Source organism: Python bivittatus, unplaced genomic scaffold (assembly GCF_059951505.1).
Source record: "Python bivittatus isolate LINGU-HERP-01145 unplaced genomic scaffold, Pbiv_v1 ctg000020_np1212, whole genome shotgun sequence".
NCBI lineage: Eukaryota > Metazoa > Chordata > Lepidosauria > Squamata > Pythonidae > Python > Python bivittatus.
Window position 1 is genome coordinate 57,164,268 of NW_028277030.1, and position 288,358 is coordinate 57,452,625.

General features: G+C 38.1%; 4 protein-coding genes, 1 long non-coding RNA gene and 1 pseudogene across 7 annotated transcripts in view; 3 read left to right on the forward strand and 3 right to left on the reverse strand.

The window, feature by feature from the left end:
* LIN28B (lin-28 RNA binding posttranscriptional regulator B) overlaps positions 1–6,957 on the forward strand; it is a 76,783-nt gene extending 69,826 nt beyond the window's left edge. Inside the window, exon 4 of the mRNA XM_088138860.1 lies at positions 46–6,957. Coding sequence (XP_087994986.1) covers positions 46–418 — 373 coding nt within the window. The 3' untranslated portion in view covers positions 419–6,957. The remainder of the gene's footprint in view (positions 1–45) is intronic.
* A 10,829-nt stretch (positions 6,958–17,786) lies between these two features.
* On the reverse strand, positions 17,787–48,437 carry POPDC1 (popeye domain cAMP effector 1). The gene is made up of 8 exons (XM_007425558.3): positions 48,299–48,437; positions 45,173–45,406; positions 44,617–44,741; positions 37,441–37,628; positions 35,561–35,669; positions 32,412–32,579; positions 27,553–27,694; positions 17,787–23,189 (listed from the first exon to the last, which is right to left on the reverse strand). The coding sequence occupies exons 2-8, from the start codon at positions 45,393–45,395 to the stop codon at positions 23,077–23,079; spliced, it is 1,068 nt and encodes a 355-aa protein (XP_007425620.1). The 5' UTR covers positions 45,396–45,406; positions 48,299–48,437; the 3' UTR covers positions 17,787–23,076.
* LOC148217062 (uncharacterized) lies at positions 45,424–55,634 on the forward strand. Its single transcript, XR_015795823.1, has 2 exons — positions 45,424–47,968; positions 51,318–55,634. It is a non-coding gene; the product is annotated as an uncharacterized LOC148217062 (long non-coding RNA).
* POPDC3 (popeye domain cAMP effector 3) lies at positions 48,299–76,037 on the reverse strand. Its single transcript, XM_007425559.4, has 5 exons — positions 75,899–76,037; positions 65,337–65,990; positions 63,097–63,205; positions 48,797–60,076; positions 48,299–48,522 (listed from the first exon to the last, which is right to left on the reverse strand). Exons 2-4 carry the CDS (start codon positions 65,825–65,827, stop codon positions 59,768–59,770), a joined length of 909 nt encoding a protein of 302 aa, XP_007425621.1. The 5' UTR covers positions 65,828–65,990; positions 75,899–76,037; the 3' UTR covers positions 48,299–48,522; positions 48,797–59,767.
* Positions 69,974–178,730, reverse strand: PREP (prolyl endopeptidase). Of its 3 annotated transcripts, none has more exons than XM_088138879.1 (16): positions 178,558–178,730; positions 172,433–172,507; positions 167,375–167,508; positions 167,014–167,144; positions 166,465–166,674; positions 165,780–165,901; positions 153,892–153,997; positions 137,929–138,120; positions 133,786–133,983; positions 124,862–124,965; positions 109,373–109,509; positions 102,536–102,630; positions 99,602–99,733; positions 98,376–98,532; positions 75,899–97,439; positions 69,974–70,065 (listed from the first exon to the last, which is right to left on the reverse strand). In XM_088138879.1, exons 1-15 carry the CDS (start codon positions 178,600–178,602, stop codon positions 97,145–97,147), a joined length of 2,133 nt encoding a protein of 710 aa, XP_087995005.1. In that variant the 5' UTR covers positions 178,603–178,730; the 3' UTR covers positions 69,974–70,065; positions 75,899–97,144. The 3 variants fall into 3 exon arrangements, with proteins under 3 accessions (XP_087995005.1, XP_007425623.1, XP_087995013.1); XM_007425561.4 differs by having other exon boundaries at positions 69,974–75,209; XM_088138887.1 differs by lacking the exon at positions 69,974–70,065 and having other exon boundaries at positions 85,249–97,439; positions 172,433–172,503; positions 178,558–178,691.
* Positions 178,731–238,333: 59,603 nt separating this feature from the next.
* On the forward strand, positions 238,334–243,093 carry LOC148217063 (uncharacterized; annotated as a pseudogene).
* The last annotated feature ends 45,265 nt before the right edge of the window (positions 243,094–288,358 follow it).

The following is a 288,358-nucleotide window of genomic DNA, read 5'->3' on the forward strand; positions in this document are numbered from 1 at the left end:
AAGCCTCTTTAATTAAGGGTATATCAACCTATTTGTGTTTTGCAGATGCTACAATTGCGGTGGCTTCGATCATCATGCTAAGGAATGTATTCTACCTCCACAGCCAAAAAAGTGCCATTACTGCCAGAGCATCATGCACATGGTGGCAAACTGCCCACTTAAAACTGTTCCACAGCAGCCCATGAGTTACCAGGGAAGATACGAAGCCGAGTGCCAGCCCTCCACATCAGCCTTCCTGAGGGAAGGAGGAGGAGGGGCCTATGGCTACACTTCTCCATCCTATTCTCAGGAAGTAAGGCCAGATGTCTTACAGCATTCAGGCAAGTCACCTCAAGAAGCTGCTTCAAGTAAGTTCTCTCCATCACCTGAAGAACAAAGCCGGAAGGGGCCATCGGTTCAGAAAAGGAAAAAGACTTAAAGAGCTTTGTCACCACCTTTCATTACCTCTTGGGATGTCTACCTCATTCAAGCACAAGGAGAATAATCTCATGTATTATCCTGCAGCAAACCTCAAATTTTAACTACTGTTGAGGACCAGGGGTCTTTTGAAAACAAAAAACCAAAGCAGACCAGTCACTCCAAGCAAATTTCAGATGAGTTTAACAGCTAGTGGGTTTCTAAGCTGTTTGGGCATCAGGATCTTGTGTCATTTTTAGAATTAGCCTAAATTATCCTTGGGCATATGTTCTTCTTCCCTTCTTTTCCAGAGCAGCCCTATGGAGTTACAGAAGACTGCACTTCCATATCTGCTTGAATTCTCTGCGGTTAATGTTGACAATGGTTTGTTTGAAACAAGCCAGTTTTAAACCATGAGTTATGACAGCTTTTTGAACAAACCATAGTTAAGACTAAGCACAGGGTAGCGTTTTTTAATTCTAAGTAACAAAAGAAAAGGAAGTGGCTATTTCTGATTTCTTTGCAGCCATTCAAGGGAATGCAATGACTGGGAAGCAGCACATATGCCCACGGTGCGCTGAAACTCATTCCTGCCACAATAAACCATCTTGTATTTTGATGTCCAGACTAGTCCATTCCCTGAATGTATACATTAAATACTATGTTTCTTAGAACACATGATTCATGGGAAAATAATAGTTTGAGTTTTGAACGAAGTTTTTCTTTAATATGTTGCCTTTCTTAATTATAGAAGAGAAAGAAAGGGAGGGAATGAATTGTAACCATAATTTAAATAATGTTTTACTACTTAGAGTCACCATGATCACGGTACTGAATAGATCAAGACATCCCTGTAAGGTTCAGGGTAGTTGTAATTGCTGTCATTGAGAAGGCAAAGGGGGGAAGGTATTTGTTTTAACTCCTTACCTTGAAAGGGGAATGCCTTGATTTAAAGATGCCTCAGAATTGCCACAAAGTTTTAAAGAATTAAAGGCACTTCCCCCTCTTCTCCCTCTCTTAGACAATGAATGTGTTATTTCCTGTGCCGGTATCCGAAATACTGTATCAACTCAATATGGCTTATATACAGGTTAGGTGATTGTAAGGGACAATGTAGGTGTTAAAATAATTGTTTAAAGTGATATTGAGATGCCATTTGGACTCACTCTATCCTGTGCAAATCTTGAGGATTATGAAGGCGGTGGCCATGGCAGCAGTAGCATCTTCCAACTCAGGGGCCGTATCAGTGGATAGATTTCTACAGGCATTTCCGAGAAATGGGTCTTGGCCTTTTAATTTCCCAAAGATCAATATTTGATATTTACAGTACAATCCTGTGCATGGGTATAAGATCTCAGTGGCCTTAAGTTCAAGAAGAATTAGTGTATTGCAGTCTTAAACTTATTTAATTGCTATAAGATAACATAATAGTAACTCCAGTCAGTATACGTGCTGAATTATTTAAAAGCCTGTGGAGTTGCCCAAGTGCTTGGAATTTGAGGGACTGATTTTATAAATGAAGATTAGAAAGCCAATCTACTGACCATATATTATTTGATCAGGATCAAACTGTCACAACTGTTATACTCTCCCACGAACAAGCTAGGGCCAATTTCTTACCCATTTCACAAATTTTGGGGAGATAAGCATTGTGCATATTTATTATGGGCGGCCCTTCCTAGTATGAACTTTTGAGTAGAGTAAAACCACTTGATTTATTCTGATGCTTGTAAACCCAGATCATCATTTAGGCATGGCTAAAACCACTACATGCAGTCCTAGAACTGTTTGCTGCTAAAGAGCAGCAGCTGCTGTTGAAACCTTCAAAGGAAATCTGAGCTGGGTGTTAGTTAAGTCCTGTGGACCATGGCTTCTTTCTTTTAAAATTCGTTTTGAAGAAACACTTTTCCCTATTTCTTTGGCAAACGAAAGAGGAAGAGAAGATATGATTTCATAACATAGTTTGAACCAAATCTTCAGAGCATGGTTTCTTCCATGATGTCATTGAGAACATCAGGGCTTGTTTTGGTAGGCTTCTGGTCAATCTGAGAGGACTTTATTCCCTGTCCAGGAATTATGCAGAGAAAGCCCTTTCTGGGTGGTATTGCTCGTACTGCTGCCATCGCTGCCCTACCTTCTTCCAGGAAATGTGCATGGCTCAGTGGCCTGAAAGGGAGGCCCAACTCTGATGATGGAACGTTGCTTGAACTCCATGACAGTGTTTGAGGGAAAAAGAATCTCAGCAGTTTAGACTGAAGTTTTCAGTGTGCTACAATGCAAAGTGGGGTGTTTTGGTTTTTGGTTTTTGGTTTTTTTTTTGGTTTTTTTTTTTGACGATACTGAATGTGATGTATGTATAGAGAACTACTTCCTTGCCTTATGTAAGGATTGTAAACTTATTTAAGTTATGTAGACAAATCGAAGTGGCATTGCCTAATCTTCTAGCAGGTATAATAACTGGGTTATAAAACAGCAACAATGTCAAGGGTAAGGTCACTTTGAAAGTATAAGCCAAAGTTCATTGACCTTTATGTAAAGAGTAAGGTGGAAATGGTGGATTTGAAAACTGGCCATTCCCTGTCTAGCTACTTTAAAATTCCAAACCTAAATTCTTTGGTGAAATAAGTAATTCCAGCAGCCACAGACTGAATTGCTAAGAGAGCCTAGCAGACCTATCTTATTATTAAAAGTTTACATTTTATTTTTATATATTGGAGGATGGTCACTATTGCAAAATATCCTTCTCAGGACAAAGAACCTTACTCAGGGAAAATGCCATGTAATTATTATTTTTCTTTTCTTTTACAGATTGCTTGCTTGTTCAGAACAAACCAAAAATGCTTTTATACTGCTATGTACTGTGCTATTATATACATATTATGTGCTAATGATAGTAACTACCTCTGTTTACTAATGAGTTTCTTATGACTCAGATATCAACTTTTTGCATAATATTTTCCCATGTACTGAAGTGAACATGTATGACTTGACATCACAAGCATGGCTGACCTTCAGGGTTGTGGGCAAGCCAGTTTCTTCCCACTCCTGAATTTCTAAGCCACATTGTTTATATAGGGAAGAATATAATTATTTCTGTTTACAGCAAACAACTACCTCATACTTACCACATAAGCAACATCTGTGTGTTGCTCTGGCCTTAAACGTGGCTTTTGATTCTATGGTACATACCTCTACTTTAAAAAAAAAATTGCTCGTGGAACATAGAAACATTACAATTATATTTAGTTTTGAAAATGATGCATCTGTTTGAAACAATGCGAGAGTCTCTCTAGAAATTTAACTTTGTTTTTCCACCGGTCTGACAGAGAAAGAGGTGCTGTTGACACAGCGGTTCCACCTGCAAAGGAACTTTTTTTTTTCCCTCTAAGAAAAAACTAATGTGGGAATTAACTAATTAACTCATTATTCCTGGATGGCAAGAGAACTGCATACTTTTTTTTCCCTTGCTTCCTGTTAATAAGATGTAATTATCTGCTGAAAGTAAATAACAAGCAACCATGTAAGAACCTAGCAGGCTCCTGTTGAGAGCGATGCTATGTTTACCCCATTTCAGCTAGAGCACTATGTTTGCCAGTTTATAAGGGACATAAGAAAACCATATTGTTCCAAAATAATGCACTCCTGGGCTTCATTGCTTTGATAATGGGCAGGTCCAGCAAGAATTAGCTCCCCAGCTCTGGGTTTTTGACTGGCCTAAATAACTCCATAACCCAAATCAGGCAAACCATCTCAGTGCAGAAATGGCTCATCAGTTTCCCCAAAAGCTTTGGGTTTCGGCAGGCGTCCTTCACTCCCCTTCTTTCCTCCGTTTGCAGACCCAGATACAAGGAAAATACTGTGATTTGTGAAGTTATAGTTCCCAATGTCATCTGAACCAGGTTTAAACATAGCTTACAAAACAGGATCCAATTCCAACTGGTAAGCAGCACTTAGACTACAGCCTCCTGTGGTGTCTGAACAAGGACACTGATTTAATACATTCCAGTAGCAATCCCACTGAGTGCAGGAGTGGGCTGATGCCATTCCTGGCCCTCCCAACCTATCCATCATGTGAGAAGGGAAGCATGATCTGTGCACAGAGACTCCCATCAAGATAGAGGAAGGCGAGCAATGAGGGTCCACAGGAGGAGCGCCTGGAGCAGGCTCTCCTCCCATCTCTTTGCTCTTGAGTGATGGCAAAGGTTGCAGCCAAAGGCAAAACATGCTGAGCTACTGGGAGCAGCCCTACTTTCTCCCCCTCCTGTGTAACTGCACAAGCCACAACTTCTGTCAGCTTTACCAGTTTTGGTTTAAGGATCTGGAAGCTTTAAGGCATTTGTTTTGCTCTTTAACCTGCTCCCCCCCAAAACACACACATAAAGCCCTAAGTATTTGGCCCCACCCACTGTGGGCACTGCTAAAGAAATGCTAACTGTTTGCATGCAAATACCAGCTTGCACTTTTTAACCCCCAGAGTAAAGACATAATAGCCCAGTAGGCCAACATTTACCTCTGTGAAGGTTACGTGGCTAAATAAAAAAGCAAAAAAAAAAAAAAAATTCATGAGCACAATTCACAGTTGGATGAAAGATGCCAATATCTTTAAATCTAAGATTTACAACTTGCTGCAAAATTTAAATATTTTAAATCACCTTGTTCAGGAATCTATATACTGTCACCTTCAACAGCATCCTGAGCTCTTGTTGGCATCCTGCTTTATGAAACCTTTTAAACTTTCTAGTGTCACTAAGCCAAAACTTGAAACAGCAAGTCTGTCATATGAATTGCAATGGGATTCTCACTTGCACAAATGTTTTCCTTGTCTCTCTGCCCTAGAATTGAGCCCCTCGTGCTCCAGACCTGATCTCATGTTGGATCATATAGCAAAATCAGTAGGGGCTGGGCACACTTGAATAGCATCTTTTTTAAAAAAAATTCTGAGAGGGAAAAGATAACAGGACAATTACTAAGGTGCTGTTTGAGCACTAAAATTAGCTCTAAAGATGTGATGCTTTTGCTAAATACAGGCTACTCAATTTAAAAAAATCTTAATTTGTCTTAGTACTACCGCAAAGTTACTTCCTCTATGTAATTTTGTGGATAGAGACCCATAAAAGTGTTATAGGCCTGGTGACCTTTGTATGAAAAAATATAAAGAATGTGGAAAGATCTCATTAAGTCTTAAAGCTAATTTAAATTAATTTATCTGTAAGAAATGTTTATCAAAAAGAATATATGTGTGTGTTTTTCTTCCCCTTTTGTTATGATGGATATGAACGTCATTGGGAAAATGTGTGCGGATGCACAGGATTTAATTTTGCTAGATATCTTTAATGAGATTTGATTAGTTTGTCTTTGCTCACTTTTAAAGACTTGTTAAATGTACCTTGTTCTGTTTTATATCAGCAGCCTTTTGAAGATAGGCTAGTAGTGTTACTCTGCCATTATGGCCGGTTAGCAACAAGATGCTGGCAGAGGGAGCTTCAGCAATTTTACACAATGCCCTGCGCCAGGCCAAAGAAGTTGAAAATGCCATAGGTGATGGGTCAATCCAAATCCAGTCCTTCGATGCAGATGGATCACACCCCTAGCACTGCCGCACCCAGACTGTGGATGAGGAACTTCGGGGGTAAGAGGGCCTGACAGGCAGGTGTTTTAAGGGTGTATTAATATAAGGACCCTTTCCAAAATCAATAGTTCCTGACTAAATATTTATATCTAAGGAAGTAAGCTTAAAGCTACTTTCCCAAGCATGCAGCTTGCTCACTTGAAGGTGCAGTGTTCCATCCAGCACAAGAAACCGAGAATGAAGCTGAATATTAGAAGTGTTAGGACATTTGCTCTTAACTATGGCTAACCTACAGTGGCAAATTAAGGGGAAAAAAACACATTCTAATAATGACTACCTCTTTCAGTTTCCTACTTTTTAACAAAATGGCTGACAAGTATTACCAGATTGACTTGAATTTGTATATTACTCTAGTAAATGAATTAAATAACCAGAGACCAAAGTGAACACCGATATCTATGTGTCTTGAATATTGTCTTTTTATCTAGTGTTTTTAAAGCTGTCCTCTATAGAATATAGATTACCTCATGGTCCATTTTTAATTCATTAAGTTGTTTACATATAATAAAAACAAGTCACTTGAATTTTGGGGTCGTTTAAAAGAGGGGGTTGGGAAAGGTCATGTTTCCACATGTTTACTGTCTCTGTCTTGTTGGGATGAAGCACTGATCGTCTTTCTACATATCCTGTATTTTATATTTTCATTTAATGCCTATTGCCGAATGTTTATTTCTATCAATCATACAATTGTGGCCAAGGTTTAAAAGGATTATGTGATGAAAAATAAAACATATAACATTGGCATTTACCAACAGTTTCTGAGAGTTTGTTAAGCGTATGCTGGGTGGGAAAGATGGTGCTGCATGTAACATCAAAATATTATTTGGGCACAGCCCTGAATAATTTCTGTCTCATTTCCAAATTGTTCATTGGCTTGAATTCTTCATGTTTGAAATTGAGTACCATGCTCACCCTTTTAATATTTTCAATAAATTTGCAGTATCCACAATCCTGTTTCATCATTTATTATAATCATTTTTCTCATCCTTGTATGTTGTGCTCATAACACTGTAAGCAAAGAGAAATTCAAAGGGATTACGGTCCTCATTTCCACCAGGGATGGATACAAGAAAAATAAGCTAGAGAGCCTTACTGCTTTATACGTGAATATGCTGCTTACATAAAACTTTTGTTGTTAGGAATTAAATAAATTACAAGATGCCAAGAGGGGGGGAAATTGTTTATATGGCCATCCATCTTAATCCAGTAAATCTGGGCAGCTAAGAAGTATAAAAAGAGAAAGATTCATATAGAAACAATAGAAAAAGCAGTAAATGATGCCAGGTAAAGCATCTCATTCACCAAGGGGTAAAACACAAACTGGGCTCCATTAACATTCTGGTCCTAAGGCTGAGGGAAGAACCGGATTTTAAGACTTTCAAAAGGCCAACAGGTTCGAGGCCATCCAAACTTCAGGGAGGAGGCTCTTCCATGGGACAGGCACCAGGAGGGAGAAAGGATACCTCCTAGGTCCCCAGAAGGGGCCTGGAACATGCTCACCCTGCCAAATGTTGTGGGATGGGTGGAAATCATTGGAAAGAGGCAGTCCCTCAAGTATCCAGGCTCTGTGCATGGAGAGCTAATAATCTGAGGTGATAATCTGAAAACGTCCAGGAAGCCAGTGTAGCTCATGAAGCAGAGGTGTTTCGTGAAGGTATTATGGTGGGCCCCAAACCACCAGCTGCCCCAAGATAAAGTCCACATCTAAAGGATGGTGTGCTGCCCTTTTCCCTAGAAAACAATTCAATTTCCATGGGTGCTCTTAGTAAAATCTGAGACCCAGTTTCCTACAAAAATTAGTCTTAGCCTTCATGCAAGAGAGTGCTATCAAAATATTTTTCTTAATGTTCACTTGAAATCTTCTCTATTTAAACATAAGGTGTAACTTAGATGTCCTAGGGTAGCAGAGAAACAGATGTCTTATGTATCTAATGGTTCGTTCATTTTGTTAGTAAAGCAAGGAGTTGTGAGCCTATTCAACTTTTCTTTAAGCATGTTGGTCTCTTAGATGCAGTTACAGTATTTATTGGTATACCCATTTACTGCTTTTCTGTCCAGGAAGGCCAGTTCTTTTAAAAGATTAGAACTGCTGTGAAATCACAAGAGAATAAAAGCAGCAAACATATTAAAATCCACTAAAAGCTCAGCCAAACAGCCCAGGTTTTACTGGACTTCTAACCCTCATGGATAGAGCTACCTTTATTTCCCTTAAGATTAAGCAGCTGCAACGGAAATCATCTTCTCTTGATGGGACATGCGATATGCTGTTGATTAAGGAAACTAACTTACTGTTGAGTTCACACAGAAGAAGATGGTCTTTCATCTATCCTGCCTATGTCCTAGCTGGCAAATCTGTGCACCTTCCAGAGGTGAAATGCAGCTGTCAGCCCCTCAGCCAACCAGTCCAGAGTGGAGGCGTGATGTTCTGCACTACCAGTTAAACACACATACAGCTTCTGCTACAAACTCAAGGCGTTTATTGCAGTTATAACTCTTGAACAGAAGTAACACAAATGCATGTTGCAGTCTTTAACCTTCCCATCAAAAGCACAGAAAATGTAGGCACAAGAGCTTCTTTTTGCAGAATCCAAAGAGACAAATCACGAGTTCAGGGAGAATCCAAAAAGAGTCAGTTTCCAATCCAAGGTTTCAGCCATATTGACAAAATTTCAAGAAGGCAGTGGAACATTGTCAGGTGCTAGTTCTTTTTTAAGGCCCTGACTACCAGCTTAACTAATTTGCTGACTCATGCTCCTTTTCTCAGATGGCTTAAATATCTTTGTTCTTTCCTTCTTAATTTGGGGTTATGTTGCTGGGTTCAGGTCCTTGCCTAACTTAGCCTCTGGTTCAGCCAACTCAGCCTGCTCCTCAAGGACCTCTTCCACTGATGCACCTTCTTCTATTATTTCTTAACCCAGACTGAAAATCTGTCTGGTCAAGCTCTTCAGTTTCTGAGTCTGAAGACTCAGACTGGTCCCTATCAGGTGCAGTTCAGCAATATCTGGACAGCCACAAATTCAGCAAGCCTGCATTATAGATTATACTGCTCAAATAATCACCTTGAATTAGGAGCAAACCAAACCAGTACCAAATAATTGGCTTATTATATATTAGCTGCAGTTCTGGAGTAATTTTTATGGGTAGCCCAATACAGTATATTTGACTAAACGAAACAAGGAACATATCTCCTGCCCAGGAATAACCTATTTGTTGAGTTCATCAAGAATGTGCTTTGTTACAATTTGTAAATTAACAAGCATTCCATCTTTCTTAAAATGTCATGAAGTGGCTATATGCAAACAATTCTGCTATGCTGTCATCTCAATTCATCCATTTGATTGGGATCTTGTTGGCGTTCTAGCCTAACCTGCTTAATGTATGAAATCTAAACCAGAAGCATCTCTATTAGTTGGCAATAGAGTCTTTTATATATGATATGTATTATTAGAATTTCTCAGTATAGTAACATACAAAACAAACAAGAACAAAGATAGAAAATAAGAAATAGAGAAAAAAGAAATTAAAAAGGGGGGTGGAAACATACAGTTATCCCTTCCGCCATTCTTTCTACTGAGTAATTATCACTGTAAACTTTTCCATAATCTCTTTGTCCCTTTGTAATCCCCAAATCCTGAAATTATCCATTCATTTTTTTCTTCTGTCTATATAAGGTTTCCAGTCTTCATTTTTTCTCTGACCAAACTGGTCAGCTTCACCATTTCTGCATGTTCAGTTAATTTTATAATCCAGTCTTCCACTGTAGGCATTTCATTGCTTTTCTAAGTTTTTGCGTACAATAATGCAAATTAATATTGCATTATTAATTTCTCATATTTCTTTTCTAAATCCTTGGCAAGAAAATCTTTACTTGAAAACATCTAGCCTGAAAGACCCATCCAAGTATTTCTCTTAATGTTCGGCTGAAATCTTCCATCCTTTAAATTATGGTATAACTTGGATTCTTGGGGGCAGAAAAGAAAAAGATTTTAGCCTTCTGTGCAATAAAGCTTTAGATCCCTTCTGCCAGTTAGTTCCCACTCCTTCAATCTCTTCCTAATAATACTTTTTTTCCATAGTATGATCATCAAGATTGTCAACATCTAAATATTTTTCATTTTACCTGCATCAGCATTTCCTACCTTGTACCCTCCAGACATTTTTGAATTGCAATTCCAAAAATTCCTAGCCAGAATGTCATCCGAAAACGGAACGTAGTGCTCCAGATGACATCTTGCATACTGAGAATAAAGTAGAACGATTTTATCCATTCTTTCAAATGCTTACACCCTAGCAAAACAGCACTTTAAAATCACAAACTCATAAAATAGAAGAAAAATACAGGAAATTGCATAGGTCAGAGATAAAGCATAACTTTTACATAAAAGAGCGGAGACTGTGAAGGACTAGGACTTCTTGAGACTTGGAAGCTGTTGGATCTTATAACACAGCTTAAAATCTCTTTGGCCTTTTCTGCAACTGTGTGTGATCGTGTTTTTAAAGAACCACTAAATGCTGATTTTGAGGGGAAACAGGCTATAGCTGGAAAAAGCAGCTCCATTTCAGTTTTGGGGGGAAAAGCACAGGGAAGTCCTTCTGCTGTTAAAAAAAAAAATCAGTGAAAACAAATCACCAGCCAAATAAAGTATATCCCTTAACTGATCTTACTAAGAAGACTAAACCCATGAAAGTCATATGGTCAGTCCAAGGAGTGTGAGAGGGCTTTTCAGAGTTTGAAGCAAGCTCTATGCCTAGCACCGGTCCTCAAGAGTCCAGATTTTCACAAGATTTCCCAGTGAAGATAGACACCTCAGAAGTAGGCACAGGGGCTGTCCTCAAACAAGGCATGGGAATATTCAAGGTAGTGCATATCTTCCCTCCTTTAAATTATGGTATAACTAAGATGCCTCTGCGGGCTCATCCCCTGTGAGAACAATTTCAAGTGATAGCCTTCCCATAATGTAACTTCTTGGCCTCAGAGCTGGACTTGACCAACGTCTGAGTCCAAACTCCTGGACTCTGATTGATGGGCTGCTGTGTTTGCCTAGCCCCTTGCAGTATTGATGAAGAGCTGCAGATTGATTTATGGTTTTATGAGCTGACTCAGAGTCAATGACTTCATTTATGGCTGCTCAGTTCCACTCCCTGACAGAATCTCACTAGGCTGTGAAAAATGCCAATGAAGTAACTTTAGGTTGAAACATTGGGTGACAACCTGATCTGTGGATAGCACCTGTCTTGTGACTCACTTGGATGCCAGCCTTTTCCAATAGCAATGAGATAGAAATGATTAAATACCTAAAAAATTAAACCAAAAGCCCACTTTGCAAAATGCATGCAAAGACAGTCCCTGCTTCACCCATTCACTTGTGATTGCTTTTAGCCATGGTTTCATTAACAAGCCAAAGTGGCCAGGATCTTTCATAACACTGAACAATACACACTGTAATTGTTGGGATCATGCAGCTTGCTAAATCCAATCCAATCCAATCCAATCTCATTTGGCTTAGTTCAGTATGGGAACCCAGGGCTAATAGGTACCTAGCATTTTCCCTTCCATGCAGAAAAACTGAAGTAGTCAATATAGCCTAGGATGATGGGATGGCTTTGAAGCTAGTGAAATGAGGTAACTTTGAGATGGACGCTTCTCTGCTCCCCTAATGTAAAGCATTACATCTTAAACTGCAATGAAGCCTGAGTGTTTCAAGTGTTTCATTGGCTTCCATTTAATGCCATGCCATCCTTGCTGCTTTCACTCTCCTTGATGCAGATCGTAATTTCACTTTCCCTTACTTCATATAAGGTGTCCCTGAACTCTAAGCTTACTTTTTAAGAGACAGTAGCACATTCCACTTTCAATATCTTTGCTGTTGCTCTCCAACTCTTCCAATCCTCAAATCCACCATCCTCAGGTCTACATGTATTAGAAGTTAAAAATGTATTATTTATTTGCAATCTGACTTTTCAGATAACAATCCTCCCAAAGTGGCTTACAAGCAATTTTAAATAAAAACACAATTAATACTATTGAATACTAGCCAAGTAGACTTCTAGGATTCTTCCCACAGGACAGGACAAGACAGGTAGTCCTCATTTAGTGACTGCCTCATTTAATGACCATTTGCAGTTGGTCATGAAAAGTAATTTTGTAGAGGATTCATGGTGAACTAGACATCTCCGAAGGAGCAGGAATGGCATTGTGGTAGAGATTGGCAGCCAAATAATGAATTCCGGCCAGTGTAGTCTCTCCAGAAAAAGGAGAGATTGTAAGAACATCCATTTGCACTCTGGACAGCTGCTCATCATGAGGACATTGCAGGAACTGAGGTTTTTGTGGTCTGCTCGTGAGTTGAGTGGCTGGGAGTCTAGGAATTTCAATCAAGCCTATATGGACATAAGGTTCACATGAGCCTAATTTCTTAAACACTTTTGGATGTAACTAATTTACAGCTAAAGAGAGATTTTCTGAGTGACAGGATAAAAATTCTATTTGGTGAATTATTATTCTTTTTGAATTACAAAGGAATAAAGGGAAAAAAAAGGTTTTAAAGATTTAAAAACTTTTGCCAAAAAACTTAACAAGGAGTTGATGTAACAAAGTTTAAAACAGATAAAAGGGATAGTTATTTTGAAAGATTTTTTTTGATGAAAGTTATGTGTTTGGTGGACATGTAAAAAAAGTTAGAAAATTTTGGATTCAAATACACACACTGATTCAGAGGATTTTAAAGATTAACATATAATTGAGACCAGATGTTTTTCTTTTGGGATTGATGGACAAACAGTTGGAAAAATTCATGGAATTTTGTTTTTGTACCTGATAACTGAAGCAAAATTATTGTATGCACAAAGATGGAAAGATTTGGCATTACCCACAATGGAGGGTAGCTGGTGAAGATGATGGAACTTGCTGAGATGGCTAAATTGACTAATCTACATTTATTGCTGACTGGAAACCCCTTATGGAATTTTTGTGTAAAACAGAAAAAAAAATGAACTTATGATTAATGGTTTTGATTATTAGACAGAATAGATTATGGAAAGAAGAGAGTTATGTTGTAACCATAGAGTAAGAGGTAAATTTATAATTGCACATATAACTTCTGCTAAAGAAGATTGGAAGCTACTTCTTTGTATCTTTTTTCTTTCTTTCCTGTTTTTCTTTTACTTTTCCCCCCCTTTCTTGCACTTTTAACTTTCTCTTTGATTTCTTTCTTTTTTATTTCCTTTTTCTTACTTTATATTAGTTTGTATTAGTTTTTATCTACCTTTTTAAAAATCTTTAATAAAAATGTATATATATATATATTATATATATATAAAGTAACTTTGCGTTCTGCCTGAAAACACCTTTGTGGCTTTCAGCACAAGAAGCATTTTATGGATGAGAAATGAGAAGTAAACATAAATGGTTAACTTGTTGTGATGTACTAGAATTCTTTCAAGGGGACTGTAAGATGAAATCAAGAGAAGATTTGACAACAGAAGGATATTCTTGTCAATGGTTTTCTTATGTACAATTATCAGAAAGGTTTAAAGTGGATAAAAGATTTTATGGTTTTGAACAAAGTAAGACTGAGTTTGAAATAGTATTATATACTAATGATGAACATGTTATTACTAAAATGTATAAACGTTTGCTGAAATATGAAACAGAGGAACTGCAAGTGAAAGAATGTATGATAAAATGAGCTGAAAATTTTGGCTATAATATACAAATGGATCAATGGGAAAATAGGTGGTTGAAAGGACTGAAATTTACATTATGCTTTAGCTTTAAAGAGAATTTTACAAAATGATGTACTTTTGGTATTTGTCACCAGAGAAATTGTTGAGAATGTATAAAGGTATTTTGAATCTTTGCATGAACAACATGAAGGGACATTTTATCATGTTTGGTGGACATGTAAAAAAGCAAAAAAAAAAAAAAATTGGATACAAATACATGCATTAATTCAGAAGATTTTAAAGGTTAAAGTACAACTGAAATCAGAGACTTTTCTTTTGGGACCAATGGACAGGCAACTAGAAAAAAGTAATGGATTTTTGTTTTTATATATGACAACGGCAGCAAGAATATTATATGCTCAAAAGTGGAAGGGCTCAGCACTACCGACAATGAAGGAATGGTTGATGAAGATGATGGAACTTGCAGAGATGGCTAAATTAACATCCTTGATTACAGAAAAGACAATAGCTACATTTATGGCTGACTGGAAACCCCTTATAGACCTTTTGCATGAAATGGAAAAAATGCACTTATGACTTGCGGTTTTGATGCTTAGGAAAAAAAATGGATAATAGAAAAAAGTGAGCTTTTTTTCTAATCATAGAGTTAGAGACAATTTTGTAATTATACTTAAATTTGCTGCAGAGAAAATTGGAAGCTTCCTCTTTCTATTTCTTTTTATTCTTTCTCACTGTACTTTTGCTTTTGCTTTTTTCTTCCTGTCTTTTTTTCTTTGTTCTATCTTGTATTAGTTGGTGTTAGTCTTTATGTTCGTTTTAAAACTTTTAATAAAATTTAATTTAAAAAAAGTAACTTTGCAACCAATTCTCACATTTACGACCTTCGCAAGTTTGTAACACAAAGGAAAGTTGAAGATGAGCAATGAAGATGTTCCCTAGCCGGGTAATGAAATGTTTGCAAGAAAACAGCCAAGCTCAGAGAACCCCAAGGACTCCAAAGTTGAAGATCGTAAGCATAGTCACAGTTCCACTTAGCGACCACTTAACTAAATGACCAAGTTACTGGTCCCAATGGTGGTCGCTAAACAAGGACTACCTGTAGGTGATTTTGCTTTCTTCAGATTTAGGATTAACTGTACAGCTGTACAAATCTACTCCTATACTATAGGCAAAGGGCCTTAGAAGGGCTTTAGAAAAAAAAGGATACTTTTTAAAGATAGGTGGGGCTAGAACCCATTTTGGATGGCGTTCAGAAGTGTTAAGGAGAAATTATTTTCCAAGCTAGGGCTATCCTATCTGCAAACCTCTGAGTGCCCACTTGATGGCAACAAAGAGACACAGAAATCTCCAGCCTTTCCCGCTACCACATGGTATGCCTATTTGCAGTGCAAGTACAATAGGCTTTTTTTCCCCCTAAGCATAAGGATTTTTTATCTATTTGTAGCTCAGGTTTAATATGCTTACCTTAGGGGCAGGTATGACCCAGACAGTAAGCACTGCAATAGCTCATTAAACATACAAGAATACCACCAATAAAGGATTTCTTCTTTTCCCACCTCTGTCTAGGAAATGATCCAGACAAGCACTTAAGATGCCTTTACATAGGGTTCCATTGCTGTAATCTTTTATATACTTAACCACAATTGTTTAGAGCTTAATACGATTAATTTTGGAAGATTTACATATTGGTTTTGGTTATGGTAATCCAGAACTACCTTAACTGTGAGCAAGCACTATGGAATTCCAGGTAAGATAAATGTTAGTAATTATCTTGGTTTCTTCTGTTCGGTCACTTCAGAATTAACTTCAGTTCTTCTCTATTTTCAGATTTAGAATATCCAGAAGTGTTGGACTGGAACAACTTCATCTGACCTATTTGGGACCAGAGATCCTACCACGTTAAACTCCCCAACAGTTGTGAAGCTCATTAAACAAAGTTGAGCTGTCAGTAGTCTGATTAACAAATAATTCTAAACTGTAATGGGTTTTGGCTTAGTATGTTGTGTGAATATGGCCATTATGACTCAGATTTTTGCTTGATCAACAAACTATGGTTAGAAAATCCTGATTTAGTGATAAATGTGAACGTACTCAATATTTCTTAAGACTATATACCTACTGTATATGGTTGTGTTGAGGATAAAGTAAGAAGGGGAATACTTAATTCTGAATCATGATTGAAGCATGTACAGCCCTATAAAACTGAATCCACCTGGATAGCAGTTTGATTTAGAAGATATTTGTCTGAGTATATGTACATTATAAATATGCACACACTGTTGATGATCCTGCAGACATAATAAAGATGCTCTGGCTCAGCTGAAAGGTTTTGTCTGTGTCGAAGGGTCATTCAGTGGGCATTTCTGCAGCAAATGTGTGTATTTCTTGTACATTTTTTGTTGAAAGGGCAGAGAAGGAAAGCTGGATGGACAGCCAACCTTGGCAAAGCTCTTTTGTACCATAGGTGGATAGCTTAATCATAGTTTCTCTTAAGTCAATACATAACTGAAATGTCTATTCTGCATCCTCTTTTACTACAGAGGATGAAGGGGAATTCATATCACAAGAGTGCTTTGAACAGGAAACCAAGATGTGGTTTAAGTATATGATTAATCTCTAAGGGGGAAATGAAGGAGGAGCATTAGAAACTGAAGTGCAGTCAATTACTACAACCGGATGACATTCAACTCAACATGATCACAAGCTGTGAGCTAAGAGGGCCTCTTATACATCTGTGAATTCATGCTGTCATCTTGTCTGCTGGACCTTATGGCAGAGAGAGACACAACCTAGGGCCATATGTGCCACCTTCAATTCTTGGGGGCATCTTCCAGAGCCCCAGTTATAAATGTTAATGTCACAAAAACGGGGGGGGGGGACTCATAGGACATTTAAAAAAATGCTTATTAATTTTAATTCAATTTTAATTAAAATTCTTTTCAACAAATGTTTTCAGCAGAAATCAAGGAAGCAAAACATCACACAAAATGTAAAAATAGAGAAATAATAATTACACACTGTGTAAAAATAGAGAAATATCCCCATCCCCAAGAGGGGAGGGCAGAAGTCATGTAAAACCCCATGCACAGGAGCATGAAATAATATAACATCTGTAATTCTCTGCCGTCTCCGCTTAAGGGAAGGGGGACGGTATACACACCATTCTGTTAGATTCTATATATCCTTCCTGCAACTGGCAAACACCTGGATAGCTCTTAAAGTTAATGCACTCTTCATGGTCACCTAAAGTGCAAAGGTCCACAAGTTCAATTCCTGGTAGAGAATCTGAACCCCATAGAATAACATTGGGCTACCTATGTCTGACACATCCCAAATAAGACAAAACTGGTCATGTAGTGCCTGCTTCATGGTGATCGGTGTAACTGAGTTCCCCAATTGTCCTGACAGAAAAATAGTAACCTGAAGATTTTCGTTTTGGCTATATAGAGACACAGAACCTCGGTGGGGCTCAGGTGCTGATCTTACTTTAGAGAGACTTCAGTACAGTAAAGCAAAAAAAGAAAAAAGAAATAAAAGGCTGGTCTTAGATGATCTGAGAACTTGATGAGAACATCCAATCAAAAAGACACAAAATAGTTAAGAATGATTTAATAAAGATGTATCTGCAGATACCCAGAGAGAGAGATATATAAATGCACCAACTCTGTATGTGCTCCAAAAGTTCTTCTAAATTATATTAATAAACTACATATTTCAGGATTTTGCAATAATCCAGAAAAGAGAGCTGTGGGGATTCAATTACCTAACATAGAAAAACAGCTACAGCTGGATTTTCTATGTTTTAAAACAGGGTGGGCCCTGATTTTGATGGAACAGGCTAGCGCTGGTAATATTCCCAGCATCTCCCATCTCATATCTGCTGGGTAATGCTCCTGTTCACAAGAAATAGAAAGGTCAGGACGAACTGGAAAGAGTTATGACGAACATTGCGAGAAATAAAAAGATTTGATTTGATTCAACAGATGCTTCTTATAATCATCAGATTTGAGGCTTATTTAGGTGGTCGTTATTCAGTTACCCTTTTTTCTTAAAAGAAACCAAAAACATACACAGCTCAAATGAAGATACACTTTATTAATGAAACTGCTGTCACCAAGAAATGCAGATATTCCAATCCCTTTTGGAATCTGTAACTGAGCTACCTTATTAAACCCGAAGACTGGTTTTACTATTTACTATGCTAAATGAAATGGGACTGACTGATTTGTGATTCAGTGGTTGTATGATTCCAGCCCATGTGATTGGGCATCCTGTGTGGATTAAGAAAATTGAGAAAAACCATGGTAAGTTACCAGGTGTTATGCAAACAAGGCCAGTGAAGTTTAGGGACATTATTATTATTATTTTTTTTGGCAGTTGCTTATGGGAGAGGTACTTCAAACTCTGTGGAAATGCAGAATAAAACTGGGAGAAGTTGCCTTGGTTTATATAGGTATGGGGCAGATAACAAAATGCACTTTGGAAAAATCAACCTAATTGCTTGACCATTGAAAGGGCATTGCAAAGGGTTGGCACAAGTTCTACCGGGAGAGAAAACAACATTCAGTTGCCAGCAGTCATTTAAGTATGGTGGAAAGAAGATCCAAAGAAGATCATAGGAATTCAGTCTGCATCATGTTAAAAGCCATTACCAGGAAGGAAACTTGAGGCATAGGAAAGCTGCTGTAAAGCAACGTTCTGCTGTGAGTGCTTGATTAGGATGAAGATTCAGAAAATTTGGTCTGATAAAAATACTATTGAGTCATTTCAGAAGCCCCTTAGGGACTGTAACTAAGTAGCCTAATTAAACCAGTATGATTAAGAGTTCCATGCGACACAGAGGTTGCATTTGTACTGTGTGATAAGTCAAAGTGTAATTTGTAAACCAGGTTTTATGGCTTAGTGTCTTGTATGAGCCCAAACCTTGGTTAAGCAAACAATGATTTAGTGTGCTATAGAAATACAACCGTATTAACCACAGACTATACTAAAAGGTAATGCTAGTCATCTACTTGATTGGCTTTAAAAAGAGATGAAATGAATTCAGGAAGGATAGCGCCAGCAGTCCTAGAATTGTTGCAAACTTATTTTTACGGACTTCTGCTGACTGGCCCTGGCTGGAACAGGGATAGATGGGCTTTCGATCTGCACTAAAAGGGCTTTTCTTAAATTCTAAACTTAACCTTTACACTATTTTGTCCCATCTTTTGAAAAATACCACCTTACGTCACAGAAATATTTCCCTGAAGGAGAACCATAATTTTCATCATCTTATACATTTGTCTCTAATGGCAGTATAATTTCCATGACTATGATACAAGAACCCAGCTGCAATAAGACTGATTCTAAGATTCATTTTGATGGTAACAGGTGAAAGTTTTACAATTAATGAAGTAATCAGTATGAAGCTTATTGAAAAACTTTATTACACACTGTTGCAGGAAAATCCATAGATTTGGCCACCAGAATTTGAAAAGGAAATAGGCAAAATAGTTTCTAACTAGCAAAATAGCTACAGTTGCGTGAAAAAGAAAATACACCCTCTTTGAGTTCTATGGTTTTACATATCAGGACATAATAAAAATCATGTGGTCCTTAGCAGTTCTCAAAAGTAGGTAAATACCACCTCAGATGAACAATAACACATGACATATTACACCATGTCATCTTTTATTTTACAAAAAGAAAGCCAAAATGGAGAAGCCGTGTGTGAAAAACTAAGTATACCCTTACTGCTTCTGTAGATAAGAGGCTAAGTAGCAGCCACGTGCTGCTAATCAAATGCCCTTGATTAATTGATCATCAGCAAATGTGACTACCTCTATAACAGCTGACGTTTTAGGAATTTGCAGGTCTCGAGCATTGAGGCGTGTGTTAACACAATGCCAAAGAGTAAAGACATCAGCAATGACCTTAGAGAAGCAATTGTTGCTGCCCATCAATCTGGGAAGGGTTATAAGGCCATTTCCAAACAATTTAAAGTCCATCATTCTACAGTAAGGAAGATTATTCACAAGTGGAAAACATTCAAGATAGTTGCCGATCTTCCCAGGAGTGGATGTCCCAGCAAATTCACCCCAAGGTCAGACCGTGAAAAAGAAAATACACCCTCAGAGAAATTGCAAAAAATCCAAGAGTTACATCAGACTCTACAGGCCTCAGTCAGCATGTGAAATGTTCAAGTTCATGACAGTACAATTAGAAAAATATTGAACAAGTATGGTTTGTTTGGAAGGGTTGCCAGGAGAAAGCCTCTTCTCTCTAAAAAGAACATGGCAGCATGGCCTAGGTTTGCAAAGTTGCATCTGAACAAATCACAAGACTTCTGGAACACTGTCCTTTGGACAGACAAGACCAAAGTGGAGAGGTTTGGCCATAATGCACAGTGCCATGTTTGGCAAAAACCAAACACAGCATATCAGCACAAATATCTCATACCAACCATCAAGCACGGTGGCGGCGGGGTGATGATTTGGGCTTGTTTTGCAGCCACAGGACCTGGGCACCTTGCAGCCATTGAGTCGACCATGAACTCCTCTGTATACCAAAGTATTCTAGAGTCAAATGTGAGGCCATCTATCCAACAGCTAAAGTTTGGCCAACATTGGGTCATGCAACAGGACAATGATCCCAAGCACATCTATAACAGAATGGCTGAAAAAGAAAAGAATCAAGGTGTTGCAATGGCCCAGTCAAAGTCCAGACCAAAACCCGATTGAAATGCTGTGGCGGGACCTCAAGAGAGCTGTGCATAAACAAATGCCCACAAACCTCAATGAACTGAAGCAATGTGGTAAAGAAGAGTGGGCCAAAATTCCTCCACAACAATGTGAGAGACTGATAAGTCATACAGAAGATGATTACTTCAAATTATTGCTGCTAAAGGTGGTTTTACAAGCTGTTGAATCATAAGGTGTACTTAGTTTTTCACACATGGCTTCTCCATTTTGGCTTTCTTTTTGTAAAATAAAATATGACATGGTGTCATGTGTTGTTGTTCATCTGAGGTTGTATTTACCTACTTTTGAGAACTGCTAAGGACCAGATGATTTTTATTATGTCCTGATACATAAAACCATAGAACTCAAAGAGGGTGTACTTTCTTTTTCATATGACTGTATGTTGTTACTTTATAACTGATCAATTGTGTGCAGGACTTAACATTAAGATATAATCTGGTAATGTTAAAGGGAAACCTGTCAACAACAGAATGTAACTACTAGTGCTGTACTGAATTCATTGGGAAAAAAATCAATGATTGCCACACAGCTTCTTCCACTGGATGGTTAAAAATATGGTTGAGGCACCATGAGAATCACATGTGCTGGCCATGATAAGTGTTGCCTGGCTTTAAAAGAGAAGCTTATATAGAGAAATGCTTTCTTCTGAAATCACATGCTTATGTCTTAACAGTTGTATTGTATTGAAAAGCTAAATGCATCTTTCTCCTATGTCCAGGTTTAAAAAATTCATTCCAGTTCAAGCTGATTAGAAATGATGCAACATAAAAGTGAATTATAATGGCACCATAGTAAATTCACAGTTGTTTTTAAAAATTGCTTTGGTTTATCCAGTCTAGCACAATGACATATTAAGTCTGAATTGTATATCTGCAAAATTTTTCCATAAATAATAATTCTATCAGAGATGCAATTCTGGCAGCATCTTATAAAAAGAATTAAATACCTAGAAAAATAAACTTGCTTCTGAAGTCCATGTCACAAACTGACCATTGAACTTTTCATACTAAACTTCATAGTTTTCAAAAGCTGTGCAGTATACAAAGATCTTCAAAGATACCTACCACATAAATTACTAACTGCTGATTTTAGAGCCATCTGTAATGACAAATGTATTTGCTTTCATCTTATAGCTTTTTAGATGCTTATCAGTACAAGCCCCATAGACGACTATTTTCAGTTATTTTCTGAATCAGCTACAATTACAATAAAATTAAACACTGTTGTCTGTCAATTTCAGTGAGAAAATTAAGCAGAAGCATAAAATTGTCCAGTTTTAAAAAAATGGGAATATAAGTGTTTATCAGTGCTCACAGTATTCCTTTAATTATCTTCCCAATATGTTGCAGATGAACTAGGATGAAAAGGGACCATCTCAATCTTTCTATTATGCCATGTAATTCAATTTATCTTTGTTGCCAATAATCCTACATTAATATAAACTTTAAAGGAACAGCTGGATGGCTTCTGTTTTTAGGAAGTATGTTAACTTATTTATATATAAGCTAGGTTTAGTCCATGTCTCAGTGATGTCAGTGTCAAATTTCCACTGATTTAATAAATATAATAGAAATAATCCCCAATAAATTCAATAAATAGATAACATTGAACATTGTCTACTGGAGTTTTAAAGTTACTAATAATTTAGGCTTCAAATGTAATTACAGTAGACACCTATTATTTGAATATCCACACAACTGTGCCACTACAGTAGGCACAGTATATATATACATGAATTGACCAAAAAGAACTATAGTCAATGCTGATTGTAACATTATTGATTCCAGTTCACCAAGAGAGAAGTATGGATAAAAGTATGCTTGGAATCAATCCTATTGACACCATAATAAGGATGCGGGGAGATGAGAATGGCTCGCTTGCACACATGCCAGAATGTGAGTGACAAACTACACAATACCTAATCAGAACTTTTGTCTTTGACAGTAGTAATCATTTCCAATTCAAGACAAGGAGAAATGCCAGAAACTACCGTCTCCTTTGCCAATTTAACAAGTGATTTAATGCTGCCAGAATTTTGATACTTAGGACATACCTGTCAATACTGAAGTGAACCTACATTTTCCATATTGTGCAGATGGAATACTGTATCACTGCTAAGTCTATTTATGAATCACATCCTACTTATTGCCTAAAAAGCTAAAATAAACATAACTTTTAATGGGACGACTTTCCATATAATTCATGTGGTTCAATACAATGTAATTGAATACCAAGGTCATTATGTGTATATACTAATATATACTAATGAAGATGTAGAACTCCAGATGCTATGAAAGTTGCCATTTACTATAGAACAGGGGCCAGATATCTGCACAAATGCCTTGTGCATATAAAGTTCCTCCATTCCTCATATAGACATAGATGAAATATTCCATTCACCCAAGCATAAAAAGGCCCTAAATGGGTCTTTTAGTTCTACAGAAACAAACAAGATCTTTGGGGGTGGGGGTTAATACAGTTTGAGTGATCAATAAAAGTTTGCTCATAGATATTTTAAGGTCCAAAAGACAGACAAAATTAAAACACAAATAACAATGCCATCATTTTGAAAATCTCATTTACAGTTGCATTTCTTCTGTCCAATTCAGTGAATGTCCTGTGAAATCACTCATGGCCTTTAAATGGTTTGGCAGATGGAGCTTCAAAGACATCGTCTTCCACGCTTTCTTCAATAGGTTTCATTTTGGGTGATGTTCTTAAATAAGGAGATGGTTGGCCTGCCAACATTTTCAAAAGGTAACCATTTAAAAACAACATGATATTTTAAATAGTGTACAACAGTAATGAGATATTCCAAATATTTTTTAAAAATCCTGAAGTAATTGAATGATTTGGGTTAGACAGTATATTGAATGCCAGAAATAGAAAAAGAAAATTAAAAAAGAAAATTAATTTCACCTATAATCCATTCTGAATAGCTCTTCTTGCGTTCCAGAGTATTATATAGACCGTCCTTCCACAATCTAGTGCCATTCACATGTACTGGAACTACAGTTCCCAGAACTCCAACCCAACATGACATCAAGATGAGGAAGGTTGAAAAATGATGTTCTAAATTATGTTTGAACTTGTTTAAAATGTATGAAACAGAAGATTTAATTTAGACAATGGTATTCTGCTACATGACCTAGTGCTAGTTTGGGAGCATTAAGTGTTTACATTTATTTATTTATTTATTTATTTATTTATTTATTTATTTATTTAATAAAATAAAAAGCATCATAAAAAGGCAAATCTGTAGCAAATATCCCAACTCCCATTCCCCTTGGCATTTAAAAGAAAAATACTGTTTTCAACATTTCCTGCCCAGAGCAGCATTTGGTAATTATTACAAATTCATATCAAGAAGCAGTAAAACAGAATAAGAACTTACTCTGGATTAGTAAACAAAACAGTGTACTGTACTTTCTGATAATCTTTTCAGAAGCAAAGATTCATGCAAAACAGATAGGAAATGCAGTAGATTAAGTTTTATTTACATTTAAATTACTTGTACAATACATGCTCAGAATCTGCTAATTGTTATTAGCTCTTTTTTATTTTTTGAAACTTTGAACTTTTAGTTACTGGACACATTCAATATTAATAGAAACACAGGATATAAAATTGAATGAATGAATAACTATTTGATGAAATACTGTCCCATCATAGTCCTATGCCTGTTTACTCAAAAGTAAATTCAACTGAGCTCAGCTGAACTTACTCTCAGGTAAAGGCACATAGGATTGCAGCATTAGACAATAATATTTTTAGAACTTTATGTGTTATTGGTTAGCCATTGTTTCTGATTTCTATCAGAAATTGAAACAATTCACCCTGTTATTTAAATTGCACTTCTAAAGCCATTTACTTTAAAACAACCTTGAATTAGGTTACTGGAATGCGTTTTAAAATGTTAGAAAGAGTTTGGTCAGTTCCTCCAGATTTGAGTACTGTATACATCAACTGATGTCAGAAAAACCCATTTTAAAATGTCTCCTCAATTTGTAGTGGAACAAAGTCTTGCTCCCTCTCCTTGTGGAACCGTAGTTCCTCTAGGCTTTCCGTGCACAAACACCTTCCACAGTGCTTGCAAAGAGCACGCAGTGTCTGGGCATTGTGACCCTGGAGCTGCACAGGGTTGAGAAGGAACACATGTTCACGGTAATTACATAAAGTGCATCTGTTTGATGGAAGGAAAGTTTCAACCATTCCCCTGTGGGGATAACTTCACATGCAGATAACTGCATAGCTGTGCATGAAGAAGGTCTGTACATGATGCATTTCCTTGCTTCCTGCAAAAACTGGAGTCAGCCACATTAAGATGTTTCCTGTCTTGCTAGCCAGATATGATCCTTCGTTAATATTGTCTGAAGCACCACTGTCTGGAAAAGACTTTTCACCCCTTCCCTCCCATGAAATGCTCATGGAGCACACAATGAATAAAGTACAATGAATAGATACTCCTGTCTACAGAGAGTATACCATATGGAATGGATGTACTAAGTAATAAAAGTGGTTTGGTGGTTATGTATAAAAGGTACAAGCGCAGGACTCTGCATACTTTCATAGCATTCAAAATAAAATACTGTATCCTCTCTCTTTCTAGCACCAGCTAGAGCAGGCTGCCCAGCTTCTTGAGGGCTGACCCAGGTTTTGCAAGCTATGCCAAAGGCCTCACTCAAAAAGTCAACTGGCCACTTTTTCTGGTAATATTTTTTAAATGTTTGCTTTTTTTAAGATTTTAAGCTTCATTTTTTTCCATCCTCATAAGAGTTTGCAATAACCTGACAACCTTCAGTGTGGCAGGTCTTTCTATTAACGTGTGTATGCATACTACTTGTGTATATAAGTAGATATGTGATAGTTTTGTTTTTTTTTAACAGAAGATGGAAAACGCCAGAGTAGATTAAGCCCAGTAGCAAAAAAGTGAAGAAAACTGCCCCAATTTTTGGAGAAGCTAGAGATTTTTTTCAAGGAGTATAATGTTGGGATGTGCTACAGTTCAGATTTATGCTCAAAGGGTGCTTTGGAGTGGGCGTGAACATCGCGCCTATCAGTGCTTCCTTAAAGAAGCTGTATATTTTCTTGGCCTGGCACAGAGTCACCATATGATCCCAGAAAAATATACATGTTTTGAGTTCAGGAAGCACCAGCAAGATGTGACAAGCTGCAGGAGGCACCAACAGTTGCATCGTGTGTGCCTATACCCCCTCCGAAGCAACGTTTCAGCTTTGAATCAAAACCTCAGCATGTTTGTAGTGCAATGGGTGGGCCCCTCAAGCTTCATTTCATCCCTTAAAATCCTTCAGAATTCCAAAAATGAAAAAAGTTTCAAAAGCTTAAGAATCAGCCACCCTGTGGAACACCAGCTGCCACCGAAGGGCTGTTAGTGGACTACGTGCCACCCATGGGCCACAGTTTTGCGGCCTCCAAAGTAAGCATAAGCACCAGCAGCAGAAAAAAAAAATCTATTTTAGGTGGTCTAGTGAGGCATAGACAACATGTCCTAAGATACTTCCCCAATAATTACCTGTCTGGAAATGTTGGGAATTGCAGCTCCCCAGATGGGAAAAGCTGCTATAAGTAGTTACATCATTCCTACTGATCTCAAATTGACATTGCAAATGAACATGATATTGTGACCACGAAACCATGCATGGAAACAGCATAAATTATTCTATGAATCTCTAGATTATACATACAGCTTTTGTATGTTGATACAGTCTTTAAGTCTGCAAAACCAAAACCATCATTTCTCTCAAGTATGTGACATTAAGTCCATTTCATGCCATTTTTGAAAATGTTGGTGAATACAGTATGTCATGCTATTGACAGAAAACATACTGTACATTTGGACCATAAGGATTCACTCCATAAGCATGACAGAATCCTTGTTGGTTTATTTTTTTAAAACCAGAGTCAGATTTGCATCAATTAATATCACATACACACATGCTTTTATTAATGGTAGTTTTAGTCCTATACACTCTTAGTGTAGAATTAACTCTTAGTGTAGAATTAATTAGTGCAGAAAATAGTGAAACCAACTTCTGAAAAAAAACTTGCATAAAATGACATTGTATATAATAACTATATTTTGCTTCTTTTGTAATTTAAGACTTCACAAAACACTGACTGATTTGAGGGAAAGGGGTCTAATTTCTATAAGAGAGGGCCAAACTTTTTTCTGGTCACAGACCACCCTAGCTTTTCAGAGATTTGCTGGGGACTGCACTCCAAAAAACCCCAGTGGGATCTCATTTTATCTCACTGGCTTTTACATTTAATTAAAACTAAATAGAATTATGATTGTTCTCCAATTATATATTTAGTCTCCTCTCTTCTCTCACATTAAAAATTAAAATTTGGTAATGAATTTGGAGCTTTCTAGGAGCCATCTCCAAGACTTTGCGGGGGGGGGGGGGCGTTTCAGGCTCATACTATACCAAGGCCTAAGATTATGCACTTCTGATTTACAACAAGAATACTGGATGAGGTTTAATTTCCATAAAAATCTATGATGTACTGAAACTCACACTCTCATAGATGAATGCCGAGAGCAATTTCTTGCTTCATAAACAGATCCCAGTGTTCAGCAGATATCCAAACTTTCAGATCTGTACTAGCGCAAAACACTCACCCCTGCTATAGTTTATTTTTTAACAGAAAATCTCCAAATAATCTTATAGTATATTCATTCTCTCTTACCATGAAAAGGCTGGTTTCTCTGAACTAGCATTTTCAGTAGAAAGGGGACACAAAGGCTTGCGCACCAGACTTGAAAACTAACAGCTAAGTGCAGAAACTACCCCACATTAAGAAATAAATATGAAGAGAGATATAAATGAAAAATTGGTCTGTAATGTTGGGTTTATGATAATTAGTCACACATGGAAAAGGAGTTGCTTGGCTGTAACCACTGAGTGATAGGAATATAAATATTGGCCCTAATATAAGCAGTAGTGCGTTCAGATGTACATTGTTACATGATTCCCTTTCCGCCTCCCCAGCTCTTCTCCCAAAGGCAACATGATCTTGGCCACTGACTACAATGTTCAGTGATGCCTGGAAATGTTGACTGGCTAGTTAATGACTCACGAAGGGAGGATGCAGTAGAAGTCCCACGGAGAAAATGTTGTAAACCATCTTCACCATCACTTGAACTAGCCATGCTATTTCTCATTTGCATCACAGACAGCTGAGAACACAGGCTGGGCTGGCGATCTATTTTTTGGGATGTCTGTGCAGAAAAAAAATTACACTGAATTCTCCATCAGTCATAGACACTAATAGATATTCATCTCTTTATATTTATATCCTGCCAACATTTCTTCCAAGTTGTTCAGAGCATGTCTCCTCAGCTACCATTTTATCGCAACCACCCCAGGAGAGGTAGAATAGGATGGAAGAATATCTGCTAATTATAAGAAGAAGAAGAAAAAAAGAGCTGTGTAGCAATTTACATATAACAGGGTGGAAACTTGTGGGTCTCCAACTGAACTACAGCTGACAGCTTCCCTCACTACTGGTTATGCTCAGCAAAAACTAGAAAGATAGATATCGATGCTCTGCATCAGAGGTGAAAAAACTAGCTTTATTCATAAAGGCTCCTTTGCCTGATTAGGAGGCTTACAACCGCGAGAAAGAGCTTAGAGGAATAAGGTGTTTCTCCCAATGGACCTTATGCTCCTCTCCTGATATGGAAGAGATCAGTAAAAATCAGGACACATTAATTTGTATAGATGTATGTGTTTATTAATAGTAATTCGTAATTCAAGAGTCCTGGGCATCAATCAATCAATCTATGCTTGGAAGGGTTTTTTTTTTTTTTAAATGAAGATGTAGCTTTCAGCAAACCCAACAGTTCCCATTCCCTACTGTGATCTTAGGTTGTGTGCAGAATTATTTTCAGATCAAACCAATTTAATGGATGAATAACAAGCTATTGACTTGTTTATCTAGCAAGCAGTAAATGAAGCATAGAGTAGATCATCGCCATCTTTCATTCCACCAGGAGGTACCCCAGAATTTGATGAATGAAAGAAAATTCAAGCACTATCAAGACAGCCTGATTAGCTGATGGCATTTCTATTACTAATTCATGCCTTTACTTCAAGCAGAGCTATTATAACTGGCTGCAAAAATCAGGATGATCAGGTGAGAGCAGAGAGTTGGAACTTTAGTTTTCTTTTTGCAGACATTAAGTGACTGTCTGGATTTCTGCAACCTAGATTTGGTACCCCTAATCAAGTCCACATGCAGGCACAATAAGCAGCAAACCTGGAAATTGTTTCCCACAATGCTGCTAGTAGTTCTGTTACCAATCAGCCAGGACAGGTTCCTGGAAACTAGGACATATTGCTCATTTTGGGGCTTGTGCCCAGTAGCTAAGATGCTTCACAAACCAGGACTGTCTGAACAAACCCTATGCCTGGACACACCTGGTCCCACTATCATTTAATTGAATGGATCCTTTCACATGGACTAATGCCTGTGGAGGTTGAAATATTTACAAAAGCCTGCAATGGAGCCTGTATAATTGATGGCCTTGTTCCCAAGTTTTTATGCCTGGAATGTACTAAAGATGAAATGGTAGATTACTTGCATTCTAATAAAGTAAGCAGTTGATAATTGGACAGAATAAAAAAGGAAAAGGAAAAGACAGAAAAGAATAAGTATATATACAAGAAAAGCAAGATAGACCGCTAGCCCTTATGGCAATCATTCTGAAATTACTGTAAGTACCTGGAGGAATTTTATTGAAGTATCTCTAAATACAAAAAATGTATTTCCCATACTAGCTGATCATACAAAGTTATTGTTAAAGCTTTAATTGTTCATAATAACTGATCTTTTGAGTAAATTATTGATTATCTGGACCCCTATCAGTCAGGATTCAGGCCTGGTTATGGGACAGAAACAGCATTGGTCGCACTTTTAGATGATCTCTGGCGAGAGCGGGATGGGGGTAGTGCATCCATCCTTGCTCTTCTTGACCTCTCGGCGGCTTTTGATACCATCGACCATGGTATCCTTTTGGGTCAGCTGCAGGAGTTGGGGTTGGGTGGCACAATGCTGTGCTGGTTCAGCTCCTTTCTCCAAGGCCGAACCCAATCGGTGTTGATAGGGAGCGAGAAGTCCAGCCCCCAGCCCCTACTGTGTGGGGTGCCACAGGGGTCAGTGCTTTCATCGCTCCTATTTAATATCTACATGAAGCCGCTGGGTGAGATCATCCGGCGCCATGGAGTGAGGTATCATCAGTATGCTGATGATACCCAACTATACATCTCCATCCCAGGTGCCTTAAGTGATGCTGTGACTACCCTTTCGCGGTGCCTGGAGCCTGTGGGGGCCTGGATGGGGGACAACAGGCTTCAGCTGAACCCTGGTAAGACGGAGTGGCTGTGGATACGGGGAGCCTCAAGATCTAGGATTTTGTCATCTTTGGTTCTTGACGTAGTTGCACTACCCCAGACAGACCCGGTGCGTAATTTGGGAGTTCTCCTGGACTCACGACTCCTGCTCGAAGAGGAGGTGGCAGTCGTGGCCAGGAGGGCCTTTGCACGACTTTGTGTCGTGCGGCAGTTACTCCCCTTCCTGGATCGGGGGGACCTCCGCACGGTCACTCATGCCCTGGTCACCTCTGGGTTGGACTACTGTAATGCGCTCTACATGGGGCTACCCTTGAAGAGAATCTGGAAGCTACAGCTGGTGCAGAATGCGGCAGCGCGGACAGTTCTTAATGCCCCTAGGAAGGGACATATAACACCGCTGTTGCGTGAGCTGCATTGGTTACCAGTTTGTTTCCGGGTCCAATTCAAGGTGTTGGTCATCACCTTTAAAGCCCTTCATGGCACGGGACCAGGTTATCTGAGGAACCGCCTCGCCCTGGTCACTTCAGCCTGTCCCACTCGGTCCAGCAGAAGGGGCAGGTTGCAGACCCCACCGGTCAGGGAACTTCGATTGGTGGGGTCTATGCAGAGAGCCTTTTCTGCTGTAGCACCCGCCCTATGGAACATCCTGCCTCCTGAGGTCCGGTGTGCCCCCTCCCTCATGGCCTTCAGGAAAGGTATTAAATCCTGACTTTGCCAGAAGGCCTGGGGGCCAGAGGGGGGCCCGCACCTGTGGAGATGGCTGGTGGGATGATGGGTTGCCCCCCCCCCCAGCATCTTACAGATTTTTATAGGGCCAAAATTAGAGGAGGTTTTTTAGGGTATTTTTAATATGTTTTTAAATTATTTATAGTTTTTAGCCATCTTGGAGAGAATTGTATTTCTTCTTTTTTATTGTGAGCCGCCCAGAGTCACCCGTGGGGGAGATGGGTGGCATACAAGCCGAATAAATACATACATACATACATACATACATACATACATACATACATACATACATAAATAAATGGGAGACTATATAACCCCTCATGGCTACGATACTACATCACTGGAAGAAGAATCAAAAAGACAGGAGATCTTCAGAAGAAGAACTCTACTTTTACCATTTTGGAGTGCTGGCAGTGGGGGTTTAATCACACTAATTATTGTACCCTAATGACATCTGTGAAAATACTAGGATTTTTAAAAAGTCTTAAAAAGAAAATATGCCAGTTCTAGCAAAATAACTCCAGTTTTGCCACAAATTTATAAGCCAGAGCAGGGACATTTAGAGTGGGGAAGACCTATAAGCTGGGTTGACTGGATAAGGACTTATCCTCATGTCTCTTGACGCGCAGCACAGAAATGGCACACTAACCTTTGTCTCATCCCCAGGGCCCTACCTGGTAGGGAATTTACATGCCCAAGCAAGTGTTTGGACAGGTCACTACTGGGGAAAAAAGAGAGAGAGAAAAAGTAACTAATGAAATGGTGCTCAAGGAAAAATCTATGGGCAGGATCATTCTGATGGATAGCATTTTAAAATAAATCAAATAGGAGGGAGAAGTCTTAAAATATGCATTTTAAATTCAGCCAGCCCATTAGCCTGTTTTATGCCATAGGTAGCCTGCTGCCCTCTATTTAATTTTTTCCCTTCATGCATAAATCAGGGGTAGAAAACAAAAACAGCCAGTAGAACTTATGTTAATACAGTAGTTTAGAATGAGAAAAATTGCATACGAAGAGCCATGGAGTTTGATTAATTGTGGCACTGTGTATCCTTGTATGGTCAAGTCTGTCCCAGTGGAATGTTAATGGAGCTATAAAAGTAAAGAACTTGGGTTCCCTGTGACTTCATGGATGTGCCCATATAACTTTCTTCACAACCATACAGGAGTGGTTTCTTTATACCTTTCCTCTGAGACACTGCATAAAACTCCAGTTCCTGAATTCTCTGATGGAGAAGAAAGTCTTTATTTTCAAAATAGCATTGCTGCATTATGCCTAAACTGAAATCCACGTGGAAGCACGGTGAAGCTTATTATTCAGTTCGGTTTATGGCAAGGGAGTTCCAGTGCCATCCAGAACAGGAAATATATTCCGTGTCTCTAAAGATCCTATGATGGAAAGGGCCATATCGATATTAATGAGCGCAAGACAAAGATGAAATGTCAAAACAGTTTGAAATCCTCCAGAGTTTTCATGAGTTCTTGATCTAAACTCCAAAGCCAAATGATACATGATAATTAGAAAGTGTTTCAATAATATGATAACTGTTAAGTGCTGTTCTGCTCGACAGCAGAAATTTCAGCATCCCAACTATTAGCAGTTGCTTATTCAGCTCCCTCAAAAGACTTAAGCCCCTTTTAATTGCCATCATTCAGCGGTCATATTTATCTTCTCTTGGATTTAAAGGTAACTGACAGAAACCACACTCAATAGAAAGTTATAAATAGACATCCTGAATGAATTGCGTTTTAAGAAGCTGTGTGGGAAAGGATATTATGTGTTCCAGAAGGGAGCACAACACAGCTCGTCTATAAAACAGTTACATAATGCATGGAAGTCAAAAGGGGTAATGCTTACCTTATCACTTAGGGTTGGATCATTCAATGAGTATAGCTTGTTTGTAATATCCTTTCCAATAAGATACTTGAATATTTCAAAAAGAAATGGCTCAGATTCTAGAAAATAGACAAGTCTCTCTCTGGACCAGCATAAGAACTTGCAATTATCATCAGCAGTAATTGAAACCTATAAAGAAAGTGTAGTCGAATAATTAATACAGTATTTTGATGGTCCCAGTGACTATAGCATATTTAATTCAGATTTCAGCAAATGATTAAAAACATGCTTTATTCTATGAGCTTTCTCAGTTTCAGCAACAATGAAAACGGTATTCTGACTATACTGTAGAACCTTGCTTTCTATTCCATTTCATCTGGGTTTTAAAAATCCTGTAAACAAAGATCCTGCAAAGGAGGAATTAAAGGAAGAAACATCAGAGTCAGTATCAAGAATTCAAACAGCCACAGCTTAATAACAGAACATAGTATAGCACAGCTGGCCCGACACTTCAGTGCTGCAAATCGTATTTGCAGGCAGAGTTTAACTGGTGGTAATCACACTCAAAGAAAATGGAAAAGTTGAATCAAAAGCAGAATAATAAGCATAGAGTGGGAAATTATTCTAAGTATGTTATAAGGCAAGGATGCTAAACAATTCCCTCTATTGGCCATGTTGTTGAAGGACAACAGGAGCTTAAGCCTCACAACAGCTGGAGAATAGTCCATCTCTATTACAAGGCCTTCACATGCATCTCTGCATCATAATTGGGAGCACCATAAGTTTTAAACAAAAAGATTTGGGGACAGCAAATACACATTACAGAAACATCCCTTATCATTTCATGGTCCTGAAATAGGGCTACCATATCTGGACTGCCAAAATCCAGATGACTACCAGTTGTCAGCAGTGTTGTGATTTGTGTGTCTCTTTGCTGCCCTCTAGTGGCTGTCTTGATTTGCACAGCCCAACTTTGGTAGCCCCATTCTGAAATGACCATATGCTCAGATAATAGGCAACTCTGATCTTTTCTTCAAGAGGAATGTTGCTCTTCTGAGCATGCCTCCATCTCATCCAGCATTTATAAACTCTAATGATTAACTAGAAGTAACAACGTAATGGGATCAACAAACTACCTTCAGGTGCATGCTTCAAGGATTACAGCCTTGAAATAAAGTTCAGTCTAAGAGCTGTTTACACATGCTAGCTGGCTACTACTGTTTGTGTTCAGGGCATCTCTATAAATCTGAATCCAGCAGATGGCACCAGTGTACTAACAAGAACTAAAGGGAGCCAAATGGTCTCATGCAGTCATCCATAAACAAAACAAATTATAAGTGTCCCCTTTCCAAAGAACAAAATGAAGGCAAGAGATTAATATCTAAGCATGTGGGGAGGTCCATCAACTATCTGTAAATGTTGTATACATATAATAAAAAATATATTTTTAGAAACATTTTAGAAATGTGAATTAAAAAATAACATTTTCCATTCATTTTTTAAAAAATGCAAATGGTTTCAGTAAATATTAAATAACCAGAATGCTAGAAATGTGTGGCCAAAAACGTACATGTTTAACTCACAACAATGTGTGAATTTCAGTCCCCTTGGCAAATAAATTCAGTACTCCCATTCTTGCCTTGTTCTTGTTTTGATTAAATTTAAACTAAGCTGCGGAACAGGAAGGCTGAGAGTTATTCCTTCAGCAGTTGGTAGAGATGGTGTTTTCTCCAGGTCTGAATAAATCAGTGCCCGAACCCAAAGAGAATGTGTTAAGAATAGCACAAGTCTCTACTACTTGCCTTCCAGCATGGAGATTACCATATCTTGACAGCTACTTTTCTGTGGCATTAAGCCCAGTTCTTGAGAGGAACATATTATGCCAAGTCAGTGATTTTAGATTCCGTACCAGGCTCTGTTTCGCTTTTACTATCAAGGAATTAACAACTGCATAGTCATTCATGGTCACAAGTAGGAACAAGGGCTTCCAGACACAGGTCTCCCTTTACTATAGAAATAAACTGTGCAAGGATTTCATCTTTTTCTCCCTCATACATTTTGAAAGAAACATGAAAGCAGCTGTGGGCAATGGCACAAGAAAAATTTGGTTAATTGGCCCAAACTGATATCTGAAACGCAACTCACTTGCTGGCATCACTTTGGGAATCTGGGATCTCTCACCATTTTTCTGGCTCACCACCTCTTTATTTCCAAAGATCCCTTGTTGGGGTACTTGCTGGAGTAGAAGACCTTATTTTTCCAAGTCTCTTTAAGTCATACTAGAGACAAGCAATCATTTTCAACCATTTTCAGTTCTTTTTAAAAAGGACCTTAGAAATTTGATGGCTAATTACAGATATAAAGACCTGGAAGTCATCATTTCCCTTGGAACATACACATATCCATATTTCCTTTAAAGCTGTTATCAATTGCCAAAAAGATCTGGCAGATTTTTTGAAAGGACTCTAAAACTGCCATCTGTCACCATCTTAGATTCTTGTATTTTCTGAACTCTTTCCCACAGATCTTTCCATTCCTTAGTCTGTCTGCAGTATAGGAAGGCTCTGTTATAACTGATTTATTCCTCTCATGATGGTTTTTAACCCGTAGTGGAAAAAAAGGCTTCTTTCTTCTAGATTCCATTGCACTGAACAAAAACAACTTTGAACAAAGGGTCTATCAGCCTTTTCTGTACTGTACTCCACACTGCCCTGTTTTCAATTTGTTACAGGATAACTTGAACTGCTAATGAATCTTCTACCAACAGTAAGCACGACTCTAACTGATCAGGTGAAAGTGACAGATTATCTTCAAAATATAATTCCAATAGTAAAATAGCATTAAATTCAAGCATAATTTTGTTTTCTCAATAGACTAAAGTATTTTAAACTTTGGGAGGTAGGCGTAGTAACAACAAAGTGATTACTAATCTTCAACCATTTATCTGATGGTTGAAAAAATTATCACTTTAAATCTCCCCAACAACACAACCTTGATATTTTGTATCTAGAATGATTTTATGTTCCAACAATAACATTTTTAAAAGCTATATAATGCATTAAATAAGACTGTCAGTTCATTGCTCTTCAATTTTTTGTAACAACTCATGCTTTATTGAGGAATCTTCTTTATAATTATACTCATTCCTAAGGAAACTGTTTATTCCATACCTGGAATTTCTCACCCCGATTCATCTGAGTTGATCGATATTCAGGAGAATCTATAAAGGCACATGGGTAAATATTATGCAGAAAATGTCCTCGATAGGAGACCTTCATTCTGATGATGAAAATAAGTATTACAACAATTGATAATATAGGCAGTACAACAGTTCTAATTTCTAATAGAGTACCATTATTTACAAACAGGTCAATTCACAGAATTTCTGTGATCTTGGACAAAACAATTGACTTTTGCCAATTCAAATTCTGGAACCCCTGTAGTGAAGCTGTCATCCAAGAGGCATGATGCAAATGCAGTCTGCTGCTGAATCATATCTTAGACTTAGATATTCCCCCCCCCCCGCCCCCTTCTCCCTTACTTGCATTAATTCCCTCCTGGTGCATGGTACATTTATATATATATTGACTGCAACTCTCATTCGTCACTAACCATTACTAACCAATATTAAGCTAAGCATGGTTAAAATATAATTTGCAACTCCCTGTTAAAATTAATTATACATTAGCGTTAACATCAATGCAGACGTAATGCAGCATTATGATTAGCTGCATAGGGAGAAAGAGCAAGTGAGAGAGAAAGTAATAAATTTGTAGATCAAGAGTAGAAGAAAGAACAAGGAATCAGTACTGTCCTGCTTTCTTAACTCCAGTTAGGACTTTAAGATCCTTGCCAAGCTGCTGTTCAATTTTTAATTTGAGGTAGGGCTTATTCCTTATTCCTGCCAGAGGAAAAGACCTTGGGGTTGGGGTTGGGAGAAGTAGCGATGTTCACAAGATTAATTTCCCAGTCTTGATGTTACCAACATTGATGGGATTTATTGAAGCTGTTCTGTTACCTAATTACTAAGGCAATTTCCCTACATGAAGGAAGTAAATAAATAAGCTACCAAGAATTTAGGAAAGCATGAGACAACACTGGCTCACTGTAACCTGAGGAAATGAGACATGAACCAAGTAACTTGAGCATTGTTACATTAAACAAACATTTTTGAGGTTTAAAGAAATAAACTTCTTGAACACACAATTCCCAAAAGTTTGGACATTTATCTGAGCATATATCTACACCTACTTCTTCCTAGAACCAAATTGTTTGAAATAAGTAATAAATGTATAACTGAAAGATAAAACTAAAACTTCAAATAGAAGTCACAGTAGGTAGCAGCTGACCAGGGCTGATCTTCCAAAACACTGAGGGGTCAGATCTGTTAGTATTGCAAATCACGAGGAAATCCCAAGGCTATAGGCCAGACTAGGAAATTGGGGGGGGGGGGGGGAGAATCCCAGAAGGTGACAACAGCAAATCATTTCTGCCTTTTCAGTAAAACTACATAGATGTGTGTATAGCTTGAGGGAGTAAAAGAAGGTACAGGACCAGACCTAACTTCTTTTTTCCCAGCAGAGACATGCCCTGTTCCACATACGTATGCCAGAGAAAGGGGGAAAGGGAAGAAATTTCACTAATTCTCTTTATCTCCTTTATCATCCAATGCCACTTTCATCATTCAGGGGATTCCCCAATTTTTTGGATTAGATTTTGGATGAGTCTAAAGGAAAGAAAAATTAATGAAACAACTTCTGCAGCAGAATTCTTCCACTGGCTAGAAAGAGCCCACCAGTCCATGGGAGGCAGATTTTTGATCTAACCACTTTATCTTTAAGGCTATCATATCTAAGCTGCAAAAATCCAGATGAGCACAAGTTGGTAGCAAAACAATACTGAAAATCCTTTGCTGCCATCTAGTGGTTGTCTGGATTTGTACAGGCCAGATCCGGTAGCCCTACCAATCAATTTCAGATTGAGTGTTCATTTTTCATACAGTCCAACTATACAAAGGGGAGATCCAGATCCAACTATTTCAGGCACATACTTTCCTTTTAGCAGAATACTTAATCGATCATCCACTGATGTTTTATCTTCTGCAGCATATGCTTGACCTGTTTTTAGAGTCTGAATATTGCAGAACTGTCCTGTCAATCTTTGGAATAGCTCTGGAGGAACATGGAGTGGTTCAAACATTCTCTTGTACAGGCTATTGAGCTCTTTATTTATTTTTATCTGGAAGACAATAGTGAAGAAATATTATAGGCATTAGAAATGCAGAGGAAGTGGTTTCAAGACATGTCCATTTCAGTTAAAAAGGCTCTCCAAAAATACACTTGCTGGGAAAAAAATCAGTAAATGTTTACAGTTAATTTGTTGTTTTATTTAATACTGCTTTCCATGTAGTCAAAAGTTAAAGCTATTTATGAGTAAAAATTAAAAATTGCTAAAATTCAGTGGTAAAATAAAAAATGAAATCAATATAAAAGCTTATTCAGTGAAGAGGGGGTTGGGGAAGGAATGGAAAAACATAACAAAACTAGCCAGCCATGACATTTCCATTCAGAGAAAACCCAGGGGAAGAATTAAGTCTTCAACATGCATCTAAAAAACACATTAACAGGTGTCACCGTTTTTTTGGGGGGGGGGAGAAGAGGGGGAGAGGAAGAAAAAGAGCTTTCTAGAGTGCAGCTGCCAGTTGCATCTGTAACTACAAGTTGACACTGTCAGTCACAATACGTAGACCTTCTGATGATCATAGCGATTGTTCAGATTTGTAACAGGGAAGAGGATCTGTTAAATATCCTGGTGCTCATCTGTTTAGTGTCAGAAGCATGAACTTGGCTTGATAAATTGACAGTCAATGTAGCTGCTTCATACAAATGTGTGTATGACCAGACATCCCACTCAGAATGCTGGGTGCATTATACAACACATTCTGCATTTTCTAGGCCAAGCATAAGGGAGCCCCACATAGAATGTTACCTAATCTAAAAATGAGGCTATCAGTGTGTGTTCAATAATAGAACAGCTATTATTATATCTAAGAGATTATGTAATAAGTGTTCCAACTAATTCTGACAATGGCTGCTTCTGTGCACAAGATTACTTGGGCCTCCAAAATCTGTAATAACTCTAGAAGCATCCCAAAGGTATTTTCTGTTCTTTCTGAAGCACTGCCATTCCATTCAGAACACAAAGATCCCCATGGAGTCCTTGGTGCTCTCTGAGCTTGGTTGTTTGCTTGCAGACATTTCATAACTCAACTAGGGGCTGATGAAGTTACCTAGTTGGGTAATGAAATGTCTGCAAGCAAGCAACCAAGCTCAGAGAGCACCAAGGACTCCACAGTTCAACCCTGAGCTACATATATTCTCTTCTATTGGAACAAAGATCCCCAAATTCCTGTACTTAGGAACCACACACTTATAAGATTACTGTCTTCTCAGGATTCAGCCTTGGATTGATTACTGGCTTTCATCTAACCTTAACAGTATCAAGGCATTGGTTCAGAACATGAATATCCTCTCCTGAGTTAAATATTATGGAGAAAAAATGTTGAATCATCCCCAAACTCCTGATGATCATCCTTAGGGACTTCATATAGAGGTTAAAGAGCATTGGGACAAAAGAGCACATTTTTGTAGCCCACAGCCAACTTCCAAGGTACACAATCCTGTTCCAGTTTGATTGGAACTATTTTAATACAATGCCTCCAATCTCCAACTCACAGGGGCAGTTTAGGGGAAACATCATGGTCAATACTATCAAAGGTAGCTGAGAGATAAAGCAGTACAAACAGTTGTCCTCTTTATTTTTCCCTCACAAAATTGTCATACCATCACTGCCATATGTCACTGGCACCCACAGAATAATCAAGTTGCCATAAATCTTTCCCTCTTCCATGGTAATGTGAACCCCACGTCTATAGAACGTAGCAGTTATACTCTTTAATCTGACAAGTTTAAGTTCAGGATTCATTCAAAGTTTATTCTGATCGGTTAGTTATCCATAGTTACCAATTTATGGCCATTTAGTTTTTACAAATCATTTACAAAATAGCTTTGTAATGATAATCCTTTTTTTTTTCAGGCTGGAGGATTATGTCACTCCTCACCCACCCAATATTATCCTTCCTTAATCTGCCCTTTGTAAATAAAGTTAAGCTTATTTATTTCCATGATAGAATAACAAAATCTGTAGAAAAAGAAGGAAAGAAAAAAAAAAGACTATATTAGAGAGTCCAAACTTGTTAACAATAATTTCTTCATCCCATATGTGTAGATTCTAAACTAAATGGACTTTAATGACAAACAGGAGAAATCTCTTCTTCTTTTTCAACCAATGTTGTTGCTGAAAGTTGCAGTTTTTGGTTATGGGTCAAAAATTACTCAAAACAATTATATTTTCAAAGATAAATGTTCCAGCTATGGCTGTAAGCAGAAAATTTCAATATAGTTAAGCAGATACAAATACACATAGAATTCCTCTCTAATAATACAGATTATCAGAAGTTTTCCAGAAGTATGGATGACAAAGCACAATGTTAAAAAAATCTGAGCTACAAATCAGGAAATATTCAGCTTAAATCTTGCCTTGGCTGTGAATTCAAACCTGATCTTAAGCAATCTATATTATCTCATTAGCATCAGTACCTTCCCATCTGTAATATGGGAATAATAAAACTCTACCTTTCAAATTGTCGTAAGACAATAGTATACATGAAACACATGTTAGTTCTTCATACGTATTATGCATTATTATCCCATTCTTTTTGTCCTTTAGTTAAAAGTAACCTAAAATCCCTGAAAACTGTTGAAGACACCAAGCTGTTGTCTAGTCCAACACTTGGCTTCTACAATGATCAACCAAATGCTTTTGGGAAGTCCACAAGTAGGACATGAGTATATTAGCACCTTCCCACTCATGTTCTCTAGTAACTGGTGCTAAAACACACATCACCCTTGAAACTAAATGCAACGTACCACCACCATTAAGAGCTACTGATAGCTCCATCCTCCTTGACTTTGTAGCAACCTTTTTGTTTTTAATTTCGAAGATATTGTTGATCTCTGCATCTTGTAATAGCACACTCCATAGATTCATTATTCACTTCCTGAAGTAGTGTTTCATGAATCATCTGCCCACAAACTTTGTGTTTATAACCCCAAGTTCTATTTATCTTGTTTCTCCACTCAGGCATGATTTTTACACTTCCTCGTCATATATTCTCCTCTTACTTATCCTTTTTTCTTTTTTCTTTTTTTGCAAACCAATGAAAACTTGGCCCAGGCAGACTGGGTTCAGATAATATGCTTAAGCTGGTAACTGGATGAGTTCCTTTCATGATTTCACACAATGCACTGAACTGTATAGTAATGAAATGGCTGGGTTTATACTACTGGAAGCAGAAACAAAGGCAAGATTAACACAAATGAAGCTTCAGAGATTGTCCAAATGCAGCTCCTGAGCAGAAGTGGGGTGGATGGAAAACAACTTTTCCAGCTCCACAGCATCCTTTGGGAAGTTCACTGTCAAAATTACACAATATACCAGCATAAAGAAATGATTACAGCGATGGACTAGAACCGAGGAGACCCATGTGCAAATCCATTCTCAACCATAGAAGCTCTACAGTGTGGTTTTGAGGCAGTTACTTTCTCTCAGCCCAATCTACCTCACAGCTTGTTGCTGTGGGGAAAAACTGGAGATGCAAGCGCCACGTATGTCACCCTAAGCTCCTAAAGGAAAGGTGGGATAAAAACCTAAGAAACAATAAATACATTCCAAGTGGGATGGATAGATTGGGGCTGATGTTTTTATTGAGCTTTCCCTCAAATTTACACCTCAGCGAAAAACTTTGGAAGTTTTGTCTCAAATGTGCATAATTTTATAGCCCTCTGCACTGAACTACATTCGCTTCTTTAATGCCTATAAGTTTGCAGAAATCCTTTTCAGGCTCTGGTGCTCTGTTTTGGCCCATGCCAGCTTAAATCTACATAATTAAAATAATGTTCTTAAAAAGTCAGGTGGCACAGCGAAGCTTCCGAGACTGCCTGCCCCACTTGGAGGCCCTGTTTGCCTCAGTCATACAACGGCCTGTATCACAACATGTTGTAGTGACAGAATGTGAAAGGAGTGATTCACGTAGTACAGCAGGGAAGTGAGTGAGAGGAAGGCCAAATGGACAACACAGACTCCTAATTCCACAGAGTCAGTAGCCAGAACTCTATGCAGTGTCTTATCTGAAAACATAGGCCGACGGAGCAGAGATCGATTGAGTTTTCAGAAAACGGGTGTAAAGGAGAGCAAAACCAATACAGCACTGAGCCAGATAAATAACAACAGAGGCTTTAATGGGGGCACAGCTGTTCTTAACTAGCTTACTTCTATATCAACAAGAAATAATCTGAATTTAAGTAACAAAACTGGCAGGAAACTGAGTGAAATGGAGATGTGTGCTCTGCAGGGCAAAAGAGAGCTTTGTCCTTGGAAGAAATGTGAGGCTACTCAGTTTTTCACCAATGTAAGATCTTTCAGGCAGCCCCCTGACAACAGGATTTGTCTGGGAGATTGAAATAAACCCTGTGGCAGATAACTGTGGTTTTTATTGTGCACTTGCTCCCCCAGGAACAGGTGCCTCAGAGCAGCTGTGCCTAGAAAGAAGCGATGGAAAAGGACCGCTCTGCCGACCACAGAGGAAATCTTTTCAGTGACAAATGGAGCAAATATCGTGCATCTCTGCATACGATAAACCAGGCATATGCCTTAATCAACCACGAAAGCATCTGCACCTTTTCTGATAGCCACGTTCCCTCTGCAGGACCTGATAAGCAAAGCTCTGGGGGTGACAAGAACAGGATTACTTCTTTAAACCCAACAAGCTGTCAGGGTCACACATCACCAGCCGGTAAAACATGATATCTTCCCCCTCCATTTCTAAGATTCTGATTATGCGGCTTCCAATATATTACTAGGCAAATTGACAGCTTCCTTTTCAACCCTCTTTATTACACTGATGCTCTTTCGATAGCAGATTCACCTAGGAGGAGGAGAAAAACTGGAGGATGTTGTATGACAGCCCATTTGTGTAGCTTGCCCTTCTGTTCTTTAATTCTAATTCAATCAAGCTGTATTGAATTAAAAGATAACATTGTAACATTTCTGGTTGGATGTTTTGTATTGATAACAAAAAGCCCTACTACAAAGGATGCTGGAATGCAGATGAACCACTGAGCCGTACAAACACGTACTGTACACGCATGAGTTGTTATAGGTAGAAGAAAGGCTGATAGCCAGAGAAGTTTGCAATCAGTTCAAATGTCCCATGTCTACATCAGGAGACAGAGAATCCCACTCGTTTCTACCTTCAGGATTTACCCAGCTACTTCAAGAAAAAGGGTAATTGGATTGCATAGTGCAAAATAGCCTTGGCGAGCTGTGAATGATCAGTGTCTTTCTGCTGATAGGAGAATTTTTAATGCAGTAAAAACTTCTGTCAGACAACAGGGATAGAAGGAATGTTGGCATATAAGTCCTCCTCACTTAACAATCTAATAGAGAGTGGTCAAAGAACCTAAATGTCAATTTTAGAAACATCATGTTCCTTTCTGTTTCACTGATGGAAGCTTCAACTGAGTCTATGAGCCTCCTTTTACTCACTGGATACAACCCAGCATCTTGTGAAATTGATTATATATCACTATATATGCATGTATGTCCTCATTCTTTCCATTAAAAAAACAAGAACACCTTCTCCAGTGAATAAGGGAAAAGGAAGGAAAATTTTGCCCCTCCATTTTCCCCCCCAGCCTTCAAAATATGTTGCTCTTGCAGGTAAGTTTATGATTGAATGGAGCAACATGTTCCTGGAAAAAACAATTTGGAAATTACAGATCAATAGTAGGGAAAAGGTTAAGCATATATTTGTTTGTCCAATAAAAGGCAATTATATATTTTAAAAATGTATTACTTTAACACTAGATATGATGAAAGATTCAAAATGTAAAACAAAATAAAGAATATTTTCCACATATAAATCAATATATACAAAACAGTCTGGTAAAGTAGACAGTGATTAACTTTTGCTGGACAGATGAGAAATATACTAGAGAAACTTCTAAAGATACTTCTCCTAAAACTAATCTATTTCCCATTTTTATGAAAATGTAATAGAATGACCTTCAATGTGTCATGCAAACCCCCCGGTGGGAGGAAGAGATACAAATATTATAAATAATGAAAAGAAAACCTTCACTGTGGTGAGACGCTGTGAGGAAGAAGAAGAGGAAGAAAAGCAGGAGGAAGAGCAAATTCTACCCTACCGAGAATTAGGAATAGTACTGAAAATAAAACCAATGTATTATAGACTAATTACTTTTCATTTACCACCTATTCCTTGGAATACATTATTTAATTAAGAACACTGTTTTATTATATTTTAATTAGTATTTATTGTTGTTTTTATTGTAAACCGCCCAGAGTCACTCTTTGAGTGAGAAGGGAAGTGACTAAATATGAAATATAAATAAATAATAATAACGCTCTTATAAAAATTATTATTGGAGATATTACAATACTATTATTACTGCTAGCAGCAGTAATATTTACTAGGAACATTTATTGAGGCACAGTACAGACCAAACAACACCATAATTACAAAATGTTGTCCAACAGAATAAGTTCAAAACTTAACAACCAACCCTAAAAACTAATATTTAGAGCAAATAATACATAATAGCCATAAAATAACATTATACAACACGTACTCCCCTGAAAGCCTGAATATTTATACTTACTTACTTACTTAGTTATTAGGATTTATATGCTGCTCCAATCCCAAAGAACTCTAAGTGGCTTAGGAGCCCTCAAGAAGGTTAAAAGCAAACAAAACAACATGATATAATTAAATTACAAATGCAAAAATCTTGGCACTCGATATTTACACATTTTATATTCATCTTACACCATAACTGCAGGCTATGTAAATGAAAATTTGGTGGCATAAGAACACAGTACACTAAACAGAGTTATTAATAAAGATTAGTAACCTCTTACACTTGATTTTTCGAAGTGACAAAAAACTGACAGCAAAAATACCTTATGGCATGGTAAGTATATACATCAACAGTTTAGCTGAACAAACCCATTTAGAAGCAAGACCCAATTCTTTTAAAGAACTTCCTTAGGCAATCTATCATTGATTTAGTGGTGGTGAACATACCGGCCTCCTCTTGTACAGCAAGTATATAAAATGCAGAAGATTGACAACAAGGAATACCGTATTCCAGATCATCATATCCACAGCACAACGGAAAAGGGTTGCCCAGATGATAAAAAGTACACACCCTGCCAAAAATAAAAATGCACCAAATTATTAGGCACACAACTCTGCCATCCCTAATCCAGAAAACTAAGTACAGCAGAGCGTTGTGAATGAATTTGCTTATCTTCCATAGGACGGGCGACCAAGGGAAGGCTAATGATGATGGTAGTAAGAACATTGAAGACTATGCCTGGGAAACAAGGCAGGTTATAGCTATACGGAAGAACACCACCCACATTTGACTAGAAGCGTAGTCCGAAAATGAAATGGTTCATTTATATTTTTAAAGTATTTATAGATTGTTTTTCCACGCATAGCCAAAGCACCTTACAAAAAAAATCAAACAAAAGCAGCAGAAATAGAGAAATAATTTTTAGACATATATTATAGTAGATTCTCAATTACAGTAGATTCTCAAGGGTGTAATGTTTGAGTCTTATATTGCTTTGCTTACCTATTGATAGCATAGCTCGTAAGACAATCATATGGAGATTGAAAGTAGTTGGAATAACCAACCCAACTGCAAAACAAATATTGGCCATATGAAAAACAAGGTGATGGATCTCTTTCCAGTTTTCACATACAGTTTCATTCAAAGGCACAGAGGTGGCATTTCTGAAGTCCAGGCTGAAGTTCAAAGGGGTTGTGGTAATTGGACTGGCTTCTATGGAGTTCATCTTGAAGCAGCCTGTTAAGAAGAAACATTGCCAGATTGCACTTGCAGCATGACTCAATAGCCCTCTTTTTGCAAGAGGGCTGAAAGGGGACAATATCCTGAGAGCTTGAAATGTTACACATGGAACAAGTTGAAAAATGTCTGTGTCTTCACTTAATTTTTTTTTTAAAAATAAAACCAACTCTTGTATTTATCAGAGCTAGCTCAATCGTGACAAACTGTGTGCTCTTATCTATGTCATTCTGCATACGTGAAGTGTGTTCAGCAAAGTAATGGGTATAGCTTTGGCACTCAAGTAACTGTTAGCAGAGAATACTTAAAATAAAGTTAGAGTTCTCTTATCTCTCCCACACCTATCCAACTGCCATGTAGCTGTGACATTAAGCAGCACTACTAAATATAGTACCTATTGCAATGCTGAATAGCAGATAAGAAGCAAAAGACTACACAATTTTTTGACAGCCAAGTTTTAAGGGCAACAAAAAAAATTACTTAATTTTCAAACATAACATAATTATGGGTAATCTATCTGACTCCTCAGAAAACTGTCCACTTATGAATATCAGCAAGGGGATTCAATATACATCTAGTCTATGATATATGTCCTAGTCAAAAATTAGATATTTTTTCTATACTGTATGCAATAAATTTGATAGTGATTTTCTCAAAAATTCTTTAGTTTGTGCATCCACAAACATGCATATGTGACTTGCATTCAACTTATGCTGAATATTTAGGTAACATTCTATTAGAATGCAGAATTCACTACTGTCTGTATTTTGTCTTGCATTACTTTTCTCATACACAATGCAGATTTGTTTTTGATGGACAACAGCTTCAGTTGGAAAAAAAGTATTACTGAACTTCACAGCAATTCCTTGAATGTTTGGAAAAATTCTGAAGTTGAGTGGGAAATAACCATAGGCTGGGGGTAGGAGATACAGTGGATCTTTCTCTACATGTGTAGAATGCTATTTTCAAACAGAAACTAAAAAAGGATGATTTTAGTCGGGAAAATGTCTTACAGAAGAAAGTTGAACCTACCCAATGAAGCTGCTAGACAACTGCAAAACTCCCTGAGTCTGTTCTAAAGGAAGAACCCACAACCTCAGAAGTCAATCCACCCAGATACTGTGCATTTCTACTTTGGCCCTTACGTCCAGAAAAAAATAAATACAACATGACCTACTTCACACTATGCCTGGGTTCATGATATTAAGCTGTAATGGGGCGCCATGCAACGGTTTAACCAGATCTATGTAGCCAGACAGTAATAATGTTTAAGTTAAGTGCCTTAGATACATTTCTACTATGCAAATAGATGGTTTATTTTAAGGTGTTATTCTGGAAGTGAAACAAAAAGAAGAGATAACAAGTGAACTTTCAGCATCATGAAATATTGATCCCCAACCTGACAGATATACTGGCAGTTTTATTTATTTATTTTATTAACTTTATTACAGTCAATTAGACCAGTACAATTATACTGGCAGTTAGAAAAATTCCCACTGGATACCATACAGGTAGTCCGCAGGTTAAGAATGGCCTGGTTACAGACGACCCATAGTTCGGGTCGACGGAGTCTTATTGTAGCAGAATTTGAGTTTAAATACACAGTGATTGGAGTTAAATACACAATGGTTCAAGTTCATTACACAATACTACTTATACAGTATTATACAATAATACTATTCCAGCTTACCAACAAATTCGATTTAAGGACAAAATCGAATGGGAACAGAACGCGTTCTTAAACTGGGGACTACCTGTAGTTTGTTTTATATCAGTGGGGTCTTGGTTACTCAGAGCATATGTCCTTGTGAATAACTGGCTAATTCTATACAAAAAACGTAATCTGCATTTTTTTTCTTTTTCTTTTTCTTGATATGATACAACAACATTATCCAAGATTTTGTTAAAATTGTATGATATATGTGTGTGCATTTGTCTTTGGGCATATATACTTCAATGTGCATTTTAATGTATGTTTGGCAAAATTATGTTATGTTTGTATGTGTGCACGTGTGCATTTTCAAGTCAGACTTGAAGTTTTCTTGGAAACATTTTCAGAAGAGGATTGCCACTGCCTTGTGGCCCAAAGTCACCCACCTACTTACATGCCTAAAGCAGGGCTAGAGTTCACAGTCTCAGCCTGGTGCCTTAACCACCACACCAAACCAGACCTCTCAAAAAATATTATTTCACAATATTCATTCTAAATGTATGGGGGAGGGATATTACTTGAGATATATACATTGATAAATATAGTATATTTATAAGTTAATAAATCTTGTATTTAGAACATATTGCCCACATAAGCAGTGAAACAGGATAACAGGGAAGGACATCATATTCCTCTAAGCAACTGCAGGAATCTTGGGGGGGGGGGTAATAATTGGAAGGGAGCGAATAAGGCCATATCTGGGCTGCCAATTCATTGCAGGCTTTCATCAGACACACACACACACACGCACACACACACACACACAAAATATTCAAGCCTCTCCCAACATGGATACAGATTGCAAAAGGCTGCACTTTTTCCTTCTCTCAGAAAATTACTCCAGCTTCAAGGTAATAATAAGCCTAGATGATGGGGTTGTATGGCTTGTGCATACGGCTGAACAATGACAGCAAGTTATCTGCACATACTGAGCCAGGCCTGGGCAAGGCTTTGGTTAGCCTTGCCTTCTCTTTCAGGCATCAAGGCTCATGCAAAGGGTCCTGTGCGATGGCACAGGGATGATTGAGTACCTGAGCATGCTAAGATAAGGCTCAGTTCTTAGAGGAGCAAGAAGAGGACAGTATTTGTATTGCTTTTTGAATTTTGACTTCAGCACTCTGGACGACAAGAGGTTAGGACATCTCTAGTATAAAAGCAGGTGGGCCTGGAAAGGGACTCACCTAAGGATCCTCTGTAATTTGCTTTGGGGTCTTTGGAATGAAGGAGCTGTCTCCGAGCTCCTGCGAACTGAACTTCTCCACTCCACTCGCCCACGGGTCCTTAGCGTGAGTCGCTGCAGCTCTTCCTCGAGTCTCGACGTGAGAATCCAGTGAGGACGGCACAGAGGGCATGCACCAAGGGTAGGCGAAGGCACGCAGCGGGCGAGGCGAACGAAGTATCAGCTCTGGGAAGCAGGGCGCCCGCGTTAAAGGCTGTACCTAGCCCGAACTCCGCGAGCTCCAAACGCGCACCCCGCCCAGATTTGCCCGGGAGTCTTCCCTCCCCCACCGCCTAAAGGCGGCTCGGGGGTAGCGCGGGTTGCGGAAAACGTCGCCGAGCCCTGCGCGCCCGCCCAGCTGCCCCAATTCTGCGTACTCAAGCTGACCGGCCCCGCAGCCCGATCTGGCTGCCCCGGGATCCTCTCCTCCTGCTTCGCTCCTCTTGGCTCCCAGCCTTACCTGTCCGCGCCCCCGCTGTCCAGGCGCCTTCTCCAGAGTTTCTGTGCCCTAAGGTGGCTGCCAGCCCCGGCGCGCTCCTCAGGGAGCGCCCTGTCGCTCCGCTGCGCCTGCTAGAGGGGCCTGCGGGAAGTGCTCGCCATCCGCGGAGCGGAGGTTTTGACTAAAATAGGCATCGAGCAGCCGCCACCAGCAACTCGCGGGCGGCGCCAGCTCCCTCCCAACGCCTGCAGCCCTCCGAAACAAACGGCGTGCGAGAGCGCGCAGGCGCTTCTTTGGTGCACACAGCTCTTCCCGTCGCACCCGCGTAAAAGTTCGGCTGCTGGACGGTGGGGCTCGGCTGTCCGTAGGGGTGGGTGGGGGACGCGGTCGAAAACAGCGCTTGGTGCTCGCCAGCCTCCGCTGAAGCTACTCTGAAAATCGCGACAGCAGGATTAAGCGCCTGAGGAGCAGCGTTAGGGCTCTGCGAACTTTCTTCCGAATTATTGGAAGAAACGCTTCTGGGAATGTTGAGAGCACCACGGCACCCCTCCGCTGCTCATTGAAGCAGCCGGCCCAAAACTAAGGGCCTACAGCTTAGGGCTTCACCGTCTGAAGGAGCTTCTCCAATTTTCAGGGTTTTTTTATTTGTTACAGGTTTATTGCGATTTGATACATGAGAGTCTCTTAAATTGAGCCCTCACATGACCCTCATTAATTGAGGTTTGATTTGCTTCTACAAGCATTCTCGAATTTTGTTCAAAGAGGGCTCTTCCTCACTCCATCATGGGTTTGTAATGCGTCTTGGTGGTATTCTTGCCAAGTTCAGTTGTAGCAGTCTGATATTCTATTAACACTTCCCAAATAGAGCCTCTACAGCTTCCCCTGCCTTAGGGCCTCGCCAAGTCTAAATCCAGCCCTGCTTGCACGGGCTTCTGCAAGAAAAAAATGCAACTGCTGTAAAGTGTCATTCATTTAATGAACCAGTCTTGGAAATCAGCTGCATCTTTTGGGCAGGTTGGCTGGGAAGTCTGAGAAAAGATTGGCTGCTGCTTTCATGAACAATAGAGTCTCGCTGTGCTCCCGCAGGTCTGAAGCACTTCTTCCCAATTAGAGCAAATGCACAGTCCTAGTAACAGGATCTTTCTTCTTCCCATGTGTAGGCAAATGCACACGCACACATACATCTGGGATTGAACACCAGAGGGAATCCATACCAGGTAGGCCTGGGCACTCCACTTCAGATAAATGAATGAATTAAATTAACATGTTTACCCAGAACCAGGATATTCTGATCTAAAGACTAAAAATGCAAGAGGAGGATTTGGTTAAGAAAAGGGATGATGTAGCAGTAAAAGATGAAAAAGCAAGTCTGACCCAAGGCCTTTAGGTGTCTAAGGTGAACAGATAAAAATACTCTCCTTCACTCCATACCTAGGGGTGCAAAGATCAGATGATTGCTAGTTTTCGGTATCTCTTTACTCTAGCCATCATCCAAATAGTTGCAGCCCAGGTCTGGTAGCCCTCTCATACACAAAGCCAAAAGGTAAGCTATTTTGGCATGAGAGATAAAATAAATCATTAAAAATGATTGCCCTTTCATGACTTCACAGATCTGCTGGCTGAGAAAGCTGCCTCACTTTACCCAATGTTAGGCCTCACTAGTGCAGTAGGATTGAATTCTCCTTAAAGGCCCAATTAATGCTCTCCAAAAGGTCCTTGCCACTTACTTACTAGGTTCTTATATCTCACTTAGCCATGCTTTGCTTAATGATGTTCAGCATTAAATGTTATGATGTGAATATGTGCAAGATGCTAAACCATACATTTTGGTTTATAGAACAATGGCTTGGTACAGACCAATACTGAGCCATAAATCAAACCAACCGCAGTTGACTTAACACTACTGATGACCAAATTTCACATCTCTTACAAACAGAAGATACATCTTCTAACCCCTTTTTCTGAACCCTTTTCTAACACAGACTCCAGAGTTACCTCATATACAAGAAAATACAGGTAGTGTAATGCAAGGGGGAATATGAAGAGGTACTGTAACTGCATCACTCATTGCATACAGTTCATTTATCTTTTGAAAACATGGTATTTCATATAATTTCCTGCAGCCTCAGCCTCCAGAAGATTGGGGGGCAGCCTTTTTCTCAATTTAGCCTACTTCAAGGAATTGTTGTTAACTGAAAATGGTGGAACCCATAACCATACATTTATTGAAAGAATGTGGAATGTTTAGAATCCATATAATCAAGTTCCAAAGCTCTCTTATTTACAGTATATGTATGTAGGTTACCCAAACAAATTTAAACTATTTTTGTTCTTGTTCGTGCTTCACAATTGAGCCATATGGAGAGGATTGTCATGAAGATTTATGTGACAGAGCCTGAAGTCTCCATGCTTTTAATGCACAAAATTATTATTTTCTGAAAGCATAAGTTAAGAGGTTTTAGTGCATCCTACAAACAATAAATATTAATTTGGGTCTGTTAATTTACCTCCAACTTAAAATTCCTGTTTATCTACTTCACAGTTTAAACAAGAATAGTTATCACTTGTCACAGTCCTGGGAACAATGGACACAATCCATTGGCTGTCATCTCCGATGATGTGAGAAATAAGTTGTTCTACTGTATTTCCTGCTCCTGACAGGCCACTGGTAAGGTTGTATATTAAATTCATTTATCATTTTCAATTTCCCTTCTTCAGTGTGAAAGCTAGCAAAGCTGTTTCATAATTATTCTAGAGAAATTACAAATCTTTTTCAGATTCCCATCTTAAATTCATTTGCAGAACACATCTGCCACCTTTCCAAATTCTCTTCAGCTTAAGAAAATTCTCTTCCTGCTGGAAAAAACTACTACATGGAGTGGAAGTATGTGTACCATAGAGCTCAAATCACACATAAATAGATCAGATTTCCCCAAAAGAAGGAAAACTACCAACAGAAAAGAATAAAAGTAGTTCAGGGTTGAACTGTGGAGTCCTTGGTGCTCTCTGAGCTTGGTTGTTTGCTTGCAGACATTGCATTACCCGACTAGGTAACATCATCAGTACTAGTGAGTGTGGGGTTTGCTCCTTGTTTATATACAGTAGCTTGCCCTGCCACTGTTGGTGGAGGTGTGGTTTTCTCCTTGATTAGAGTATTGTTTTCTGCCTGATTGTTTGTCTGATGTTAATCCCTGCTTATCTGGGTGTTGGCTGTTGGAGAGGATGTGTTCTGGTCTTTTTGTTTCCACCTTAGCTTTTTTATTGTCTCTTTTGAATGGTGTGTAAATGTGGCTTATCTCTATGTGTCTATGGATGGCTGATTTGTCCCAGTGCCAAGCTTCCAGGAATTCCCTAGTGTTTTTGGATTTAGCTTGGTCTGGGATGCTCAGTTTCCCAGCTGAAACTATGGTTGAGTCTGTCCATGTGTTGTGAGATTAAGGAGTTTTCATCATGTCTTCTGACTGCTAGTTGGTGTTCATGGATGCGTCCTGCTAGTCTCCTGCCTGTCTGTCCTACATAGTGGCTGTTATATTCCTTATACTGTATGTTGTAGATGACTCCTGTTTTGTCTTCTTGGGCTACTGGGTCTTTTGGTTTACTTAAGATGTTTCAGAGGGCTTTGGTTGGTTTGTGTGCTACGGTGATGCCGTGTGGTTGTAATAGTCTGTTGGTTGTTTCTGAGATATTTCTGATGTATGGCAGTGTTATCTTTTTCATAACTTGTGTTGGTTGTTCTGTAGTGGGTTGAGTGGTCAGGCATTTTTTGATAAAGCTGCGTGGGTATCCATTTTGTTGGAAGATGTTGTATAGGCGGTCTGTTTCCTTTTTCTGGTGTTCTGGGTTGCTGCAGCGCGTTTGTGCTCATCTGAATATTCTTACACAGCTCCTCTTATGGGATGTTGGGTTGTTACTTTGGTAATGGAGCACTTGGTTGGTGTGTGTTGTTTTTTTTGATAAACTTGTGTTTCTAACTGCCATCATTTCCTCTGCTGATGAAAATATCCAGGAAGGGTCGCATGTTGTTGTTTTCTTCCTTCCTTGTGAATTTTATTCCTTTGAAGATGTTGTTGATAGTTTCATGTGACTTCTGTAGTTCTTCCTTTTTTTATTATGACGAAGGTGTTATCTACCCACTGGATCCATACTTTTGGTTGTATGTGTTGGGAGTGCTATAGTTTCTAGATACTGCATTACAGTCTCTGCTATGAGTCCTTAGAGTGGTGATCCCATGGGTGTTCCTCTGATTTTGTCAGGTTCAGCCCAAAAAACTCCAAGAGACAATGCAAATACAGTTCTGTTGTGTTTATTAACTTCCACCTCAAGACAGATCCTCACCAGACTGAACCCAAGTTCCCAAGCCAGCCAGCCACAACACTGTGAATTCCTTACGGAGGTGCCAGCCTCATCTTCTTGAACTTCCCATGCTCCTGTTAGGGGCTAACAACACACTTATCTCCCTGAGCATGGCCTTCATAAGTCCATTCCATCACAGATTTGTTGGTATATTTGTCCATCAAACAGAAACCCACTACAGCACAACCAACGCAAGCTATGAAAAGGATCACACTGCCATACATCAGAAACATCTCAAAAACTACCAACAGACTATTACAACCACATGGCATCACTATAGCACACAAACCAACTAAAGCCCTCCAAAAACATCTTAAGTAAACCAAAAGACCCAGTAGCCCAAGAAGACAAAACAGGCTTCATCTACAAGAGCTACTATGTAGGACAGACAGGCAGAAGACTAGCAGAACGTATCCATGAACACCAACTAGCAGTCAGAAGACACGATGAAAACTTAATCTCACAACACATGGACAGACTCAACCATAGTTTCAGCTGGGAAACTGAGCATCCCAGACCAAGCTAAATCCCAAAACACTAGGGAATTCCTGGAAGCTTGGCACTGGGACAAATCAGCCATCCATAGACACATAGAGATAAGCCACATTTACACACCATTCAAAAGAGACAATAAAAAAGCTAAGGTGGAAACAAAAAGACCAGAACACATCCTCTCCAACAGCCAACACCCAGATAAGCAGGGATTAACATCAGACAAACAATCAGGCAGAAAACAATACCCTAATCAAGGAGCTACCAAGGAGAAAACAACATCCCCACCCACACTGGCAGGGCAAGCTACTGTATATAATCAGGGAGCAAACCCCACACTCACTAGCACTGATGATGTTACCTAGTCGGGTAATGCAATGTCTGCAAGCCAACAACCAAGCTCAGAGAGCACCAAGGACTCCACAGAAGGAAAGCTGTACACCAAATTGGCCAAGGTGCTTTTCTCTCCTGTGTTTTAAACAGTATGAGGAGAGATGAATTCTCACCAAAGTAAACGCGCAAACATAAAACCCACCAAAACCAGCTATGTGGGCCATGAGAAAAAGAAAATAATCAAAAACTTCCTTCAAAAATAGAGGGAATATCTTTGTTGCACCGACTGAAGCTTTGTAATAATTGCAAGCTTTTGAGTTTCTTAGAACTCCAAATCAGGCAAGACTGTTACAGGCTAGAAGAAAGGGATGGAAAGTGTGGTTGATCTCTGAACTACTGAATGTCCACACCCTATTACACTATTGCAGCCTGCACAGCCTCCAGAAATGCAAGTTGGGTTTTATTGGTATAGGGCAACAATGGCTTGCACACGGGGCTTTCTCAAAACTTGTTGGGAAGAAACAAGAGATGCAGAGTTCTCCATTTTGGAAAACACAAGTTCAGGTTAATGAAATAATTTCCATCCTTTGTGAGATACATAGATTCCATGACCAGTGGAAACAAAAGTCAGTTGGAGGTGATTTAAGTCACCAGTAAGGAACTTTCTGGGCCAAGGCAAATTGGGATTCTTATGTCATGGGCACACTGTTTAAATTATAAACCATCTTTTGCCACTGCTCTAAAGTCTTTGGTGTCATACAAATATCAGAGTCTACAGATGTCTTTTATATGGCTGTACAAAAGCTTTGACGAGAAGACAGAACTGCAAGGCGATTCAATCAATTTATTTCTTTGCATAGATTTGATGTCTGGATCTAATCAAGTGCATTTGAATCGGTTCAGTTATTTGAAGGTGACTTAGAGATTTGATAGACTTTCTGTCCTTGCGGAGTCCTAAACACTGCTGCAGCTTTCTTTCTATATATGGACTTAGTCGAATGGAGGTGTTGAATGGTGTGATCGGTCTTATTAGCAGCTGGCCAATGATTTTTATCACTTCTGCAAACCCCATCACAGCACTGAGGGAAGAAGGTTCTCTGCTTTTGTATCTCTCCCTTTTGTTAGGGATTAATTGCTTGTTCATTGCCTGAACAAGTTTGAAATAGTGTGCTTGCTGTTGGATGATTATGTATATCATACAGATGTTCCTTTATACCATAATAAATTAGGTACACAACAGTATTGAGGCACTTCTTAGATTTTTGAAAAAGCATTATACAGCAGCATCTTATTCCCAGAAGAGGCTAACATTACCAATCAGCCATGCCAACAAACCTACCAGCCCAGAAAAACATGTGGTCAATTGACAGTGGCTCTTCAGTCTTTAATAAGAGCGTGCTACTTAAACAGTTTTTGCAAGTTTTATTTTTAAGTTGGAGTAGAACATTTGCTACATTGGTTCAGCACTTCTCTAAAGGTGCTTTGCTTCAGAGGATGATGCCCTTCCTCATTCCTTCTATCTCTGCCTTAAAAGAGTACAGAATATTTCAAAAAAATTAGCACATTGAAATCCTGGAATCTATCCAGTTGAAGCATTAATTTTCTTTAAGCTGGCCACTACCATCTTGCTACGTTCATCCTGGTCTGCCTCAGAACGAACCACTGAAGACTTTCATAGTTACCCCTTATAGCCTGTCTTTACTGAATTGAAACCCTGGTTTTCTCCTTGGTAGTATCCCCACCAAAACTTAGGGCAAGCTACTTGATGAACAGGGAGCAAATCCCAAACTCACTCTCACTGATGTTACCTAATTGGGTAATGAAATATCTGCAAGCAATCAACCCAGCTCAGAGAGCACCAAGGATTCCACAGTTCAACCTTGAGCTACATGTATTATTTTCTATTAGATTCAAATCAAACTGAATCATGCTTTTCAAATCTTGAATTCAGACCAGATCTTGGCTGACTGATACACCCCTGGTTATTATCCATTTTTTCCATATCTCTCCTATTTGGCTATGTAACAAAATCTAGATTTTTTATACTCTTTCTTTAGATGTCTTCTAATATCTTAAAATGTATTATTACCATAGCTGCTTGTTTATATTTTCTATCAGTCCTTTTGTATTAAAATAATAATAAACTTTGAAGGTTTTATAAAAAAAGTAGAATATATGTATTTTAGAATAAGCATTAATGAATAGTAATCTGTTATTCACACACATTTAGTAATTATTCCTGTTTTCCCATTAATTATCAAAGCTTATAAAGATAACAGCAGGGGATGAAACTATTAAAATGTTAATCTACATCAGAGAGAATACAATAAATATTCATTGCATACCACGAATAACAATTTGTCTGCAGAAATGATCACTGTATCTCATTAACGCAAAGCCAACAAGTAACCATTTAAAAGTTCATCGTTACTGAAATGTTTATAGTTTTTTTGAGCGTGCTGCTTATCTTTTTTGTGCTGTCCTTTAATAAAAGATGAAAATATTAATTTACTTTATACAAAACACCAAATATGTAATTACACAGAACACAGTCTTTTTACTTAACTACTTTTCCTCACTAATGTGTCTGAATGTCTCTCTCTCCACAACCTCCTGGACCTGGGCAATTGCCACATTTTGCTGGGAACTATACAAACAGCCCTTGCTTGTCCATATGGCTCCATATCTATGCATGATAGATCCTTCTGCAGACCGATGCCTCCTATATGTGTATGCTAGATGGCAGTGACAGTACATTAGACATTCTTTGCAAACCATGAGAGTTTTATCTCAAAATTAAACAATTACATTTTAGAATCTTATATATGTATATATTTATGCATGGACAACAGAGTGGTTGCAGAACAGATATTTATAGGGTTGCTGAACATATACAGGCTTTTGTGTGTAAATTTACTACTAAACATGCCTGCAGGCACCAATATGTTTAATATATTTTTTCAAATTCCTAAAAACTATTTCTAAAACTGTCTGCCATTCCATATTATTTTATATACTTAATGTCAAACTATTCTGAAATGTTAAGAAAATATGTGTTTCTACTAAAATTTAAGTATTTGTAAGTATATATCTGTACAACACTGGACAAATACATTTAGCATAGAAAATATAAATTGTTTCCATTCTTTTAAAGCTTTTATATATAAATCACCATTGTCATTCTCTGAGCTCCCCTGAGTATAAGCAACAAAAATATAAGCTCGCTACTAATAGCTCACTCCAAATTCCTTGTGTTTCTTTGTTATCAGTTATTGCAATTACTCCTAATATAGTGTGATATATTAGTTTGATTTGACTTAATTCTCCTAGAATTTCAGTTTCTAGAAAGAAACTGTGTAGTGACAGTCCAGATGTAAATCCAAACTGGAATGGTAAAGCATCATTAGTAATCTACTAAATAAAATAAATGGGAAAACAAAACTGTGGTTAGCCAAGAATCAGACAGATCGAGAAAAGTGCTATTTCATTTCCAGATAACTAGATTCTGGGCTCAGTATGCTTTCATAGCATAAAATCTATTCCTCACATCTTTCTGGCTTTTGAACATGATTTTAAAAATAATGGAACTTGTCTTAGTTATTTCCTCCACAGGCGCAATAACATGATTCTAGAACCAATAGCCTACAGACCATTTCATCACATTTCAATAGTGGTTGCACACTGAGGAGTGGGGAAGTGAACATTCTGCTTCACTATTCCTAAGCATACAGAATCTTTGTATCAGTTAGACAGGAAAGAATATGCACCTTTCTTTCTTTAAAGAGAAGTTAACCTCAAGATGATACAGTACAGCTGATAAATAGTATTCAGTCCTGAAACATGGATAAGATTAAGCCATCTCCTATATAACGGTTATGTGTTTGCAATTGATTGCACTTTATTTTAAAGTTACAGTATTATTCTTCTAGTTGATTTTGCATGTAACATGGCATAATAAACTAGCATTGCTATCTAAAAAAATAAACATTGGCCAAGTTATGAAGAATGAGGGACTTTTCAATATTCCCAGAGCCTTGAATGAATCTAAAATCTCAGCTGGTGTTCTTGGTCGCAGCTGAGGCAACATGATTGAGATGTATACAGTTATGCATGGTGGGGATAAAGTGGACAAGGAGAAACTATTTTCCACTTCCCAAAATAGTAGAACCAGAGGTTGCTCAATGAAACTGACTCCTGGAAGAATCCAGATAGACAGAAGTAAAAAAAAAAAAAAAAAAAAAGGCATAATTAAACTTTGGAAGTGGTGCTGGCTACCAGCTTGGCTAGCTTTAAAAGAGTTGGACCAATTTATGGAAGTCATAGGATCAATGGCTATTAACCTTGATGGCAGTACAGCTGCCTCTGAGGCCATCTGCAGGAAGACTAGTGGGCTTTCTTGTACAGTTGGTTGACCACTGTGAAAACAGACTGCTGGACTAGATGGGCCAGCAGTCTGATCCAGCAGGGTAACTGCTTACGTTCTTACGTACCCTTCAAGTTCTTATCTCCTATGCTTCCTCTCTCTTTCTTGATGTACCAATAGGTTTCTAAAAAGTACAGAACCTAACTTATGAGGAGCAATACGTTAAAGCAGCTACCATACCCTTTCAACTCAAGTGCTGATCTCTCAACACCTGGAGTTAGGAACACTAAACCTTTCTAAAGTAACATCCAGCATTTCATTATTATGCGATAACCTCCTGAAGAATATAGATGCTTTGCCTAGATTCAAAACCTGAGATGAAAAACATGCTTATGACTCCTGTTATATGTAGATCTCAAACTCTTCCTCAAAGTAGTTGCAGATATAAGTAATATTGTGATTTATGGGGATTCCTAGATAGTTTCACATGTTCCTGGGCTGGCTCTGTTACATTGGAGCAAAGGAAAGGAGACTGATTGATTGGTTTATTTGTATACATGTGGGTTTTAGAGTTTTTATAATATGGTTGGTGCATTATTGCCTTTGTTTAAGTTCATTGGATTGGCAGTAGTTTAAGAATGCTTGGAAACTCCCCCCCCCTTTTTTTGACTAGGGGAAAACTCCCCCCAAAATATTTGCCCTATGGAAAACAATTTCTTTCCCATAACATTTCCACCTTTCTTAAAATATATGATGTTGCCATCAAGGTACTGCAGCTGCCCTGTGTGCTATTAGAATAATGGAACTTTTTTCTGCTACATAAATTGCAATATTTAAAGTGACTGATGCACTTTTTGAATTCAAAATAATATTTGTCTTTTGTTGTTGTACATCCAAAGCATTATTTTATGATAGAAAGGAAAAAAAGCTAAGTCTTCTTTCACACTTTATAGGTTGTTCAGTTCTTTTTGTCACAAGTGTCATCTTCTGTAAATCTGAAGGCCAAGTTTACGCATTGTAATTATGAACAAGTGAATCAAGATTCTTTTGAAAAGACGGCTTGCTTGTTGCTCTTCTCTATGATAAAATGGCTTGCATAATTCATGATGACAAGGAGGTCTTAATAAGCAGGAAGCAAAGCTCTATGCAAATGATGTTTTTGAAAACACAATAAAGGAAGTACAGTTACAAGTTGTATCAAATAATGATTCATATCAGTCCCTACTCTACTCCCAAAGTAATAAGACGAGCAGAACAAGTCAACAGAAATGAATCATAATGCACAATATATGTACAGTCTGCTGGTTCTAAACAGTGTGAGGAGTCACACTAGATTGTCTGCTTGAAAAGAAAAATGATTATTTTAAAAGTTGCCTTTATGAGAATCTTCACATGACACCACCACAGTATGTTTCATAATTTAATCCTGGCAGCAACAAGGCAAACTTCTGTCATTTTGTAGTAAGAGGTACATTGTTTTTAATATTATTGCTGTCTTGAATTGTTCTGACAGTGGTCTGCGGGTTGTTTTTTGGTGTATTAGGTACTGACACATGATAGAAATTTGGTAGGCGAATATCATATCGAAATCCTTTCCCTAGGCTCACTCTGTCATTCAATGCATAGAGTTTATCAGCAATATCATTTCCAATCAAGACTGAAAACAGACGTGAGATGAATCGGTGTTTTGCAAAGAGTAAATACAACTTTTTTCTCCTCCAGGCCACATAATGACAGTCTGTTTCTGCAGTAAGGGTTACCTGAAAGACATATTCCCAAGGGTGGGGAAAGGGAAAAAGAGAAAACAAGTTGATATTTTTATCATTATGATTGCTAAAAAAAACAAAAACAAAACCCTTCCTTTTCTCTTACACTACTCTCATAAATTGAAATTGTAAAATGGTTTCTTCCTGACTTTCATTCTAACTCTTGTCTACTTACTAGCATTTTCTTACTCTGGTCCAACTATATGTCTCTTACTGGATAAGTCATCCAAGTGTGCAAGCTGTCTATCTGTATTGTATTTCTTTTAAAGGCAAGATTATCCAGAAGAAGCATATCCTTAATTTGGGCATTCTGGTAAAAGGATGATAGTTCTGGTAAATGCAGAATTCATGGTGGATTTTACAGACATTTAGATTTAATAGATACCCCTTCCCCTCAAATGATCCATTAAAATGATATTTTATTGTGTTTGATCTACTTATATGCTACCAGAGAATAAGCCTCTGACATAAGGAACTAAAAATCCAAAATGTGAAAACAAGAGAAAGAGGAAGGAAATGCAAGCAGGGAAGAGTAAGGAAGAAAGATGCAATTTTTCCAGTTTCATCTACATGGATTAGTTACTTGATCAATCACTATAGAAATTCTCTCTGATCATATACCAAACACTGGCAGCAAAACACTGTTTAGGTACCTCATCTTTAGATTTTTATTCTATGCTTTGGGTTTTTTTCATTGGTAAATGTTTTAATTTTTCCTTGGCTCCCTTTACCTTTGCCTCTGTCCAATAACAAGTGCTACCTGTAGTCAGTGGACATTTCCCACCCTCTGCAGAATGGCATGGAGCTAAGTCCATGGGCCAAAGTCTTCCCAGACCAGGTAGTTTTTGAGTCTGAATCTAAAGGAATGTTCTCAGGAAGATTTTCTGGAAGACAGATTGAAGCATATGGTGCAACAAAGGGCAGATGGCCCTTTTCTCCCTTTCTTAAGCAGCAAAAATGAGTATCTGGTTCACCCATGTGAAAGGCTAACTTTTACATAGATCTTTCTAGTTATACAGGTAGTCCTCATTTAACGACCACAATTGGGACTGGAACCTAGGATGCTAAGTGATTTGGTTGTTAAGTGAATTATCATGTGACCAGACCTGATTGTACAACCTTTTTTGTGGCGGCTGTTAAGTGAATCACCATGGTCATTAAGTAAATCAATGGTTGTTAAGCGAATCACACAGTTGTTAAGTAAATCACGTGGTTCCCCATTCATTTTGCTTGCCAGATGCAGGCTGGGGAGGTTGCAAGTGTTGATCACATGACTCCGGGATGCTGTAACCGCCATGGTGCGAGCTGGTTGCCAAGCGCTTGGAATAGCGATCATGTGACCGCAGGGGCGCTGCAACAGTTGTAACTTCAGGCACCAGCTGTAAGTCATTTTTTTTAGTGCTGTCATAAGTTCGAACAGTCACTAAATGAACAGCTGTTAAGCAAAGACTACCTGTATACTGCTTCCTTCTCCATAACAAGATACACACAAATGAAAATTAAACATAATTAATATTAAAAAATCAGCAATTAAGCTTAAAAAAACTATAACCATTTTAATCCGCCTGAAGGATGACTGTATAAGTACACAAATGTTTATGAGAAAATATATTCAAACTCACCCAGAGAAAACCTAGGTGAACAGACTGAAGTTTAAAACTTTATGATAGTTAGCATCTGGAAAAGAGGATTCTAAAGAGTAGGTGCCACCCAAGAGAAGGGCCCCTTCCATGTAATTCCTGTATGACCATCTACAGGTCATGGTACAATTGATAAGCCTCCCCTTATAATCTTAGCCTGCTCCCAAATCAGTATAAGGAATAGTGGTCTACCAGCTAGCTCAATGACAATGAAGCCTCAGATGGTTTCATACACCTGTTAAATGGCACTGGGACAAAATACTGTTGTACCACACAACATACTGTAGCTGTGAGGGAAGAGAGGTATGGTCACTCATTTTGAATTTCTGGAAACATTCCTACAAATAAGAAGGGAACTACTATAAAACAATGACCCCATACCCTCAACTCCTGGAGTCGATTCACCATTTTATAAACTTTTGAATTAGACACTCCTGTTCAAACCAGAGAGCATAGTGGTTAAGGCACCCAGCTAGAAACTGTCAGTTCTAGTCCTGCCTTAGGCATGAAGCCAGCTGAGTGACTTTAAGCTAGTCATTCTTTCTCAGCCTAGGAAGAAGGCAATGGCAACTTCTGAAAATCTTGCCACAAAAACTTCAGAGACTAGCCAGGCAGTTGCCAGGAGTCAGCACTGACTCAAAGATGCACATACACATACAAAGAAATTCAAACCAGGAACTATCTGACATACAGTATGTACATTTCCCATCTCCCCCTGCAGTCTTATAAACTGAAATGTGATGTTCATCCCCACAATCTAAAGGATGCTACATGGTGGGGAGAATAATATGTTCTACAGAGACTGCAAATCAATAGAGCTGTTTCCATTTATAATAAATTAGGAAATAGCATTTGAAGAATAAATAAGAAGGAAAGCTTTCAAAACATTTCTTTTGGAATCAGAGATGTTTATAGCTTTCTCATCAAAATATTTAAATGGTCTTCCTCTAATCAGAAAGCCCTAGTGCTGGACAACCTGATTTGCTGGTAACCCGATTTGAAAACCACTGTAGACTCTGGATGTTCCATCAACCCCAAAGCCATGAATTCTGTTTGCTAGCAGCAGCTGCTCGATTCAAGTGGCAAGTAGAGAAGAAAATGTTGGGTGATGCATGAAAAAGACTACACAAAAGTGTTTTTTTCAAAATTTCTGAACCTGTATTATACTTAAACTTTCACAAACTTTACTTCAGTGTCATTTTCTTTAATTATCTGGACTAAATACAGCATTTGGTTCCTTCTTCAAAAAAGTGACATCAACACAGGTTTTTAGAGAGACAGGTCTTAATCCTAAATTGGGCATTTCCTGGAATCTCTGTGCTTCAGTTCTGGAAAATGAGAATTTTGTCTAATAGATTCACAAAATTTCCCTACCTGAAAAATGCCATCTTCTGTGGGTCTTAGTGAATCCCATTCAGGTGAATCCAGAAACTGAAGAGGGAAAATATAATGCAGAAATTCCCCATCCACCGTCACGCTAACTCTAACAAAACAGATCAGTTTGTGTTAATAACTGCCAGCACAGGAAAAGAAAAATAAAGCCTAGGTTTATCGCCAAGTGTGAAAAATGTTTAAATTGTACATAACTTATGCCCTATGACTGGCATTAAAGAATGTCTTACATTGGAGGGTCATCATGTTTATGTCTACTATCCATATGCATTTAGTAATAAACTACATACCTTTATTTATAGATTTTAAGTCCATACTAGCAAAAACAATTATATGGAGAATGGCCATTGCTGACACAAAAGCAGAAAATAATTCCAGGTCACATCTTCCTTAACATTTTTGAATCTCCTTGGCAATTCTCCAGCAAGTATTCAAGAAAGGCACAAACCCAGAGAGAAACAACAACAACAAAGGTACAAAACAGAAATCTTGGCAAAAAAGGAAAAAATAAGTAGGCTGTTTTCAAAGACATTCATTCTGCAAGATAAACCTGGCTTGTAACTGCAGTGCCAGAAGGATAAGATACGGTAGAGGGACAATGGAAATGGCTGAAAGCTATCAAGGATTTTCTATCTGAATGTGCTACATGGATTATAACATATCCATTATGTGGGATTCACAGAATTTCTTAGAATAAGAAATGGGAGATTGCAGTAATTCAAATTCACATGGAATAATCTTATTAAGGTTTTAGATATCATTCTAAATAAAATTATCAGTGTTCAGAGACCAGATACTTGTATGTTGGGCATAAATCAAGTTGCTACTGTTATACTTGTAGAGCTGCTAAACATTTCTGTCTGACTGACCACTATTGGAAACAAGTGGCTGGACTATATAGATCTTCTTTTAGAACTGAACCCAGACTCTGATTGTTCATACACTATCTATAAAATGAAACTGATAAACTTTACATAGGATTGAGTTGTGCCTACTGAGCTATCAAAGTCAAATCTATTTTAAAAATTAAGAATTTTATTGTCTTCATACTGTAGCATCTATAATAAATCACTTTCATTATAGGTTTCAATATTCCCTTACCTTAGGCATGAGCAGATTATAAGCCTGCATGACCTACGTCACAGCTTAATATCCCCAGGTCCACTACTTTGATACAAAAAAAAAAAATAATGAAGTTGGGGGCTATCAGTTCGCACTGAATATCAGAACTAAATTACGCATACTGTTCACCTCCCCAAACTTTTTTTTCATTTTTAATGATGTAATTTGGAAAGGTGAGGGTTTTTTTATCATTGCCATGTTAAGCAATTCAGAATCAGAAAACCTTGCAGATGCATTTCAGATCAGCAGTCTACTGATCTATCTTCTATACTACTTTGTCTCTTTTATGAACAAATTAAAAATGAAAAAATTGTTTTAAAAGTCTTCATACTCAGTGATGACAAAGATTTTACACATTTCTGACTTTGGTACAAGGCAAGGTGGCAAGAAACTCAGCTTTTATGTTCAACCAGCAGTTTCTCCAATGTTACAGAACAGGGATGGAAGAAAGAAGTAAAACTGGAATAAATGAAATGTTGTAATAACCGATTTGAGAATATGGCACTCTTTAATGAAAACTGGGACATTAAAATGAATACAGCCTTCACATGAAACATACTGAATATGTTCCAAGGGTAAGTGCAGGCCTCAAGGTGCCAGTATTAAGAAATTGTCAAGAAATCCATTGTGTGTGCGTGTGTGTTCAGAATTATGTAAATGAAACAAATGCTGTTACACAACACAAAACATAACAAATAGGGATTGGGGAGCAGATACAACAATTTTAAAAAGGATTAGCCATGGAAAAATGAAAAATACTGAATGTACAATATTCTAAGTTCTAGGACACTTATCCAAACTTTCATCTTTCAATTTTTTATGTTTGCAGTATCCTTAAACTTTTCCAATGCTAAAGGAAAAAGCAGTTTTTCTCAAGAAGATAAATCCTGCCACAGTTAACACTTTCTCATACATCCATGGCCTGTTATTGTTTTAGGCTACTATGTCTTTGACCTAGGAAAGTTTTTTACACTTAGGATTAAAGTGTCACATACTTGAATCTACCATGTTCATTTTAAACAGGTTCAGACAATGCAAAGGAGGCCAAAGATTTGGTGTTCTTGGACCTTTGGTTTTAAAAGTATAAGCATGATACAAACCTTCCTGACAAAAGTAAGGAGAGCTTGTCAATTGGAGTTTTGCCTTGCATTGCATAACAATGTTCCTTCTCTAATGTAATAACTTCTCCATCACAGCAGAGGACAATTTTTCTAAAAACGGTCAAGGAGATCCCCAGGGGCTGGAACAAAGCATTGTAAAGCTCCTGAAATTCTTTGTCAAAAGCAACACTCCGCACTTGGTAGGTTACATAAATAAACTGTATGAAGCAGATCACAAACAGGATAAAATTCCATGAGAAAATATCAGCTGCACAGACATCCAGCCATGACCACACAGATGAGCAGAGAAAACCCAGCCCCAGCAGAAAGAAAATATAGAGCAGGCCAAAAAAGCCACTTCCGCCCATAAAGCCGACCACAAACAAAATGCTAGCTAAATGATAGATTGATCCTTCTGTTTCTGACTTCCAGTTCGTGCAGATCGGGTGTGCAAATATCAAGCTGTCCCAAAAGCTTGAGTTGTCTCCCATGGCTGCAGTGTTAGATTAATCACTGACTCTGAAGTTAGGGTATCACATTTTCTGTCCCGAAGAGCTGCTATGGCAAACATTCAGCCACTAGGATAGCTGTCTCTTTAGAAATCCATACTCTTCCACATTGATTCTTGTAACTTCCATATCTTGTTTTATCTGCCTAGAAGAAAGAGGAAGATAAGAGAAGTACAAGACCATAAAGATGCAGGGGGAGACAATATCAGCAATGTATATGCTTGCTTAAAGTGAAAGGTTTAAATCCAGGTTCTTTAGTATTCACAGGATTGCCTCTGTGCAGCATTCCACTCAGAGTTATGATAATGGGAAAAGGGGTGGAGACTTTTTTTCCCTGATGTTCACCTCCTTCTAGAGCTACGGCACCGTGTCACCCACTGTTCCAAAAGGTGACCAGCTATCTAGAACCGATTTTGAAGAGCACAGAAGATTGCAAGGAAAGGAGGAACTGACAAATACATTTTTCATTTGCTGGCTTCTGCCATACCAAATTTGGCTTGATCTGCAGGGTTTTTGGGATGTTATCCTGTTGATAGACAGATTCTTTTGCGTTCTTTACATAATTTCTTTCCAATGTTACATTGGAAAGAATAAAAAGAAGCCAGCTTTCCACTTTGATAGCTCAGGCACCTTTCTGGATAGATTCTTTACCTAGTTAAGGGCAGAATTATGCATCTGTGAAGCTCTGATAATCAGGTTCTGAATCAGACTGACAACAGAAGTAGACTAGAAGAACTCAGCTTGATTTTCATTGAGTGCTAATAATTCTTGCATTCTTACATATAATAGTGTATTGTTATGTGATAATAAAATGTAAAATAATATAATACATATATACTGAGAAAGTTAGCACAGTAATAAGATAAATTAAACTAGCATTTAAAACTTCTCTCTCACATAAACACAATAAAATCAGCTAGGACAAATTTCTCCAAGGCAACTTTCAGGTCAAAATGTTAATGGAGCAGAGCAGCAGTAGTACACAGCACTGCAAATGAACAATCCCCCCCCCCCCCAGCATGACATGTTCATCTGATTCTTTTAAAATGTACAGTATTTCCTAGGTGTAATTGTTGAATTGTCAGGTTTTACACTTATGCCGTGAAAAATGCAACAGCCCACTAGCTTATCATTGTATCTCAATTCTGACAGTAAAATAGCTGTATGCAAAATGACACGAGACACAGTAGGGAAGAAAATTTCCAATTTGCTTGTGGAATAATTACCATTTTAAACCCTCCAGAAACAAAGCAGATTTGTATGTCAGTTGTTTTTTGCATTTAAAAAAAAAATCTAGTTAGTGCATTTCATGAGTACCCCGTGAGGCTTATTTTCTGACAGCCACTCATGCCAATACTTGCTATCCAAACGCTGAGAGGTTTCAGCACTTCAGAGGTGTTATCACTAGAGTGCACAGAAACAGGACTTCAAAGAACATGGAAAATGTCAATTTCACATTTCTCAGGTGATGTGTTCAAAATCTATTATTGGTTTCTCAAAGCAATAGTTGAGTGTAGGAACTGAGAAAGTGTTAGTGTCCCCATGCAGTGTAAATCCCTGTACAATGAAGAACTTTAGTCCCATCTGGACAGAGGGCACGGGACTACGTGCATGTGTGTGCGCGCTCGCAGGGAGATTGTGGAAAGAGGGCACAGGGTGTATGTGATCACAGGGAGGCCATAGAAAGAGGGCGTGGGGTATGGGCATGTATACGTGTGATCGTAGGGAGGCCGTAGAAAGAGGGGTGGGAGGTGTGCGTACATGTGTGCAAGAGCAGAGAGGCTGGGGAAAGAGGGTGTGAGTTGTCTGTGAGTGAAAGGGGAAGGAGGGTACAGTGTGTGCAAGTGAAAGGCTGGGGGTGGGGGGAGACTTAACCCAGCAACTTGGGACCTTCCTTGCTGGCTTCCCATTGACTTTGCCTGGGGGAAGCCGGCAGGGAAGGGCACAAATGGCGATCACATGACCATGGGATGCTGCAACTGGTCACAAGTGCGAGCTGGTTGTCAGGCACCTGAATTTTGTTCAAGTAACTGTGGCAGCATTGTAACAGCCAGAACTTCAAGAACCAGTTGTAAGCCCCTTCGTTCAGCACCGTTGTAACTTTGAACCACCATGAATGAATGGTTGTAACTCTAGATCTGTCTGTCTGTCTATCTATCATCTATCTAACTGGTAAGGAAACCCAACTTGTTTACGACCCTGGATGGTGTACAAAATTAAAAACGAAGATAATATCAAACACAACAGAAGAGGGAGATCATCTTGGTGGAACAATCTCCACCAAAAATGTGTAAAATCCTTTACACCCTAACCTGCAGAAAGGCATGATTAAAAGAGAGACCATTAGAATTTCTGGGGGACTGCTGTTTCAGAGGGCAGACACCACAACAGAGAAGGCACATCCTGGGTCCCATCTGATGTCATTATGTAATGGACTCAGACTCTGTCTCTTCTTACAGGATAGGGATAAACAGCAGGAGAAAGATGGTTCCTCAAATAGCTAGGCCCCAAGGGTACACCCACAACTGCTTCTGCTACTGCATTCTGGACCAGCTGAAGCTTCCAAGATGTCTTCAAAGGCAGTTCTATGTAAAGCACATTGCTGTAGTCCACATATGAGGTGACCAAGCCATAAGTGAGAGCTGTCTTGCTTGTGTCATTCCAAGACATCTGGTCAGCCATTGTAGGAAAAATATGATGGACCTGACTGGACTCTGGTCTGATCCAGAATAGCTTTTCTTTTGTACTTAAATTCTCATTCACAGCTTCTTAATCTTCCTTTGCCTCACATCATTTTTTGTGTGTGTGTGGTGCAATGGTTAAGATGGTGGACTAAGAACAGAGAGGCCCAGGTTTAGCCTACGGTCAGTCTTGGGAAGATACTGCAAACATTAAGTAAAAAAAATATTACACCCAATGTTATAAAAAGAAGTTGAGGTGTATTAAGCTAGTGGAAATAGAATAATTTATATGGTAATCAATACTGAAAATGTAGGTGAAATTAACGTCAATGGTTATTTAACGATAAACAGAGCATCTGACCCAGACTGTATTGTTGCTTCTCAATTTAGGGAGATCTCCAAATAGCTCTTATTTTTGTTAAAAAGATGTCCCATGGGTTATGTAAGACTTGTAGATAAACTTGACTTTGCACAAATTTTTCCATAAGCCACATTAAAAAATTTCAAGGTTGTAAACATTTGCATTAAGCACACAATGCAAAGAAATACAGTGAGCGGATAAATACTTTGAAGTGAGTATAGAAGAGGGGCAGCATTTCCCACAGGTCAGATGCTTTCCCCTCTTACTCATGTTTTGCCATAGCTACTGTACAGATATCTACTGCATTATCTCATAATTTTCAGTGTTATTTTACTCTTAATTTTATTTCAATTAAGTGGGTAGTTGTTCCGACTTCTGCAAAAATCAGATTATTGAAAGTTTTCTAGAATAGAACAGTTGTTTAAGTTGCAAAGTTCCTATCTTGTAAACAAGTGAAACAAAAATATCTACTTAGGGAATTACAAGTATTTTATGTCTCCTGATGGGTCTGTAATAACTACTATCTACACTTTGCTTAACAGTTTTCTTTTTAGTGTCTTTGCTGTGTCTAGAAAGATCCCATCGTGAAGCACCGATCTAGAAAAATTAAACTGGTATCTCAATCTATTAGCAGAACTTAATGTGAAAAAGGACAATACTAGATTGTAAAACTAACATAATCTGGTTCTAAAATATATTACTTAGTATGTTACTTATTAGCATTTTGGAAGTCAAGCTAGGCCCTTTCAGGAGAAATGCAATATAGTGTTCTGTAATACTAAAAGGAAGTATTTAAAAGGCAGATTAGTCAGTGAAATGGGGTTGTTTAACCCTACCGGCAGATGGCAAAGGATGAAAATCCACATTATGAAGTGTCTTCTCACCCAATCTGGATTCTAATGCTAGACTGAGCTCTGAATAAAGGAAAGAACAGCATATGGGACAGCATATTTGAAAGAGAGAATCAGTAATGTTCATTCCAACAGGCCTATTCAAACCCCTGAACTTACCTTATCAACTCTCGGATTTGGCCCTCACATTTACCAAGTTAATGTACAGTTTTAATATTTATTATTTATTGAATCCCTACCTTGCCTCTCTTCTTGCAGGGCATACAAGGCAGCTAACAATCAGTTAACTCTCTCTTCCTCCATACATACACATGCATAAATACAAACCTGTAAAAAGAACTAAAATGATTAGTGAAAGTCACAGGAGATGATAGCACCTAGGTGTCCTCAGCTAATCTCAGAAAAACCAAGCAGGATCATAACTGGTTATTACTTGGCTAGGGAGCTCCAGAACATCCCAGGGAAGTTGAAAACGATATTCAAGCAGCAGGCAATGGCAAACTACTTGGCTTTATTGTTAACTAAAGCCACCAGGAGCATAATTTGACTTGAGAGAGTCTTTCCTTTTTCCTGTACAACTCAAAGTGTCTGGCAGAAGAGGAAAGGGGTGTGTGTGTCAAGAGAAATACCATGAAGTATATTCCATAATTTTGGAGAAGGACCTGACAATCTGAGAAGCTGCTTGAAGTGTTTTCAGCTTCAAAAGTTAAAACCAGCACTTTGAATTGTCTTCATAAAACAACTTGAAAACCAGTGTAAAACTCTCAACTTAATGTGATTTTGGTACCATGTGTCAGGACTTAGCAACTAATTTGCCCATTTTGCACCCCCTTAAGCTCTTGGGCACCTCCACCAAACCATGCCATTCGGGGAGTGGGAGGGGGGAGGATTTCAAAAACAAATCCTCCAAATCAGATGTGACTAAGGATGATAGAGGCCTATTTGGAGCTGGAACCATTCAGGCAGCTGAACCCTGCCTTCTCAAAATGGCATGTTACAGACAGAAATGAACTGTGTGTGTCTGTGTGTGCCTTCGAGTCAATGTTGACTCCTGGTGAATGACTGGACAAGCCATTGCGGTTTTCTTGGCAAGATTTGCGAAGTGTCTTGCTGTTGCCTTCTTCCTAGGGCTGAGAGAGAGTGACTGGCCCAAGGTCACTCAGCTGACTTCATGCCTAAGGCGGGACTAGAACTCACGGTCTCCCCATTTGTAGCCTGGTGCCTTAACGACTACACCAAACTGGGTCTCCCAGGGCTTATACGTTCTCTCATATGATCCATTCCTGGATTGGCAAATTTTGCACAGCTTTATCAGCTATGGTTAAGTCTTTGGATAGAGATCACCTGGGAATTCCAGGGCTATTGGCCAGATTAGGAAATGAAAAAAACTGCATGGATGCAGACACCAGGCATTAAGCTCAACCTGAAGGCATGTTTAATTTGTAACTATTTCCCCCAATATGGAGCTCTTCAAAAAAGTTAGGATCCCAAGTCTCAGCATTTCTGGCCAACATGCCACTGCAATGTGCTTGGAATGAAATTACTGTTCTTAATAATCTTTGTTATGCTAGTGTTGCTAAGATTACTATTTCGGAGACATTTTACTTTGAAACTAACTCTTGAAAATGACAAAAATCAAGGAGCTCTTACAACAAATTTTTAATATGATTCTATATCAAATTACCAAAAACCTGCATCAATTGTTGTGTCCCTCATCAGTCCATAGTGAAGATTTATCAAAAGAAAGTCATCAGGAGCATTCAGAAATCCTTCAGATTATGTAAATCCCTAGGGGTGAACTGTTTTAATATACCAAATTACTCAAAACATTGACTTATCTGCCTTGTTTTTGTTGGGAAAAAAATATACTGATCATAACATTTTCAGACATGTCTGAACTGCATAATCACCATAAAGTACCTAAAGGAAAGCATAGTAATTGAAGCAGGACTAGTAAACTAAAAATCTTGTGATGCTTCAATCCAAACCAAAATCTAAATACAGTTCTGTTCAGTACAAACTAATACATCAGCACAGGGAATACATATCCAATCACACAGCAATATTTTCCATTACTTTCTTCTTATCCTCTTGCATTTGCCTCACACATACTCAGGAAAGAAAATGCAGCATCAAATGGTTTGAACTACCTTTTTTTTTCAAATATGTTTTTTTTTTAAAATGGCACAATATTTTTATACACCTTTACACTGCTTTGGTTATAGTTTTAGAATTTTAAGAATATTACATGAGTATGTAATTGGTTTGGATGGCATTGTTACAAAAAAGTGCTATTTTGCTCATTTGTTTTGAAAAATGATTTATCTTAAACCCAGAATGAAAAATTTCAGTCCTTGAATTTCAATGAAATGTTTACAGTATAGCTTAAGTAGTACAAGAATGTACCTAATACTTACTCTTTTAAGTTGGTGCTAAGGTATATTAATTACGTGTGCTTGAAATCTGCAAGTTCAACATAGTTTGCAAAACAACATGACAATCCCTAGTGATTTCCAAAGCAAGGTTCTAGAGCTGTTTTGTGTTGTAGTCTGTATATTTTAACATAAATATTAACTAAAGTATAAGAATACATGTCGATTATCAGACTCAATAGGCTTAAATGTTCAAGTTAAATGCTGAAAAAACTGATGGTTTTCAAATAAACTAATAGTTTTCAGATTTCAGTCACTGAGTTCAATGAGATTCTTCCAAGGAAGTGTACATAGGGTTCTCCCCTAGCAAAATGTTGAAAATCTTTAGTATAATAGCTAAAATGCATAAGATGTTGTCACAAACCTTATTTATATATGTTAAATAAGACATTCATTAGCTAAGCATGCTTGCTTAATGCATTTGGTGCCAGGTGGTTAGTAGCAAGTAGGCCGGGCAAAGGGGCTGAAAGAAGTGCTTTGCAAAGAACATTAGCACAAGTAACACACTTCTGCTGTACACGAGTGAAGCAGCTGAGCCCTTTGGAAGAATTACACAGCCACTCTGCAACTATTTAAGTGTGCATATGCATGTATAGCCACCGTTGCTTGTGTATGCATCCTCAAATAATCAGGATCAGCCTTCAAAGCAGCTATGCTGAGCCTTCCAGAGATCACAGCTGCTTCAAGGAGAGATGCTCTGCTTGTCCAAGCACACTTGAAAGTATTTCTTTCTAATGCTTTGCAATGTCCTACTAGCACTAAAGGGATGAAGAAAACATCTTTTTAGAAGTATGCAATAAAGGTGCTGCTTTGTCACTGAATGTTATTAGAGGTTCATACTGATATATAAAACTTGTCTGAGTGAGCAAATAACATCATAATTAAAGGCATGTTTATTTCATAAACAAAATGAACCAGCATGTGTGTGTGCACACTATATTTAGTCACTGGTTACCCCATCTTTAACTGTAATAAATGTAATCAATACCTATGTAGGAATTTTGGCCCATTCATCCATGGCAAACTTCTTCAGGTCAGCAACACTGAGAATTTTCTAAGATGAATTACCATTTTCAAATCCTGTCATAACACTTCTATAGGTTTAAATTTAGATTTTGACTTGGCTGTTTCAAAAGATTGCACAGGTAGTTTTGTTTAGCGACAACAATTGGGACTGGCAACTCAGTTAAGTGAAGCGGTTGCTAAGTACTTATGACCTTACTTCAACTTTCCTTTGTTTTACAGACCTGTGAAGGTTGTAAATGTGAGGATTGGTTGCAAAGTAACTTTTTCATCACTGTCATAACTTCAAACTGTCACTAAACAAGGTGGTCGCTAAATGAAGACTATCTGTACTTCTTCACCTTTCTCTGGTGAAGAACTCATACATTTGGGATCACCATCTTGCTATATGACCTGCTGGCACTTGGAGTTTGCTAGCTGCTTATATATGGTAGCTTGCCTTACCAGCTTTGACTGGATATTGTTTTTTTTAACTGGATTGCCTTTTGGGTAAGGCATTGGCTGGTAAGACAAGCTACCATATATAAACAGCCAGCAAACTTTACTCCCCCTTGCACTGATGATGTCACCCAGCCTGGTAATGAAACGTCCGCAAGGAGAGAAGCAAGCTGAGAGAATACCATGAACCTAACCCTTCAACCCTTCATGGCAACCACTGGCACTTCAGCTGACAGATAGCCTGATACTCTCCTGTAGCATTCTGACACAAAGCCAAATTTATGCTTCCTTCAATAATGGGAAGTTATTCATATCCTGAGGCAGGAAACCATTCCCAAATCATGAAATTACCAGCTCCAGGCTTGCAATTTGGTATGAGGTGGGGCAATTATCTTTTCACACTGGCAAATTGCCTGCCAGCTGACATGGTTAATGAAACAAATGAAAGAAACATCAGACTTCCTTTATATCCTGATAAGTGGGACCTACATGAAGCTCTGGTAAACATTCAGTGGCAAAAATATGCAAACATTCAGAAAAACGAAAGGGAGGAAATACATTCTCAGAGGACTGTACATATCCTCAAAACCTGGTGCCAGAGCAGAAAGGTTTCCTTGCAAGAACAATTAAATCTCTAAGGATGATAACATTATCCTCCCACTGTCTCTCCAGTCTAGATTGGTGCCAGACCAAGGAGCCAGATGGAGTCTACAGGGTGAAATCAATTTCACTAAGCCCATCCCATCAAAATATCAACAATACATACCTCGTAGGCCCTCTCATTTTTAATTAAATCATGGATGGAAACAATCTTATTAAAGATTGACATGGTATTTAAAAGCAGAACCATGAGACCAGAAGATTGGAACCGCCCCTCCAGGTTTTATGCAAGTTACCTCACACCCAGTGAGCACATTGGTAAGAATTATGGGATTCCAGATTTTAAATTGGTTCTGAAATTCAATACTTACAAGAGTTATTTCACAGAATGAGCGGTGCAATGCTCAAAACAGTTCATTTTAGAAAATACTGTCTCTAAGGGCAAATTAACTATTTTCTCACTTTGCCAACTTTGTTTTCCTTCTTCTTTAAAGTGGGGGTCTTCACAGGGATACCTTTGGAACTTGTTAGAGAAAAGTGAATAAAGTACTGAAGTGTGGATTTTAGACCAAAGAGTACTAAACAGAAACTTTAAAGCAAAGCACATAGAAACAGACATACAATTTGATATAATTCAAAGACCAAGCTGTGATGCAATATCTCAAGCTTGAACATTTCTTACAAAAAAAAAAAAGGAAATAATGTGGTGCTAAGTTAACTTAAATATTAATAGACATATTTATGAATTTGAATTATTTTTCTCATGCAAGGTAAAGATCCCTTCAGGTGAAGGTCACCCACTGGTGACTGATTTTCTTGGCAACAATACCTAAGAAGCTTGGCATTGTCTTTTTCTGCGATGGTGTTACAGTTTCTTACTTAGCTGACAGCTGTGTAATTTCCTTGTGGTCTCCCATCCAAGAACTAAACAGGTTCAATGTTGTTTAGCTTTTCCAAGATTAGTCAAGGCCAGCTAACCTAAGTATATGTAAACACATCTTTTGGTAAACTAATAGATTAAAATTAAGTTTATTAGCTATCCTGTCCATTAGAATAAATAACCACCAACATTCACTTGAAACACATGAAACATTCTGTTTCATGCCACAGTTCTCTTTCTCTCCTTGTACCACCAACCTCTTTTTATCTCCCTCAACAGACGGAAGGAACCGAGCAGAGCAATTTTATACCACCCCACTTTTATTCCTGTGCTGTGGCAGAGGACAGGGGAATGTGGCACGCGGACTACTCCGAGCAGTTTTCCAACTGGCGCGAAGGAAGAACGAAACGGCGGGGCAAAGAAGATGCGGGGCACGTCGTAACCGAGAGGCTGCAGAGCCCGTCGCCCCCTGCCTCCCGTCCCGGATCAAGTCCGTCACCCCGGACTCCCTCGCCATGAAATACGCAGCCCCGAGCATCGGGCCGTCGGGGCCAGCGTTGCAAAGTTTAGAAGGAGGGGGATTCGAAAGAGTCCCGCGCCTCGCGAGCCTTTTAAAAGCAGGAGGCTGAGCAGGGTCCCCAGAGAGAGGAACGGGGGGCGCGTCAATGACAGTGCGCGCGCCCTGCGGCTCCGTCGTCCTCCCGCGCCCCCGCCGAAGTTAATTTTGCAGGACAGCCCCGAAAGGAAAGAAGAGCCACCCTTTCTTTTCTTTTTCCGCTCCCCTTACCTTCGCCAGCCTTCCTTGCGCGAAGTTTGCCAGCCGAATACTGGGGAGGCGCTCTAGTTTCCTCGCTGCCGCTGAGGCGAAGGCGCCGAAGCTTTTCCTAAAATAGGGAGCAGGCGAGCTGCGGGCGGCGTCAGCTGCGGGGTCAACGGCGCGGCAGAGGCGGGGTGGAGAAGGGCGACCCCCAGCGCGCAGGCGCCCCCTAGCAGCTCCGGCCGCCGCTGCCCTCGAGGCCGCGGGGTTGAAACTTGGGCGGATCTGAGCCGGGTCTGAGCGCTCGCAAAGCTGAGGATGAGGAGTGGTTCCGAGGGAGAGCGAGCCCGCCGCTTCCCTGCCCCAACTTTTAGGCGCAGAGTATTTGCATTTGTGGCAAGTATGCATTGCGGCCGTACGGCCCCTTTGGTGCCTGTGCTGTCGCTCTTGCGCCCCCGAACTAAATTTTCTGGCGCAGCTGCTCCTGCCCATTACCGTGGAAATGAAATGGCTGCAATCAGAGGAGGAGGTCGCGGCCACTGGTGTTACTTGAGCTGGGAAGGATCAGGGCTTCCCTTCGAGTCTTTCACTCGTGGCCTCGAAGGCTACTTTCAGCTCTGGGTTCTGCTTTGGGATGTATGTGAAAGATGAGGGGCGAGAATAACTTTGGGCATGTGCAGAATGCTGTGGTAATTTATTGCTATGTTTTAGTTCCTAACCTTTTTACTGCTCAGAGTCAGGCATGCTTGGAGAAGCATATGAACCTAGTTGAATTAAATAAATAAATATGCTTATTTGAGTAGGCATAATCTTGACAAACGTTTGGAATCAACACTCCTTTTTCCCAACTTAAAGAAACGGTTAGTAATTTGGATTTCCTATCATTATTGTTCCGTTGGACTTGAATTCTTGTCTTTTCCTTCCTTTTCTTCTCAAGTTCCCACTCATTTTGGATATTGTACATCATTCAAGTAGACATTTTTGTATTTTACTTTTGAAAAGCATTTATAAACAAACAAAAGCCCTTTGCTGATTGAACCCCCTAATGCTTTACTTTCTTTGGAAATTCAATTTTGGAGACAGACAGCTGAATGATTGTCAGTTTTCATTTAGAATTGAAATATTTCTGAAGACAACTATGTGGAGGGCAGGCAGTTGCTTATCGGCGTCCACATCATCCTTTGTGGTGATACTTTTAATCCTTAAAAAATAGACAGAACAGGCACCAGTGCTTGGTCTCTTCAGATCTTTAACAAAGACATTTTGAAAAAGCTTTCAGTTTGTACTATCAGCACTAAGAAAAGAATTCATTTTTAAACCATTTTGAAGTGGCCACAGAAGAGGACTTCAGAGATTGTAGCATATGAGCATGTTTTAAACAGAAGAAAAGGCTCTGCTGGATAAGATCAAAAAGAATATCTAGCCCAGCATCTTGTTTCCCGTAAGCTGGGTTTTGTCGATCCAAAGCTGGGCAACCACACTTTAGCTTATTGTGTTGTAAGAGCCCAACCTGTATGTTAATTCACTCTAGCATGCAAACCCAGACAACTGAACTGAATAAAGCATTGTTAACTGTGGGTAAGCCTGTTGTGTGAATGAAGCACACTGGCCAACCAGAAGCCTTTGGAAAACCTGCAGGCAGCACATGAAGGCAATAGCCCTTTCTTTCTGTTATTCTGAAGCATCTGGCACTCAGAGGGAAACTCATGTTGTAGTAAAAAGAACTTTCTTTGTCTACCTGGATTTCCTTCAATTAGTTTCACTGTACAATACAGAGTTCTAGAATTATTAGGGAGAAAGAGAAAAGATTCTCCCTATCCATTGTTCCCAAAGTTAGTACAGTTTTCTAAACTTCTTCCATGGATCATTTAAAAATGTTCCATAAACTAGAAACCTCCAAATATTTTAGCCTGTCTTCTTAAAGGGAGATTCCAGTCCTTGATTACCCTGGTTTTTGTTTGTTTTCTATCCATTTGAGATGTAGTGGCCAGACAGTACTGCAAGTATGGTTGGACTCTAGTTTTGCAACCCCCTCAAGCTATCAATAATCATAGAAATGAAACAGAATCAGTAGCATCTTTTTCACTGAAATAATACATTTAATTTTTTAAAAAGGTTTCAACTCTAGTCTACTTGATACAGTACTTCAGAAGTTGTCTTTCACTATGAATGTAAAATGCAGTTAATACGCAGGTTCCCCCCTTGGTTCCTTCTAGATGCCTTAGAGAGGCTGTGCTAACTAATGATGCTGCAAAGCTGCTGTATTCTGTGTTTCTTTATTCATGTGGAAGTTTTCTTTTGCATATCCTCAACTTCATGCCATGGAATTATTAAAAGCCTTTCATCTGCATCCAGATGCACAAAAAGCGGTAAGCAGGTAAGTCAGAGATTCATTGTTGAGAACTGGAACTGTAGCATCTATTTATGTGCTTTCTTTTCAGTTGTCTACAATTGGTTGGAGTGTATGAATATGGAACTATTGCTACAAATGTTGATTACATCTACCATTGTTCCAGCACATACCCATTTCAACTGATGCCCCAAATTTGCTTGGAAACAAAACCATAGGTGGTAGTGGCATTGTTACATTTAATTTAATGATGTGAAAATAGGAACACAACCCATTTATGAGCCAACTAGGTTTGTTATATTGCTAATGAAAGATACAATTGATTAACATCAAACAATGAATGGCTTTGAAGTCGCTTTCTAATGAATTGCTTTTAGACAATGAGTCATTATGTTTCTAATTAATTTTGCTTTGCTTTCTTTTCTGAGAGACAGGATAAAAATGTTTTTGTTGGAAGAACCCAACATTCTTATCAAGTTGTGTTATAATGAAATAGCCCATGCTGTAGTGTTGGAAAATGTTGACAAATAGCTATGATTCAAACCTTCTGACCCTCTGAGACAAATACAAAGGTTGGGATGATATAAAGCTGCCTTATAATACAGTGGCCTAATAACATTTGACATAACATAATAATAATTTGGTGCTTAGCTCAAAAGTGGGCAGAGAGGTGTATTCCAAGAGCTGGGCTATGTACAAATTGCTTTTGTTGGTAACTTATATGCAACACACTCCATGGTGCTAATCCAAGGGTTAATGTGCCAGAGACCAGCCCTATTGTCCAATTTCATGATGGCTAGAAGATATGAAGAAAGTTGAAAATGCCTAGAAACCATCCATTTTATCTCAGCAGAGCCTAACTCCACATACCAGGAATGATAAGAAAAAGACCCTATGTTAGTGGTGGAGCGCACCTTCTGAATGCAGAAATTCTTTACTATTCTGAGTTTAAATGATGGTATTCAGTGCTTATGAAATTCTGCGGAATCATGAAAGTGGATTCTCTTGTTCCATCCTATGCTCAGAACAGAGATGATATATTTGGGGAAAATAAGCCTTTGTATTTCTTCTTAACTGTACAGTTTAGATTAGGAAAGCTTCCTAGGAATACTGAGGATGTGAATCTCATTAGTAGATTTTTCTGTATGGAGAAGATTCATTGCAAGGGCATGAGCTAGATAGCCAGATGTATGCCTTCGCTTCATTCATTACATGGAAACAATTGACATATATCCGCGTTTAGAACACTTAAAACAAGGTTGTGAGTTTTCTGATAATTTCAGTTTACTGCAAGATCTCTATTCCCATGCTTATTTAAACTCTCATGCACACACAGATAGATGCATGAACTCTTGTTAAAAAATAAAGTGTGTATGCACTCAGCCAATGTATATCCTATTCACAACAAAATGGAAATTAGCCATTTTTAACCCAGGGAATAATGACTTAAAATATATTATTCCTTAAGTTTGAAAAACACTGATGTAGACCATTATTCTGTTTCTGTCTTTATATAAATTTTGGGAAATAGCATAGATGAGGGCCAAATATTGCCAAATAAGAGTAAGAAAAAAGTATTAGGAAGATGACGAGGTAGGGATTACTATATGCTAAAAATGTCTGGGTGTTGGTGGAGATGGTGGTTATGATTACCTTGTTTCAGAAGAAGATGAACATGGTGGCTCTCACATTCTGACTGGTTGTAGATACCTGAAATAGTGGGTAGTGACTCCCAGACTTTGACTATGAATTTGGCTATGAATTGATATTCATATATCAATTTTAAATTTTAAATTATATTTAAAAGAATAAAAGAGCCTCATGTGAGTCACATAAACTGTCCAGAATGAAACAGTAACTGATTTCAAACTTCTTGTACTTAAGATGAGATCTAATAAAATCTTAGCTCTAGCTAGTGACCAAACCCTACTTAGTTTTGTTCCAAAACAACTTCTATTAGGCTATTGTATTAAATACATGGTTTAATACCAATCATGTCAATGGTGCATTTTGGCAACTTCCATACTTCCTTTAATATGTTTCTTTAATTAAATCTCTGAGAATGAAATAGTTGCCAGAATTGCCAATCATAAGCAAAGCCAGACAGAAAAACATTTTGATTGACAAACACTTATCTACTTTTTTCTCTGGAATATTTTTTTCTCTGGAACATTTCCTGACATAACTTCTTAAAATACACTTTTAGATTTATTAGAATATGCTCAAATAAAGGGAAAAAACTCAAGTTATAGGCCAACATAATAGGATTTCTAATAGGGCAATATAATACAACTTAGATGGGAGTGTTGTATTCTATGGGAAGTTTTATTCCACAGATGGGAGCTTACTGGAACAGAATATTTTCCATGATGGAAAGAAATAAATTATCACCTACTGCCCTTACCTCTTCATCCACCATTATTAATGATCCAAACTAGATTTTCAAGGGGCATAGAGAACTGAAGAGGAAAAAGTTTAAGATCAGGAATGCAATTACAGCACCATAATCATAATACTGAAAAAATAGAACAGATAATGTTCATACTCCAAATACTGCAGCATATTTATAAATACAATTTGATACAGAAATTACCCAGAGATAGTGAATATACAGTATCCCCAGAAATTATCAGGGATATGGTATATCCATCCAAGCAATGTGAAATTCATGTAATACAGTCCAGATTTTAGATTCCTTCTAAGTAGAGAACAGTACAGGTTTATGGTCTCTTTGTAATCATTGTTGGTTTGGTTTTTTTCAAATATGTAAGTGGGAAATGTAGCACCGTAAGCTGACAGCAGAGTCTGAATCTGATTTCCAGAAAACAATTTGTGTGGTGCCTCCCCCTTCTTCTGCCCAGTCAGGCTACACGAGTTCACTGCCTAGCTACCTAGGACCCTAATACCTCATGGTCAAATTACATTTGATGCTGGAGATTCTGATGAGTTGCTGTTTGACTGAAAGTAATCAGGAGTGAGAGGGAAATCCCCCCTCCCACAATGGCCCATGGCCAATACCTGCAGTGTGGGTTCAGTTAGCTGTGGAAGGGTAAGGGATTTGTTTCCTGTGACTCTGTGTGTGTGTGTGTGTGTGTGTGAGAGAGAGAGAGAGAGAGAGAGGGGAGGGGATTAAAGGATATTTCCCCACATGATGATCCCATTCCAACTTGTCCTCTGGAATTGCTTAAAGGGAAGAAGCATTATGGTGAGATATGTTAGTATCACATCCATTGTTGCAGTTAGTGAGAACCTTCGTTTGTCCAAACTGCACAATTTTTCTACAACTGCTCCCAAGTCTGCAGAATATTGCTTTGAGATCTCCAGCGCTATAGTGAATTGCAGATTTGGGAACCATGTCTTAACCTTTTTTTTTTTTTTTTGGCCAAATCTCCAACTATAAATTGGAGCATCATTTTAAGCAAAACCAATAATAGTTCCATTTATAATAATCAGAAGCAAGCTACATTGTTATTTTTCAAAGAGATTTCCTATTTATTCTCTATAAACTGTTAAATTCAAAATGTATGTCTGTATACCTATCTATATCTATATTTACCATCTGTTCATTATCACACTGTTTTGATAGACTTTTGCCAAGTATTTGTTTATTCAAAAAAAGTATCTACCAATGTAATTATATTTTGCCATAAACTGTGTCAAGCTGCATGATCGTTATCTATGTGTGAGCATCTGGAGGCATAAGGAGGAAGGTGAACAACAAGCATGAAAACCTTTTAATTTATATTCATGATAACTTGGTGCTGTAAAACGTATGGAGCATAAATATCTTGGCATGTTGATACTTCTGGGACATATGGTTGTAGAAAAAAAATGGATATAGGGAAATATCCCTCAGTGCCAACTATATATAGCTGATAAGGCATTTTGCTTGGAAATAACAAATCATCTTTATTTAATCTTTTAAGCACATCAATGAAAGCAACATGGAAAAACCTTAAAACAAGAACAATTTTTCATAGCTACCAATTCACCCATCAAGAAGCTCTCCCTTTGACTTTGAATTACTTAAAAAAACAAATATAAAAGTATATGAATGTGCTAACAGATTTCAAACAAAATGCCTTGTATGAGCTATATATATAAGATAATTTGTTCAGTTAATTTCTTCCATCTTCAGCTTTTTCTGACATTGTGGTGATTGAAAAAAGACTATTATAAATCACAATTCCAAAAAACAGATTCACCGGAAAAAAGCTAAAGGGTAGGAACATGATGGTAAACACACATCAGACAGGAATTGAAACACAGGAATGGCTTCTATCTGCACCATTTGCGAGAAACCCTGTAGTTAAGAATAGCTTCCTTCCCATGCATTTTTCTCTTAATATTAGGTGGACAAATCTTTGTGTGTGAAAGAGAGAGAAACACACAGTTTTATGGGGAAATCAGTATGACATCTTTAAGTCAGATCAGCATGTAATACTGTAGAACCCAATATGTGTAATTTTAAAGAACACATGAAACATACTGCAAGTAATAGAGGACTACTGCAGAATACACACACACAGAGCTATAGGAGAGATTGCACAATACTCTCTTACAAAAGACTTCAAAGCAGCACATTTCAGACCTTACAAGTATATTTTACAGACTCATCAGCCTATTCTTATCCTGTAGTAATATGTGAAAATTCCATGAGACAAGGAATTACAGATAGAAAAATGGTTAGGTGACTTCTTCAACTGAACACAAGAGGGTATTTAAACTTCCTTTTCCATGGACTTCTGCCTTTTCTAGGCTGACTTTTCAGTTCCAAGAGACATGCCACCTGTCCACCCCCACTTTTAAGCAAGAAGGTTATTTTTACCTAGTAAGGATGAGTCTTCCCGTGTCCATGATGATCTATCTTAATTCCTGGAGCATCAGGAAAGCCTAAGGCTCTTGAAAGGCTTTCCTTCTTGGTTCTTACTATCCAGGCAATGTTAAGCAGGGGATTACTGCTGGATCATGATGACCAGGCAGAAATGAGAATTTATTCAAAGTAGAAGGAAATGTGTTGAATTTTGCTGGTTCTTGCTCCTTGCAGCCTCTATTTCCTTTTCTCATACAATTCCAGTGGGTCCTTTCAAAGTTCCATAATGTGGAACTCATTTTTGAATAATGAGAGGGGGGTGTAGAAAAAGGAGAAATTCACAAAAATGACCTTCCTCTGATTGCAGGATCATCTAGATCCCGTTAAATTGCATCCATCCTGGGATAATAAATTCAAAACAGTCTCAGTTGCAACTTGGCAGAAAGTCTAAAGAAGCTGAGATTGTAAACTGTCACCATGTTACTATCACCATGGCAGTATAACTGCAAAAATAAATAAATAATTCAGGACACTAATTTTCCTAGGAATAAAAATCCCACATGGGAAACTGTTGATATATACATAATGTCATGATTATCATCAATTATTTGAAATCAAATAGCTGATGACATTTTAAAATTAACTTTCAAATATAGCACCACAGGAAATTCTTAGAGAAACTCACAGAATCTTATAGCCAAAATTTGTTGATCCCTGCTTGCCATAGAAAGTCAAGGATATATGTTTGGCCTAGCAGGATCAAACTCTAATTTATACATGCATATAATTCACTTCCTTGCTCAGTACATGATAGCAAGTACCCACAATAAGGAACTGTCGCCACTGAAAAATGTTTCTGAGGTGATGTGGCGTTTATTTGTGGTGGCTCACTCAAACATGCAAGTTATCACTTGATGCATTATTAAGAAACAGTAAGAGAAAATAAATAACAAAAAGCTAAGTGAGATTTATGCATGTGAATTAGAAAAATGACCTGGACCTGACAAATGCAGAATTCTTAATTTAGGAAACAGAAGTCAAATGCACAGATATAGGTGGTGGATATGTGGTTTAGTAACAGTGTGAAATAGCTGCAAAAAAGGAGAATGCGATTTTAGACCATGTCAAAAAAAGTATAATTTCAAAGTCATGGAAAGTAGCACTTCTACTTCATTCTGCACTGGTCAGACTTCCCATTCTTGAATAATGGGTCCAGTTTTAGGCTTCATGTTTTAAGACTGAGAGAAATTGGCCAGAGAAGAGCAGGGAGGATACTCAGGACTAGAAACTAAGACCTACTAAGGGAGATTGAAGGAATTAGAAATGTTTAGCCTTGAGAAGCCTGAGGGTGGATATGACACCACTCTTAAAAACAATAAAAGGATATCAGAGAGAGGCAGCCTAAGACCAAATTCCATTATTCAGAAGCGCAGGACACAAATTAATGCAACTATGTTGCAGGAAGGCATATTCTGACTGAATGTTAAAAAAAAAATCTAAATTAAGAAACTTTTAACAGCAGAACTAATTACCCCAAAGGTGAGCTCCCTTTTGCTACATGGGTTTAGGTGGAGACAAGACAGCCATCAGTCAGAGAGGCTTTAATTTAGATTCCTGCACTTAACCATGACCTGTACGTGATAGCCAAAACTCTATGATTCTACCTTAGAAGACCTATGTCTATTGAAGAAATTCTGGAAAAGCCTTTTTGCTATTTTGGCAATTGAAGATGCTGTAAGCAACGTTTGTGACTTGTTTACATACTCTCTGGTATGGGAGAATCATAAATTACAGTGCTGGCTGGGAAAGAACAAGAAGAGAATGCTAGCTTTAAAATTTGGAATATGCAATATCTTTAGATTGGGAATGCTAGGAACCATTTGTCTGGAAACATCTGTATATCCATATGAGTCTATTGGAAATAAGCAACACAGAATTATTTATGATTTGCAGGAAGGCAGTTGGAGGTATTGAAATCTTCCAAGGTAAAATATTAATTTTAAACATAACAAAATACTTCTAGCAAGATATTGAAAACTTGAGTAGAATTAGGTAGAATTGATTTTTCTTTCAGCTATGGCATATACAATAATTGCAAGACCAGAGTTAGAAGATGAGAAAAACAATTAGAAAGTTTCATCTATAAATGACAAACTGAAATATAGTGTCTCTATTCTGTTAAAGACATATTGTTAACAAACAGGGCAAGATTTATTGTTCAGTTCTGCAGTAATCATCCATGAAAGGGAACAGATAGTCATTTTAGATATTAATTAAATATTTTAAATATGTTCATAATAGAAAGCAAAAATTGAAAGTAATTCCCTTTCAACCTGATAAATTTTTATTAAAGTTCACCAAACCACATATTTCTTCAAAAATACATTGAACTGATATTGTACATGATAACAGCTACAAGGATTTTTAATATTTTTTTTTATTCTGCCTTTATTATTTTTACAAATAACTCAAGGTGGTGAACATACCTAATACTTCTTCCTCCTCCTATTTTCCCCACAACAACCACCCTGTGAGGTGAGTTGGGCTGAGAGAGAGTGACTGGCCCAAAGTCACCCAGCCAGCTTTCATGCCTAAGGCAGGACTAGAACTCACAGTCTCCTGCTTTCTAGCCTGGTGCCTTAACCACCAGACCAAATTTGCTCTATTTTATAAGCTTTTTATTCGTATGTATGTATGCATACATGCATTCATTCAATTTTATACGCTTTTTATTGGAAAAGATCTTCAATCCCCTCTGTGGAAGAATGGTAAACAGTGGGAATATGCTTCGATGTATAGAATAACCTCTTATGTAAAAAAATAAATCTGATGTATAATTCAATTTTATTTGAAAACCATTTCTGGAACATAATTCTATACATGGAATTGTGCCACATCCCAAATTTGGGTTCTAGTTTGTATTTGAATCTAACATATGTAGATTATATGTCAGATTATATTATATTATAATTGTATTATATATTACACTATTCTTTCAATGTATTGTTTATTGTTTATATATAACTTTTCCTTCCTCTTATTGATTCCAGTTTCGATAACCAAATATTTTCACAATAGAGACATGTTTTGAATAAAAATTGAGTATGAAATGTGTTATTCTAAATTGTTAATGGTGTGTTAGAATATATTAGCCAAATATTATAGATCTGCTAGTTATTTGAGATTACTTGGTTATCCACCACCTGTACCTTATTATATTGTTTTTAATCTTAAATGTATTTTCAATATATTTTAAATGTGAATTTATATCAGCATTATTTTTTCCCTTTTTTGTTGAAATCATAATAATAAATAAAAAATTTGGAAGAAAAAAATAAAGCAAACAAGTAATTTGAGGATTCTTGAATACAATAAAACCTATTATGGAGAAGAGGTGTCTGTTAAATCCAACTATCTTGTAAGCATGAATTTAAATCTTAATTTACTGTTGTAAATTAAAGCAAGACATAAATTATGTTAGTTGTTCAGACTGTTTTAGCAACAATAGACTTCGTTGTTTTTGGGGAAGTCCAAAATAAAATTTTGTCTCTGGTGTTCAAAAGCCATTGAATGGAGGTCTAGAGAATCAAGATTTTGCAATATAAAGAAAGTGAAGTTGAGAACTATCTAAGAAATAGAACATTGTAATATTAAAAAAAAAAAGATAAAATTTAAGATTAGGGCTGACTTCGTCTATCTTCTGATAGATATCCCAGGTTTATATTTTATGAGAATGAGCATCATTACTTAAAATTCCATATAAACAATGGAGAACAAAAACAAGAATTGGATAGTATTTCCTGGCTAGATCTTGACTGTACTAAGTTAGAAGACTGATTGAAATGAATAATAATAATGAGATAATCCCACCCCAGTTATTCTGGGGTCCCTATGGAAACTTACCAGTCTTTTTAATGCACTGTACATCCTACTTTCGAAAGCTTTACACTGAACAAGTTGTTTGTGATGGGTGCTCTGAGCATCAGAAGGAACCTTTTTATAATTGTTGATGTTAGCATTGTTCTTCCAGCATAAGTAGAAATATATTTTTGCCATAGTGACATAGTTTAACTATCTTCCATATCATGATTCTGCTCTGAACCCCATGCTTTGAATTTCTGTGCTTCTCCTATGTCAATAGAAGCCTAAATCCAAATGAAACAGATATACATCTCTATCCGTAGAGAGCCATGTATGCAGGGAGCAACAGCTAGAAGTCTCTGAGTAATAGTACTTGGAGTATGGATAACACAAGAAGGGAATTTGAGCATCAGCCATTTTGAACTGAAGCAAGCAGAATCAGGGGAGGTGATATATATGATTCATTCAAAGTTTATGATTTCATAAACTTGAAAGCCCAGAATACTCCTATTTTGCCATGTTTCAGACATTCATAAGAATTTGAGATAGCTGAATGGAAAAATCTCTTATCTCCAAATCTGTCATCTTACTTTTCCTTGTTAATGCACTTTCATTTATTATGGATGAAGTTTAGGAGAATGTCTTCCATCTTCAGGGCAAAAGTTCTGGTAAGAATCTTCTAAGTGGCATTGATTAAGTATGTGGAACAATCATTCAGATGATAGGAATAAATCACTTGTCCTTATAAAACATTCTGTATTAATGATGTACTGAGATCACACACTCCAGTGTCCAAGACGCTCAAAATCTAAAGCTCATTGCAGAAGATCTAGGCTTATCTCTTGTGCATCTTCAGTTAAAATAATTTTACCACAGTAGGAAAACACCTCTTCAGAGATCATGAGGACAATGGCATCCAGAACAATCAAAACTGGGCTAGTTGGATCAGAAGTATGAGTCATTAGCGAATCTCTTTATGCATCTATTGCATTATTGTGCAATTCACATTTTTTAAGGTATGGACAATCTGCTACCCAGGGCCTGTCTGCAATCCCCATAGCAGTGTATTTGCAACTCCCAAGCCCTCCAGGTTGTATCATCAACATTCAGTGGCAAAGTGGCCAAATTTCAGACATGGGGTGGGGGGGAGGAGGAGTTTGAGATATGACCATGATATGGATAACCACTGCCAAGCTTGATTGACTTAGAAATGTGACCTGGCTTAGGATCAAGAAGCAGTTCTGAAGTTCCCAAGCTATATACCACTCTTCCTCCTAAAGGAGTTTTAACTGCAACTAAGCTCTTTTGTACCCAAACTCCATGTCTACTACAGTATCCTTAGGTCAGTATAGAACTTGTATGAAATCTTTCTGATCCGTTGCATCTTCCATAAATCCAGTGAGAGACCAAAAACAAACAAACAAACAAACCTTCCAGAAGAAATGCAACCAATGATTCCAAGGTACTTTGCAGCAACCAATGACCCTTGTTCACTCAATCAGCATGCAATGTAGCTACAGGTAGCCAAAGAAGAGCTCTTCAGTATCTCTCCCCACCCCACGGAATAAGAACAACACAAAGTAAAGTATATAATTTGCTGCCTCTTTCTGATAGCCAAGATCAGCTGCTTTCAGTGGCTACGTCTCTCTGCCTACTGATAGGGCCACCCCCTGAACTAGTGTTTTGCAGCTGCTCTATTCCATCCTCTATCTTCCCACCTGCTCCCATCAGTTTCTAGATCTAGCAGTGATCAAGTCTGCTTTCAGAAGTACTGCCAGTTTTAGGGCCACTGATTCAGTAAGTCTGTCATGCTGAAATGTTCATTTTGATCTAGTAAGTAGCCTTTACCAGCAGCTGTTGCTAGTATTTGTTTCCTTTACTGTAAGCATAATGTGCAACCATTTTTTTTAGTAGTTAGCTGGCAATACAGTATGACTTTCAGTTTCACTGACTGAATTTTCTTTGATGATCAAGTCACCCACTTTGGGGGGTTGGGTGAGAAGAACATGGACAAATCGGACCAATTTATTCTATTGTGCAGCTGCAAAGAAAGTGATAATGAGAGAAGATGAGAGAGAGAAGTGTGCATAATGGAGGAATCCACAATAGGACCTGTAGAAGCTTCACACTTCTGGAGCAAAATCAAGGTAAATTGGTAGTTGTGGAGAATAAATCACAACTCAAGTTATACCTTATTATGCATAAAAAAAAAACAAAGGGAAAGCAACAGAAAGCTAAGGTATCTGTCCATCCAGATAGTACAATAATGTTAACAAAGTAGGCAGGATTCATCTAGGGCCAAAATAATTACAGTTGCAAGAGAGAGTTGAGAAGGTTTAATCAGCATCTATTCCAACTAAGTGAACAAGAGAATGAAACAAGCCAGGGTGAAGTTTTATTATGAGCAGTGAACTCACTGCTCATAAACATTAGATGACTGTATAGTCCAGCAAGTTTTAATTAAGCATATGCAGAAAACATTTCTGAATCTTATGAAAAATATTAGCCAATAGTCATTTTCTTTAAACAATAGTTAATAAAATAGCTGTATATTTACTCCATATTCTGGTCAGGCTTTGGTCAAGTTCAAAGTAAGATGAGGCTTTTCAAATTAACCATTTTTACTGTAATGATGCCAACTTTCTTTTTTCCACATTGGGCTGGATGCAGATAGATGCTATTAGAAGAAAATTCTGGCAGTGGCATCCTTGTGGAGACCTTGATGCCATTATTGGTAGTTCCTTGATCAGCCATCAATAGACACATAGAAATAAACTACATTTACACACCATTCAAAAGAGACAACAAAAAAACTAAGAAGGAAGCCAAAAGACCAGAACACATCTTCTCCACAACCAACACCTAGATAAGCAGGGATTAACACCAGACAAACAATCAAGCAGAAAACAATACCCTAATCAAGGAGCTTCCAAGGAGAAAAACCGCACCCCTACCAACACTGGCAGGGCAAGCTACTGTATATAAACAGGGAGCAAACCCCATACTCACTAGCACTGATGATGTTACCTAATTGGGTAATGAAATGCCTGCAAGCAAACAACCAAGCTCAGAGAGCACCAAGGACTCCGCAGTTCAACCCTGAGCTACATACAGTATATTCTCCTCTATTGGAGTGGCATCGTTCTATGTGACCCCATGCAAGAAGTCATTTTGAGAACATATGTAAAACTCAGCAAGCTTAATTTGTATAAGAGACTCTCCAACATGTAAGACACATGGAAGACCATATTTATGTTTCATATTTTTTTTTTGTCATACAAAAAACTTGCACTGTTAACAAAATGGCCTTCCACCTATAGCTGAGGATCTTCTGCTAGCATAAGGGCACCTTTGAACCCAGTCAAGTAAGCATCATCTGTAAAACAAGGATAAGAACTTAAATAGTAGAGACAAATAAAAAGAACAAGGTGGTTACCTGATAAATTCTATTACATCAAGTATATAGCCTAAATCATATGAACCCACCAAAAGAATATTAGAGGTAGATACTGTATATGGTCTTTCTCTTATAAAACTGTCATAAAAATGTATGGCTTATGACTAGATGGAAGAAGAAGGGCTGATAAATGGATTATAAATTTGTGAAGAGAGCTAGCTTATCTCTGAAGGTATTATGTATTCTAAAATTCTGAGTGCTAATGATCCAAATAATTCATGGTATAGACAAGTTGAAAATAGCAAAAGGACTAATGGACAGAAAATTGGAACAGGTAACATTGTTAAAATGGATGAGAAAAAGAGTGAAGGAGGGCAATTTGTCAAGCTCAAAATAGCATACAACAATGCACTTGTCAGTTGTTTTCCTACAGGTCAATGTGAGCAATCAGGCAAGGTTAATGAGAGAATGTGAGACACAATGTTAAATAAAAATTGAGGGACTTGAACAGTTAGAAAATATGCAAGACTATAATGTGGTTTTGAGTACTCTCAGGAACATCATCCTACAATCTGATCTCCTGGGTCATTCATCAGGAAACAGATAAATTGTATGACAGTCTTAACAATCCTTTGCCATTTGCATTCTATACAGTAATTAGGTCTCCTTTGAACAATACCCTCAGGCAGCAATGTTGAAAAATATGGTAGCTCAGAATGCATTCAATAATGAATCAGTAAAACAATCTTAAGTGCAGTGGGGAGAAAATGGTGGTGGATCATCCACATTTCTAAAGCCATAGAGACACTCCTCAGTGCCAGAGCATCTTTCTGTTCAGAGAAAAAATAGCTCTATCCTATCCTAGTCTCTTTAACTCACAGATTTAGGGGTAAGAACTGTGTTACCATTTCTTAAAACAGACTTTTTAATTATATATACAAATCAGGGTAACCCAAAGACATTTCTCCACCATTTGGTTCACAGAATTAGCCATTCAGATGTTTAGAAACAAAAGCATCAATCTTCTCGTTTTCTATTTTTGACAAAGTATATTTTCAAAATTTCAAAATTGAAAATATAGATTAAAAATAAACTTGGATAATACAGATAGTCCTCATGTAACGACTGCCCTGTTAGTGACCGTTTGAAGTTATGGCAGTGCTGAAAAAGTAACTTTACTACTGGTCCTTGAACTTATGACCATCACAGCATCCCCGTGGTCACATGATAGAGATTTGGGTGCTTTGTAACTGGCGGGCATTTATGACCATTGCAGTGTCTTGCAGTCATGTGATCGCCATTTGCATGCTTCTCAGCCAGCTTCTCACAAGCAGAATCAATCAAGAAGCCAGCAGTAAAATTGCAAGTCGCGGTCACATGATATCTTGCTTAACAACCATGAGAGAAGTGAGGTTGTAAGCCTGTCATTGTCATGTGATGTCTCGCTTAATGACCGCATAGCTTAGAGATGGAGTTGCCGGTCCCACTTGTGGTTGTTAAACAAGGACTACCTGTATACAAGATATGTAAAATAGAGAATTGGAATATTTTATATTGCAAAACCAATGGCTTCATTGGAGCTATTGGTTTTGCAATATAAAATATTTAACATTGTAATGGTTCGCTGTGATTTAGGTTTAACTCATTGAAAAACTGATTTGTAACCATTGGTATACGTGTAATATAATGTTATTTGAAACCGAAACATACTGATTTTTCATTTTTTTTCTTTTCTGTTTTCTTTTGTTTTTAGTTTGTATGGTTTAATTTTTTAGATATATAACAATAATTCAAATGAAATGGAATTTTCTGGCATTGCTTTTAAGATGTACTACTTGTATAATTAATCATATCTCAGAATTCAAAAGCAGCAAGTCTTCCAGTCTCAGAACCTGTCTGCAAGAAGATTTCAAGACTGGACTTGGTAGCTGAAACTGCTTTGATGTTGTGATGAGATTCCAAGAAGGCAGCAGAGCTCTGTGACAAGCCAGCTGAAAAACACACCTCCTTGTTGCATGGTTCATTGATAGCTTTACTATGTGAACTCATGCAAGTGCAGTGCAAAACAAGCAGTCACTGCAACCAAGCAGGACAAACACTAGAAATATCTTCATAAGGAGACCAACCTCATTACGTTACTTTTATATTTCTCTTTGGGTACCAACTCTCACTTCCATATTACAAAGTAAGCAGAAGTGATACACAGACACTTCTGCTTTTCTTGACATTTCCATGTCCTTTTTTCCTATCTTTAGGAAACATTCTACCAAAGGTATTCAACATTTATAGACTCCTTCAGTTTTGTTTTTTTTTTGTGCCATTTATCTATAATTTATTTCATTTCCCCTGTCCGAAACAGCTACCAAGATTAATACAGTAATTTTCAAATTTATATATTTCATTGCATCATACAAACCATTTAATTTCTGGATTCTCAGCCAGTAACATGGCATCATCTGCATACAAAAGTACATGCGAATTCATATACCCCAACAAACAAGCCTCTAATGTTGAACCATTCATTAAGCTTTCCATTTTTTCTCATGTATGCTTTACTTATATACTGCTCTTACTACATTCAGCAACCTTCAACAAATGTTCAACAAGCATTCTTTCAAAACATACCATAATTCAAATTATTCACTTTATGATACGCCTTCTCTAAATCAACAAACATACAATACTTTCCTTCTCTCATTCATACATTTCTCAGTGACCTGCTGAAGACCAAAATTCTCGTCTACCCACCCTCAGCCTGGCATAGTCACACTGCAGTTCCCAAATTTTGCTCAGAATTTTGTCAAATGTCTTCCCTGACAGATTTAATGAACTAATTCCCTTGCAGCATTTACATTCATCCTTGCTACTTTTCTTTTTGTATAGTTATGTGTTTGAATCCTAGCAGAGGAAAAGGAACAGAAAGAAAAGAAATCAGCTCTTTGGATTTATGAGAACAAAACAGGATTCCTTGAATCTGAGATATGAATTGTAGGATTCAATTTGATTTTGTGATTTAAATTTTGAAAACAACAAAATTAGAGTCAATCTGATTTGAAATTTAGTAAAAAAAAAACTGACTACAGTTTTTAAGGGGAAAGTATCAAAATACCTGAAGCTGCTTTTTTGGCAGAATGGGCTGAAATTGCCCATTCTGCCAAAGGTCAATAAATCAGGAATATTTTGGCCGATTGCTTCATTACTTTCTAAAAAAGTCTTCCTGCCTTCTTTTACAGCAGAAGTTACAGGGATGATGAAAAGATATCACATCAACTTCCAAACTATATAAATGTGATGTATGTATGTATGTATGTATAAATAAATAAATAGTCCACTTAAGAACTTATATAAAACTTGTACTGAAGCAGCAAATATCTTGCTACAATTTAAAAATTTAAAAACTTTAAAAAAATAAGCTCTTAAAAAGGAACAAAGAATCCACCACCCTCTATCAATTTGCTCTTCTAGGGTAGCAGACTTGTGGCATGGTTAGTCTTTTCTGGGAATGATACATTATGTGCTGTCTGTGCAACAACTGCTTTAAAAAAAAAATCTGGGAAATACTGCATACAAACAGTCTGTACAACATATGCAGTAGTGTAATAGCAAATGCATCGTATCAGTTCCATTCTGCTGTGAATAAATCTGAGTCCTCTTTCCTTCTCTTACCTTCCAGTTGAACCTGCCTAAAAAATTCTGGCAGAAGAGTAAGATACACAGATAATAAATAACATTCTGCCAAGGATTCTGATGAGCTGGATTTGCCCATATGATAATGTTTTGCAGTCAGGTACTTCTATCAATATCATACAGCCCATCACAGAATTCAACCTTTCACTTCAGCTTTTTCATATATGGAAGAAAAGTTGCAATAAAGTTTGAGACTCTGAAAAGCCATAAAATACATGATAAATGTATTTTATGTTCACTTTGAAATGTTCAAACACTTTCAACAGATTCATATCTAACTGGTACCTGTTTAATTTGATCAAATATCTGTTAAATTAAGTCATTCATTTAAAGTTTTACAGAGTTTTAGTTCTATGCCCTAGGCAGTTTTGCTAGCAATACAGAACCAAGTATTGTGCCCTTTATTAGTATGACTTTCCATATTAGGAACCATATTGTCTGCTACATAGCTCTTTGTCACTGAGCTGTAAGGTGCAGAAATCAGCAAGTATTCCAGAGAAGAGTGGGTAAAACCACACTAGCCACAGCTATGGGTCAGAAGGTAGTCTCTGTGTTTTCTGCACAGAATTCCAGATCCTGTCCTATGCAGTGACCAAAGTGATAAAGATATGTGTGTGGAAGAAATAATATTAAGTACCATCACTGTTCCACAACTGGAAAATACAATCTTTGGACAAGATAGACAAGGAAGGGGCATAGTAAATATAAGCAGATTGCTTACAGGTAATCCTTGACTTAGGACCACAATTGGGACAGGAATTTCCATCGCCAAGCAATGCGGTCATAAAGTGAGATGTCACATGACCGCATCGCTTAGTGACAGCAATTCTGGCAGTCCCGGTTGCCATTGTTAACCAAGAATCGCTGGTCATTAAGCGAGTACCTACCTCAATCCGAGCCATTCCAGGCTTGGTCCTGCCCAGCCCTGAGCCTTGGTAAGGTAAGGGACTGGCTCCAATCCCCACCCACCTATCTCTCCCCATCTCTGCCCTTTTGGCTGCCCTGCACCCTGCCTTGCGGGGCCACAAGCAGTCCCAGAACCGTGTGGCTTGGGCTGCTTGCCCGCAGCTGTCCCAGCCCAGTCCCAGTCGCCCTCACCACCCTGCACCCCGAGACCCTTGTCGCCCTGCACTCCACCTCCCCAGCTGAGCTTCGCTGTCTTCTTGCTCCCGCTGCTGATAAGGTGTGCCTGGCCTGGTTGTTGGGCCAAGCTGGGGCTGTGCTTTGCACTGGGGGGGGGGAGCAGAAAGCAGCCCCAGAGCCGTGGTGCATCAAAAGCCTCTTCATGCAAGTGCTGGCAGGCTGCCAAGTGCCTGAATGACCGTGGAGTGCTGCAATGGCTGTAATTTTGGCCACAGGTTGTTAAGTCCCTTTGTTCAACACTGCCATAACTTCAAATGGTCACTGAATGAATGGTTGTAAGCTGAGGACTACCTGTATGCTCTGTCAATGCTTTATCAATGTCCATCCTATTTTTTTGAGAAACATAGTCCAAAACATCAGGTGATTACCAGGTTAGGAAAAGGTTCAGCTAGCCCTTGAAATAGATTAACAAAAGTACAGAATTGCTCTCTTAATACCATTATTGTATACATAGTCCCTAAAGCATAAGAAAAGGGAAATAAAAAAGACAAGAGCTAATCCCTCTCCTTTGTTTATTTTAAAGAACATTAAAAGTAGAGGTATCTTCAACTTAATTATGTTCTAACAGATTGACATGGATCAGACACTTTGGCTGCCTCAAAGGCACCTGAGTTGCTCACTTACTTGATGGAATCCATGGCAGAATTAAAACATATAACATATCTCTATCAAAAGCTCAAGAATATTTTTAGCATGGACATTTCTGGGATATTTCAAACTTGGACTAAAAATTGGAATCTCTGATAAACCTCCATCAATGGGTACATGTCCTTAAAATGTTAAAATGGCATCAACAGATCTGAGATTAGAGTTGATTCATCAGAAAGTGGTATTTAGAGTATACTGGACTCCCCAGAGAATGTATCTGAAAGAATGGATATCAGATTTTCTATGCTAGAAGTATAAAGAATTTGAGGGTTCACTGCCCCATACAATATAGTCATGTGAACATTTGATAACTTTTTGGGATAGTGTATGAATGTATATAAGAAGATTTATGGGAGAATCTTTAAATGTTAAAGAGGTTAATATAATGTTAAACAATACACCAAAGCTTTGGAATTTGACTGTCTACCAGGAATTATGGTTGTAGTGAGCGTGAGGGGTAGCTAAAATAATTATATTGAGAAATTGGAAATGTGATATTATTCCAGGTGTCAAGGAGTAGTTGTCAGAAAAGTGTGATTTCTCTGTTTTGGACAAGGCAATATCTTCTACTAATCAAATATGATTAGTAATATGTATTACTACGGCAAAGATTTTGTGATATTTTACAATAATATTTTGTACTGATCATATTATACTAGTGTATTCATAAGTAAACCAGTGACTATTGGTAAGTATAAAATATAAGATAGATTTTTTTTTCATTTCTTTCTTAGTTTGTACTAAAAAGTTTGGAGTTGTCTCTCTTCTATTTTTTTTAAAAGTTAAGATTAAATATTGTTTTGTTAGTTGTGTATGCATAATGTCAACAAATAAATAATGAACATTAAGAGTCAAGAAGTGTATGTGCATATATGCATGAGATAATATCTACAAAGTACTAATCAAGAGAGAACCCACACAAAACCTAAAATTATTCAGTGTTTGTAGTACAGCTGTTTTAATGGAGGAGCACTGGCAATAATCTCAATGTTTGGGATTACTGGGGCTGCAAAGAAAATACAACTTGACAGCTTATACTGGAACAGTACTTACATTTAATTACAAGTGAGCCAGATATGTTGACAAGGAGAAAAATTACATTAAAACCGTTGTGTATGAATAATCATCACCAACACTTTGACTCTTAAGAATTCACGTAACAGCATCATTTGCAACCTGCCTATTTATCAGAACATGCTATTTAAAATGTATGACTGAAACTAAAATGAGGAGCAAAGTAAACACTGAACGGAAGCAGAATGGATATCAAGTTAATGGGAAGCTGGGAGTGGCAGTCCTTAAATGTAAGTACTACACCAAGTGTAGTATTTTAAAATGTTGTTAAAGCCCTTGATTTCTAACTGAAACAGTAATGATTTATTCTATCCATTCAAGGTTTAGGCATCTTGCTATAAAGGCATACATGTCAGATGCTTCCTCTATAACTTTGGCTGTTGGCTTGCCTGCACCATGACCAGCCTTGGTGTCAACATGAATTAGTAATGGATTGATCTGTTTGGGGCTTCGGCCTACAATATACTGCAGAGAAGCAATGAACTTCAGGGAATGAAGAGGCACCACTCGGTCATCATGATCAGCTGTAAGAAGTAAAATCGCAGGATACTGGACTCCATCGCCTTCTGGTACTTTGATATTGTGAAGAGGAGAATATCTGCAGAACAGATACATACATTTGTACTTTGTGAACACCTATTGGTCATCAATAGCCAGATCAATGGATAAACAATGCTGCATTCTATTTCAAGAGATCTAGGGAATGGATGAGGAGCAGGATAGCGGCATCTAGAAAAAGAGCAACTGGACATGGCCATCTATAATATGCAATACGCTACAATCCATACCATGCAAACAGACACCTGCTCCTGAAAAATTGTTCCTACTGAATCCCATCCTCTCTATGCCTGGTATTCTTTCAATCTTCCAGCATGGATCTGAAGCATGAACAAAGCTGGAAAACCTACTTCATTAGCAGACTGCTGGGTGCAATCAACACAGGTTAAAAAAGAGCAAATTCCGTGCTAAAGGTTATCAGGATATGGATAAAAAAATAAGCACACTGCTGGAATCACTCTGTCTAATGATTCATGATTCTGTTTAAGGTTTTCTCTCTGCTGTGGAATACTGTATAGTTTTGGTCACCAAATCTTAAAAAGAATATTATGCAGCTGAAGGAAATGCAGTCAAGCCAAGATATCAAGATACTACTGGAACATCCAGGAAAATCTAGGGCTTCTGAGTTCATAAGAAAAGTATCTAAAATGTGAATATAGAAAACGTTTATATATTTATGTAGTAGATGAGCGTTGGCCAAACTAGCAACCTCCAGATATGTTGGGGGTGTTATCCCAAAGCTGGCTTGGAGTTTTGGGAGATAAGGACATATGGTGGGGGAAGGCTGGTCTAGTATATTGTTAATTTACAGAATACATCCTCTTTTAATTTATACTACCAAATCACATTAAAAAACCCCTTACAATATTCAGCTTTTGTGCAACAAAATAAAAAAAATAAGCAGCATCTTTATTATTGTTATTCAGCAGTCTAGTAGAGTATATTGTATGCAAACAGAGAGCTACTCTTTACTTACTTGGCCAGCCAACCAAACTGTTCTTTATCATCTGAGCAGCCAAAATCTGTAGTCCATGCATGACCAATGGTGAATTTGTGGAACTTTAGCATGTCCATCACTCCAACCTGAGCAATAACACAGGCAAATAGATCTGGCTGCTGGTTGGCACAGGCAGCTGAAAAAGTTGGAAATATGTTGTATTAATAGCTAAAGGGTCTATTAGCACTGGTGAATATCTACTATAGAACAGTTTCAAATACAGCAAATAAGAGATAGTGTTTGAAAAATGTAAGGAGGTACTAAAAGTTACTTTAACATCAAAGCAGCAATTTTCTTTAAAAACTAACAGGATATGATACTGGAACACTTGCATTGAGGCATGAGATTAAAACTTATTATGTCTAATGTTTAATAAAACAACAAAAACAAACCTCCATGTTTTGAACAGAGGTAGGCAACTTGTAGCCCATAAGCCTCTTCTGACACTTCTAAATATCGTTTTCTTGCTCTTTAGAGGTCCAGGCAGGACCAACTAGCTTCCCAATTTTTAAAAAAGTACCCCATCCACTTCAAGCAAAAATGTGGACCCCTCTGAAAATCCCATTTTATGCATTATGCATCTACAACCCACTCTATGTCATCACCCCACCTATTACAGCTGCTTGTTTTTTTAAAACACAGTAAGTGCAATTTCCACCCACAAAAATGTTGTCCACCTCTGGATCATCAATTGGCAGGTACAGGAGAAGGGCAACATGGAGCAAAAATATTAACTGGCAACTAAAAATGTACAAAAGTCAATGCTTACTAATTACTTAAGTTTGATACAAATTTGAATTGTGTTTTCCCAGTAGAATCTTTTTCAGCTCAGTGTCCTCCAGACATGCTGGGCTATAGATCTCATTATCCTCAGGCAGTCCCTGGAAAGATTAGGGTTCTATAGTTTAACACAGCTGGAAAACACCAGGTTGGAAAACCAGTCTTTTTATGTACTGAATTCTTTGTGTAGCTAGTTCTAGCCATACATTATGTGTATAGGTTATATACAGACAGATGTATAAATGGGCACTTTGCACCTCTATATGATGTCTAGACGTGGAGCAAATTCTGTGATTCTGTTAACTAGTGTGTTTGTGAATTTTAAAAAATGGCCTTTTAGGAACTTAACTCCCCTTTGCATACTCACGTTGCTTTTGCATTAAACCCATCCAAGGTAATCAAATAATAGAGGAGCCAGATCTTACCCACTAAGAGGCCTCCATTTGAACCTCCATTAATAGTCAGCTTTTTTGGAGATGTATATCCCTCTTGGGCAAGATACTTAGCTGCACACTGGAAGTCATCAAAACAGTTTTGCTTGTTGGCCAAGATTCCACCTAAACGCAGAGGAAAACAAACCGGTTAACTCCTTCAGAACACATGCAGACTGGATCCCACAGATTCAGAATAATGCGCTCATGGCAGGGAGGTGCAAAAAGCACAGCTTGGGATGACTTTTCAGTTCCATGAGAACTTTAAATAATTTATGCAGTTGGGAATACAAAAGACAATAGAGATCTCTTTCAACAAAAGAATCAGAAGATGGTTCTGCCAATAACTTTAATGCTTTCAGAAGCTTTGAATAATGCATACATATGCTGAAGACTGGAAAGAACAAAATAAAACTCCACTACTATTCTAAGTAATGTTCCTAATAACGGATCCCATCTAAAAGCCTTACATGGAGCAATATGACTATGAGCAACCCTGACAAAAGTTTACTTAGATTTTTAATGGAAGCTTATAGTCTTCATTTTTTTAATAGCATTTTAAAGACATGAAAATTTAGACATCTATGGGAAACAGATAAATGAGCAGATAAAAAAAAAAAAAAGAACCATGAAACTCGGTATCAAACACATGGATCTTCATTTTGAGACCTGGCACTGCCAATCAGCTCAAAACAACTAAAGTGAACAAAATATAAACAGCCAACCAAGCACTAATTAATTAAGCTGTGCAGCAAGGAGGCCAGTGCAGCTTGTCTCTTAAACTAACCTCCCAAATAGCACCTCCCATTCCTTTATCTGTGATACAGTGCTTCTGGTCACTTGCAGAGACTCCTGGATGATAATCATCATTCCACCTCTCTTACTTTGGAGTTGTGACTGATGTGACACTTCAAACCCAGATAGGTACATCTCCAAGAGGGAAATGCCCTGCTCTTTGCTTATCCAGATCAAAATGATATACACCAGGTTTGCCCTCTCAACCAAGATCAAATCATGGGTGAGGATAGATTTATTGCTGGCAGACTGATTGAATATAAAGGAATGTGGGAAGGGAGAAGGATCCTTTTGTGAATCCATTCTATTTGCACCAGACTATTTGGATTCAAGCCTTTGTGCATAACATTTAGTGTTAAACTGCATCAAGTTTCTTTCTAAGGTGCTATCGCTTTTGGCTTGCACGGAACTTAATGATCATACAAAATTTGAGTGGCCATAGAAAAGGTGACCTCTTCAAATTCTTCAACCATTTCAATGCATCCTTTATAGCAGTGTTACTCAACCTCAGAAACTTTAAGATATGTGGACTTCAACTCCCAGAAATCCCCAGAAAGCATGCTGGCTGGGGAATTCTGGGAGTCGAAGTCCACACATCTTAAAGTTTTTGAGGTTCAGAAACACTGCTATAAAGGATTGAAACACTGCTTTATAGCATTTCAAAATCCCGGCGAATGAAATGATAGCTCCTTGCACTCTAGAACTGCCAAGTGACTCTTGCCATCATATAGTAATATATGAAACATTCAAAAGAAAATGCAACCAAGGTTGAAAGGAACATATAATACATATGGCTCTGAAAAAGCCATAGCAGAAAGAAGCACCTAGATGACCTTGAACGGTCTTAAACAAGCTAAAAGCAGAGTTGAACCTGGGTAGTATTTGAAAGGAAGATCATCTAGAAACCCCAAAGCTATACCAAGATTGGAAGGTTTAAGAAAATATCTTGGGAATGGACAATGGCCAACCATGTCTATACTAATGCCAAAAAACTGAACATGGACACATCCATAGCCTGCCACAGGTTCAACTTGAGGGAAACTTTAGCTCTGTATATACCATGGAAAACAGAAAGTGGGAAGGAGAGACATCCTGTCCTTCTTCAGAAGTGCAACATCACAAATCTTTCCATGCAATCTAAGACCACCGAGCTAACCTCACACCATCAGAAATTGCTGCCACTGAAATTAACAAACTGATGTCCAGTTACTACCAACATGCAATCTGCAATGCCAGTTATGCCAGGAAATGGGGAAATAGACCACTCAGATCAAAGTAACCATTATTAAAACACACATTAAAGCTCTTCAGCTGATTTCCAGTTATTGCAAAATACTTTGTCTTGGGTATTAAAATGCTGGCATGAATGCTTTATATTTCTGAAAATCACTGGGTTCCTTTTCCCAATTATTGGTAAACTCTTTAAATTAGAGAAACAATGAATACTAAAAGTCATGAAACAGTAACATGAAAAGCAAGAGGGAAACATGTCTATTCTTCAAGCATTCTTTGAAAGAGCTTTTGAAAAAGATGCAATTGAGAATAAGATTTTTTGAAAGAATTATTTTATTTATTTATTTATTTATTCATTCATTCATTCATTCATTCATTCATTCATTCATTCATTCATTCATTCATTCATTCATTCATCCAATTTATATAGCCACCCATCTCACCACAGGCAACTCTAGGCGGCATACAACAAAGCTAAAAACAATAAATACATTAAAAATATAAAATTCAAAATAGAACAAAGAATAACAGGATGTTAAAAATAAGGGAGCCACCTCATTTTCCCCCATTCCCTGGGGTCCCCAGGCCTGTTGGCATAAGTCTTGAGGGACTTCTGGAAGCTCAGCAATGACGAGGCCAACCATCTCAATTAAGAAGTGCAAGAGATTTAAATAAGTTTATGACAGTGATGTGTACTTATCCATACCCATTCCATAATACTCAGGGTATGGAACATTATCCAGAGCATAAAAAAGGAGTAACAAATAGTAAGCCAAACAAATTAAAGCTGAAATCAAAGAGATAGCTGTAATCATTTAGCAGGAAGATCCACCATCATTTCATATTTACAGCAAATCAGCTTGCCACTGAACAACATATTTTTGCAATATGAAATCTTACCTTTGTGCCAGGTCTCGCCATATTCACCACCGCCCCTGATATTAGCCACAGCTAGAATACCACCTAGGTGCCTTATAAAAATAAGTCTTGATACACTGAAAAACAAAACAACCTCAGTTAATAGTTAAATATGTCTAAGTTATGACCTTTTGAATCATCTGGAGCTAAAATACAGCAGTAGGAAGAATATGGATTTTCCTGATGCTCTAACACAAAGGAGAAAGAATTTGACTGATACCATAGATATTGTAGCAAATTAGTTCTTCTTAACGAAAAATCTTTTTATGGTTCATTCAGCAAACCTAACTCACTGACCAAAAATGAACATGGAAGTTGAATTTTAAAAAAGAATCACTGTCAAGATAATAAAAATAAATTAGACAAACCAAGCATAAAAGAAATGCAGGTTTTAGAAAAAAACATCCTTGAAGTAAGGATCAATCCCCTCTTCCACAGCACTGAACTAAAGTCAATGAAAAATAAAGTCAATGAAAAATCCACAGCAGCTTATTCAAAGTTTCCTAATTTTTTACTACATTTATGGAAATAATTCATTTATGCAACTATACTTAGTTAAGATGTTAGAAAGGAAAAGTACCTCAATATGTTCAATTTAGAAGAAAGCATCTACCTACCTACCTACCTACCTGCTTATCCAGAGTCAATTCAATTCTATTAAAGGTCGCTAATAAATGATTTATATCTTCTGAACAGTGCCAAACAGAGAGAACCCATAATACTACTGTAGCTCATGTTATATTGACTATAATTTAGTAATCCCAAGGAATATTTAGATATTCCAACTTGCTTCTAGCAATCTGAATTCCATTTTTATATCTATATAACCATTTTGGAGGCACATTTCCTGAATACATGTGAACAAAAGCTGCCTAGGACAGCTCATCAGCTTGGAATGCCCTGCTAGATACATGGAAGTTGAATTTTAAAAAAGAATCACTGTCAAGATAATAAAAATAAATTAGACAAACCAAGCATAAAAGAAATGCAGGTTTTAGAAAAAAACATCCTTGAAGTAAGTACCTTCCTGTGTGAGAATTAGTCAGATTTTAAAATTCCTTCTCTTCTCCTCACTTCTTTGTCAGCCTGGGTGTTTACATTAGCTGTTTTTGTCACTAGCATTTTTGTTGATTTTATCTATAAATGATTATTAACGATTTTGAGAGCAATCCTAAATGCTGGGGGGGGGGGACTTGAAATGTGGATGATCTGCCACTTCCAAAGCCTCACTGACTTGCCATAAGAGGTTATTTATTTTTAGATTGTTCTCCAATTCATTTCAAAGAAAGGACTGTGTTTGCATAGATTGACTCTGAAGATTTCTAACGGGGTCTTGGGGTGTCTGCATCGGTACCCCTCCAGCAAAGCTGTTACCTCTGAAGGTGGAGGGAAAGCTCAACACTCTTTTAATATTAGCACATTAAAGCAAGAGCACTGCACTAATTACAAAGATGTCAGAGTCATTAATCATCCCTAAATACTATTAACCATGTTACAATTAGTGATCACAAAAGGAAAAATGATAGGAAGAAAGCTTGCTGTCAAATGCTTTTGAAAATTAATGGAGTCTAACGTTGAGAGAGTAAAAATAATATACTAGAAAAATACAAATCATCCTGGAAAAGATTCCATATTTTCCCTAAACAATATTATCTATATACCACTTTATATAGAGAGCCAACTGCCATTCAGAGATGGTTTATGTTAAATTATGACATAGCACCTATCCTCTCCTTCTACCATGATTATCTCAGAAGTTTTATATATAGGATTTATTTTGTTTGACTCTTCTTTTACTGTAATTAGTTCTCTGTTCAATGGATCTCCTACAGAACCAATACTCTTTCTACGCATGCCTGAAGTAAAACAGGGTGCCTGGAGAAAGAGCCTCCAGATATCATGAGAGATACATACATTGATGTCTCATATTCTATATGCTTTATATAATAAATAGTAAAGCTGACCCAAAAAGATGCATTCTGATCCTCCAGCTGAACTCTGAGTTTGAAAGTTTGAAAGATCTGGAGCTGGAAGATTATGAAAGTGTTTTGAAGTCCACCTAGAACAAAAAGCTTGTTCTTTGGTTCTAGTTGTATGGCTCATTTATTTAGAGTTTACTGTCAAGTTGTATCTATATATCTATGGTTGAGTGATTGGTGCTGTATAAGAGACACAGAACAACAACGAAAAATGAGGACAGACATCATGTGGAAAGAAAACATGCAGAAAGTTGGTGGAGTACAAGTATTTTCTAGGTCATCTGGTCATCTGGTCATCTGTTCCTGGAATTCTGCCTGCCTGATTGCCTTTCTGCTCCCAAAAGCCCAGGTGGTTTATATCAAAGAAGCACTGCTTTATAAAAGGAACTAAAACATAAGCATACCATATTGTTTTATAGTGGAATCAAGAACCTAAGCAGACTCTACAATTAGCGTGTGTGGCGGGGAACACTGCACCGAGGTGAAGTCTGGGCATACTGTGGAGAAAAGCTGCAATAATACGTTCTGCAGAAGATAATAGAATGGATGTGATGCAGCTCTGCTCAACAGAATACCTCAACCCTCCCTCCCCCCAAACAGATTTTTACTGGGTAACAGGAAGATTTAAAAAGGAACAGTACAAAGGCAGATGGTTGTATCTATGAGGCGGGAAGGCAACCAATCAGTCAGCAGGAAGGAGACAATCAGGGTCATGAAGCAGTGGTCAGTGAATTTGCAGCAAAACAAACGTCTAAAAAGTATAAGTGAAAGGTAGAATGGAAAGAGAAAGGTCATGTGTCTACTGCCTGTCTTTTCACCATTGCAGGCTTGTCCAGGAACTTGTTCAATCAGATTTGGGTGTGTAGTTTGGGAATTGCCAAAATGGCCATGTAAGTAATAATCTTTGGGATTCAACCCAGTTAAACCAATTAGGAATAGTTATGTATTTAAGCGAAAGACTTTTGGGATACTTTTCACTATTATTAACAACACCAAACATTTCTCCTTAATTTCAAACATTCACCACAATATATACTAAAGGAATGGCTTTAATCTTGAAGAAAAAAATCCTTTTAAATTAAAAAAAATGAACAAAGATAAAACGAAGTGTGTGCATGCATGTATGTACCTGCGTGTGTGTGTGCGCACACACACACACACACACATATAAATGCACACACAGGGATAGACGCACAGACACAAGGTTTAATATAAGAATTACCCATTAGTGGCAACAGGTGAACTTATTTCTTCTTCCCCCACAGGCCCCCAAAACTTAAAACAGTGTTTTCAGTAGGACCTCTGATAGTGGGAGAAGATATGAACTAGAATTCTGAATAGCAGGTTCTAAACAGAGTATAAATCTACAAAAGTTAATCAAACATCTGTACAGTTTAGGTGATACTTGAAAAATTCAAAATAAGAGTGACAATATTTTTTGTTCAGAAATGCATATTTGCTTCATTCAAATTAGTTTGATATCAGACTTGCTCAAAATTTTATTTAACTCTCAACTGGTCTCATTAAAGTTACACATCATAGCTCAGTTTCCATTTCCAAAACTGTTTTTCAGAAGTGGAAATTAAAAACTACATTATATTCAACCGAGACAGATTGCAAATATTTAATGAATAACCGTTTACAGTCATGATCATCATGTATACCATGAGAGGCTTTAAAAACTGTGATAGAGGTGCATATATTAAACAACTCAAGATGTCTTAGGAAAGACAAAAAAGTACAGATCAACCTGAAAGGGAAATCATGAATTATTATTATTTTTAGTAAGTACAAAATAACTGAAAGTAAAAGAAAGGAATTAGAACTGTGGGATTTAGATACTACAAAGGTAAAATTACTATTTTTAAAACACAAGTATTATGAATTTAATGATGAAGCACAATACTCTTGGCCAACAGGCTGAAAAGAAGTCACTGTAATAGGAGAGTACAAGCTTTGAAACTATATAACAGAAAGAATGTTAGCAAGTCAAAGGAAATGTAAAAGAATTTGCAAGATTCTATTACATGTATCCAAACAAATGGATAAAGCTAAAATTGAACTTAAAACTATCCAAATAACCTCTGTATTAGCAAACAAGAGGAAATCAATAAGCCATGGATATGAGAAGACCAACTATTATAAATCTTAAATAAATGACTAAAACCAAATGGATTGACATCAAATTTTTATAAGTTATTTTTAGAGCAAATAGTTCAATCTCTGCATTCTTCCATTTCAAAAATTATGACAGAAGCAAAATGTGGAAATCATCTATAATGGTTCCATGGCTTAAACCCCATAAAGATCACAGGTATCTGAAATCTTTCAGAGCTATTGCATTATTAAATGAAGACTATGTGATGTTTACTTCTATTTTAGTCAGTACATTGAAACACACACACACACAGATCAAGCTATCATTATGCCTGGTAGAGCTATATCAGTTCTAGTTCACCAATCACTAAAAGGGTGAGAGTTTGTAAAACCTTTAGAATCAACTATACTCCCATATTTGTTGAAACGTATATGAAGCTTTTGATTTAATAACTGATGGTATTTCTGATAGCAGCAATGTCTTCAACCAAATGTTTCCTGTACCCGTTCAGCAGTCCCATATATCAGTTTGGAGGCATTTTGACCCAGTCCTTCACAGAACTGCTTCAGCTCATTAATATTTAGGGGCTGTCTTGTTTTAAATTCTTGCTACTGGCCATGCCACAATATTTCAGTTGGGTTAAGATCAATGCTCTGACTTGATCATCCCAAAATGGGAAAATTCTTCTGCTTTGGCCAGTATGTTAGGTGTCCATTGTGTGTATAATACCTTTACTGCAAGCCCTATGTTTATTTATACTTTAGTTCATGGATATCCTTATATTCTACTGTAGATTTGCTGGTACAATCCAGACTCCATTTTTCTCTCAATGTTTGTAAGCCATCCAGGTCCTGAGGCTGAATAGCAGCCCCAAACTCTGAAGCTCCCATCACCGTCCTTCAAAGTTGGGATGAGATTCTTTTACTGGAATGCAGTATTTTATTTTCTCCAAGCGTAATGTTTCACATTAGTGTCCAAACGTTCCATGTCTGTCTTATCTCTTTACACAATATTGTTCTAATAGCCTGCTAGATCATCCAGGTGGCTTTTGGCAAACTTGAGGTGGGGAGCAATGTTCTTTCAGGAAAGCTGGAGGGTGGGATGCTCTATCTTCCCATATGTAGGCCATATCTAAAAACTTTTTTAAAATAAGCAGCATAATATGAGAAAATAGGCATACCCAACCCCCAGTTCTCCTGAAGCCTGTCACTGGGAACATTTGGCGTTATTAATAGCCTGCAGTGAAGATACTCAATGGATAGAATTAAAAAATAAAGAAATAATATAATGGTAGCTACTCTGCTTTTAATAACTAATTTTCAGAAACTGCTTCCCCAAATTAGTAATATTTTAATGTTTAATATATTTAGAATTTGGAAATATAGACAAAAACCTAATTCCTTTAACCTGACAACACCAATTTTTAATCATCCACAGTGGGGTTCAAAAAAAGATTAAAGTTTGGTTTATTTTGCTATAGAAATGAAATGTCCTATTCCATATAAAAAACTTCTATAAAAATAAGTGTCATATTCCAATTCTAGTGTGTTGGTTAAAGACCACAGTATGCTGTGATCAGTTTGCCTGACATTTTGCCAGCAATGTTGCTCAAATTCCCTCTAGTCTGGACTCCACTTGTGTGGTGACTGAGGCATCATTTCACCAGATTACCTGGGTTTCGTTTCAGCCTGTTACCTCTGATGAAGTGGACAGGATGCTAAGATGTCCTTAACCACCTGTAGGCTGAATTTTTGCCCCTTCTGAATTTTTCAGGTAGCTTGGGGAGGGTCATTCCCTGGATCCAGGAGATTGTGAATGCCTCTTTGCAGGAGTGGTCAATGCCAGCAGCTGTTGAGGAGGCATTAATTCATCCCCTCCTTAAGAGACTCTCTCTGGACCTGGAGATATTATCTAATAAGATAACTACTGCCCAATCTCCAACTTCCCTTTATAGTGAAAATTGTTGAAATGGTGGTGTGAGACCAACTATCTAGCATCCTTGACAGTGGGTTATCTGGATCCATTATCAGTCAGAGTTCAGGCACAGACATCGGACAGAGATAGTATTGGTTGCTCTGGTTGATGACTTATACTGAGACCAGGATGAGAGTAGTGCTCCTGTCTTGGTCCTTTTGGAGGCCTTCAATACCATTAACCGTGCCATTCTTCTGGACAGGCTGTGGGGATTGGAGGCACTGTCCTGCAGTGGTTCTGCTCCTTCCTCAGCAGTTAGTTCCTGTAGGTGGTAGTTGCGGGAGAGTTGGGAGACAGACATTGGCAGCAAGGTATCCCAAAGGTCAGTGTTCTCCCCCTTGCTATTTAACATCTACATGAAGTCTCTGGGGGAGGTCACCTGATGGTTTGAAGTTCAGTACCATCAATATAATGATGATACCTCAAATTATATTGTGATTGTAGGCTGACCGTCAAAGTCCTGTCCTGGAGCATGGAAGCCTTTTGGATGGAAGACTACAGGCCTAAACTAAACTGCAGCAAGATGGAGTAACTGTTTGTATAACAGTGGTGCTCTACATCCCCATGTTTTGTCTCTGGAGAAGGCTGCACTGAACCTGAAGGAGTAGGTCCATGATTTGGGGGTCATCCTGAAATCATGGCTCCTACTGGATTAGCAGATGGAAGCCATGGCTCAGGGACCTTTGCCCAGCTTCAGCTGATGTACCAGTTGTGCTCCTATTTTCAGGTTTCAGTATTTTTTTCATAAACTTCCAACTTTCCACTTACCTGTAGCTTGGTGTGATAGATATGTTGAAACCACCATAACCATAAAGGAAGGCAGGATGAGACCCATCCAATTTGATTCCTTTTTTGTGGATAATAAACATTGGTATCTTGGTACCATCTTTGCTTGTGTAAAAGACCTGAGACAGAAAGGAAAGGGGAAAAAAACTATGAATGATGTGAATACTCAAAGTATTCTTGCAGGCATATTAGTCCCAGGTATACCTCTACCTGAACAAAAGGAAAAAGGAGGGGAAATGAATGCAATTTTGATTGCTGCAATGCTTGAAAAATAAGAATTTCCTTCCTAGATCAGACTGTAGAACAGAAATGTAAACTTGCCATGCTCAAATGCATATGGAAGTTCCAAATCAGCACAGAAGAAAAGTTGCCATCTATCCTCATTTGCCATAAGCATCATGGAAATGTCTGCTTTTCACATGCTGCTGATACAGTTTGGCAATACCACAATCCTAGAAGAGGAGTGGAGAACCTGTGGCTCTCTAGATGTTACAAATAAAAAAAATACCAGCATATTTCAGTATTGGTCATGCTACCCAAGACTGCTGGGAACTGTAGTTCAACAACTTCTGAAAGGCCACAGCTATCCAGGCATGGTCTAGAATGTTTTATGTACAGTACCGAGACAAGGATTTGTTTCTTATAATCACAGATGGTGATTAATATATGTTGCCATAAAATGTGGCAATGGACAATGAATTGAGATCATTTTAAAATGGAAATGAACAGATTCATTAAAGATCAGTTTGTAAAGAGCTTGCTGACTTTATACTATGTCCTGAATCACTTTAAAGACTATCTGCTGGGAAATGCAATACAAAAGGTGCTTGGGGTCTTCTTGAAAGTATCTGATTGGCATTTTACTAGTATTGAGTGCTGAACTAGACGTCTCTTAGCCTGATGCAGCAAGGCTTTTATAACTTTTATAGATAATTTGGAAACAAAACAATGTTTACATCAAATGCACTCATGAAGGCAAAAAGGAAGAAACCCTAAGAAGATAGAAATCAATCACTGTAGAGAGGTTGTCACTGTTAAGATGCCTAGAACGTCTATGATGCAATTTCTGACTCACATAATATATGTTAAAAAAATACAAGATTTTCATACTGATCTTCATAAAGCTAAGGCAGTATATAATTAAACAATAGATTTATAGAAAAAGAATAAAACAGAACGTAAAGGAAATTTACAACAGTGGTCATGTAAGGCAGTCAAAATGGTATATGAGTTCGTGTTAGATAAAGTCGCAATCAAACACTGGGTCTTCTTAAACTTTTTTTGTTATCTTGCCAGATGTTAAAACTCTTGCAGCTGAGAGAACTAGTTTATTTGCCATTTCTGATTTTGCTGCCATTTTGAGTATCTGAATAGTCTACTTTCAGCTGGGTTTTGTCTTTTCAAAACCACCTCACAGCCCTCTTTAAAAATAATTTTACATTGTAAGGTTTTTAGTAGAACTGCTGAATTTCTGCTGACATAAACTGTACTAAACATATAGTCAAAAAGATTCTATAAAATTCCAGGGAAGGAAGGAAGGAAGGAAGGAAGGAAGGAAGGAAGGAAGGAAGGAAGGAAGGAAGGAAGGAAGGAAGGAAGGAAGGAAGGAAGGAAGGAAGGAAGGAAGGAAGGAAGGAAGATGAATGACTAACATTTATTTCCAGTGCTAAGATCAGATTTCTTCCCTAAACTGGATACTTTCCAGATGTGTTAGCTTCCAATCCCAATTCTAATTGTCAGCGATGTCTGTGCCACATGTGAAATTCTGGTAACTGAAATCCACATACATCAAGAGTTTCAGATTAAGGAAGACTGTACTATGTAATCTTGGGAAATAATTCTTGGCTTCATTCTGAAATTAATCACTGGCTTTCATAAGTAGCTCTCTCTAAGTATGATGTTCGACTTTACATAGTAAAGAACATGCTCCTAGTTTCTGAGGCATTACTTTATGTGGGTTTAGTATCTAGGACATAACCAGGAGATATCTGGTGACATACAGATCACACATATGGAGAATTCCTAGTTTGACATCCCCCAGAAGTTTTGGGATTACCTCTTCTAGAATTTCCAGCCAGCATACTCAATTCCCTGGGGAATTCAAGGAGTTGTACTCCTAATAATATGGAGGGCACCAGTTCAGTGAAAGATGATTTAAAGCTTTAAAAATCAGCACCATAGAATATTTACCATGATTTTTTAATAAGTAAGAAAAAAAAAAGTCCTATAAAGACTCTGAAGGCACCTTCCCTGCAATAAAGCAGTGAAATGAGGCAAGAGCTATTTTTGCAACTAGAAGATAATTCCAGGAGGAGTATGATAAACATATTTATCCAGTATAATTATCATGCCCATGGTTGGTAAAATTAAACACCAAGTACCACTATGGTATTTCAGAGTAGAAGATGTTTCAGAACTGGGGGACAGAGAAAGGACTACAACCTTGAAATATGTTTTTGTCCACATTCCAAATAATCTGTTATTTATGATAGCACTGCATATAACAGGTGACCCAGACATCATCCAGGCCAATCCTCAAAGTAGTTCATTTTCATTAGACTTTCAAAGAAAAACTTGCATAGATTAAAAAAAAAAACCCCTCCATGTAAATGTGACATAGGAACTTTTGAACCAAGGAAAAACGTGATAGAAGGAATGTAACATTTTGAAATGGAGGGACAGAGGAATGCCAATAAAACCTGTCACAAGTATGCTGTCTTCTAGAAGACCAGTGAGCAGCCTGTCAGCTGCTACTAGCAATAAAGTAGAAAGACCATGTGCAGGAGCATCTTATGCTAGCCTTTCCCAAAGTTTAGATACATGGACTTCAATTCCCAGGGTTCTCAGCAATGGTTGTACTGAATGGGGAATTCTACAAGTGGAAGCCCACACATCTGGGGGCATTCAGCAGACCACTGATTCATTGAGCTCCATCTTATTTACACTGGCAATGGCTTGCCAGGAGCTGCCTGGTATTGAAGATGAACCTCCTGCATACTAAGCATTTACCTTTCCACTGAGCAATTTCCTCACATATGAATGGGAACTTTACAAACCTGATGAATATTAATACCCAGGTGGATCCTAACACACACACAAACTGTATCACATCTGAGTTGCCCTATACAGTTTTTAGTAGAGTTATTTAAATGTCTCCCATTCAAAGGAACATACTTTGGTTCCTTTTCTCTGGGTAGAAGCTTGATTGTCCATTCAGTGCTAGAAAAGAGTGTCAAGAAAGAATATGCAAGCATCTACAAAGCATATCCCTCAAAAAATTCTAAATTACTTATGTAATACCTTTAATTTGGTTAACAATGGCTGAAGTTTCATCCTTTTAAAAAATGGGCCACAACTCTGTCTTGTAATTCAAGCTGCACTTCTTTCCTAATTTTGAAAATTTTATGAACTTTTCATTGTATTCTTGTTTACTTAAATAGCCTGATATTTACTCTTATTAATGTTTTGGGGATTTTTAAAAAATCTATGTCCCCAGGCATAGTAATTAATTCACTTCTTTACATGAACATTATACTAAAGTCTACTGGACTGGGCAGCTATAATAAGTTGGAATAAACGAAAGAGAAGTCAATCAATTGAGACTGCACATGCTTTAATCTCCCCTTAAGGAGTTTCTCATATGCTCAAAAACAAGAAGTATTTTGGGGACATTAAGAGAAATCTAAAACAAATAGGTCCAAAGAGGGAGAAAATCTGGTAGCCTAATTTTTATCTTCAACAACTGTCTTCAGAAAATAGCTTTTAAAAAAAAAAAGGAACTTAGAAAAATACATCTCATACCAATTATTCAGTGCTACCATATTTCATAAAGGAGTGCACATTTCTGATGAGCTACAGTTACTGATTCATCTGTTCACTGACTTACATCCTGCCTTTCCTCCAGGAACTTAATGTGGCTTAAATAGCACCAGTCTCTCCCCCAAACAAAAGTAGGCTAGGCTAAGAGAGAGAGACTGGTCAAGAGTCATCCAGAGAACTTCTGGGCTGGGTGTAAATTTGGACATGAGTCTTCCTAACCCTAACCTACCTTTACCACTACACCAGAGTTGCACAAACTGAGGCAAACATGTGCCTTGACTGTAGCTCTCAGAACCTCCAACAATTTTAAAATTATAACTTTTAGTGTTACAAAACGGGAGAATAAATTGTTTAAAGCTTAAATAATGTGTTATATTATTATATACACTTAATTTTAATTATCTTTAAACATATATGACACCCTCCTTAGTTTTGGCCTTGGCTCTAAATACTACTTTCTGGAGGGTGGCTCCAGCACAGCAGGCAAAAGTTGTCAGCTGGGAAAAAGTTACACCTGGATAATGGGATCCTATTTTAGCAACTTAATAACCATACTCCAATATGGTGGCAATGAATTTTTTAAAAAGTTACAAATATCTAGGAGCAGCTGAACATGCCAACTTGTAAGAAGAGAATGTTAACAAATCAAAAGAATGAATTCTTCAAAGGACAGTTACTGATTAATTTGACTTGATGAAGGGAATTTTTTGGGAAACAATGGAGATTCAGCATAAACCAATGCCTTTACATCTGCTCTGTGGGACTCAGACGTAGACTGGGTGCCAACTAACTTTTCCCTGAATCCCCATGGTGGTCCTAGGTCTGATTTGTTTGAGTAAAAGAGACACAGGCTATGCTAATGATGTCAGCCTTGTTAAACTTTCAGTGTAATATCACAGTTGTGCCAAACAAGGCTGTTATGAAAAATAGAAGACTCAGGATAAATAATCAAGGACGTCTTCAGGAAAGTTAATTTCCCCATTTCCCATTCATGGGGCAAGAAGCAGTGTCATGCTGATCGAGGCCAAGTGCCAGAAGCCAGTCATTTAGAAAAATCCCTTGTTAGTGAATTTGGCAGTCTGGCAACAAATAAACCCACCAGGTGGCAGGAGGGAAAAAATGAGAAATGGAAGAGCAAGACAATTTTCAAAAAAGTTCAGACAGGAATCCAGCAGTGAAGGCAAAGGATTAGGGAGCTTTTATTATTCTTATTATTATCCTTGCTTGACAAAGTTGAAGAAATAGTTTTATTCACCCTGAAAAAATATTAAATAGGAAAAAAAATGGATTACTCAAGCACTTTTGAAGTCATTTAATTCTACTTATATTTGATAGGAAGTTGAAGGAGTATTTAATATCTTTTAAAATAAAAAGGTATTCTCTCTCATTTTAGGTATTACTAAAGCAAACTTCTTTCATTAAGGTAGCCCTTAATGCCTGACCATTCCATCCAGCAATTACTGAAATGACAGTCAATGGTTAGAGGGACTAGAGTTCAAGGGAAGACATAAAGGCAACATAGGAGTCTTTGCAATATTAAAAAATGGACATAAATTAGAACTGGAGCATGCAGCCCCAATCCTTTTTTTTTCTTCACTACCTCAATGCTTTCTCATCTCTGACGCTTGCTACTTGGGAGGAAAGCTATGGCAAACCTAGATAGCATATTAAAAAGCAGAGATGTCACCTTGCCGACAAAGATCCGCATAGTCAAAGCTATGGTTTTTCCAGTAGTAATGTATGGCTGTGAGAGCTGGACCATAAAGAAGGCTGAGTGCCGAAGAATTGATGCCTTTGAACTGTGGTGCTGGAGAAGACTCCTGAGAGTCCCCTGGACTGCTAGGAGGTCAAACCAGTCAATCTTAAAGGAAATCAACCCTGATTGCTCATTGGAAGGACTGATAATGAAGCTCAAGCTCAGATACTTTGGTCACCTAATGCGAAGAGAGGAGTCTTTGGAAAAGACCCTGATGCTGGGAAAGATTGAAGGCAAAAGGAGAAGAGGACGGCAGAGGATGAGATGGTTAGATAGCATCACTGAAGCAATGAGCATGAAACTGAGCAAACTCAGGGAGGCAGTGAAGGACAGGAAGGCCTGGCGCAATATGGTTCATGGGGTCACGAAGAGTCGGACACGACTTAACGACTGAACAACAACAACAACACTCTTTTGCCATTGAATATCAGCAGCTCCTTTACACTACAACCAAAGAAGGCTCATTTGTCCCAGGACCATCACACTGGACTGGCAGAAGCGTTTTGTAACTGGGAACCATGCTTGGAATTTCTTTTAGTTATTTATGTGCCACTCATGGATCTCTACCTTCTACTCTAAGTACAGACCATTCTTATCCTTATTAGTAATTCTTATTTAGCTTCAAATCCTAGTTCGGAGTCAGAAGAAGTGGCAATAATGGACTGCCTTATTATTAAAAATTTTGCCTGGGGACTTCTGGGGGAAGTATGGTGAACTGAAGACGTCTCTGCAAAAAAGGAGCCAGCAACCATGGCAAAGACCAAAGAACTGGTGAGCATACTAGTTCTTCAGAACCTCCCTGGATAAGGAGAGGATGGGGGATCGCCCACATGTGCTCTGGACAGCTGCTCCTCAAAAGAAGACCACAAGACTTCCATGGGTTTGAATGCCGGGAGATGAAGTGATTAGCCAACTTGCTCACAACTGTGGTGGAGCCTTTTAAAGGACACTAAGTTTGCAAGCGTCACTTTCTAATCACTTTCAGAAATTGCTTATTAACTATCTTAAAACTATTAGAGACCTTCGGAACAAGTTTGAAAAGTCGCTGGGTGAGTTTAACTTCAGCTCTGAACAAAAGAAAAATGAATTACAAGCTTAAGAACTTAAAGAATTTGAAATAAACAGCAAAAACCTAAATAAGATTTTCATCTAAGAAAGTTACAGATTAAGGGCACAGTTAAATTTGGAATATTAACTTTTACTATAAGATTTTGGAATTAACTATAACAAATAAATAGCTTCTCATGGGAAACAGATTTATTGTGGCTATCTTGGTTCATAACAAAGGCAACTTTATGGTTTTAGAAACTGGACACTAGAGGGGACTAAAGATTCTAAGAAAATGGGAAAAAAAATGCAAGCCAGCTTTTGGTGTCTGTTAACTGGAACTTACAAAATGACACAAAATGTCATAACATTGGCAATATTAAAGGAGATCTTTGAAGAATGGAGCCAGAAATTAATAACTACAATATCAACAGTGTCAGTAATGATGTCTGATTCTATGAATAGATTATGTCCAAAAGATGTCAATGAGGAAACGACAGATGCGGAGCAAATTTTGTCTGACAAGACAGAGAAAGTATTGAAAGTATAACTGCAAATGACAGGCCAAGAGAATGATTTGTAAAAGGATGCTTTGCTGGATATATAAAAGAAATTGGCTGAGTTTTAAAAATTAAAGGGGAAATACAAATTACAACCAAGCGAATGACCTGGAAAATGTTTTCTTATTGGATCTACAAAAGAGGCTTGTTAAAACCTTGAGGGTGTCTGTGGGATGGGATAAAGAAGAATTGAAGAGAAATCAAATCCTACAACAATATTTGAATGAATTAAAGATTAAGATTGTTAGAAGTAAAAGGAAGGAATATAAAATTGATTTATTTGATCAAGGTTAAAATAAGACCATTTTTTTTGCAAAGTTCTGGCAACTCTTTACGGACTTTTTGCTGACACCAGAATTGAAAAGTTGATGTTTTATGGATTTCCTTATAGATAAGGGATGAGATATGGAACAAAGAGATATGGAACGAAGAGATATCTGTAACCTTATAGGGGGCGAAGAGTTACTAAACTTGTCCATACTTGTTGTAATGAAGGTTGGAAGTAACTTCTTTATACTGTATATTTCTTTTTCTTAATCATGTTCTTTCTTTTCTTCCTTTTTCTTCCTTTTTCTTTTTTCGCACTTTTTATTCTTTCTATTTTTTTATTTATTTAAGTTTAGTTTGTATTCGTTTTTATTATTGTAATAAAAATCCTGAATACAAATTATATGCAAAAAAAAAAAAGGGAACCTTGTATGGGATTGTTACATAAGACTGACAAAATAAGTTGAAGGGAATGACCAAAAGCATGCAAGAGAAATGTGCTTGGCTAGTTGGGCTTATTTGGGTACAACTTAATCTGCTTTTCCCTCTGGCATGTTAATACTCTATTATTATTCAAGATCAATGGTGCCCTGTGTGAATTACACAAATGGAAAGAAAACACAAGAAAGAATTGTTCATGGTTTCTGCTTGTATTTTGAACCTAATTGTTCCAATGAAAAATTAAAACTCCAGCTAGGATTTGATCAATTTCTCTTTCTCTCTCATCCTACAGATAGCAAAAAAGTGAAAGGGAGGAGTTATGAACCGATATCAAATTAGAAGAAAGGTAAACAGGTCTCTGATAAATTCAGTTGGTTGATTTGTAATGAATGCCTGCTTAAGCTTTGCAAGTTGTACTAGAAACAACCATTATCATTTGTGCACTGAGCTAGTTTTAAACACCTTGAAACACGGGTCAGAAATATTAAAAAAAAAATACTGATTTTTTTTTAAACCCTAAATTTAAATATCTTGTTTTGTTGAACCTGTGATTATTTTAGCATAAGTAATTGGAAAAAAAAAGATTAGTGATATTTCCCAAAACTTTCATATAAATAGAGCCAATACACAAGCAATAAGTATCTCAGGAATTTACCTAAAGTGCAATCTGAAGATGAACATACAGTACTTAAAGGCATCCGTACACTTATATACTTCCAATCAATAAGGGGATTTGCCTTTTCTTTCTTCCCCTCCATCCTTCCCTCCCTCCCTCATGAACTAAACCTTCTCTGGAAGGTCTTTCAATCATGTATTGCAACTTTGGTAGGTGCACAGAAAGTGGGTGCAAGAGGAAGAACGTATTTCATTCATAGATGCTCTTTCACCTTTAAGATGACCCTAGTGAGTCAAACCCTATATTTAGAAGTCTCAATATACCAAAACAGAGTAAAATTCAATTGAAATGCATGTGTAGTTTCCTAAAATGAACTTCAGACATTATATATGGAGACCTTGGGTTACATCTGGTCCTTGCTTTAATTCAAAACTTCTATGTGTGAAATCAGGTCAGACCTTTAGTAAGATCTATTCGTCCCCTCCCTGCAGCTTGAGAAAGAGTAAAGTACGTCAAAAAAAGGAAAAAAGGGGGCCATTCACGCCCACTTTAGGCCCTGGTCCTACCCAAACTTTTCTTCACTGTACCATTCCAACAGTACTATTCCAACAGCAATGCCCACTATGTGACTGTAATTTCCTTAACAGTTTCAGATCAGTGATTAGATTTGTCATGCAATTTTAGAAACGCTGTGATACGCACATTGAAGCAATTAAGCTTTCCATAAATTTCTTCAAACCTGTCTTACCTACTTTCAAAAACTAATGCATGTTTGGTTGCTTTTCCCTGAAAAGTGGTTTCTTGTCAGTCTACTTAGCAGGTTTTAAAGTACCTGCTGCCTGCAAGAACAATGGAACACTGTCTTATATAATGGAGACCATCCATGACTGGTGATCGTTCATTTTAGCAATGGGAAAATGTTATGTTGAGAATATTAAAGATGTATTACTTTTTCATGGAATTAAGTAACAACTAGTTTGAGAAATGTGATTTATTCTCAATAACTATGTCAAAAAAACAAAAAAACAAAACACTCTGCTTTCACCTAGATGGATCCACATCTGCAGTAGTTAGCAACCTGCTGCCCTAGGAATGCATAGAGTTACACAACTCCATTTTTTGTGGCCCCTGAATCACTCTCTTACTGTGCCAAATTCAGTGATGGGGCTGCTGAAAATCTGCATTACAATTTCCTGCTTAAGATTTCTTGGAGGCATCTCTGCATGACATTCCTCTCAACCCCAGTCCATAGCTGAGACCAACTGATTTTGGGTTTTTATGTTCCAATGTGGAAATAGTATTTTCCATATTCTCCCAACACAAGCCTTGCTACAGGCACCATTTGTGTCACTTCAGTAGTGACTGTAGCAGGAACAGAATAATCTCATCTCTAGGTGGTTGGTTTCAAGCTGCAGCAAGCACACCCTCTCTTCTCTGGTCACTGCTGTCTTCCCTCTATGGCCACTTTAGTCTGTGTTGCTAGACTGACATGATAGCAGCAGCAGCAGCAACATCACTAGAAAAAGCAACAGAATAGGACCTCACTAAACACAGTGTTCCTCATATACCATCCTCTCTAACAATACCAGGATTACTAGAGAAACATTTTTAGAGAGGTCCTGATCTACTGTGCTGTCTAATATTACCAAGACAGCTAGGAAAAAAAACGTAGACCAGGACCTCTCTGTACTACTAGAGAAAATGGTAGTACAGGACCTCTTGGAAGTGTTTATAGAGTTCCTGGTCTAGGCTGCCTGTCAAAATCTGTCTCCTCCCATAGGTTACATTAAGGGGAGCAATTTGGTTAATGTTTTTCTCACCTGCTGGGAAATCCAACAATTGTTGCATCCTAATTTTCCCTGCAGTAAAGTGTTAGGATAGTACTATTTGCTGACCACATTACTGAGGCAGAATAGTTTCATAAAATAGAACAGAATAAAATTGAAATTGGGAGCTAGATTTGAAATGGCCTGAATGTTATTGTGCCTGAATGTTACATGAAGTAATAACATGTGAATTGTTAACCTACAGGAGTGAGAACTATCTGAATTTATATAATTATAGTCCAACAAACTCTTTTCCAATGCTCTGTTTCAGTGAGCTAAAAATGGACTTCATTGTTTCCTTGAGTAAAGATGAACTCAGTGACTTACGGTAAATTTTAAAATACATCATTATTCAATGTAATGCAGTCCTTTAAAGATTAGCAAGCTTTCTTTTAAATTGCCGCTGCATATCTTTCAGTGCCTCGTACCTTTTCCATTTTCTATATTGTAAACAATTTGGGTGCAGTCAGATCAATGGATGATGGATTAGAACATCTGCCACCATTCAGTCTCTCTGTTAATAAAAGCATCTGAATTCACATTTGGAACGAAGCCTTGAACTTCAGTGTTAATATCTGTCAGACAGCCTTGAAACTTGCCACTGGAAATATTTTTTCTAGGTGAGTGTTTGTTAGAAAACACTACTCAAACTATCTTTGGCATATTGCACATATGTGCGATATCTAAAATTAAAATAGTATTTATCTCATTCTGCAAGTCAGGCTAATCAGATTGTCAGGCATAACTGTAAACAAGTAAAGTTTGGTAGATAAAGCTTGTCTTGTTGCAGTGAGAAAAACTGGATAAGCACAAGGTATTTACCCTGTATTTCACAGAAACGTTCCACTTTTATTTGCTTTAAGATACCGGTAGCAGCCACCTTTGAATCATACAATAGATTAAGAAGAATCTTTTTCGATTCTGAAGACCATATTCCCTAACTGGGAAGGGAGAAGACCTAACAATGCAGATGGGGAAAAAGTTCACCCATATCCACATATTCACGCTTTCCTCTCCTGTCACTCATTCCCACATAGCAACCCATACAAACCATTACTAGCACATTTCTATGAAAAAAAGTCCTCAGAAGATGGGACCACTTGGCGAACTTGTACAGGCTTGGAAGCCAAGCACAGTCTGGACAGCATCTGGATAAGAGACTACCAGAGAATATATAACATAGGTTAGTTTATATAACCTAGTTGGGTACTAGCTTAAACTGGGATCTTAACTCACTTCTGCATCCCTGCTACGAAAGCTACATGGACATGCCCATGATCACCAGCAGATGACCTTGACTGGAAGGAGATTTATTTCCTTTTACAAAGAAAGCAGAAAGAGAAAAAAAGACCAACTGCACAAAAAACTAAGACTTGATGAGAAAAGGAATGGATGTTGAGAAGTATGTCCAAATATATGAGTGTATGAAAACTGGGTTCTTACTGATTTAACTAGAGTTTACTAAATAAACCACCACTGGCTGAGCTTGCACAACACAGGAAGGCAGAATGGTTGAGTTCATACAACATGCTAAGCCATAATCATAAAAAACAAAACAAAACAAAACAAAACAAAACCTTCTTATGGTTTTTTTTAACATAATATATCAATCCAATCAGAAAGCTGGGGAGAATGGCAGAAAAAACACAGAAACCAATGACTATGGGCAGAGAAGCAGTATGTAAATCAATAATCACCTCAAAAGATAGAACAACAAAACAAAGGAAGTGGCGAAGGTAAGCAAACATTTTAGATGCAGATTGATAGAGTAGGCAGGCTGATGATGAGTTGCTGTAGGTCAGACTGATTGTGTTCCTTTCAACAATGAGTTAAAGGGGATGCCAATGGTCACAGAAAAATGATCTGGGGACAAGATGTAGCCCATGGGCTGCTTGTGCCTGGGTTTAAATATAGTTTCAAACTGAAGGCTTTGACTACCTTTACCTATCAAAGCTTTTAAATTCTTGCCTGCTTAGCAGGAGGGGAAAGGGAACCAAGATTTGCTGTTCCTCATTTACACCGTGCTGAGACACGGTGATATTTAATTTCATAGTCAACTGAAGAAGTTCATTTTGGGATGGTCTAAAAATGTAATAATTAAATGGAATAAAATTGTGTTTGAAGATATATGAATCCTTACTATGAGAACTTAAAATCACAGGAAAACTCAGCAGAAGAGCTATGATCACAAGCCTTAGAACAAAAGGAAGGAAGGGATAAGAAAGTAATTTAAGAAACACTGGGATGCCTCAATTGTTAGCATCTTCCCAAGAATGCTTATTTGTTGTTCCCAGGCCAACAGTACAGGGGAAATAAGACATAAAAGTTCTTATAAAGGCCAACTGTATTTTTCAAGGCTAACAAGAAGATGAAAATGAGATTGAATTCCAGCCATAGACAAATGAGTAAGAGAAGAACTGAGCTGAAACAAATTCAATTCTTTACAGAAAAAGTTGTCTTCTCCTTAACATCTGTTTGGCAGTCTTTCAGAAAATGTTCATTGCTTCAGAGGGATAGCCTTGACTCTCAGAGAATACCTGAATCAGATTTGCTACATGAGACTCGGGTAACATTCTCCTCACTGCATAATCATGGATGAATGGGATTATTTATAAGACTCACCAAAGGAGAAAGCAGCAATAATTGGGATTAAAGAAAATGTTTTAAAGAAGCAGCTGCCAGGACAAACAGTGGCATGCTCAACAGGAAGCGATATCAGTGCAATTATAATGTTCTTTAGGATAAAGATTCAAAATGTCTTGGTCTTATTCAAACCAGAACTGGAGAAGATATTCAGCACACATGGACATGGCAACACTGTGTCTGTCTGTCCATGCTTGCAAATGTCACAAGGTCTGTAATCTCAGCAACTATTACTGAAGCTTGAAGCTCTAAAATAAACCAGAGTATCTGACTGAAAGACAATGCAGGATGTGTTTTTAAGAAGTAAACTAAACAATGTTTGCTTATTTTTTAAAGTTTGAGGCTTAGCTATTTCACACTACAGGGAAAGTTACAGTCAACTGGAAGCTATTTATTTTCTCAAAAAACTGAGCAAGAAGATAGAACCCTTTGAATGACATTAAGGATGATAACCCTTAGCAGGATGACAGAGCCATTGAATATTAAGTCTCATCACTAGAAGCCCACTGATCTACACTTGAGAAAATATGAGGAACAAAAATCTCTATTAGTCTCTCAGCATCATCTGAATCATCTGCTTGTTTCATAAGAACAATGATGAACTTTACTAGAACATTAAAAAAAAACACTTTTGGTATATTTATTGCTCACAATGAATAACAATAGCAAGATCAGTAATAGAGTGGGAAGGCATTTTGAAATGATTTATCCTATAAGTCTGCCAATTACATTCATTTCTGACTCATCCTATACTTAGTTGAGTTTACCAGTACTTGTGCTAACATTTAAACAGCTTCGAGCTTTCTTCCACTTCCGAAATGTGCATTCTGCTCTATTATAAATATGATGAGAAACCACATTCCAGAGACAAATAGGTAAGATTGTAAAACAGAGTATGTGGCAATCTAAAACAAAATGTGAAAGTCAACAAGAAAATACTGGAAGCAAATGTGTTGATTTCTGCTTGTGTGTACTAGGCAACCTTATTTTTTCTGCCCACAAGCTTTTTATAGATTCTTCATAACATGGCATCTAGATGTTGTTTTGTTCCAGCAAAAATATCAAGAATGTATCTTAATATGTTGCATATGTGGAAGGGGACCAATACTTTTGCATATATTTTGCAAGAATGCTTTCAAGCATTAAAACTGCTGTTCAAAAGATGCACAAGGTATTTAATTCAGGATTCAGTTAAATCCCAGTGTTTATAATAGGAAAATGGGGGTGGGGGGTAAGTTAGTTCAAATATGCTGACTGTGTCATGCATGTTGTTATAAAAGCATAGAAATCCATTTACCTTGTGATTTCAGGTGAACTAAAGAGGCAGTTGTGGAATAAGATATTAATGAGCAAGAACACACTTATTTGTGAGAAGGAAGAAGTAACTCGGTACTGATTTTTCAAGGAAGAGATTCTATTTACTCAGGACTGGAATTTATATTCCTCTTCATTAGAGTCCCAGTAAGCATTATAACAATGTGATACAGCAAAATACCCATCTTATTTATAAAATTACAGTTATCATAGTTTTATTACATTTCCCGAAGAAAGTTCTTTATAGAGTATGTTACAGTGGAAGGGAAAGCCAAAGTATGTATAATTGTGACAATTATTTTATTTTATTTTATTTTATTAATATTCTATTATGACCATTGATAGCATCTCCACTTCAAAAGTCCTTGCTTTTTGCCATAATCAGGATGTGAAAGACCTACTCCTTAACATTCTGGAGAGCTACTTCTTGTTGGTTCTTACTATTCATGGTACTTGGGCTACTGAATTAATGTAGCAAAAACAGATGACTTAAAGAAATTATGCTGCATTTTAAACTATATTATCACCCTGACATTAAAAATGCTGAAATATTTTGACCAGGAACTACTTTATTGCTGAATTCATAAAGATAAAAGCTACGGGATCCTTTGAACAAATGGAACTAGCAGGCTACAGCTCACCTTTGGCTGCAAGATTTTTAGTTGATGAATACTATTGGAGAGATTTTTTAAAAGAAAAGGTTGTAAGGTTTTTTCCTGTTACAACTTTGAACTTTAGAAAAGCACAAGAACAAATCTGTTGTCCTTGATACCAAAAATAAATGAAGTACTATATGCCAAATATTGTGACAACACGAGCAATTGCTTGGTCTGTAATGATATGATCAGAATCTCCTTGATGTCAGTACAATTGGCCAGAGACACCTGAGAGCAGAATCTGATAATTATAGGACATATCTGATAGCAAATGGCAGCTACTAACTATAAATGCAGATTTGCATCTTTTCCAAAGAAGGCACTACAATGTATAGAAATTGTTACTAAAGGTTAGAGCTAAGCTCTTATTTTTTTTTAATAGATTTCATTTTAAAATTGTAGTTGCTGTGTTGTAGAATTGAATAAGATACCAATGTGGAATGATTTCAACCAGCACCATTTTTTGTTAACCTTTATACCAGAACATAAGAATATATTAAGGACAATTTCTTTTTCCTTTACTTACCTGCACAGTTTGATAAGCTGAAGGATCAAATCCTTTCACTGTAATTTCTCGGAAAACTCTTGGCTCTAGTTCTTCTTTGGTCAGATCGCAATGGTAAATAATACCTAAATATATAATTCAAGTATGTTAATTAATTTATTTAATATGTTTTCATTGACAAAAAATATGCAAGTAAATATCTTTTGTCCTAAAGAAATAGACTAAAAAACTAACGAACTGCATAAACCCCCAACCATCATTTAACAGTATTTCTTATTAGGTTAAATATATAGAAAGCTTAGAAAATACAAATTAACAAAATAGTAATGTATCATTAGTCAATGTAAAACTTCTTCACCATGGTACACTTGATGAATTTTCAAGCCTGCTTTAATCAATATTTTTAAAATAGTAGGCAATTTTATTTTTTCCTTTAAGATGAAACACAAAGACAATTTTTGTAGCCACTCTTCCTTTAATAACAACTATAATCACAGCTGGACTTCACATGTCAATGGTCTTTTTTTATATGTGATACAGAATGCCTTACAGAAAAACTAGAACACAAATCTCCCAAGTGAAATTACATGCCTTTAAATGCTCAACATTAATGTATACTCCTTCCACTTACTGATGACCTCTTTTTGCACTGTAGCAATATCTTTTCTTACTTCACCTAAAAACTTAATTAAAAAACAATCTCCATATCCAGGTAATTCTCTTTCAGTCTAGAACAAAGATATATAGACAGCTTCTCTCTCATTAGTTATATCTGAGTGTCTCCTCAGTCCCTCCAAATGATGGAATTAACCTCCAAAGTTCCTTTTGGATAGAACGAATTAAAAAAAAATCTAAATTAAATTATCATTGCACTACTACAGTATTACTGCACTTAAATTGAATAGCTGAAGCTGATAACTCAAGGAAGTATGAATTTCAGGATGGGCATGCATTCATCATAAACTTACATTCTCTGAAATAAATCCTATTGATTCAAAAAAGTTAGATGGCACAATATTTTTCTCTTTATACTGTAAGGAAGGATTTGCTAATGATATTCCACATTACAAGGGAAACAGCTCCAACAATATGTTTCCAAACAAAAATGTTACATAAATAATTTATGTACAAATTAGGCAGTACAAAACACACCAGTAGTGGATTTCTTTAAAAAAAATGTACTTGCTTACTTTTGAATTAGTAGTAGTACAGGTATATCTGGGAATATACTAGCTATCAGTAAGAGAACGCAGAGCAACCTCAGATAAGATGACCATTTACCAGATAAGAAAGCCAAGATACAGTGTTGTTTATCCAAGGTCTTAGTGATCAATTTGATAAAGTGGAAAGTCAGTGAAAAGGAGGAGAATGGAGGCAAAACACAGAAGTAAATATTTACAGAAGCTGAATCTGCTAATTCTTATGGAATTCTTAAGTAGTTAACTACTGCTTCAAGGTTAAGTGCTTTGGAGAGCTTATTTTCTGTTATTAGTATGGCATACCCATACCCATCCTCAAATAGGTGCTTAATTTGATGCCAATGTGAAAATATCAGCTCACAGTCTGAACTCAATGGAGGTATGATGATGGTAATAACATACAATCAATACAGTTCATTAACAGACATTTTTAGTTCTTCTAGTAGATTAAGCAGTTGGCTCACTGTAACAATTTTATTTCTCTCATGTTCATATCTCTCTAGAACTTTAAAAAATAGTCTCATTGCTTTTCAAATCCATCCATGTAATTATTGTAGCATCTTACAAATGATCTTTGTAAGATCTTTGATCTTTCTCTGAATCAAGAAAGTAATGGCACTTTGGATTGAATGCACTGACCCCATTTAAACATGAGAGTTATCTATAAGACGTCATTTAAATTCACTGATGGTACAATTACAAAGAGGAAGAAACATCTTATTTTAAAATTATAATAGATTTTTGGAAGCATATTTCCTGCAGTGTTGAGTTCAATAACAATATAGCTCTGACATTTGGAGGGCATGTAGCAGATTATCTTTACTTTGCATTTGATGGAATTTTGTCCTGCAATAATCTTTACATCAGTTATAATTGTGTCCAAAATTTCTTCATGATCCCTTGCAGTTTATCAATCAAGGAATTAATACAACAACACGGCACAATATGACTCCTGCAGATAATCCAATACTACTTTAAATTCAAGAAACGGTTCACTATAAAGTTTCAGACAAACACAATGTAAAAGTCTATCTGGATGAGACTACTACGTAACTTTACACTTATTGCAGAACTTGATTTATTGCTGATTACATTCAAAAACAATACTGAAAGTATTGGTTTAACAGCTAACCATGATGTAATATGACAAACCTAGCAAATGTCTGACATCTTCAATTCAATATTCTGCTTTCAATTCCTTTTTGCAATTCAGTGAAATGTGATTTCACAGATTAACATAATACAAACACATATAGCTGTCAAATAAGAGTAAAGAAATATACAGTAAATCTATATTTTTACAGATACCAAGGATGGTCAAATCAACTTGTTATAAGAGTAAACACCAATAGCTTGTGGTATTTCTTTCAGAAACTGTGCTTGCACAATACTTAGTGCTTCACTCATTACACTGGGACCATCGTGGGTTTATGCTATGCAGGTTTTTATATCTAGGCCATCATAGGTCAAGTTGTTACTCACATTACTCATGAGACAATTAGAACCCAATGATTGATATGGATGAAAACTGGCAAATAGTTCAAATATATTTCCTTTGTAGCAGTCACAGGAAGACCACAGAAATGTTCATGCTTACTGTATGTATGTTCTTTGTTTCATCAGCAATTAATACAAACAATCCTGCTTCCTTGATTTCTTGGGAAATTGACTCTAACAGCATTCTGCTCATAATACATGCCATGTTGAACTGAATGATCTATATACTTTGCCGCACAAGGTAAACTATTTTAGACTGTATTCTGAGATTAAGAAATTTCCTCTGTTGTCACTCATTTTATCCCTTTTCAGTGTCCCTATTGAGCATTTTTTTGTTTATAGGTGAACAAAAGAATTTCTGCCAGAATAGTGAAGTTATATCTATTTTCTTTTATATGTTTTTAGTGAGCATCACTTAATTGAGTTAAAACCAAGCATCCTTTGCTTCTCTGTAATTCTATACTATTTCTCCCAAGCCACTAGGCAGTCTTTATTGACCACACTTCTGAAAGCAGCCTCAGACCTGTATCATTTTCAGGAGTCTTTTTCCAATTGCTTTACCTCTAACACATGTTCACTGGTACTTTCATCCCTTCCAGTGAAATGGCAACAAGCAAAGGAAAGGGCATTTCCAATGCACTGTATTTCAAGCAACATATAGTCTGTACAGGCTAAATTTAAATGTCACCATGAATTGCCAAATTTTATTGATGAGAAACATTATAATACTGGCTTTATAGGACCTCTCTCTCAGAGTGTGCAATGCTGTTTAGCCCAGGTAACTTGTTTATGTAAGTAGGCACACACATCTTCAACAACAGATTAGCACATGGGGTATATTTTTTCTTTATCCCATTCATCCTTGCACATGTCAGATTCACTAGAACCGATTCATCCTCCCAACAAATATTTGCTTTATCAGACCTTTCTGAGGAACCTCCCTGGACTTTTGTGGCATCAAGACTTCTTTGAGGTATTTTTTTGGTTGGATTCAAGGAATACTGGCTTAAAGTTCCTGAGAAGCGGCATTTTTACTTAAGCAGCAGAAATGGGTAGAAGGTTTGGGTCGTTGCTTTGTGTACCCTGATCCTCATCTATGATTATCCACAGTAGGGCTGTAAAAGAAGACTGAATGATGGGCAATCAAACCCTTAGCACAAGGCCTCAGTCAAGCTATCAGCACCAAAAAGCCACAGTGCGGCTGCCTCCTCCTACCATTCCTCCAACAGCCTTTGCAAGACAATCACTTTTAGCAGGATCTTAAAGGAAAGATGCCATCCACCTTAAAGGAGATCTAGATTACATTCACAAAGAAGAACTTGTGAAAAAGGCCTGTGTGAGTGCCTTTCCCTCAACCAAACAATCCAGCCAGGCTAAGGGGGCAAACTACTTGCCTGTGGAGCAGACAGGACATTCATCCCTCTTAGGACACATTTGGGAGCAGTAGAATCATCTTATGGAGAATTCTGTCAACACTGTGTGAACAAATCCAACTGACTTTCCTCTGAGTATGAATTTTTAGATGTAAAATAATTTCTTGCTAACTGCCCTTCTGCTTTATGCTGTATTTAGCTACATGTGTAGTGATATTTTACATTAATGAAAATAAACTAAATCTTTTTGTTACTGTTATTCTTAATGCAGAAGTGAACAAAATGTAACTTGTTATGTGCATTATAGAATCGTTCATCTAAATATGATAGGAATGACTGGAGAACAAAAATCTGGAAAGCATTCAATTCCTAAAACAGTCATGTAATTCAGTAGTTTAAAAAAAAAGTAAAATGCAAAAATATTTCAAAATATATAAAAAGCAAATTCAAAAGATTTAATAAATACTGCATACAGTACGTAAAAATTAATCAGACATGTTTCATCTAATTGCTATATTATTTTTTAGGATTGTGCATGACAAACATAATTCTAGATTTGTAAGTGTCATTTTATATGCAGTTCAATCTTATTGCATAGGCAACCATTTATACTAGAAATTAATGTAATGTCAAAGATATAAATAATCAAGTTTTTTTAATAATTAATATTGCTACAATTTATAGATGATGGAACTGATAATTTTAGCTTAGCAATTACTTATTGGTTTTCTTATTATCAGTTATTATACTGCAAAATCCAATAGGAGAAAAGACTAACCATTTCAATATATCTCATAGTCAAATGACCCATATCTCCCCACCCCCTCAATACACACACAAAAAAATAGAAATAATATTTTTGTGTCATCCATTCAATTCAAGAAAAAGGATGACTTACTTATTTTCATCTCTTTAATCTCTAGCTTTAAAAACTACCTCAGGAATATGACTGAAGATTGGTAGGAAAAAAACTCTCTACAATGTAAACTAAAAATGTAGACTATTTTGCCCTCTTATACTCAGTTTCCCCTCTGCTGTTCTGAGCTTGAATAAGCAAAATATGTAAAATTTATAAAAATGTTTTATTCGTCCTTTTTAAAAATTTTATTTCAGGCTTGCAGTTAGTCACCTGCCTAGCTGAGAGTGAAATATAAAAAGAGTCATGTGCTACATTTCCATGGTACAATAAAAACGTCTGCCTTGGTTTCCTTCTATGCCAGGAGGAAGAAACAGAATTATTCTAACATCACTTCCTTTCAGTTATTACTGAAATGCTAACATAAATTATCTACAATTTATACAGTCCAAACATAAGCAATTTTAATTCCAAGTGAGAAATGTAAATATATGTTAATTTCCCCTCTGATAATAACTGACACTTAAAAAGGCTTCAGATTGGTTAGCTTAATTGCTACAATTAACAAATATTGATATGTTGTTTTTCAGGATATAATAAAGTCAGCCTAAAGAACTGCATAAAACTTTCCAGGACTGAGGGAAGCTTCTCTATTTTCTTTCTGCCTAAAGATACTTCAGTATAAAATAACTGGACCAAGACAAAGCACATTCACGAAGTATACATGTAGCACTTTAGATTTTTTCTCCAGAAGAAGAAATACATTACTCTTTTTTTCTCATGATTTCTAAAATAGTAGCTTCTGCATACTCTGTTCTTTTAGACCCTATTATAGAAAACAAAAAGATCCCCTCCAATCAAAAATGTTACATGATGGAGACCACAGAATACAGAATTTTTTTTAAAAAAGGCCTATGACATTTTAGAACCACAGCCTACAGTTAAGGAAAGTAGGTTTGGTTGATTATCGCCTCACATTAATTTTTCACCATGATGGCAAACAGCAGTGTAATGGAGTGGGCAACAAGGAATGAGCAAGGAAGAAGGGTGGCTGTGATTTATAAAATCATACCAGGGGTTCTAAAAGGAGAGCCATGTTAGTTTATGATAGCAAAAAATCAAGAGGAGTCTGGTAACACCTTTTCCAACAGGTGCATAGAGTGGCTAGAGTAATGTAGGATTTAAACTGGCAGGGAAGACAGATTGTTATGAAGGTTTTGATGAAGATGATGATCTCTATGCACCTGATGAAGTGAGTTGCAGCTGCCTTTTAATAAAATTGTTAGTCAGAAAAGGTGCTATGTTAACATAGCTTACACTGTGCTGGTATGTACAATAAAAAACCTTTTTTTTTTCCTGCACATACTGCATTTGGAAGCTCTCAGTTTCTTGAGCTGCTGCAGGCTGTAAGGAGGATGACTCTGGCTCCCAACATCTTCTCCCAGAGTTAAATTACAGAGGACTGTTGTGATGTTTTAATAATTTTTCTGTTGGTAAAATGTCTTGCATTCAGGCAGTCTGGATGCAGTCAAGTAAAGTATCTCAGTAACTCTGCTTGAGTTGTTAGACTGGATTAATTTTCACTGGTAAATCCTTAGGATATGCACAAGATATTTGGACCAGTGCACTGCACCACTTGTCTTCTGGATCTTTGCCCAGCCAGGAACATACATTCTTCTCTCTAGGATGGCAGTGTGCCTCTTTGTTTAACTAAAAAACCTAATATATGGGCAATTAAGGACCAGTCTCTAATTTTCCACAGTTGGGTTAAATGAAAGGGAGGATGCTTCCTTTCTGAGCTTCAGGCTGTTCTTGAGGAAGACAATTATTTTGATCTGTTTCAAACTGGTTTCAGAGCAAACTACTGGGTTGAGACTCCCTTGGTTAGCCTAATGGATTTTTTTTAATGGGAACTAATAGAAGGAGTATGATTTGGTTAATTTTTCTTGGTCTCCCAGCAGTTTTTAATACCACTGAGAAAAGAAAAGGTTAGAGACCACTTTATACTTACTATTACTTAATAACTTGTAGCATTTGTATATTCATCCAGCTCAAATAATGTAACTCTGGTTGGCATATAAAAATGATCAACAACAAGCACAGGACACAAAGGTAAAGACTATATAACATTAAGACCCAACTAAAACAATAACATACCTATGCCCTGGCTGTTTTAAATAAAATCCAAAGTGCTTGCTGTTGCCTTTAAAGTCCTAGGTAGCTTTGGGTTCAGCCTACATGATACAGTGTCTCTTTTCTTTCCATTTGAAATATTCTGAAATGTGCCTACAGTTGCCACAAGCTCACTTGGTGGTAGTGATTTGGGGAATGTGTCTTCTCTGCAAATGCCTCATTTCTTTGGAAAGCACTACCAGCAGAGTAGTCCCTAGATACTAATGTAGGTTGGCCAGCAAGATAGTCCCTAGATTAGAGATCCTGAGTTGTACAGAACAACGTAAGCAAGCTCAGGATAAAACTAAGCTTTGGATCTACTTGTCTCACACTGGCCAAAATATGTCAAAACTAATTGCTATTTTCCTCCTCGTCTGTAGGGGATGCTGCACACGCTGTCAGTACAAGACTGGTAATCTAGTCTACAACTTTTTGTGTTACTAAAAGCATTATGTGAAAGCACCAGTTAACCAAAGTGACGATCACTGACAGGAGTCAATTATCTGCTGGCTCATCTTGTGATAAAAAGATCAGAATCATGCAAGCCATGGTATTCCCTATGACATTCTATGAAGCAAAAGTTAGACTTTAAAGAAGCAGGATGGGAATACTGTGGACAGCCAAGAAAACAAACCAATGGATTATTGAACAAATCAATTCTGAGTTCTCACTCAAGTCAAATGACCAGGCTCAAATTATCCTACTTTGGACACAGCTGTGAAGACCCAGCTCTCTAGAAAAGGTTCTAACAGTGGGAAAAATAGAAGGAAAGAGAAGAAGAGGACAACCAGCAACAAGGTAGATGGACTCAGTTACAGAGACAATGAGTACACCGTTGGGAGACATGAAAGAACCGATTAAGGACAGATTGTCTTGGAGAAAATCTATCTATGTGGTCGCTAGGAGTCAGAAATGACTTGATGGCACATAATCAACCAATCAATAAAGTTAATAATCCTCACTTTCCATCAAGAAAAACAGACTGTAAAAAGAAGGATCTCTCCAGTAACAATTTTTATAAATATAATTCCATTTTTAAAAACACAGGAGTAGAAGCATAAGCCTTAATTCTCTAAAATAGAAGATTCTGTAATAGCTTTCTTATTCAAGTGTTGAAATGAACAAGTGCAGCAATTAGCAATGGGGAAGGAGGAAAATTCTACATTTCAAATATTGCCAGTCCAACTATATTCATCTAAACACAGTTTTCTGACTTTCTTTTCTATCATTTATGGAGAAAAAGGAGGGATGTAGAGCTTAAGGCTATCAACAGGAAACAAATTTATTGTCCAACTGCTAGACAAAAACAGGCAAGGATGTAATTTTCATGCTTTGAGATTCATCACAACTCCCTCAACATAATAACTAATCTGTAAATTACAGTGTAAAGGAATAAAGTAAACTCACTAATCTAGCTGTAGTTGTAGTTATTGGAAACTACTGGGCTTTGAATAGCCAAGACATAGTTTTGGTAATGACAAAAAAGCTATGTTAGAAAAGTTAAGTCCATAAAATAATCTCTTTCTGCTTATTACGTAGCTAAGAACATGGCAATTGTCAACAGCCTATGCAAATTTAGACTAGGTCCTCATGAAGAAATCACTGGGGAAATACTAATTCATTTATTTCTATAGCATATTTTGTGTAGCAGATCAGGGGAAGTGCTTCTCCATGACATACTACTTTTATATATGCATAAAGGTTTTTTTTTTTAATTCTTTCCAAGCCAATGTAATGTCGCAAAATATAAAAACACTAATTGCATGAGTTTATAGGTGTGTTATTATTTTATATTCATTCATACCTGTGCAAAGAAAACAAGCAATATGCAAAAGAAGCCACACTTACCTGGTGATAAGAAGGAAGTGAACTGATAAAATATTTCAGTGTCCTTCTTTTGGCCACTATATCCAACAATGCTGCCAACATCTAATGGAAGTGTCTTGAGATGGGCACCAGTTGCCAGGTCATGAAGTTGTAGAACATTCTTCACATCATGTAGGTAACACAAGACTAGGAAGTTGGATCTAACACAAGCCACCCATTCTATCAATATGAAGGAAAAACAGCTACAGTATTTTCAAAATGTGATTTTAAGAGAACGTAATATTTTTTAGAAAAATCTATGACTTTAATATGCTCCACAGAAAGACCTTAACTTTTCTGTGTTAGTAGGATCCTAAAAGATTCTCAGATTCATAAATATATTTCAGCTTTGTGTTAGCAAGCACATGTATGAATATGTATTTGCTTTTAAGCCAATGTATGGAAAATAGGTCCTCTACATCGTTCTTAACAAAAGGCCCACAGGATCCAAAGCCTTCTGGGTCTCCAATCTGCTTCCCAATGCCTACATGAATTCTAATGCTAACATAGATGAATTCTTCCTAGTTGTTTCAATGGACAGAATTAAACAAAATAGCTGGAGGAAAATAAAGGAAGGAAATGTAGTTTCTCCTGCATTTTTGCACTTCTTGCAACGTGGGCAGGCTGCTAAATGTACCCTTCTTTCCCCATATAACAAGGTGATCTCAGAATGACAGTTTGAGGAACTGCTGAGGAGGGAGGCCCTCTTCTTTGATAAAATCAGAGACGGCATGGGAGGGAGGATACTCTTGTGACAACTGGAATTGGTGGTTGAGAACTCAAGTGAGAGAAGAAACGTCTTATGCCAATTTTTCATACATATCTAATGGAATGGTCCTTTGTGATTTAATTGTTTCACTATGTTGTTCTATTTTCTGTTCTGTTTGCCACCCTTCTGCTTTTACCAACAAAAAAAATACCCTCCGCTTTAAGTATTGCAAATTTCCACAGCCTGATTCTTATCTTACATACTTTTACACACCTGGGCTTTAATCCAGTTAACTCTATTGAGGGAATGAAGAAAAAAAAAAAAGGGCACGCTTTAAAGGGCCCAAAATGTCTGTTAAACAGGGAATTTAGGTAACAGTAGTTACAGTGGTACCTCGGGATACGAACTTAATCCGTTCCGTGACTCTGGTTGCAACTCAAGTTGGTCTCAAGTCGAGGTAAAGTTTCCCATAAGGTTCAATGTAAATCCGGTTAATCCGTTCCGCCCTCCGAATTTGGTCGCAACCCGAGGCAAATTTCCCCATAGGGTTCAATGTAAATCCGGTTAATCCGTTCCACCCTCCGCCCGAATTTGGTCGCAACCCGAGGCAATTTTCTCTTCAGAGCCTTACTCCTGCCAAGCCTGCTCTGCATTTTCTTTGGAGCCAGGCTAACACGCACACCAAAAACCTTCGCAAAACACCACAAAACACACCACAAGCCTCACCGAATGTCTCCTTGCTACCATGACCTCGCCCACAGGAAGCTGCGACCACGTGGCAGCAGGGAAAATGGCCGCGGATCCGGTTCGTAAGTCGAGGCGAGTTTGTAACCCGAGGTAAATTTTTCCTGCCGAAGCTGGTCGTAACCCGAAATGTTCGTTAGTAGAGGCGTTCATAACCCGAGGTACCACTGTATTTCTTTTATTTCTGTGATTAAATACTGTCTTTCTGCTTGTGAGGCACTTAATACTGTATGCCTCCCAAGCAATAGAGACAGCTTATAGCTATCAAAGGGACAAATACGACTGTTATACCCTGACTTTTTTTTTTAAGTAAAACCAACAACTTACAAGTAATTTTTAAAAGGAATGATATTTGACCCTTGCTAACTGTTCTTGTCTTGGGATTTCTGCCCTATAGATCTTTGGTTTACTGTTATTGTAACTCACAGAACTGAGTTATAAACATAACTCAACACGAAGCCTTTCTTTATACTCAACTCTTCTTTAATACTTTGGGGTAGAAAAAAATAGTTACATGTATTTTTCCCATTTACTCTAAGCCTATGTGAAAAAGACCTGCTAAGTTTTCTTATCTAGCTGCTATGAATACATCTAGTACAATAATACACTGTATTATAGCATTTATAATACTCTGGTACTGATAATTTCTACTTGAGAGGAGTAGTTCTGTGTTCCCTCACTTTAGGAGGTGAAAAGGGGGGAAGGCCCAGAACAAAATGTTTCCCTATTGTTCTGAGCCACTGGAATGTGCTCCCTTCACCCAAGATCTGGCTAGCCCCAATTTTGTTCACAAAGTGGTTAAAACATGGAATTTCTGGCAGTTCTTTGGTGACTAACATCTATGCTCTGCTTCCTATTCAATCAGCTGTGAGCTAGTTTAATGTTTGCTTAAGCTTTATGAGTGCTATTATGATTTTTTAAAATTGTTTTATGATTTGATAGTGAACTACCTAGATGCATGTAATTGTGGTGGTACAGAAACACCGAAAAGAGAAAATAAATATTAAAAAGGGGAACTGGAATGATTTTAAGCCAAAAGGAGCATGTCATTTGTAACAGCTTAATATGGATGGTGCTGACAGATAAATGTACTGAGATACAAATGATAACCGCATCAGTGGTTGCGAAATAGTAGCTACTTAAAAGAATTAGGATCACCCTTGATTCCTGACATGGTACTTGTCTAACAGCCAAATGATAGTGTACAAAGAAGGTAGGTGCACTTAACAGTAAACCAAATTTTCATACAGGGTTGGTTCACAGAAGTCATTTGGAAGACACTTCCAAATCACCCCTGCATACCCAGGCACAGGGACTATCTCATGGAATCCAGGACATCCACAGATGCCAATAGTAGAGAATATATGTAACTCAGGGTTGAACTGTTGGGTTCTTGGTGTTTTCTGAACATCATTAGTGCACTTGTGTACATTTTGTTATCTAGCCTGGTAACAAAATATCTGCAGGAAAACAACCAAGCCCAGAAAACACCAAGAACCCAATCACACATAAAACAATTCCTGTAATGGAAAAGTAGCCACATGACCATGGCAAAAGACAACATCTCTCAGTGGCAGAGCACTTTGCTTTCAGGAAGAAGGTTCCATATTTAATACCTGTATCTTTTGGCTCAAGGTGAGGGAGGGGAGAAGACACTTTCCTTCCTACCTGATTCTGTTTTGGAAACTTTTGGAGCAACTTAGGATGTAACATAGGGGATTTAGTACAAGATAGATATCCTTTATGGGCAAATTGCCTCTTAAGTTTTATGTTTGAATAAAGAATAGAAATTGTGAATTATTATATTATCAGGAATTTGTGTGTAAGCCCATTCTTGTTACCAGAGCAATGAGTCACTTATGCTAAGTGATCATTTAACCTTTCTGTCACATATCTTGATTTTGTATAAAGCATTTCATTACTATGTCATTGTTATATCAGGCAGAATCAAAAATTCACTTGACTGCAAAGATTTTACAGCAATACATTATTACCTGCTTTCAGCTATAATTATATCTTCCCAAACCAAATCTTGGAACTGACTAAATGGGTTAAAGTAACGTGACACAAGAGCAGGTTGGCTTTTTAGTATCAAGACAATTTCCTTGTTAGGTATGAAGATTTCTCAAACATGATCAAATGTTTATTATTATAATGATTATTAATTTTGAAGTTATATTGTTAATAGTGCTAGTACATGTCTACATGTTTAACATATAATATTAAAAAAAATCTGAATGGACAAAGTCCCACTGAATTCAGAAGAGTTAACTTCTGAGTTAAAAATGATCAACATGTACCATCTTTAGAATATTCTTATTCAAATAGATCTTCCTGAACGATTATGTTGCAAGGATATATGCTAGAACCGTCACATCCCTCAAATATGTGCCTCAACTACAGTATTCTTAAAAAAAGGTGGGGAGGGATACTATCATTGTGTATTACTCACTTGTGATTCATACGGCAATCACAGCTTCATAAAAATTGTGAGTGTACAACTATATTATTTGCCTCTCAAAATTTTCTGAAGTTCAGAGACTTTTGCTTTACGACAAATAATGTAAAGTTCTCTACAGTTATCATAACGGTGCTCTCATCTCTCATTGCAGATTATATTCTATTATTATTGTTGTTATTGTTGTTGAAATATATAATTTCAATAATCTTACCTAGAACATCTTTTCCATGTTCAGGAATCAGCACTTTCCATTTGGATTCCTCAGGTTCAGTAAAATCAATGTTAATTAATCGATAGTTTGGAGCATGTCGGTTTGTCTTGAAGGTGAATATTGTTCCCTCGTTGGTGACATACTCATATTCTGCATCAAAGTTGTCAATCAGTTTCACCCACTGCAAAATACCTATATTAAGATAATAAAGAAATTTAAGAGAAATATGCAAGGTTGGTAAATTTATAGCAATGTTCTTTAGACCCCATATGGAACAAGTGCCATCACCACAAGTGACTCCTGGGAAAAGGCAGAATTGAATTATGAAGATCTTATTGATTATAAAATCAGAATTCCATATGACCATAATTTTTAGCAGAGTAGTTTAACATACTAATAATATCATAGTATTTCAGAAAGTTTTATTTCCATTATGGTCATGAGAAAAAGCAGATCTCATTGCTTCAAACGACATGTCACTTTGGATAAGGCAGTTTCTCTTTTCAATTTGGTTTTTTAAGGTTACAACAAGTTTAAAGAGTACCTGTATACAGATTTACATAAGGTAAGCCTTACTATGACCAATAATTCTTACTCCCAGAAATGAATATCAAATCACAGCTTAAAGAACTGTTCTGGGGTCCTTCTGAGGCTTCAAACATCCTTGACAAATTTTATTTCTTTAGTCCCACTTAAAACTTCTTCAGTTCCTTAAACTATAAAGTTGGGCAGCTAATTAGCAGATTAGCTAATATTTTGGCTATCTGTTGACATCATTCCCATGTTGTCCATACTGCTAGTAAGATGAGTAATAATTACTGTGAACAGAAACTTCACAAGCACAAGTTAGCTTGCATTTCTGGAGGGTAATTATACTGTGCCAGAAAACCTTCTCATCTTCTAACTTATGTTGCTTAAGAAACCCCCTGATCCATAATGGATATGCCTATTTCATTGTTCTTGAACCACACCTATGTTTCACTTTTCTCCACTAGTTAAAAACCAATGGTACACAATGCAATTATCCCTCATAGTCCTGCAGCAAAATATACCATAATAAAAATTCATGTGGTGAACCATAATATTATCTTTGTTACCAAGTGCAATTATCTGTTTCTTATAAATAGGCTTAGGAGCTCAACCTAAGCCACAACTTAACATTTAATAATCAAAATTATACCAGCAAGATTTTAAATGTTTTATCACTACTGTGCAGATTTTGCTCATTTGGACAGTAAAGATGAAAAAGAGATATAGCTCGAGTTAAGATAAAAGATACATTTCTTTCTGAATTAAAAACTGCCAGTTTTGTAAGAGATATTAATGTTTCTAAGGATGGGTTTTCTTTCAGACTTTCCTTCTTCTATAATTAACTACCAATTGAACTGAAAAGTTCATGTGCTTTAGAAGAAAATGCTAACAAAAATATTATCAATCAGCATTTTAACAGTAAGAAACTGTTGTCAAGACATATACATATTCTTTTCTATACAAGATGTAAGAATATATCTGTGCAAGTATATGCAAGATGTAAAAACATAATTTTATCAATGACACTAAGAGATTTCCTAATAAAATGGGAAATAAACAGCTCTTAAGCTAGTTGTTTTTTTAAAGGGGTAAGCTCTGCATTTCGATTTAAAATTCCTCACATCTGCCTACAAAACTAACTTCATATAACACAGAATAATATAAAGTAGCTAAATCAAGTAGCTAAAATAAAGGTAAAATTAATCTTGGAAACCACAAGAGAACAACAGGCTCCTTTTTGAGAGAGACATCAGAGAGCTGATTAAAAAAAAATAAAAATCTAAAATGTGCCCAGCTGCCTTCAGTACTAATAGTAAAAACACCATATTGATGGAAAAACATAATAAATCAATTAAAATCTCTGTTAAATGAATCAGAAAAAATAGCAGGACAGTAATAGAAAATGAGAAACCATGAGAAAAATATAGATAAATTTTCTTGGTATTAACACGACAGCAGAGGTGGTGCCACATGAATTTCCCCAAGGAAAGAATGCCCTCAGCTGTCTTTTGTATTTACAGTTATCTGAAAATATACACATTTCAACTTCAACCTCAAATTCCATTTTGCCCACTAAGATTTATTTTTAATCCTCAAAATTCAAGAAGTACTACTGCAGAACATTCAGAGAGTAAGTATAAGAGAATATAATAACATATTGCCTTGATAAATTTCCAACACTCACTAAGGATTTTGAACCACTGTGGCCAAGTCTGTGATAAATCTGGGCTGTATCATTCTGTGTAGAGAATTAGATGACTGAATGCTCCTCACTAATATTTGCCTTCTCAGTTCCCAAATCTACACAAGCTGCAGAAAGAAACTTCAGATAGGAAAGCTGGGGGAGAGAAATTAATTTTGGCTGCTTCACGTGAAGCTAGGTTAATGCATCACAGTAAGCCATAATGTGATTTGTTTGGTTTTGCTTGATTTGATGTATAAACAGACTCATTGAAGAGACTATGGTTTAAGACAATAAGCCTGTTGAAAACACAGCTTGTTATTAGCTTAATGTGATATATGAACAGAGACACGTTGCTTGTGACTTTTTACTTATTCCAAGATGGTTTTGACCTGTTGAGTCTCTAGCCAGTTTACAAGGGTGCAAAGCATGCTTTTTTTTTTTTTAAATGAGGACATTATCAACAAAGCCATAGTTATTTTGCTCCTCTGTAAGAAGTCATAATTATTTTGCTCTTCTGCAAGACTGACTCTGGATTGTACAATACACCATGACTAAATCACTATGGTGCAGCTTGATGTACGAATGTAATTTCACCTACAATTTCCAAACCTGAACCCAATAATTTACCGGCCAGCCCAGGATGATACATGATGTCTACTTGAACATCCAAACCTCTCTGAGCATATTTAGTAACCATTTTGGGCTGGGGATTGAGAGATGGAAAAATCAGAGTTCGGAATTGAATGGAGTGAGTTTCCAGAAAGATGGCATGGCTGGCAGCCTAAGAGGAACACTTCTGTGGGAACACTACAATCATTTGTTGCCAGTTCCATATGTCCAATTAAATTTCAATTGTACAGCATCCTGAAAACTTCAACCAAGCATGGCTAGCAGTGAGCGAACTTGGAAGCTATTGGTCAATAATATATGGATGGCCATAGAGTGGCACTCTCTGCTTAAAAAAAAAAAAATCAAATTAAAGCTCCAAGTTACTTTCTATTTTAGATACTTTCATATGGAGAAAAAGAATGACTGTCACATGATGTTTTAAAAGAAACAAATATGTGAAATATATGCATGAAAGAGAGTAATCATCTTTTTACTAATTTACTACAGACTGATGAACTGATGCTATTATGTTTATAATGATTCATGCATGTGTGGGAGTTGACAATTGTCCAAGTCTCATATTACACAACAGGAACTCTTATTGATTTTTTTGTTGAGTTCTTTCACAACAAAGTAGAATCCTATTCATATAAGAATAACCTAAAGTTATTTCTCTGTCTTCCCCCTCCCACATCTATTTGAAAGTATGTTTGAGGGGAGATATTAAGAATAAAAATAAACAGAAATGAGAAGTAGTTTTAAAAAGCTACACTGATAACACAAGTTATCAGTGTAGCTTTAATATTGATAGTATTGTTATTCAATGATAACATTGAAGTTATCAGCACTGAAGATGCTGATAAGTTTTGTTACCTAGCAGGTAACAAAACATCTGCAAGAAAACGACCATGCTCAGAGAACCCCAAGGACTCCATAATACATTTTGTCAATTGTACTGAAATGTACAATCAAATGGGAATAAAGTTAAGTTCTTCATTGTACAGGGATTTACACTTGCATGGGGATACTAACACTTTCTCAATTCCTGCTCTTAACTATTGCTTTGAGAAACCAATAATAGAACTGGGCTAGGAAAGATCTTTGAAGGGGAATCTTGCATAAACCAAAGCAGTCTGATGCACACTAAACCACAGTTGGTGTTGAGAGCCTCCACTACTACTTCCTATGCAAACTTCATGTTAAGAAAGGCACTTTTGAAGAATCTCATTTCTGCAATTGCAAGCCAAAGGCTATATAAGTAATGATTTATGTCCTGGGCACAGCAACTCATATGTAACTTTCCCAGACTCCAGGTTAAGAGGCTGACTCCTGTCATGCCCTTAACTGAACTCATTTCAGCAAAATGCCTTACATATTAGCTGATCAATACTTTGCCAAGGAATGACACTTTATTGCCTTCCAAAATGAATGGAAAAGATGGAGTTGCATCCAGTTGCCCCTATCTAGTAACCTCCAGATTTCTTGGGACTTCAAGCTCTTGAATTATCAGATAAATATGCCGTTGACTGAGAATGAAAAGTTGGAGAAGATTCACAATCCATACCACAAGATTAATGGTTTATATATTCCAAGACATTGTGTCAACCTTGTTACTTGCCTATTTCAGCTGCTAACTTGTGTATCATCAACATATTATTATTTGATTTCTATCCTGCATTTCTAGTCCAGAAACACTGCTCACTAGCTAAACTAGTGACTAAGTGACTAAGTAACTGGACTAAGAGTAAACTTTAATTCTTTTAGCATCTAAGTACAACAAAAATCTGCCCTAAATATATTTCTGTTAACAGAATGCTTGTCTTTGCTCAATTTCTTAATCTCCACACTCATAGCAGTTACTTAATTGGCTGACATATAATACTTTAGGTCTTGTAATGATACAGTGAAGTTCTTAACATTTGTCAAATAGCTTTCAAGAGGTTCAAGTATTAAGATTCATACAGCAATCTATACAGTAAAACTTGAAAAGAGTTCATTTTCAATACAGCTATTTCTACTAACATGTACATCTGGCTTTGATGCTAAGTTTGTCATCACTCTCAGTACTGTGAGGGCAAATCATCAACCTCTGACAGCCAAGCCATGGCTCTTCCTACCCATTTTTTCTTTGGTCCATAATAACATCAACCATTGACAAAGATGAGGAAAGGAGGTATATAAATCTAACAAACAATTAAATTAAAGTGCATCACTACAAAATGGATATCCAATTTGCAATGATGTCACCTGTTTCCTTGGATATACAATATCAATATAGCTCTATTGATTTCAACACAGTCTCATTAATGTAGACCAGTGTTTCTTAGTGTGGTCCGAGAACCCTTGGGGGTCCCCCAAGACCCTCTCAGGGGTCTGCAAAATCAAAATTATTTGCCAGATCTTGAAGATATTTGCAAAAATTTAAAACAATGTCACTCTTCTCATGATTTTTTATTTGTTAAAAAATATAGGGTTTTTTCATGAAAAATATTTTATTTATGTTAATATCTAATGGGTTTAATATTGGTATTTTTACATGATTCAATAAATATTCCACAAATACATCAATTTTAATTTTTAATATGGTAAATATTGATAAATATAACCAATACAAACAAAAGTTCTTTTGGGGTCCTCCATAAGTATTAAAAGTGGGAAGGGGTCCTGAGAGCAAAAGGTTTAAAAAACACTGACATAGACAATCTTTTTTTTTCTCTGTATCCTCACTCTTGAAATCTCTGAATATTCTAATTAACACTAGCTCTCATATTGTAGAATATATTTACATTTCCTCAGGTATCTATAAAATTACACTGCATCGTTCACTTACATGGCAAATGTTACATTCAGCCATACATATGCAAGCCTAAACAAGCATGGAAGAGAGATGCTGAGCCCAGCAAAACTCTACCATTCACCACCTTCTAATATCCCACTGCAGCTTAATAAATATGGAACATGTAAATTAGTGCTAATGCATGCAAATACGCCAAAGCAATAATTAGCTTAAAACTGTCAATCAGCATTTTAAAAAATTCATCAAGACATGCATGACAGCAAATCCCTTAATTGCTTCAAATTGCGTGGACAAGTAAGCCAATGTTTAAACTGGAGATTTATGGCTGCACTCAGATAATTATCCAAACAATGATGTGGTGAAGGAGAAATGAGTCTGTGCTTGTTTATTATCTCCTTCATCCTTCTACACTCAAACTATCATTATTTTCACATTTGTGCACATTTACAAACTCTTCCAATGCAGCCCACAATACAATTCCAACTTACATCAAGACAATATGTAGTCATGCGGGTATGGGTGGATTGTCTAATATCAGTACATTTTATTTGGTTCTTTAGAATCTTATTATACTTTGGTAATTGAAATAAATCATTCTCTCAACAATGACCTGAGATATCACCATTTTTTATTCTCTCCCAGTGTCAGATCCAATGTAATTCAATGTAACTGAATGATGGGATATTCAGAACAGCTGAAAGTATTTCTTCACATAGCACATTGCTAAACTAGGGAAATCACTAGCACAAGATGCCATGATTATCACAATCTTAGACTGACTTTACAGAAGATTGGACAAATTCATGAAGAATATAGCTATATCACAGCATGTCTCTTTATCCCAATGGTTCAGTAACATGATTTGTAGGATGTCATCATTCTCCTGTCCGTATTTGTGACATTCCTGAAAACATTAATCTCTATGTAACTTAGAATACCGGACAAGATGGGTCAATCATCTGACCTAGTGGGGCTCTTCTTATATTGGATTTTGGCTGGCTGGCCTCAACGGAAACAAAATCCTAGCCTAGATATACCACTGGACTGATGAAGTAGAATGTCCTTATGTTGATAACTTGCAATATTTGAAGTGAACTACATTGTAATGTTGCAGGCTACTCATTTACAGCAACAGTAATACGGAGATAATGGATTTCGCTATAATGGCAGAGCTATTTAAAAAGCATTCATACACTGAAAATTGTTTTAAAAACTAGCCCAATCACAGCCATGTTAAAATCATGTGTTTTAGTTTTAAAGTTATCGTAGTATGTTCTACAGATTTAAATATCTTTAAAATAGTTTGTACTTGGGAAGATTAAGGAGGTCTTCATATTCCTCCCCCTATTTATCATATATCTGAACTCAGAGGAGGTTCCAACCTTGAACTGGTATGCCAAAGGATGCCAATGGATGGGTAGTGACTGATTCAAATGAGATCAAAGAAGGAAGAAGTATATTGAAATACTGTATAGTAGAGATGTGATATTCCCTACTTACAAGAACCTAGTACTTAGTACTAGAAGATGAAGTTAAATCAGCACTCCAGTTGTTACCAAGTCAGAAGCCTACAGGAACTGATGGAATATCCACAGAAAATATGGCAAGCCACAGAAGAATCAGTAAAAGCTAACTAAGCTATGCCAGCAAATCTGGAGAATAACACAGTGGTGAACAGATTGGAAGAGGTCCATCTACATTCCAATATATATAAAAAAGAGACTTAAGAGAGTGTGCAAATTATCGTACAATAACCATAATTTCACACACTAGCAAAATAATGCTTAAAATCATCCAACACAGATTAGAGCCCTACATGGAAAAAAAGATGCCAGATTGTCAAGCTGGCTTTAGAAGAGGCTGAGGAGCATGAGACATTATTTCTGATGCACACTGGATAATTAAGAAAATCAAAGAATGCCAAAAAGAAGTCAGTATGTGCTTCACTGATTACAGAAAGGTCTTTGATCGTGTTGATCACGTCAAGCTGTGGAATGTGCTTAGAAAAATGGGGATCCCAGAACATCTCATTGTGCTCATGAGAAACCTATATGCAGGGCAGGAAGCCATAATATGGACAGAAAATGGTGAAGCAGACTGGCTCCAGCTGGCAAAGGAGTGAGACAAAGCTGTATACCCTTCCCTTATTTATTCAACCTATATGCTGAATATATATTAAGGGAAGCTGGATTGGAAGATCAGCCTGGTTTTAAAACTAGAGAAAGAAACATCAACCTGCACTACGCTGATGACACTACTCTAACAACTGAAAATACAAAGGATCTGCAAGGTCTACTAATAAAAGTCAAAAAGCATAGTGAAAAAATGGAATCAAAATTAAATATAAAGAAGATCAAACTAATGACAACAGATAGAACAACCAGCCTTAGAATTTATAATGAAGATACTGAAGTGGTAGATGCAGTGGAAAAGATAAATCTAACAAAATGAAGACTGCACGCTTCCCCCACCTCCACCCTGTCTTTTGGACATGACAAGGGTCAAACCCAGCTCCTCTCTTAACCTAATCCTATCAGACCCAAATTGATCCTCCCTGCTCCCAGACAAAGTCTTGTGCAATCCCATCTAAACCAAAGAATAGAAGCCTCCTTACTAGCTCACAATACAACCCAATGGCAGCCCTAATAAGGAAGTTGCAACATAATAACAAGGTAAAAAGGGCCTTTTGGCTGTAAGTAAGTAAGTAAGTAAGTGGTAAAAAAAACCCCTAACCGTTCATCTTTAATCAGCTGGATGACCTCAACATTCCATCTCCTTTAACAATGGACTTCCTCAGCTGTGTAGCCTTCCTCAAAGGCCTGTTTTGCCTAACAACAGAAATAACCCCAGGTACACTGACAAAGACCTGCTTAGCCAGCAAATGAGATCCCTAGGATTTCCCACCTTACAGCCCTAAACTTCTACAAAAAATGTTTTGCTTCCCCATAGTTTGGGGTCCCTCTTTCTTGTAAAGCAGGCACCCAACGATCAATCATTGCAATCAAACTTGGTTCTTCTCCTCAGTGTGATGCTCCTTCTTCAGAGTGAATCCACTACAGTTGATAGCTTCTGCCTTTTAGGATCAACCATCCACAGTAAAGGAATTAGTAGTCAAGGAATGCACTGCAGATTAGCATTCGGTAGAGCAGCCATGGAAAAGATGGCTTGAAAAAGGACCTTTGGAAAAGATATTCAGATGCCATGATGGGTCTATGCCTACAAAGATCAGAACTGTGCAAGCCATGGAAGTCCCTGTGACATTCTAAGGAAGTGAAAGCTGGACTTTGAAGAAGCAGGATGGAAAGAGTATTGATGCTTTTGAACTTTGGTGTTGGAGAAGACTCCTGAGAATACCATGGACAGCCAATAAAACAAACAAATGGATGATCAAACAAATCAACCCAGAATTCTCATTGAGGCTCAAACTATCAAATTATCAACACTGACTTGATGGCACTTAATCAACCAATCAATTTATCATTTATTCCCACAAACTCCATTCCCCTCTTCATGGATTTTTTAAACATTTGCTTTTTTTCTTTTAAAAAGGGCTGGGTTAAAGTTTAATAGCCAGGAATGGGCAGAGAATATAAAGAGGAAGGGAAGAAAGATGTTTAGAATATTTGTTTTAAAAATGCATCTATACCTTCAGGCTCCAAGGGGGAGGTTCAAAACGTATGGGCAAATAAATCTCATTTATGTTACAAGTGTCTTAGATGCACACAAATATCTACTGGTCTCCTGTACCAGATTTTTTGAGGGCCATTTGGCAGCCCATGAGAGAATGGGCTTCCTCACTGGAAATAGGAATGAGAAGTAGCTAATCAGAAGACCGATCTCATTTATGCGAGGAACATATGTATTTATGTATTTTTGTATGTAAAACAGTTTGTATGATGTAGCATGGCTGACAGGGAGCAACTTATTCTATAAACAGGTTGCCTTATTTTACAGAAAATTATTTAATATACTCTTGGGTTTTTTTCCTGTCCGTTTTTGGAGTGTGGTTACTAGATATGTATGCATGTGTGTGTGTGTATGTACGAGTATTTGTGTACACGCACAGAGACACAGATACATACATGAACATACACACCAGATGTCTGTTGGGAAAAGGAAATCTCCAGGACTGGTTTCAGCTGACAAGATGGGGAAGCTGGGCATTGCATAGGAGTTTCCGCAGTATTTGGATCTGAAGAGGGTGAACGGGCTTTGGATCTGGCATACTTCTCAACTGTTCCTTAATGAAGTTGTGCCTTTCTTATGGCTACCACGCTAATCACAGAGGCTCAGGGTATTTGAGTTAAGTAGGCAGTCATAGGTGCTACAACTTAGATTATGTACTAGAATGTACAAGCATTACACAGTTCTGCTTCTGCTAAGCAAAATGGAACAATGGGGAATCTTGGAGAGAGGGAAGGACAATCTTTCATAGAATTAAGCAGAGAGAGTACATTGTTAAACAGCAGAAATTGTTCCCCAGGTAACTCTGAAATTTGCCCAAATTGTTCTGTTTCAATATGCTGATAAGGAAACCAAAGAGACTGTCAGCTTGCCTTAAAAAAATCCTACAGAGTAAGCATTGATTAGAAGGATAATAAGAGGGGGGAAAAAACAGCTTGTATTGTATTATCAAACATACACATATGAGCACAAAGGTACAGAAACTGCCCACCTAGAAATAGCAGATATTGCTAAAAATATATCATAAAAGATGATCTCTTTTAATTGAATTTAAAAATATATCATAAAAAATGATAGAGCAATCAGATTTGTTCAGAGAAAATTGGAAAGGATGTTCACAGAATGGTTAAAACAAATTCAGCTGTTTATACAGCTATATTATTCCAAGTCAACCACTAATACTATCCTTTCTCCTTGACATCCACTTTTTAAAAATGTGGGCAGATGGTGTTTGATATACTTTAGAGACAGCAATATTGGTATCAATATACCCATAAACACCTCTTGTAGCACCTGCCAGGCTTTCTGCTTCAACTGACTTAATTTTTTAAACATTCTTTTAATGAAAAATAAATAAATAATGGGGAGCAACTAAAAGCATCAGGCCTTTAGCTTTACAAGAATGTCCTTGAGTTCAAACAGTCCTTACAGGCATTCTTAGAAAAATAAAACGTTGTATGTGACTATAGCCCAATGCTTTGTCTGGAAATGTGCCCACATGCATAGAAAAAGTAAGCTCGGGTGGGATGGAATCCAGAGTGGGCGAATCTAGATGGCTAAAGTTTCCCTTTTGGCAGCCATTTTATGAATAGACAATCCCCCATGGGACCCATTTTGTGAAAAGCTTCCACACATACCCCTAGCCTAAATGCAGCAGCCATTGCTGCTTTAAGCTATGATCTCAGAATGGCTTTTCTGTACTTTCTGCATGACGAGGAGTTAAATTGGGACACCAGGATACAAAGAGGTTTCCTTTACACTAAGCTTCGGTTCCTTGCAAGGCAGACAGGCAGAAAAGAAGCTGTTATGGAATGCTATGTTGCAGAGTGGTTTAGATACTGTCTCATGAAAATTGTTGGCAAAGTCCAGAATCACACTCCATATTTCAGGGTGAGAAACCTGACCTCTGTTACTTCTCTGGATGTGCACACTCAAATATCTAACATATGGTGAGAGTGGTTGTATACAATATAAACACTACAGTTTTATGAAGTTGTGACAAAAAGCTACAAGCACATATTTTCATCCCTGAAGTTAAATCCATTTTCTGCCAGGAACAGAATGGGTGAACTTCAGAATAATTTGAAGATACCAAGAACATAGGAATGAGTGAACAGGCAAGACCCAGGTGCTGCCTCTACGGTAGAACTAATAAGGTGTCACGCTTGTTCACAATCTTTAGTGATGGGCAGCCTTTGCTTTAATTATGCCTTTCAAAAGTAAAAGGATATGAGACGCAATTCAAAGAAAGCCTGACCCTTAATGCAGAACTGGGATGGTTTACAGGTAGGAGAGAACAAAAAAAAACTCCTAGCAAATTCAATGTACAAGAGATAGTGGAATTAGATATAGCCTTCCCAAATTTGGTGCCTACCATCCAGATGTGTTGAACTTGTTAGGCAGAGTGGTTCTAGGACTACATTCCACACCAAAAATACACATCAGCGTTAGAGAGATTTAAAGAATGCAATGTCTTTATCTTGTTCTTCAAATAAATCCAGCCAGAAGTTATAAAACATATCTGGTTGTTTATTGAGAAAAATAAAACTACATAAAATACAAGTTTTATGCAAAACATAGAAGAATCACTTCTTCTCATTTATGTGGCATCCAAGACTTAAAACAAAACTTATCCAATATACAAGTTCAACAAAGTCTCTAGCCAAAAACTTCTCAGAGAAGAGGTGCACTGCTTAGTTATTAGTTACAACTACATAACCTATAAAACTGATTACATGATGACCAAAACCCTACTAGCGCTGAAGCATACAATCACCCACAATTTATTGGAACTATGCACCTCCCCTTAGGTAACTAGCATGAAGACACCAATAGGTGGCAGTAAATAGCAGTATACGTGCGAACTAGAAGGCCAGTACAGGTGGCGTGATTCTTGTAGCCATAACAATTTTGTTTGAAGATAAGCAAACTTCTTCCCATGAGAATATCCTAACAGAACTCTCGACATTCCCCTGGCAGCATTTCCAAGTCTATATTAGAATGAATAGATAGACAGACAGAGAGGGAAGGTGGGGTTTTTTTTTGTTTGCTTGTTTTAGTATATACTAAATACAATGGTGACAAAACTAAGCTTTTCTACTTAGGAATATATCCCACTGAGGACTTTTTGGGTGAGGAACAGTGAGCTAGCATGTCTCCAAATGAGCGGAGAAAACGCCGTGGTCACGACTGGAGAACTGGTGAGCAGACCAGTCCCACGCAACCTCGCTGGACAAGGAGAGGATGGGGAATCACCAACTTGTGCTCTAGACAGCTGCTTCTCATGAAGAGACTGCAGGATAGTGGTTTCCTGCAGGTCTGAGCACCAGGGAGAGAAGGGAAGTCATCATGCTCTCAACTGAGGCATAGCCTTTTAAAGGACACTAGGTATGCTAACCTCATTTTCTAATCACTTTTGGAAATTACCTATTTAACTATCTTGACACTTATTAGAGATCTTCAAAACAAGTTTGCAAAGCCACCTGATGAGTTTATCTTCATTCCAGAATAAAATAAAAACTATAAGCTTAAGAATTTAAAGAATATGAAATAAATGGCAATAAGACTTTAAGAAAGTTACAAACGAATTAAGGGACCAGACAAATTTGGAATATTAGAACTTTTGCTATAAGATTTTGGAAATATTTATTTATTTATATTTGTTTATCAAATTTGTCACTTCCTTATTATAACTATTATAAATAATAATTGAATACACAAAGAAATATTAATTATATTTTAGCTATCATTTTCAAAATGATATACAAAAAGAAAAACCTGACACAAGATGCAGTTTGAAGGAAGAGGACCATTAAAGCATTTCAAGAGTGCTAGTAATAAAAAATTAAAAACAGTAATATACAAGATAATATGCATTAATGTTTACAAAATATTCACAGAAGCAGCATATAAAATGCCTAAAGATCTGGATAAACTCTGAAGTTACATGTGCAAGTTGAAAACCACAAGACATTCTATAACCATCATGGCATCTAACCAGAATACCCTAGCACTACCTTCTAGAAATGTGTCAGCTATAGAATTGCTGAAAAATGTGCTTATCCAGAAGGATACCTTAACCAATGATGCTGGATACTATTTTGGGGAAAAGGTTGTTTGCTCCTCTTTTAACAGGATCACCCAAGTTTTGGTGTCCAAAACTGATTTCAATTCAGATCAAAACTAGTCTAAATCCAGGTTGAAGTAAGTTCTGAAAAATATCCAAGATTCCCTGAGAATGAACAATCACCTTGTTCAAGAAAAGACAGCTACTAGTAGAACTGGAAATATCCATGAATGATGTCAACAGTCTTTTAACAGATTCTCATCACATAACAACATGACTGTAATGATTGAAAGATACTCCTGGAAAGAAATACAATTTTAGTTTTCAGAATTTTTTCATAGAGATATTCATATAATTAAATATTCAACTTTTGCTGAATTCTATGGCCTTTGTTACAACCTTCTAAATTGTGGACTGGCTTTCTTTTGGTCTAGCCCTATCTGCTGCTTATCCTATTTTTAGACAATATGGACCTCTACAAACTCCATATTCAAAGTGACAAAGTCCTTTATCATTAAAGGCTTCATTAACAGCCAAGAGCTTAGTGAACCAAGTCTATGTCCATAAATTCTTCTTAACATTCTGTGTTCCTGCCCTTCTGTTTCCACAGTAGCACTTTCTTTGGTGTGACTTTTATGCTCCCTCCTTGTATTCGAAGTGGGAGTGTGGAGATGCTGATCAGGCAGCCTTATTCTTACTTAAAGCACAAATGCATAATTTCCACTATTCCTGGAGATGAAATGGATAACGCTGGAGACAATTACTAGAGAAATAGAGAAAGTAAAAGCAAAGGAATTCCTGTTTAGCTATTGTGATGACAGGGTCTTAGAACTGTAACTCACAGAATGGTAACACAGGGCACCACCATTTTCTGGAGAGATGGGGAAATGAAGAAAAAGGGACTTAGGAGACATGGGTAGGACAGGACTGAGAGAAACTTGAAGTCCCACCCTAAGGAAATCCTCCTTCTGGTTTTCAAAGATATTTATTGCCATGAAAGGCAAAGATTAGTAACATACAAATACTTTGTAAAATATAGGTTATTAAGAATCATCTTGCTATAAGAACTAATAGAAGTTCACCCAAACTGTAATCTTAAGGGGATCTGTTTCCAACTCTTTTTTAATTTGATATAATAAAAAGTTAATTTGAGTCTCTATTCAAATGTTATGAAAAGGTGACTGGGCTGTTCTACTCCTTCCCCACGTTCCACCAAGTCACATGCACTCCTACTGGGATTATGTTTTGATTTTGAAGAACCCACAAGAAGAAAAGATAGAAAAAAGACACCCATAATAGTTTCCAAGCACAACAGGCATGAGTAAGATTTTCAGAATCTTGAGAATGCAGTTTATCATACTAGAAAGGGAAACTGTAAAGAGGACAAATAAATTAAACTTGGGCAAGACAGATTTCCTAGCAAGCAATCAAGTGCATGAAACATAGAAATGAACCTTATTTTAGTCTGAGTTTTAAAGCCATATTTCAAAAACAGACAGCTTGAAAAATGACAAGGATATTATGCCACATCCTCTTCCCACATGTTTTCCTTATGAAGTTCATTTGTTAAGGTTGGAACTGTACTCGGAATGAAATCAAATTAATCTATGAAAAACGCAAGTATGTAATTAAGGCTCGGTGGTTGTATATCATACATCATACACCAAACAGACTGTCACTATCTTTTCAATATTAGTCTGCAAATGCACTTTTCTCCATACAGTTTTGGCAGAAAGGAAGTCTATCGGTTCAATAAAGAATGTAACTAAATTCACAAGATTAAATAGCAGAGTAAAATATAATTATAATTATTATGCAATTCTCTCATGATCTCCAGCCAGCATACTGTCTGAAAAAGGAAGTTGTACTCCAACAGACATTTGGAGGTCATCAGGCTGGGTAAAGACTGATCTATATGTAACCACCATGAATAGACCACAGATAATTTCTATGAAGAGAAAGTAAACATATTTATATTTAAAGTCCAGATTCAAATTCAACTTTGGAATAACAACTCATTCATAATAATTGCAGTGCTAGATTTTTATGAAAACTATATGACTATAGATGTGTGAAATTTCTTACACAGTTGTATCCAATTAAGCATATTTGTTCTTTCACACTCCCAGGCGTCACATTAGTCTTGATTCTGTGGGACATGGATAACAAAGGAAAATATCCACTCCTACCCCATTTTCAAGAAATGCTGATTAAAAAAAGGAATCCGGGATATCCTGTTTCTTAGATTTTGAACATAAAGACTATTCAGTAATCTCCAATTTAATAGACTAATGGGAGGAAGAGGTTAGATCTGAATGTCCATTCAGTGTGAATGGGATCTTCTGCATAAATAAAATGGCATTATTTGTGAGTAAAACAACAAATGGACTTTGTCTATTGCTTCCAACTTCTGCTACACCATGCACTATGGACTAAGACATAATTATGTTATTAAGACATTTTTCTAGTTACGTACAAATGCTGATTTGTAATATAATAAATGATTGCTATAAGCCAGTTAGATTTGTATTGATTCAGGTGTTGAAATCAAGCAAGCAAAGGTCTGGCAAACATAAAAAGAAGAGATCTTACCTGTTATATTATTTGATTCCTTCTGTAGACTACAGTACCACAATCTGTTCACTGGATCACACCCCTCCCGTATAGAAAGCAAAGCATACTGCCCGTCATCAGATACCTAAACATTACCAAAATTAAAGCAATGTCAATAATATACTTCCCAATTTGAGAAATGTATTTTACCAAATAAAGTCTAGGAAAAGAAGTTTCAAAGTATGTCAAACTACCAAACAGTAATTTTTTATAATGTCTACCTCTATCTACTTTCCTAAGCACACTTCAAATGGCAAAATTGAATAGGTTTTCCTAGTCCCATGTCATGCTTCCATGTACAGAGAAGTTTCATATTCTGTATTATTTAAGAGTATGTTCTGGAAAAACAGTTACCTCAAACACACCCAAGCCTAATTTATTTCATCTACACAGGTTAAATGTAATGAGCAGTCATGCATAGCTGTAGTCGTTGTGCTAATTGCAAACTGACACTAGAGAGTATCAAACATTATATTGATAGATCTTTATTGAAACCCAAACCTTCCATAGAAAGCACCCTAAATTAATTATATATCTAAAGACACATTTTTCAAAAGTAAACAAAATGGAATTATTTTAACCTTTGTCTCTTTTGTGTTTGGACATTCATTCATTAAAAAGAAAACTTGCATAACAATTACTGATGTTCATGTGTATGTATGCACACACATGCACTTAACAATGTGAGGATAGCTGAAAAGGGTGAATGGGAACGTAACATTTTCTTTCTATACCTCAGTTCTGGCAAGAGTCCTTTGAAACTGCCATTTGCACTCCACTCTCACCATAGCACAAGGCAGAAATGTTTAAACTCTCCATCCTGTTCTATTGCAAGCCAATAATGGTCAATCTCAATTCAATTCAAGGTGCTGTTTATCTTTAAAGCTCTGAATGGCACAGGACCAGGTCATTTGCAGGACCACCTCTCCCTGAGAGTTCTACCAGGTGAGCACACTCCAGGTTCCTTCCCTTAAACATTACCATCTAGGGGGGCCCACTCTTCCCCAAGATCCAGGAGGCCTCTAACTTCCTAACCTTCCAGAAAGCCTTGAAGACCTGGCTTTTTTCATGAGTGCTGGGGTAGTGTGGGCTCCACCTGGGATGTGTGGGGGTATATTGCTTTTGGGGGCACTTTTATGCTAGTTTTTATGCTTTTTATTATTTTTATAGTTGCTTATAAGCTGCCCAGGTTTATGGTTTATAAGACAGGTGGCTACATAAATCAAATAAATAAATAAATAAATAAATAAATAAATAAATAAATAAATAAATAAATAAATCTTTACCCACTTACACAAAGGTCCCTTTGATTTTATTTCTAGTTTAGTTTAGATTTACTGTATTGTGAGCATTTATGAAAATAAAGAAAAAGAAAAATTCTTAATGATCTCCTTCTTACTTTTCCAGTATAGATCCAAGCAAATGAATACTGTATGTGATTTAATGATACCAATGACATTTCCCACGTGTTTTCAGTGATTCTATAGACTGACTGTAGCACATAACATATTTAAAGATATTTGCATTTCAAATTCATTTTAATACAGTTTACATACCAGACAGTCTGTCTAGATAAAGCTTTTTATACATGAAGTTTCACATTCACATTTTAGTTCTCATATATACAGTATATTAAAAAAAACTGTAATAAATACCATTATAGCACAAGAAGGATATTTATCAAAAGATAATTGTTTTGCAAATAATTGATCTTCAGTCTTTGCTATTCTGAGGATAAGTTAAAGATCCAAAAAGAGATGTAAGACATAATGTTTGTAAATTCAACATTATATATACTGTAATTATGAAAAGTACATAGAAATATTTTATTCTTAGCAATATTGCAACAGAAGATTCCAGTGCTATGATGGGCTGTATAATGTAATAGTAAATAGTTTCTTAATCAGAACATAGTGACCTTAGTCCTGATTATTCACGTTTCATCCAAAAGGAGCATAATATAGAATATGGTACAAATGGAAAGAAAGAACGTGAGCAGCATTAAGAATGAGATACCAAGGACAGAAAGAATACCAGCCGCAAATTAAAAAAGTTCTGTAAGCACTAGCAAGTTTCAGATATCAGAAAAAGCCAAAACACCATACCTGTTTTTGGCAACACTCTGTATCAGAAGGTTGAAACATTTACTGACGCCCTGGGACAAATATCTGACAACAAATGTCACTTGCAGTGGGAATGGACATTAGAATTGGCAACATCCAATTTAATTTGCAGAAGCCAGTGCACACAAGACTCTCTCTCCCTTGATAAAACATGATTCAGAGTAGCAAATAAACTCTAGCATTTCAGAACACAGAAATATACTAAGACAAGACCATTATTTCAGCTAATCTAGCATTGTCAACTGGCTGGGTCCACATGTGACATTAAGCCATCATGTGGTTTATTTGAATGTGGATTGATGTACTGTGTGAACTCAATTACTATTTCTTCAACAAACTAACCATGGGAAAATACAATGTGCCATCCCAGTCACTGTGGCTTGGGCTCTCCAGAATTTTTTATCTGAACCTGGAACTTTCTGCAAGCAGTTTTAAAAGTGCTGAATGCATCTAATATCCCAATGGTAACGTTCATAATGAACATTAATTCTAAACTCAAAAGGCCTTCAGTTCATCAAATAAAAATAGGCCTTTGAAACATTTTGCTTTTGTATAAGAATCCCTGGCAACATTTTCTTCACTGTTCCCTGCTAGACTGGGGAAGAGTTGGTAACAATTTACTTAATGTGATTCCCAAAACACCCTCTTAATGTAATTCTACAACATGCATTATAGGTGGGGTGCCAATTAAGTCTGTCTTCATCACTACAACCAACTTTTCATCAATACGTTTGGGAACACAAAGGAATTCAAGAGTATCAAGACAAAACAGTGTTGACTACTGTGTGGAAAAACTCCTGCAGATATTTTTATGGGAGATAAACAAAGAACGAGCATTATTGGCCCATATGGATGCATGCATCAACAGACAACCCCCTCCCTTTGAATAGTGAGGAGGAATGGCTTCTTTGTCCCATATTTTGCATTCCCCAAAACTTTCACTTGTGGGATGCATTTTTTGTAGCCCCTCCAAAAATGCATTGCAAAATTTGTCTGCACGTTATTAATTTCCAGCTGAATTTTCTTTTTTTTTTCTATTAAAGGAAAAAAGATGAGTTAAAACAAAAATGGGCTGAAATTTTCAGCCTGCCTCCACCAGTAATATTACCAGAATATTACTTGACACCCTTCAGCTTTCAGAGCCAAATTTTAAATGGAAAATAAAAGGTTCCCTATTTCTAACGTGCTACATACGTGCTGCCAAAGTTATATAATTCATAATTCAGGTAAGTTTCCTTTTCTCTTCCTATTGAAATCAACGCACCTCTAGTGTTGCTTAAAAGTTTGTGAATCCTTTTGAATTTGAATCATTTTCCTCAATAAATAAGTGAACAAATATACTATTTCTGACTCATTTGTTTAATGGGTTCTCTTTATCTAAAGACTTGTGTGGACAAGAGATAGCGTTTTAGGTCATATTTATACAGAAATATTGAAATTTAAAAGGGTTCACAAACTTTTAAGCACCACCGTACGCCAATTGGAAACAAAGAAGCAAGGAATTAGCAAATAGGTTCTTTTGCGAAATCTATGGTGATGTAGTCCAAAAATGAACCTCCGTACATTCCATCAGCCTGAAACAAGAGGGAGAGGAAGCAAGATTTAGGGGACAGAGGAAAGGTTTATAAACTCATCATAATGGCAATGCTTTCCAAGTACAGCTCCAGATACTGTGTATTCTGAAGTACAGGGAGAAAGAAGGACAGCAGCTGAGTGTTTTGTACATAAAAAGCTCTGGGTTTAAATGAACAGGAACAATCACAAGGCAAAATTATTCTAGTGATATGCAGGGTACTTTTAATTAACATTTTTTTTTTCTTCCAGGACAGATTCAAGTGTCCTAAGTGGTCTTCCGTTCAAAACTAGGCCTATTCTAGAAAATAAGATTTTCAATTAAAAACACTGAGGGAAAATAGGACCCTAGATTTCCTGGGAGTCCTCCATCCAAATAGTAACTAGGACTAATCCTGATTAGCATTGTTTTGAGATCAACCAAAGTCAGCTAAGTGGTGCTGGTTTAGTACTCTCCTATTCCCTTTGTTTGATCCTATTCCACCATATGGTCAATAACAATTTTTTATAAGTCTCTAGCTCTATGTGTGGCATCTTGATAAATGTGACTCTGTTCATCCAGTCATCTGGAGAGGACTTGCTAAAGATTCTACCCCCAAGGTGCGGCTCAGAAGTCAGATCTTTTTTGTCACAGCCATTGTTCCGTGAAACATCCTCCCCTCAGAAGTATACATGGCCCCTGATCTGACATTTTGGAAGGGACTTAAGACCATTCTTCTTCAGTAGACCTTTAGCCCAGGATGAAGATTTTGATCTGCCATTTAGGTTTTTTTTAAAATGTAATATTATGTTGGTTTTAACTGTTCCCCATCCAGAGGATGAACGATGGGGTTAGTCTATAAATATTATAAATAAATAGATATTCCATATCTTCCTTTCCTCAAGCCTTAATTTTCCTAGTACTTGGTTTTCTTTCAAGGATTTTAGTCCACTGATTCTGACTACTTCCTTTATCTGCTGCTATCCTGTCTAGCTTCCATGTCTTCTTTAGGGTGATTTCTCACCCATCCTGTTATCTTGACAGTGCTACAATTAAACTGGCCCCAGAACCCATGTGTGAGGTTTTAAGTTCCAGCACAACTGTTCTTTTTCCTCTTCTGGAAGACTGCCTGTACAGATAACCAGTCTGTCTGTTTTTGCTCTCCAGAATTCAAAACATTCATGAAGATTCTAATGCATCACTTCTCCTGATAAAATCAATCCTCAAGATTTCAACCACGACTGTTTTTAAGTGCAATTCAATCTTATAACATTAGCTCTATCTTGTACTACTTACTGTTACTTTATTTAAAATAAAGATCCTTCAGGTTGGCACACCAAAACTATTCTTTTGTGCTTCACAATAAGTGCTTCTTATTGAATGAAGATGAAGTAATAATGCTTTTACAATAAAAACCTCCAAGGAAAACACATTCTTTGAAAGTTGGATGCTTTTCTTGTGTCACTTGAAAAGGGGACAGGACAGAGGAAGAAATATTTATAGATTAATCTAATGATTTTGATTGTATACCTTATATTTATCCAATGTTGAACTTCTCTATAGCAACAGTATATATAATACAAATCCATTTAAAATCACCATGCTTATTGCCTCACTCAGCATCATCATTTTCTAGCGCCATCTTCTGGGAAACATCTCAAACTCATTCCTATTTCCAACCAAATATACTCGCTTATAGCTAGAACTGATATATATGTAGAAAAGGCATCGAGGAACAGGGGCCATTTAAAATGGTAAAGTCAAGATCAGTTGGGCTTCTGGTGTCTTCATGGACACATCCCTGTAGTTTTGTTGACTGCATTATAAGTAGTTTGACAAAATCTTCTTCCAGGGTGATTTTTCAATCTTCCAGTCTAGCCAGTCTTCTGGAATTCCAGTACTGCAGTCTTCCATTCAAGTACTGACCTGGCCCAACCCTGCTTAACTTCTGAACCCAAACATGATTGCCAGCTACCAAGCTGATAGTTGTTTAGGACTCTTTTTCCTTATTTGTAAATTTTAAAAAAAGAGAAAAGCATTGTAAAAGGTAATTGTTGGACTAGTTTATTCTTTCCTAGAAGGAGATCAAGATAATGTATGTGGCTTTCCCTAACTATAATCCCTTTTTATCCTCATAACAGCCCTGTGGGTTAGGCTAAGCTAAGAGATGATGTCTGGCATCATGGAGCATGCTAAGCCAGAATGTGGTCTTGGCTTATTCCAGTGTGTGAACATAGCCAGTGACACTCTCAGGGTCATTCAGGGATGTTCACAAATGACTATGGCTTTAAAGCTTTCATTTTACATATAGAAATATTACATTTCATGGGAATCTAGAAAGGCACAGATTGGGAGGAAGGAGAGATTATTTGAATGTAATGCAATTTTAGAAGATTCTTTTACGTAACTCCTTCCAAAGTTTACTAAATCCATAATTTTTTAAACATAGTTCTATTTCTTTTCCCTTTTTCATCTAGTTTGATATTCAACTTATCCTTATCCAATAAAATAGGAGTTCTTGGGGCGAATTTATTTATTTCAATTTATATGGGCACCCATCTCAATGTTTATCCTCATTTTGTATATAGTAGGCAAAGGTTTTCAAAAGTCCTAAAAGTATACTTAAAATCACATATCTTATGTGCAGTTAGCAACCATTCTTCCAATATTAGTTGTCAAAATGTGTCAGGAAGAAAACAGATAAGATATTCCTAACAGAAGGACAAAACAAGTGCCTTTAATTAACAGCTAAAGCTGCAACCGTAGGAAACAGCCTGCAGCTATATAACCAAAAGTTATTAATTCCTTCACATAAATACATATCTTGCAGTTTTCAAACTTCTATTCTACAGTCAAATTTAATATACTTAGCAAAATTAAGCATCATTCTTCTAGATTTTTTTTGCTGATAACATTTTGGAACTGAAGACCTAACCAGAAGACACTGAAGGTTCCATCATTCTCCAAGACAGAAAATCCCACTGAATTTACTAATTTACTTTTGAGTAAACACACTTAAACTTATATTTCATATTTACTTGCAAATACACATCACTCAGCCAACAAAGATTGCTCTGAAAGCAATAAACTTCCGCATAGATCACACACACATTCTATGAATATGAAAGCTGAGGACAACAGTTCCTTAACCTACAATAGCCAAAATTCCATCCATGATTTTGGTTCTGATTTAGAGATTCTCAAGGACAACAGACAACTTTTAGCCTGTTGCAATGCTTTTGGAGACCTCTCACACCCAAGGTTTGTGCTTGGATGGAATATTAAACCATACTTTAGTGCTATGTGAGCATGTCCCACACAGATGGGAGTCCTGATTAACCACAGTCTATTAATTATTTATTTGAAATGTTTTCCACTAAAACCTTTTATCTTGTTACAATGGCCAATTCATGGTGATAAAGGGATAATTTAGAATTCTGTATGTGCTTCTCTTTGAGTTGGGAAGGCAACTCAAAGGTTCCAAATAGAACGTCCAACATGGATGGTGGAAATTGAGTCCAACAATATCAGGGGTCTATGAGGTTGTCTTCCCCTGGAAAGAGTCATAGCTTTCCATTACAGTCAAGCTGCAGCAACAAGATGCTTTTGTAGAGTTTCATTAGAAGCCACAATTACAGTTTTAAAGTATAATTCTAGATTCTATAATTATACTAAAAACAATTATGCTAAGTATATAAAATAAAGTTTACAATTATTCTCAATACTGAATGTGGATTTTTTTTTTGAAGGAATACATGCAGCATTCTTAACCAAGTCAAAACTTACTTGCTATAGGTATTATGCTTCAAGCACTCATTCCTACAATTTTAAGGTAGTTAAGACTAACCATATTCCACTTGTTCCATTAATACAGCTTTAACAGAGTGTTTGAAAGAAATCCATGTAAATTACTAGCACATAAAGTATTATATTGCCTATCCAAATGTATCCTGTGGATTAGTTTGTGACTTAGTAAAATGGAGGCAAGATTACTAGTAAAAGCATTATCAACTTTTCCCTTATAACTTGGACCTAATGCTTACATTTAACAGGGTATCTTTCTATATAATTTGTAAAGCAGTATCAGTGTTATTCTATAGTACCCGCAACATTTACAAGATTGTTTTAATCCTTTACAAATAAAATATATTCAATATATATTTAGATTGCTAATTCAGACACTTTGGAGAGGCATTTTCAAAAGCTTGCAATCAGAAATGAGAAGTAGTACAGGCTAGTAACATTTAGGTATTCAATGTAGCTTTTACCTACTTGCATGAAAGATTTAGTTTTACTGACCCAACACCTTCCATGCCAGGCAGACTGTAATGTTCATTTTTCTCTATTGTGCTGATACTCCCATGGTAGGTCAGATAGGTTTCTTCTCAACACTGGTACAGGTTTATTAAAGCAGGCATTTAAAGTACAAGGCAGTTTACTATCAGAGGAGCTGCTTGCTTTAGTTGTATATTTTAATGATTTGCCTTTTATATACAAACAATTAAAACTTCATAAAATGGCTATTAAAGTCGATTGGGTTTTTTATTATTCTTAGCAGCTCTGAATATCATTCACTGGCAGAAAAGTAGGGCATCAATTAGGAAATAAAATCAACAGAGCAAGACATTTCTCAAGTACTGCTTTGTTTTATAGACTGGCCTCAACTGTTAAATAAGTAGCATCTTGGTAATGTCAATCTTCATGGCGTAAAATTGGTTGTTGTGCATCAAAGGTACCATATAGGTCACTTTGAGGCAGCTCAGTGGGTAGCTCTTTGATACTGAACAATAGTAATGAAGGAATCAACAGAAACTTACAATCTCTAAACCAGACCAAACCATGAAAAATAGTTACTACACTGCACCACTCCAACCTACTGCCTAGATATCAACATCTGATCTCCACAAATGGAAAAACTATTTTAAAGCATTCTGCCATCAGTGATTTGATTTCTCTGAATCCGTTAGTTATTTTTGAGAATGTAACAACACAATCCTATACGGTATATGTGTACTTAGACTTAAATTGCACTTTACTCAATGGGATTTGCTCTCTAGTGTTTTCAAAGTCAAAGTTATTCCAAAGAAAATGGCTACTGAGTAGAAACCCTGGATGTGTGATTATAACTTTTATTAGAGGCAGAGTTAAAGCCTCTTTTACAATAAATTGTATATTATTATTATGGTTGGTTGCATAGTCAACTAGATGTTTAGACTGGATTTGGCATTTTTAATCCACCTGTTGGGTCCTTCCCAAGGACCTGGGATAGGCAGATGTTGCTGTTTGATGGTGATAAAGATATCATCGCAGGATATAAGCTGTTCCAGGTAAAGCTGCCTCTTGAAATAATAATAATAATCCCAAATCAATTATTGCAGGGTGAAGGCCTCTTTACTGAAGGTTATGGATCATAATCTACCATGCTGGTGCAATGTGGATCGGTAGATAAATGTTTTTCAACTTCCTAGTCTATGGCTAGGAGAGAGTGACTGGCCCAAGGTCACTCAGCTGGCTTCTATGCCTAAGGAAGGACTAGAACCTGGGTCTCCCCATTCCTAGTCCAGCAGCTACACCACACTGGCTCTCCTAATAATTGCATTTAGCTTTTGTAAGCTGCTTAGCTTCCTTTTTTGACTGACGCAGCATAAAAGCACTTGTAATAAATAAATAACACCTAAAGAGACTGTGTATAAGTATACCCCCTCAGCTATACATCACCTTTAAATGTTAAAAAAAAGGCTAACTCAAGCAGGTCACCAACATGGTTAAAAGAAGCAGCCTCCTCAAAGCCCTAAGCAGCTACTGTATGTCCTCCAGAACGCCTGGCTTCTGCAGAGGCTTCCCCAGGTTGCTGTCATGTGCATGTGCGGGTCCATCTGCTGAACTGATCCCTGTGCATGCTGGTGCTGGCAATCTGGGAAAATATTTATTCCCCTCCATAGAGAGGAATCTGTCTCAAAGAGAAGTTTTATATACTCCTTATACAGCAAAAGTCCGTAAGTTGCTCTAGTGTAATATAATTCTTCCTCTTAAAAATGTTCAAGAAACTTCAGGTGAGAGTCAGTAGGATAACACTATCCTACTTTCAATTACTCAATTCATCAATCAATCCAATTTATTTTGACCAAAATGAGAAACAAACTGAAAGTAACATTTCAATACCAATAATGTAAAAATTGCCTAAATAAACCTATATCAGGACTTTTACTCAATGGAACTCGAGGGCAGTTATTTGTGGAGATTCACAGCATCCATGCAAAACCCTGTAATATTACATATACCAAAGGTTTTCTTATCTGATAAAGTAAAATTCATCAGATTGACCTGGGGCATGTAATAATGAAGGAGAGATGGGGCTTCTTCAGCTGTCATTATAAAAGGAACAATGCCACCATATGTGACGTATGGATTCAACAGCACCAGAGTCAGCAAGGGGCAAAATCAGAGTCAGCAAGAAATAGGGGCTTTATTAAATTTCTCATATAGAACTACTTAGGGTAAGAAGTTAAGTCAGACTCTAAAAAAGAGTCCTTGTTGGAATGGCAAAGTAAGTGGTATAATTACAACTATCTCACATCTGTGGAGATGGCTGGTGGGGTGATGGGTTTTGGCTCCCCCCCAGCATCTTGAAGGTTTTAGTGCTAATATATACAGGGGGGGGTTAGGACATTTTTAATGTATCTTTGTATTTTAATTATTTATGGATTTTAGTCACTGTTGGAGGGATTGGTGTGTTTGTTCTTTTTTGTTATTGTGAGCCACCCAGAGTCACCCATTGGAGGAGATGGGCGGCATACAAGTTTAATAATTAATTAATAAATAAATAAATAAATAAATAAAGAAAGAAAGAAAGAAAGAAAGAAAGAAAGAAAGAAAGAAAGGATGTTCCATTCATTCTCTAATGAACTTTGATATCAGACTTATTTCATTTTGCTATTTATTTATTTATTAATCAAATTTATATGGCCACCCATCTCACAAAAAGTGACTCTGGATGGTATACAACACTATTTGATATCTAAAAGTCTTTTTCTGATTATTTTATTAGCTTGAATTGTATAAGATACAGAAATTCATGTGCAGAGGCCACATGAGAGTTTTCTTAAAACTGCTTCACACCATGAAGACAAGACAAAGGAATAAACTCTGTGGAGAAATAATGATATTTAAGCCCACAGTTAAATATGAACTGCTATGTTCTTATTATACTTTCCAACTGATGAGTTTCTAATTGAAAGGATGCATTGGATATGTATTTAGGTGCTTGAAACACCACTCTTACAAACTTAGTTAGCAGTGTCTCCAGTTACATGTAATTGGGATGGCCCATTTGTGAATCTTAGATCAACTGAGCTAGAGATCTGGCACAAAGTTTCAGCATGGCAGAGCTACATACTTTTAATACAGAAGAATTTTTAAACTCCTTAAGAACTTCTTTGACCATGTAGAACCACAAAGACTGTGTTCTACATATGACCCTTTATCCTGGAATACTACACCAAGATACTTAAAACTCCTCACATGCTCAGTCTCCTGCCCCTCTATCATTCAACTCAGCTTCTTCTTAAATGAGGACTCACTTAAGGCCACTGGGAATTCTTGAGTAAACAGGTGCATCAACTGTGTACAGCAAGAATAAAATGTTAACATGCACAATTTTGGGAGGGTGGAAGTTTGGGTCTGAAAGTTTCTCTGTAAATGAGTTCATGTACAGATTGAACAGGGAGGAAGCCAAAAGGTAATCCTGTCTAACTCCCTCGTATACAGAGAACTGATCTGATGAGCTTTCTGGGCTACATATTACTCTTATTCTGAAATCTTCATTGATATTATTTTATGGGATTCAAACCCGCTACTGGGAACTGAACTCATAGACTTTGCACTTTAGATGACTATATATAGTGTATGACTTTTAAGAGCTATCCAGGTCCTGGTGCTTGGCAGTTGCATGAAAAATATATAGAATCTATCAAAATGGTATATATACCGTCCACTTTCCCTTAAGCTTTTAGAGCAAACGGGTATGGATATCATTTATGCTCATTCTTCATATCATATTTGACTAATACAAAAGAAACAAGAAACAGAGAGCCAATTTATTTGACAAGCAATAGCTGGGCCTCTAAACGCAGTTTATTTTACTTTATCATCTACCAATATTCTAGTAAATCATGCCTTCAAACGAGTCATACCTCAACTCCACCCATCCATTTTGGCTCATGAGGAAATTCAGCACATAAAACATCTTTTGACTGGTCAGTTCCCAGGACATGATAGTATAGCTTCTGGTGCAAATTGGTTGATGTCTCAGTGCCTGGGGAAAGCAACATATTTGATTACATGTTTGCAAGTTGTAGTTCAGAAACATTAATTATAGGAATTTGCAACCCCCACAGAGTAAAGCTGTTTAACATGAAAGGTAGCAAATGCATGTAATTTATAACACTTATCGGATTGCTGGGAATACCAGCTTTCCTTGCCAAAAAAATTTCTGCTGTCTACAAGGATAATTATATTACTACTTAATTATAATACTTCTACATTATTTGTCTTATTTAAAAGAATAAGCTGACATATTTCTTTTATTCATTTATTTACTTAGGGAAGTGAAACATCATTTTGGCTGTAATTTAAAACCTCACTGGTTTCAGCAAAAGGAGATGTGTTGGCAAAGGTGGTCAGGCAGAATGAAAAACCACAGGAGCCAAGAAAGCCAAGGCACTGGAAGAGAGGAGGGAGGGAGGGAGGGAGGGAGGGAGGGAGCAGGCTGTCTGAGTTACCCCTGAAGTTTAGAAACCTGTCATGAATTAGATATAAGACACAGAGACTGAAGGTTAAGCTAGGTTCTTATAGGAACCTTTATTGTCTACCACTCACCATCACTTTTGCCATCCTTTTTGGGATAGGAATTGTAGAACATGCCTCTGCCATCATGCGTCCAAGCCATACAACTGAATTTTACCATTTCCAGAGTGTCTGGAAGTTCTTCAGCACCATCCACCTTCATAAATTTAATTGTTACCCAGTCTGATCCACTGGAACTCAAGCCATATGCAAAATATTCACCATCTTCACTGAATGCAAATCCTGTGGGTTATATACATATCATATTAGCAATAATATTTTCTTTTATTGTGCTGGTTCAATTTTTCTAAGCTGGTGTCTCTCCAGATGTGTTGGGAATACAAGTCTCAGAATTCTTAACAATCATAGTTAAAAGCTACACTATTCCTTGCCTTTAATACATAAGCAACAGTTAAACCTTCTCAAACCTGGATGTTCTTCAGATGCACAGAAGTTAAATTTCTTTAGAATTTCCACATATGCATGTGTTCATGATTTGTGACATCTTTATTCGTAACTCAAAGTAGGCAATCTTTCACAAATATCCCAACTCAAGCATTTCAAAAAATCTGTTATACTGACCTCGTAAAGCCACAGTGCCATCATCTGAAAGTTTATTAGGGTCAAGAAATACTCTGCCATCGGTGTCCAAAGTATCTTGCACATATAATACTCGTTGGTTCTGAAGTCCAGAATTATAAAAGTGAAAATACCTAGAAGACACGTGTGATAGTGTTCTCAATTTTAAGTATAGCCAAGTCTAGATAGAAAAATTATCCCAGTAAATAATCTCAAAAGCAAACCCACAATAGACATATGTATATTACTGTGTTGAGACTCAATGAACATATGGCACATAATCCACAATCCTCAGCATTACAGCAATGATTTTGACTATGAGCCAATTGGTTGCTGACATATGCGCACAAAAGTCTTGACATACCTTTTCCCTTTCTTGAAATGGCAACTATACTTGGGATAGTCATATAGTTCAGTCATTCGCTCTTTAAATAGCCCTCGGACACTGCATTGTTCAAGGAAGGGCACCGTTATTTTATTTTGGGCTTCTACAAATGCCTAAGGGAAAAGTAAGACAGCATATCCAGTTAGACAAGCATGTGTGTTGATCGGAATAGTGAAAGAAAAGTTATGTGCTGATTGTGTGTAATTTCATAATTTTACCTCAAAACTAGAACAAAGGTTCTCTACTAGGCATAAAGCATAATAGTCTCCAAACTAAATTGTACTGTATTGTAAAATTGTAATAAAATATTTTTTAAAATATCCAAACTAAATTGGCTATCTAGTTTTCAGGTCACAGTAACAACCTACCCAGTTTTCTCATTATCGAGCTGTTTTCAGCATAAAAATAAGTTGGCATGGAGTTTTGGTGTGAGATGAATAGGTCCTTGCAAAAAATAGCCTATCATTTTTCACTGACAACTCTACATTTTCTGTCTCCTTTTCAAGTGCTACATCAAACAATTTTCTGAAATACCAAGGGACTCAATGAAAGGACTCCAAGCAGACGTATTGAAACAGACAATATTTTTACCACTTGTTCAACTTATCCAGAATGAGCAAACTAGCATTAAGTGATATTATTAACTTAATATGTGGCAGCCAGCCCTGACTCAGAGAAGCCTGCCTGAGGAAGTTGTGGGCACTCAAGCACCTGAGTCTGATATGGCTGGCAGTCACCAGGAACAGCTGCACCTGCGATCAGAGGATGAGGAACAGGAGCTGAGTGTCCACCTGGGTGCAAGTGTGCCATGTGCTTCAGTAAGCAGAACAACAATGCACCATGCATCTCCTCACTTGGCAAGGGCATTCCTAGTCTTCACTGGCTTTACTGGTGAGGACTCTACAGATGGTCCTTGCTTAACAACCACTCGTTCAGCAACCGTTTGAACTTACAATGATGCTGAACAAGTGGTGGCTATGACAGATCCTCGTACTTACATCGGTCACAGTGTCCCCACGGTCATGTGACCGCAATCAGAGCGCTTGGCACCTGGCTCGCAATTACAACATCGCAGTGTCCTGCGGTCACATGATTGTCATTTGCGACCTTCTTTGCTGGCTTACTACAAGCAAAGTTCGATGGGGAAGCCAGCAGGAGGTCACAAATGGTGACCATGCAACGTCCTCGCTTAATGACCCATAGTGATTTGCTTAATGATGGCAACCAGAAGTGCTGGAATTTCCATTGTTAAGCAGTGCAGTCATGTGACATTGCACTTTATGACCACGTTGCTTAGCAATAGAAATTCTGGTCCCAATTACCATTATTGAGAACTAACTGTACCTAAAAACCACCAGAAGCCTCACCTACCTGGACTCCATACACTTGAAACCATGATCTTCTGGTATCCTGAAACTCTGCATTTCTGATCATGGTCCAGCTGCCAACCCACCCATTACACTTAGATCTCGGGACATGACCTGACTACACTTCCACCCACTGTGTTGGATTCTGGCCACTTGAAAGGTGTTGCAGGCAAACTCTCCAGGGATTTGGGGCTTTTCCTGAATCAAGTATGCACTTGTATACACTCCCTGCCTGCCGCTGCCTGAATTTACTCAATTTTAAGTAAAGCTTCTTGCAAACTACTTCCCTCCCTCCCTCCCTCCCTCCCTCTCTCTCTCTATATATATGTCTAGCCTGGAACAGGACATAATACAGATATGAATCCAAGTAGCTTTATTTAGCCTTTTTTTTAATTGAACTTCAACAGCAACAACTTACTTGACCTATGTTAAGCATATTTGTGTAAGGAGACAGGAACAAATTTAATCAAGTTTAATTGCAAAGTAGAGTACTTTTAATGCCAAAATTAATTACTGCTTTTTTGAAAAAGTGCAGAAATATAGAGCTTCGTGCATTATCTCACCCAGCAGTTCCTTACAGAAAAAAGGAGGTGAAGATGATGACAGCAAAAGTGTGTATTAATTTTTGGACAGCCTGATTCATTTCAAAGAAAGTTTTGCTGCATCCAATGGAGTTTCCAGCAGAGTCCTATGAATATTTACTGAGAAGACTCACTGAGTTTAAAAGGACCTAGTAACAAATGATTGTGTGCTGGATGCAGCCTTAAAAGCTAAACTAGACAAAGCATTAAACATGTATATAGGAAAAGAAGCACTGCTTGCTGCTGCTTTTATGGAAAGCAGCTAGCTGGGGAAGAAGAGGCAGGAGTAAAATTGAAATCTTTCTTCCTTTCTTTTGTATTTCAACAAACACACACACACACACACACACACACTCACACACAGATAGACAAAACCAGTTTGGTCTAGTGGTTAAGGCACCAGGCTAGAAACCAGGAGACTATAAGTTGTAGTCCTGCCTTAGGCATGAAAACTAGCTGGGTGACTTTTGTTAGGTGTGCTCGCAGCCTTGAGTTATTTATAAAAATAATAAAGGCGGGATAAAAAATAAATCTCAAAAAAAAAAAAACTGGAAAGGACAGGAAAAGGAACCAAAACCAGAAAGTCTGTCTTCCAACAGCAGACCATCTTGGCTGTTCAGCAACAGCTCCTACTTCCTCTCTCTTACTCAGCAGAGAGGAATGGGGTTCACAATCATGCCAAATGAGAAAATACAAGCAGAGAATTCTGACACTTAGTATGAAGAAAAGCAACCCAATGTTTACCACCCATTTGCAAGTACATGTTTCATGTTATGTGTTTAATTCATATACAGGTAGTCCTTGTTTAACAACTATAATTGGGACCAGCAATTTAGTTATTAAGCAAAGTGGTTGCTACGTGAAATGGTGACTTTGATTATGAACTTACTTCAGCTTTCCTTTGCTTTACAGACCTGCGAAGATCATAAATGTGAGTACTGGTTGCAAAGTTACTTTTTCATCACCGCCATAACTATAAATGGTCGCCAAACAAGGCAGTCACTAAACAAGGACTACCTGTATTACAGCTGACACAACCTGTCAGGGAAGTTACAAATTTAGCCAGTGGAGGAGAAATAGAATAAAGGAATCAGGAGGAAGCATTATATTAGCTCCAATGAAAGACACTGATGGTTTCTGCAAGGTAACGTCAAATTCCTTGGACAACAGCAAGACGTTCCACATATTAGTCAGTCAGTGGAACCTGGTGAAAAATACAATGTCTCCTCCCTTTAGGGGAAGCACTTATCTGTGTCAGGATTCATTTTAAGCAAGTTAAACACCATGAGCACTTTCTCTGTAATCAGTTTATAACCAAGCCAATTATAATTCTTCTGCCCTCACTTCACATTCCATATATCTTTCAAACTCATCAAGTTACTTGAGTCTAGTGCAGATACAATGGTGCCAATCTCTTAAGAACTTTGATGTGACTTAAAGACTCCTCCCTTCCTGTTCTAGTGTGAATTTCTACCATAACTATTGCCCAGTATCGTCAGCATGATTAATGCTAATTGGCTTTTCTTATAAAGGTTTGCAAACTCTCTTCAACTCTAAACAGTTTATGTTGGTGTAAACAAAATATTAGTAACTAGTTAACACTGTAAGGAAAGGGAAAGGGAACCCATTCCAGAAGATAGGAAGAAATTAGGAAGAAGGGATTCAAGTTGAAAGCTCAATTTCTTCACCAGGTATAGACTAACTGAAAATGTAATTCGTTCTATTTACAGATCAGTTATTTGACAAATAGTATCTACACACTCATCTTGTAAAATAAAGGCAAATTGATGTACATGCTTAGTTAAAAGTTACTGTTGCTTGCCAAGATGAATTGATTATGCATACATATTCTACAGCATAAAGTGTAATTCTTCACTAGACAAAACAGAAATTTCCAGAAAGTAAGTTTCTTTCTTGCTTAAGTTCTTGCTGACCCATGGAGCTGTTTGAGGTCCATATAATTTCATTAGTTTGCTTTGACCACCTGGGTGTGTTTTTATTAACTATTTGTTTGTCTTACAAATAATTTTGCAATAATACATTTTAATCTTTTATAAGGAAAGTCTTTTCCCACCTCTGTTACATGGAATAAAAGAGGAGGAGAATTTGAGCAATAAGGATGCAAACAATGCAGGGATTCACACGGTAATCTTGATAATGATAACGGCCAAGCTGAAGAAGCAGCAGTACAGAAGTACACAACTATAAGCTATTTTCAGTGCCAAAAAGACAGACCACTCCAAATGCAGAGTTAAGTGGGAAGAAAGGCAGCAGACTATCTTAATGCTGACTAACTCAACAAAGGAGAAGTAACACAAACTTGGCACTTCTGGAAGTAACTCAACCCTCTTCCTCTTGCTTCCCAGGCTCTCTCTTAAACATGAGTTTTCTCTATGCTTCCTCTGTTCCACAAACAATGTATAAGGAATCCATGTCTCATTTCTTACCTTCATATATTCATAGATCTAAAATATTGCAATATGTTAGAAATAGGCAATTTAGTGATCTCAAGATATACTGGATTCTATTTCTACCATCCCTTCCACTGATCATATTGGTTAGGTTTTGTAAGAAGCTCTCAAGCAATATGTTATTAGTTTGTTCTTGCCATTTCCTTATTCAGTGGTGTGTACCTTCAATTCCTGACAAGGCAAGTCCTTCAAACAATAAGTGGGAGATTTTGGGCCCAATGCATTTGACTACAGTATGCTACTGCTTCTCTTACTCCATAAGCCCAAGACCATATAGTAATTGCTGTGCAACTCCACTGGAAGTATAGAATTGCTTAGTCCAAAAGCTATGCTAGCCAAACAGTATCTTATCATTTGACTAACAGCAGTCCTTCAATTATTCTTTCTAGTCTTTCTACCTGAAATCAAAAGGATTAAACTATTGGTCCATTTACATTTATAACTGTGTATGCTGTTCTACAATGGCTTTCCAGAATTGTTTTCTCAGCCCTGCCTGGAAATGCTGGGGATTGAACCTCAAATCTTTCTTTTAAATGGCTTTCTATATACAAAATGCACATTGGCCTGGTTTACATAGATACAACTGCTCCAAATGCCAAAGTTATTGTATGTGCTTACCTTTGTTTGTTCGCTGTCGGGATCTTCAAGCCAGCTATAAGGGTCACATATCTTGCAGCCATGATAGTCATCTACCTTTAAAAAAAAATCCAGAGATGTGTAAACAAATGCTCTACAGTTCTCTAATATTAGAATTAGTTATATGGAGTTAAAATAAGTTATTTTTCTGGAAAGCAGATAATGCAGGTGGAGAAGGTAAATAATTTTATCCACCTGTCTGATCGCAGAGCAATAGCTTCTTCCAAAGAATTGATTAATCAATTAATTATAAGTTGAGCTCCAATGCTGAGGATCTAACGTAGCCATCTGTGATCCTATCACAGAAGTCTGTGGATATAATGCCATTTGACTCAACTGCACACTGACAGGAAGAAGAGACAAAAAGGATGGATAGTGGACTAAAATCTTCCAAAAATATAGATCACTTTGATTGTTATTATTTTTATTTATCATATTTATATAGCTGCCCATTCTGTTACCAAAGATATGATTTCTGCAATTGCTATGCCCAGTATGGCTGTATGCAAGGGCTTCTTTCTCCACTTGCCTAACAGCCATTATGCTCTCCATATGACATGTTGACTTTGGGACTTGCTAAGATGCATATTTTCAAAAGCAAGAATCATTTATTACTCTAATTGCTTGATCCTACATTTTAAAGTACTTAAGCCTACTGATTTCTGTGGCCAGGAATTTATCTTATTTTTCATAGAATCAATGTAAGTTTATACACATAGAAACCAAAAAGCTAATAATGTTCTAATAACAGGTTGCCTAAATTGCAACAGAATTCCTTTATATAACTTGTCCTATGTAAAATTTCAAGAAAGACCTTTTAATACAAGCCACAACTTCATTACAAGAAGGTATCTGCAGAGTTTGTTATTAGTGCATAGCAGATATAATTTATTTTAGCAGAAATAATCTATCGTCCCAATTTTCATAATAAAACATTTCTACTGTAATAATATGTTTTGTAATGGATCAGCCTGGAGTGTCACAAAATTGTAGATTTCTAAAGAAATCGAGAGGAAATGCATGTGTTTCCCATGCACACTCCTTTTTTTATCAAGGTATGTAAGAGGGCTGAAGCCGCCAAGTTACTGAGACCCGATAGAACCACCCTCATGCTTTCTACAACCAAGGCCAAGAATTAAAGAAATCCATTATCAAGTAAGGAAGGAGAAAGAAGGGTAGGATTTAAACCCTGACTCTGATATAAATACAGCTTAATTCCTAGATCCTGCAGTAGTTGATCTCCTCTGGTGTCTGCAATAAAAGCAACTTATCTAAACCTTATTTTCACTCTTAACTGCTAGCTTCTGAGTGCAAGTTTTGTATCTCTAGAGAAAGATTTATCTCCATGCCTTGGGTGCAGTATTCTGACATGTCCACGTGTCTTTCCCATTCAGATAATGTCAGACTTACCAGGTAGACCAGACAGGAAACACGACCAGATAAACTAATTTGACTTTATTGTAAAGCTACATTAAAAGAATCTTTCAAGTCTGAAAGTATAATTCTTTCGCCGTCACCTTTACAGCCTGAGAACTTAGGGAGGGTCCCTTCTGAGCCTCTTGCTCCACCCACTATGCAGCTGCAGCCTATGCCGTCTCTTATCTGACTGTTCCCCAGGCAGCATCTCTTTGCCTGTCTCCCAAGGTCTTTCCCACATGCCATTACAGATAAAGCACTGGTGCCCTGACTAACTGTACATACACGACATTTAGACTTTAGAAAGACACTGTGGATGAGAATTTTTGTTGCAAAAATGATTAAAGGTATCATGTAATATGTATATAGATAGAAATAACAAAAATGTAATCAAAGAGGGCATGGAATGGTTAACATTAAAAAAGAAAAGAAAATGAAATACAATTTTTATGGAAATTAGAAGCCGTGTTGGAGTGGATAAAGAGGGCTACACAAGGAGATGTAGCAGAGTGAATGGAATTAAAAATAAAAGTGATGAAATGATTTTGGAAGAAACTGAAATCAGGGAAAGCTGGAAGGAATATTTTAGAGATCTGTGTGGGATCTCATATCATATCATAGTAGTAGTATGTTGTGGAATTGAAATGACTGCTCTCAGTGTTAGCATCCCAGAAAAAAAAATGATGAAAAGTAAGTCATAAATGCTGTGCAAATGTTGAAATATGGTAAGGCTGCAGTTTTGTTCAACTACAGATATGTTAAAATATAGATGTGGTTCAGCTATGAAGTGATGGTGTAACTTGTTTAAAATGTGTCTGAAGAATTCACCTGTGCCTTACTGTACAGGGGAACAATGACAGCATTCTTTCAAATGGAAAATTAACAAGAGAGAATGCAAAAACTACAAGGGTGTTAAGTATGTCTGGAAAATCATTGACAGAACTGCAATCAGAAGGGAATCAAAAGTTACAAGGAACAAAATTTGTGAAGTGCTGGTGCAGCTTTATGCCAGTCAGATAGTGTATGGACCAGATTTTTGCTCTTCAGCAGGTCACTGAAAAACATACGAATGTAAGAAAGAAGTTTATTACATATTTGTTGATTTAGAGAAAGTATATGATGAACTCAATAGGTATGAACCATATGTTCTTGCAGCCATTTTATATACTGTATAATGTAATGTAATGTAATGTAATGTAATGTAATGTAATGTAATATAATATAATATAATATAATATAATATAATATAATATAAATTAAGGCTGCCCGAGAGAGAGAGAGAGAGAGAGAATGAGAATGAGAATGAGAATGAGAATGGCTTCCCTCTCTAAGAGAGATTTTACTTACTTTTATGTTTCCCCAGCCATACACATCTCACTTCCATATATTGGTTGAATGAAGTTGAATGTAGTGAAATAATAAATGTGCAATGGAAATCAAGAAGAGATAGGTTTAACAATGAATCAGTGCTGAATGAACGTGGACTGAATACAAAATAGGTGACCAGTATGAAGGAAGTACATTGAGGTGGCTTGGTCATATATAGCAACTGAATACCAAATTGCAAAACAAATATATGAAGAAATGGACCAAGAAAAAGAAGAAATCTGAGAAAGTGATGGTTGAATGCTGTCGATGAGATTCTGAAAAAGAGAGTGGTCAGAAGTTTAAAAAACAAAAGGCAATGTATGAAGCAGTGTCTGACCACAGTGGAAGCAAGGCTTGCTTACAACCACCAAAAGACATGGAGTGGTACAATGAAAGGAGTTGATGTACTTTTAGCTATGCTTCTTTTGTTTTCTTTTCCTTTTCCTTATCTCATCTCTTTAATTGGGGGGGGGGGCTTACTATTTCTAACTCCTTTTCTGTGTTCCCCACAACACTACTTCCTTCGAAAGAGAGCAGCATGATGAGTATATATGCACTCAGCAAGTAGATACTCTAAAATCCGGCTTAATATGGTAGACGGATGGATGTCAGGCTAGCTGGGTTGCATTTACTGCTAGACTAGGTAAGTCACCTGTATTCTGGAGATATGGGCAGCATAACTCATCAAAGTTATCCTCCTGAAAGGCTGAATTTGCCACCCTTCATAGTAATCCCAAAAGAAGAAAAACAGGGTTAGCCGATATTCAGCCATGAAATTCAGGCCTCTTTATCAATGATCTTTCAGCAAAAGTAGGTGTTGGACCAGAAAATAAACCTAAATACAAAGACTTGGAATTCAGTTCCATGACAGCAGTAGAGCTTATTCTCCGCTATATCATTTCAGATTGCTATCCTTTTTCTGCCTATTATTTCTTTATTGAAGATAACCTGCTCATCTCCTGGCAAGGGGTACACAAGACTGCAGTCTTCCTACTCAATTCGGAACAATTTTATTCAGAAGGAAAGCCTATATATTTCAATGGAAAATACATTTATATTAGTCAGTACTGGATTGCAGACCTACGGTATATCTACACACAGACACACACACCTACTTAGGAAGAAAGGCACTGGCCAGGGATCCGATATTGTTTATTAATTGATTTGTGAGGTTAATCACTAAGCAGCAAAGAAAGGCGATCAAGGTTTCTTCTCTCACCTTGAGAACCTATGATCACTACTAAATCCTAAGGAGAAGAAGAAGAAAATCTTTACTGCGGTCTATGACCTACATTTATTTATAAATGTATTATTTATTTATATTTATTATTATACATAATAAAACTCAGTAATGTACATCAGGTTACATACAGTAACTGCTCACGAATTCTATTACAGAGTTGTAATAGAATTGTACAGAGTTCTGTATTCATTACAGCTGGCCTGCACAACATACAGTCCATGGGCCTCATGTGGCCCACCAAACAGCCGTGTAGAGCCCGCTGGCGTTTAGTAATCAATTCACCATCAGTGACTCCCCAAAAAACACTCTGCTGAGCATCTCCAGGCCTGATACTGCCAGCTCCATCACTGCCACCACCCTGTTGGCTGCTGAACAGCTGATCGGCATGGCAGGTATTCCTTTGCGCCCCATGATGATTTTTAATTTGTTAACATGGCCCTTTTCCCTCTACAAGTTGTGCAGGCCTGAGTTACAGAAATTGACTGCTGAGGGAAAAGCATCCTGAATTCATTCAGCTACTCTTTTCTTACTACTGTTACTTCATTTATAGGAGAAAAAGACTGTGACTCCAGGAGCTTCCAGGCCAAGTCTTGGTTCCAACAGACCTGCTTCTTCAAACTGTACCTACCATACATGGGGCTTAATTTTCCATCCCATCCCACATTTAGCACAATCATCCCCCCCTTCAAAAATGCCACTGGCACCAAAGAAGCTATTTAGCGTGTAAACAAGTCAGAACTTTCTCCCAGAAGACCAGCAAAGCAAATTAGATAAATTGGGGAAGGAGCGGTCCTGATGAGGATACATTCAAGAAACCAGTGACTTTCCTTATGGTGTCAGACCCACATACCTCTGAAACCACTGAGGTATCAACAGCTATTTCAAATCATTTGTAAATGCTAATGGAAGGCCTGGTTGTGATATTGTATGGATCTGAAGTCTGTGCTGTCACATAGGATGAATGAATGAAAGGTTAATTAAAATCAACAGCTGAAGTTTTGCCAATCATTACTTAATAAGACTGATTTAAAAAAAAATGAATAATATACTTTAGTGTCAGATCATATAAAAAGCAGGAAAAAATTACAGTTTCACAATACACCAGAAAAAGGAGGCTTCAAAGACATTTCAATCACTTTATCAGAATGGAGTTTATTTCATGCCTGGGGTACTCATGCAGAATTTCTTTTGAAACGTTACAGATGTTAGGGATCTGCTCAGGTATACAGACAACACAGCAGCTGCTAAGGTGCAAAAGGCTGTCCATTTTTCCTCACTGTCAAGTTTAATTTTTCAGCTTCCAGTTAAGAATTTACACATGAAACTTACACAGAGGGACCCATAGGGATCAACCTCAAATACATTTGTTGTGGGGAAGAAACAAAACATAGTATAGATCCAATACCAGAAGCATATCATTCTTCTTCACAATCACTTCAATCATATGTCATGATGTAGAGAACTAATGTGCTGCAGGAAAAATGCCTGAAGGACAGCCTCAAGCAAATCAACCCACTTGCTATTAATAAGCCCATGGTTATAGTGGCCACCTGATTTGGCAAAAATGTTTCTCTATTTGAACAACAGGTTTTGCTTTAACTTTAGGGTTGGGTGTGGCAAAAATGTGCCAATACTAAACTTCCAAGGTAAGGCACACAATCCCCCCCGCCCCCAACAGCCCCCAAGTTTCTAGAAATATAAACGAGCAACTAGATCAAAGTGAGAACACGCAGGAATTCTGCTTTCAGTAATCAACGTTGCCAGAGAATATAAGGACCCAAATAGCTGGATCTCCCTCTCGCCCAAAACCCAGGGTATCAGAAACACTCAGAGGACCGTACAACTGGTCTAGGTGCTTGTTCACATGCTATACACGCGTAATAGTTCTCTTAAGATCTCAAGTATCTAGATGCGGGGGGGCCGTTTTGAACCACAGAAGTCTCCCCCGGGAATGTGTACACAGAGGGAGCCGCGCTAAGAGCAGGAAGTCTGGAGCAGGAGAGAGCCTCCGACGGGCGAGAGCGGGGCAAAAGAAGGGGAGCGGCAGGGCAGGGTTCCGGGGAGAGACGCCTGTACTCACGGAGGTCTCATCGCGAAACACCTCGGGGTACTGGAAAACCTGCATGCTGGTGAGGGAAGGCAGGAAGAGACGGCAGGCGCCTCGGCGGTGCGGACGGCAAAGGGGCGGGAAGAAGGAAGAGGTGGACCCAGGCAGCGCAGGGCAGAGGAAAGCGCCGTGCCTCTTCAGCCGGCAACGGGCGTGCGAGCGCTCCGCCGCCGCTAGACCCTCCCATCCCCAACGAGGAGTTTCCACCTCCGGCGAAAGAGAAGAGAAGAGAAGCGAGGCGAGGAGGCTCCAGCCGCCGCATGGCTCCCCCTACAGCAAGCCACCAGCGAGGCTCGGCGAGGCTCTCTCTCCGCCTCGGCCGGAGGAAGGATTTGCCCAGCCGAGGGCGAATGACAGCTCCGCAAGTGGCCCAAAGGCGAAGGAAGCTGACTGGGCCGGTTGCACCTGCTTCACCGTCCACGTGGTTCGCATCAAGGCTGGGTTCGCACCGCACCTGACCCACCCAGTAGCTTACCACAGGTTAGCTGAGTGTGTTGCACAAACCCAGCCCCTGTGGTGGAAGCTTTGTTGTGACTAGTGAAGCCAGGAAATTGGGTTAGCGACGTAAACTGTCATTAACTTTGAAGTCTAGCTTGGTTCGGCCCCTTTCCGCACTTGCAGTAGACCTCTGCCTACACAGGAATGCTGTGTCAGCCCCAATATTCCTTCTTAAACAGGACGATGACTGGTTCAGGATTTTATAATTGGATAAGTGTCATTTTTGCTATGTCTGTATTGATTTACAGTACAGCACAGTATACAGTACAATACACAATGGTGTATATTGATTTGATGGCCTTTTATGGGGTAATGTTAATGGCTGTTTTGTTTTTAATCGTTTAATTTTTATTGTGCTTAGACTGTACCCTTTTGGAGGGTGCATCCTAAATAATTTTGGGGGTTGTTTAAACAGCATGACCCTACTTTCCATAAGGGAAAATAACCAGATGTTCCTGCTCAATCCGACATTCAGCTATGGTGTGTAAAGTCTACTGTGTTGGGAGGTTGTGTGACCAGCAGAGATCAGTTTTTGGTAGATTCTGACTTCAGTGGTTTTCCTGCTTCCTGAATGGGTGATTCTGGACAGAGAGAGGAGAAAAGACTAGAAACCGTCCACTGTGGGGGGTCACAAGGTTCACTGCTTTTCCCCCTCCCATTTAAAGTCAACATAAAGATATTCTATGTTTAATTCTGGACAGAGTCTGCTTCCTCAAGCAGAATCAGTTCATAAGCTAGGAGTCCTTCTAGAGTTTCAGGTCCTGCTTGTTGAGCAGGTGCAAGGATGGCTAAGGAGGTCCTCTGCCCAGCTCCATCTTGTGTCAATGATGACCTTTCCCGGAGTTGGGAGGCCCTGCCCAACGTCACTCACACCTTGGTCATCTATTGTTTGGATTACTACGATGCCCTTTGCCCATGAAGACCACTCAGAAACATCAGCTAGCCCAGATTGCTGTAGTTTGGGCAGATAGGGTGCCAGTCAGTTCACCCATGTAATACTACTGCTATAAGAGCTGACTTGTTGCCAGCCAGTTTCCAGGTGCAATTCAAGAGGCTGGTTGTCATCCTTTCATGGCTTAGAAGGTGGGCATCTTTAGGACTGCCTACTCCCAGTGAATTTTGTCTATCAGTTAAGATCAGGAAGGGAAGACTTGCTGTGTCCTTTCTCTTAAGGATTTGCAGGGTCCATGGAGTGGGGCCTTTTCAGTTGCTGCCCTTCCCCTCCAAGAATAGATTGGCCCTCACACTCATGAATTCTCTGTAGCTTTATAGAAGACCTGACTGATGCCTGGAGTTTTATATGCAAAAACATACATACATACATATATGATATGTGTATGGTTTTAATATGATTGCTGTTATCAGGAATGTATGGTGTGCAGTATCCACAAGGATTGGAACAGCCTCTAAGCCCTATTAATAAATTAATTAAACCTCCAAAGCTTTACTACAGGGGAAAACCATGTGGTTCCATCAAAAAATTTTTCAACTTCAACTCACATGAGGCATAGCATGTCAGTAGTTAAATCCAAAACATCTGGAGGTCATCATTACCTACCTCTGCTCTGTTTGGGCAAAGTGATGGGAACTTTTTTTTTGTAGAATTCTGAATGTAACTTAGTCAAAGAAAAACTGCTTTTTGTAATTTATTTTTCTTACACCAATCCAGTCATCTGATAATGCCCGAGAGAGCTCATGCCATAAATAAACTTATATTTATTATGCTACAAAAGCCTTTTTAGTTTTTCATAACAGCCACTGGATAGGGCTAACCTTGTGTGCCTGCATGTGAGAATCCATTTTCATTTAGGCCTGCAACTTATTTTTCCTTTTTAAATAAGGCTGATAATAAATACAACAATACTGAGATGGCATTGTTTGATAGGGAAATGGGGTGGGCGGGTGGGAAATGGTAAATGGAAAACCTTTTGTATGTGGACAAGGAAAAGGTGTTTTTTGTTATTGCTGTAACATATAGAAGAAGAGGTTTTGTTTCCTTCAGTTATTATTTTTTTTACCCTTTCCTAGGTGTATAATAGACTGAAATTCATCAGAGTTAAATGGAGATGTAAACAGCATGTGGAATAATACCCATACTGGATTTCTTCATGGCAGAAAAACAATAGTATTGTATTGCTGGTGTTGATAATAAAAGTAATTATAATGACAACAGTTTCCTGGGAGGCATTGTTGAACCTGGGTCAAATTAAGCAAATTGTTATTTACTTCCTTTTCAGTATCCAGCAAAAGATTATAGCAATTCTACATTTGGAAGGAGGGGAAAGGAAACAGCCACTTTTATCTTTTAACCACAGTTTAGTTATTTCAACTGGACCAGGGCCAGCCTAAAATATTTGTTGTCTCAGATGAAGGATAAGATTATCCCTTCCTGAAATCCCACCCACAAAAGCCAACTGGGGTTGGCACTTGAATCTAATTTCAACATTGGTCATGGGCCACTATCTTCTACCTCAGTGGAGAGTTCCAGGCTAGGGGACTCAGTTAATTGCCTCACCGTGCCTAATGGTAGGACCGGCTCTGGATTAGATAGCATATGGTTAGTATATGGTCCACTTCAGCCTTAGCCTGATCCATTATTATTGCTTTTCTCAACCTATCAGGCTTTTCCCTAGCAAACTGGACTAGAACTTCTAAACAGGCACACTAGGATACAAAAACTTCCTGTACTGTACAAAAGCTAGGAAGCCATTACAAAAGAATTCCAGCTGTTGCTCTTGTGTATGAAATACAACTTCTGTTTATACTACACTCAGTGTTCAAGTTCTTGTGCCCCTTTTTCTTGCCCACTCTATTTAAAAGTTTAGAAGTAACTCTCACTTTTCCTCTGTTCTTTGTTTTAATAATAGCCAGATATAGTATAAGGCTGCTTCGTTTTAAGTAACTGGTATGTGAATACTAGTTCCCATATCACACTCTGTTTTAAAAAAAAAACCCTACACAGATTTTTGCATCAATAGGGTTGTGCAGCAATCCAGCTTTGAAGGGAAAGGGTGATTTGGGGCATACAGATATGCTCACGTAAGGCTTATCAGCAACTTCTTTAAAAAGTTGTGTCTTTTCTTGGGCTTACACAGTTGCTACTACAAGATTCCAGGAAGGAAAAGTTGAGTTGGGTCTAAGGAGATGCCAAAAGCATGATGTGCACACACAATTCAAATCACCTTTTCCCCTTTAAATTGGGGATACAATGCACAGCCCTAATCAATAATTCTACCATCATGCTTCTTGTAACTTGTTAAATTAAATGTATATGGGAAACACAGGGACATGGGAAAGGAGGAAAAATGTTTGTATCCTGTAAAAATGTACTCATGGAATTAATGTTACATGTTTCATTACAGTAGCTCTTAAAAAAGCTGTCATTTTAGCATGGTCACCCAAAGTGGCAATCCATAATATTGTTTGGTTGGTAGCTTAACATCTTCTGTAAACCCCAGAATTGTGGATGGTAAACATTAGCTTATGACTTACACATGATCTCAGCCAACACAGTTAATTCAGCCAGATAAAAGAAACCATGGCTTAGCATGATGTGTGAAGGCAATATTTATCTCTTTCTTTCATCTGTTTTTTTTTATATGCATCAAGTGGAAATGTTCTTTTAACCATTTTCTCATTTCTTCAGTTTATGCTGATTTATTATTTTAAATTATTGAACTTGTGCTTCTGAAATGTATCAATAGGTGGCAGCAAAATCACATTCTTATTTCATTTCACCAAAGGCAATCAAAGCATTTTCATTGCATGGGGCTTCCCATCTGCTTTTTCACTTTGTATTCTGAATTTAGGATAATACAGAATTGTCTGAGTTATCTAATATAACTTTATTAATTTAGTTTTTAATTTTAATTTAATTTGTATTAGTATTTTAAACCATCAGAATCCTTTAAATAAGGCACAATATGAATATTTTTTGTAGCTATTGTGCAGATAGCTGTCTTTTTGCTTTTCACAATCACTGGGTTATGAGCTGCACACTCAAAAGGGAAAGGGCAGTACAACATCTACTTCCTGGACTGAAGGTTTAAGACCTGTTCAGGGAGGCCCAAGGACAGCCACAGACACCTTTGATAGCAACATGTTCCAGTGGATAAGTTTATCGGTATACCTGTCAAAATCATGTAATACTTTATCTTCCACCAGCATAGCAGTGCTTCCACTGAATCCTATTATTCCTCAACTGATGAATGCATTTATTTTTATATTGCATTTATATCTTTGCTTTTCCTTTGGGAGCTCAAAATAGCATATATGGCTCCCTTCCCTTATTTTATTGCCACACAATCTTGTAAAGATAGACTGACCTGAGATTGGCCCAAAGATACCCAGTGTGTTCTGTGGTTGAATAGGGGCTTGATCTGGGTCTTCCTCAACCAATAGTAACATTTGGCTAGTACATTACACTGGCTCTCTGATGTAACAGGTCTTTGGCCTAACATTGCACTGTACCAGCAAGCAGTCCAATATATCTTACTAACATCAGACTGACAATGGATGGGTTAAGCTTTAAACAACTCCTTTTTCCCCATTACTCCTTTGCTCAAATTTTTTTTTTTTAAAAAAACCTCAGCTGCAAGCCAAAAAAGTTGATTGTGTGATGTGTCCTGTTTCTCCATTCTTCCTTCCATTTCCTTATTTTGGCAATAAATATTAATTGTTCATATGAAGTTTACTCTTCTGATTGTGATTCAGTCTCTCAGTAGTCAAGGGGACTTCAGTGTTTGTATAAATGCTGGATTGTAGGGTTTTGATCAAGATCAGAACATTTTGATGATTGCCTTTGTTTATTAATCTTATTTTTACCTGTGTGTCCCTTGCAAAGTTTACAAAATTTGATTTAAGCAGACTAATGGTTGTTCTATCATATCAGGTGAACTTGTCAAAAAGTGTAGTTTAACTAAAGATAAATTATATTCTGGATCTTGTCAGACATGAGCTACATAAAGAAAAGAACGTTCATTATGTAGGAAATTTTGTATAAGTGTGCAGCTTTGGGCTGGTATTGTAGCAGACGCAAGTACTGTAGGACAAACAAGAGTGAACATGTTTTCAACTACAGCCTAAGTTTCTGGTTATTACTCATTCTTAACATCACTGATAACAGTGAATTACACTGAGAAGTGCTATATAAATGGAAGCTATTCAAAAGTGGTAATCTTTGTCCCCAAATCTGGTTGCAATATGTGTCATTAGCCAGTTTTAATTTTAATCGTTCTACATTTTTGTGGACTATGTGACACGACCGTTGTAGGGGCTGTTTTGTTCATTTTAACTGATAAAGCTTTGCCCCCTCCAAAAAAAATGTGCTTAAATTAGATGTGGGCTGCAAAATCTGGACAACCACTAGACTGCAGCAAAGACTTACAGTTGGTTTCTCTTTCTTGCCATCTAGAAGTCGTCTATATTTGTGCATCCCACATCTGGTAGTCCTAGTCAGAATATGTAGTCAGAGTATGTATCATGAACTCATTTTAATGTAAAGTGGTTCTGGCCATTGCCATGAGATTTGCTTCAGAGTAAACAAGAGTATTTTTATCTTTTACACTTGATAAACATCTCCCTGGTGTTTTTCCATTTCAGAAAAAAAAATCCCATATGGACAATCTTCCTCTCCCTTAATTTTAGCAATCTCTCTGACATCCTGTGCAATTCATTATACAGGATTTTTTTTTTTTACCACATACAGGCTCTTTTTCTGCTTTCATAAAGCTATCTGGTTTGTTCTGCTGTGGGGAACATGGCTGGATTTGCACATAATGCCAAGAGGCATTTTGTTTTAACCTTAGATTGTTTAATAAGCCCTAGTAGCCTGGTTCACATATTATGCTAAGCCATAACTCACACTCGATAAAACATATCAAGCTAAGTCAAGTGAAGTGCATGGCCAGGTTGGTTGAATAGGCTCTAACAAAGCAATCAGCAGAGGAACTTGGCATGGTGACTGAATTTGGATTGGGTATTGAACGTGACAGTTAACTCAAACACCTTGTGGGAAGAGCCACTAAATGGAAGCCACAGAAACTTCCTCCATTTTGATTGGTGGTTTATGTTTTCTTTTGGTTCTTGTCCCAGCATTCATTGCTTCCTAATGAGGTGTCACGCATATCTGTCTCTGCCACCAGAGTTGACATGTGATTGACAACTACCCTGAAAAGAAATGCAGCCAGTGAGACTTCTAGTAGCATCAAGAAAAGTGTATGTCCAATTGCTGCCCCTTGTTACCAATTACCATGAGCAAAGAGTTACAAAAAAACTCTGTAATTTTTACTAGGTGCAGAGCTGAGCTGCTAGAAACCTGGCAGCCCTGGAAACGGGAGGAAAACCAAACCTTTGGATCAGGCATTTGAAAAACCTCGAAACTCTCAATGCAGCTGTGCAAGCCTTACAAAAGTTACAATGGTTTCAACTGCTTTGCACAGTCCTAATATTAGCAGCAGTAAGATCCACATGAGTAAAGGCCTGGCAGAAATCCAGAGGTAAAAGAAGCAGCAATTAGGTTTTGACATTTCTTCCTGCTGCCTCAGTCCTGAGTGCTTCACCTAGACCGTTTGACACATCCCTACATGCCTTGAAAGATTCTCTCAGGAGAAAATGTGGCTTTTTTCCATCAAGAGTTCACCACCTGGTATTACAAAAGCTAAGAAAAAAAGAGAAAAATCTGTTGAAATCAAGAGCATTTGACTCTGACCACAGACTTCTTATCTTTTAGCAAACTGTGGAAACATTCTAATTGACACTGATTATTCTCTTCTACCTTCCCCCCACTAATCTGCAAATCTACTGCCACATAGTAACCATGCAGACATAACAGCAAACCATTTCCTATGCAGCTCTCCCCAGTTTTTTGGATGCTTGTTCTATATTATTCACTGGTCCATTGTTGAGATTTGGTCCGCTGAAGTTCTCTATCACATCCAGCTTTTGCTTAAGAGATACTCGCCTTACATTAATATCCTTTTCTTCAGGGGAGCCTTATCCAAGGGAATCTTCCACATCTTCATCCGTGCTGGAGGAGAAATTTATTTAATCACGGACGCTCTTAAACCAGGGCATGCCTTCTTTTGGGAACAGGGACACAGCAGGAATTTTGAGAGCAGTCATAAGCACCCAGAAATGATTGTCACACAGAGCGGGCCTCTTGAGACAAAATGGCTGCCCCTCAACCCCAAGAAAGACTAAACAATCCGCTCCCTGCTACTTCCTTTTACATCACAGGATGCTTTGTACCACTCTGGCTTATCTGCTCCTTATTCTGGGCAAGTAAACTAATAAAGCACTAGGCTGAAGCCACCCACTATTTTCATTTTCTAGTAATGTCACTAAGAGGCATGTGGGCTCAGAAGCTTTCCAGTAAATAAAGATGATGCAAGGGGCTTAGCTCTCAGCTTCCCATATGTATCCATTTCAGTTTTAAAATGAATTAAAAGGTCAGATGAGACAGGCAGCCTGAGGAGCACCTGGTCACCTACCTCTTAGACCTTTGCTGTTGATGACTGAGAAGGTTAGAAAAAGCACAACTCTTGAATCGTATGACCCAAGTATCACCTAGGCAGCATGGTTGCAGCCAAACAGGTGGAAGTGCTGTTTCACAATGCTTGCAACGGATGCTGGAGTAGGTAATTTGCAAGTCTAGCTCCCAAGGGTGGCGAAGTTGGGCATTTGCCAGGATGCGGCAATGTGCCCACAGTCATAACAGAATAGAGGACCAAATATGATAAGATGCAACCCAAGATAGTTTGAAGTGTAAGGAAATAAGACGTTTTTCCTTTTCCAGATTAGAGGAAGCTTTTGAAGATGGCTTGCCCGTCCCACTCACCTCAATGCCCACCAGTTGCTTGGATTATGCTGCTGCTTCCAGCATCAGCTGCAGTCCTCCTTTTCTACAATCAAAGCAGAATACGCTGCAGCCATGAGGGTATTTTGCAAACAATTCACAATTGTCTGATTTTAGATCTGGACCCTCTCCACCCAGCTCATGGCACTCAGGGGCCTTCCAATAATAAAATCAAATTAAGATAGCATTAACATTCCAAACATTAAACTGAAAACCTTTACATATTATTCTTAAAATACAAGAATTTTTTTTTAAATAAAGATGTTTTCTATTCTACTAAAGACTGTACCAGAGCATACATAGGGTTATGTAAAGCTTAAAGGAATGCTTTGTTTTGATGATCCTTTGGGCAAAGTACCCCTGGGAATCCACTTCATGAAGCAATCTACCCTCGTCAACCTAAGTTCCCCACTGATACATTTCATGTTACTTCTGAGACTTTTTCCAGCATGTGCATTAACCAGAAGAGGTTTCTGCATCTGCTCAGAAGCTGGAACAGGCCAGAGAAGGCTTCAGTGAGGCAAATCGTCATCATTGTGCCTCCTTAGTGCAAAACGCCTCATCAAAGTGAAGCTGAGCTGCTTTGCACATGCCTACATTGTAAAACTGAGATGAATACATCAATTATGGTTTCTCTGCTCTTCATTTTCCAGTCTGCTCTGTTCATACCCATTTTCTGCATCAGTTTAATTGCTTTTAAACACTCACACAAAACCCCTTCACACTGACTCAATTTTCTTGCTCTGACATATGCATTTTTATATGCCATCTTGCCTAAGGGGAACATTTTTTTCAAGCAGGTTTCTCCCAATGTAATATCTTTGTGCATGTTATGTGTGTTTGTGTGTGTGCATGTGTGTGTGTGTGTGTGTATTCGCATTTTTTTGTTTGTGGAAGTTTAATGAAAAATCCAGAGAAGTATAGGTTTTGAAGGACAACTGTCACTTCAGTTTACATATTGGTTTAAAAGCGCAAAATTAGTCCTTGAACAAATCTGTCTCCCATTCATAGAAAACATTTACAGTACATATACTTTATAATTCTTCAACAGGAAATATATGTAACAAAATTGCTGTAGAAGTTGGGCATTAAGGGATGGAACAAATAGGGGGAGAAATAGAACAAACAAACCCACCGCTAATTGTGGCTTCCAACCACAAATACGTTAAGTTAAAAAGACAATGCACATTTGTCATATTATGGTATATGTGTGGTTTTCTTACCCATAAGTGATATTCATGGAGGAAATTATCTTGTGTGATAGGGTACTGGAGAATACATTGGGTAAGATATAATTTGTCGACCAGAGCATAGCAAATTTGCATTTCTTATTAAATATGTGGTTAGGATTCTCATACATCAGATTGTTGTAATTTATATAACAATTTAGCTGTCTAAAACTTCTTCTATACAAGGGAGCACTGAAGAGCTGTGCAAAAGTTTTTCTTCTTGGCCATGTGAAATATTTCCTCAGATTTGTTTTATTTTTTTTTCTTCAGAATTATCAAGGGCAGACTGGAAATCAAAGATCTGCCCACAGCATACAGTGTTTGCATTACAGATTTGTACTGTGTTTGCTCTACTACAATGACCTTGGCAATTTTAGTTTGAAAGTGTTGATATCCCTTATTTGCCTCCTGTACTTACAGAAAAACATTTCTTAGGATTTATGGGTTGATAGGCATGTCCTAAATAGTTTTAGGTACCAAAGCCACTTCTTTTTCATACCTGAGATTAACTGAAGAAAAATCTTAATATAATGGTAATATATCACATCAGTTCCAATTTGGACTCCTTGACTAAATAAACCCCGTGAGTCAGCAGAAAGGAACTTTTATGTTTTTTTCCAAGGAGAGCCTGCTGCTGGGATATAGACTATAGACACAAGGTTCTCTCATTTTTTTAAAAAATCTCCCATTATGCATCAGTGGCACAGTTGCATCCTATTGTAAAACAAGTGCTGATTCCCAATCTTTCATCCAAATGATCAGTTAGAACAGGAGGAAGCTGTCTTTTCATTCCATGTAAACTATTTGTATGGCTGCTCTGTCCTCTAAGTGCAGATGGTTTCCCCATTGTGTCCTTTGTTGGATACCTTTGGGAACACTTAAAACAAACAACTCCCTTTCTCTTCCCATAGGACTGTACAAGGAATATTAATGGTTAGCTACCTGTGATAAGCCCCATGGTCTCATTTTACTTGACTTGAAAGGGCCATCGGTATCATCAGGCCCAATTAACCTGTCTTACTCTCACAAAACAGAGTTACTGGGAGTCTATACCTTATCACATAGCTTAGCTCAGACAGTTCCGACACAGGAGGTTGATCAAAGTGCCCCAAAACAAACAGAAGGCACATTTGTATTTAACATATTGGGACTGCTTTTGGCAGAATTTCAGTAGGTATATGAGGGTCTACTTGTTGGTAAAAAAATCATTGTATTGCAACAAGAATTCACTTCTCTTTTTCACAGTTCTGAAAGGGCAGAGGAGAAAAATTATATTAAGGATATTACCTCTTTTTTTCTGAAAAAATGCATATATCCGAATTCTGTATTTCAATACGGATAAATTAATAGAAACAGTATCTCTGTGCCTTTGCCATTTAATGAAATAGCTAATATTTTTAATGTATCAAGGTGCTCCTGTTTCAGCAAGATACAATTAACATGGAAAGGCCATATGTCTATATTCACCATAAAGAAGGGGTTGCATTTGTAGCATTATTCAACTCAGGTTAAATTAACAACTTCCTTATCCAATCTGTACATTTTTTTCTCCCTTAAATTTTTATAAATTACCTGAATCAGGCTCTGCATCCAGGCTTAACAATAGGCTGAAACACTTTCTTAAAAAAAAAAAAATCCTTTCTACAATACTTCCTTAAGCGTACTTTCCTACACTTGCAGTGTCATAAAATGATTCATGTAAGTTGTCAAAGCATAACTATCGGTGCACACAGTTCTCCCACAAGCCACAGAAAGTCATGCTGGGCTCCAACTATTTTTGAAATATGGGGACCCTCCAAGCACAGAGTTTTCACCTTTTCTGCTTAAGATCCAGACAACAACTTGACAGAAACTAGTAATTGTAGGTTAGGTGGCTAGCAAAGCAGCTGACCCAAAGAGACACTTCTAAGAGCCATCCATTCTTTGTATGCCTTGTGACTGCACATTCATATATAGCAGTTATTTTTGTAAAATAGTATTTTGCACAAGGGCAAAATTCTATTCTCAAAATGCTAACAATTAAATTGGTCAGATATACGTTAGTTAAAAATATGCAGTAATGCCCCAAGAAATGAAGTGAAAGCTCCATATACTCCTCCAATAGGGGAAAAAACCCACAATAAGCATAATAGAGGAACTGCAGAGAATGAGAACAAATATTTTAAAAGGCTTCTGAAAAGTTTACATTATCACCTTATAACCACAGCTCAGTTCCATGTTGAGGACAGGTTTTAGCTTCGCTGCCTAGAAAAGTTCCCTATTCAGCATTTGTTCTTTTGAAAATAATCCAAAAGGTTATCTTATACACATACTGTATGTTAATAAATCATTATCTTCCTATATCATCAGGTACTTGTTCTCATCCAATGACAATTATATAGCTACCATTAAAAGTGACCCACTTTCCCTCATTGGCTTTGATCCAGAAATTAGTTGAATTATAGTGCTTGGAATGAGGCCAGTGTAAATGAATCCAGCTCAGTTTTTTCAGTAGCAGTCCTTAGCATTTTACACACACACACACACACAGAGACAGAGACATATATATAGACAAACACACTTTGGTTTGAAGCAGACACAAAAGACTACAGCAACAATTGTGTAAGGTAGTTTAATCTTAATATTTCCTTGATACATCTTTCACATGGCTTCAGGATTAACCAGTTATGTTAATTATATACTGGAAGAGATTGTCTACCAGAGTGTTACAGACCTCATAGGGCTTTAACCATAAATGGAACATTCCAACTTGAACATCCAAGCCCACCAAAGAACAGGTTAGAAATCATAACAGAAAAATGCCCCTGTGTCAGGAACCACCCAATGGTGCACTTCTAAGCTAAGAAAAGTTCCAGAAAAAACAAATTGCAGGAAAAGTTGGCTGTTTTGTAGGATGGGTTTAGGGCAATTCTTTAATGTACCTGAAGGTATGCAGTCCCCTTAGTCGGATGCAGCTCTCTGTTACTGTCTGGTTGGGTGGTTGATTGATGGCAGGGTTAATGTAAAGAACAACCTGCCTTGGAATTAGGAGAAAGAATTTTCAGGAAAAATCTCCCAACTTGTTTTCATTGTTGAGGCTTATCCTGTCTTAACAGTCTCATAACAAGCAGAAATCTATCATATAATACCTTTTTTCAGCATGTAGCTGAAGGGATTATTCCTTGTTGGATTTCTGCTTGCAATGTGGGTATTAAGGGCATAGAAGCACCTTTATTTCTCCCATTTCTTCCTCTGCTAAAGCAAAGCCCTACTTTTGAAACTGGTATCTTTCACACAGTTTTTTTTCCCCAAAAATAATTCTGAAAGCCCATGTCATGCTTCTGCCTCCAATGAGACATACCTCTCCACATTCCTGCATATAGACCTTAATACTGACGATTTTCCACTTTGAAATATAACAACTTCTTTTCATAATTTTAATATCTGATAAATAGCCAGTATATTGGCTAGATCTTCCCAGAATGTGATGTTGCAATTTATGTTGTCTTTTTCATTCTTCTGAATTGCTGCATTTTATCTGACCATTCCATAGCTCTGTGACCTCATACTAGACACGTGCGGAGTTTTTGTGGGGTGGTAGTGATGGGTGTGGCTGCAGGCAAGCATTTAAGTTCTCCCACTGATGTCCTGCCTTCCCTTTTGCCCAATCAAACTGAACAAAGTGAAGAAATACAGGCAACAATAATTCCTCAGTGTTTTTTTCCATATCTCTCTATTTAGACTGAGGCTGCTGTAGGGAATCCTTTCCTCAGACTGATGCTAATGGTGCCAGATATTGGCTCTGAGGTGCAGGATCCAGATGGCAGAGCACTCGGGACACCATAAGGACAGAATGGTGTAAGCATCCAGCATGGGAACCGTTTTTCAATTCATTCTTTAGCTTGAAGTTTGATTGATAGTAACATATCAGAGATATATTTTGCAAATTAGCGTCTTGGTGGAGGAAGCCCTTGTTTTGGATTGACAGTTGATGTAACATGAGTCAGGCTAAAGGTCAACCTTGCAGCCTCTTCTATGCCTATCAGACCCATCTCTTAAAATAACAGTCATTTCCAGGGTTCCTTCATCTCTTTAGACTGGTCTCCCCACCCCGTCTTTTGCTCCATTCTGTCTCTGGCGCATATCCTTCATCGTCTTTCTCTCTCCTTTTCTTTGCTTTTCCTGCTGTCACCAGAAAGACTCTAGTTTCTCTGGACATACGGACGAAACGAATCACATTCAAAGGCCATCCCTATTTTCAGAGGAAATCTGTTGTTGAAATGCTCTGTCGAAACAGGAGAAATTTTTTTTTCAGTAATTACCAGAGCAATCCCACATATATTTACTTGAAAGTACCTAAACAAGTGTGTTCAGCTATGCTGGTTATGACTGAAATAAAGATTTCAGTTGATTTGAGTGTATTCAGGATAAGAGAAGATTCTTCTTTCACATTTCAATACAAAGCAACACAATAAACAACAAAAAGTCCATATCTTTTGAGTTTTGTACCTCTCCAAATTTTGTTCAACAATTTTTCCATCCAAAAAATGCATAGAAAAATGCACACGTTAGGGAAAATGCAAGGAAATTGTTTGTAGAACATATCTTCATTACTGAAACTTGCATAGAATAAGTACATTAAGAGAAATGAAAACAAAACAAAACAGAAAGCCTGCAAACCAATTCAAAAATGAGGCAAAATGTGCTTGTGCTTACAAAAAATAGAAAACAAAGCAAGATTGACTATTCATCCATTATTAGAGCTTGAATATATCAGAAAATCACAAAAAATCTATCTCAACCGTCTTTAGTCACCTACAAAATAATAAACATCATTATCTTATAAACCAACTGATTCCAGTTCTCGTACCTTTTCCTCACTTTGTGAACTTCCTGAATGATCTATTTATGACCTACTTCCTTCTAATTTGGAAGTGTTCTGTGTAACAAAGGCTTTTATAATGGCTTGCCAAGACAGATATTAAAATAGAATATTACTATGTTCATTTTTGGTGCACTTCTGACCTTTCAAATATTTATGCTTCCTACTGCATGAACTGATTTTTCATTAAAGTATAAAAGCTGCTTCTTTGGCTGGATATGGAGTATGTTTTTTTCCCCAATGCAAATGATGTGAAGACACATCATTGCTTTACTGTTCTGCTATATCTCTTTACTGGGGCTTCAAAAATGCAATGCACTTATTTGATAGCAGGGATAGGAAAGAAACTAATGATTAGGCCACAGGAAATATCTTTTTATTATACATATAAAAAACATATATCCTGGCCTTCAAAAAGCTCAAGGCAGTAAATGATATGCATCTTTTTCTTTCTTCCTTCTTTTATCCTCACAACTGTCCTGTGAAGTAGATTTAGTAAGACAGAATCTCAAGGCCAAAGTCAGCCAATGTGTTCATGGACAAATGGGGCACTGAAGGCTCTTCAAAAATACTGCTTATCCAATATTTCTTGCAAGCCCATATCCTCCTAATTCTTCCAGTAAGAAAGTAATTTATTCCAATAAGGAAGTAATAATGGGGTAGATGAGGATACTCAGGTAGGCTGACCTCCCAGACCTTATAGAATGGGGAGAGACAATAAGAGAAATGTAGTCCCATAGATATCCAGGTCCTGAGCCATGAAAGGCTTTACAGGTGACAACTAGCACCTTGAATTGCACTTGCAAGCCAGCTAGTAAACTCTGCAGCTTGTGAAGTAGAAACATCAGAAAATGGGGGTGTACCTATATCTATTCATGCTACTGCATTCTGGGCCAGCTGGACCAAGTAGTTTTCAAGGAGAGTCCCATACAAAACACATGACATAATCCAGAGTAGAGGTGACTAAGGCACAAGTGATTGAGAGAAGGCCCTCCTGATCCATGAAGGAGCATAATTGGTATACCAGATGAATCTGTGCAAAGGCCCTTTTGCTCATGACTGACACTTGCTCCTTCAGCAAGAGCTATGAATCTAGGAGCACTCCCAAATTACTCACCAGTCCTGTCTAGGAAGTGCAACCCTGTTGAGAACTAAAGATGATAAATCCAAGGAAACAGAATTTCCTTGAACCTACAGCCACATAGTCTTACTAGGATGAAGCCTAAGCCTATTCCTTCCCCATACATACCATAACAGCCTCCAGGAACTGGGATGAAATCTCAAAAACATCATCTGATTGTCTGGGGTCAAGATATATCACTGGGTAACATCTGCATTTTAATGACACCTGAATTTGCATCAGCAGAGACCTCATCCTGCAGCCTCAAAGAGACGTTAAGTAGGAGTGAAGAAAGTGTGGTACCCTAAGAAGCCCTGCATAGCAAGGGCCTTGGGCTCAATCTCTCCCTGATTACCAACACCAACTGGAACCTACCCCCCAAAAAGGAGGGGAATGATTTTAACACAATGACCCATTCTTACCCTTAGAGACAGTCCAGAAGGAGATTGTGATCAGTGGTATTGAACACTGATGAGAGATCAATCAAATAGGACCAGGAAATTGCACCTTCCCATCCCAGTCCCACCAGATGTGTGATCTATGCTGTCTCAGTACTCAGTGGCACTAGAACCAAGTTCCTTGCCCCACAAAACTCTTGTTATTATTCTCAGGCATATTTTTTCAGCATTGTAATTTGCGGGAGGATATTAGTTGTTGGCATTGTGAGAATTTGGGAAACAAAAGCCCTTGTCAAAACACCCAGATATCTACCAGCAGATCCAGATCTATCTTTTGGTTTCTTCTAGTTTAGACTACTATAGACACATAAGCCACTTTCACTGACTTCATTGTGGCTTATGATGAAGAAAGGAAGTCTGGATAACATGCAGACTTCAGCACCAAGCATTTAATTAGCAGACGCTTGCATGATTTCTGTCAAGCAAGGAGCTTAACAGGTCTAGCTAAGATGTTATATACCTGATGTTGAGTGAAAACAGCTCACTTTTGCATGTAAAGGCTGCATTTGAGAAGGTCTGGCTGACTACACAGGCTGTCCATCCCAAACAGAATATATGATTCTGTTTAAAGAAGCTCACATTAGTTCCAAATACTGAAGAGAATCGAGCATAAATATGCCAGAAAAATTCCTAAATGCACATACACTGGGTCTAGGTATGTGGTGTTTTTAAGAAACAAGTACTAAATAGGGCTATTTGTCTACTTTTAGCAACACATGCAGTCAGGCCCACGACTCCAGCATTATTCTGGATCCAACACATTGGATTGCCTTGTAAATGATTGCAATAAACAAGTCTAAATTAAAATGAAATGAAATGAAAATAGCTCAATGTTTCTTTTTAACTACAAGATACAGATATGCAGTCTTCACCCAGCAAGAGCTGAATGAGGAAGCGTTTTCATTTCCAGCAATATGTGTTGGTGATGACAATCTTAGAGAAGGCCATAAGTGCATTTGAAGTGCATGTACTTTGCTTTCTCTAGTAATGCTATCAGATACTTAACTCTGAATTCCTAGAGAGTTGTTGCCAGTCTGACTTGGCCTAATTCTGTTTCCTATCTTTATAATCAAATGTTAAGGCAGTCCTCTGCCTTTAATATCACAGGCTATGGAGTTGGAATGCCATCTATAGCTAAAGATAACTTTGGAAGTCGTATCTAACAGACTGCTGTGGATTTTACTTGGGAAGGATTTGACACCACTACCATAATGAAAGACTTCGCTGTAATTATAACTCGCCATACTTGGATTATCAGGGTTGTTTATCCACCAGGACATTGTAAGCAATGGATTCAATATAAACATTTTAAGCTTTTCACAGCTCCATTAAGCCCCCAGTATCCCTCTGAACAATGGGAATGATAGATTAGTTATAGTTCAGCAGCGGATTTTGCTCGCATTTGTATCTGTATACAAGAAAAGAGATGGTCAGGGGAGCAACTGGTAGGTACCATTTAGTGTTAAATTGCATAGGCCTCCATGCTATTGTTTAGATTTCTCTCTGCTTTTAGGAAAGAAAGGACATAACTTATCAAGCTGTCCACTGTACTAAGTGCTACTGGGCCCAAAAGCAAATATGTGACAAGCCCTGTTAGACAATTATTTGCAGAGGGGAAGGGGAAAAAAAACTTGTTTGTTATTTTGATGATGCCAAAGTCAAGTGGTCACATGTTTCACAAGTTTCATTGCTGCCATGTAATCTGATTAAGGTTCTTTATGCATCAGGCCCCAAGGAAGTGAAGCAGAAAGAATGCTGTGACATTTCTCAACAGGAAGCATTTATCTTTGCTTCATCTGCACTTAATTGATTGCAAACTACTCAGGACACTATCAGTGCTAAATGAACAGCTCTTTAGCGAAGAGTTACATTTGATGCAAAGTGTCTCTAAGGTACATTCATTTTTGCTCGCTGCAGATGCTCTCAAAATAGCTTTTCTTAGATCAGCACATACAGAGTCCAGAAGATACAAACCCCTTAAGTCTGATAGTTCCGAAATGAGTAAGAATCAATGTTTGGAACTCTCATTATTACACAGACAGGGACATAGAATTAAGGCTATGTTCATATATCTATCTGCTGCATATTCTATTATTTCAAACAGTCCTTCCTAAAGACTGAGTCCATATGCCTTTTTCTCCATCATGAAATTTGCATCATTAAAATGGAAAATGCCAGAAGCAGAGTAGAATTTTGCCTTAGACTATTTCTTTGTAAACAAGTCTGGTGTAGTAGTTAAGACACCAGGCTAGAAACTGGGAGACTGCGAGTTCTAGTCCCACCTTAGGCATGAAGCCAGCTGAGTGACCTTGGGCCAGTCACTCTCTCTCAGCCCTAGGAAGGAGGCAAGGGCAAACCACTTCCGGAATCTTGCCAAGAAAAATGCAGGGACTTGTCCAGCCAGTCGCCAGGAGTCAACACTGACTTGAAGGCACCCAAAAAATAAAATAAAAATTTATTTGTAAGTATTTGATTAATATATCTGTGTATTCTTCTTCCCCCATTCTTTTTCCTTTTCAATACTTCATTTTTTTGTTCTTTGTTACAATTTACATTTTATAACTACAATTCTCAGTATTAATTTACAAAAAGTGTAGCTTGAACAGGATAACAGTCACTCAGTCATGTCACTTTTTGATCTTTCAACTCTTCTCTCAGAATAATAAGAATAATATTCAGGGTAGTCCTTGGGTTACGTCCACTCATACAGCAACCGTTCAGCTTTTGAAGGCACTGAATGAAGGGGACTTATGACCAGTCCTTGGTGTTCCAGCCATCACAATGTCCCATTGGTCACAATCTGGGCACTTGGCACCTGGCTCACGATTATGACATTGCAGTGAGCTGCGAGCATGTAATTTGCAATATCTTTGTGTATGTCCAAGAGGGTGTTGACACTTGAACTAAGTTAGTCAGGAGACAGTTATTCAGGTATGCTCACACATTATGAATATTCCTGATTTTTGAACACTTGCCATCAGGATAATGACTACTGGCTAGTAGGTAAGTAGTAACACATAATATTTGAACTAGTTATGAACACAGTTCCTATTGCAATGCTTTGTGATAGCTATGACAAATGAAAGGTACAAAATACAAATAAAAGAAGATTAAAATGCTGTTAATGTCTTGCACAAATTTTTGACTAAATTATTTGTTTTAAGTTGTTGCTTTTTCATGAAAGAATCTTGAATCTGGAGTGGATCATATCAGGAGTGGAAAATCTCCAGCCCGTGGGCCTAATCTGATCGACAAAGCCCCAAGCAAGGATGATTATCCTGCACGGAGTAAGCCACTCTTCCCAAAGTAGAAAGAGATTAGAATCAAGGGATAATAATATCTGGGATACAGAGTGGAGCTTTTACTCAAAGGGGTGGCCTCCTTCTTTTAAGTATTGCCTTGAAAGATCATCCAGCCCACTTGAGTAGATGAGAGGTTCAAGGATCAGAGCCGGTTCCACTCCTTGCCTTATGGTATTATAAAATAATAAAGTATTGATGAATGATTCAGGTAAGAATATATTCCCAAAACATTGAAGGTGGGTAATTTTTGCCCATAAGGTAATGTTGAAAGAATAATGGGTTTTCAGATACCAATTGCAAAGAAAAATGTGAAGAGACTACAGAGAAAGCTCTGGTTCCTTTGATTAGGCTAATCATTGTTTTTCAGTCCACAGGTCAAATATATCATCAGGTATTCTTAACCTCTCTAAGTTTTTTTTTTTTTAATTATCACTGTTAGAGTCAACAAAACTGCCTCACCAACAGGTTTTTTTTTAAGTAGAATAGAAAGTGCCCTGCCTACCAGCATAAGGAAATGCCTAATTAAACACTAGCTTAATTAAAACTCATCTTGATTAGTTTAGGTAGGCCACCGATTTAATGAAAGGAAAGTCTCCCCAAAGCAGCTGTTCTACTCAGGTGTCAACGTTCTCTATGTGCTTATTAACATTCCACTGAAATTAATGTGAGCAACATCCTACAATAGAATCTAAAAACTGAGAAGTATGCCCATAGGTCAGCTCCATGTGTGAAAATGTTTCTTCCAAAATAATTAAAGCACATAGCTAGCCTGTTTATGTAATGTTTATGCGCAAGACTTTGAACCTCCATGCCATAAACAATATACTTCTCATTAGTCAGTGGCAGAGGCAAATAAAGGTAGTCGTAATCTCTTACTATTCTGTGTGTGAGCTTTCCAGATGCATATGGCTGACCACTGTTGGTGACTGTGTGATAGAACAAATGGAATTTAGCTTTGGCCCTGAAATGCAATTCTACTCTAATTATTATGAACTTTTTAGAGAAATGCTTTTGTGTCTCATACGTGTAGCCTTCAAATGTTATTCAGACCATTTTGTCCTTTCCCTAGCATCCTATGGCTTGAGGGGGAGGTGAGAGAGAAAATGAGTGACAGAACAGAAAATGAAAGAGAAAGAGAAAAAGGGAGTGCCAGAAAGGTCTAGTTTGGGTTCTGGTCTTATGCTTCACTTTGTAACTTTCACAGATTATTCTAAAGGGCTTGCAGACCAAAAAAGTTATAGTTGCCTTCTATCTTAGATTGCTCTCTGCAAAGAAAAGTACAAGCTACCCAAATAATACATAATAATAAATGATAGATTGATTATTTGCCATCAAGTCATTTTTTATTCCTAGCAACCACATAGATTTTCTCCATGAATAATAATAATTAGATCAGTAATAATAAGTAGTAATAATCCCAAGGTAATGCTGGAGAGAGAAAGAGAGAGAAATAAATAAATAGATAAGTAGATAGATATACACATGGGAACACACTTTTAATTAAAGAATTTAAGAAACATTTTAACTGTAAGAATTATATAGGCTTCTGGTGCCTCCAGGACTCTGAATAGTAGTAGTAGTAGTAGTAGTAGTAGTAGTAATATTTATTTATTTATTTATTTATTTATTATGGCATAAACCGACAGTGGTGGTCCCAGTGGTTATCGGCACACGGGGTGCCATACCAAAAAGCCTAGGACAGCACGTAGAAAATCTGTGCATTGACAAAATTTCCATCTGTCAATTACAAAAGGCCATACTGCTTGGATCCACACATATACTAAGCTGATACATTGCGACATCCTAGGTACTTGGGAAGAATTTGATGTGAATGAAGGCCAACACCAGCTAAAGAACTGGCAGCTGTGATTTCACCTTGTATAAACAATAATAACAATTTAAACTTATATGCCGCCCAACTTCCAACAACTCAGATTCATCATTCTATGGATCCTGGGATAGCATCCCCAAACCTGTAGGGTAAATCAGTTTCCCTCCTCCTCCAAGAGCCAATCCATCTTTTCCACCACTTCATCACAACCCAGAACCATTCTGGAGACCTTCAAAGGGAGTATGAGGCACTGGAGTTCTGAAGGGTTCTCAGGGTTTCAGCTTTCCATTATAACTTCATGTATTAAAGGGAGACAGAGTAGCTTTGGAAAAGAATAGTAAGATGCAAATATGTCTCCATCCTCATTTAAATTTTGCTAGACTGCAATGGGCAGGGCAAAATATGTCAGAGTGCTCAGGTGTTGGAGCTGTTCAGCCTCAGTGCAGGATTTTTTTTTTTCATCTCCTTATCAAATCACCCTAGAAAGTTATAGATGGGATTTCTCTCCTCCTCCTCTCTTGAATTTGCAGCAAAAGATATGTGCACAGAGACACTGAAGTACACTGTGAATGATATGTCCAGAAGTTAGAACTAGGATTTGGGTAAAGGATCAATTGTGGGATTGCACATCTCCCTCTCTCCTTCACCTTCCCTCCATTTTCTGTCTGAATTTGCCCACCCCTTCTAAATAACTTGATGCAGATTATACTTTGACTTCTGTTTAGAAGCCCAGCTAAAGATGAGCTTTCGAGAACAGTCTCGTTGGCTCTGGTCTAACACATCCCCTGAAAACTGAACACAGCCTATGTGATTCAGGCTCATCTATTTTGCACAACTCAGAGGTGTCCGGGTGGGGTGGGGTGGGGGGTCAAGGGAGGTAAATGATAAAAGCAACATTACACTATTACAACCCAAACCCTGCCCTGTTCTGATGCAAGCTCTGCCACTTTTATATGTGCTTTGTGACATCACACGCTGTTACAAAGTATCTGCGGTTTAAAGCCTTTCATCCAAATGGCAGAACTTGCACTATGATGACACAATCTGCTTCTGCCACTTGGATGAAAGCCTTTAAACCTGCAGATACTTCTAGCAGCACCTGTCTCAAAAAACTAAATGGGATCAAACTTGGTTAGTGCTTGGTTAGGAAATCACTAGGAAGATAGGAGGCCTAAGGCTTAAACTAGAAAGTTAAAAAAATCTTGAAAGAAGGCAGTGGCTAGTCCCTTCCATATTGTTGCCAAGAAAACTATATGGTTACGTACATGAAGTCATTAAGCTTGATTCAAAGGAGACTTTATCTTTGCCTGTTTTGCACATAAAGCTACACTCCTGATCTGGCATGCTTTGATGTTATGTTCACAGGATCTAGTGAATATAAACGATCCGAGTTGGGGATCTCCATATTTACACAGATACACAATATGATTCTTGTTTTACTTTAGGCCACCTTTGTCAGTGCCAAATCTAATGGGTGAATAAGACTGGTATATCCATCCATAAGAGAGAAGATAAAGGAGAAGTGGTACCTCTGATCTGATGATCCAGTTTTAGTTGTACTGAACTGGAATGTGGATGTGTGTTTCATCACCTATTCCCCCCTCCCTGCTGACTTTTTCCCCTTTAACCATCTATCTAGATAACGCCTCCCAGCTCCCTGCCCTACGTTTGGCAGTTTTCATGCATTCTTCCTCTGACTCCACAATCTCACTGAAGAAGAATGCAAACCTGAAAGCATTACCCGTTTTGAGTCAAACTTTCACATCTCTGCCATTTGAGTGGGTTTGAAATTAGGCCAGACCGTTAGACCCATGTCTTGTTTCAATCCTTTGACAAATAGCTTCACTTGCTTTTTGGACTAATGTTACAGGAGCCCACATTACCTCATGCCTTTTCTTTCGGAAGGGAAGCAGTAGCTGGTCGCTATGCATCATTAGCCTTCCAAAAACAAATGGCACTCAAATTGTGTTTTATTATCTTCCAACCTCCACACCAAACGTTAATCTTAGAAACTCGGCATATCACAGAGTCCATAGTAACAACAGATAACAAAAGAGTGAACGTCTCTGTTGGCTGTTCCATGAATGTGCTTAAGTGTGCAGGGTTGGAACTAGTAATCGTGCTTTATTCCAAATGAGAACTTGCTCAGAAGGTTTCAGTACATCTTGCAAAGTGATTTCCTATAAGCATTTTGCAATCTAAAAGAAAATTATTGCTTTTCTGAACCCAACTGATATTCCTTGTTAAATGCATGCTTGCAGTCAAAAATTGCATTTGTCAGTACTAGCCGGAACTATCCAAGCAGAAACAAATTAGAGTGTCTGTGGGATTCAGAACTAATACTGATGAGACATCTAGATAGTATCAGTTCGAGAGTCAAAGTGTTACATTAAAAAAAAAAAAAGCGGGGGGGGAGAATCAGTCTGAGCTACAAGTTGAATATTTTTGACAAAGTGAGTGGGAAATATATGTGGCAGAGAACCAAACAGGATAGAGGCCGATTCATAGAGTCACGTGTCCTGCTGGCAATGCTGGGAATGCTTAACATTTTTTTCCTCCTGCATCTGGCCTGGATTTGTACCAAACTAGGTCAGGGAGAATCATAGAGTCACCTGGAAAGTGGAGGGTAGGAGCTTATAATTGGCAACAAATGCAGAAAAGAATCAAGATCCAGTCGGAATGACTCTGACACCAACAGCAACTGAAGAATATTCAGTTATTGCACTGTAATTCATATGGATTTCCTGGCACCACTTACTACTGCACGGGCGACATCAGGAGGGCCACAGGATAATCCATACCCAAATGAGTGTCAGTTGCTTTCTAGAGTAAGCTAGACTGTCTTGCTTTTCTACTTGATATCAATTATGTTATGTGTATAGTAGTAGCTTTGCTCAGAGAGAGACAGTATAGATTTAAGAAATGAGGACAGTCAGCTAAGGTAGATGTCACCCAAAGTCCAAAGGTGAGATATATTTTGGAGCTTATAGGCAAATTCCGGGAGCTTCCAAGCCAAATAATTTCTATACTGTCACCCCCTGGCCTTATAGTGCTGAGGTGTGTGACTAGAGGATTCAGATCTTCTTTCTCCTCATCCTTTATCTCCTTCATAGAGAGAGGCTGATTCTCACAAGAGATAAACAAATTCAAACTTTATTTAAAAGAACAAAGATCAAATGTCACCCTCTTTTTAACCTCACATATTAACAAGCTTATACTCCTCAATAAAACAGATGCTTCCAAATAAGTTAAAGGGGGCGGGGGGACACCTCAAACAAGATGCAATATTCAAGTCAAACTACAAGATGGCACTCATCCACTATAAATTGCTTCCTTACTGTTGAATTCCTTATGAAGGAAAAACTGTAGTAGTGAACACAATCCTACACACACACACAAAATAGACACACACAGACAAGATAATATATTACATTGTGCATGATTCCCCTGTTTGTACAGAGAAATAAGCCCAAAAGACAAGAAGGCTTATCTAAAACCACACAACAAAATAAATCAAAGATCTAACACAGATTCCTGGCTAAAACATTTAATTATTTCTACAAAAACAACCTGAATCTCAAAATAAAGTCCTCTGCTTCTCTTCCTTGGCTTCTTGGGGTAAATCCAGCCACTTGTCACAATTGTTGAGGAGATGGAACACCCTTTTGTTTTGCCAACTCAGCTAAAGTAGCTTCTGGTGGTCTATCCAATTTCTCTTTGTCTTTTAAAAGAACATTTATTTTTCTCTGTCTAGAAGGGGAAGATTTGAAGGATCTCCTGTGTATATGAACCAAATCCCTTGCCTGGAAGAAGGTGTATATTCAAACTCAGATGCTGTCTGGCGTTTAGATTGGCAGGGAAGCTGCAGTATTGGGAATGGTGGCTGGCCATTCACAATATTGATTTTTTCATAAAAATATGGAACTTTCACTTCATCATCTGTTCCAAGGACTACAAATATGATAAGGGAAATAAGAGTCCAGTTTGCTTATAATCCATTCTTCAGAATACAGTGTTCAGAATTCAGAAGTGTTACAGTATTAAGGGAAAAAAAAGTGAACCCACAGAATAACCCGCATGGTTTCTACAAAGGTTTGTTCTGACTAACGTTTTAGACTTTTCTGAGGCCATCAACACGCTTGTAGCCAAGGGTGACCCAGAAGATACTATGCACTTAGATTTTTTCTTTTAAAAAAGATGACAAATTCTCTTATCAAGGGATCCTGGAGCAAATTCAGCAGCCATGGAATAAAAGAACAAGTGTTGTCATGAATTAGCAAAGAAACAGAAAACAGAGAATAGGAATAAATGGGCAATTCTCACACTGACAAGGTAAAGGAAGTGGGATTCCCCAGGGATCATCACGAGGACATGCTTTTTAACTTGATCTTGAATTAGGGATAAGCAGTGTAGCCATACTTGCTTATGATACCAAACTATTCAGAGTAGTGATATTAGAAAAAAGGATTGTGAAGAGATCCAAAAGACAAATGCAGTTCAGTGGAAATAAGTGTACAGTGATGCATGTTCATACAAAATCAACCTCCTCCTCCTCCTCCTCCTCCTCCTCCAAACTTCACCTATATGTTAACTGGATTTTTGCTGGCAGTAACTAACCAAGAAAAGGATCTTGGAGTCATGGTGGAAAGGTTGAAAACAATATAAACTAAGTGTGCAGCTGTTGTAGAAAAAGGCAGATTTCATGCATGGAATCATTAGGAAGGGAACTCAAAACAGAACTGCTGGTATAATAATGTCATTTGACACAGTTATTTATGAACTAAAACTCCTCAACCTTAAAAAGACTCTAAACTATGTACAAAGAGCAACAGTGTGAAGCCAATGGAGACAATAAATATCCTAGAACACAATCAATCCAAGATTACATTAAGTAATGTAATCAACCATTACACTTCTACATATCTGATGATTCCCCACCAATCTGGACCTCTTGGAACAGCCATGGTTTTAAGCAGCTTCCAAAAGGTCATCATATATTTATCTATTTAAATAATTTATAGAGCCACCCATATCACACCATGATTCTGGGCAGTGTACAAAGATTAAAACTTTCTTAACAGTATAACCCATGATGCCCTGGTTAAATAATAACTCCCAAAACAAAAATAAGAGAGGGAGCCACCTTCATCTCAAAGGGCAAGCTGTTTCACAGAAGGAATCTCCTACAGAGAATGCCCTCCTGAAAGTAAGGACCTTCAACAGGCCTTCTCTGGTCACTCAGATTGGTCAGGCAAAATCTATCTGGGATACGTGACCACATATAACAAGATTGTCTGGTAAGCCTGAGGGCCTCTACATTTTGTGCCATTTGAAGCTTCTGATTACTGTACAGTAATCCATATAGGAGATCAAATTACAGTGCAGTAATCCATATAGAAGATGTCAAACATGTGAATGACCATCTTCATTGCCCCCTGTTCTAAGGAGGGCAGACCAGCTGAAGCTAGGTGAAAGCTTACCTGGCCACAATCTCTACCTGCTTTTCCAGCAAAGTACTATCAGTCAAGGAAGACTTCCAAATATTTAAGAATGATATTATAGAGCTAGAAAAGGTGCAAAAAGGACACCAAAATTATTAGCTGGGTGGAGCAGCTCTCCTCTGAAGAAAGACTGCTCCAGTCAGGGGATATATATCATGTAGGGCATAGATAAAGTCAAAAGAGGGAAGTTTTTCTCCTCTCACAGTGTTAGAACTTGAAGTCATCCATTGAAGCTAAATACAGAAAGGTTCAAGGCCAAGAGAAGGAAATACTTTTCCCACAGTATATAAACTGGAATTTGCTCCCAACTTCTGTGGGAAACGTAGCCAATTTGAATGGTTTTAAAAGGGGGTTGGACAGATGCAAGGAGGATCAGACTGTTAGTGGCTACTAATATTGATGGCTATTTACTATCTCCTGAATCATGACTAAATTACATACTAGCTATTGAAAAGCAAGAGTGAAAAGAAGCAATCAGCCTCCAGTTTAGACTTGTGAGCATTCCCATGCATAATGCTGGACTAGATGGGCCTATGGCCTGATCCAATAGGAGTATTCTTATGTTCTTACATGTAGGATATGCATAATCTAAAACAGGAAAAAAGCATTCTCCTGGCATCACCCCTGAAGTTAAATCCTTGGGCTATCTTCTTTCTGTAAAGTCTGTGCTAGGGCTATGCAAATACTTTGAAACAAGAACTTTACAATGCATGGCAGCATGTATGAAACATCTTTCTTCAAATCATTAAAGAGCAGTGTCTTTTTTTAGTCTTTCAAGACTGCTCCTTGATCTACTCCAGGTGATCTTCATATCTGTATGCATGCAAACCATTTATCTTCTTTTCTCCAAACATGATTTTTGAAGGAGTTGCAGAACCCTAATCTGGACACTGAACCCAATTATTCACAAGATAATCTTTATGTATGAATAGCTGTTTAGACTGTCAGGATGCCTGTGGAGCAGATAGCCTGGTGGCCTGGGACCCTTACACACAAGAAGCTGCTAACAAGTAGCATTTCTGATGTTCTCAGTATTTCTCATCGAATCATTATTGCTCCATCCAGGAATTCATCTGCATATGAATTCCAACAACATGGAGCCTCCCTGTGATTTCTTCTTCTTCTTCTTCTTCTTCTTCTTCTTCTTCTTCTTCTTCTTCTTCTTCTTCTTCTTCTTCTTCTTCTTCTTCTTCTTCTTCTTCTTCATCATCATCATCATCATCATCATCTTGGAGTGGTACGGAAATTCTTGCTGAATCTGTAGAGGAACTAATGACCCCTCCACTTAGTTCTGAATGGCTATCTAGGAAATTAAGGGAAGAGTATGATGCTCCAAAGATTCATAGCAGTATTCACCTTGGCCAGTTTATCAGAAGATTCTGAGTTTTCTTGTTAGTTGCCTTTACAGAGATTCAGAATTCTTTCTCCATTGTTTACAACTTTAATCATATAATTGTTTCCAGAAAAGGCATGTAAGACAAGATTCTATTTATGAACTCATGAAGAATGAAGACATTTCTTTAAAAGACTAGACATTTTTCAAATGCTGGAAATTCTTGGACTCAGTATTATAATTTTTTTCAAACACATGTTTCTGAAGTTTGCTTTTTTTAAACAAAAACCTCATATTGTGTTTATTGTTCCATTTTGAAAATGTTAATTGCAGCTGTTCAGCCCTCCTTTTAAACAACTATGCAAGCACAATCCTGTGTTTAGCAATGTAGTACTGAATATGATTTTGTTCTGTCCTTCGTAGCTCAGATGCAATTGGAAAAATAATGAATTCATCTGAAAGGAAAACAATTTTGTCTCCAAATAATGCACATTTGAAATAATGTTCTCTTTATGGATAACTGTCCAGGCTGCAAGAAACAAAAAAAGAATGGGACAAAGGCTGCAATGGATGGTGTCACTCAGAATTTTTGACCACAATCTCAACACATATAAGTCCTCTGCACAACCCCAGAAACAAATAGTGGCACTGTGGAACTGGCACTTCAAGGCTCTCCAGATGCCCTGAACCTTCCACAAAACTGGTTACTCTTCTTCAATGCAAGCCTGCGAGAAGGCAGTTGCAAAGGGAGTAGAGACAAGGAAGGGTGGCCCATATACCGAGAAGCATTTGGCAATCCCAGAAGGATCATTTGCTGTTCTTGCTTCATGGCAACAGTCCCCCCTCCCCATTGTGTTAGACCATTAGAACCAATTCAGATGTGGTTATCAGCTGCCCCAGGAGAAAGGAAGCAACAGCACATTATGAGGAATTTGCCTTCTTGGCTATCTTCTGCTGCTAGATTTCCCCCCCTCCTCACAGAAGTGGCTTCCTTTAAGATACAGCAGCAGGACCAATGGCTCTGAGTAGGATGCCACGTCATATAGGCGTCCCTGAGCACCTTTTCCCCCTCATAGAGAAACCTAAGACATAAAAGGGGGGCTGAGTTTTCTTGGCTTCCTTCTTCCTTTTCTTCTACGTTGTTGTTGTTGTTCATGTTTATTAAATGTATATACCACCTGACTCCCAGTGACTCTGGGCAGTTGTGTTGTGGTTTTAGATTGTAAGTTTGAGGCAAGGATGGCTCCATTAAACCTCCCTTTCAAGGGGAAGAATGGGGTGTGTGTCAACATTTCAAATAATTAAATTAACAAACTATCTGTAGTTCATCTGAATGAAACTTGGTATGGAATCAGTTGCAGGATTTGTCAGGATAAGGTAGGATCCTAAGAATCGGAGCTGTTGGGTCTCTCTGGCTCTGATAAAGTCAGAGGCTTGCTTTATAAACGTTTAAGTCTCCTTTGAGTTCAATGTTTTATTCCCAGGTAGACTTATATTGTAGCCTAAGTTCTCAGACTTTAGAACTGGTGATGCGAAATGAAGAGGTTATGCCTTCTTGGATGTTCTTGCTCTCCCCAATCTAGGTGGCAGATATTAGATTGTAACCCACAGCATGCCCACCCACCATGGCCACTGAAATCCCTAAATTCCTGATTTAGAAAGCAAACATGTAGAGGATCCCTTAAGGGCCCCCACAACACCCACTATAATCTGAAATCTCCATAGAAAGTCTGAATTTCCCCTAAACGATCTGGTGGTTTCCTGCCAAAACCTGAGGTATTGGTTTTTCACAATTTTTGGAGGGGGAAAACAAACCAAAATAAAATAATTCTTTATGTTTTTGAGTAGGCTTAAAACATCTAATATTTTTAAAATATGCCTTGATGGAAAAACAATGAAAATTCCAATCCTTTCCACCTGTACGATGCAGTCCAACCCATGTGCACTGTTTGATTCTGGTCACTTCACATCACTGACCTGTCCACTGCAGCACCCAATCCAAACTCAAACTAAACAACATTGTCGTCTTGATATGTGAAATGGAGCTATATGAACCCTCCCTTGACAATAAATAAATAAATAAATAGAGCCAGTTTGGTATAGCGGTTAAGCTGTTGGAGCAGAAACTAGAAGTCTGTGAGTTCTAGTCCTCCCATAGGCACAGAACCTGGTTTAGTGAGCGTGGGCCAGCTGCTCTCTCTCAGCCCAAACCACCACACAAAATTGTTGTTGCCGCAAAATAGGAGGCGGAGCATTATGTCCACCGCCTTGAGTTGTACAAAAGAAAGGCAGGATATAAATCAACTAAAATAAATAAATAAATAAGTGCCACTGAATTCTGCTGCTGTACAAAGAATGTTTCTCCTAAGAGACTATTTGGGCAGATGACAGATAAACATATTGAATTACCAATAGAAGAAAACTGAATATTGGATGATTGAATATTGAATTATTACTGTTACTTATAAATACTTGTACCACACTGAGAGCAGAGTTGGCAAAAGATCCAGATGAGTTAATAAAGTTTAATGTCTGTCCCATGACAGTGGGAGAATTGTGCCAGAATTCAGACAAAAGAACTAGATAGAAAATGTCACGAAGGTGTCAGTGTATGCCCTTGACTATATCTACAATCTGGCCTTTGTACTTATCCTGTCCTGAAAGATTTAACCACATCTGTCAGCCTAGCCATCTGAGTACTGAAAATTTTACATTTTCACAGAAACCTTGAGTTGTATCATGATGAAGTGCTGAAAAGGTTTTGGCCCACATCCAATTTTGTATTTCCTTAAAAAAAAAAAGCTCAGAGAGATAAAATAAATAAAATGGAATAAAATAGAATAATAAAATCTGCATCCTTCAGAAATGCACATTCACATACAACAAGCATAAATATAATTTTTCATTTTTGGGGGGGAACTAAAATTTTACTAGAATGTTAGTCACAACTTTTTTTTACATAAATACATTTTATTTTTAAATTTTATAGATCACTCTGTGTGTATGTGAGAAACAGAGATAGTATTGTACAGACTTTTGCAATCTCAATCATTGAAGAAGACCAGATTGGAAGCATTCATCAGAATATTGCTGATGTTTGTAGGGAACATCTGCCTCATCTTATTAGGTCTTGCATCATTCTGTGCCCACCAAGCTTCAACAATTCAGCTGAGATTTGGTCTAAATCTGCAGCTTCATTGTTCTTTAATGTTCATATCACCTTATTGACTCCTCCAATTGTGATCATGTTCAGATTTACATCCAGTTTATCAGGGGCCCTGGGTGCACTGAAGTCACAGCTTATGGCTGGGCTTGGCTGGTTCAGAAGTGTTCTGCCCAGTGTGCCTCTTATTCTTCTTTACCAAGCATATCTTCCCATTTTTGTCCTAATAGGAGTACTTGTATTACTTCTTGGCTTCTGGGGGAGGTATGGCAACCTGAAGACATCTCTGCAAAAGTGGATCCGATGACCACAGCAAAGACCAGAGAACTAGTGACTAAGGACACTCAGTTTGCAAGCCTCACTTTCTAATCACTTTCAGAAATTGCCAGTTAACCATCTTAAAGCTATTAGAGTCATTCAGAACAACAAGACTGAAAAGTCATCAGGTGAGTTTATCTTCAACTCTGAACAAAAGAAAAATTCATTATAAGCTGAAGAACTTAAAGAATTTGAAAGAAACAGCAGAAGGCTTAATAAGATTTTAATCCAAGAAAATCATAAACAAATTAAGGGTTCAGATAAATTTAGAATATACTATAAGCTTTTGGAATTAACTATAAAAAATAAATAGCTTCTCATGGGGAACAGTTTTATTTTGGCTATCCTGGCTATTGTAAGTCATAACAAAGGTAAGTTACTTTATGATTTTAGAAACTCGACACTAGAGGGGACTAAAGATTCTGAGCAGGGAAAAAAAAATATACAAACCTGTTCTTGATGTTGATTAATACTGGGCCTTCAAAATGACACAAATGTTATAACATCAGAAACATTAAAGGAGATATTTGAAGAATGGAGCTAGAAATTAGTAACTACAATATCAACACTGTCAGTAATTATGTCTGCTTCTATGGATAGACTATGTCCAAAAGATGTTAATGAAGAAATAACAAATGTGGAACAAATTTTATTTGACAAGACAAAGAACTAAAAGTGGAACTGTAAATGACAGATCAAGAGAATGATTTAGAAAAGGATACTTTACTGGATATACAGGGGGAAAAAATGACTAAAGTTTTGAAAATTAAAAGGGAAATGCAAATGATAAACCAGGAGAATGTCCTGGAAAATGTTTTCTTACTGAATCTACAAAAGAGGCTTGTTAAAGCCTTGAAGAATCTGTGCAATGGGATAAAGAAGAATTGAAGAGAAATCAAGTTCCTATGACAATATTCGATTGAATTAAAGATAAAGACTGTTAGAAGTAAAAGGAAGGAATATAAAGTTGGTTTAGTTGATCAAGGTTAAAATAAGACCTTTTTTTTTTTTTTTTTTGCAAAGTTCTGGCAACTCTTTATGGACTTTCTGCTGACACCAGGATTGAAAAGTTGATGTTTTATGGATTTGCTTATAGATAAGGGATGGGATATGGGATGAAGAAATATCTGACTGTAACCTTATAGACGGTGAAGTGTTACTAAATTTATTTATACTTGTTGTGATGAAGGTTAGAAGGCACTTCTTTATATATTTCTTTTCTTTTTCTTCTTTGTTTTCTTTTTTCCTGCACTTTTTATTCTTTTTTTCTCTTCTCTTTCTCTAAGTCTAGTTTGTATTATTTAATTTAATTAATTTATTTATTTGTATATCAAATTTGTCACTGCCCATCTCGTTAAAAAGCAACTCTGGGCGGTTATATTGTATTAGTTTTTGCTATTGAAATCAAAATTCTTAATAAAAATTATATTTTAAAAAAGGAGTATTTGTATTACTTCTTGTTCCCGTTAATTCCTGAACAATATGATATACCATCTTAGTGTAATTTTTGCTTGCTGTTTTCAACCATTTTTGACTCTACTATCTAATAGCTGCACCTGCCCTCTGGAATGAGGTCCTTTGTGGGACTTGTACAGCTCCCACCCTTATGACATTCTGGAAAGCCTTAAATACCTGGATATTTACCCAAGCCTTGAGGTAAGGTGGATGGGACTCCCTTGTTTGTGACATTTTATGTTTACTTCATTGGTGGATTGCAATCTTGTGATTATTTTGTAGTTATTTTTGTACTTGTTTTGGTTAAAGTATTCTGCTGCTTTTATGTTATTTTATTGTTGTGAGCTGCACAGGGTTGGAGTCAGGTGGTGTCCAAATTGAATAAAATAAACAAAATAAATGAAATAATTGTAGCTTCTGTTTTCTCCTCTGATGACTTTGCTTGATCCCCTTGTCACTTAGCTAACTTATTCATCAATCAGCTGCCAAGTTCTGTGTAGTATCCAAAAATTTTTCTGTGTTCCTCCCCTTCATCCAATGATTTCTTCTGAACTGATTTTAAAATTTAAGTTTGTAGTGTTCAACAAAGACAAGATTTCTTGGCTTCTCAACAGCACAGGGGCAGGCTGCAAACTGTTCTCGCTTCCTCTTTAGCTAGAGTCTGGGTGATGCCAGGGCCACATCTGCTCTGTAATAAAGTTTGACATCTAGAAAGGTTGCTTACCATTGTTTGCTAATACAGAAGTAGTTAATTTCATTATTAGTGGCTCCATCAGGTGACCACCATTTTTTGTGGATATTTTTATGTGAAAAGTAGGTGCTTCCAACACCTAAGTTACTTATGTTACAAAATAGCAATAAGTGATCTCCATTTTCACTCATTTGTGCTGCTGATCTGTCTGGGCAAATCAGGTGTTCCCATCTTGGTTCTTACCTACTCATGCTTTCATATAACCCATAAGCAACATAATGTCATGATTGGTTATGTCATTGATACTGTCTTGTAATTGTTGGTAGAACATGCCCTGTTCAGCTTCTCTTGCATCCTCAGTTGATGCATAGGCTTGGATGAGGATTGTTTTTGCATGTCTTGATTAGAACCTTGCTGTGATGATATATTTGTTTATTAGCTTCTATCCAATCAAAGCTCTGTTGTTTTCTTGCTCAACATCAGACCCACACCATTGATTGATTGATTATGTGCCATCAAGTTGTTTTTGATTCCTAGCAACCACATAGACAGATTTTCTCCAAGACGATCTATCTCTAACCTGTTCTTTCTCTCAACGGTGCGCTCATTGCCTTTGTAACTGAGTCCATCCACCTTGCTGCTGGTTGTCCTCTTCTCTTTCCTTCTACCTTTCCTAGCATTAGAACCTTCTCCAGAGAACTAAGTCTTTGCATAATGTGTCCACAGTAGGATAGTTTGAGCCTGGTCATTTGTGCCTTGAGTGAGAACTTCGGGTTGATTTGTTCAATGATCCATTTGTTTGTTTTCTTGGCTGTCCACGATATTCTCAGGAGTCTTCTCCAACACCAAAGTTCAAAAGCATCAATACTCTTCCTATCTTGCTTCTTTAAAGTCCAACATTCGTTTCCATAGGGTGTCACAGGGAATACCATGGCTTGCATGATTCTGATCTTTGTAGGTAGAGATACATCACCACATTTGAATATCTTTTCATGTCTGCTCTGCTGAGTGCTAGTCTGTGGCATATTTCTTGACTGCTTGTTTTTTTACTGCTGATGGTTGATCCTAAAAGGCAGAAGCTATCCACCATTTTGATACCTTCATTCATCAGCATAGCGCAGGTTACTGAAGTTTCTTCCTCCAATTTTAAAACCACACTTATCTTCTTCCAATCCAGCTTCCCTTAATATATACTCAGCATACAGGATGAATACATAAGGGGAGAGTATGCAGGCTTGACACACTTCTTTGCCAGCTTGGAGCCAGTCTGCTTTACCATGTTCTGTCCATACTGTGGCTTCCTGATCTGTATATAAGTTTCTCATGAGGATAATGAGATATTCTGGGATTCCCATTTTTCTGGACACATTCCACAGCTTGACATGATAGACACAATCAAAGGCTTCTCTGTAAGTGATGAAGCACATACTGACTTCTTTTTGGTATTCTTTGGCTTTCTCAATTATCCACCATGCATCAGCAATAATGACTCATGTTCCTTGGCCTTTTCTAAAGCCAAATTGAACAACTGGCATCTCTTTTTCTATGTGGGGTTCAAATATGCATTGGATGATCCTAAGTATTATTTTGCTAGCATGTGAAATTAAACTTATTGTACGATAGTTTGCATACTCTGCTAAGTTACTCTGGTATTGGAATGTAGATTGACCTCTTTTAGTTAGTTGGCCACTGTGCTGTTCTCCAGATTTGCTGGCATAGTTGGAATTTTTACTGATTCTTCTTCTGTGGCGTGCCATATTTCAGTGGGTATTCCATCAGTTCCTGTAGTTTTCCAACTTGGTAATGACTGGAGTGCTGATTTAACTTCATCTTCTAGTATTAGAGGTTCTTGTAAGTAAGGAATATCTTCTAAGGTATCTTGGATGTTGACATCTCTACTGTATAGTGTTTCACCTGCCATCTTCCTTTGATCTCCTTTGAATCTATTACTATTTGTCTGTTGGCATCCTTTGGCATACCAATTCCAACTTACTTCTGAGTTTAGAGATCTTTTGAAAGACTTTCCTTGTTTTTCCATGTTTTGTTTCCATCTTCAATGTCTTTACAGATGTTGTTGTAATACTGCTTCTTGTCTCTTCTAACATTTCTCTGAAACTCTCTGTTAAGTTGCTTTCTGAGATGTTTGTCTTTCTTGGCTTTGGCTTCTCTTCTCTTCTCTTCCTGACAATTTTCATGGTTTGTTCTGACATCCAGTTTGCTTTCTTCTCTTTCTTCATTTTTGGAAGTCTCTTTTCACATTCATACTTAATGACTTCTTTAAGTTCATTCCATAATTCCTCTGGTTCTTTATCAGTGGGGTTCAGGACTTCAAAGCGATTCCTGATGTTCTCCTTGAAAATAGTGGGTATATTTTCAAGATCATATCATGGAAACTGACTGGCTTTCTTATTATTATTTAGCATAACCTGGACCTTGCACATGAGCAGTTTGTGATCTGTTCCAGTCAGCACCTGGCCATGTCTTTGATGTTATAATTGAGCTCCTCCACCTCCTTTTAGCAATAGTATAGTCAATTTGATTTCTATATACTCCATCTGGTGATGTCCATGTATAGAGGCATCATTTTGGTTGTTTGAAAGTGTTAGCTATGAAGACATCGTTGGAGTAGCAGAAATTGATAAGTCAGTCTCCTACTCCATCTTGGTTTCCTAAGCCATACAATCCAGCTACATTTTCCTCTTTCTTATTTCCAACTTTGGGATTCCAGTCACCAATCACAAGCAGCACATCTTGCTTGCATGTTCTCTCAATTTCAACTCGATCATAAATGTCATCAATCTCCTGTTCTTCTGCATTGGTGGTTGGAACATAAACCTGAATGATTATCATATTAAAGGGATGTCCATGAAGTCTAACTGATATTATTCGGCCATTGATTGCATTGTAGCCAAGTACTGTTCTTGCTATATTCTTCCTAACTATAAAAGCAACACCATTTCTTCTTTGTTTTTCATGTCCTGAGTAATAAATGGTGTGATCTTCTGACTGAAAGTGTCCAGTCCCAGTCTATCTCAATTTGCTGATGCCTAAGATGTCAATTTGTAGTCATTTCATTTCATTTCATTTCATTTCATCTTTTACTGTGTTGAGCTTTCCTGTTTCATGCTTCTTACATTCCACGTTCCTACTGTAATTCTATTTTTGCAGCTTTGGATTTCTTTTCTGTATGGCAACATTAGCAAGTAGACGTCCTGAAGGCTTTAATCTAACTATGTCATAAACCCCAATAGTACTCTAAAAGAACCTCAGCTCTTCCTCAGTAGCATGTTGATTGCCATCCGACCTGAGGAGCCTGTCATTTGGCACTATATTGACAAGCATTTTGTATTTTTTATCCATGTGGTTTTCTTGGTAAAAAGTTCAGGGGTGGTTTACCATTGCCTTCTCCCACACAGTATGAACTGATGCCTTTGCCATTGTAACTAAAATGATCTTCTGCCTCCAGCATCTTCCTATATTGCTGCTGCCCAATCTAGGTATCTGCTTGCTTTAGCTGGGCAGCTGGAATGACTTTCACACCATGGGTAACCCTGCTGGAAGTATATACTCTTGGTGTATACTCCCAATGTTCTTTGCTTATCCCTTCCAGGAACACACACACACACACACACACACACACACACACACACCCCACGATAAGGCAGTACAGCCTGATTATCCCTTCAAGAAAATCGTCCTACTGTCATTGGCTATCCTGTTTCTGTTCATCTCATCTTGCTTATGTGCACAATGTCTGGCTGATAAGTATCACATTCATGGCAGGAGACTTCCTTGTGGCTTCCATATAGCACCATCTTAGTGTTTGAGCCAATATCTTTGTGCTGGGTTTATATACTTTCCTCAATTGTATTTGTTGTTTCAGTGATAGTATTTTTTTTTAATGGGGTCAGGTTGTTAGCCTGATGCCCAACCTTCCTCTTCTGCTTTAATTTATTTTAGGAGGGTTTGTGCAGGAATCTTTTAGTTTATTATACTGCTGAGCCCCCTGAATGTCACTTCATTCCAGGAACATCCCCTGGAAAATTATTCACATTCTTCTTATCTTTATAAGTACTTTTAACAAAATTCTATATTATACACATAATATGAGTTGGAAGGGGCCATTTAGGGTATTGAGTCAGTCCCCTTCTCAATGCATGGATCCAAGTTAAAAAATGCCAGAGAGGGGTCAGTCTTCTTTTCTCAAAGCAAGATATCCCCAAGACCTTCAAACTCTCTATCCTCATTTCCCTTCTCTGAGCCTGTTTCAAATTTTTCCGAACTATTCACAATATTTAAAAGGGAGTCTGTTCAATGCAGAACAAAATAGAACTATTACTTCTCATGAGATAGAAATTATATTTCCAAATTTCTAAAACAGCATTTGCTTTTTTCAGCCATATCACATGTTTGATATGTATCCTGCTTGGAATCAGGTACTACTCCAAGAACCTTTTTCCCAAGTACCATTACTAACCCAGGTATCCTTGTCCGATCCCATGCATTTGTTTCCTATATCTTCTAAATGAAAAACTTTTCATTTATTTCTGCTAAGTTTCACTGTTATCTTCAATCTATTTTTTTTGTAACTGATCAAGATCATTTTGAATGTTATTACTGTCTCCTAGTACTTGCTGTGCTACCCAGTTTGTGTCATTTGCAGATCTGATAAGCATTCAAAGTCATTTGTCCAAGTCATTAATAAAAAGGTATAGGACCTGGACTGAACCTTGTGGCACCTCACTCAAAAATCACCTTGATGAAAAACCATTGATGAGTACTTTTCAAGTACAACATTTGAGCCAGTTCTGTATCCACTTAATTGTTGGAATAGTTTAAATCCTGGGCACTGCTATTTTAAGACTCTTTGAAAGATCTGCAATTCGCTTTTGGAAGGCATTGTCCACAACTTCCTGGTTGGGTAAGCGATAGTTGATACCAACAGTAGTACTGCTTTTATTCTTTCCTCCCCTTATTTTAACCAGATATTCTCCATAGTATCACAAAATTCATCCCCTTGCACCCCCTGAGGAGGTCCGAATACTTTTAATTTCTCCCTCTTCATATTGATTCTATTTCTTTGAACAAATTCTATTCTTTATTTGCTACATTTCAGTCAAGGGATTCATCCCACCAGATCTCCATTATACCTATTAGAACATATTTACTTTCTTGTTCTAAAAGTTCAGGCTAATTTTGTTTATTTCCTATAACCAAGGTATTAGTGTATAGACAACAAAGGCTATGAACAATATCAGCCAATTTCATGCTGATTTTTTTCTGAATAGATTAATAGAGCCCTGTTATAGTAAAATGCCCACTTCTTTTTTATAAGAGCTTCATTAAGTTATAAAAAGCCTAAAGATAAAAGCAAACAAGAACTAATAATCAAAGGGAGAAGTAGAAAACAAGAGAGTTAGAAATAAAGAATACAAAAGCGATGAAAAGTAAAGGGAAAAAAGGAAAAATTACAAAAAGAATGACTTCTGACTTCTTATACAGTAGATATAGATAAATCATATAGTGACCACTTAATCTAAAACTACATCTTAACATACATATTTTGTATAATCTATTATTTTAACTAATCATCAAATCCATAAATCGTAATTTCATTTTTTTCTGTCTCCTGCAAAAAGTACAAAGGGGGCTTCCAACTGGCATTAAAGTTAGTCAGTGTTTTTTCTCTAAGCAAAGCTGTCAATTTTGCCATCTCAGCTAACTCCATCATCTTCATGATCCATTCTTCCATTGTGGGTAATGGCGAGTCTTTCCACCTTTGAGCGTATAAAAGTCTAGCTGCAGTTATACATAAAAACGAAGTAAAATTCCCACTTCTGTTTATGGTGCACAAATCTTTGTTTGAAGTCCTTATTTCAGGGTTTTCTTCTCCACTTCCCCAAGATTCAGTTTTAACCCCTCTTAATGAAATCTGTCATTCTTTGGTCAAACACAGTTTTATCCATTGTCATGAGGTACAACCCATCCTGTGCCAGAAATCCATCATCCAGATCATTCAGACCATGGATCCAGACACCAACTATGTCCCATTGAGGGAGTGGGGATGTCATGATGACCATGACCATGTTATTGAAACTTCACCCCTTTTTTATATACAATACTTTGTATGTGTTATAATGTAAAAAGGGGCAGGATTTCAATTGTAATTATAGCTATGATCTTCACTTTTTACAAATCTCTCCTGCAGACACCCCTTCTCTCATTAGTATCATTTATTTTGTTCCTTGAAATAAGCAGTAACTACAGTTGTGCAATGATTTGGCTAAAGTCCAGATTGCAAAATGGAGTGGATAAGGTATTAATTTATTTGGCCTTATGGTCTGAAAGAACTTGTTTCTCTAACAAATTCCAGTTTTCCATGTGCTGTCTTTGCCATTTATGTGCTCAGGCAGTTAGTGGCTCAATTTTCTGCATGCAGATTCTCCATATATCCTGATGATGTCATGTCTCTCGTTCTTCACATTCATAACAGTTGCCAGGGAACAGTTCATCACAGTGAAAGAAAGGTTGTTGTGTTTTGTGATGTTTTTCTCTACATCCTAAATAATTCCTTCCATGCTGGCTAGGAATTCTGAGAGTTATAATCCCAAAAATCTGTAGTGGGTGCAGGTTGGTGAAGATTGCTCTAAGACTAAATTTATTCCAGTAATTCTGGACCCCAACTGATGTAGTTCCATTCCTGTGACACTAGTTGGCACTCTATCCAAACAGTATAAATGAACTTTACTAAGAAACTCTGAATATCAGCACAATTTGCTCTATTTTTCTAAAAGCTACTGTGGAGTGCACCTTTTGTGTTTCTACATTAGGAGCCTGTAATTTAAACATTGTACAGATACTAACAACCCATCTGGCTTATGAGAAAGATATTACAACCCTTGCTTTTGATCTAGCAAATTGAGGCAAAATTAAATAAGTGTAAAATAAGTCTCCTTTGAGTTGAGCTTAACTCCTAGTGACTGCATTCTTAGTGTCCACATAGTTTTCATGGTAGTGTTTCAGAACTGGTTTGGTGTAGCCTTCTTCTAGAATAGTCCTGTAATGTTCTAATATAAAAGAGATCAGGGCTTCATAAAAATGTCTTACAGCAGTTCCTTCCTATGAAGTTGTCACTAAAAACTACTTCCGCATCAATAAGTTTATTGCAGGCAAGAAATGAAGACAAACAGGAAAATATCAAAGGTTCTAAAAAGTATAATTTGAACTGAGCTAACTGAGTTATGCCTACAATAGGTTTCATGTAAGACAATCTCCTGGTACTAAAGCAACTTTTCAAGGCTGATCTCAGAAGCTAAGTGGGGTTGGACTTGGTTAGTGTTGGTTGTGGGACAATTTGGGAGTTCCAGGGCTGTGGAAAGATGGGAAATAAAACTACATTGGTGCAATCACCAGAAATCAAATGTGACTCGAGAGTGTCTTTTTAAGGGACTGGCATTTCTTTAAGTTGTCAAACACAGGTTGTGTTTGCACAACAGCCTAAGTTATAAATGTGGTTAGCAACTTCAAATTGCTATATTCACATACTGCCAAAACAAATCAGCCACATAATGGCTTAATATAATGGCCTGTCTTATACAACTTTCTAAGGCATAATGTGGTTTCTTTGGTTTTGGCTTAGCCACAATGCTTTGTAAAACATGGTTTATGGGTTAGTGTGTTGTGCCAATGCAGCCATAGGTTCTCTTTTATGAAGAGCTGGTTTTGTTTCTGATTTGGTGATTATTCCCTATATTCTTGAATTTCTCTGGTAAATCAGATACACAAAGTATTCCTTTAATGGTTATTATTACTGCTTTGGACAGAAATTCTAATAAATTACAATGGAATGCAAGAGTTGACAAATTTGCAGAGGCCAGGTGTTTGAAGCATTGTACTCTAAACCAGATGCTAAGGAATTTGTCCACCTGCTTCCTCTTCTTTTGTAGCTCTGGAGAATATAGCTCAGTTGCAACTTCAGGATACACAGGACTGAGTGAAACAGATATGTGCAATGCACATTTTGCACACCATACAAATTCAGCTCATTCACACTAAAAGTTTGTTTCTCATTGAGGTAGGCAACTAGTTTCCCATATGCTAATAAAATGCCTTGCAGAGCTGGCCATTGATACAACCCATATTGTGTTCCTAATAAATATTACATTTTTCAATACATTCCTGACTAGTTCCAGGAGGCCATGATCTCAAGATGCCATGTAACAATTCTCAAGGCATTGACTGAAAGGCTAAATAAAGTTGGACTCAATATTTGACTGGGAAGTCAAAGAAGGTAATGGCAAACTTCTGTATTGTTTCCAAGAAAACTACATGGATTTGTCCTTAAAGTCACCAGGGGCTGGGGCCATTCTGAAGTAGATTTTGCCATTAAGGAGTGTGCTGTAAGTAGCCTTGCTCCATAAGGTTCTTCAGACCAGATAGACTGCTAAACTGTAGGATCAAGGTATAAGTCCAGTGAGAGTTTTGATTAAGATCAGGATGGGCAACATGTGGCCTTCAGATATTGTTTGAATCCTCATCATTGGACATGTTACTTGGGGCTATCGGGAATTATTCTTCAGTAGCATCTGGAGATCATGCATTGCCCATCCCTACTTTGCATGAATCAGTAACGCAGTCACCTACTGAGGCAACTTATTTTCTTTCAAAGCAGGCTTGAACTGTCTGTCAGTCAGTTTTTCCATGCAGCAGTCTTAAGCTTAGGTTTCCTATGCTGAAACCAGGTAGAAATGAAGCCTGCTTAAGAAATTGCTGTTCTGATTTCAATTTGTACTTTAGCTTTGGCAATAGACAGCAGTTAACCACCTATTAGAGATATAGAAAGAACCCATTTAATGCTTGAGCCTACATTACAAAGGATGTGGGCATGGTCTCCTCACACACAGACATCTCAAAATGACTGGAGGGAGAAGGATGCTGGCAGCTCCATACAGCAATGAACAGGAGCACAGATGTTGCCCAAGTTGAATTAAAGCAAAGAAGAGAAGCAGTACAGCCAAGCCTGTGTTAGCACAAGTCAGAAAACATCACTGTTGAGGTAGAGCAGGAAAGCACAATTGCAGACTGATTTCACACTGGGAATAAGTTCTTGCTGAGAGTATTGTCATCTGTTCAAGCCGATTGTCCACTCAAAATTAGCAGGCATGCCAAAGAACCCAATATTTCAAAGCATTTGAATATAAATCACCTAAGCTATCAGAGGCAAATGGTCGTTTATGCAAATTAGCCTTCCTTTTTTCAGCATAAAAAAATTCATCCTTTGTAATGTAGGTCTCAAGCATTAAATGAGCACTGAAAAATGAAAATGGTGTATCATCCTGCAGGACCAATGTGGTAAATGCTAATCAGTATGCTGTGATATTGCCCTGGGGTTAGATCCTACCTCCCCAGATTCTAAAAGTCCTGTCTAGAACAGTAGACTCCAGAATTATGACTTGAACTGAATATGTAATATTGATAACTTTTGCAATGTTTGCTCCTGCCCCCAAAAGAAAGTCTTAAAGCACACATACAGTATTAGTTTGTCCAATGAATACAATTAGCCTTTTAGTTCTCTGAGACTCCAAGGAAGACACCTACCTTGTTTCTTATTTCTTCAATTTAGCCTCCTTTCCCCACTAGCTGCAAGGTTTAATTGTGACCAGAGAGGGAAAAGCTAGGCATTGAGGCTGGGATATTAGTTACAGGGGTTCTGACACCGGTATATGTGATTAGTGGTTTTGAGTCTCTACTGAGCCTCAGTGTTGTTTTATTTGGTTTTTCTTGGTTTATTTTGTTCGCTGCCCAGAGTTTATTGGAAAGATGGGCAGCCATATAAATTGGAAGGGTGGGTGGGTGGATAAATAAACAAACAAACAAACACATTTATGTTGGTACTGCTGAAGGAATCTGATTAGAGGCACAACATCAGGATATTGCCACATGGTGAGTTCACGTGTGCATGTTCACACCACTTGATATCACTTAATACTGCCACTAGTGATGAGTAACACGTAAGAATGAATACAACCAGAGATCTGACATGCTGAGCAGAAGTTTAATATTATTTTACTACCCTATAAAACTTAATGCATGCATTCCAATCCTTCAGATAATGTGTGGAGGGACTGAGTGTAGGATATGGCAACCCTACCAGTGAGAGCAGAAAAGGAAGCTGGGCTGAGGCTGAGACTTAAACATTCAAGTCTGTTTACCATTGATCTGTTGCCTTGATGGGGATTTAAAACTCTCATTGTCTAATTAAGCTAATTGGGAAAGAGTGGGGCTGGAGAAGATTAAAATGAATGATAAACAAGGCATATTTTATTTGATATTATTTGAACTGGTTTCACTTATCTGGAGAGATCTTTCTCTTGTTTTTATGCTCCTTAATTTGTCCATGAAGTTCTGTATCTAATCATTAGTTGAGCAACCAATAATCTTCCACCATCCCCTCCGCCTCCTTTTACGACCAACTTTAATCTTTGGACTCAGTGAAAAACATGCTTCCCCTATCATAACTAGTTTAACAAAAAACAAAAAAAAAATCCCTTTCAAGTTTAGATGGCTCAGATACAATGGCTTTCCTGCAACTTCATGCTGGAGAAAGGAATTTATGTTACAGGAAAAAGAAGGAGAGAAAGAAAGAGATTTATGATAGCATTGTATTTCCATTTGAATATGGAGAGTTAATAACATGCATATGTTTTTTTATTATTATTTTAAGATTTAAGCTATGCCATAGGCAAAAGGAAACCTGGAAATGGTGGGACTGGCAAGACTCAATGAATAGCTTAATCTGGATTTCATTCATAAACAGCAGCTCACATACAGGGAAGGAGCTGGCGTGTTTTGCCAAATCGGAACTGGAGTAAGTGCCAGGATTTCCTGATTTGTTTACATTGCTCAAAACCTTTTCTTTCCCCTGGAGTAGGACAAAATTAGACTTCCTTTTCCACTTTTGGCCCTATCAAAACTATTCTTGCTTGACATTCAGCTCTTTCCCCTTTATTCTCTTTTGTTTCATTCTCAGCTGGCTTCTTTTGTCTTGGGGAAAAAGAGAGAGAGAGAGAGGCAATGAAAGATGTTAATCTGTGACAATAATTACAAGGTGACTGACTTTGCTGACTCTTTTTTTAATGAGACTAACCCAATGCCCAAGGCTTTTTCCAGAAACCTTTGGATGCACCCCTTTCAAAGCAAGTGCTTCAGCAAAAGATAACATGATTGATAGTGCCCCTCACACTTGAGGCAAATATATTGCGGTATGAAACACAGGGAAAAACCCCATATATATATATATATATATATATATATATATATATATATATATATATAAAATTTACATCCTGTTGATGAAGCCTGACACAGTATTAAGAGAAAAATCAGACGGGAGAGATTAGGACAAAAGTGCTTTCGCTGAAACGTGGAATCTTTGAGGCATCTGAAGGTTTTCCATTTCGTCTCACCGTTTCGATCTTTTGCTTTCTGGCCTTGACTGTAACCACAGCGTGTTGTCAAGGAACATATTTGCTAATCAGCAATGTTTATTTGCATGGAGTAGCCTTTTGACCAATTCCTTCTCAGAAGGAAACCACCATGACCTGAATCGAGGCCACTCCTTCTGTAAAAGCTGAAGAAAGAAAAATACAGTCTATGGCTACTGTTTACATCCAAAAGTAGCTGTGGGATGTTTCACTGAAACACTGCTTTTTGATCATGGCATGCAGAAAACCACAGTAGTATCTCTTTATTTATCCCCTGCTAGGTGTTCTCTTACCACATCCATACCTAAGGCTTGTTTAAGGATCAAGCACATGCACGCACACATACATATCTGAGTGGGATCACCGAGATACATAGCACCCAAGGCTAGTTAAATGATCTGAGTGCCTGATGCAGGACTTCATACAAGCTCCTCTCTTTCCCCATCAATAGGAGTTGGGGGGGGGGGGAAACGAACTCAGCAACAAATATAATTGTGGTTCCTCCCAGATTGATAAAATCAGCTGCTTGAAGAAGTCACTTAATTCCTACCTTCTCTGTTGTCATTCTGTACCCTCCATTCATCATGCATTCAGTGCTTCATGCCCCTTTTCAACCAATGTTTCCTTAAACCAGGTATGGGTGACCTGTGGCCTTAAGGGTCACATGTTACCCCAAAGATCCCTCTAATCATTAATGGCTGCTTGGTTTCCTGCCATTTTAGGGTAGGGATCACATGAAAACTGAGTACAAACTCTTAAGCAAAGTACTGTCCCCCCAAATCATGGAGGAGAGATGTAGAATTCTGGGCTCATCTACTTTAATATGACCGCAACCACTTTGCATCATTGCTCTACCCACTTTGCTTCCTCAGCCACTCCCAATTCTTAAGTTTTGTCCACGGTCATCCAAAGCAGCCTACTGAAGTTTAGAGTTCAGTGCATTCTGACTGATTAAAACAAATCAGTATAGTTATTTATTTATTTCAGATGCTTTTATGCCACTTCAGTTTAAACAAAAAACAAATCTAAGGGCTTACAGAAGTGATATACAATAACCATTTTAATAAACAGCATCACTATAACATCATTAGTAGCACCTACATGCATCCTAGGTACATACTGTATATCCTCTGTAGACATCCCCAAATACCTGCATAAAGAATCAAATGTTCTAAAAATAGTAACAGTGAGAATGATGAACTTATTTCTGGGGAGAGCAGATTCCAGGGAAGGGGAGCTCTGTCAGAAGACACTCACTTCCAACTCCCATGCTACTCCAGTTATCTACCGGGACACCTTGGATTGGCAAATTCTTCCTGGAGTAAGTGATTTTGCAGATATCAGTCCCAGGCCACGTAGGACTTTATAAGTTACTGTTGGTAACGTGACTTGTACCTGGAAACAGACTGATAGCCAGTGCAGATCCAGGAGTTCTGGTGTTACAGTATATGAAAATGTTGGGAATTCCTGTTAGTACCCAGGCAGTTGCATTCTGCCTTAGCTGAACTAGGTGGTTTTCAGAGACAGTCCATATAGAGCACATTACAGTCGACCATCTGAAAAGTGACAAGGGCATGAGTGACTGTTGCCAGTACTCCTGTTCCAGGAACAGTCATAGCTGGAACACCAGCTGAAGCTGGGCAAAGGCAAGCAGCCCAAAAACAAAAGAAAAAGAGTGATGATATTTTAAAGCCAGTATAGGAAACTCTTGGTTCCAGAATTCTTTTCTGCGTTCCCCAGAACTCTCTGGATTGCACTATTGAAATTCCCTAGAAAATGGTCAAAATCCCACAGTGCAGTTTCCTACCAATTTCTAAAGGGGAGGAGTAGAAGTGAAGCATCAAGCCTTCCCCAACTAAAACACATCTGCACATATACGAACATATACACTGGAAAATGCCTCCAGATGGGACATCAGGACATCCATCCTAAGGTTTTTGATCACCAAAAATAACACTGAAATAAAACTGTAGTTCCTAGTTTCCAAAAGTTGCCTCCTTCTGTATTAAAGAGTGACACAGTTATCATGGCTTAAAAATATAATTTAGTCAATTTCATCAGATGCATTGAGTGTCTTCTGGTTGGACAGCATCTCCTACTATTTAATGCACAAAATTCTATAAGATGAAAATAAATATAATTTAAACTAGCATTAAACTGAAGGAATGTGTTTTGCTTAGACAGGAAGGGCCGTTCATAGTTTTCTACTTTCTGGAGTCCTAGAATCTATCTTTAGGGCTATCCCCTAAAAATTGTGCATCCACCATAGTTGGATATAGAGAATGATCTGTCAGATATCAAGAAGCAAGCACACTAGTACAGGAAATATTTTGGAATAGTTTTGCAGGGCTTTAAAGTTTATCAATCCTTTGCATTGTGGTCTGGAATTACATCAGTGCAACTCTTGTAAGACTGATGTTTACAACCTTCCCAGCCAGCTTAGTATTATTGCTGCAGAACTTGAAAAGAATCTTCTTGTGAAGACTCTTCAAAGATCATGCCAAGTAGAACGCATTGTAATAGTCTAATGTAGATGTAACTACTCAAGTGCAGTTATGGTGGGCCTGACCAAATCAATAATGGACATAGTGTGGTTACATTGTGCAAGATTCTTCTTGGCTACAATTGCCAAATGGATCAAGGAGCACCCCAGACTATAAAGCTGATTTTTCAGGAGGGGTATTGTTCCACGTGAATAAATTGAATTCCTGTTTTGGAAACTGTTTCCTGACCAGTAGCATTGTTCATCTTTCCTGGATTAGCACACTATTGCAACTCTTGCTGGATGTTCAGTACATCAGCAGCTTCCCTGGTAGTAGATGAAAATGAAAGGTGCTGTTTTACTCGGAGTTGAATGCCTGTATTGGAGATATGCGAACAGAAGGAGCATGCAGTAGTTAGTAGATGGTTAGAAATCTTCGGCCAGGATCAAAGGAAAAACAGGTCACAAGACATTAATCAGGATTGAAATGTAATATAGACCAAATGTAGTCTATTCAACATATTAGGAACAAGAATGTATTATTATTGAATTCCAGCAGTGGGGGTGTATCCGTGAGAAGTATTTATAACAGATACTTTTCCTGCCCCTCCTCTAGTCTAGCTTGCTCTAATACAAGTAGTTTCAGAAAGTTAGATTTGTCTTCTTATTTTCTCTAAGTTGCACCAAAGATTTTACTTCTGACTGTCAACTCACAGAGATCTTTGCTCTTGTGGACTCAGAGGCATTTAGCTCTGGATCAGATAGAGGCCAGCTCAGCTGTTCCTAGATTAGATAGCAAAACATTTTGAGGCTCGTTTGCTTGGGATTGAGTCACAATCCACTAAATGCTGGAAGCTTCTTATTAATCTTCTACTCTTCTTGGAAACAACAATACTTCCTTAATGGACTGCTTAAAAACTCCCCAAACCTCCTGATGAACCTTCCTGGGTTTTCCTGTAGATACTGAATGATATAGAAGTCAGGATAAAATTCTGAGGAACACCATTAGTCAGTATCCAAAAGGCTTAATTTAAGTTCCTCGTCATCACATGACACTGATGTGCAAGGAAGGACTGGGGTCACCTTACAAATCCATTTCTGAATCAATCTTGCACAACATTGGAAAAGGGAAATCTTGCTGACATATGAGATTGGGAGACTAAAACTGGAGAATAAGTGGCAGTGGAAAAAGTGACTGTATATATTCACAGCAGAAGCCTAACCAAATTCAAGCAGGAATGGTTCCCTTGTATACAACATATTATACAGCGAGGCAAGCTAAGATATTCAGTATAAGTTTTTTGAAGAAAAAAGAAACTAATTAAAAATAATTAAAATGATCCAAATAGAAATGAGCAGCGATTGAAGGTGTCCAAAGCATAGTATAAAAATATTTAAGCAGCAACTGGTGGTTGGAAAAAAAAGAAAAGAACAAGGGGGAAAAAAGGAAGGAGGACCACTAGGATGCTTTTTCCTATAATGTCCTCTCTCTCTCTTTCTCTTTTGCCTTATTTTTTTTATAATCATCACATTCCCACTTCAGCCTCTGCTTTAATGTAGAGTGTATTTTATGTGTGTATATGTATTCCTTCCCCTTTTCTTTGTTGTTGCTCTTTTTGTTTGTTTGTTTGTTTGTTTGTTTGTTTTACCTAATTAATAACAAAAAACAAATCCATTCCTGCCAAAGGGGCCAACAGGATCAGTAATCCTGAATCTTGCTGGGAGGTCTAGCAGAACCAACAAGGATGTCCTTCCTCTGACTTAGACTCTTCTGATGCAGGTCAGCGAAGAGGGTCTTCTAAACCCAGGAGGCCTGAGGCCAGATGGAAAGGGTCTACTCATCTGTTTTTCTTCAGAGCACCTGGAGTTGAGATGCCAACTCAACTCTCTCTTCCATTTGGTTGAATTCTTTAATTTTAAAAATTCAGCTAAAGGTCCAGATGTAAAATGTGTTTGCCAGGGATTCTTAGAAAACATTTTGTATCAGTGGAATTTATCGTCCATACCTAGTGAAAAAAAACAACAACAGATGAAGTAAAAACTTGTTCCTGCCCAAAAATGGAGAGTAAGCAAATACCTGGATTATAGCAGGTCACAGATATTAACAACCTCCATGGCCCTGAACTGTTGTTTTTTTCTGAGAATTACCTGCCCAGTGGGTACACAGAGGGTGCCTGTTTAAAGTCCCCACCTACTGAAATGTTTGGCAGAAGTGGGCATTCTGCGTGGTGGAATAGCTTGTATCCTCTGGATACAAGAGTGGCACCTTCTCTTATGGCTTTGCAAACTACTGTTAAGGCCTCATTTTTCAGAAGGCTTTTGGAGGTGGGTCGCTAGGGTAAGGTACCATGAATTGTTACCATGAATGCTGGATTAGTTTTATCAGGTTATATATTGTGATTAATGTAGGATTATGCTATGTGGTCTCTAGGTATAGTTTATTTTTATATGTTACTTTATGGACTATATGTCTGTGTTTATTTTGTATTTGCTTTCTGTAAAACCCTTAGAGTCAGCTGTAGAAATTGTATAAATAAGTATATAAATTTCATATATCTGTTCTGATTTTAAGCAGATCCAGGTATGGACAGTCCAAAGAACACCATTAACAATAATAGTAACAGCAGCTGCAAAATCCATGACGCAACACTGAATTATACTGCTTGCTGAAATGTATAATAAATAATGATTAATTTCTCCTGAGTAGTTAAAGGAAGGTATTAGGAAATTTCATTGTGTCAAAGACAGTTACAAAATGCCAGTCTCTTTCTCACACACAACTTTTAAATTTTCAATATCTCCTAAGGTGTTGCTGATAGTTAAACGCTCTCCTGAAATCAATTGGGTAAATTAGGATGTAAACTTAAAAAGAAGGGGTAGTCTCCCTACCTCTCTATTTTTCACTAAACAAATTGGCATCTCTGGTGATAAGGCTGTGATTCTTCTAAAGCTGCACAAAAAACCAGATGGGTCTACTAACTGAGGGGAAGATGTGCAGATGCAGCTCTATAATGTGGAAAAAAAAAACCTAAAAGAAATCATGTAAAGATCTTGTTTTAATAAAGCTCCTTTTTTGGCGTGAGAATAATAGCTCTTTATGGAATTCTGACCTATTGTTATCTGATTGGATGCAGGGCTGCTGGAAATGTTTTCAGATGACATACAAAAAAGCTACTCTCTAAGCAGTTGAGGGGATGAAAGCTCTTCTGGCACCTCTGAAAGATGGGGCTGTTAATGTCTGCGTGAGCCTGGTTCACCCCAGCACTGATAATCACATTCTTGCTTGCGTGCTTCATCCTTGTCTCTTAAGGAAACAAGGTCCTGGCTCATTTAGGGCTTTACAGGAAATAACTTACATCCTTAAATAACACCTGGAGAAAGAGCTGGCCGCTACAGAATGGACACAGGGAGTGGCTCAAATTTGCTCCTGGTGGGAGAGTCCACAGAAAGAGGTTCAAGGAGATTCTGCTTCATTTGCTACTAATAGCAACTTTAGGGAGTAAATAATAAATAGCTGTTAGTAAATAGCAGTCCTGGGGAAGAATAGCTCTCTTCCTCAGAACAATGCCGTGGGGAGAAAGGAAGTCCTTTTCCTTCCTGCTTTGATCACAATCCCCCATGGTTACTATTCAACAACAACAATAACAACAAAGACATGAAGCATAATCATATATTGTGTGCATTATTTAGTTGGCACAAGGTAAGTGTTACCTTTAAGCCCACCCATTATTGGTTCAACTGCAAGGATGGCATGATTAGAAACCTTCTACCTCATAACAAAGGGATATAGACTGTCTGCTGATGGGTGGAAAAGGAAGAAAATGTTGGAAAATGAAAATAAAAATGAAGGGCTCAGGACAGTCAGGAGCAGCTGTGTGCCTGTGTGGTGAAAGCTGGTTGGAAAGAGAATCAGTAGAAAAAGTTATTGTTCTGCACATATAATGTGACTTATAGCAGGAAAACTGTTGATTTCTATTAGAACAAAATACAGCCAGCGGAGCTTCTGTTCCAGATACAATTTTTGATTCTTTGTTTTTTTGGAAATGAATGCCACATATTTTTTAGTAGTAATGAGCAGATGCTGACAACGGCAGTAGGGCTGTTTTACTGTAAATTGTGTAGGTTGTGTAGAATTAAGCTTTTATAATTATATAGTATAATTTTCATTGTCAGTTTTGTATAGCAGTTAAAGCATCAGGCTAGAAATCTGGAGTCCCTGGGAGTTCTAGTCCTGCCTTAGGCACAAAGCCAGCTGGGTGACGTTGGGGCAGTCACTCTTTCTCAGCCCTAGGAAGGAGGCAAGGGCAAAATACTTCCAAAAAAACATGCCAAGGAAACTGCAGGGAGCCAGGAGTCAACACTGACTAGAAGACACAAAAATAAATGAATAAAAAATAAAGGTATATATTAATTTTATTTTTTGGGTGTAATTTTAAACTGCAGTTTAGTTTTTGTTGTGGTTGGACCATGCTCCAGTGAGGGAGGAGGGAGTTATAAATAATTTTTTTGTTTCTTTCTTTCTAATTAGGTTCTTTTTTTTCCTAAGAACCTAGGGAAAAACACTTTGAAGAAGCTAGTTTAAATTAGATCAGATCTGAAATATGCCACTGGACTATCCGGAAAGGAGCTGTTGATTCTGGGCAAGTACCTAAATCAGAGTTGACAATTTCTTCTCATGAAGGCCACCATCACTGTTGTTCTCCATATGCCTCTTCTGCCTTGAATAATTTAACAATCCAGAGAAAACTCAAAGAGAGAAGAACAGAGAGCATAGAGAGGGAGGCAGAAGAATAGACTTGGGTTAGGATTCTCTGTCCCTGTTCTGGAGATGGACAGAGCAGATGGAGATGTGAACTAATGATTCTCCCCCCACCCCCCCAAAAAAAACTGTCTGCAAGGTCAAACTAGGCATTTGTATACAAATGAAGTGCTCTGCAAATATGTCTGTGCTTTGCAGAAGGGAGACAGACTGCTTTCTGTTTTTGCTGCTTTGGTAAATATTTATAAGCAGTCACATTGGAGTATATAGTAATACTTGATCTTTTCTTTTCTTTTTTTAAGTTACGCATTTGGTAAACCTCTTTTACTTTCTCTATTTAACTTACAAAACAAGGATTCATTTGAAAGCCTGGTGCAAGAATCAGTGGAAGAATCTGGAGAAACCAAAAGGGAAGAGATCCCACACTTTCAAAAGACTTGTTTGATTCTATTGCATTTAGAAATTTAAATCATTGCTCTTGCTTTGATGTTGTATACTATCTAGAAACAGGGGATGCATCTTTATCAGCAAACTGTACACTTCCATATGAGCCTTTCCTGGCTTTGATATTTTTATTGGGTTTGTATCACTTTTAGTCCTCTTGCTTTTTGTCTTCAGATTGTTTTTACATGCTTAGTGGTACAGTTAGTCGAAAGTGACCCTGTCTCCTCTTATGGACTCCATGCATGTTTATAGTGATGGGAAGACAGCCACAGCAAAACAAGACAACAAAAAGAGGAAGAGCTCTTCCATATTTGGTATTCCAGCTGTTATTTACAGCACTGTATCCAGGGTCGTTCCTCTGCCTGGCTGGCAACCGTCCAAGCCCATTGTCAGCTTGATGCACATGTGTCCTGTCACGTGTCTCCTCTGTGCCCCTTAGAAGTAAACATGTAGGAATGCAAACTTTAAAATGAAAAAAAGAAGACATTCACTTCCATAGAAGACAAAGGAAATTAGGTGGGCCGATAAGCGAAAGCTGCTTAAATTACAGGATATACAGTCAGCTATATTACAGAGCATTTGTACTGTAAATGTCAACAAAAATACGTCCTGCATTCTGACTACTGCTTCTGAAACTTTCCCATTGTGTCGCAGTCTTAGTCAGATAGGCTTGCTGCTACAGAAACCATGATTCTCTTGTCTCTGAAGAATGATTGTGTTCATGATTTTCTGATGGGGAACGTTGCTTTTAGACCAAGCAATTTGAACTTCAGCTCCCAGACCCAGCATAGCCAGTGGCAAGGAACTGTGAGAACTGTAGTCCAGAACATCTGGATGTTACCAGATTGCCCACTTCTGCTTTAAATGTTATGAGTCCTCTACAGTTACAATTCTCATGATTTCTGACAACTATAATACTGGGGCTTGTCTGGAGCTACTGTAGCTGACCTTCAAAAATCCAGATGAACACTAGTCTGCAGCAAAGGGTGAAAGTTGCCTGCATTCTGTTGCTGTCATCTTGTGATCATCCAATCTTTTGCAGGCCAAAGATGATAGTCATAGGCTTATGGAGTTAGACTCTACTACCATCTGAAGAGCCATGGGTAGAGAGAAGATTAGAAAATCCTTTCCCACAAAGTGAAGAATAATGGGAGGAAGCCTCAAAGTACCACATCTAAAGACAAGAAGAAATGGCATTTGGTCCCCAGCAGTTAAATATGCATAATCACCTCCTCAGAAAAATATGGCAAGAAATGTTTATGTCAGAGAATATAGCAGACAAAGTCATGAATGCTCAGGAATGTTGGAAGAAATGGAGTGTGGAAGAAGCGATCCAACTCACGAGTTGCTATAACTATCACAGCACTGGCATTTGTATAATGTTTTCCCTAAGAATTTGTAGTAATAGTGACACATACATCTTGCATATCAATACAGAACCCATGCAATAATTATGAATCTTTGCATTCCAAAATGTTGCCATCCATGAGTAAGAAGGTTTGGGAAAACTCCAAGGTTTACTGAAGAACAATTTAAACAAATCTTGAGGAGAGACTCTTAGAAAACTCAGTTTGTGCTCAATGGCCACAAAATGCTAACTGACTGATGAATGTGGTAGTGTGGATAGAAATAGAAAACCAGAGGAATGGGGGATAGAGTGGAGTACCTTGAAATATGGTATGGTAGGCTGGCTGATTGCTGGAACTCTGAGGACTCCCAACAGCAAAGTCCACATATACAGATAGATATGTGGGAAGGTGGGGAGGGAAGACATCAGGTTTGGGGTTGGCTAGCCCCTTAGAGCCCTGGCATTTACTGCTCTGAACCATCGGCCTCCTGGACTTTTTTAGTAATTGTTTTACATAGCTTTAGATTTTATATAATTGTATTTTATTTATTGTTTAATCAGTTGTAAGCCACCCAGAGTCCCTCATTAGGGGGAGATGGGCGGGGATAAATTTAATACATAAATAAATAACCATGTCTGAAAATTAAGGATATGTTTGATTGCTGTAGAGTTTAAAAAATTAGTATGGCAGTTTGGGTAGAAATATTTGTATGTGCTGCCACTACTAAAACAATGGTAGAAAGAGAACTTCAGGATCTCGTTACTTGCTGAGCCCTGTTACACTAACCTTGGTTGGATTGGCAAGTCATTGCAAGATATTATCAGTGGAAGGTGAAGCTAAAAACCTGATTCCCAGAAATTCCTGGGAGACTGGAAGTGTGGTGGGTACTTAATGGTAAGCTGTGTCTCCAGCAGAAGACACCAGTGGGTAGTGATATGCAACCTGGTGCGATACATTTAGTTGTGGGGAGAAGGAATAAAAGAAAGCTGATTGTCTAGGAGAGCCAGGACCATTATCTTCATGAGCTGCTGCTGTTTTGCAGCCAATCAACCAAGTGCAAGGGCAAAGTTTTCCTCATGTGTAGATCTTGCTATCTGAAATCCACTGATCTGCCTGATCAGGTTCAGAGCCAAAGCATACAGGAAAGGAAGATTTAATTTTCCCTTTCTACCATTGGTGTCCACAGCGTGGGGGTCTAAAAAGATCAAATGGTGGCTGTGGCAGCATGACTGAAGCCCTGCCACTTTGTATGTGTATGGCACTTTGGCACATATATGAAAGGGGAGGGATTTTGGTCCTGCTGCTGTGACTGCCATCTTCCCTTTTGGTATGTCTCTGCAGATCCTGGTGCTTTCTGCTTGCTATTCTGCAAAAATGATCCCCAGTGCAGTGAAGAACGTCCAGAAGTAATAGGGTCCTTTATTCTTTTTATTTTACCATTGCCATTGTCTGTATAGAAAGAGAAAAGAGACTATGTAAGGATTTGGGCTGAGTCTGATAATTTAGTGTTGCAAACCCCCTTGGGAAAACTGTTTGATGGGTGGCATAAAATATTTAAAATAAAGCAAGAAAGAAATTCAGGGCTAAAATGTGCCCCTTCATTTCTTTTCCAGGGAATTATTTTAAAATTAACAATTAGCTTTAGGACTGGATTAAAACAAGTTGGGGGTGTGAGAAAACTGATACATTGTGGTCAAATGCACAATGGCTCTGAGGAAGCTGCAGCTGTTTCCTATGAGTAAGTATCAACTTTCCACCTAAACTCCTTTTGGACCTTAATATGGGAACCCATCATGAGTCTTGCAAATTTCACATACATTTCTATAATGGGGTGGCAATACATCCTGAAAATATGTTTCATGCCCTGGGCAAGCTGTTCTCAGGCACACGCTTTTAGCTTTGAAGAAAAATGAACCAATTCTTCATTTGGAGAACAGTCATGCTGGCTTTAAAGCACGGAGCTGCAATGAATCATTTGTTACTTTTATGGGGATTAAGAACGGTCTTGCATGCAGTAGAGGTTGCATAATCTTTCTGTGGTGGTGGTGGGGGGGGGGGAATGAAAGGAAAGAGTGACAGAAACAGGGAGCAGGAGTTCTTTAAACACAGAATTGCCCAGCCTATAAAATGAACTTGAGAAATAATTGAAAGTTGTTCAAAATCAAGGAAAAATATACAAAGGATGTCCTGTTCTAACCTACCAAGGAACATTGCTATCTTAGTACAACACTGAAACTAGCCCACTCAGAAGATTGCTGAAACTTAGATCTGATTTCACTCATGCACCAGTGGAAGGTGTTCTGGAATGACTGCACCAGGAGCATGACCTTGATCAGCTACCCTAGATTTGGCAGTTAATACTTTCAACTGAACAACAAAAGATGTTTGAAAAATCTCAGTGAAACTTCCTTCTGTGACAAGAAGGTATAGATATGTTCAGATGATTCTTTAGACAAGCTATAGACTGCCCAGAAAGCGAATGCCCCATACCATATGGTACTCCAGAATCTATCACAGTTGCTGGTAGATATCACAATGCTCAGTATCTCTCAACATTAGGGCTTCTGGGAATAGCTGTTCAACAACATCTAAGGATTATGGGCCCCACTATCATGATCTATACCAATGTTTCTCAACCTTGACAACGTTAAGGTGTGTGGACTTCAACTCCCAGAACTGAAGCCCACACATCTTAAAGTTGCCAAGATTGAGAAACACTTCTATACAGAGACACATGATTTCTTTTCATTCATCTGACAAAGTATCAAAATCTGATGTTTTGAATCCTCATGACTATTATAAAAGCTAACAAGACTCTTTTTCCCCCTTAGAGGGAGTTTTCTTTAATTAGAAGCACCACTTAAAATAGAGGCAGAATTTGTTTTATTTATCTGTTAGCCAGATTTATATCTCCAGGAGCACAAGGCAGTACACACAAGGATCTCTACTCCAATTTTTTTTCCACAAGAACCACCTTGTGAGAAAAGTTGAGCTGAGAGGGAAATTGCCTGACATTACCCAAAGAGCTTGAACTGGAGTTTCTTCAGGCCTAGTCCAGCACTTTCAGAACTACACCACACTGCTCTGAATCAATGCCCCGAACAAGCTATACTGTGCTCTTGCATAGCTCTGGCCCACTTTATATTTCAGAGACCCTCCAAGCAAGAATTGTCCTATGGGGCATATCTCTATGGCTCCCATTCTGTCTCTCTTAATTGCATCTGAAATATGCTACCTCTCAAGGGGTTGTCTCATTTTGCTTGTAATCCTGTGTCTCTTGCTAACACCTGTAAAAGGAAATTGGCTGTCTTCTTTTTTCCTCCATAGACCCCATCCCAATAAAATGTTTGACCATTGTATTCTGCAGATATTTTTCCTCACCAGTGCTCAGTATTATGGTAAACAGCCCAAGATCATTGATTTTTTTTTTTTGCTCTTAGTCTTCACTTTTGAGTTTGTCTGTGGTGGTGGCAGTGGGAGCAGGTGACAGTATAGCACCCTACACGCCCAAGAGGGCAGGAATCAAGGACAATATGGAACTAGCATTAAGAGGGCGGGCCATCTTCAGGGAAGATGCCCCTGGTGTGTTCCAGCCCTCCTTGCTCATTCCCAGGCCCTGGTCAGCAGATTCATAGGGGCCTTGGCCTTCGGCTGCTGCTGCTTAATGCCAGGTTGGTTAATAACAAGGCCCCTCTCATATGTGACTTGATCACTGAGGAGGGGGCGGATCTGGCATGTATTACCGAGACCTGTCTGGGGTCCAAGGGGGGGTGCCCCTCTTGGAAATGTGCCCAGCTGGGTTCACGATGTGGCACCAGCTGAGATGCCATGGCAGGGGAGGAGGGGTGGCTGTTATCATCTGAGAATCTCTGGTGGCCTTCAGGGGCATTGCTCCACAAGTTTCTGGCTATGAGACACTGTTTTTCAGGTTGGGTTCCCACAAACAGTTGGGAGTGCTGCTACTGTACCAGCCTCCCTGCTGTGTGGCAACCTCCCTGCCTGAGCTGCTGGAGGCCATCTCGGGGCTGGTGGTGGAGTTCCCCAGACTTATGGTTCTGGGGGACTTCAACCTGCTGTCCCTGGGATGGATCTCAGAGGTGGCTCGGGAGTTCATGGCTACCATGGCGGCCATGGGCCTGTCTCAAATTGTGCAGGACCCAACCTGAGACAGTGGCCACATGCTGGATTGGGTTTTCTTGTTGGAGCAATGGCAAAGTGATCTGAGGGGAGATGTACAGCTTTCCTTGTTGTCATGGTCAGATCACGTCCTGGTGACCCTGACTGGTCCGCCCCCGGTGCCTGATGGACCCGTCAGGGTTTCAGAGGGAGCTGGGGGTATTCCCAAGAATCTGCTGCACGGTCCAGCAGAGGCCATGGCTGCCGCCTGGAATAGGGAGGTGGCTGGGGCCTTGGACAGGATTGCGCTTATGGGACCTCTCTTGCCACATCAGCCCTGATACTCCCTGCGGTTTACGGAGGAGTTGAGGGTTCAGAAGAGGGTCAAGAGACATCTAGAGTGCTGCTGGAGGAAGACAAAGGCCAAATCCGACCGAACACAGGTTAAAGCCGCTATTAAGGCCTACATTGTGGTGATAAGAACAGTGAAGTGTCAATACATCTCTGCCCTTATTGCGTCTGCTGAATGCCACCTGGCGGCCCTGTTTGGGATCATTAGATCCCTCCTTGGTAAGGGGGATTCGGTGATTCATTTGCAGGGCCTCACGGAGGAATTTTCAGAGTATCTGCAGGACAAAATTGCTCGGATTTGTTCCAAGTTAGACTCTGAGCGTGGGGCAGGGTATGGGGAGATACCAGGGGATCATTCTTACCCAGTTATCTGGGCAAGTTTGATCCTGTTGATCCTGAGGAAGTGGACAGGACCCTTTGGACTGTGAAGGCCACCACCTGCCATCTTGACCCATGCCCCTCCTGGCTGGTGAAAGTAGCTTGGGAGGTGATGTGGTTGGATCCAGGTGTTGATTAATACATACTTGCGGGAGGGAGTATTCCTGGCTGCCTTTAAGGAGGCGTTGGTGCACCCCCCCCAAGAAACCCTCCCTGGATCCCATTGTATTGGACAATTTTTGTCCAGTCTCCCACCTCCCATTTTTGGGGAAGGTGGTTGAGAAAATAGTGGCGTCACAGTTCCAAAGGGTTCTGGAGGAAACGGATTACCTAGACCCTTTTCGGTCAGGTTCCAGGTCTGGATATGGAATGGAAACGGCATTGGTCACACTTATGAATGATCTCTGGCGGGAGCGGGATGGTGAAAGTGCGACCATCTTTGCTCTCCTTGATCTCTCAGTGGCTTTTGATACCGTTGACTACAGCTGTCCTTTTGGGACAGCTCAGGGAATTCGGGGTGGGCAGCACGTTTTTGTGCTGGTTCACCTCCTTTCTCCAGGGCCGATTCCAATCGGTGGTGATAGGGAGTGAAAGGTCCCTTCCTCTGCCCCTCCTTTGTGGGGTGCCGCAGGGTTCGGTTCTCTCTCAGCTCCTTTTTAACATCTACATGAAACCACTGGGCGAGATCATCCGCCATCATGGGATGAGGTATCATCAATATGTGGATGATACTCAATTATACATCTCCATCCCAGGTGAGGTAAGTGATGCCATGACCACCCTTTCGCGGTGCCTGGAGGCTGTAAGGGTCTGGATGGGAAACAACAGGCTTCAGCTGAACCCTGGTAAGACGGAGTGGCTGTGGGTTAATGGCTCCTCTGTATCTGGGACTTTATCATCTTTGGTGCTGGATGGGGTAGCACTGCCCCAAATAGACCCACTGCGTAGTCTGGGAGTCCTCCTGGACTCATGGCTCCTGCTTGAAGAGCAGGTGGCAGCTGTGGCCAGGAGGGCCTTTGCACAACTTTGGGTTGTGCATCAGTTACACCCTTTCCTGGATCGGGATGCCCTTTGAATGGTCACTCATGCCCTTGTTATCTCCCATATAGACTACTGCAATGCGGTCTACATGTGGCTACCCTTGAAGAGTATCTGGAAGCTTCAGCTGGTCCAGAATGCAGCCACGTAGGCTATTTTTGGAGCCCCAAGAAGGGCCCATATAACACCATTGTTCCGCGAGCTGCATTGGGTACCAGTTTGTTTCCGGGTCCAATTCAAGGTGTTGGTTATCACCTTTAAAGCCCTACATGGCATGGGACTGGGTTACCTAAGGGACCACCTTTTCCCCATGACTTCAACCCGTCCTACCCGATCACATAGAGAGGGCATGTTTTGGACCCCCTCAATAAAAGAGCTCCAATCAGTGGGGTCCAGAAGGCGGGCCTTCTCTGCTGTAGACAGACAGACAGAGAGAATACTTTAATGGTCAAATATAAAATATATACAAGGAATTTATCTTTGGTGAAAAAACAAACAGCAAGAGCAACAGCAAAAAGGAGGAATGATCATAAGCAATAACGTTACACAGTAAAATAACACTACCCTAGCCCCTGCCCTTTGGAAAATCTTGCCCCTGGAGGTGAGATTGGCCCCTTCACTCCTGGCCTTCCAGAGAGATCTGAAGACCTGGCTCTGCCACTTGGCCTGGGGTGGGGAGGGAAGACACCAAGTATGGGGATGGCTAGCCCCTTAGAGGCCTGTCGTCTGCAGCTCTGGAACCATCAGCCTCTTGGACTTTCTCTTTCCTTTTGGGAATGCTTTCCATAGTTTTCATGTTTTCTGGAAATTTATATATATTTATTGTTTTAATGGATTTTGTGAGCCGCCCAGAGTCCCCCATCAGGGGGAGATGGGCGGAGATAAATCAAATAAATAAATAAATATGTTTCTATGATAGGATAAAAGGTAGACAAATGAGACTGTTAGATAAGTTCTCACATTCCCTCACCCCCTGCACACATACACATTTCTAAACATTTTGGGTGAACTCATGTCTGTTTATTATTAGAAGATAGTTTCTTCCCTCAGTTTATGGTTGTTCCTTACATTCTTTGAATGCCCCCATGGGTCTGGTTGCTTTGTCTGAAATGTGGTTAAGCTATTGCAGGTCTGTCTGGGTTGATTTGCTGGACTGGCTCCTACTTTCTTTTGACTCATAAAATCCATAAACTACTCTTTTAGGAACATAGTGTTTCTCATATCTATAGAAAGGGGAAAGGAAACTCATGTTTACACTCAGAAATCCCTCCTAATCTTCCTAGACATCTTATTTGCTCATGCATATTGAAATCCAAGCTCTTTTTTCATGATTAGGAAAGTAACCAGACCTCATTCCACTTTATTTTTTAGGAAAGGAAAAGCACAGAGAGAAACTCAATATGGAAACAACAAATGTTTATCAAGAGGAAATTGACCCCTACATCAGGCAGAGTGAGACAACCATGATCATCTTAGCAAGCAGGTGCTGGGCAGTAATGAGGGCAACTCACTGGCAATTCCTCCTCAACTGCCTCTCCTTTGGAGGACAATTGCCTTTCTTAATCCTCTCTCTGAGGGACTGAAGAGCCAGACTAGTCCATTTTTGTGTTTGGAATTAGTATCTATATAGTTATTTCCCTCTCAGAGAATGTAAGCCACTTCTGGCTTTTGAGAACTCCAGAATAAAGCCTTAATAAAGACTTTTATTTATAATTAGACATACATTAAATAACAAATAACTAGACATTAAATAAACAAACAAATACATAAAGGGGGAGGGGAGGGGAGGGAAGGGATATCAATATTTAAAGTAAAACATAATTAGTAATTATGTAAAGTTAGAGTCCGTCACTGAGGCTCAAGTCAAATAGACTTCCTGACCACCACCCAGGTGGTACCATCTCACTCAGCCTTTGCTCAGGCAGGAAAATAATATGTGCTTGCCCTAAATACATGATTCAGTGTGACGAGGAGATTTGAAGAATATTCTTGCAGTGGTATAACTCTGTTCTGTCTTTAAGAAATAAAATTTATTTTATTTATTATTAAAATTTTTATTTATTTTATTTATTAAATTTCTCACCCGCCCATCTCCCCCCGATGAGGGAACTCTGGGTGACTCACAACAAACATTAAAAACATAAATATATATAAATACTTACCAACAGCTGTAGAAGGGAAGGGAAGGGAAGGGAAGGGAAGGGAAGGGAAGGGAAGGGAAGGGAAGGGAAGGGAAGGGAAGGGAAGGGAAGGGAAGGGAAGGGAAGGGAGGACATGACATGATGACATGACATGATAGCAATCTTATCAGCTCCACATAATAACAATTCTATAAAAATGTTTAAAGGTATAAATGTAGTTATTTTAGAGTGGATCTCTCCTTTACCTGAGTAAATGCAGTAGAATAGAAGCCAACTTAACAGAGATGTGTCAGACTAGGTTCTTTTCCATATTGGTCATTCTTTAGCATTCTCAGTGTGATTCTGAATTACTTCAAGTTGCTTAAAACATTCTTATGTCTTTTGATATGTACAAGTAGACAAATATATGGATGCCTTAATGCTGGCAGATGGAGAGGAAAGAGTCCCTTGGCATTTTCTTCTCCCTTCATGGTTGTAATTTTAAAGTGGTTTTTTGGGAGAAGGAGAAATATATATATTCTGAAGTTGAGATCGGGGGAAAAAAATCTATCCACTATGCTAGTGAAATATTTAATCAGCTCATCTGTCCTTTGAGTCTCTTTGAAATCTTCCTCAAAAATATTCTGTGATACTTTGAAGGCAGCTCCAGATCTTTGTGTTTCTATGATGTCAGTGTGTTTGGGGCTGAACTGATTTACTTCTGTTTAGTTACCATGTAATTTAAAACCTTGAGGAGCTAGGTTTAAAAAAAAAAAAAGATGTTAAAGCTTATTTTTCCATTGAAGGGAATTTTTGCCTCAACCCTCCTTCTGATTCCTCATGACCCTTGGGTCCTGAAAGGGAAATGCTGACTTGATGACTTTGCAACTCCCCCTTAGTAGCTCAGCCAAAACTGAGAGCTCCTCTCTTCTCCTCAGCAGGCCGTTGAGCCTTTCCTTTTCTTCTTTTCTTTTGTTGTGGGTATGTGTGTGTGGAATTTTTGTTGCTACAAATGCAGCAGGGATTTTTGTTCTATGTTCTAACCATGCAATTCCACAAAAATAAGGGCAACCAGAAGGCAGTTCTAACCAAATGAAGGTGAGAACCACCTTCAGATGGCTTCTGAGGGTTTCAGGAGTGAAAATGGTGGCAGCGTGGAAGTACCTTTAATCTACTGTGAATGTCTAAAAGGAAAAGAACATTGTCATTCATACGAGAAAGGTAAAAGGTCCAAACGAATGTTGGACTCTTATTGTCTCCCTCACTGTCTTTTCAACTTTTTAGAAATGTATATATGAATTACACCTGGAACTGTCAATATCCATCCATGATTCTTTTTGAGTTTTTGGACATTCACAAAAATTGTCAGTTTCCCATCTTCAAAAGTTTCCTGTAACCAGTGGCATCCTCAGCAAATTGTGAGACACCACAATCATGTCTGACTCAGTGTTCCAGGGTCTGACACAGCATGGGGTGCCTTTAAAGACCACCCAGAAGCGTTACTTGATGCAAACTGCAGTGGCCCAGCTGCTCACAGAAACTGACTGTTGGGCACATATTACACCTGTTTTACGGGCCCTGCATTGGCTTTCTATTAGCTTCTGAGTGCAATTTCAAGTGCTGGTACACCTTTATGGCTTGGTGCCTGGTTATTCACAAAGACCACATCTCCCCACTAGTGTCAGCCTGGCCACTCCAGTCATGCCTGGAGAACAATTGGTTGTCCTCCATTTTTATTTAGTTAGGGGGTTGAAGCCCAGACATGCTGTTTTTTGATGATGGGAGCATCACTCTGGAATGTCCTCCTGTTGGAGTTCTGTTTGCCTCTGACATTGTCTGCCTTCTGGAAAAGGCTGAAGACAGAGCTTTTCCGCAGGGCTTTTGAAGCTGCATACCACATATTTTCTTTGGGTTCTCTTTCTTATTTTTTACAGGTAGTCCTTGACTTAACAACCACAACTGGGGCTGGAACTTCCATCGCTTAAGCCATGCAGTCATTGTCGCGGGTCATTAAGCCAATCCAGCTTTCCCCATTGACTTTGCTTGTCAGAAGCCCCAGGGAAGGTCGCAAATGGCGATCATGTTACCCCAGGATGCTACAATCATCATAAATAGATGCCAGTTGCCAAGTGCCCAAATTTTTATCTCATGATTGCAGGGACGCTGTGATGGTCGTAATATGAGGACCAGTTGTAAATCATTTTTTTCAGCATCATCGTAACTTTGAACAGTCATTAAATGAATAGTTGTAAGTCAAGGACTACCTGTACATTTATTGTATTTTTATACCTTGATAGCCGCCAAGAGTCTTGTGATTGTGGTGGCGTACAAATTTGACAAGAAACGACTTAGCAGCATCATGCAAGTGTCATAATTTGCCTCCCCCACTTAGTCCCCTGCAAGCCTCCATGCCTATAACATAGAATTAACTTGCTATCACTTTAAGAAAGAATGAGAAATAAATGTAGATTTTTGTTTGTTCTGACTGAAATGAGTAAAATTTTGGTGGCTGGAGGGACATTGGGTTACAAGGGCTATGTCGCACATTTTTCAAACTAGGATTTTCCAGAAAGGGAAGATGTTCTAGAATTAGGACATGGGAATATTTTGGGTGTTTTTTTTTCTTTCTTTCTTTTTAAACTTGTGTTATGTCTTGTATTAGTTTTATGCTTTCCCCAGCTTATAATCACAAGAAACCTTGCCATCACTTTCTGTCAGTGGTCTTCAGAGGGGTGCTCCCAGGACCACACAAAAAGGGCTTTGGATACCCCCCCCCAGCCTTAATAAACAATAAAATGTAGATGCTTAATTCTGTACTGCATATTAGTGGGAAGTAACTGATCTAAAGATTCTAGACATACAGTTTTATGCTAAACCATGTAGAAAACCAAGTTAAACTTCTCTTTCATAAAAGGTTTCTTCCTTGAAAGGGAAGAATCTAAATAAAATTTGTCTGACCTCTGTAGTCATTTACTTCTGCCACCGCACATTATAATTATAAACCAAAACTGTAGCCTATGTAATATTGGTCAATAGGAGAACCAATCTCCAAGCTTTTTAAAATAATGTTTTATGCATTCTGTGAAAGTTTTTTTTTCTATTAAAAAAATAACCGAGCAGGATGCTCCTAATCTCACTGAAAGCTGAATATCTTCCAGTATATATTCCAGAATATATTTCAGAGTATCTTCCAATATAAGGAGGATGTCATCCACCAAAGACTGAGTTTGTATAGCTTGAGATCCCTGGTACATCTGGTGAAAGCTCTTCAAGCTTATTGCCAATGATGTTTCTGCAGCTCCCGGGTCACAAAATGGGACATTCATCTGGATGCATGTTGGGACAGATTTGGATTCATTTCTCATTATCTTCAGAGGTTCTGAATGGTCTCACTATTCCTTCCTTCCATCTTTGCTACCAGGTAAAAGAGGGCTAGATGGGTTGAGACTTTGACCAGCATAATTGGGTTAACAGTGGAGTCCTTGGAGTTCTCTGAGCTTGGTTCTTTTCTTGCAAACGTTTCATTACCTGGCTAGGTAACATCTTCAGTGCTAGAATGGGATGGGGTTTGCTCTCTGTTTATATACTGTGGCATGCCCTGCCAGTGTTGGTGGGGGTGGGGGTTTTGTTTTGTTCCTCTGGTAGTTCCTTGATTAGGGTACTGTTCACTGCTTGATTGTGTGCCTGGTGGTAACCTCTGCTTATCAATAGCCTAAGGAAGGACCAAACCATCATCATCCTCCCAGCAGACAAAGGCTGAACCACAGTTATTATGGATAAATCACAATACCTGCAAAAAGCCAAAAAGTTATTGGAGGACAAAGAAACTTACATCGCAGTTAACACCAACCCAATACAGAAACTAGACAACCTAATCAAGACAACCCTTAATGACCTAACCAAGAAAGGACAGATCACAAAGGAAGAACAGTGGTGGATGAAAAGCAGTAGACCCATTCTCCCATGCTTCTATGGATGACCAAAAATACACAAGCCTGACATACCGCTCCAACCAATTGTATCTTTACCAGGGACTCCAACATACAACATAGCGAAAGAACTGACAAAAAAGCTTGGACATCTCACAGAGAAGAGTATTCTATCAACTCCTCACTACAATGCCTCCAGAAAAATCAAAGATGTACACATAGATGAAGATGAAATTATGGTCTCATTTGATGTCACAGCACTCTTTACGTCCATAGACCCAGAACTAGCGAAAGAATCCATATCAGCAGTACTACACAATACACCTGACTTAACCAAATACACCCAGATCGAAATACCCAGAATCATGGACCTCATCAACCTCTGCCTCACCACCTATTCTCAGTTTGATGGACAAATATACCAACAAATCGGAGGCACACCCATGGGATCACCACTGTCGGGACTCATAGCAGAGATTGTAATGCAACGCCTAGAAGCTATAGCACTTCCTCACATACAGCCTGAAGTATGGATCCGGTATGTAGATGACACCTTTGTTATAATAAAAAAGGAACAACTAGAGAAGACACATAAAACCATTAACAACATCTTCAAAGGAATAAAATTCACCAGAGAGGAAGAAAACAACACACTACCCTTCCTGGATATCCTCATCAGCAGAGGAAACAACAGTAAATTAGACACCCAAGTTTATCAGAAGACAACCCACACCAATCAAGTACTCCATTACCAGAGTAACAACCCAACCTCCCACAAGAGGAGCTGTGTAAGAACATTATTCAGATGAGCACAAACGCTTTGCAGCAACCCAGAACAGCAGAAAAGGAAAAAGACCACCTTTACAACATCTTCCAACAAAATGGATATCCACGCAACTTTATCAAAAAGTGCCTGACCACTCAACCTACTACAACACAACCTACACAAGCTATGAAAAGGATCACACTGCCATACATCAGAAATGTCTCAGAAACCACCAACAGACTATTACAACCACATGGCATCTCGGTAGCACACAAACCAACAAAATCACTCCAAAATATCTTAAGCAAACCAAAAGACCCAGTAGCACAAGAAGAAAAAACAGGAGTCATCTACAACATACAGTGTAAGGACTGTAACAAACACTATGTGAGACAGACAGGCAGAAGGCTGGCAGAGCGCATCCATGAACACCAACCAGTAGTCAGAAGACTTGATGAAAACTCCTTAATCTCACAACACATGGACAGACTTAACCATAGTTTTAACTGGGAAACTCTCAGCATTTTAGACTAAGCTAAATCCAAAAATGCGAGGGAATTCTTGGAAGCTTGGTATTCAGACAAGGCAGCAATCAACAGACGCATAGAGATAAACAGCATCTACACACTATTCAAAAGAGACAGTAGAAAAGAAAGCAAAAGACCAGAACATCTCCTCAACAGCAGTCATCACCCAGATAAGCAGAGGTTACCACCAGGCACACAATCAAGCAGCAAACATACCCTAATCAAGGAACTACCAGAGGAGCAAAACAAACCCCCCACCCCCACCAGCACTGGCAAGGCAGGCCACAGTATATAAACAGAGAGCAAACCCCATCCCATTTTAGCACTGAAGATGTTACCTAGCCGGGTAATGAAACATTTGCAAGAAAAGAGCCAAACTCAGAGAACCCCAAGGACGCCCCAGTTCAACCCCGAGCTATCCATATTTGCCTCTATTGGGTTGACAGTGCAATGATGTGGTGTCTCCAAGCCATGGAATTTAGTTGAATTATTCCTAGCCTACCACTAGGTTTTCTGTGAAAACAAAAGGAATGCCTGTCAGATATCTCTGACTGTCTCTTAAGTTTTTTTGGGGAAAAGTAGAATATAAATATGTAAACTTCAAAATAAATTCCAGAACCTTACTAAGCTTTCCTTGGGTTGTGTTGTGTTGGCACATATTTTACATAAGAAACCTGTAAAATATTAACATAAAGCAATAGTTCCATGGAAAAAACAGCTTTCGTGGCAATATAATTCCACAAGACATGTCATAAATTCTTGTTTAAAAACGGATGGCCTTGTAATAATGCATATACCAGCCTTTCTTAAAGACAGCCTTAGACACTGATAGCTCAAAGCTAGATAACCCGTAGTGGGGTCATTTCTTCTCTTTACGCAATGTTTTGTCTCTTAACTAACAGTGTTAGCTGGGGTGGTAGGGGAGAGAGGAGGTTAGTGGACCTTCTACATTAGATGTGCAAAACTGGTTCCATTCTCTAACAGGGAAGCATAAATCAAATTACCACATTTTATGTAAGTGCAATTAATTTTGCAAACATTGACTCCATTATGACAGAATAATTGTTATTATCTAAATCTGCATCAGTCTCAGTGGCTAAAAAAACAAAATTGTTGCAGAGTGTTACCTAGAGCAGCGTTCCAGGACATGTGACCCCCTGTCTGACCAAGCCAAATACTGATATAGCAGCTGTCAGGTGCTTGCCAACTTTTTTTTCATACAGACAGCAAACCCAGGAAACTTTTGACTGTGGTAGGGCTACCAGATCTGGCCTGCAAAATTCAGATGGTCACTGATGGCAGCAAAGAGAATACTGAAAACCCTAACTGTTTGCTGCCAGCTAGCAAAGGTCTGGATATTCATGGACCAAGTCTGGAAGCTCTAGAGCAGTGTATCTCAACTTTGGCAACTTTAAGACGTGTGCACCTCAGCTCCCAGATGTCCCCAGCCAGCATGGGAGTTGAAGTGAGAGGAACAACAGCCCTTGTAGAGTTATCCAGGAAGGCTAGTCTTTACAAGACAGCTTTGATTGCCCTTCCCATTTCCAGTGCTGAAGCTTGCAGCAAGAAATGAAAATAAATGCTGCAATGTGTTATTCACTGTGCCCAAATTAAAGGGGTAGGAACTGAAAATGGGAATTCCTTGTACGCTTGAGGCAACTTTTTAGATGCGGTCTCACCCATCCAAATATTGCTCCCCCCGGCCATATAAAAGGACTTCAACTTCCATTAGAATCTGCTGCAGGAAGAGTGGATGAGTCTGGGGAGACACCCTCAAAGAAACTGGGACACAGGTGAAGTTAGCTCTGCAAATAGAATATAATTAGTTATTGCTTCTAAAGAGCAAACAGCACTTTGCTTATATGACTGAATGTTTACGGACTTTGCTGGTGATTGCCACATAAACCCTCTTGTCCGGAGCTGACCTTTTGCACTTTAACACGGCTGTCCTAGGGCAGGAAGATGCTTAGCACCAGCTACACTTGGTAAATATATCTCTAAAGGTATCCTTGCCACTCAGCCCTGTGCCACAACTGGACAGACTGACCCATTTTCCTTTCCTTGGTGTCAGTTTCACAGATGCTTGTTCATAAATCCCTTTCATTTTTCTACTCCACATGACAAGGAATATTTCAGTGCACAGTGGTAAATATATTTGTATACTATGCATATGCTTTCTTCTCAAAATGTGCATATTTTAAGGGTAAGCCTCTTGTATGCAGGTTGGTATGTTTTGTGAGCCCAGAAAGGCACTGGAAAAAAGTCAGAGAATGACAAGCCCAAAGCAGCATAGAGCTGCTGCATTATGATCCACCCACATTAATCCTGGAGGTACCGCTCACCCTAGTTTGCTTTGACGTGCAGATCAGATGAAATCCCTGCACATTGCTAGACTATGTACCGTTAGGCATCTTTGGTAATATGTGAAATGAAGCCACAGTCCAGATGCAGAATCTGGTCTACTTAAAGAGAAGAGGCACAAGGGAAATGTATCCATATGGGCATTTACAGCACATTCTCCAATTGCAGCAAACAATATTTAAGCTATGAATCAGTAAGAGTTCCATGCATAATGTTTTAGGAAAACATTCATGCAGGCTTTCTCTCCTTATGATAAGCAAGAGCTGCTTGAAATCCTCTGGGAAATGACACTCAGCAGCATTCTGGTTTGTTTGCAGATGAAGATCAATGCCTTCTCAAGGAGACGGCCCCTACTGCTAGACGGCAGCAGGATGAGTCAAGGTATTGTGGCTGAGATCATAAGGGCTGGCAGACAGACAGACATTCAACAAAACCACAGCACGCAGGTTGATTTGCCTTTTCCTTCTTCATCAAGCTGAAGCTATGCCAGGGTGTGTGGGTTTTACCCACAAAACAAATAAACCTATTGAAATACCTGAGAGTTGTTTGCTTTAACAGATACCTCCTGGAAGCCTCATTCAGAAGGCAGGCCATGGCCAGTGATGAATAGATGAAAAGGAAGGGAATCCTGTGGCAATCAGGCCAAGGGAGGGAAAGGAGAGGACAGGACAGGACAAGACAGGACAGGACACTCTGATCTTACTGTAAGTGATGTAATTCTTTTACTGTAACTTTCTAAAACTATCTCAGCCTGCTCTCACAGCAATCTCTTACGTACACACTGAAATCATCACCAAACAATAGGATTGTTTCAGTATGTTTCAGAACATCTCAGGAAGTCAGGATATACATGCAAATGGAAAGGGCAGACTGGCAGGATAAATGGTGAATTTTCTAGCCCAGGAATGGGAGTCCGGTGGCCCTCCAGTTGTCACTCCCAGCAGCCTCAGCCACCATGGCTCATAGTAACAGATGCTGAGGGTTGCTGTTCAACAATACTCTACTTTGGTATGACCACCTTATATTAGTAGTTTTAATGTATTGTTTCCTTTTCATTCTTGTAAGCCACCTAAAGTCGTTGATGAGTGGATGGCTCTTGAAATTTAAATCAACCAATAAATAAGACCTTTGCTATGGATCAAGAGAGCTAGGTTGTTGTAGTGGTTAAAGGAACCAGGCTAGAAACTGGGAATCCCGCCTTAGGCACAAAGCCAGCTGAGTGACTTTGGGCCAGTCAGTCACTCTCAGGCCTAGGAAGGAGGCAATGGCAAACCACTTCTGAAAAACCTTGCCAAGAAAACTAGTCCTGTCGGTTGCCAGGAGTCAAGTCTGACTTGAAGGTACAAAAAATTATTAATTAGTATTGCTATTGATCAGATTTAAAGTCACATGTAGACATATGGGGCTTTGCAGCAATGTGCACATTTGCACATTGCAGCTGCCATGGGGCAGGAGGGAAGATAATCTTCAATGTAGATGGGGAGGGTATTTAACTCCTTCCTGTTTTGAAAGTGCAATCTGCATGGGACGAATTGCCTACTAAAAGTAGAAAAGACTTATCTTTTATCTTAGCTGCTGGTTTCCATCCAAATTAATACCACCTCCCTCAAAATCAGTAATGGCATTTCTAAAAAGCAGTTATATTAAATATCATGACACATTTTAGAAGTATGTCTTATTTGCCCCTTATTTTTGGTTTTCCTTGCTTATATATTTCCTTTATTGTGAAGGGAATGAGTTTTCAAGACTTTTTAGATTGGTCAAGAAATGATGTGTAGTTAAAGATATATTAAAACCCCCTTTTTTTCTTCCTCTTTCTAAAACTATGCCACCTAGTGCCAAGCAGAAAAATCATCCTGCATTTTTTTTTTTTTTTACTATGTAGTTCTTAATCTGACAAAAGACAATTTGCTCTCAACATTTCTTAGAAAATAGAATGTCAGTGAAATTCTCTTAGGTAAAATGTGATGTTCTTATACTTACAAGTTGGTCAAGGATGCAGGTAAATGTTACATTTTTAATTGTATAATAATCCTCTGGTGGCCTGTAGCCTCCCTGGCTGCTAAAACTTTCAATTAAATTCCCCAAAAAGTCATTGTGTGAGAACTCCTCCCTTGCAGGAGTTTCAGAATGGGAAAGGTGGTCAGCTAAGGAGGCTTTGGAGTAATGGAAAGTTGAGTAACAAAAAACAATAGCATCGTCAGAAGCACCTTCTGGTACCTACAACAGTAAAATAAGCCCCAAGATAAATCTAAAAGAAATTCCCAAGCAATGAGAATAAGATAATAAAGCAGAAGCTTATTTTGTATGGAAGATAATGTCTGAGAAATTGCATGGCAGATTTTTGCATGGTGTTAATGATCCTCATGGCCCCTCTAACACCTGACTTCTATGATTGGCTGATTCACCCCAGTCTGTCTTCTGGATCACAGCTGTGCTATAGAAAACAAAGAAACAGAAAACCAGGTTATCCTGAGGGTGGTGATTGCTGGACCAGAACTTGATATGATATCTAGTCTTCTGAGATGTAGTTTTCTCATTATTTCCAGACTAGTTACAATATCCTTAAAAACTTGGAAATCTTGTCAATATGTTTTGGGATTCCTTAGATTTTAAGAACTGGTGGCAGATCTGTGTTTTGTAAATACAGCTATGTTGGAAGAAGAATTTGTATTTATTCTGTAAAGGCCCAGGTCATCTTTTAAGAACTAAGATCTGGCAGTTTTTAAAGTAAGTCTATTACCGGATCTCAGTGTAATAGTAAATAAAAGAGAGAGCTTTCTTTAAAAGGATGAGTAGTGTGTTATTGTTGTTATTACAATGTTTTAAACCCATGGGTTCAAAATATGGGTTTGTTTTAACATTTGAAGGGAAAAAATAGAGTGATGTGCTCCTCATAGTAAGAGTTTTTATTCCGAAAAAGGGAAAATGGACAGTTTTTTCACAGGCACTTTCTAATTCCCCAATGAACCAGAATTTGGTTTATAAAACACTTTTAAAACTTGGAGTTGGAGGCCTTTAAGTAACAGAAACTGAAGAACTGCAGAAAGTACTCAGTTCAGCAAAAGTGTAGTACTATTGAATGATGGTACATTGTACATATTTTACAGCAAAAGGCTTTTCAGAAGCCTGATAGAAGAATAGCAGGGAAACAAATGTTTTACAATGACTTTTACGATGGACATAGTATAGGTGCATTTGAAATGCATGCATGCAGGGTAATATTGTCTCTCTATCATTCTTTTCATATAGTTTATATTCTTATGAACACAATCACTCATCCTGCTTAAAGATACATAGTTGCCATGAAATTATCTGGGTAGTTCTCTGAAATCCTAAGGGTTGTATGTATGACAAAGCTTCTCAAACTGTGGTTTCAAGTGGGCACTAGGGTACTACCTCTTTCTCCATGCTGTTGTACATCCTCAACATCTGGTCAATGGACCACCATTCAATTATGCTCAATCACTGCTTTGTTTCCTTTCCCTTTCCTTTTAGCAACCTGCATTCAAAGCAGTTCACAAAATTAAAATACACATAAAAATAAAAGCAGATATTTAAAGTGAGATCAGCAATTCAAACTCATTATGTAGTTGTCAAAGATAAAAGCAGAGGCAAAATACAAAAATTAATCAGCTGCATATTAACACCAGCATGTTGTCAATGTCTTTCAGAAGAATCTTAGGGAAGTGGACTGAAGCAACTCAAGTTCAGAGTTAGAGTTCTAGAATTCCAGCACCACCACTGGAAAAGGCCTGATCTCTCTGCTTCTTTACAGAAAACTGTGTGAATACTGGACATTATTCTGATCTTAGTCAAACTAAGGATGCACCAACTTAATTATGTTAGGCTTGGATTTTAATGGCCTGATGGGGGTTACTTTTTAGGTGGATATATGTGTTGCCTTGGTGTGCATTATTCCAAAATGTGAGAGGCCAATCCTGCTGCTCCTTCCACTAAATAGAGCTCTAGTCCTCCCCTGAGAGCTCCAGCAACCAGCTAGTTTGTATGGAAATTAGAGTTTCTGTCACACTTATTTCCTTCTGGGAAAACATGATCGCATGATTAAGATATGCTCTCCTACAAAATAACTAGCTGTTTATAACTTGAATTTATTTGAACTGATAACAATACGCTGACATAATTTCATAAAAAAAATTTGTGCACTAACTTTGAAAAATGTCAAAAGCATAACTGAAATAATTTGAATTATTATTGAGATATTGGTGACAGAGCTGACCTTTGAAAATATTCCCTTCCCAAAATGCCACATATTGAGATATTCTCAGGTTTTAACATTCCAGTAATGCTCTATAAAGTTTTATTTTCCATTTTGGTAACCAGTATTTCAAAGAGCTATGAAATGTGATATGTGTACTTTTCATTCTTTGTTTGCTATTGCAGTCCATTTCTGGGGCTTGAATCAGATGTTAAGCCACACATCTAGTTATGCTCTTATTTGCTTTAACATTGATTTAGGAAAACATGTTAAGTTCTACTTTCAGTCTATAATGTAGAACAGGCCACAACACCATTTTTCCTAACCAGATATTAGGGTGATAGAACTGCTGTCATTTTCAGGAGTGAGCACATACCCCTCTAATGAGGATAGAAATGCAATAGGGAATGAAAAGTACTTTTCTTAACTATAAGCAAGAACTGAATCCCTATAACTATTTTAAATATTCCTTATCAGAAAGTCAGACTGAACTATGTCTGGATTTTTAACTGCATTTAGTCTTCTTTAGTGTTGTCAGATAGCTTTTCTGAGGAGCTTATACAGATTAACTTTCCCAGAATTTCATCAGAGATGTGCAAGAGCAAGATAGAAGCAAAATATTAACAGCAACAAGGAATGTTTGCTCTGAAATCAACACACTAATAAAAGCCTAGTGACTCAGAAATGTAAATTGATTTGAAATGACTCAGAAATATATATTGATATGAGAACAATTAAACACGAATCAGTAACCACATCAAACCAGCATAAATCTTAGAGTCAGGTGGCATCTGAATCTGATGAAAATAAATAAATAAACAAACAAACAATAGCTCCTATATCTTTCCTATGTTAGGAGTTGTAGCACAGAAGTGACTTGCAACAGCATTCTCTTTAATTCTCATGAAATGGATCTCAGAGAAATTTAAATAATAATTTGATGTATGTTCAGAAAATCTTCCTCTTTCTCCTCCTCCTCCTTTCATTCCTCTTGGAAATTCAGGGGCGCATCCATGTTGGAGAAGGCCTGATATACCATCTATTCCAACTTTCTCTCTGATGCAGAAAATTCAGAACTTGTCTATACAGATGGCTGCCCAGCTTCTGCTGAAAATCTCAGTGAAGGACAGCTTATCACCATGCTGGTCAGTCAACTCAATTGTCCAGCTATTCTTGCCAACCAGAAATTTCTCCTGATACTGTATTCAGATAAAATCATTCTCATCTAGCTTAAGCCCATTAGCTCTAATCCTATCATTTTTTTTCCTTGTGCCTTCAAGTCAGCATTGTCTCCTGGCAATTGCCTGGACAAGTCTCAGCAGTTTTCTTGGCAAGATTTTGGAAGTGATTTGCCATTGCCTGCTTTTTAGGGTTGAGAGAGTCACCCAGCTAGCTTTGTGCCTAAGTTGGGACTAGAACTCACAGTCTTCTGGTTTCTAGCACCAGTACCTTAATCACTACTCTCAAATCTATCATTTGTCCCTCTGTTTTATTCCATGCTAAACTTATCCAGTTCTTTCACATTTCACCTCTCCACAAGACTTGTTTTATGTGCTGCTGACCATTTTTCTTGCCTTTCTTTAAAGACGTTCCTAGTTTGAAGTTGATTAGACAAAATAATACACACTATCATTTTGGTCAGAACTTTGAGCACAATTCAATCAAAACCACTTTGAGTTCCCCTGGATTTCAGTGAGCATGTTAAGAAATGGCAATATAATGTGTCTCCAGTAGGAATGTAAAATGCTTTAATGTGAATAGGTTACATCAGTGCTTTCTACAATGTATGTGTACTGTCTAATGAAAGAGATGTTGATCCATTATATATTATTATATATAATTTTTATTCCAATTCATGTTTGTTTCATATTACCAGAAATATGGCACACTCTATAAATGGAACAAGAAATGTAACTTGCAGAACTTATTTGTGGAAAATAAATTCTCTGGGAAAAAAAGAGTCACAGTAAACTGTCTAGACTTTCTGTAGAGGGAAAATGAACAAGGACATTTCCCACTTTATCTAACCAAAGATCTCAGGGAAAAGCTTATCTGGGGTCATGCGACTCATTGTCATCCCTGCGTGTGCTTGTCTCGTGTTCAGTGTATGGTGGCTGACTCATACATTAGGTGTCTAAAAGTGAAACATACTTTCTTACCAGCCAGGCATTTCTTTTTCTCCCCTTTTATGGCTAATTTATGTTTGTCGTTAAACTTGCTTTGATGATATTTTGCTGGACTCTTCTCAGGAGTATTGTTTTTCTTTGTATAAGAAAAGAATCTGTCCTTGGAAAGAACCCACCAATCCCAGCTTCCATGCAAATGGTATGTTAGTCCCTTGTTGTCGACACTGGCATCTCTTTCTGATCTCAGATCAGAATGTGGCTACCCAGATACTGGTGGGAACTGAGGGACATTGATTTGGCATCTATACTTTGGAGTTCTGGATCTATCCCCAGAGCAAGATGCTGGCTTTCATCTTTAAAGCCTTTAAAGTTTGAGGGTAGGCAGTAAAGAATAACCTTCAATCCATACAGACTTACAGGATGCTAAAATCAACTTTGGATTGTATGCCTGCCAGTAAGCAGGCTGGTCAGCATAATGCCAGCACTTCTAAAGTACATTTCAAGCTCATGGTGGCTGAAAGCAATTGTTTAGATAAGTAGCCCCAAACCATTTAGAGCTTTAAAGATGAACCCAAGTTTTTGCCATGACTTTTTGCATTGGGAGCACCTCAGTTACAGGCTCCCTGCATGTAATCCCTAGAATAGAAATGTGTAAGTGGGCATCAAAGTTCACTCGTAGGGAGGGCTGGCTCGTTTGTATTAGTGAGCTGAGTTCAACTACATTATGAGAATCTTTATGAAAAGGCTTGGCCTGGGATTTGTAGGCAGCTGTTTTAGAATTGCTTGAAAGACCTTTAAAGGTGATTGGATGAACTGCTTTCATTAGAGCTAGGCTCTAAAATATAACTTACCATTATTCAGATACTTTATACAATTAGAATAAAATGAAATGCTGCTCTAGGGGAAGTATAACTGGTGTCAGTTCAGGCCACTAATTCCTACCTTACTTAGATTCCTAATCAGTTGTTGGGTTAGATTCTCCCATCTCAGTCTGACCTGAGACAGTCAAGTGAAGCCTTTCCCAAGGAGACCTCACCATTGGAAATGTGATGGGTGGCAGAGGGAAAGAAACAACCTATCTTGTAAGTTCCACGCAAAAATACTAGCTTTTAAACACTTGCTCCTAGAACAATATTGACTGAACTTCTCTGTTTGAAAGGCTTGTGGCTATTTTAGTTTGCTGTTTTTCTCTTCTTTCTTTTCTCTTCTTTCTTTTTAATTTTATGTTTGTTCTTGCATTTTGATCCATTGGTTTGTTTATTACTTTCTTTTCCAGCTACTCTGGCAACATAACATTATCTTAAAAGTGTGGGGTAGAAATACACTATCAGCCTGTCACGAAATTGCAGAGTCCCAGAAGATTGATTTTTATAGCAATTTTGAAGTGGTAGATATGTACTGAATAACCCCTGCTAGGTGCTGGCTGAAAAGAGTCATATCCAACTCAGACATTTATTTGGAGGATGATTGCCTCATCATTCTTCCTTCCTACAAGACAAAGGTCTGAGTAGCCATCAGACAAAGAATATAATGTATGTTTCTCAGGCAAAGCTAAACACACAGATTTGATTACTACAAGGTTCCTCTCCTTTTCTGAAGAGAAAAAAGTTGTGCAAATCAATATCTGTTCAGCCCCACCCATGAGTCACATGCCCATTTCACTTCCAATGTTATGCTTGTGGTGAAAGTGAGGGTTGCGAGGGCATTCCAGAACTTGAGAAAAGTGACAGCTGTTTCCTTAAGTGTGTGAACCAGAGCTGGGAAATTCAGTGGTTACAAGTTCCTCTTGTAACAGGTCTGAGATATTTATTAGCAGGGTCAGAGTGGAAGGAAGAGGCAAATGAAGATTCCAGATATGGCTGAGGAGTATTGCATTCATGACCAAAAAAAAAAAAAGTCACATGAATAACAGACTCACATTATTTATTGACTTCAGAAAAGTCTGAAAGGATGAGTCACTTATGTATAACTAAGTGGGGTAGGGCCCCCATGCAAAGAGACTTTACCACTCCTTTTTCATATGAGGAGCCATTCATCTGAAATCCCTGCTTGAAAATCACCAGAGTTACCACATCAGAGAAAACTCCTTCAAAATGAGGGTAGTCTGTGAGAACATTTACAGCTTCCTGTGGGACTAGTTTTAGGCAACTGACTCTGTATAGGGATAAAGTTGTTCTTGTGACATCACAGTGCGGCCAACTCAGTTCTGCATTACTTTTGGTGCTTCCAGGGGAAGATGACTTTAGCATTCCATGAAACAATTTGGCAGGCTTGACAAAGAATGGAGGTTCCTCCCATTGTCACCCCATTTCTTTTTACTGATTCAAGTGTTTCCAAGTGAAAGGAGGGGGAGAAGATTCAGATGGGATTCAGTTAAGCCCTGATCATTGCTGTACATGCGAGAGCATAATCTTCGAAACCATTTTAACTCCTACTAGCTAATCTTGGGAAAGCAAAGGGAACAACAATTTATGTGTGCATATTTTTTAAGGATGGAATCCATGGCAGGATCTACGGATTGCTAGTAGAACATCTCCAAAGGGTGCTGGAAAACCTCTTTCATGAAACTCTAGAGGCTGTTGACAGCTAGCACTAAAAGATTGGGCTAGAGGGACAATGTTCAAGCTCAGTATAAAATAGTTTTCTATATTTCAGGAAGGGGAACGGATTTACTTCTGCACTGAGTCTGCTGGTCTGAATGATGTGAAAAGGGGCAAGGATTTATGGGAAGGCAGCTACACCATGTAGAGATGGCTTTCTGAAGAAAAATATTTTTCTGTGTTCAGGATCTCCTACACTGCCTGCCCCTATATAGTGAAAGGCAGTCTGAATACAATAAGATGTGGAGTCACCCTCTCTGTCATGTCATGCATGGGATACATTTTTCCACAGCTCTCTACCTTTTCCTACAAGGAGTTGTTCTGGCTTTGATTACTGCTCACCTTCCCAAAATGAAAAGGGTAAGGGAAACTCAAAACCGAACCTGGTTGCTTCAGATGGAACACCTGCAAACATGGTATTCCTTCTCATAGAAGATGATAATAGCTGGTCTCTCTTGTTCCAGAGTGCAGAACATGAACAGATTTATTTAAACTACAAGAAGGTGGATTCTGATTCAATGTTAGGGGAAAAAACTTCTTAACGGCATGAGCAGTTCAACAATGGAATCAATTACTCAGATGTAGTAGATTCCCCTTTATGGGACATGTTCAAGTGGAGTTTAGACACCCATCTGTCTGGGATATTTTATTTTTTGATTCCTCATTGAGCCAAAAGTTGGACTCAGTGACCTCAGCAGCCTCTTTCAACTCTAGGATTCTATGATTGCGTGGGGAGGAGGAAGGGAAAGGCCTTACATAATTTTGGATGTGCCCATGCATGTGCAAACATCTAAATATGTGCAATTAGCTAACTATGCATTTAGGAAACTTTTAAATAATAACTGGGTATGCAATGTGAACACAGATATCTGCTCAAATCAGCAGAGATGTCCATAAAGACTGAAAGCAGAAATCCACACTTGGTCATCGCAGGTCTACAGTATATTGTTGTTGCTGCTATTATGACCTTTATCTCCTCCTCTTCCTTAGCTTGAACGAAACTGCAACTCAAACAGCTCTCAGACATTTAACTTTGTTTATTTGTCTGTTGTCAACAATATAGAATGTGGCTACAAGTGGCTTCCTGCCATTATCCACCTCCAATATCTGTCTAAATATTCATGGATGATTTGGGGATTAAATCTTGTATTTGTAGACCACGCCTATAGCACCTATGACTAAAGAAGGCAACAGGTTGCATAAAGCTGTGTTCCTTTGTGGTTCTTTTGTTGCATTCTTTTATTTTTACATGGAATTCTATACTAAACAGAAGCTAAAATTACAGACGAGAAGGAAACACATAGACAATAATGGATTTCACTTACAAAACAACTATGATTCATAGAAAAGAAATATTAAAGAAACTGATGTTTTATAGGCCTACTAGAACTCTGTTGGCCCCATTGTGTCATCTGCTATTTGCTGAGTAATTGGATACGAAAACAAATGCCACTTTTCTCCTGGAAACTTCCTGGAATCTCACACCACTCTGCAATCTGATGGTGGCACATCAAATGGGAAAACAAAAACCCAAACACACACACACACATACCCAAAAAACCCCCACCAACAACTCCAGATATGAGGTTTTTGAGTCCTCAGACCTCTGTTTTGGGAAAAGTACATATTATACCCAGTTCTCCCGATCGTTGTTTTTCAGTTGGAGAGGCTGAAAGGCATGCCCCCTTCTTCCCAGCCTGAAGAAGCATAAGTGATGTGGAGTCAATGGTGGCCATATTTGTTCTCCACTGGGACAACTTGTGAACCCAGAGAGTTAAATTGTGGCAGGATTCATTAGCTCATTTGGTTAGGCAAAGACCCTGATACAAAATGCTTGCTAGGCATATTTTGAATGTTAAATGTATTTACTTTAGTGGATTTATTCCATTAATTGTATCTGAGCTTTGGTACAAAAGCAGGTCCCGTCTGCTGTTTTATTTGTCTCCCTTGTTTCCTTGTTTATCTGTATATGTCTTCCCCCAAGAATTAGGTTTTCTGAAGAAGGAGCTAATCAGATTATCTATAAATATTGTGGTGTAGGTCACTATAAATATGCTTTAATTTAAATATATTTAAATTAAAATATACCAAAGGGATTTCAGTATCAGTCTAAATAGCACTGCAGATCTATTGCTTTGATGGCTGTGGTGGGATACATTTTTATTATTGACTTGGTGCATCTCTAAGGTGGCCCAAGTGGGAAATGAAAGCAAAGTGCAGGAACAGATAATTCCAACTCTATCAATAGAAGCAAAACTTCGGAAGCCCAAAGAGAAAACTAGAAAATGAATATACTGACATCAGTAAACAAAAACACTTGCACCCATCCCTTCATGAAATTGGAAAAGCCTGGTTCCAAAGACGGTAATTTCATATTGCTTTCCACAATGTCCAGTATAATGTACTATATAAAGACTTATGGTGTCATGACAGCATTCATTACCACAAGAATTTAAGAAAATAATGCAGTTATTATCAAAAGTCAACATGGATTAGTCAAGATGTTCTAGCCGGACTAATATTACCTCATTTTTTAATAGTTTTAGGTTGCAGCCATAGAAGCAAATTTCCAAATCGTGTAATTACTCTATTTTATTCTGCTTTCATCAGAAAGCACCTCAAGGACTGCTTCCAGTTCTAGGCACCACATTTTAAGAAGGATTCAGAGAAATGAGAACAGGTTGAGAGAAGAAAACAAGAACGAACAGGGATCTAGAAGAGAGACTGAAGGAGCTGAATATGCTTAGACTTGAGAAAAGATGACTGTGAGGATGTGACTGTGAGTGCTATTCAAGCATGTGAAGGGATGTCACAGAGAAGAAGATCAATATCTATTCTTGTTCATTCCAGACTGCAGGACATGGATTTAAGTTGTAGGAAGACAAATTCTAATTGAATGTTAGAAAACAGTAAAAGCAGTCTAACAGTGGAACAATTATTTAGAGAAATGGTGGGTTCCCCCTCACTGGGTATGTTCAGTTGGAGACTACGCAGCCATCTGTCATGGGTACTTTAATCTGAAACTTGCACTGAGCAGGTGATTGGATTTGATAGCCTAAATGGTGCATTCCAGCTCTATGATTCTAGACAAGAAGGAAGCAAGAAAAAAATGAATATCTGATTTGTGTTTTCAGTAGTGGCTGCTTCTTTCATATCATAATGCTTATTCCAACTTTGCACAGCTATAACAAAAGTCACCTAAATTAATTTGGATCAGCTTGTTAAACATCACCCAGAGTTGCTGGGATTTGGGCAGCATATAATTTTAATACATCATCATCATCATCATCATCATCATCATCATCATCATCATTATCTCAAAATAGATTTGTACTTTGAAAATCTATAATGAAAATACACACATCAGAACTCCTGTTGCATTCCTTGAATTTCAAATTCGTGCTACCAGGTTATCAGTGCTGGATTTCAATGACCACAGCCAATTTTATTTTTAATGTAAGCAATATCCCATTACTTCGGGTATGAATTTTGATCTCAGAATGGAACTACAGAAGAAAAAATAGATATGCAGTTTTATTTTTCTGATACATTTAGAAAAATATGCTTAAGCTTTAAATATTATTTAAGCTTTAGTAAAATATTGTTTAACCATCATCGACAACAGCAACTAAATACACCCAAGGTTATTTTCTCATTGCTAGAGCTGCAGTGCAGAAATCAATAGAAATTCTTGAACTATACTGTTGAAACGTTTTTACTATAAACTGGCTTTTATTTCTGCAATAAAAATTGTCATGCTTTTTGGTGTAACTCTGGTTAGAGTGTTTGAGAAACAAAGTTTAGGCTAAAGTTCTATGACTTTTTGAAAAAAAAAATAGATTGTATTTCTATGACCCTTGGAAGAGAACTCCAGGGGCCATGGGCCGAGTTCCTCTTCTAACCCTGGAGATAAGAATCTGGTATGTCCACATGAGTTGTTTTTATCACTCCCAGATTGATTCCACACCCCCATGCCATCATCTGTTTTTGGCAGCTGAGATTATCCAGTATTTCTCAACCTTAGCAACCTGAAGACGTGTAGACTTCAACTCCCAGAATTCCCCAGCCAGCACGGGAGATTGAGAAACATTGTGTTAGGCTATGTAATGCTTCCTTATCAGTCGCCATGACTGGCTCTTTCCAAAGAGAATCCTAATTTCAGGATGGTCCAAAAGAGGTGGACAAAGTGTTATTGAGGTGCCTTCTTACATGACTCAAGTAACAATGCAATTGCACGTATGCTTATTCAAATAAGTTAAACTTACAAAACTCAATGTTTTTTACTCCTGTGAGATTGTCTGTAGCCAGGATAGGCTTTCAGATATCTTTGATGACAACTCCCACAGTCCTTTTCTAATAGGGGTGGAAGTCCAAAACTTCTGGAGGGCACAAGCTTACCTAGCCTTGGGTTCTAGGGTTGCACGCTTAATATTTCTCTTGTAAGCTACATTGTTATAAATTGAGAGTTAACTGAATGGATCCTTCCCATGGGCTATTGAAAGGAATGGAACATGTACAAAATGCTGATTTTAATGTACCAGGAAAAAAGGTGTACAGAAAGATGAATGCACATGCATATTTTTCCATATGGATAAATCAGCTATTGTGACCTCATATGATTAGGGACGGTTCTATTTATGCAAGAGATCACTACATGCATAGTTGCCTCTTGTTTTGGGACATTATATTAGCATCATTTGCAGAAGATTACTAAGTAGTTTTTGCCATCAGGAGAATTTATTCTTGAGGCTATAAACTGGGGGAGAATATAATAGCCTTAAATCAGAATTAAAGTGTTAAACAAACACAGAGCATCCCTTCACTTTGGACTTGATAAAACATACTTCACTGCTTATTCACTCAATATACTTTGGGATGTTGAGCTGTCATTTGATGAATTAATGGTTCCCCTGGGTTTTGCATGCCTTCTGTGGGAAACCTCCTTGCTCCAATAAAGCAGGATGATAGGAAACATTTTATCAGAGTTTACTTTAAGAGTCTTCAGAACTCTTAAAAGAAGGTAAAACAGATAAAGCAATGAAATTGGTTCGTGCTGCAAATATAACTACTCCCTCCATCTCACTTGGCTTAATGAAATCTCTATACATGGCAAAAGGGGGGAAATGCTTCTGTCTAATAGTTCTTCCACAATACTGCTATCATGGTTAGCGCTTGCTGTCTATTTTGCCTTCAGGGATTTCATAGCATTTCATGGGGTGTCCACTTTACCATCTCTTTGAAGCTATGTTGTGGTAGTAAAACTGTGACTTGATTTCTGCAACTGGGGCCATTTCATGGATTATAAGGAACCATGAAAAGATGATGCACTAAGAATTCTGGCTTGGGTCATGTTGTTTATAATGAACAAGAAAAGGAACCACACTTTTTCTTATAAACCTATTAATTTATTTGAAACATTTCTAGGCTACCTTTAAGGAAAAAAGCCTTCCTTAGACAGACAGGCAGGCAGGCAGGCAGGCAGGCAGGCAGGCAGGCAGACATACAGTATATTCAAATTAGATACAACAAAGCCTCATAAAAGTAAAACTGAAGAAAGGGGTAGGTTCTAATGATATTAATAGATGAAATATGCATATCTATAACTCAGGAACAGCCCGGTAAAATCATATTCAGCCTAATGCCAAATTGAAGAGCTTTTTTAGAATTTCCCTAAAACTTTGCCATGATGAGGGCTGATGGATCCCTGGTAGCAGCCCATTTCAGATGCATACAGTGTTTGTGGGAAAATGCTGTTTTTCTTCAGTTTGTTAGCAACTCTCAGTGGAGACAAGTGGGAACAGCCTCAATTACTTATCTTAAAGTGAGGTACCATATTTTTCCATCAATGAGACGCCCCCATGTACAAGACGACCCCCACTTTTCCAACCCAAAATTAAGAAATCAATATTTTAAAGATAGTGCAGAACATTTTTATTTAGTAATTAGGTAACATTGACCTGATACACTCGGTGGGAGGAGGTCCAAACCGTCTCTCTGCAGCTCTATTTCCATGCTCTTTTGCATAACTGATTACATTCAATCACGAGTGAAACTGCCGATAGCTTGTCTCTGCAAACAGACTTCCTCCAATTGGCTGGTTCAGCATCAGCTGACGTCAGTTACATAAGGCTCGTGATTGGAGGAAGTCTGTTTGCAGAGACAGTATGGGCAGTTTCACTCATGATTGGAGGCTCGTGATTGAAGGAAGCCTGTTTGCAGAGACAAGCTATTTCACTCGTGATTGGAGGCTAGCAATAGGAGGAAGCCGGTTTGCAGAGACAAAGTATGGGCAGTTTTGCAACCACGTGGTTCTCTCCTTGGCTTACTTCTTTGCATAAGACGCCCTTCAATTTTTAGTGTAAGGATTTTAGAAATAAGTATCGTCTTATAGTCGTAAAAATACGGTATATTGATATAAGTAAAGGTGAAAATTCAGGTTATGTGGTTCCAAAGTGTTTGAATCACTAAATATATGTTATTATTCTTTACATGTATACCCCACTTTCCCTAAACAGGAAGATATATACATGATTTTCTTCTCCTTGTTTTATCCATACAATAATCCTATTAAAAAAGATAACTTTGACTATGAGACTGTCATTAGTCCAAAATCACACAGTGTATTTATGAATGACTTCTCTAATGACTTTAATTCTCTAATGACTAAATTCTCCTATCACTCGATTCCTGATACACAATAAATACTAGTAATATTATGAATAGAGTAATATTATTCAAATATTACAAAGAAAGCCAGTTTGGTTAGTGGCTAAAGGCACCAGGCTAGAAACTGGGAGACCAGGAGTTCTAGTCTCGCCTTAGGCACAAAGGCATCTGGGTCACCTTGGGCCAGCCACTCTCTCTCAGCCCAAGGAAGCAGGCAATGGCAAACCACTTTCGAAAAACCTTGCCAAGAAAACTGCATGGACCTGTTCAGGCAATCAATACTGACTTGAAGGCTGTTTGTTTGTTTGTTTAAATAGGACTTTTCTTTGCTCTTTTCTACTCTAACTCTTGTTTCCCATGCATTCTATATACTTTCTAGAAGATTCCCTGCACCATTAGTATTAACAGGACAAAAGGTAGAAATTGTGCAACTTTATCAATGTACATACCTGATACAAAAATATTTTCCCATGTAGATGTATTACCTTTCTTCAGAGAGATCACCTCTAAGCTAACAGAGCCCTACTTCCCCTCTCATTTCCTTGGGAGAGATATAGGGATTTTCCACATGTAGTTTTACACTGCTTGAGTCCCATGCATAAAATAGATGGAAGTGTAGCTGGCTTAAGAAATTCATTTCTGGAGTTCCCCCGCCCCCACCTCCTCCCCTTTGGCCAGAACCTCTGCCTGGACTGTAGTCAATGCGGCCTCCAATTGGTGGATTCTCCTGCTTCTTCTCCCCTCCCACTTGAGCCAGGCAAGCAAGTTCTGATACTGTAGTTTTCCTTTACGTGGTGGGTGTTTGAGGCCATGTGGTTTCCATTGAAAGGCCTTTCGTATCAACCTGCTTCCGCTGACTCCCTCTAGTAATTTTCCATCCGGCGTGCCCACCAGTGAACGGGTACAAAAAGAAGAAACACAAACCCTACTTTTTACCATTCTTCTTGCCACTGGGATCAGAAGGGGAAAGGCAGAATTCTCGTCAATTCTGACAGGAAGGTAGAATTCTTGTCACTTGCACATGCTTAAAAAAAATGGCAAGGAGAAAAATGGCCTACCGTTTCATCTTGTATGACTGAACTCATAACTCCCCAAAGACCCAGCCTTTCAGCATTCTACCAGTGAACTTGTTTAAAAGAAAAACAAAAACAGGCCAGGGTTTCATCGGCCCAGCAGCCCAGCTCACTCCTTCTCCACCTTTGGCTCCTTTTCTACCCAACTTGTGATTAATCACTAGGGATTTAAACCTACTGTGAGCAGGAAAGTGAGTGGAGTAGAAGCAAGCTGGGAGGCAGGCACAGAAACGAGCTGAAAAGCTCACTTTTTCACTGGTTCACCAGTGGGACAAAGGGGAAAAAAAGTAGCTTCGCTGGAGGTCCCTTCAGAAGGGGGCATGCACCCCAGCAGCCCAGGACAAGATGGCCGTGCAGGGCAGCAACCCGGAACCAGAAGGCAGGGGGCATTCCAGCCACAGCACAGAGTAGCCTATTGGAATGGAAGTGATTGTGTCCAATGAAATGCAGCATATGAATCAGGCAGTCTTTTTGGCTGGCAGCAGGAAAAGGACAGTGGCTTCCCAGGGGAATGGGGTGGTTAGAGGTTGATGCCCTGCATTCCTGCCCTTGAGAAATAGTTAATGGTTGTACTCAGATTGGGGCATGCTGTTCATGCAGCTCAGCCCTTTGACAGGCTTCAGAGTAGGGCTGTATGAAGGGTTTTTTTTTTAGAAAGTCTATTAGTTTTTATTAAAAACTTCATTCATGTTGCAGTGCATGTTACACTAAGGCTTCTGCATCTGGGCTGCAAAAACCTGGATAACCCTGAAAGGGCTGGAGTTTTCTTTATTTCTTTGCTATCATCTAGTGGTCATCTGGATTTTTGCAACGCAGACATGGTAGCTCTAGTTAAATTGGTATTTGTCGTTCATTCATGAGCATTAGATTTGTTTATGTAGATACAGGGTCCTTTTCTAATCGGTTTCTTTCTAGTACCTGTGATGATAGCACCAAAACTGTTCTTGACAGTTAGCTCTTCATGGGGATCATGATCAGGAATGCCTGAAAGTTGTGCATTCTGGAAAGTGATAGGGAAAAATGACAGGCATGAGAAAAACATTCACACGTACACTCACATAGCCCAGCATACATTGGTGGTTTCCATTTTCTGTCCAGCATACTCTGGAGTGATTAAACATGGGGGGGGGGGCGGATTGTGGGAAAAGAAGGCAGTGGATATTAAGAGGAGTCTTTTGCTGTTTCAAGTGAAAGTAAACACCCCCAAATAAATATTGGGAGGACTAATAGGCTAATTTTTAAAAAGTGCATCAATTAGCTTGAAGTTAAACTTAAGCAACTCCTTTCCATCCAGTTTTTCATTTGTTGCTAAAGTATGTACACATATTTAGAAAGACCATGTAATGGGAACCTGGGCATCTTTTTCATATTCCTATTCAGCTCTTCAGTAAGTGGAGACTGTGCAATTAATTAATGAAAATAAACCAAATCACTGAACTGAATAGAAGGAAAGGTCCAGGTGGGATTATGGAAGCATGCCTAGATCCCTAACTCTTCATTGTGGCCTCTTATTCTTCCTAGGAGCCTCCTGTCCTGAAGCTAGGAAAACATTCCTTTCATCAGATAAAACGGAGTCTAGTTCATTAAGCCTTGTGGCAAGTAAGTCTGTTACCCTTTATGGTGCCATAAGAATCTTTGCATCCTTTTGTCCTACTGACTAATACAGCTACCCCTCTGGAATTATTTCTGAGCTCTCTATGACCAATCTTCCAGGTTAGGTATCTTGGCCTTCACTCAAACCCCCAAAGCCTCTGCCAGATATCTGAAGTCAACTGAATTGGGAAAGAACACAGCACAAGGCTGTTTCCCGTTTATGGGGCCTCAGCGTCACTGCATACTTTGACAGTCTGACTGGCTTCCTGACTTTGAGAGCCTCTTGGTTAAAAGTTGAAACTTCAAGGCATAGCACAAAGAGAAAGTACTTATCTAAAGTCCTGAAAATTGGATGAGCATTTCTTTAATTAGCACATCCAAGGCCTAGTTTAATGGGCTTATTCTTATCTTAATAGTACTTTTTTCTGAGCCTGCTAGGGTAGCTCTTCTTGTTTCCCATGTGACAGAAGTTCCTGGCTTTGTTAATCTATGAAGTTGACTCAAGAGACAAGGATGCCTCTTCTCAAGATAGAAAGCACATTCCCTAGAAACATATATAAGTCTCTGTGAAACATACATGCTCATAGAAATGGGATGAGAAGAGAGGGTATGTTGATATTTGGGAGGGGTTATTCCTGCCCCTAGGACAGTAAAGATATATCTTACTGCTTGGTGTACAATATTTCCTACAACAGTATAGATACTGTACAACAGTATAGATACAACAGATAGATAATGGAATACATACATAGGTACATGCATTTTTAAATAGACGTATACACAGATTTTCAACATGTGTGTGTAGCACTTTGATTCATGCATGTACACCAGTTATAATAAAGAAGAAAAAAGGAGTAACATGTAACAATTGCCAATATATGCAAATGTGATGAAGTGGTAGATTACTTGAATTCTACTGAAGTAAATACTTAACTAGGTACTTCCAAAAATGGAAGGTAAGGCAGAAAGTTAAGAAAATTTGAGAGAGAAGTGTGAGGATAGAGACCATTACCAGAATAAAGACAGGGAAAGGAAAGAAAAAGGAGACAAAGGGCATATGGAAGAGAAAAGAGAAGAGAAGAGAAGAGAAGAGAAGAGAAGAGAAGAGAAGAGAAGAGAAGAGAAGAGAAGAGAAGAGAAGAGAAGAGAAGAGATTGGTAGTCTGAAAAAGGAAACCATCATTAGAAAACTATCATTCTATAAATAAAATTTGTTGATTAAATAGAAATGAAAACATATCCTATAGTAATTGGTCATATAATGTTATTGTTAAATAAAGTCTTAAGTGTTCCTCAATAACCAGTCCTCTGATAGAATATAATACTGCCTGACCCCCCACCCCCCAAACACCCCCCAAATCCAGTAAGAGATGAGATAACTTCAGTTTAAGAACTCTTAAGAGCATAATTTTGGGGTGGTGGCAGCAAGACTTTAAATTATATTTATCCCCAAATTAAACTTAGAAGAAATGATGCTATTTCTGATCAAATGAGCCGGAGTCATCACAGTAACAATGATTGCCACCTACTATGTGTAAATGCCACCTTGCATTGAACTGCACCCAGTAATACATAGGCAGCTTTTGTCCTTTGTTCTCCTGCTCCTTTCACTGCACTTTAGACCAATCAATTCATCTCCAGAGGACTCTACAACCTTCCAGAAGAGATTGTGGGGAGTTGTACAAAGAGGGAGCAGAAGGAATTCCATGGGTGATTGGGTGCAATTTGTTCCAACTTGGCACTGACTACATAGCAATTCCAGAAACTAGGAACTTCTCTAGGGCGGCAATCACAAATATTGACTACAGGATATCTTACTTTGGAAAAGGATATGGTCTTGCTATGTCTTGCTTGCTTTCCCTTATTCAAAAAGTAGCTTTTAGAAACTTTTTTCCAAGGAATTGTTTAGCATATTGCTGATGGCCTTTACTGCATTCCTCTGAAGCTCTTCCAACTTCTGTCCTTTCCAGATTTGGGTGGTTTTGTGCTTATTTTGGATGGGCCCAAAAATTGTTCTATTACGTTTGAAGTTGGAAGGTGGTATTTGACACTCTTCCTTTCTCTCGAGTTTTATTTTTAAGGGAAGTACATTCCTGAAGTGGGTACAAGCAGCATTCCTAAAGGGGGAATCATCTCTGTGTCACCTCACCACAATTCAGCATGTATGTTTTACCAAGTACCAATGGATTTTTCCCCCTCTAACATTTTAAGCTCTTTTCCCCCCCTCAAAATGGATTACTTTTTTATTAGTGGAGCCTACTGGGAAGGGAAATTACCAGTTTTTTTCACAAAAGATGCAAAGATAAAAGGAAACTAAAGCATACACCGACCATCAAGGCATTTTCTCCCTCTTTCTCTCCATATGGATTTGTACCGCAAAATGACAAGAACTAATTTTCAGATTCACTTATAAGTAAAATATGCATGCTAGAGAGAATTAGACTAACAGATCTGCCAAATTCTTCATGGATTGAAGTACTGATATGGATCAATTAAACTGGGTTGTTAATTTTAGTGGATACTTTCTCCCAACTGTTCAAGGTGATGCATACAGTCCCCCTAATTTACCTCATGATAATCCAGAGAATGATTATACTCTGCAGGATAATAAGCAATCTGAACTGTATGATGGAATGGAATCTGAATTGATTCCATCCATAATATACAGTACCTTTTACAATTTTAAACTCTGGGCCATATGGCTTTTCTCTTAATGGTAATATGTATTATTTTGTGTATTTCAAAATAGATAAGCCAGATTTGCTTCTTTTAGGGATTGTCTTTTTTTTGTTGTTGTTGTTTTGCTGGATGGGCAAAACAGGATGGGACCATTGAACATAGAATGGAAAATGACCAGAAATTCCCATTACAGGTAGCCCTCACTTACCAACCACTCATTCAGCGACCATTCAAACTTATGAAGGCACTGAAAAACAAGACAACCAGTCCTCGAAGTTGCAGCTCCCTTTGCTGTAGGCTGTATACCCATTGAAGCTTTAGTTATCTTTTATGTGTGTGTGTGTGCATGCCTGTGTGTCTTTGAGTCAGTCTTGATTCCTGGCGACTGCCTGGACTAGTCCCTGCAGTTTTCTTGTCAAGATTTTTGGGTTTGCCCTTGCCTTTTTCCTAGGGCTGAAAGAGAGCGACTGCCCAAGATCATTCTTGCCTACAGCAGGACTAGAACTCATGGTGTGCTGGTTTCTAGCCTGGTGTCTTAACCACTACATCAAACTGGGTCTCAAAAACCTATCTTTTTTCTACAGTGTAGAAATGACGTTCTGGTGCTGCATGAAGACCTTTTTAGTTCTGCAAAAGCAACTCCCAATCAAGGTTGGGAGTGGAGAGGGGGACAAGACATATAGGACATCAACTCAGAAATACCGAAACAACGCTATTTTTAAATTATCTTTTGAAAAACCGAAATGTCAGAAATTCTATAGAAATAGTATCAAAATAATCTATATATGTGTGCAAATTAAAAAGAGAGGCTGACAGGCTCAGCCATTACGTGGCAAGTTCGGAAGGGAATAGTGGAGGATGGTGGAGAATCACCCTTGGTTCTTGCGACTCTACTGGATGCTGCCATGGTGTGAGAAGATGGGGTACAGTATAGCACGCTGCCATCTCTGCTGTACGGCAGCCCCAGGGAAGTGCTTGTAGCTGTTGCTAATTACTATAATTAGGTGGTTACATGTGGTATATAATTTTGATCTATGATTACAGGGGAAATAGTGTAATGTCAAAACTACTGTATAGAAGTATACAAGTTCTTCAGTGTAATTGCCTTTGTTTTCCCCTGTAGCATCTGCTTCTTAAACTATCTCCAGAAGGCAAAGTGGCTAGACATGCTTTATTTTACAGGACATACCTTACTTCAAAGAAGTGTCATTTATGGTAGGGCTTTGCTGTATTTTTCTTTAAATGTGCAATAAATATGTTAAAGGAGAGGATTTCTCTCCCAAATGATACCTCTTTGCTGGAACATATATAAAATAAACAGAGCTCAATTCTGTGGAGCAGCAAAATAAAACAAGTAAACAAAAACATCTGGATTTTCTCTTTCTTTCTCTTTTCAAAAGGTTATTCAGGCAACCATCTCTAAAGAATCAGCCCTCTCTACTCTGTCTAATTTACACCAGGTAAGCATCATCCTTTCTAGGCTACTCCTGCTCAGCAGACTTTCCCCACTAGCAACTTAGAGCATCTTGTAGAGTTATCCAGCTTTCTTTGTGCCAGAATAATAGTAATGAAGACATGCTTTCTATCACTTCATCAATGCCTGGGTAATATAGTGGGGACACTGTAAATCACCAGTGGAGAAATGGCCTATCAAGATACCATCATATCCATCAGTTGATGACTGCAGGACCAAAGGGAGATTTGGGTGTCTGACTAGAGCCCATCACCTATTCACATGCCAGGCTGAGCTTTCATAAGCATCATGTCACTCTAACACAAATATTTTTCCATGCTGTTAGTTCATACTTTTGAAGACCATCAGATTTTAATTATTTATTTACATATATTTATATATCCTGTGCCTCAGCTCCTGAGACCCTGGATTGATTACAAAAATATGTAATGTAGAAAAAGCCATGACCAGAGATCACATGATGTGCACGGACCTGGAAGTAACCTGTAAATTAAAGCTGGGGTGATCTAACTTAAGAATAGATGATGACTTCAATTAGATATGGAACTCACTGGTTGTGGTTGCTAGGGGCAGCTGACTGTTTCACAGTCATGTTCAGTTGCATTTCATATTAATTTGAGTAAGAGATTGCCGCGGTAACATTTTCCATTAAGACAATTTTCTATTAGCTTTTGCGTACTTTGTGCTGCTAAATTAGTCCCTGCTGTTTCTTCAGACTCTGTCAGATTACTCAATGTGTATAAAAATATTAGTCACTGCTTTCATCCATGCCTCCATTATCTGCGTTTTATTCCCCATTTTATAGAATTAACTGGCAGTTACGTTTGTTTGAAGAATGTTGACTGAACTCTTCCTCACTAGCCAACGAAGTAAAATAAATTGTAGTATTTCACTGCCTCACTTTCCTTATAGATGAAAAAGTTTTGTCAAGCTTTTATTTCCAGGAAGCAAAATTGCTGAATGTTTCCCACTTTGATATCAGGAATAGTACTTTCATTCAGACAAGTTAACTGTTTCATGTCCTAATGTGATGTCACTGTGGAGTGCATCTTCAAATGTTCCTAATTCACCTCCTTTTCCTCTTTCCTTAGTAATCATATTTTACCATCACATGAATTATAGATTTTCATGGTGCTTTATTATGTATAAAGCCACTAAGGAAGGAAATGAAAACATACAGAAATATTTATATTTTGTGATTTCATACATAAAACAGAAGTAGATCCTCCTCTATACACAATGAGAAAAATAGACTATTAGTTAAAGGTAAAGTTGAGGGTTCACATTTGTGAATGCTTCTTTATTTGTCATCCAGAAGGAAAACCAGCCCAGAAAGAAATAATGGTTCTCCAGTTTCTCTCTTTATATGTTAGATTTCAGTTTGGGAGAACAAGTTAGTTGTACTTAAATCCTACTAAAATCACTGTGAAAAGCAAGTCATGAGGCCATGAAGACTCATTGAACTGAATGGAACTTAAACACATCTGGGTCAACCCAATGAGTTTAGGCATTTCTTTGTAAGTAGGGAAGCAGTCAGAAATGATATTCCCATCCCACTCATTTGAAGAGGCTGAGTCTTTCCCATCACTATAGCGTATTCAATCAGAACTCATTTTGCTTGCATGGATAGGGCTAACTCACAGCTGCTAAGATACTGAATCTGAGTACTGGAGCTGCCTTAAATAGGAACAGACTTGGTCTATCAAGACCAGTATTGTCTGTCTTTCAGAACTCAGACCAAAGTCTTTCCCATATCTTCTCTTTTGAATAGGAGAAGCCATCAGGGACTGAACTGGAACCCACTGCATCTGATATATGTGCTTTACAGTCCAAGCTCTGTCAGAACACTGAATTTCTGGCATTTGCCACTTGCCTCAGGAAATAGGAATGGAGAAAGAAATGGAACAATCTGTTCAAGTCCTGAATTATTAAACCTTGACGCATGAAATTCTTGCCATTTTAAGAGAGGATACTTTCTAATCAGCCAGTCTTTTTCCAGAAAATTATCCAGGTGTCCGTAATATTCTATGGAATATAGAGATACCCAAAATGGAATCAATGGGATTTGCATATGGAATTTGCCCCCCAAAAAACCCTAGGTTGATATACTGTAAGATCAATAAAAGTAAACATTTAATTTGGTGCCCTCAAGATAGTTTGAACTGTAACTCCCATCATCCCTGACCATTGCTATACTGGCAAGGACTGGTGGGAGTTGTAGTACAAAACTTCAGAAAGGGAAAAAGATGAGAAAGCCTGATTACAAGTCTTTCTTTGGTTTTATAGATTCAACCAGTGGAAGAAAGAAGGAAGCCCAAAGAGATTTTGGGTAGTCTGTAATATTTACATTTATTTGGAAATCCATAGATTGAACATATTGGAGGTTAAATATTAGGATTTTAAGAGAGAGGGGGAAAGAGAAAGTGTGTGTGTTACTATTCTTCAGTAGTGTAGGATTTTCAAGATCCTCTGCCTCTCTTTTTAGTCTGAACTTAATGGTCATTTTACCTTATCCTATTATTATTAATCAAACAATCATTAGGTTCAAACAGATCCCAAGAAGATTTCTAATTCAATTTTCAATCTTATAACAATATCTTAGTATAAAAGGCAAAAAAATTAGAATGGTTATGAATGTTTTGCAAGGCCCTTACTGCATCCCATTTTGTAACATCTGCAAATCTGATTAAGTATTCTTTCTAGTCATTGACAAAAATGTTGCAGAGTGCAGACTCAGGACAGAATCTTGTAGCACTCCAGTTGATATCTTACAGTTTTGATGAGGAATCATTCCTGGGCACTCTTTACATACTATTTCCAAGCCACTTAATTGTCCTGCTTTTTGCTAACTGGAATGTAATGGAGTACCTTGTCAATTACATCTACAGCACTCCTACAGTATATTACTTGAGTTTAAAAAAAAAAAAAACTGTTGCAGGACTTGTTCTTGACAAACCCATTCTGATTCCAACATTTTCAAGGCGATTATAGATCAATCTCTGTGAATGCTATTTTTTTTTCTAGGTATAGATATTGACCAGTCTGTAGTTCCCCAGATCCACTTTTTCCTACTTTTTGAACACAGAAACATTTATTCTCCTCCAATCATCTGGCCCATCATCCATTCTCCAAGGATAACACCTAAAGGTTCAACTTTCTTAACTTCCCTAAGATACAGTTCATCTGGACCTAGGAATTTAAACCAATTCAAAGTACGTAATGACCTTATTTCTATCAGTCTCAAGCTTGAATTCCCTTCATCTTGCTCTCCACACTAGCCTGGCATGAAATCTTTTGCTGGAGAATCCTGAACCAAAATAGAGATTCAATAGCACTGGCTTTTCTTTGTTATTTGTTAGCATACTGATGCCTTAATTGAGCAACTGATATACTTATTATTTTCTTTTTGTTTTAGATCAGTCTAAAAAAGTTAGATTTCTTATTCCTTATCAATTTTCTTAGCATTCTTCACTACCCTCAGCTCATTCTAAATATTGCCTTTCCAGATACCAGCTCTACAATTCTGAGCAGTCTTTGTATTCTTTCTTTGTGTCCTGGCCCTCTTGTCATTTCTTAGGTATCTCCTATTTTGTTATCAGACTTCCCTAAGCTTTTTGGGTGGCCACAGCTGGCTTTTTCTGTGAACTGTAAACACATTGCTGTAAGAGAAAATGGCCAACAGAAAAGCCTAGCCAATATGATGAAATATCTGCTATATCAAATAGTTCTGCATCTGTATCAAAGATTGTTGGTCAAAGTGTCCAATCATTTCAAGATTTCAGCTAGGACTGCTTTTGAATAATTTTGCTCACCATCCTGATTTAACAGTGTGAGTTGCACTGATATTTCAGCCTTCTTAATCCCCCTGTTTTGGGGAAAAAACTGGCTGGAAGGACTTGAAAAACATTTATATAATGTAAGCTCGAGAAAACTGAATCAGAGTTTATGAATGATAATCAGCTTTAATTGAAGACCACAGCTTTTGTTTCCAATTAAAACTGACTCACTTTGTTTATTTGTTCCTGTTGATCAAGGAAGTGACTTTGTTCCTGAGGAAAGAAACGCTGTGGCTGCTTGATCACGAACCATGACTGAGAAATCTTCTGAAATTTCTCACTCACATAAATGTAGGATAGTGGGCGTGAGCTGTGTATACTTCTTTTCTTTTTGGATCGCTTACGGCCTAGCATGAGAATAACCGAGTAAACAGTAGGAGAACTCTTAAATATAGCTTTAACAGGAGGAAAACGGCTTCTGCAGTTTAACTTGATGGTTCTGGAAAATAAGTATTATTTTTTTCTGTTGATGCAAAGCATCACATCCCAAGTAATTATTATATGACCAAATGACTGAGGATGATGCAAGGAGATTATAATGTTCACAAGTGATTTTTATCCTCATTCTTCTTCCCTCTTCACCAACCCCCAACATACTAACCCTTCCTCCACCCCCCCAAAATTGATTGTCCATTAATCCCATATCTCTGTGGAAAAATGGAATAAAACACAGTCTTGTGAATGGGGCTGTCATGAACTGTTATACTTGATCCATCATGCACTGGACCCTTTCTCAACTACATCCTTAGCCTATTTGATGGTCCTTTTCATCACAGAGTGTAGTGCATTTCCTGCGTGAAAATATAATAAAAAAATGGGACAATGTGTAATTGTTGTAATAAAAAGTCAGCATTTTATTTATGAACATGCACATAAGGTTATGCATGCAAGCAGAAACAATTTTCTCTTGGAAGCACCCAGAAATTACTGAAACAATTGCCCAGAATTTGCTGCTTCCTTAAAAAAAAAAAAAAGCATTCATTCAAGTAGTTTTATAACCCAACCTCTTGAGCAACCTGCTTGTCCCTATTAGAAGCTGATGCCAAAAGGCAGTGTCCAGGACAGATGAAAAAGTCTCAGTGAGTGAATTAATGTTCAGCCTATTTATACTTTCCCACTCCTGTTTAACTCACATCAAATGCTCATAATATGAATGAACCATGATTTAAAGATACATCAAAAGAGTGGATTTAATTTTTTTGAAATTTAAAAATTGTGAAGGAAATTTAATTGAGTTGAATGTGAACATAAGCATTTGGGCCTATTCAAATATGAATCACTCAGACACTCATACACATCCCTTCATAGATATATGATAATCCCAAAAGCACAGAGTTCTCGTGCTGTTTTCCTTTTATTCTCTAAAGATGCTTTAGTTTTAACTGCTTCCCCCCCTTTTTTTTCCCTTTGCCTGGCTCATTTATATGAACTCGGGGCGGGAGGGGGGGGCGTGAGGGAGGGGGCTTAAAAACATCTGAAAAAATGTGAGGCAAGTAAAAGTTTTCCTTCTTAATACATGCCTAGAATACCTGCTATTACCCATACATTCATTTTGGCTCTTTGAGGAGGGTTACAGTTGCTTTACTGTCTACAGCAAGACCTTTCATCATGCAGAACATGCCAGAATGTAGAATATATTGTGACTTATGGGTGTGCGAGAACATTTCACGATTGGGAACGTTCATAGAAAACAAGAAGCTATTGTAGAAACTAAGTTTGGAGAAAAAGGGCTCAGGCTCTGGTTCCCAGTCATGCTGCAAACATGACCTAGTAGCCATTATGATTGAATCATGTCCTCAGGATGTTGCTTTCTTCTACTCCCTAGCCCACAACTGAGGCAGTTTAAAATAATTTTTAGCTGTTCCAGTTTTAAAATGGTGTTTTCCTACTACTTTCCCCAACATAATATTTTCCATAGACACAATCTGCCACATTCCATCAATTGTGTGATTGGTGGTGCAGTCAGGGACCAGGATTTGCCCAGCTCCTATTGGCCATTTTAGGCTGGGCTCTGTCCTCCCTGGCCATTTTGGCGGAGGTTGAAGGAAAGATTGGACGCTTGATTTCCACAGAAGCATTTGCCTACGTAACTCCTGACTGATAGTTGCCAAAGCGATTGCACAGACTCCTTATGCACTCTTTTGAAAGAGCAGTAGACCTGTTTTTAAATATTAATTTAGTGATTTATTGAAATAGTGCTAAACCTGCGTTTAAAAAACAGGATTCCTGTATATAGAGTAAGTTGTTTTAGACTGGGAAATACAGCCAGATTCTGAGGCTGTGTATTGCTTAAAAGATTTTCCACTGTTTCTGCTGACAAGGTGACTGTGTTTTCTACTCTTTTGATTACTTTGGGAGAGCAGCACCATTTTGCCTACTCCAGTGATAACTTCTGAGTGTTGCTGGCCGTGACTATGTACTATCAGCATTGCTATTCTCTTGCAGTCCTAGTTGCAATGTAACTCATTATCTTTATATTCATCTTTGTCCTGCAGTCTTCCTCCACATCGCTTCACTCAAATGACAGGTCAGAGAATAGAGAAGGGGCAGAGGTGAAGAACGAGGGACTGTCCTTTATGATCCTTATAATCCTTTTTTGGCACCTTCAAGCCACCCAGAGTCCCTGGGAGTCGGGCAGCATATAAATTTAATTAAATCATCATCATCATCATCATCATCATCATCATCATCATCATCATCATCATCATCTGGCTGAATATGCGACCAACCATAATAATAATAAATAGTTGCTAGAGTATTTTTGGACATGGACTTACCACTTTTTCAGAATAGCACTAGACCTGTGTTCAGGAATAGTCTGACAGACAGGTCACAGCCCTGGAGAGCCTCCATGCTTTGACCTGTTTGCTGGGTGATTTTTACATTTATTCATCCCTGCCCCCCCCCCCCCCAAACCCATGAAGGAATGCAATTCGTGATTACTTTTCCTACCAATATTGTAAATAATCTTGGTGGAAGGGGAAATAAAGCCAAGGGACTCTGCCAATCACTTTCCTTACCATGTTCTGCATTAAAACTACACATAGCATCGAGGGTTCATCCATTTGGGGACCAAATGTTATGCCTGTATATTTTTCTGCTGGTGTATTGCCTTTCAGTGTGGCCGTGTGGCTGTCTCCATAGAACAGTTCAGAATAGGAAAAAGGAAACAAGGATGTGTATACTGGCAATTGAAATGCACAGAGGATGCCAGTGCATTAGCCAAAAGTAAAGAAGACTGAGAACAACTCATTCTGAAAAGTAACAAATAGAAAGTGAAAAATCTGGTTTTATGGTTAATATTAAGAAAATAAAGGTAATGTCAGCCTGCATGCCTGGTGAGCTTCCAGCTGATGGTGAGGAAGTGATATCGTTTTGTTTTCTTGGGCTCAAGATAAGGATCGACGTGCATCAGGGAAGCAGAGGAAATTAATTCAAGAGAAAAAGGCCATGATGAACATAATGGTTTTCCTCAGGGATATGTTAATGTACATTCCTTGTGGAGACAGCAGAAAAGTGTGCTGGCATAATTTGTAGAGCCCTAATGACTGAGCTGTAACATGCCTCAGTAATGAAGCTTAAGAGTGGTCCTGTCCTTACTTTACTTTGGGACAATTTAAGGCAAGGGTTTCCCCCCCTAGCTTTGTGTTCCCTCACATCAAGGAGCACCAGCTGGTGGGAAAAACAATCCCCAGCTGCTCTCCTTAAAGTATTGTAGAGCAGACTTGGAGAAGAATGGGGGATGCCTGGTGCGGAGGCTTTAACCGCTTTTTAAGTTGCCGAAGTGGAGGTGCTGTGTGCCAGTAACCTGTCACTCACATTGCTTCTGAAGACTTCTGGAAACTGACTGATGGGAGGGAGAAGGATTGCAGGATAAAGTAGGAGCAGCTCACCCAGCACACTGAGAGAACTCCTTTCCACTTCCATCCCAGGCACATGCTTGGTCCCACTAACCTGTCACCTGGGCTATTTTTGGACACAGGTTTACAGACCTTCCATCCCTTGAGCTAGAAAGGGAAACTGAAGAACTCTTACCAATTTCACCCCAGCTCCCAGATATCCCTAGTCAGCAATGCTACAAGATTAGATTTTATTAATGTTGGTCAGAGATCAGCATAAAGTGCTGCAAGCAGCGCAGCCATGGTTTAGCATCCAGGATTATCCCATGGAAGTATGGAGTAGGCAGAAATGGTGTGCCTCCTCCCTTTCCAACATAATAAAGACAGTAATTTTATTTATAAAAAACAGTATTTAGTTATTTTATTGGTCACACCAAACCTCTGTTTCAACAGAAAACCTACAGGTTGTTATATGGGACAGAACTAGGGACACATCTCCTTCTCAGTTTAAATTGATCGGAAGCCAATTTTTCACAGGCAGGTGAAAGACCACTGAGCCTATGTTTAAAAAGAGGTCTACTAGCCTTCCAGAAGATTGGCATACCAATGTATATAAGAAGTCCATTGTATTGGCTGAATGATGCTTTGCGAAGTGTGGTGAGCCCTTAGACAAGATCATGAAGTATAAGGATTTTATGATAACAAAGATCAGAATACTAAAAGCAATGGTCTTTCCAGTAGTATTGCATAGCTATTTCACTATTGTAAAGTGAAAACTGGACACAGAGGAAGATAGACATCTCGGACTTATGGATCTAGTGATGGTTACTGAAAGCACCAAGACTGCCAAATAAAGACTGCTCAGTTGAAGCAGTGATCAGCAAGTCAAAATTATGATTTCAATATGTGATGCAAAAAGATGATGGACTGGAAAAAATAATTATGCTTGGCATTGTTGTGGGAAATCGAATGGGGAAACAATGGATAAGATGGTAGATGGATGGAGCGGGACAAAGAAATGATATGACTGTCCTTGGAAGAGCTACAAATTACTTCTAAGGACAGGTTGTGATGTGAGCATTTGTCCATGGAGTTGAGCCTGACTCAATGGCATTTCACAAGATTAACTAAAATAAGACATCCATGAAGATCCAATTTTCTTATTTATTGCAGAGGAAGATTTGTCTTTCTCCTGTACACGTCTACTGAAAAATTTCCTGTTATCATTTCAATAAGATGAAAAAAATAACTGAGAATGGGACTTTGAAGTTATCAAAATAATGAGCAAAGGAATTAAAATGTTGACTGTGAGTCTCAAAAGTCTCTAGTCACAAGAGCTAGAAGCTGAAAGTGTTCATGCATCTGCCAACCTCAGTGTAACGCTTTAAAATAAGAATTGTGGGTTTGTTTGTTTGTTTTTAACTGATAAAATAACTCCATATTACAGGATGCGTTTCAGATGTTTGTTTACTTCCTTCCTTAAAGAAGCATATGTGTAGTGGTTGGGACAAATGGATCTGTTTTTCTCTACTCCTTGTCATAGAATTAGCTTTGCTTGCTTCTTTTCATGAGATGTAGTGATGTAAGTATCACTGTCTTTTCCTTGCTTTATTGGACAGCCTGGTGGAACTACTGCTGTAGGATTCCCCATCCTGTTACAACCTTCCTATCCAAATAGGAAAGAAGGAGGAATTGGTTTCAAGAGGAAAATATAGGTACAGAATGACCCAGTATATCAACAATGTTCAGTTATTGACATTTTCTAATAACATAAACATCTAAGCAAAAACTAATGTAGAGTGTGGGAACTTTTTTACTTGAAGGCAGTACTCCTTTAAAGCTAATTTGCCTGAGGTCAGATTATTTATCTTCTCTCTCTTTCTGACACCTTCCCCTCTGCTCAGAGATCTGAGCTAATCATTTGCAGAAGGCTTCTGAATAAGGTTGAGGACCATATGCAGTCTTAGTGGATGCAGCTCTGGTGTAGATTATGGCAGAGATGTTCTGTTACATTTTTGTGGGTACCCATGTTCCTGTGAGTATTAAAGTAAACAAAAGGTATGGATGAAGTTACACTGTCATGTGGACATGGAATCAGTAGAGAAGACCCTTAGCATCAGAGCCGTTGCATTCATAACTCAGGCTGGAATATAAAACAGAAGGAGTTGCTTCACATTTGGCATATGCTTTTCTCTCTGAAGATCTAATGCACAAAGATCTATCCTGCCCTGCTGGGAGAAGCATTATGATACAATATTTCCATATGCTGGCAAGACTGATGGGCCAAGTAATTAGGCCGCATGTTAGAAGTGAAATGCAATGGCAAAGTTATTTATGTCTGTTTATAGAAAGAAATGTCAGGGGGTAAAACAATCCCACAATAATATTCTTGCTCTCATGTCTCATTTACTAATGTACATGTTGGTAAACGATGCCTTTGTGAAATGCTCTAGTGTTGTTTAAACTAATATTCAAAACAGATACTATATTTGAATTTCATGTTCAACAGATCAGCAAAAATGTAATTTTGCCCTTTAGAACCCTTTCCTCCAGATACATTAGATTTTCTTTTTCTGTTTGAGTTATAATCATAATCTGGACTGTAGATTTGGTGATTCTACTGAATATATAGCTAATAGTTCATTTCATTTCCTGTTGTCAGAAAGCATAATTCAGCAAGATACAGGTTTAGAAGTGTTAAGCATGTTAAGAAGTGCAGACTTACTATGCCCACAGGAATCTCCTACAGTTCTGTTCTGTCCAGTTTATTTTTTGAACTGAGAATGCACTGCTGGCACCTTCCAGAAAGATCTTAACTTTTGCATGGAACATCCTTGGAAAATGAAATGCAAATATTTGAAATAACTTTCATATTCTCACCACCTGGTTTTTCCTGGCTTTAAGTGTGCTTTTACAAACCAATTTTGGAAGGTTTTTAAAAATTTTAATGTGGTCCAAATAACAAAATAGATTGTCATCGATTGTTAGGTTATAAAATCACAGACCTAGGCTTACATCTTTGTGTCAGATTGTAGCTCAGCGCTCTTGGGGATGAAGAGGACTTCCAAACAAAATCTAAATATTATCTTTACTACAGACCCCAGGCATATTGGGTGAACTGAAAGTTCACCAGCACTAAGGCAATTGGAGTTGCTTTAAACACTCAAAATGCAATACAAATGGTTGCCAATTAACTTACTGTCAAAAAGGACCAGCTTTAACACGCAAAAGCTTTTCTTTGCAACTGATCAAAACTGTTATCAGCTTTGGATGCCCCAATGATTATTTCTCACTTACTAAGTATTGTTCCCATAGATAACAGTCTATAACCTGGTAGACTATTCTTGTCATACCTCAAATTTATTTCTCATAAAACACTTAATATTGCAATTCCAAGCTATAATATATAGTATCTGGTTCCTCAGCTTGGTGTCTTCCAGATGAGTTGGACTGCAATCCCATACCATTCCTAGTCAGAAACATTATGATGTGCTGTTTGGGAATTATGAGAGTGATAATATGAACATCTGCAAGTCACCAGTTTGAGATGACTCATTTAGTTTGGAAGGTCCTCAAAACAGAGGTATATATTTTTATGGATCTTCTCCAAATTCAGTTTGATAATGATGATGATTTCTTCTTCTACTACTACTATCCAACAGCAGTAAATTACACAACAAAACACCATTGGTGACAGAACTAGCTGGCAGAAGCCATCCCTCTTTCCCAGTCTTCTGTGCAGCATAGGACTAGCACACTTTCTAAACAATGTCAAACCCATGATTATAAGGAGTCTACATAAAAACCTGACAAGCACTATGGAAAGTGCTGGTCCTGCATTAAACGGACAGATGCCTCTGTGGAGCCAGGGATCTGCAACCCCAGCTGAGATGGCCATAGAAGTGGCCAATAAGAACTGAGCAGATTATAACCCCTGACCATATCAGAAACCAGTCTGTATCCATGTGCCAGGAGAAAAGGACAGAATTTCCCAATCCAAATACTTCTTCCATATGCACAAACCCTCATTTTTATCATGAATTTCTATTAATGAATCAATAGATGTCCATTCAGAAGCTGACAGAGATGTGATTATGGCAGAAACTGTATGCTAAAATCTGAATCTACTATCACTATCTGGATAGTGAATATATAGTACAGAATTCTCACCATAGACTCTTTTCCCAGGCTACTTATTTCTCAGCTAAGCTCCTGTAATGGGAAGAAGGAATGACCCTGAGGAACAGGAGGAAGAGCCACTACCACAATAAAAAGTCAGATAAAAGAAACCTGAGTCGGAGGCAGAACTGTAACCTAAGAAAACATCTCAGAACGGACCCTCCTTCATTTTCATGAAGATAAAGGGAGGGAGAGGAAGTGCATTCGGACTTGTAACATTCTCTTACTATAACTTTAAAATAAAAGTAGTATTGGCCTGCATGACTTTTCCTAGTCTGGTCTACCTTGAAGGGCTGACAGCTTCACAGTACCAGAGAGAGACAGATAGACAGAACAGGAAGAGTTGCAAACAAATAAGAAATGAGTGGCTCATTTTCACTGAGTTGCATAACCCTTTGGCTCCTTAAAAAGGACTTTTCTTTATACCGTTGCAACAAATCCAGTTTAAAAGGCCTCCACAGGCATCAGGCCTTCTTGGTGCGAGTGGGAACTGCATATTTTAAAACAAATTTTTGATCATGGAATATAACACCTGGTCCCCATCCATTAGCAATTCACTATATAATACAATGTATTATGTCTTCATATCTTCAACTTGGTTTTATAGGGCAGTTAATATTTTTAATCTCTTTTTAAAGAAAATATATAGTGCATTTCTTTATGTATTCTCTGAAATATTAGTATGATGCCAATTTATCAAAATTGTCCTATCCCTTGACCATATAATCTTTATATTTATCCTTCTGTTTTGAAACTTAAATTGGATGATTTCTATTGATTTAGTTATTTCTTAAAGTACATTAAGTAACGTTAAGATATTCAAATGCCAAGATACAAAGATCAGAATAGTGCACACAATGTTATCCCCTGTGACACTTTATGGAGGCAAAGGTTTGGACAGGATAGGAAGAATATTGATGCTTTTGAACTCTGGAGTTGGAGGAGACTCATGAGAATACTATGGAAAGTCGAGAAAACAACAAATGGATCATCAAATGAATCAACCCAGAGCTCTCACTCAAGACACAGAGCATACAGATGGTTATATAACTGTCTCTAGGACCAGCATCAACATGTCCCTAAATATTAGTTTAGAAAGTATCCTACCTGTTGGCTTCTAACATGCATCTGGTTGGGATTACAGAAAATAAGATGCTGGATCCAGTAGGACTCTTTTTATAGCATTTTCTTCACCATCCAGAAAGCCATTTTAATCCTGAGTAAGATGTATATAAGATCAAGCGCTAGGCTTGGAACTGGTCCATGCGTGGATGAAGCAGCTTTGCATTTACATCTTGGAAGCTGCTGAATAGGGCACTTCGGGAAGAGAATGGATTCACGCCAGATCACTGCAAAATCCATCTGATATTGCCTCTTCCTTTATTCAAAAATCAGTCTGAAATGTACAATGTAAAATCAAACGCAGAGGAAAACAACTTCTGCCCTTGTGCAAAACGAGTGGAAGGAAGAGATAAAGGCTTTTCTTTAAAATAATAACCACATGGTTCTGTGGGCCAGATGCCTAGGGAATCTTTTGCATTTAATGCTGTCCCTTTCTTTATCGTGTGGAAGGAAGTAAGAAGCAACTTTCACAGGGCATCCACTTCCTGAGATTTTCTAGTAAGTTTATGCAATGTCGGAAGCTCTCCAATGTAATCAGAAAGGAGAAAATAGGGTTGGGGAAATGTACACTTCTCATATGCAGCACACATACACAAAAGGTCTGGAATACATTTGTGCATATTGAGATTGGTTGTTCACACATCCAAGACCAAGTGTTATTTTCAAATAAAAAAGGATACCTTAAGTATTGATGAAAAATCTCCCAGACGTTTCTCATATTTTTCTTGTTGGGGCTGAAACTGGACCTCAGATTAGAATATCATCCTCCCTATTGTGCAGAGGAGACAAAAAAGTAAACATAAACAAGATGTGTTCTTTTCTGTTTAGGAATGTAGGAGTTCTTATTTGTGGCTAATTTGATTGATAAGGTGTTTGACTCAGTTTGTCCCCCACTGAGTGTGCAAATATATTTGTATTATAGAAAGATTTTTACAAATTGTGCCTCCAAAAATAATTTGTAAAGAAAGAAGGTAGAAGAAATCTTGTATTAATGCAGAGGTGGAACAAGCAAAGCTGCCCCCTCCAGTGTTATAGCTCATCTCAGGTTTTTTTTGGAACACGTATGACCAAAGACTGGAGTTATACATGGTTCTTAGGCTTGTGGGACATATTTAACCAATTAACTAGACAAATAAAAAATGTCATCCATTTCTATCTAGAAAAAAGATGCCATCAGTAGAGTATTGGATTTGGAAATAGGACACCCAAGCATATCCTTCCTCCACCAGGAAGGATTTCTGGATGGCCTTGAGCAACAGACCAATTCACAAGCTAATATACCTGACAGGATTGTCGTGAAGATAAAATGGAATGAGGCATTTTTTGACATGCTTTGTTTGAGGCTCTTAAAGTGGAAAGAGAAAGGAAATACATGTGTTCATCTGTGGGAAAGTTCTGGCAAAACATTTTTGGGTGTATTTACAAGATATTTCACATGATGAATCTAGTTTGTGAGCCAACTTTTAAGTGCGGGAGGTTGAATTGCATCGGTCTGCCACAAGAAGGATTGCATATTCACTACAGACATCATGAAGAAAAAGTGGAGGTTTCTCTGATAGGACTTAGAGAGCCGTGCATGAGATTCCGAATCAATTTCATATTTGAAACATCATAGAGGACCTTTAACTTTCCCCAGAGTTAAAGAGTTAATCTTCTCTGAGCCAACAACAACAACAAACTATACTGGCCTGCTATTTGCTGTGCTTATTGCCAATCCCTATTCTACCTTGACTGCCTCTGTTCCCAACTGTTACACTCACTGATTTTCCTCAAGTTAACCCATTTTACATAGCTTGAGGATGGCCTTGGGCAGTATCACTTTAAGGGGAGGTGCTCTCTTAATCTGGTTACAACTAAGATGACCTAAGCCTGTTTCACTCATGGTCTGGAGACAAGAGACCATGTTGTTGGCAAGAAATTATTGTGCCATAGTTAAATGCAAGTGGGGACATGGCCTGAAAGTGTTACGTATGTTCAGAACTGTAACTTACTTGCATTATACACTTGGAATACATGTATCTTCTTCTGTTCCTGGCTCCCATGATATCCAAAGCTGGCTTGAGCTAGCTCTTTTCTTTGATTAATCCTACATCTCATGCTAATTTGATTACTGTCTTATTTTTTCCTGTTACAGTCTTCTCATGTTGTTCCTTCCTTCCTCTTATTCACAGACTTTCAGTGCTATTAATAACTTCTAAAATGTTATTATTGTGAAAATATTTCTTATATCTGTCAGCCTCTCTACACAGCTTAATGCTATTTTTTTTTTCAGCTTTAAGACAATCATTCCTGGTTCTCTTCTGGTTTTGATGGACAGGATGGTGGAGCAAAAGAAAGATGAATGTAATGGGGATGCTTAGTGTGGTTTAGGAGAGGGTTTAGGAAAAGAAGCCATTACTTATATTTCTAAGGCCATCTTCAAACAGCATGCCTTTCAACATTAATTGCAGGGATCAATGAGCAGGAAGGTGCCATTGTGTTTATCTTCCTTGTTCTTCTGATAGCCATTTTGTTAATATGTATAGTTTTAATATGTAAAAGAGAAATCTACCCAAATCCAATTGGTTCAGGAAAAGTTGCAGCTAATCCACTAACCATGGATTTATGCAAATGTACTCCATGCCACAGCCACCGCTTTGCAGAACCACTGACAGCTGAGGGTCATGGAATACTTCCTGGCCACAGACCTTGTCTTCCAGAGTGAGTGCTACCTCATCCGAAACTGGCTGGATTTTAATTCCCGAATCTAGTTTCCTATTGGCCAACAGCACCTCCATCTTTTCTGGTTTAATTTGAACTTGTTCTCTCTCGTCCAGTTCATTACTGAAATTAGGCAATGTTCAAGAGGGTGAATTGTTACATGGATTTGGATGGTAAAATCTGACATAAAATCTGACATAAGAGCTGGATGTCTTCATCATACCCCCTGTCCAAAACCCTAGGTAACTTCCTTCAGCAACTTCAAGATGATGTTGAACAGAAGGGGAACAAGATGGAACCCTATAAGACACCATATGCAATGGCCTACATGTCAAACTGTAGTTCCCCAAGCATCATCTTCTAGATAAGTCAGGAGCAGAAGGATCAGAACCACTGTAAAATAATGCCCTTAATGCTTAATCCCACTAGATGGTCAGAATGCTATCAAAAGCTACTAAGAGTTCTAGGAGCACTACCAAGATTTTCTAATATTTTGAGGCAGGAGTATAGGATCAGAAATAGGCTTCACAAATAGAATAAATAAATCCCCAAACTCTCCCCCAAAGCCAAAAGAAAGTTATGAAACTCCTGGCTTTGTCCATGAGTTTGATATGGCCCCTCCTATTTTGTACCCTTGCCTGAATCTATCCCCCTCCAAAATAAGCCAATAAAGGTTGCCCAATCCTACTGTACAGCCTCTTCTCCATGGAAATGTTTGCCCCATGTCATGTTGGTACAGAATGAACCCTTTACTTAACAAGCAAGCCAGTTTACACAAAGCCTGGATATGGTTCCACATTCTTTTGGGCTGATGTAAAAACCCCAGTCTTACAAATAAACAACATGTTTTTTTGTTTGTCCTTTTATCAATATTGGGCTGCAACATATGGAGGAGTTTCTTTTAAATGCCGTTGATTTCCATTTGCCAGCTTGCCAGCATGCCATAAAAAATACACCCATTGAGATGACAGAAGAGACAAGATGTACAGCAGAAATGGTGTGGTCTGTTGCAATAAATTACAGGTTTCCTTTTCATGTACAGCACTAAAGGCAGCACTGATGCAATCAGCTACAGCTGGTTAGAGAACAAAAACCTGCATCTGTTGGTTCAGCAGGCCGGCTGGAGGGAACCGGCTTGATTTTTCTGTAATGCATCATTGTTGGAAAGAACAAAAGGCTGAATGGGTGAAACTGTAATGTTCATTCCTGGGCACAACATTTAATGACCTTTGTTTCGACTCACGGAATTCTGGAGCTATGAAATCTACAGAACCATTTTAACCATATTATGTAACTGTTACCAGAATTAGGGGCTCCTCCTTAGCAGGTGAGTAAAGATGCCTTCCCCTGATAATTCAGGTGACAGGAAACTATACTGTCATAACATTTGCTCTCTCCCTGGTAACCCCTATCCTGTTACAAGTAAGGTGCTGGCAAGTGGCATTGCTCTTAGTTGTAGTAAGGGCACATTAAGAAGAGGGATTGGCTGACTTTATTTCCCTCTCCTCCCTCCAAACACCACCAGCCAGAGGAAAACCAGCCATCAATCCCTCTCCTTAATGTAGGATAGGGCTACAAGAAGAGGTGAGTTTTGACAGATGGCTAGACCAACAGGTTTAGCCATTTGACAAACTCCATCTGGTTTGCATGAGTTCAATCAAAGGGAGCTGATATCAGCTGATAGTTTGATAGCTTCTGAACATGAGTCATGGGTTATTCCACAATATTGCTATTTCCAAACAACTCTTATAGTCTGATTTTTTGGGGGGAGGGGGGAACGTAAGTTTAATACTATTCTAGAAGAGCACTAAACCCATGCTCAAAAGCAGCCTGAACAGCAGCTAACAGGCATGGGGAGAATTACATCATGAAGCAGCAGAGGGAAAGGCAAGGCCCTCTCTCCTATTTTAATACACCTAGGTTGTGTCTTGAAACCTAAACATGTATGAGT

Coding starts and splice junctions, on each gene's coding strand:
- POPDC1 (XM_007425558.3), bottom strand. CDS start 45,395: ATGAACTCCATAGAAGCCAGTCCAATTACCACAACCCCTTTGAACTTC. Junction 44,742..45,172: donor ACGAGCTATGCTATCAATAG/GTAAGCAAAGCA, acceptor TATTTTTGGCAG/GGTGTGTACTTTTTATCATC. Junction 35,670..37,440: donor AGTATTCTGCTAAAAGGAAA/GTATGTGCCTGA, acceptor TTTCATCATCAG/AATGAAGGTCTCCTATCGAG.
- POPDC3 (XM_007425559.4), bottom strand. CDS start 65,827: ATGGGAGACAACTCAAGCTTTTGGGACAGCTTGATATTTGCACACCCG. Junction 63,206..65,336: donor TCCTTACTTTTGTCAGGAAG/GTTTGTATCATG, acceptor CTGTTTTGTTAG/AGTTAGCGTGACGGTGGATG. Junction 60,077..63,096: donor CAGAAGATGGCATTTTTCAG/GTAGGGAAATTT, acceptor TATGTCTTTCAG/GTAACCCTTACTGCAGAAAC.
- PREP (XM_088138879.1), bottom strand. CDS start 178,602: ATGCAGGTTTTCCAGTACCCCGAGGTGTTTCGCGATGAGACCTCC. Junction 167,145..167,374: donor CATTTCAAGAAAGGGAAAAG/GTATGTCAAGAC, acceptor CGTGTCTTCTAG/GTATTTTCACTTTTATAATT. Junction 102,631..109,372: donor TCTATCACACCAAGCTACAG/GTAAGTGGAAAG, acceptor TTTGTTTTTCAG/TGTATCAAGACTTATTTTTA.